Below are 286,879 nucleotides of genomic sequence, written 5' to 3'. Positions count from 1 at the left end.
CCTTATTGTGAAATGCTTCCATTTTCCCTGCCTTGACCACATATGAACCATAGTATTAACACACACATTGCATGTTTGACCACAACTGGGTTTGAAAGCAGCTTGTGTCACAAGATCAAGTTTGCTTACACACATTTAAGGGAAATACGCTTATTTGCTTTCTGGCAGTGTTCTCTCATTCTCATGATAATAAGCAGCAGCTAGTTTGCTTAGCGTGACAAGTGTAAAGCGCCTCCACCACTTACTGGCAATACCTCATATCCTGTTTGTTTTCCAAAACTGACATGGTTTTACGGGCTCTGTGTCAATCTGTTTCTTGGCAACACACAATCTTTTCTTTTTTTAACACACCACTTTTACAATTTGGTTTTTAAAAAACTAACAACAGTGAGTGTAAAGTCTTTGGAACTAGCTAACGAAGCACTTAAAGCAGAAGTAAGGTGAATGTTTGTGTTAATATAAGTCTTAAATAGTTGTATCTTCCGACAGCAATCACTTCTATAGAGTGTTTGGTCTGAAACACGGGTCTGTCAGTCACTCTGCTCTGCTCTGAGCCCAGGAGAAAACTTTCCTTGTATCCTACAACCGTTATCCAATGAGGAGAGAGAACGGCATAAAGGGGCGCGTGAATGTGGTGACGTAGGGACGAGGGCGGGGACTGCTAACTCCATCGGCTGACAGGAAGTTAGCCAAAACCACCGGATCGCTTACTTCTGCTTTAATAGCCTATTTACTGTATTAAAGGGGACATATTCTGCTCATTTCTGCTTCTTGACCTGGTACCTCCAGTGGACTCTTTGACAAATTTCAATCAGGCTTCCGACCTCACCACAGTACAGAAACAGCTCTTATTAGAGTGTTAAATGACATAAGGTTGAACACTGACTCAGGCAAGGTGTCAGTTCTGGTCATGTTGGATCTCAGTGCTGCGTTTGACACTGTGGATCACAGTATACTGCTGGACAGGTTGGAAACCTGGGCAGGACTCAGCGGGACAGTCCTAAAATGGTTCAGGTCCTACTTAGAGGAACGGAGTTATTTTGTGACCATTGGTAGTTATCAATCCGATCGAGTGGCTATGACGTGTGGAGTTCCTCAGGGGTCAGTCCTTGGACCCCTTCTGTTTAACCTGTATATGCTGCCTTTGGGTCAAATTCTACAGAACTCTAATGTCAACTATCATAGTTATGCAGATGACACACAGATATATCTTGCACTGTCTCCAGATGACTGCAGTCCAATAGAGTCATTATGTCACTGTTTAGAGCAAGTCAAAAATTGGATGAGCCAAAATTTCCTTCAGTTAAATCAAGAAAAAACTGAGGTCATTGTTTTTGGAAATAAAGAGAAGAGGGTTGCTGTCAGTAAACACCTTGAGTCACTGTCTTTAGAAACTAAAGACCAAGTCCGAAACCTTGGCGTGCTGATAGACTCAGATCTGACCTTCAACAGCCATATCAAATCAGTTACCAAATCAGCCTTTTATCAACTGAAGAACATATCCAGAATGAAGGGTTTTATGTCCCAAACTGATCAGGAGAAGCTGATTCGTGCTTTTATCTCCAGTAGACTAGACTACTGTAACGGTCTTCTGACTGATCAAACAGCTGCAGCTCATTCAGAACGCTGCAGCTCCAGTTTTAACCAGAACAAAGAGATCACATCACATCCCCCCGGTTCTTAAGACCTTACACTGGCTCCCAGTCAGCTACAGAATAGATTTTAAAGTTCTGCTCCTGGTTTACAAATCACTGAATGGTTTAGGTCCAGAATACATGAAAGACATGTTAGTAGAGTATAAACCCAGTAGAGCTCTGAGATCTACTGACTCAGGTCAGATAGTGGAGCTCAGAGTTCAGACCAGACATGGTGAAGCAGCATTTAGCTGTTATGCTGCTCACAAGTGGAACAAACTACCAGCAGAACTGAGATCAGCCCCAACTGTGAGCACTTTTAAATCCAGGTTAAAAACATTTCTCTTTTCATGTGCTTATAGCTGAGAACTTTAAACTTATCTATTTTTTTTTCTTTTACTTTCATTTGCTCTTGCTTTTAACTCTGTTTTTAGTGTTTTGTTTGTTTTTATTCTGTCTTATGCTTCTTTTTTTAATGTTTTGTCTTTATGTAAAGCACATTGAGTTGCCTTGGTATGAAATGCGCTATATAAATAAAGATGCCTTGCCTTGCCTTGCCTTGCCTTACCTTGATGTCTATGAGTAATGTTAGTAACATGCTTTGGTCAGAAAAACCAAAAGATAGAGCACAGCTGGGTTCTCTACACACCAGTTTCATAGCGCTGCTCTAAACGGTCGGATTAGAACCTTCGCTCTGGTAGCTGAGGTAACCATGGTAACCATGGGAGCGAGGGCTGGGATATTCATATCACCCGGCTTGTGATGTAATAAGCCGGGTGAAATTAAAACAGCTTGTTAAGAGACACATTTTCTGACTATGGCAGTTTACAAAATGTTGACGTAGTTGTCAAAACTTACGTTTAAGGGGTGAGGAGGCATTCCGGATACGCAAATACACACTAAAACGATGAAAAAGTAAGTTTTGCATAATATGTCCCCTTTAACACAAAAAATGTTTTTCAATTGTTAAAGTATCTATTGATCTTATCTAAGAATAAGTGCGCAAAAAATAAAAAATAAAAATCCTTGCATTTATATCACAAATCTCACTATTTCCTGGTTTAGAGCAGTAACCGGTTGCCATGGAAACCGCAGGAACAAAGTGTAGCCTCAGGAAGTAATAAAACGGCAAACCGAGTTTTGTATAGACTTATTTTATTCTAACTAACTAATCAAATTAGACATACCATGTTAATTCGAGCACTTTAAAGTCGCTTCTATGCGTTTATAATTTATTTATTTACTTTTCAAAGGTGCAGGCGAGATGTTCCAGCTTTCATGCTGAGGTGAGCTAACAGAAAGCTAACTTAGCTAACCTGTAGCTGTAGCTAACTATGGCTAATTCGACAAGTGGTATCTATCTATCTGCTCCTTGTAAGAAATGTGCATGTGTAAGGTTTGCTCAAAGGTATGCGTGTAGATATTCTAGCAAATTAATTTGAAAATAGCCCTCTTGTGTTCAACACAGCTAGCTAGCTATGTTATTCTACACTGTGAGTAAAACATTCAAGTCAACAATATCCACAAAACACATTTGGAGTGGAAGCTGGCTTCATGTAGTAGCCTACAGTGTGTTACAGTGTGTGTGGTTTAATTTCTGTCTTTAAAATCCACTCCTGTTTTTCAGAGTCGTCCTGGCGCCCGAAGAAGCAAGCTGACACTCAAAATGGTGATTTTCCTGTTTGGTTTCCTATTTTTATGAATGAAGGCGGAGGTCAGTGAGCTGTAGTCATGTTCTGCTGTCAGCCACCAGGGGGTAGAGCGGCATGCAGAGAGAATAGCCTCCAATCTCTCTCTCTCTCGCTCCTCAGGGCTGTCTCTCTCTCTCACACACACACACACACACACACACACACAACATAAAGGCAACGTTCACAGCTACAAAACTTGCAATTCATGGCATGGAGGAGTCAGCGGGCAGCTGCCGTGCTCTGATCTGTGTGAGGTTGGGTGGATGAGCAGCAGATCATGGTCTGAACCCACTTAGCATCGAGCCGAAGCAGATCAGCCTCGTCTAGCTGCTCGACTGTAGTCCTCTGGTTTTTTTTTTTTTCTTCCTCCCTGTCTTCTTTTCTATTCTCCTCGGTGAAATCTGACACAACACCAGCGGCTTTCCTCTACTAGTTCTGGATGGCAGATTCAGGCTTATTGGCTTGTGTGTTTCGCAGTCAAACACTTTAAAGAAGAAAAAAGAGAAAAGAGAGAGAAACATTCAGCTCATACTGCAGCGATTCAGATGCCGTCAACTTTGAGCGAGAGGGACAACCCCTAAACCCCGTTTTTACACGAGGGACAGACACACAGACATCTCCGTTATCTTCCACTTTATGAAAAGGACGCGTCTCGGAGAAAGGTGGTCGGAGAACTGACGGAGCCATGGCAGCTAATTTATCGGCGGATGAAGAACAGGTAGGCCCCTGAGAGTCTTTGTGCTTATACTTTTTTCTCCCCCCTCCCCACCACCACTACCACCCCCCCTTTCTGTGTTAGATCGCCCTGAATTGTTCCAGTCGCAGCCCTACCTGGAGGTATTTCTGGCCCTGTCTGTGCATTCATGTGCGTGTGCGCGCCGCCGCCGCTGCGAGTGGCGATAGCGGTGCGCAATGGTGGATTTGTTGCGAAACGGTCCGCGGAGCTGCGGAGCGGAAATATTGTATCGATTTCTGGCGCATTATTGCTCCAGTTGCATCACTGTCAGTTCCTCTCCAGCGTTGAGCCTGAACTGTTGCGAAAGAGGCCGAAGTCGCCCTCACCACCGCCGCCGCCACCAGCCTCCACACACAGATGTAAAATAATTCAATGCGTGGCTCGCAGTGGGGACGGGTCGTCACATTACAGCCGGGGAAGGTTGGAGGCAGCCGGCTCTGCGTTGAGCTCAATGAAGGAGAACTTGGCTTTTTGTCCTGGTTGTAGTGTAGGAATGAGAAACTGGTGCGAGCTGTAGCATCAAAGCAGCTTAGACTGCAGACATGTTCACAGATTGAATCCACTATGAGGAATGGGAAATCATTATCCCCCTCTTTTGCTTGTTTTTTTTTTATCAAAGCTCGTAGAAACTCAGCTCTGGTGTGTTGTTCTTTCCAACAACATAAAAGTTTTGGTCTAAAAACTGCTGCACAACAGAATGATACTCACACTTTTTTCTTTTTTATTGACTTGATATGGTTTCAGAAGTAGTGATGTCACCACACCACTGAACTCTTTATGTGTTGGATCTTATTTAGCATGTGCTGGGCTGAGAATGTAGCCTATTGTATTTCTAGCTTCATAATCTCAGGTTTAGATGAATAGCTTGGCCTCGTAGTGAATGAGACTTTTCATCTTGGCTCTGAAAAAAAAAGAGGCTAATTTTGAACAAGGTCAAGCGGAGCTGAGCAGCTGAGCTCATAATGTCTATTGATGCACTCAGAGTTCACCGTCAGACACTTTATTATTAGCAAAGGTGAAAAGATAAATCTAGTAGCTGATCAACATAAAGGCATGTGGAAGCTTCATGATCACCACTTTTTTTCCTGTCTATATAATCCCAAACTTAACATCTTTAGTCTCTAGAGCAGCTTTTTCACGAATCCTCACATTTTGAAGATAAAAGAAAGAGTATTATTGATAAAGAACAGTTTGTAAACTATACCCCAGTAGAAAACAACACCATGAAGGTTATGATGTTCAGTATTTGTCTCTGTTTTGTCTGCTCCTGCGTAGCTTGTGTAGCTTTTAGATTGTACCATGTTCCTAAGAGTTGTTTCAAACACAAACTACATTTGTATCAAAGAGATGGATCATCAAGTTGAATCTCTACCTGAATATTGTAACATTTATTAAGTCTGGATTTATTGCGGAGCTGACTACATTAGTTTGTAGAAAGAACAGGCCACTTAGTGTGAATTACAACATTTATTCTAGTGTGTGTACAGCCAAACAGCACATGAATAGCACACAACCTATCTTCAGCATCTTCAGAGGAAGCATACTGTAAGTTAGTGATTCTTGTACATTGTTCATTTCACTGAAGTATACTATCATCCGTTTTCACACACATTTTAAGCCTGTGTTTGATTTTTCCAGTTTTTTTTCTTCTCCTCGGTTGGTGCTGGTCATGCTGGTGTCTTCTCTTCCTGCTGACTCCCCTCATGATCTGGTCAGCAGAAAGCCATATCTGGCTACTCCATTTCCTGTGTGAGCCAGGGCCCCCGCTAGGGTACCGGACGCCCTTATTACATCCACAGCCTTGTGGGGGGTGTTTGGGTAAATTGTGTATGCAGTCAGTGTGGTGTGTGTGTGTGTGTGTGTGTGGCAGGGTGGCTCCCTCGGGAGTGTACATGGGTGTAGTGGAACTTCATTCTAAAGGCAGCTGTTAAAAGCATTTCCACCAGACTCGGGGGAAGGGGGAGTTTATGAGTTACAGAGTGCCTGTGTGTGTCTATCATGTGCTCTAGTGTGTGTGCGTGCGTGTGTGTGTGTGTTGTGTCTACTGTCTACTCCCAGGAAGCAGTGGAGTGAGAGAAAGTGGGGAATAGGGAGAGAGTGACGTTATTGACTTCCTGTTTTGGTATTGACTCGTGCCAAATGGGACTCACTGAAGTGAAGCGAAGCTGCTTGGCAACTGCAGTCCTGCATTTGTAAATAGATTAGCATGGCATCTGTAATCAAATAGATTATGGAAAGACGATGTCAAAGACAGCCATAAATTCCTTTCAGTATAATGATGATGGTTATTATGAAGAAACGCATTAGTCGTCCCTGTAGGATCAAGATGTACTGGTGACGCTGCAGTGACCCTGCACACTCCTTTTTATAACCCTTTTCCCAGCTGAGACCAATAAAGCCGCCATTGACTTTATGACCGCTCCTGGCTGGAATGTGGAGTAGGCTTGATGTCAATACTGAGACATCAATGACCAATTCCTGTAACTAAGGAGTATGGCGACAGCAAGCACAACAAAAACCAAAATCCACTGTGGGTTTCCCAGTAAGACAGCATGTACATTATCGTCAGCCTGGTCCTGACGCATCTGAATGAAATGCAGCCATTAACACAAATGATCTGTTTGACAAGTTAGAACTAATAAAGTATTCTCTATCTATCTATCTATGAGGACGGCCTGGAGGACTCTACCAGTGGTGGATGGTGTGTTTCTCAGCGCACAACACATAACGCAGCCAAGATGTCCAGTCATGGTTGGCGGCACGGAGCAACAACAAATAGATCTGGTTTATTGCAGTGAGCCAGTTAACAAATAACTGTGGGTAGTTGTTGAAGAAAAAGTCTAAAGAGAGCACAGTGGGAAGGAGCACAGTGTCCAGGCTGTAGGCGGCTAAAGTTCATAAACTGCACATGGATGATAAATATTGATCGATATAAAATAGAGGTGTACAGAAGTTGAACAATAACTATAGCACAGGAATGTAGGATTGTAGAGGATTAAACAGTTCAAGGAGCCGTTTGTTAGACCGGGTTAAGATTAATAAACCTCTTTGATGATATATTAAATATCTTTAGCTAATGTTTCAGTCGTTTTTCAATCAGTATTAGGCTACATCTACAGTAGGGATGTCACAGTTACTTATTTTCGCAGTATTAAACACCACAATTAGTTAATCATAAAGATAAATACCGTCACTTTCCAATGTCAGAACCATATCAGCAGATGTGCGCCAAAGTAAAGGTAAATGCACAGATACTGGTCCATTAACCTAACATAAGACTGAAATGGTAGAAATTGAAATGTTAGACTGTCGTTTGTAATTAAAAAAGAAAAATATTATAATTAACGTAAACATTTGGTGTGTAGTTGACAATTACTGTAATGACTCTAATATTTCAAACACAACACAACACACTAAGAAAAACTATAATCGTGACTTCCCTAATCTAAAGTATTAGGTTTTCAGTTTAAAATGCATGTCTTTTAAGATGGATGGATGGATGGATGGATGGAGGGATGGATGGATGGATGGATGGATGGATGGATGGATGGATGGATGGAGGGCTGTGTGGTAATCTGGGCAGGCAACGACCGAGACCTTTGGAAACAATGGTGACGCCCACAGTCGCTCCCTGATCGGATCTTATCTGGTAAAGTAACATGGATCATGAAAGTGCCACTGACGTCGTTGTCTTCGCTAGCAGCTGTTGCTCAGGCAAATTCAGTATGCTAATGCTACAACTGTAGCTGGAGTATTATTTGTAGTATTCTTTGCATATAATCAACTGCAGGACAGATAATCTGCTTCCTGTAAAAGCTGCCTCACCCATGGCCGGTGTTCACACTTGATAGTGAGTGTGTGTGTGTGTGTGTGTGTTTTTCAGGTGTGACGGTCTGGGTGGAGATGTTTCTGATGTAGATCCATCACAGTTGAAAATGAAAACCCGGTGTGGACTTTGGCCTGTGCCGTAGTGAACTGAAACAGGCCCGTCTTTGAGATTTTGGTTGAAGGAGCTGTCTCCCCTGTGCTTCATAGAGAGGCTGAGCTGGAAATGCAGGATTCTGCCTTGTCACTGGAGTGCATCATCGTCAGCTGTCAGCTCGTACCTCCATATACTGCACATTTGATATGTTTAGTGTCAGTTGGAAGGAGTAATCCTAATACCTCTCTAGACAGGAAGGACTGTGGGAAGGTGAACGTGTGCAGGCAGAGAGACTTTCATCAGGAGGAGTCATGATGGAGTCATCAATAATTAATACAGTTACAGCCCACATCGTGTCCATGTGTATCAAGACTTCCGGCAAACAGTTCAGCAATCAAATATATCAATATGGAAATGACAGTTGTGTGAAGTGAATGAGAGTTTGAATTCTCCGTTGACTCTCAGTAAAGTTCAAAGTGTTTCCTATATAGGGAGCAGTAAACAAGAAGACAATGTTGTGATTCTGAAGGCAGTCCCTATCTCCCTGTAGGAACCCTTATCTGCTCTGTTGGTCGCGGCTGCAGTGAGTTGGGGGGGTGGAGGGGGGGTCCTGGTCCTGGTCTCCAGCCTTTATAGGTTTGGTTTTAGGGCAGTTTGACAGAGAACTGACCCCAAATTCATCCGCTAGCTCCCAGGCAGCACAGCAGCTTCCAACCACAGTCAACCTAATCAATTAGTTATCGACTGCCATCGTCAACACCACCAATAAAACAACCCAACAACCATCAATGAAAAATCCTGACAACAAACAGGATTATGTCATTTCAGCCGCTGTGTATTAAAAGGGCAGGAACCACTTGTTTAAAATGCCTCACATGGAATTTCAGAACAACAAACTGAGGAGATGTAGACATCTGAACCAGAACGAGTGGGAAAAAAAGAAGTGGACTTTTAATCTGACCAATTTGGAATTTGCATGGACCACTCAAGTCTATTTAGATTGATGTCACTGAGGTTTAAACCAGAATTAAGTGTATGTATAATAATGAATAATCAAGAACATTGAGGAAGGAAAAATCTCCTGCTCTATCAGAAGTGGAGCCAGTCGAGCAAATATTTATGCATCGTCCGGGAACTGAGCAGGTCACTCCTCCGCACTGAATCCTCCACTCTATAGTCCGGTGTGCTATCATGAAAACAAACTGGTTCATCCTCAAATTCCACTCAGGCGGATATGGCCCCTAGTGCAGAAAAACCAAACAAGACTTGCTTCTCCAGGAACAGAGGGTCACTGCCTGGAGTTGGCAGCCTCCCCTTAAAAGCCTGAGAGAGGGAGAGAGAGAGAGAGAGAGAGAGAGAGAGCGCAGCTGTAAGACCATTGAAATCTTGGAAACTCAAATGTACCTGACAGCGAAATCTGACAGGAAGTTGTCTTTGGCCGACACTGAAGGATTAACGCTTCACTGTGCAACAACAAAGAGTAGATGTCCCTCATTAGGTGGAGGTTCTGTTACGAGTTACTGCCTCGCTACATCAGTCAGATGTGTTTTTTCTTGAAGCAAAGTGAAGAAGTCTAAAATATGTTAGTGGTATAAACAACCCGGAGATACCTGCTTTATTTGCCCGTCTCATTTCATCAAACACTTTTTTCTGAAGTACCTTTGGACTGAGTCATATAAACCTTGTTGATGGTTGACATCAGCAGGACGTTTTACTGCAGTTTTCTCCGCAGTTCATTTTGGAGTGTGAAACATATCTCACCTCCGTTCTCACACAGCAGATTCCTCTTCTCCTTTTCCTTCTTCTTGTTTAGGAAGTTGAGAAATGTGGATTCAGCCTGCAGCGTCATCAGCTGTCGGAGGAATACACACAGTTTGCAAACCAACTATAGTTTCTAGATGTTAAAACGAAACAAAAAAGAAAACTGCTATGAGAAGTTTTGGTCTGGTTTCTACATAAGTTCCACAATTGGGCCATGTGAAGGCAGCAGCTGCATTTGCTGAAGAAGGCCATGAGGTGTAATTGAAAGCTCTATATAAAAAGCAAGTAAATTAAGTTTTGTTAATTATTATTTTTACACATGCTGTTCTGGAAATCAAAAGAAAACTTCCAAGTTAGGAAACATTATCAGACAGTCGCAGCACTGAGGTGTTGGCTCAGTTTCTAATTGGAGTGATGGTGTCACAGTGAGTCTTCATAGTAAAATAGGTCGTTGTAAGAATATGCTGCTCATGGTTCACCGGGAGGTCTGAAACATTTACTTGTCAATTCATGTTTAAAAAAAAAAAGAGTCATAGCGATGTATTCTCTTGTGCGCTGAAAGGAATTCGGAGCAACAGCCCTCTGCACCCCCCCACCCCCCCATGAGAGTCGGATATGAGGACCCCAGCCCTGTCAGGTGCAATCATCCCTCATCCCTTGCATGCTAAGACTGTGTGAACAGAGCAGAAGCTGCAGGGCCGTCCTGTCCGTCCTGTCTGTGAAAAGCGCTGGCTTTCCTGAGGAGAGACAGTGGCATCCTGTCTTTGGGGCCTCGCCGCTCCTCAGTGATCGTTTTGTATTCCTAAAGAGCCGTGGACTCCCAGAACTTGACTTCCTGTCTCCCATGCACGCCGCCCCCCCGCCCCCCGCCGCCCCGCTGCTGCTGCTGCTGCTGCTGGGCCTGACCAGAGAAGCGGAACCCTGTGTTTAAAGTGTAAGCTTTCATTGCCTCCTCTGTCGCCTTTTGACGATTCACTGGGTGCTGACTCGCTAACTCTGCGGGTGCTGAGGCCGGTGGGGGGTGGGGGGGTGAGAGGGGAGGTGGGGGGCGCTGAGGGGAGTATATAATAAGACCAGAGGGGAGGACAGGAAGCTCCTGAAAGACTGCTGGCTAAATGCATAAGTTATTTGCAAGATGGCTGGAGGGCTTTTTATGGTAAACACATTTTTCCAACTGCTCTGTATGATATGAATTCAACTGAATATTTTTAGATTTGAATGGGTCTGGTGCTGAACCCCCCCCCCCCACCAAAAAACACACACATTTTGAAAACAAGCCAACTTTCTCTAATTAAGTGCCTTTTGTTTTAAAGTGGTTCTATCAAATATTAGCACCTGACTCAGCACTCTCACTAAGTTGTTTTTGGTTTTCCGTCCCACGCTTTTGCTGTTACGGTGCAGTTTAACCGTCCTCTGTTCCTTTTTCAGCAAAAAAAGGCTCTAAAAGCCCAGTGTACACTATAGTCACTATAGTATGCACACTGATACACACTTACCACTATAGTATAGTGGTAGTGTGTATCAGTGTGCACATAAGCAAACTGTTGCTAACACTGGCCTTTTATCAATGCACAAGATGAGAATATGTCTGTTATGTTATACCAGCCAACTAAAACTGCAGATGTAATATCTGACACTGAGAGTTAAAGGGATAGTTAAACATTTTGGCAAATTGGCCCATTGCCATAATCCCTATAGTTTTAGGAGTATGTTTGTGACCTTTAATTGTCGGTGCAACCTGTTTTTAGAACGGTGGAGCAGAGCCGTGAACTGCTCAGAGCTACGCTACAGAGGCTGTTGGGATTTCTTAGTTTCCCTCATCAAACTCATCAAATACACAATCCAACAACTCCAAAACGCTCTGGTGGACAAGTTGTGACCTGCACATTCACCACGCTATGAGATAATAACACAACGTTACGAGACAGAGTTGTTTTAGGGGCAAATGCAGAGACTGCTTGCTGAAAAACTGCCCCCGACAGGAACACGCATCAGCTGTTTTGCATGATTTTTTTTTGAAAAACACATCTGTCTCGTAACGTTCCATTATTATCTCATAGCGTGGTGAATGTGCAGCTCACAACTTGTCCACCAGAGCGTTGTGGAGTTGTTGGATTGTGTATTTGATGAGTTTAATGAGGGAAACCAAGAAATCCCATTAGCCTCCATAGCGTAGCTCTGCTCCGCCGTTCTAAAAACAGGTTGCACCGACAATTAAAGGTCACAAACCTACTGCTATGACTATAGGGATTATGGCAATGGGCCAATTTGCCAAAATGTTTAACTATCCCTTTGACTCCCCAGTGTCAGATATTACATCTGCAGTTTTAGTTGGCTGGTAGAAAAAATAGATATGAACACATAACAAACAATTTGCCAAAATGTTGAACAATCCCTTAATATCTGACACTGGAGAGTTATGAGTGGCCTTGGATTGTTTTGTTTTTCATTCTCTGATTAGTTTTTAGGTTTCTGAACATTACAACCAGTAACCCATCATAATACCATTCATCATTTTTAGCTCTTTGCTCTGGAGACCTCACAAGACACTGATTCCCATCTTCATCCTCTAACGTGAACATGTTCTGAATGATGGACAGTTATCTTATTCTTGGTGAAGAGGAAAAGAAAACTGAACTGAGTTTTGATGGGAAAAAAAATACTACAACTAATAATATTAAAACCTAAAAGTTTCATTGCCATCAGTGACATCCTCCCTCCATTCATGTAGAGCTGCTTTAATGACTGATATCTCAGGAGTCGACACATCCACATGACTTGCTTTATGACCAGCTGCTATGAAAGGTTTGAGTGTGTCACCCTGTCATTACTGCAGCTTCAGCTCATAAACACCAGTTGAACAGGATTCTTCCCCTCTCATGCTGCTGCTCTCTCTTCATACCAACTATGAAAACGCTGGTAGTTTTCTTTAACTGAGCAAAATGCATTCACCGTATATGCTGCCGTTTACATCCGTCACTCTTCGCTCTTGCTCGTTACTTAGTTTTTTTGTTTGATTGTTTTCTCCAGCTCGACCATGCGCCGGAATTTTCTTTGTCCCTTCATAGCTTATGCAAAGTGGCAGATCGTTCCCCAAGATAGCTGTGGTTAACACACGAGATGAACCAGCAAAACTGAGGAATAACTTCCGCGCTCGGCTGCACACATTTTTATTTTGTACGTCACTGTCTATGTGCAGTCTGCAAACACACCCTCACAGGGCTCCCATTGTTCTCCAAACCATACACCGGCACATGAAACACGAGCGTGCTGTAGATGTCTAACCGGGCCGTCGGATTGTGTGGAGTGTATTCCGCGAGGCGGCAGATGACACTTCCTCTGAGGATGTATCAAGTTTAAAGCCCAGTTTCATTTCCTTCCTATTTGACCCTTCGATTATGGGAGTGTTTGTGACAGCGATCTGTGTCTGTTTCAGGCTACCAGGCAGTTTCTGGAGGAAATCAACAAGTGGACCAGTCAGCATGGAGTGTCGCCGCTGTCCAGGGAATTGGCCGTCAAGTTCCTCATGGCTCGCAAGTTTGATGTCCTTCGAGCCATCGAGCTCTTCCACAGCTACAGGGTAAGAAGAGACGGCCGGTCTGCTGTCATGCAGATAAAACTCCTTTGCAGCTGCCTATGTATGTGTATGTGTATGCACAACAACACAGGGGGACAGCCTCTGGCTTCTATATCGCCACAGTCCACGCCTTTTGAAAACACAGCCTGTGAAGCACTGAACAACTTGCGTCAACACATGACAGTAGATACAGGGAGGCTGTTTGCTTCTCTGGGTTTTTGCCACCAATATGTTGTGTTTGCATGTTAATTAACCAACCAAGGAGGAGGCGATTTTACATTACTCTGATTTTGTAAATCCATACAATCTGCAAATGAAGACTAAAAATGTGTGAAGTTTGCAGATCCTACAGACTTTTTCCATAAAGTTTTGTCAAAAGTAACTTCACCTGAACACAGTACACACTAAAGGTAGAGCAGTTTCCTAATTTAAATAGTAAACATGTTAAGAAAATAAGCCTAATGAACACATTGTGATGATACTAGTCCAGTTCGTCCGGTCCGGTCTGAGTGACATTATCAAAGGTATTCATTGAATTTGAGCCCACTATGGTCTTAACATTAGTGTAATAACTCATCTATCAGACGTTGTAGCCCAAACTTTGTGCAAAATTCTATTTTCGAGTAAATCCGGGATGAAAGTGGGGTAGTTTTTTTTCGCATTGGACAATGCAGGCGCACAAATTATGCGTCATGTTGCTCACGATTCATCAGCCAATGATATTGGATCCGTCATCCGTCAATCAAACATCAGACACACACACACACACCAAGCTCGGTCTCGCCCCAAACATTGAATCCCGCCTGCTCGATAACGACCAATCAAATCCGTTTTCCTTACTCGGGTAAACTTGTGCGGCAACTCGTGGAAACTCGTAGAAGGAGGCGCGACAAACAGGACAAACGGCCATTTCTGAACACCTTTAATGGAGACATATTCTGCCCCTTTCCACAAATTAAAATATTCCCCAGGTGTCTTAAAGACATGTCTGTGTCAAAATACTTTTCATCCTCTCTAAACAGCCCTGTTCAGAACGGCTGGTTTCAGTGCCTGTCCCTTTAAATGCAAATGAACCACTGCTTGCCCCGCCCCTTCTACTGGTCCCAGGTAGGGGTGGGATTATGCAAATTCGAAAACTAGTTAAATCATTGCCAGACAACCAAGGGAACAGCTCGTAAAACCACATGGATTTCAACTTAGGGAGCTTGAAAATTGCAGATTTTGTTGTCAATTGTCACATTTTGGGGGCCAGAAAGCAAGACAAACACCCAAGAGCCTTCAAAAAGTGATATTTCCATAATATGTCCCCTTTATGTCTCATCACTCTTGTCTTTTTATTTACCACCATCACCTCCTTCACCTCTGTATTAGCTCGATCCAAGGTCATGGGCAGGTGATGGGAAACCTGGGGAACAAACACCATAGCATCTGTCAACAGGTTTTACACAAAGCTAACAACCCCCCCCCCCCCCAAGCTCCTGGCTTGTTGCACAGGCAGCACGCAGTCAGAAAGGGCTAATGTCATTTGTAAAGAAATTGTTTTAGATGAGCTGACTCATCTGGAGCTATTACCCCGGTTACTTTGGTGAAAACATAGTTTCCAGTTTTTAGTCGTCTAAATTTAGAAATGTAAATACCTCATCAGTTTAAACACCCTCTATTTCAACATTATCAAGAATCTACACCCACATTGGAACAATCTTTCTTGTGTACCTAACGTTTTCTTTCTTATTATACAGTAAATCAGCCGTTATTTCCACAGAGGAAACCGTAGTTGTGTCATAATTGTCCAAACAGCAGGCTTAAATAATGCAAAGTATGTAACTAATTGTTTTTGCAGTTTGCAGTGTTTTTTTTTCAGATGGGACAGAAATAAGTGATGACACGTTACAAAGTACAGACAGCAGAACATCCATGCATGTGCTGACAGAGACACAGCACAGAGCTGCAGGTTGAATGGAAGAGTTAATGTGCAGCGTCTTCACCACGCCCACACCCACAGCTACAGCTACACAACACAAGGCCCTTTTTTATTCAACACATTTCTTCAGAAGCCCTAGCCAAGCAAGAGATCGCCTAAACAGATGCATCAGAACACACACACACTTGCAGGCAAGTATCAACTCACACAGCGAATGAAACAGTGTCAGGATATTTCACCAAGCATCCTGCAGTCTGAAGCTTATCTCAACGTTTCACAGGGAAGAGCCTGCTAGACTTCCATGCAGAACAATATCAAACAGTGATACATTAGGATGCTTTCAACATGTGAATGATAAGTCAAGTAAAACAGTGTAAATGTGATATTCATGTGCATGAGGCGGCTTATTTCTTGGGATGTTTTGAAGCATTAGACGCCCATAATAACCCTGTATCTCTAATGAACATTACTCATGTTCTCCTTTTTCGTTTCCTGTTTATTTGCTGTGCTATTAACCAACTCCCTGGGGAGAGTCAGAGAGTGAAGCGGCCCCAGTTTAAACCCTGAATTGGAATATATCTGTAACAACCATCTGCATGTATCACTTATCTTTTTATATGGTGGTTGAGAACAAGATGGGCGGAGTGTCAGTAAAACATAATTGAATGAAAAAGTTAGAGAAAGATGTGTGTTCCCTTATATTGCTGCAGTAGCAGGCAGCTGGTGACCTTGGTGATATTATTACCATCAACGTGGTAAATGATGATGGAGATGAAAGCCTCGGGGCAGGGCCAGTGGATCAGAGCTCAGGTCCCACTTCATTTATCATCTGGAAATAACATGGAGATAATAATAATATAATCAGGTGCTTCTACTACGGAGCCAGAGTGGTACTTCTGTCCCTAGACGGCCTATACAGCTGAAAACTTCACCCTGGACAAATGTGAACATACAAAACAGGATTTATCTGGCCAGATCTGCACCGGTTTATCCACTGCAGCAAACGGAAAGTTCCCAGACGTCTACAACAGACTCTAATGACCTGAATAGCTTCAAGACGTGGAGCGATCTTACCACCTACCTTTTTTTTTTTCCTTCTTTTTTCTTTTTTCTTTTTCTTTTTTTAGTGCGGCTGTTTCATTCACCAAGGTGGGTTCTTGTTTTTCAGCGTTGACTTGTTGGCCCGCATGAACAGCAGCTCATTTCTGAAAAGACTGTGACTTTGAGAGGGATTAGTTAGTCCCCCCCCCCCCCACCCCACCCCACACCATGCCACAGTTCATTTAACATTTAACTCACTTTAATGCTGCGTCAGCACCGGGACAGAGGCTGGGGACAAGTCATTTGTCAGAAAAAAAAGTGTGGGGGAAAGTTTCCAGTGTGCGGCTTGTTAAGTCGGGGGGGGGGGGGTCAATGGTGAAGGACTTGGCTTTAAAAATATCTAATTGTGTCATCCACTGTTCTGTTTATCTGTGTATCTTTTAATATTTACATCTTGATAAAAGGATAAGCATTACAAACAAAAACATTTCTAAGATTTGAAGATTTGGTATTCTTATAATATCACATAATATTATATTATGATAAAGTTCTCTAGTACTACTGTAGTACTACTACTAGTACTACAGCACAGACTGTGTCAGAAAGCTGTTTCTTAGTAACTGAAGTTCATGTTAGGTGCCAAGAACACAGCGTAAGATCTTGTAAACACTGGACAAAAGTGGGTGGTTCACACATACAGTATGTACCACAACATCACACACAGGTTGTTACTTTTGTGTGTGTGTGTGTGTGTGTTTGCTTTGTTTTTGTTTGTATTTCAGCTTTGCACAAACAATAGAAACTAGAAAACAAGTTTTCCTGGAGCAGATACAAAGACAAATGTCAAAAACAAAAGAGAGGACATGATGGATGCATAGTGACTGTAGTGACTGAAGTTCCAACGCCTGGTGCTTAGTGTTGGTTTGCACATTCACTGCAAATTCAGTTCAGATGTGGAAAAAGGTCAAATGTTTCACATGAAAAAGCATAAATGAATTAATAATAAATAGTTGAAGTGAAAGAGCGGGGACAGACTCACTGATTCACACCATTCTGAGCCTTGACATGGATGTTATATTTATAGGAGATGTTGTATTGATCTATAAATATCTATATGTGACGGAGGTTGTTCATTGTGACCCACAGATAAACTCCTACTCATTCTGCATCTGCATCTTTCAGATCCTTCTTTTGGTTTTATGGCCTCTTGGTTAAAAATTTAACATCATGTTAGCGAGAATGTTATTATGTTCTTATTGGTTTATGGTTTATGTTTAGACCTTTTTTTCTGTAGAATGAAATGCATTGTCTGGATATCCATGAAAATGTGTGACAGCAGCAATCCCCTGGTGGGCCTGTGTGTCCAACAAACAACCTAACATCATACATTTTTAAAAGATTTGTCTTTGGTTGAGTGTCATCAGTCACTGTCTAGACAGCACGGCATTACATCTGGACTATGGCTGCCCTACCACATAATATACTGTATCTGTAATGATATATGACTTGCATGTATTGAAACCACTTTCTTTCATATCTCTCTCACCAGCAGTAACAGCAGGGATAAAAGAACTGCAGTAGTTATGAACTGAAAGCAGATTCATCACCATGTTAAGTGGAGAAACCTCAGTGAAAAACAGGATGCTGCATTCAAGTCACTATTAATAAAATGATGGGGGAATTATTGCATGTTTCAACTCTGTTCCATTTATTCATCAGTCCACATAGTTTAAAAATCTGAAAATCTGTAGATAAATGTATAAAATGTTCATGGCACCTCCAGAGTTGGAGTTTAGTTAGTATTTAGTCTCTGGGAAAAAACAAGAGAAAGAAGGGGAATGGAAACCATGCGGAGAGGGCAGGAAAGTCAGCCGTGTACTTCTCTATTGTTCACAGGGGAAGAATTCACCTCAAAGTGACGACCTGTTATAGTAACACCGGAGCGTCATTTCACACACTGTCATCTGTTTTCTTCAGGAAACGCGTCTTAAAGAAGGAATCGTCCGACTGCAGCCTCAGGAGGAGCCTCTGCGCTCGGAGCTGCTCAGTGGGAAGTTTACTGTGTTGGTAAGTCTGCCCTCTACGTACTATACCTTTATCATTATGGAACCAGCTTAATGGAATAGATATGGTTGTAATATATTTACTAATATTATCAATAACAACAGCAAAGAATGAATCCCACTGAGTCTCTGTACAATGAAGACCTTAACTGTGAAAAAGCTTAGGCCTATTCAAAATTAGCATTTGGGCAACGCTGCCATATAACAGGCAAAACATTGAAATGAATGTATTCATTTGATCAATTACACTAGGCTGTGTCAGAGCATAGTTAGATTGACAGGTTATTATTAACTAATAATATAGCGCACTACTTTTGTTTTGACATTGTTACACTTACACTTCACTTCAGGTCTGTCTGCCGTCATATTTCTGAATAAGAAACAGGAATTTATATAAATTTAATTCCTAAACAGAAAAACGCTGTTTTTTTGTTTTTCAGTTTTACTGTTTATTTAGTTTTTGTTTCAAAACAGAAAAACAGACCCATTTTTCAGTTTTTCTGATTGAACCATACACAGATTATATTCATATACAGTAAATAAACATACACAAGCATATGGTCCCAGCACACAAACATAACACAGCACAACATTTAATACTAAATACTGTGTCCATAAATCCTCAGCTATGAAAGAAATACATGAAGTATATTATATGCATCAAGTATGTAGTAATATAAACTAAAGTCTTCCTCCCCTCCTTGTTTACCCCAAACTTGAATAATCTGATTCCTTTGTTCTGTGCAGCTTTATTGTCATTCTAAAATTACACAGACACATTGTTGCACAGGGTTCCTTTATTGTGATGAACGTGGGTAGTGTAGTTGTTTTTTTTTTTTCTTTCCCTTTCTTCTCACTGAGCTCACAATACTCAAAACCAAAATAGTGGATCCAATTACTCTAGTTTGAGTGCATTCAAAACTATGGTGTCCTGATGTTTTGGGATTTAACAAGCCTTTTTAAAATGATATATTATATATTTTTTCCAGTGCCACAAACGGGCTGTTCCCTTCCAGAAACGTAGGCTCTACTGTGTTGGATGTGTCGAGGCAGTGTCTTGGCTTGAGGATCAATCAGTCTGTAATTGACACATCAAATATAATGAGCTCATTTCCCTGAACAAGTCGGTTTACAGACTTAATTCTGACAGGAAACTCCCATAACCAGGAATTCAGAGGTGTCTCTCTGGGGCGCAAGTTCCTGAACCAACACTCTTAAAAACAACTTTGCCTTTTGTCAGCCAGATCGCCACCATAAAAGATGCCCCCTCCCCTCTTCCAGCACACACACACACACCCTGACTCTCCCTGTGTTTTCCCTCTTCCTTCCCCACTGACGTGCCACAGTGGCATTGATGCTGTACATCCTCTTGTCTGACGTCTGAGTTCTCCAGCCTCAGCAGCGGGTTTCATATCCTGTCTGAGGTATTTTTAGCCCCAGTGCCCCGAGAAGAACACAGGCTTATTTGCTTACAAAAGGCCGGTCCCGGAGCGATCAGCGGCTTCATTCAAGTCCCAGAGCCTCTGGTTTCTTCTGACACCGGCAGCCTTCAGAAATGATCGGCTTTGACGTGAAAAATATGCTCCGTGTCCTTCTCCAGAACAGAAAAGAAAAAAAGCCAGAGCTGCGAGACCTGCAGCATCATTACTGACAAGAATTGTTCCTCCTGCTGAATTGTTGACAGCCCTTTGTGGCTGCGTGCCAGTCAGCAGCATATGAACTTAAGTGCCCCCCTGTGGTCATTGTTCATCGCTCATTTCTCAACAGCTTCCATTTGGCTGCCGTGTTGTCACACTGAGAAAGCAGCCAGCCCCAGTAATCTCTCCTCCGACTGGCCACATCACTTCTATGAAAAACACATCTGAGTCGGTCCACTTGGAAAACCCTCAACACACACGACACACACCAGACTGAACACAACCAGAGTAAAATGACAGTTCTCAGTTTTGTGTTTCTACTACATGATTTATTCCATTCATGGTATACATACTACACATGGTTGCACATAATAGTCATCATAAAGGAAAAGGAGCAGGATGAAGAAAAACGTATAGTACCTGCCCCTCTCTATTGTTATAATTGCATTGGCTTACTATCAACACCAATATTATACTCTATTTCAAAAAATTAAAGATGATGAAACATATAATAATAACAAGAAAACAAGCAAGCAAAATAGCAGGGGACACCACTCGTCTATCTATCTTCTTTTTTGTAGGCGCTTATCTTTTCTTTTCTTTACTTGTACAACTTTTCAGTTCCTTGCTCTGTGAATGCCGTAGTTTTACTGCAACAGAAATACACATTTGTTTTAAGCTCAGCCTTGCAAATGTCTGTTTAAAATCAAGCTTCAGTCTGTTTTCCTCTTCCTCCAGTTTGAACACGTTTTGTAAATGTTCTGGTAATGATCTGTTCTTTGCTTTATACATTATTATTAAGGTCTGAAGTTCTGTTAGATCAGCCACTTTCAATAAACCTGCAGAAATAAAAAAAATCTATTTGATGGTTCTCTGTTGCCTCCCTTGTGAATAACTCTTCGCTCTTTTCTGAAGCAGAAACAGAGGAGTGATGTTACTTGTATAGGTATTGCCCCTCTCTTCCACGCAATAATTAAGATATGGCCAGATAAGTGTATTTTACATTAAAGCATTTTTAGTGTGTTGGTGTCCAGAGTTCAGAGTTTTAGGACAACACACATTCCACAGAAACTCGAGTCTTGACAGTGAAATGGTGAATAACTCGTCCCACGAGGTGTGTGTGGGCCGCTGGTGTGTAACCTGTTGGTGTTGTGTGTGTTTACAGAGTGTGCGCGACCCCTCGGGGGCCTCCATCGCTTTGTACACGGCGAAGCTGCACCACCCCAACAAGACGGGCAACCACGTGGTGCTGCAGGCCCTCTTCTATCTGCTGGACCGAGCTGTGGAGAGGTGAGGACTCCACCTTTAATCTTAGTGTCATACGCTGTAATGCAGAGGTCTTCAACAGGGGGTCCGTGACCCCTAGGGGACCCGCGGAGGTGCTGCAGGAGGGTCGTGGGATTTTTAGTTGTTGTTTTATATATTTTAGTTTCCACATTTATCAGGGTTCCCACTCTTTTCTTGAAATCATTTGCATTATTATTATTATTACATATTATTATATTTATGTGCAGTCTATGGCTCTAACTTATGAAATAATGGTAACTTTTGATCAACTCAAAGTCGCTAGTTTTCTCTCTCTGTACTTTTTTGGAAAAGTCAAATAGAGCTCTGGTAGCTGATGTCATGATGTGATTAATCATTTTCAAGGACAACTCAAGCTTTTCCACGACATTTGACTTCTTTTATTCATTTTCCATATGTTTTCCATGGTCAACCATTTTCTCGGTTTTCAAGGACATGTGGGAATCCTGTTTATATTTCAAATAAAAATGTCAATTTGGATAGCCTGTCTGCATGATTATCATATTATCATATCATATTATTTGAAAAGCTTAGTAGTAAATGCACAATAACAAGGTTGGGCCCAGTTTAATATAATACACAATTGTATACAACATAGTAGGGTTCCCTGCTCCATCTCTCCTTGGACTGAAGAACGTTGAAGACCCCTGCTGTAAAGGCTCATTCTGTTATTCTGTTTGTTGCGTGTACTCTTTTACATGTTCACTCTATGCACCGCCTGTGTACACACTGTTCTCTTTGCGCATTCGTTCACTGGAACACGTCTGTGCACTGTGTTGGAATAAAAACCTGCCATAACTTAGTGATCAACCGATGTGTATCATGAACGTAAACACAAAGTTTCCTGGTTTGTCGGCAGCTTCGAGACCCAGAGGAACGGCCTGGTGTTCATTTACGACATGGCGGGATCCAACTACACAAACTTTGAGCTGGACCTGAGCAAAAAGATCCTCAACTTACTCAAGGTGAGTCACTTACAGAGCTGTGCAAACGTTTTAGGCACTTTGGTAACACTTTATAATAAGTACACACTATTAAGCATTAGTTAAGCATTAATAAATACTGAATTCTTCATGTATAACACATGAATACTCATTAGTATGTAGTTTATAAACACAGTTAGTGCTTATCAATGATGAGTAGAACATGTTTAACTGTGTTTCTAAACTACATACTAATGAGTATTCATGTGTTTATAAATGATGAATTCAGTATTTAATGCTTTACTAACGCGTGTACACTAGTGTGACACTTTAGATGTTTAGATTTTGATCCTTTATGCAGCAGAGAGGCCACTGATCACTCCCACATTTATTCTGCAGCAGGACAACGACCCAAACATGACAGCCAGTGTCAAAAATAACTATTTTTAATTGACAAGAAGACTGAATTCTGCAACAAATGAACTTTGGATGAAGTTAACCCATAAATAAAGACTATTCTTGGCCTCCTTTTTAAAGCATCTTCACTTTGCTTATGGTGCCTAAAACTTTTGCACAGTACTGCATGTACATTAAATATAACATGTACTCTAAAGGCAAAATGTGTATGAGAATGAGATGCAAGATTCTGAAATACACACAACATTTGCAGGATTAGATGTCAACACTTGAAAGAAAGTCCATTAAATTCTCTGCTGTTGTTGAAAATGAATCACCTTTCCAGTGCTGAGTTATATCCTTGATCCTGGGAGGCGGCAGGTCGGTGTCCTATAGGAGCTGCGTGCCCGTCCATAAGGCAAAATGAATGGCTGAACTGAACGGGATGACAAGCACAAGAATGATTGAATCCATACAGCAGAGGCTGTGTAACACTCAGAGCGCTGCTTATTGTGGCAGTTACCTGCACGTCTCCCTCCATCTCAGTGATTTATGCCCCGAGGGTCAAGCAGTATGTCGTCTACAGTCCATAACACAGACACTTATGTGGCCGCATCAGCAGCACTGGCCTCTACATCGGGCCCGCATATTGATCGGAAAAAATTGACTGGAGTCGCTGATACGTCCTCAGGAGGATTAGTTTTGTATGCAGTGTCACAATGTGAAGTAGAGAAAGTCTAAAGAAATGATTCTTGGATTGTCTCCAAGGTAACAAGTGATGACTTTAAAGTGGGAGCTCCTGCAGCGCTGGTAGCTGGTAGTGTACCTGCTCTGCTTTATGTCCAACACGTAGCACTGTGCATATGATGAAGGTATATTAAAATCCACCCTGTTGAGTCTCCAATATGAACTGCAGGTGTTGATACTTTGTGCCGTCTCTCCCTCCACCAGGGGGCGTTCCCTGCCAGGCTGAAGAAGGTGCTGATCGTCGGGGCCCCCGTTTGGTTCCGGGTGCCCTACAACCTGCTCAGTCTGCTGCTCAAGGAGAAGCTTAGGGAGAGGGTGAGTGAAGGAGCTGTTCACTCATTTACTGACACACCACCGCTGCATGGTAATAATTATACTAAAAAAGATATAGATAAAATATAGATAAAAAAGATTTACCCTACTTAATATATGTTGAATCACAAACAATAAATGACCAGGCGATTTCGTATCATTGATCATTGATTAGATGGTTCTCTCTAGCCACTAACCCCCCTCTTACATGTTGAATCCTTGGAATCAACCACCCTACCTGTTAGGGCTGTGGTGTTGCCGTGTGTCTGTGTGTCTGTCCTTCCCAGGCACCGCCCCTCCTGCACCTCCTGACAGAGCGCACCTGATTAGGCCCCGTGTATAAAGTGGAGGCAGAAGCAATTTGTTACGTTCCCTGTGTTTTCCAGGGTTAAAGGGGGAGCAGCAGTGAATGAAATAATAGGACCGGGTCAAAACAGAAACATAACACAGGTCCAGATTGAAAAGAAGCAATACGTTTTATTTAACACAAAGTCAACTTAAGACCAAAAACTAAAAACACGTAACTCAAAGGCAGCCATATTGTGTCTGTCGACTGATGCTGCCTTCGAGACAAGTTGGAACTCGGATCTTTCCAACCTCCGACTTGAAAAAGTGCAGTCAAACGCCACCTCAAGTCGGAGAAAAAAAATCTTCCCCAGCTTCGCCGAGAATCAGTTGTCTGACGTCACACAACAATCTGCACCCGGGCAGAACCACACCGTCAACGGTAAAACATCAGTTAGAATGCATTTAAATGCCAAAATACATTAAAACATTCTGTTTTGATAGTTTTTGTGCCCTTTGTAATGTTTCTATGCCTTACAAGAAGCACTTTGAATGCAAAGTTCATCCCGGACCGCCATGTTTTTGGTTACTCTTTCAACTGGGAAAGATCGTAGTTCCAACTTGTCTCGAACGCAGCATCACTCTGACTCTGGCTGCAGTAGCTGGGCTTCCTCCTCCTCCAGCAGATAAACCCTGAGTCCTGATTGGTTATCGGCCACAGGTTGCTGGCCTGCCCACATACAAACAAAAGAACTCGGCACAACACCACCACATCGCTGTATCCAAAGAATTAGATTATTACAGATTTCTGTGTAACCTGGAGGTCAGCTGTAAATATCACTACAGGAATTATTGTTCATGATTTTATAATTATTTGTGACATGAAAATTGAAAAAACAAAAAAGGACTCTGGGGTTGATGACGTGTTTTAACACTGAAGCTTACCGACACATAACACAACGGTTTCATGTGGAGCTGAAGCATTAATGTGTTGTTACTGTCTCTGTGTGTCTCCAGGTCCAGATGGTAAAGATGGCGGAGCTGCGCCAGCACCTCCCCCGAGACTGCCTCCCCCAGCACCTGGGGGGCCTGCTGCCCCTGGACGCCTACAGCTGGAACCAGCAGCTGCTGGCGGGCCAGAACGGCCGAGTGGACCCGGTGGACGAGCTGGTGGGCATCCCCCTGGAGGAGACCTCCATCCACGCCCCCGGACCCGAGGCCATGCGGCCGCAGGAGCTGCTGGGCCACCTGGGCCGGCTGCAGCGCTCGGGCATCCACCTGGAGTACGAGGAGCTCCGCAGAGAGCCCCCACCCGGGACCTTCCACTGTGCACAGTGAGTTCACGGTTCACATCTGCAGCTCTGCATTTTCATCACAGTAACGACTTGAAAACATGAGTAATTACACATCATGCAGACTTTTAAAGCAATTAGTTAGTTTCCTGGGAAATTAAGTAAACCAACGGTTTTCTACTCTCATCTATTGATAATGTCCCCAGACTGTCAGAATTAAACCCTGAAACTGCTGTGTCTGCTGTTTGTGTGTATCTGCTGCTCTGAGTAAATGGTGAATGAGCGGGAAAAGTTCTTCATTATTCTTATAAATAATCTATATTAAGTTTGCTTGTAGCAGAGGCAAAATGAGTTATCACTTGTTTTGCAGGAGGTTTAAAGTAAATCAAATAAAACTACACCATCTTGTCCTCCATCGTACATTACATCACATCCCATAATCATGACCAAAACTAAAAGAGGACCTAGTTTTTGCATTTAATTCATTTAATTTAACACAGCTGGACTCAAATGAAGGTGCAGAACCTTCTCATAGATGAACAAAAGAAACTGACGGCACCTGAATGACCTCCATGAGAGTCACAGCAAAGTCTGAAAAAAAATCTAAAATTCTGCATCTGTGCTGTCACTATGGGATGCTGAGCGGAGATTGATGAGGGAAACATTTTTTTTATTGATTTTTAATAAAGCTGCAACATAACAAATGGTTAAAAATTGAATATTTTCCATATGCACTGTATATTACCTCAAAATCAGTCATGGTCACCATCATCACAGTAACCTTGAATCTTTTTCTATGCAGCTAGCTATGCTATCTAACAATAATAATAATTCATACTTGGAAAATAGGGTTATTTAGATTTGTAAAGTGTCAATGTGTCACAGAGGACACTGGTAATTTTTTTTGTACGTTTATTGTCTACAGAGCAGCCTACAATCAGGAGAGGAATCGCTACGGAGACGTGCTGTGCCTAGATCAAACGAGAGTTCGTTTGAAACCCAGAAGGAACGAGGTTGGTGCTCAACAACGTTACAGGTGTCGTTCAGAGGGACAAGACCAGTTGCATTCATGGTTTCTCTGTGATCAAAAAAAAAAACAATGTGCCAGTTTTCAAAGCTCTGACACAGTGGACTGATACCAGCAGCCTGACACAAAGTATTACCAAAGCACTTTGATTGTGCTGCTTTTAATCCTCTAAAATAATTTAATAATCCTGCTGCCTCAACTGAGCTGACAGTCCTAAATGATTCTTTAGATCATAGCACAGGCTTCACTTCTAATTTGAAATTGCATAATATACTTCAGTTTGTGCAAGTGTGCGTTTCATTCTTGTGATAAATCTGTGCTGTTCTCACAGAGATCGGACTACATCAACGCCAGCTTCATGGATGGCTACAAACAGAAGAACGCATACATTGGTACTCAAGGTATAACCACTGTCACACATCTGTTAATGTTAATGTTCTCTGGGTTACTCCAAAATGTTAAGAAATTCTACTGCTTATTAAAGTTTAACAGTGTAATGTGTTTTTATATACTCTGTAGAGATGTAAGGCAACCAAAGAATTTCTGTTCAGATTTTTAGTTTAGTTTTTTGCCAATATTTGTATTTATGTTAATACTTTGTTTACGGTGTTTTTAGATTCTCTCACTAGTCGATTCAATGTTGATTTTTGAGGCCAGATTTACTGTGTATGTTTTTCTAATAATCATATACTCTTAATTAATTTGATTGTAATGTAAACTTATACTACATATTAAATACCAGTGTACTGTGTTTAGCTATTGATCACAAAGTACTATAAACAGGTCACTGTTGGTAATTGTGTCATCTCAGTTCAATGGCAATTAGTTGTAGTCGCGTAAATCTTGTGTCACTATAGAGAGCATTTTGAAAACTGTGAGTTTGGTCTGGTCTGTGACATCACATGCCCATTGAGTCCTAGCAGGAAACGCTGCTGCAGCAAATCAGCACGAGTTTAAACCAAGATGAAGCATATCAGTAGAAAACAGCAGCAGTCCAGAGCCACTAGTATTGTTAATGAGCAGCCAATGGACGCGTGGGACTGTAAATGCTAATGTTCATTCTGATTGATTGTCATCAAAGCTGCAATGAGTGTGAGGAAAACATAAAAGTACTGTGTACTGTGCAGGACCGCTGGAAAGGACGTATGGTGATTTCTGGAGAATGGTCTGGGAACAAAACGTGCTTGTTATCGTCATGACAACCAGGTAATTTTGTTTTGTAAATAAGATAAGATAAGATTACACTTTATTGTCAGATCACTCTGAAATTTGTCTTGCGTCCCATGACGTCCAAGGTTTCACACAAATAATAACAAAATACCAAAAACATAGGCTACATTTACAAAAAAGCATAAATGTTACCTTCAAGAGTCACATTTAAAGAAAAACACAAACTACCTCCTAACTCCATTCACAACATAAATCCAACATTACAATGTGTCTTTGGTGCAACACCCAGTGCTCAGTCTGTACATGAACCCTAGGGTCTACTTAAATACAAATAATATAATAGATTCAGTATTGTTGAGTCATAAACTGTTTGTTAGAATTAGAACTATTAGAACTGTGGTTTATGTGTATTTCTATCATCTGTCTGTGGCCTGCAGGACGGACGAGGGCAGTCGGAGGAAATGTGGACAGTACTGGCCGCTGGAGGAAGGGGGACAAGAGGTCTACGGCCACATGGCAGTGGTGAACCAAAGAGTAGACCACCACACCCACTACAACCACACAACCCTCGAACTGCACAACACTGAGGTAAAAGCCTAGAGCCGCTGACTGCATGGACGCTGTGACTGGAGTGTGTTTGTTTTTCATCCGGCAACAACGAGCAATTTGTCAAGAAATAACTGTGGTTAATAGATCATATATATACACGGGACAAACAGCAGCACTGCAGGGTCAAATATTTCTGCAGTGGAAATTCTGGTCAATAAATTGCTATAGTGAGATCCATTTCCCTGTTTTTATGTGGGTCAGATGGAAGCAGCGTAGACAGAGTAACCCAGGCAGAGAGCCTCGCTCCCACACTCACTCTGCTCAAACCATTTCTGTCTGTGCACAGATTAGACAAATGAGAAAAGCCGTTGAGGTGTTAGGGGACAGAATTTCAACTTTTTTGCTTTGAGTCAGACCAGCCTCCAGCTTTAATACTCACCTAAGCTCGATTAATATTCACGACATGACATGAGAGGGGTTTTAATCCTCATCTCAGGCTTGGTGAGAATCCAAGAAAACAGATTTATTTTTTCTTTATTTATACACACACAGCAAGACAGGACAAAACAAAGTACATGTACCAAGACAAAAATAATAATAAAGGCGAGAGTGCAGGGTAATCTAGTTGCAATGTAATATTAATTTACATTACAGGGTGAAGTAACTCGCACTTAAAGGGATAGTTCAACATTTTGGCAAATTCGCCTATTGCCATAATCCCTATAGTTTTAGGAGTAGGTTCATTACCTTTAATTGTCAGTGCAAGCTTTTTTTAGATCGGTGGGGCAGAGACGTGAGCTCTGCATGGCGCGCTGTACTTTCGCCTTTCCCTCATCAAACTCATCAGATACACAATCCAACAACTCCAAAACACTCTGGTGGACAAATTGGGACTTGCACATTCACCACGCCATGAAATAATCATGTAACATTACGAGATGGAGTTGTTTTCAAGGCAACTGGATCTACATTCCAGACACGGCTGCTGGGCGGAGTGATTTCAAAAGCACAAGTAGTTGCAAGTATTTGCTTCATGTGTTGTAATGTTACATAATTATACGTTATTATTTCATAGCGTGGTGAATGTGCAGGTCACAACTTGTCCACCAGAGCGTTTTGGAGTTGTGGGATTGTGTATTTAGTTTGAAGAGGGAAACGCGAGAGTACCATTAACCACGGTTGTGTTAGCTGAGCAGCTCGTATCTCTGCCCCGCTGATCTAAAAACAGCTTGTACCGATAATTAAAGGTAATGAACCTACAGCTAAGACTATAGGGATTATGGCAATAGGCAAATTTGCAAAATGTTGAACCATCCCTTTAAAGTAACGCTTCAATACCATTCATACAGTACACCACATAACATTTCCATATTATTTCCATATTAACAGAATTCCACATGTATGTCATGCACTCATAAGTGACCTAACTGAGGTCCAAGGCCCTTCAGGTCCACTGGCCAGTGTTTGTAGGTGTCTATGGACATGTGGACACCTCGTCCATAAAGAGGAAGTCCAGAAATCCTTAAGCCACTTGTCCGTAATAAAACAGTTCGGTTTCCTCACTTTCCACTAGATGAGTGATCATTCTCTTCACTGTGAGACCTGCTAGTCCAATCAAACACTGCATCATATGAGAATTGATTCCATTAACTATACCACACTATGGGGCACATTGGAATATTTAAACATAAAAAAGATTTCAAGTTATTTATAACATCAGACCACAGGTTGTTACTGCTGGGCAGTGTCACAGTTGATGTATTAGTGTACCTCGCCACAGCCATGCCGACATCAATCAGAAATATTACAATTCTCTTTATACTTTGTGAAGTGACATTAAATCTGAACTATTTTTTTAACTGTATTACTTATGTATTACTGTTTCTCACACAAATAGATAAATAAGAAAACATATTTCTTAACATATCAATCTATTCTACCATATTCAAAGAGCAGATTGTGTTATTGTGACGTACAACAGGCATATGACTGATGTGACTATTTTTATCCACTCAGACTTGTGAACAGAGACAAGTGAGTCATTTCCAGTACCTCAGCTGGCCCGATTACGGCGTTCCCACCTCGGCTGTGACTCTCATCGACTTCCTGGGAGCGGTGAAGAGACAACAGAGGAAAACGGTGAAGGCTTTGGGACTCAAGTGGACGGGCCACCCACTGGGACCCCCGATGGTCGTCCACTGCAGCGCAGGGATCGGGAGAACAGGTGAGACCTTGAGATTGTAGCTCTTATCTGATGCAATAAATCCACCTTCATGAAGGTCACATGAGCTGTGTTGAATAAACAACAGGCTCAATGAAAACTGAAGGTTGAATTTATTGTAGGACTGTAAGTTTGTTTTAAAAATGTTATATTATGAGCTTCAAGGCTCATTGTCCTCTTTTAAATGGTAAGAACAACTTTGCATTATTAGTCTACTTGCCAACAATGAGTACCCGGAAATGTTGAGTACCCCAAAGTTTTATGTTAGAAATATATAGTATGGGTCCCCAGTATTCAGAAACTGCCGGATGCTAACTTATATATATTGGGCAATTAGCATAACAGACATAATTAGCATAAATTAGCATAATTGTCTATATGGGCAATATTTCAACAAAATTGACTTGGCTGATCTGGGCAATATTGGAGTGGTTTTAGGGGTTATTGATGATGCTGAATCCATTTCTGACATTTTCAAAATTCAAAATGGCTGTCTAAACCGGAAGTGACCAGATTTTAACCGCTAGTGGGCCGATTTTGATGGAATTCAAAATCTGGTCACTTCCGGTTTAGACAGCCATTTTGAATTTCTGCTAATTATGTCAGGTATGCTAATTGCTCAATATATATAAGTTAGCATCCTGCAGTTTTTGAATACTGGGGACCCATACTATCTATTTCTAACATAAAACTTTGGGGTACTCAACATTTCCGGGTTCACGATGGGGCCCTATGGGCCGGCAAGTCGACTATATTGTCAGGAAAGTCTTTTTAAATGTTTCACTGTTCAAACCAAACACCCCACCTGTTGTTGCAGGTACCTTCTGTGCCCTGGACATCAGTCTGTCCCAGCTTCAGGACGTCGGCTCACTAAACGTGTGCCAGACGGTGCGACGCATGAGAACACAGAGAGCCTTCAGCATCCAAACCCCGGACCAGTACTACTTCTGCTACAACGCCATTTTGGAGCACGCCCAAAGACAGGGCCTGCTCCCAGCCAATCAGTGAGCTCCCCCCCCCCCCCCCACGAGATCCCACCGAAACCAATCTGTGAGCTCTGAGATTTCTGCAGTCGATCTGTTAACCCCGAGCCGTGTTGTGTGACCAATTAGTGAATCCAGGAGAGTAAACTTCCTCACAGTGGCTGTCATTTGAAGCTAAGCCACTGTTCACTGGCAGAGCGAGGCCAGACAGCGACAGTGAAAGGCTTGTGAGTCGACATTATGATGTTCCAGTGTGATTACATTCCGGCTGCCAACAATGTGACATTTTGGTTTTTTTTCTTTTTGCTGAACATATCTCGAAAAAAATGCGTGGCAAAGTGAGCACAGTGCTGCAGTGTTGAGCAGTCTGGTGTGTTGTGGTCAGGGATGTCGGGTGAAACGATGGAGGTGAAGCTCATTCACCTTTTGTTCATTTTAGCAAATGGTTGAGGAGTCATTTACCCCCAAATTTTAACAAAAATTCAGTGTAGTTAAAACTGCACGTCTCTTCCAAGTCCCTACTGCTTGTAGCCAAGTGAGTTCCCCAAAGGCTTAAAGGGATATTTCAACATTTTGGCAAATTGGCCCATTGCCATAATCCCTATAGTTTTAGGAGTAGGTCCGTTACCTTTAATTGTTGGTGCAACCTGTTTTTAGAACGGCGGAGCAGAGCCGTGAGCTGCTCAGAGCTACGCTATGGAGGCTCATGGGATTTCTTGGTTTCCCTCATCAAACTCATCAAATACACAATCCAACAACTCCACAACGCTCTGGTGGACAAGTTGTGACCTGCACATTCACCACGCTATGAGATAATAACACAACGTTACCAGACGAGGTAAATGTGAAGCCGTAAAGAGACTGCTTACCGAAAAACTGCCCCCGACTGGAACGCTCATCAGCGGCTTTGCATGAATTTACCTTGAACAACTCTCTCATAACATTACATTATTATCTCATAGCGCGGTGAATGTCCAGGTCACAACTTGTCCACGAGAGTGTTTTGGAGTTGTTGGATGAGTTTGATGAAGGAAATTCCATGAGTCTCCGTAGCTCTGAGCAGCTCGCGGCTCTGCTCCGCCGTTCTAAAAACAGCTTGCACCGACAATTAAAGGTAACGAACCTACTCCTAAAACTATAGAGATTATGGCAATGGGCCAATTTTCCAAAATGTTGACATGTCCCTTTAAGTACTTCCTGTATTGTACAAACAATATTCTGGTCAGATGATTGAGACGTACGCACTGAGCTGAGCTGAAGACGGCGTAATTGGGACAACATGGTTTTTAGAAAAAAAAGTATTCATCAGAGTTTCAAGTACTGAGTGAGAAGTTGTGGATACAGTTTTGACTTTGGGGTGAAAAGACCCTTTAAGTAAGTAAGCACACCCACTTTATTCCACTCTCAGCAGGGTTGTTGTTGTTGTTGTTTTTTCACCTCCTGTGTCCAGTCTGTGTTGCGTTTACCACAGTGAAGTGTGAGCACACTGTTGTGTAGACCGTAGGGTTCAGGAGTGTAGCGCCGAGCCGAGCCGGGCCGGGCCGAGCCGAGCCGAGCCGGGCCGAGCCGGGCCGAGCCGGGCCGAGCCGGGCCGAGCCGAGCCGAGCCGAGCCGAGCCGAGCCGAGCCGGGCCGAGCCGGGCCGAGCCGAGCCGAGCCGAGCCACTCGTTGCTGAAATCAGTGAAATGAAGCGAAATGAAGCGCTCCTCTGCCAAGACGACGTTTCATTCCTTCGAGGCTGCACTATGCATCCTCCTCCACCTCCAGTAAATATGACTGAGTGGCGTCGAGGAGGGGAAGAGCACATCCACCATCATCAGGCTGTTCCATCACCTGTGATCACTCATTAACTGCTGTCCATGTGAATTCCTCGTTCGTTTTTTGTTTTTTTTATGTTTTTTTCCCCCATATGTCCACTGAAAGCCAAGTACTTCCACCACTCACCTGAATACTGAGCTGACCTGACTCACCGTGCAGTGACCCGTGTCTACTACGGTTGCCTTTAGCTCACTAGCGGTGCCATCATGCTTTAGTGATCGTGGGAATGTATTGCTAAGCCACACCCACACCTGCACACACACACACACACTTGTTTAGAGCAGTCCATGCTGCGGTGACTGAAGCCATTGAAGCATACGTACTTCTGTGTACTTCTGTGTAAGTCATCGGTTAAGACCTCATGAGTAGTGCAATATTTTTTTTTTTTTTTACACACAAATCATTGTCTTAGCACTTTTGAATAAATATCCCCACTGTGTTCTGAGATGAACCATTACAGCGATAAGATGGGATGACAAATAAAAACGTAATAATAATTCTGTAGGTCTACACATAATGCTGGGATAACTTGTTATTGTTAAATTTAGTGATGCTTAAATATAAAAAAACAACAACATGTAGTGACATTCTGGAGTTACTGTAAACGTCTGCATCGAGCTTTATTGGGACAAATCAGGAGGATTTTACAGGGAAACCAGAAATGAATGATAGAGTAGCTGAAGAAGAGCACGAGCCTGTGCCTACGCCCTATAAAGTCCTTCTCGGGCAGTCGAGAGTCAGAAATTTTGTCTGAAGTATATTTTCATTATTATTGTGTTACTTTAAGTTCTACAGACTGTGGTTGTAATCAGTGCTTTCATCTGGTCCCAGTGTCTTGCCATTATTCTAGAGTACATGTTCAAATACTGAGTGTCTGTGTGTCATGCTGCATTATGTTGTTGCTGGGTGAAAAAAAATGTGTCCTTTACTACAGAATTCATATTGAATTTGCTTGTAGTGAAGCATTTTTTGAGTCTGCCATCCTCATGCACTCTGATTTTAGAATTATTATTTTTTTCCTTTCAATGATGGACGCAAAATGTGCCCTATTTTATTTTTCTATTGTATTCAACAACTGTTTTCATACAATTACCCAGGATTATACAGTTATCTACATTAATTTTATATTTGTTCTGTTATAACCTATTACTTTATCATTCGTATGACTATTGAATCAAGCTATACTGTATTAAATACAAACCATGTCAACGTGTACCTTTGTGAAGATTGTGTTTTTTGATTATTTTTTTGGGGGGCCTGGCTATTGCCATTGATTCGCTTTCTGCCAAGAGGTTATTTGTTGCATTTTGATTATCTGTTTCTTTGGTTCAGTGTAATTCCATCAGTAAGACTTCTCTTTAAATAGGCTTTGCAAAGAGATGATAAATGTAGTTAAAGCTGAAAATAATGCCTTTAATCCAGCCTGTCAAATATTGGTATAAAATTGTCCAAATTATAGGAAAGACCACAAACTTTGATGCACTTTCAGGAAGGGTGAGCAACAACACTGCTCTCACTGGTATTGTATGTGATTTGAATGTAAGTTTTCTTTTACATGTAATTTAGTTCACACACTCTCCATCCATCTGATACTGGACCGGCCTGTCCGTCAAATTTTAAAACTTAATGTGGCCCCTGAAGACAAAAAGTTTACCCACCCCTGCTCCAAAGTGGGCAGGTCAAGCAGCATGAAACAGGTTTGTTTCAGTTTTAACATGTAACTTTAAAACTGCTCTAATATAGATTTTTATATTAAAATTTGGTTAAGAGACGGTGTAATGTGAAAGCACTTAGGTATTTTTCAGTTGGTTGCGTTGTTTCCGCCTCTGCTGTGGTTCAGCCTCATTTCCATTTGTAGCATGTTACTGATTTTGACCCAAAAAAAAAAAGCCAAACAATCTCAGTAGGCCTACATTGTAACTCAAGCTGACAGACTTGTTTAGTAATAAGTTGGTGAACACAGCAGAGTAATATTGTCAATACAGAGCATATAGAATATATGTTCCCGTACATGTAGGACGTTAATGAGTGTCCACAAACAATGAAATGATGTTCAGTGTTCTGCTGCTCCCAAGCAGCCAAACGAACACGTTTCACACATTTACAACACAAGTTCCTAGTTTTCCTTTTATTTTATTCATTGGTTTATTTTAACAGGAACAATGCAACACTAATCCATGGTATTAAAAAAAAAAAAAAAGTGTTAGCTGATATGGCTAATTTTCAGCCACTGTCCTTGGCCAGATGTTAAAGGCAGCCTAAATAGCCATAAAAAGACAATGCATAAAAATACAATCTACATATGAGTTCAGTTTACATAGTCGAAATAACAAGTAAAACACATTAACAGCAATGGCATGCAAACAAAGCAAACATACATAGCAGAATAAGCAGAAGCCAATATTCAGTATCAGGTATAAATGTACTCAAGAGAAGGAGACACCCCCAACCGGACGAGCACACCTGCAATAAAAAAAAAGCATGTTTGTCTGTTTCGCAGCATGCAGCTAGCAGGCAGGTATGTGCACGGTAAAAGCACACGTTGATAGCACATACAGCGGCATGCAAACGTTTGGGAGCCCCTGGTCCAAATTTCTGTTAATGTGAACAGTTCAGCAAGTGGAAGATGAAATGATCTCCAAAAGACATAAAGTTACAGATGACATATTCCCTTTACATTTTAAAATGTATATAGTTTTTTTCTTCATCTTCTTTTGAAAATTAAAAGGACCTGCAGCAAAGGTTTGGCCACCCTGCATAGTTAGTAGCTAGTAGCCCCCCCTTTGGAAACTATCACAGTAAATAGTAAGTAGCTTGTCTGATTCCTTGGTCAAGTTTTCTGAGAGCTCCAGTCTCCTGGGTTTCCATTCTTTTGCAGGCTGCTGCTTTGTTTACATTTTTCACTCTAAAAAAATAATAATACACTGATATTGCTTAAAATATTGCAAAAGAGTGTTTCATATTTAACTTGCCTTTTGGAGATCATTTCATCTTCACCTTGATTAACTGTTCTCACATTGACAGAAATGTTGACCAGGGGTGCCCAAACTTTTGCATGCCGCTGTATAGCTTTGACATTAGCACAGACAATAGCAATGGTTGAACAGGACCTGCAGAGGAAGCAGTGACAGTCATGACAACACGGATGACATAGTGCAAGCAGAGATGTTAGCTACAGCATCACTGGGTCAATGAACCATTGTCTTAGCTGCCTGCAAAGTATTGCAGTTTTTAAAGTTGTGATATTTCAAAGTGTATCATACATCCCAGAAACAATCAAATACTGACGGTAAAACAGATTAAATGTGACTCAAAATGTTGAGTCACATGCCTTCACAGTCAATCTCAACACAGTGGAGTAAGAACCGTCATCACAAAGCTAAGTAATGACTCCTTCTCTTTAAATACGGAGCTGCTGGTGGTTGGAGAATCACTCTTTAGACTGCTGCATTCACTCCACTATGGCAACAGGCCATTGTAACATTTAAAACCCAGACTGGATATGTGTAATTCAGTTTTGCCTCTAGTCAAAAAGAACATTTCTGATATCTGCAACTACATTCTTCCTATCCACAGTTGTCATTTCAGATCCACAACTACGTTCTTCCTAGGACAAATGACGTCACTTTAACCATTCATGTGTATGGGGTTTGTCATTACAGATATCTACAATTCAGTTGTGGATATCCACTATGTGAATTACAGATATCTGTAACTGAATTACCACTAGTACTAATTCCAGTTTGAGATATCTACAATTTCATTCTGACTAGTCATAATCCCAGTTCAAGATATCTTTAATTCACCTCAATTAAAGATATCTACATGTCCCTTTTCAGATATCTGTAATTAAGTTTTGACTAGGAGAAATGAAGTTGTAGATATCTGTAACTGGAATTATGACTAGTCAGTTACAGATATCTGAACTGAATTGTAGATATCTGTAATGACAAACCCCATACACATGAATGGCAAAAGTGACGTCATTTGTCCTAGGAAGAACGTAGTTGCGGATATCTGAAATGTTCTTTTTGACTCGGCAAAACTGAATTACAGATATCTTGAATAAAAAATCCAACTATTCAAAATGTAGTTACGACTAGTCAGAAAGACGTTGTTGATATCTACAATGTTAATTCCGGATAGTCAAACTTAGCTTTTAGATGTTAAAATGGCTTGTTGCCATACTCCACAAACACAGTGAATTCAGAAGGGCAGTGGGGTTCAGCACCACACCAGGGAATACCCACAAAATAACATGTAGCCTACTACACCCAGTGTGCTGAAACACTGCAAGCATGAGGTATGATGGGAGTCCAACTCTGCAACATGTGGGCTTTTCCCTCTTGATGATGCTAAATTCTGGGTATAGTGTGATGACCCGAGGGCACGTTATTGCTCTCTGCATGGTGGTAAAACTCAATGAGGGCAAGATTCAGTGTGTGTGTATTATTTTCTATTAATATTTATTTCATTTTACCTAGCTACTTTTGGCCTGAAGACACAGCTTTCTTTCTGCACACACTCAAGTTCACAAATGCTTTTATTGATTGTCCGTGTCATTACAGTGTCCTAATGTAGTCTTGAGCAATCACTGTGACAATTTATAATGTCACTCATAAGAATATTATATCTTTATGCCTGTGTGACACGTGTCGCTGCAGCTCAGGCTATAACTCCTACACGTGGTGATGTGGCCACAGAGTCAGCTTTGACAAGAATGATTCATTTGAGACCCAAGACCTTTAATCTTCCTCTGTACCACATGAAACAAAGATCCTGAAACCAAAGAAACAAAGCTTTTAGACTGGAGTTGCTGCTGCTCAGCCCATCGACTCACTGCATCCAGCCAGGGGCACGCACACTGGAAATCTGTGATAGTAAATATAAATGTGCTGGAGAGTTAAGCACTCATATGTGTGAAAGAGGTAAGGTATTCAGACATGAGAAAGTGCAGCAGCTCCATCAAGTATGAAATTAGAGCCCTGGGGCCAGAATGTCTAACCTTTCTCTGTGAAATGGGTTCATTATGTGCGCATTTATCATAATTTCAGTTCTTAGAAACAGAAAAGTTAATGAAAATCTGACATTTTTCAACTTTTCATGAACAATTCAGTGTTCTGTTGCCTCGGGAAGTTCCTCTGAAATAAAAGCAAAGTTTTTACTGATCATCTGTCTTTAATTTCATCAGGCTTAGCTTCAATAGACACAATCACTGGAGAGACCTTTGGGTGCCGAGCTGTACTAATCAGCATGAGCTCTTTAAGCATAACCATAAAATAGATGAATTGTAATTATTGTTCCAGACCATTTTTCGTTTTAAGTATTACAGGTTACAGCTGTTAAGGACACCCTGCTGCTTCAGTTGCCTGTAGAGGTTCACATAGGAAAACCTGTTTTAAAGCGGTGATAAGATATCCATTTTTTTGCAGATAATGTTTTAAGTAATGCTATTAGCTGCTGTCTTCTGTTATAGCTGGGCTAGAGTTGCTAGACTAAAGCAGGTGAGTTTGACCAAAATCATATTACCAGCCAAGCAGAGAGATTATGATCATATCAGAAAGAATCAATATGACACCATTACTTGTATTGTAGCTAAAGGAAATGAAGGAGGTGAAGAGCAGTATTCCCTCACAGGTCCCTGGCTTGTCTTCTGTGCCCCTGTTGGTAATAACCAGAGAAAAATACAATACTAAAGTAACTTTATCGGCTAAGTACATTCAGTAGATGTTACTCATTTTCCATATTTTTCATTTGAATGGCAAAGAGGTGGTCAGATGACACCAGTGTACAGATGCTGTTTGTTCCAGCTCAGACTTCCCCCTGGTTGTAAAATCCATTGGTAAATGTTGGTAGCCGACTTTTCTCTGGAAAACACCGTCTTCTATCAGAGCACACTGAAAATACATGTTTTGATTCAACTTGATGGCAGTATTTTAGACCTATTTTCTAACATTTAATGAACCAATAATCAATAATGTTAAAGACTAAGCATCTTAAACAGTAGCCTAATGCAGATTAGAGTCGATTGGAGCCTTACCTCAAGTAACAAAAACAAAAGTAACACTTAGTGATAACCTAGGCTACTTTGTTATTAGATTATTGAAACCTTGGCAGCATTATAATATTTTTGTTGTTGGGGGCCGGGCTTATTCAAATCACTTCAACAGGCCTGTAAAAAAAAACATAGGCTAGCCTACATATTATTTGTAGCATGGTCAAATGAATTTGTCAATGTGAATAGGGTAACTGTCTAATAATGGCCAGTAGTAATGTTATTTGGATATTTGCATCTGAAATTCAGAGGACTTGAGAACAGTAAAATGAAGAGCAAATACTTGATTAAGCACATTGTATGAGTTTGACAGGAAGCTGATCCAGTGGTGAAGGTGTTGACCTCAGAGACGGCCTGCCTGCACTGTGTTGGGCATGTTACTTTTAAAAACTAATTAGTTATAGCCTAGTTACTGGTTACTTTTCCCAAAATGTAACTGAGTTAGTAACTGAATTAGCCTAGGCTATCATCAACTACCAAGAAAAGTAACCTAATTATTGCGTTATTATTTTATAGAACGGTAAATAGGCCTATGTAAAATTCCTTGGACTCGCCCCCCTTACCCCCTGACCATAACCTAACCCCGGGAGCTGCCTGTGAATACTGCAGTGAGGTGGTTAGTTCCACCAGTTGTTGGACTGAAAAAACGGGACTTCTTGGGTCAAGTGTAATGGCGAGTCGCATTTTATTATAATTATATGTTATAACGGGGTAGTACGGTGACTAGTTTGATTAATAAGCAGCGCTGTTTGTGGTGGTGTTATTCTATAACGCCGTTATTCCCATCGCTAGTCTGATCTGAAGCAGACCGGGCTGTCTCGGTGCTGCTGCCTCGGTTTCAGCCATAACACATCCGTGGTTTTAGCGGGCGATATTCAAAATAAAATGACGCGCTCTGCTGTGTGCGCCAATGCCGACGGAGGGGGGCGTCGCCAACTATTTTGTTACAAACACGAATCCGGAGTAAGGAGTCTTTTTCCTGGGTATGTAACAGCTGCTTAAACTAAATTATATTTTCATCCTCGGCGCTGTAACTAATGAACGGTGTGTGTGTGGCGCGAGGGGGGCGCGTGCTGCGGCCAGTCGCGCCTTTTGTGTCCCAGATCAATTGAACGGGTCTTTATTTTCTCTTTCTGGTCGTAAACAGCCGCGGCAGCAGCAGCACGGAGCGGAGCGGGGCTACGGCCAAATGTGCTGCTGGTCGTCGTTGTGTCGCCCGGTAAAGCAGCCTCCCCCCGGGGGCCGTGCGGCGGCAACGAGGCGCCCCGCGGTCTGCCAGGCGAAGCGTTTAGTCCGCAGCGTTGTGTTGTGTTGTGTTGTGTTGTGTTGTGTGAGCATTTGCGAATGGGTCGTTTGTGTGTGTGTGCGGGGGGAGAGGGAGGGAGGGAGGGGGAGTTGTTGTGTGAAGACAGGTTAGACATTTTACTCCAGACTACTGAAGTAAACAAAGCGCAGGGTTTGTTCCCCCGCGCCGCTTCGCCCTCTCCGCGGGCGGACCGGACCGCTTCGCCCCGGGCTGCGGTGTTACTGGGAACCCGGGGAATGGCGTGGCTCAGTCCGCCGTGCCTGTGTGTTCATACAGCGACGTCGTAGTTCCCGTTTCGTTTGACTTTGGCATTGTTTAGTAAGGGCAACTGGAGCGGCTCTTCTCTTGCCGCCAAGAAAATGTGTAGTAGTGTTCGCTTCGCCGCCCAGGCCGCGCTCCGAGGCGAAGCGGTGGTTACAAGATGATGCGTTTTTGTCCCGGGAAGGAAGCCTTTTGTTCGGGTAATGCAGCGCCGCTAATAAGCTGCTAACCCCCGTCGACCGCCGCTCAGCGCAGGGGGCTGGGTGGGCGAGCTGCTGCTGGTCGGGTAGCTCGGTGTGTAGGGACTTCCACAGCCCGCACTGCGTTGTCTTACGTGCTTTTGCACAAAACTTGGGGGCAAAAAATAGCAGGAACGCAGTCAGTCTGTACTAAAACTACTGCGTGTTCACACATTTAGAAGCAGCAGGCGTGATCTCGTCAAATGTTGGTTTTTTTTCAGTCTTTCTCAAACATGCACGCATTATTTCTATGGGGGAAGCAGCAGTCATGTGGTGGGTTGAGGGTTGGTGTGTGTGTGCTGCTGCAGCCTAGGGTCGCTGCTGCTGAGCTGAGCTGAGCCCTCCGCCTGCCTGTGGTGGCAGGAGGAATCCCGGGCTGCTGCTGGGTCGTTGCAGCTCCGCCTGTCGTGGGCGAGGGTTTATTTTGGAAGTTCCACCTTTTGGGGATTTGTAAGAACAGTTCCGTGCGATGATTGGCTGCGATGCCCTGAAAGAGGCGGGGCACAAGTACACAAGCAGACTCCCTCCTACGAAGTCACGTGTTGCCCAACTCCAGGAAGTAGCTGTGTAGATAGACAAAAGCATCCCATGGATAGATGGATGGATGGATAGAGAGATACACAGTATAAAAACAAATCAGTTGTACATGTGATTGTAAATGTTCAAGTAGTGGCTGTGTCCAGGGATGAATAAGTGTTATACTGAATGTCACTGAGAATACTAGTGTGGATGTGTTTGTGTGTGCTGGGCATACTGTGGTTGTCCCAAGTTTATATGCATTACTGCTTTCTCCATACACTTTAAATGTTGATATTTAATATGAAGAGAGGTTTTAAATGAATAAATACAACAGACAGAAGAAGACTACATGAATTATCTAGCAAAGAGTCATATTGTTTATTCAGGAATTGTCACTCTTCCTGCAGATCACTTCAGGTTCTGAGACATTTTTTATTATATTCTTGCATGGGCAATGTACTTACACATTATAGAACATTTATTATATATTTTTTTTATTTATATAAGAGACACTTGTGGAATTTAGTTTTGAACAAGTGATAACACATTTTGTCATTACACGAGATATAATATATAATTCATATACTTACAAAAAGAAAACTTCCTGAATACTTAAACCCTGCTGTAACTCAGACCAGTCAGACTCTTAAACTTTTGTGATGCTGCTGAAAGTTTATCACTTCATCACCATTACTGATCATATTGTAAGTTGATTGATACTCTGATTAATTGAGTGGGGGAAAAAACCCAGTTAAAAATCCAACCATATTCATTGAAAGTCAAATTATATTTATTTATACTACCATATAGTTATTATATTGGTGTGACTCAAATTAAACAGCTGCAGTGGATGGGGTCTGGGTGCCTGGGGAAAACTCAGTAAATCATGAAGTGGCATGAAACCTAAAATGGGCAAGTGGGGGGGGGCAGTTGAAAGCAGACCCTTCTGAGATTAGTCCTGTTCTACCCCCCCTGACTCCATACATACATACAGCTGATGGAAGCAGGTCGGCACTGTACTCTGTGCTGCTGGCATTGTCGCGCTTCAAGTCAAAATGGGCGTGCGTGGAGACTTGTACGCTAAGTTCTTTGATTGACAGCTCAACTGCCCAACCCGGGCCCTCGCCCCGCCCCTCTGCGGACCCTCAGACTGAAGCGTCCAATCACGTCCCTCGGGGGGCGGGGCTACGACGCTAACCACGCCCCCTAGTGCTAACCGAACGGAGATTGTTTTCCTCTCCCGGGGAGATTTTCACTTTGCAGCCCACAGCTTGAATTGTTTATTTTAAATCACACGCCACTGATAAGTTTTCTTTTCATCCACACGTCCGCTTCTTTAGCGTCACCCGAAGCCCGAGGCGTAGCGGTTGACCCGACAACAAATAACGGATTATCAAAGCAACCATCCACGAACTTGAGAGCTCGCTGTTTAAGGAGAGGGGGGTGAGTTCAGTTGGATTCATTCAGCAAGCTAACACTGCTAGCTACCTACCGTTACCCACCGTTAGAAGACGTTTTTATAAGCACAGGGGAGAGATCGCCGTCGCTGTGCTGGACGGTCCCTCTAAGCAACACCTGATCCGAGCAGCGTAACACACACAGCGGTAGTCGATTCTCCCTACAGATGTGTGAGCAGCAGCAGCAGCGAGCCCCGTCGCTAACCCTAACCCGGGCATGTGCTTCCCTCTGCTAGCTGCGGACGCTGCTCGGCGGCGGCGGGGCTACTACCCATGTTGTTTACATTAGCCAGCAGCTAGCAGCTAACTGGCAGCTCGCAGCCGTTGTCGACAAAACAAGTTACAGTTGGAGTTATTTTTATCAGATAAACTCTCAAAAAGCGGACCGGACCGGGGTGGGGGCGGGCAGTCAGATAACCAGCGAGTCTGTGACTTTTTGCGCCTGCTCGTTTGAACCGAGACGTAACCCGCTGTAAACCCTGCGCCACGCTCTAAATGGCGGGCGTGGGGGGAGCGGCGTGCTGTAACTCGAGGTCGGTGCTTGTGTCGCTAGGCCGTAAAGGGGATGGTCGGCTAGCGGCTGTTAGCATGTAGCACACATAGCTGTTTTGTGCCCGTAGTATATGACTATATCGTTACCGAGCGAGGCTGATATAAGTTATAGCTATAAATACTGCAGCTTCGCTTTCTTTGGCCGTGGAGAGCCGTGGAGGGTTTGACGGTGAACAGCTTCACCAGCTTCACCGTAACTACACAGAGAGACCGAGCGCTCGTTTGTTACACGGACACTTCAGTTGTAACGTTACAGTTATTGTGTCACTTTTGCTCGATACTCGGGGGTTTGAAACGTCTCGTTTTCGTCCCCTCGTTGCCTCTCCAGCAGCTTTTGTGTTTTCAATAAAGCCATCCATCCATTCAGCAGGTGATGATGATGAGTTGTTGCCTTCTCTTCTCGGGGAAGTTGTGAATGGCAGCCTGGGCTCCCACGTTCCCGCAGCACCTGTTTGTTGCATCGCTGACGTCCGCTGTCTGTATCTCATTGGCTATGGAGGCTGCTGCAAGTTTTACATTCAGTACATTTTAACATTTAGATGCATTGAAGATGTGCTTCTAAGTATAGTTTACCGCTGATGATGAGAGCTCCTTGCCGAGGTAACCACAAAATAAACAACTTTGTGCATCAGACTCCTCTCTTTTGTCTATATTAGTCATGCGGAAGCGGAGAGAAAAAGGTTGACTACAGCCTTGTGTAGTATTATTTTGACCCCCCACCCCCTCATCTATGATGCCATCTAACATATCGATTAGCTTGTCAGTCTACTGTATGATTGTATCTATGTGCTGTGACTGTATTAGTTGTTTTTTGTTTTCCTTGATGGACTTGGAAGAATATTATAGATAATTTTGCCTTAATGTTTAGACTCCAGGAAGAATAGCTATGCTAATGTGCCGGTGCTAATGGAGAGCCAATAAATGAAATGATCAGGGGATGTTCTTTGTTCATTAATAACTGACTTTTCCAGATCAGATTGTTGATGATTTGACACAAAAAAAAATGTTATGGTTTCTTCAAAGCTGATTCAAAACTTGTCTGAAGCTGCTGTCAGAGAAACAAGTCCTTAAGCCCGAAAACTTCAAAAGTGCAGGCAGACTGACAGATATTTGGATCATGACCAAGAGTTTCATGGAGAATTGCGTGTGAACTCATTCTCACATACAAATAGCTCCTTTTTTGGAGATACAGCAGAAAATGCTCATGTGTTAATGGTATTAGATGAGGACTTGCAGGTTGTTATTGGTGGGATTATCACAAGTTAGTTACCTATTGATATGGCCGGTGAGACACAAACCAAAATGAATATTTGTACTCTAAAAGCTATGTTAATTTAATACTGAATTTGTGATCCGTCATTTCAGTATTTATTGGACGACCAGCCGGCTGAGAATGCACTCTGCTGCTCAAGTGAATTATTTACGGATCATTAATCAATCCATTAAACACATCTTTACAGACCATTTATGTGCTATGTCGTTTTAAAAAGTGGTACCAGGAGGAGTCCAATTTTACATTTGTTATTTGAAGAGGAAAACTAATTGGTTGTGTAAACAAATACACAAGCTGATGTACACAGGGTAATTAACAGAGTAGAAAAAGAATGAAATTTGTGCCTCACTGTGTATCTTTCACTAAACACTTGCCTCCATTGTAAATATACACATCCCTCTCACAGCTAAATAATTAACAGATATTTTTTCCATCATTTAATCTGCAGATTATTTTTGTAGTTACCATAATTGATTTAAATGTCAAAAATGTGGAAAATGCCCAACACAAAACCCTAATGAATTCCCCCCTCTATAGGTGAAAATTAGCAGCTAAGAATGTTCAGCATTGCTTCAGAAAGAGTTAATTTTCTGACAAATTATTGCTGCATTAGCTAAGTGGCACACACCCAAAGTTGCCTTATTTTCATACGGAGCAACAGTCCTCTGGTGTTATAAATGCAGCGGGGTGGACCTTTATGTTTGAGGCTGGTCAGCACATCTCTTGTGTATGCTCCTCAGGGTTTGGCGTTTGGCAGAGAAGCTTAAGGCATCGGCAGGTTCAAACAAAAGTGTAATCGGATACTTGAAGTCAGTATGCAATGACACGCACACACTAAATCCTCTGTCAGTGTAACTCTGAGGTAGTTTCTGAGGGGAAAAAAGAAAGTGTCACTCAAACTAAAGCTGAGATGTGCCATCACAGTGTGCTATCATGGAATTAATCCTAACTAAAGTGATCACTGTAAACCACATGGCGTCTTTGTAGCATGTTTTATAAGGTTTACAGTTTTCTCCCGGTCCATAAATTCTCTGTCAAAAACAAAAAACTAAAATATCCCCCCAAACCATTGAATCAGATCAGACAGCCTCAATAATACGCTGCTGCTCTCTTTCCCCAGGTCTCTCAGCTCTCACGAGTATGAGTTCATAATGAAGCGGCGACTGGAGGATCAGGAAGCGGTTTTTGCGTCCCCGCAGCGGCGCCTCGCTGGCAGCGCGGAGACTTTCCAGCATCGTGTCCTGGCCCCTGCCCCGGCCCCAGCTGTGTATGAGGCCGTACCCGACAACATGCAGCCCACCGCAGGCGTCCAGTACTCCGTCCCCCAGGGATACCAGGTATGTTCTGCTTGGCCGGTATTCTAGTTTTCTAGCCAGTTGCACTTGTCTCACCTTAAACACGAATAAATCCCTCTATACGGGGAATTAAAGTATTCATTCAGCTCCTGTTTAGTTATTTTTTTTACCATCATTGTTTAAAGTCACTCTGCTTTCCCAGGTTCCCACCGTGGCTCAGAACAGCGGCGGGCATGGTCACACCCCAAGCCCAGCCGTCCATGGAGGGTCCCACCACCACAACCCCACAGTCCAACCCCACGGGCCCTCGGTGATGTCGGGCCACAGCCATACAGGAGTTCCTCAGGCCTCGGCGCAGGGCCAGCAACAGTTTCAGAGGCTCAAGGTCAGTCCGCCGCTTTTATTTTATTACAGGCTGCGACACTTCACTTCCCATGGAAAACCCAAAAACGTCAAGGAGCGTTCAGACCAAAGATCTTAGTGCAAATAATTATACAGGCATTAAGAAGGCTTTACAGAGATTAATGTTTTTTCTTTTAGCCTGTTAAAATGCATCCTGAGTTTGGTCACACCTGTACTTAGAACTCTCAGGTTACCTGAGATGAGACGCATGTTAATACCATGTCTGAACAGGACCTTAAGCCAAACGGTTGCTTCTCTTTAAAGGCAACTTTTCCCCCCTGCATGCATCCAGCTACCAGCATGTAGCTCTTCACTGCTCACAGGGAAGCCTTTAGTAAAGAACTTACAGTTAACATTTTAAATCCAGTCTCTAAATTTAAAGTGCTGCTTCATTCCTGGGGTCTGTTTGGGTTTCAAGATGTAACACGAGGGCAGTAATTGGTTATTGTTGACTTGTCTAAATTAAGTAAAAAGACCAGCTGCTTTGCCCTGTAAACACAAACATCCATGACTTGCTGGCTGACCGGCAGACTGACCGGTTTTGGCGAATGCGGAGTAACTGAGTTACTGAGTTACACCATTGGTCCGCAGGCAGTGGAAGTTTCCTTAATGGCCGTTGCTCTTTTAGTTTTGGCAACTTAGCACATTAGTTGCAGGACTAAGCGACCTTTCAGACCTTTTGGCAACTTTTTATTTTTTCAAATATGCACCTTGGGACAAATCAAATTACTTTTTGGGCAAACTTGAGCAACTTTCTCCAGAAGAGACTCATTGTGATAGAGAAGCGGAGCAGGAATTTGTTTTCCAGATTTGGACTGCACAGTTTGAGAGAAAAAATAAGACAGATTTCCGCTCACTTGTAACAACATCTTTGAGCGATCATCTTACAGGTGAATGCAGCCAAAATCACAGCACAGCCTCAGTCTTTAACTTGTGAGTTTGGTGACTCCGTCACATGACTTGGAAGCGATTGCTTACTATCACTATTTCATATTTTTCATTCACCTCTCAACACATACAGAAAAACATGTCAGTGAGAACAGCTTTATTGGGAATTCAGCTGTATTACACTATTGTATATGTGAGCACAGAGAGCAGGGGAGACGCAAACAGATAAAGGGCTGAAACCAGCTGACACTCAACAGAAAGCAAATACTACACGATGATGTCGGCTGTTTACAGCCGTTCCACTACGCTGTACAACTATGTCCTCAATCATTTTGACCCACTCTTGTTATTTTTTGTCTTCCTCTAAGAATGTGTTCTGTCAGATATAAGAGCTGTCTGGGGCACTGCTGTCAAAACTAAACAGAAAAACACAGGAAGTTGACTCTACGTTTTTTCCTCTCTCCCTCTTGTTTTAGGTGGAAGATGCTTTGTCTTACTTGGACCAAGTGAAACTGCAATTTGGCAACCAGCCTCAGGTCTACAATGATTTTTTGGATATAATGAAAGAGTTCAAGTCCCAAAGGTGAGGGGTCTTTTGGTTGCACGCCCGAAGATTGTTGTTCAGATACTTCTCTACATGAGTTGCTACTCTGTTCCAAGTGTCACAGGGCTCCAGACTGGTCCTAAAATTCAAGACAGTACATCATTTTTAATCTACTTTTGCATGTGCAACCAGTAAACTTGCTGTTTTGTGTTTTTTTTTTAAAACACTGGTGAAACATGGAGGGGGTGATTCAAAGAATTTGGAATCTGCCATTACAGGTGGCAGGCCGAGGATCACGAATGAAAAGGAAATGTGAATATTTCAATTTACAGTGTGCAACCCTAAATTTTCTGCTTGCACTCCTAAAACTTTAAGTTAGGAACCACTGTGAGAAAATGTTAGTCTGGAGCCCTGGGTCATGGTACCACTAATTTGCACATGCAAATGCACATTGTTCAACTTTCTTGCTTCTGAATTCCACATCCTTGACATGACAGATAAAAGTCATTTAAATCCACTCTGTCTGCTTTTTCTGTTTCCAGTATTGACACTCCAGGGGTCATCAGCAGAGTGTCCCAGCTCTTCAAAGGTCACCCCGACCTCATCATGGGCTTCAACACCTTCCTGCCACCCGGCTACAAGATTGAGGTCCAGACCAACGACCTGGTCAATGTGACGACACCCGGTCAGATCCACCACATCACCCCACATGGCATTTCAGTCCAGAACATCCCCATCACAGGAGCAGCCCCCCAGCACCCAGCCCAGCTCCCGCCTGCAGCCACCACCGCCGCTCCGCCTCTTTTAACACAGCCCACCCCCGCCAAGATGAGCAAGGTGAGCAGCAACAGGAAGTGGCTGGTGGACGTCCACCGAGTTATTACAGCAGATAAAATGTTGTTATTCTCCTCTCCACAGATTCCACTTCAAGTAAATACATATACATAACGTTCTCTTAAAGGTATAATGTGTAGGAATTCCTCCCATCTAGCGGTGCGGTTGCATATCTGAACGTATTCTTGATGTTGCATTCATGTGAAATCGGGCAGACGTCAGACAGACAACAGACGCTGCATGTAACAGGATAAACAAGCGTCTATGTAAACAAGTGGTCCGCCAGCACGAGGCAAAACAATACAGGCCTGACAATATGTTGTCATGGTGATGTCGTATTGTTTACCTGACCCACGTTTTACCGTCTTTCTCTCATTGAGTAAAATGACATCCGGTTGGTTTGCCGACGGCCGTCTGCCTGACTGCACCTGAATGCAACATCAGTGCCTCCGTCCTTCCTCACACTACACAGTGGTGACAGTTTTAACAGGCCGAGCCCACAGCTCCGCTCAGTTTCTATGGTTACCTACGGTCACGATGCAACATGGCCGCCTCGGTTCGGTGCGCCGCCCACTTCTGTATTTGTAACGACTTGTAACAACAAGGTACGAGAAAGCTTTCATTTGTATGCAGGTGTGATTTGACTTCAGTGAAATACGTATTTATGAAAGACAGGTTTGATTTTTGCTAATAAAAAGCCAAATAAGTTACACACTGGGGCTTTAAATTAAGGGGTCTTAATTCTTCCATCTTGTAGCCTCTCCAGCCCCAGGCCTTGACACCGAGCAGCCAGAGCAATCCGTCCATCCCTGCCTACACATCTCCTCGCTCCCCGCCCATGCAGCTCCACCCGCCACTCAGCGGGACCCCCACCGGTCCACCCCTGCAGAACAACCAGCCTGTGGAGTTCAACCACGCCATCAACTACGTCAACAAGATCAAGAACCGCTTCCAGGGCCAGCCTGACATTTACAAAGCCTTCCTGGAGATCCTCCACACGTACCAGGTCAGGGGCTCACACTCACTCCACACACACTCTGACAATGCCATGTTAAATAGATGTTGAGGGCACTGACACCTCTCCTCTTACTGATGCTACAATAACCCTGTGCTGTGCACCACAGAAGGAGCAGCGTAACGCCAAGGAGGCCGGTGGGAACTACACGCCGGCCCTGACGGAGCAGGAGGTCTACGCTCAGGTGGCCCGGCTCTTCAAGAACCAGGAGGACCTGCTCTCAGAGTTTGGCCAGTTTCTACCCGACGCCAACAGTTCAGTGGTAAGCAGCAAGCTCCAGGTAACTACAATCATTAGATGGATAGATAGATAGATACATGTCCATAAAACCTGTTCAATGACATGTTATTTTAAAGGAGACATATTCTGCCCCTTTTCCACAAATTAAAATAGTTCCCAGGTGTCTTAAAGGGGAACTACGCAAGTCCGCTCGCCTTTCCACTGTTTTGGTTACGCTCCTCTCAGCCATGTGCATTTGTTTACAATGACGCTGGTGAAAAATCAATAAATGGAGCAGTGGATAACTAGGGCTGACCCAAAAAAATTGAAGCTTCGTTCGTTGCCATGGTAATCGATCATGAAGCCCTTGATCGATTGTTTTTTTTTTCTTCCTTTTTTCCTTTTTGACACGGTTCTCATCGGCAATTGTGACATTAAAATGAGTCGGCTACTTGGCATCCTGGAAACCTGCCTGATTTTGGAGATATGCAGTGTTTGTTTGCCATTACTTTCATTATTTCCGCTACGATCGCGCACCAACACCCCCCCTGATCACGCACCCTGCGCGGCCGTCGAAGCTTCGATTTTGATCACATTTATGTCCGCAAAGCTTCGATTATCAAAATATGATATTCGGGACAGCCCTATGGATAATGTTACATGACATATATGATGTTGGTTGGTTTTCAGCCATGAGACGCCAGGTGAAGGCAGAGAGCCTCCATTCTCACTCGTAATAAGTCACAAGTCATGCACAATTACTCTGGAGCTTTTTAATTAAGGTAAAAATGTAGCATAGTCACGGGTGAAATCCTGCTTAGTTCCTCTTTAAAGACATGTCTGTGACATGCTTCAGTCAAAATACCCCAAGGATCAAACATCACAGCTCTTTTCATCCACTCTAAACCCTGTTCAGAACGGCTGGTTTCAGTGCCTGTCCCTTTAAATGCAAATCAGCCACTGCTTGCCCCACCCCTTCTACTGGTCCCAGGTAGGGGTGGGGTTATGCAAATTCAAAAACATCATTCAAAGACATCCGAGGGAACAGCTGGTTAAGAGTCTTCAAAAACTGATATTTCCATAATATGTCTCCTTTAATGGCACTTACTGAAATACTTAGTCCATGTATTGTATGTATTATTACATGAATGAGTCGATCCCAGTGTTTCTCCAGTAGCAGCTCTGGTCCTGTTGTATGTGCTCAGAGAGTCCCCGTGCCCCTGTCTCACCGGCGCTGTGTCTTCTCTACAGCTGTTGAGTAAGACCACAGCTGAGAAGGCAGAGTCTGTGCGGAATGACCACGGCGGCACGGCCAAGAAGCTGCAGCTCAACAACAAACAGAGGCCCAATCAGAACGGCTGCCAGATCCGTCGACATCCAACTCCAGGGCCCACGCCGCCCGTCAAGGTACAGAGAAGCACACACACACACACACACACACAAATACATAAATCATCTTTACTTTTTTCGACATGTCTACATTTCTTGAACACATTGTTGAATGAATTGTTTTGTAATGATCTTACCTGTGTGCTCTGTGTTATTTTGGTATTGCTACAGAAGAAGCCCAAGTTACTGAATTTGAAAGACTCCTCGGTGGCAGAAGCCAGCAAGCATGGAGCCGGGACCGAGTCTCTGTTCTTTGAGAAAGTGAGTTTGAGCTGTGTGGTGTTGTTTTTTTCATATGTATAATTCTTAAATGCATATTGATAATCTAACTCATGGAATCAAAGAGGGAAAAACCAAGTCCTTCAGATGCACTTGCAAGGCAGAACTAAATGTAATTACATTTATAAAATCAATAATCCCACTCAGCTTCCTCTACTAGTTCTTGGCATATCCAGTTTTTAAATGAGTTTCTCGTCCCAGGTGCGGAAAGCCCTGCGAAGTGCAGAGGCCTACGACAACTTCCTGCGGTGTCTGGTCATCTTTAACCAGGAGGTGATCTCCAGGGCTGAACTGGTGCAGCTGGTGCTGCCCTTTTTAGGGTGAGATGTCTCATGTTACATAGAGATAAGAGCATTTTCCTCACTATTCAACATGTGTATCACTTGCATGTTTAAAAAAAATAAATAAATAAAAACAAAAACGTAATTCCGTCTTGCAGAAAATTCCCCGAGCTGTTCAACTGGTTCAAAAACTTCCTGGGATACCGGGAAATGACCCACATTGAAACGTACCCTAAGGAACGGGCCACCGAGGGCATCGCCATGGAGATTGATTATGCCTCCTGTAAGAGACTAGGCTCCAGTTACAGAGCTCTGCCCAAGAGCTACCAGCAGCCCAAATGCACTGGCAGAACTCCACTCTGTAAAGAGGTGAGATTGGAAAATGTAGGAAAAAGAACTCGGAGACCCTTCGTCATGAACTGATTTACTGTAATTAGTGATGAATAGTTTTCCTGTCCTTTTCCAAGAACATCTTAAGAGCAGCTTGAAGTGAACCCGCTGTGTTTCTGCTGTGTTCAGGTCTTGAACGACACCTGGGTCTCTTTCCCCTCCTGGTCGGAGGACTCCACGTTCGTCAGTTCCAAGAAGACTCAGTATGAGGAGCATATCTACAGATGTGAGGACGAACGCTTTGAGGTGAGCAGAGATATTAAACATGTACAGCTCAAATCTTGATGTTGCCATGGGGCTGATATGCTATGATTAAAACAAAAAAAGATTTTATTACAATGTAATCTCCCCTTCTGCAGGATTTTCTTTTTCTTATCTTTGTCCCAAAAACACCCAGAAGCAAATACTTTGATTTACTAGAAAGAAGGCAGAACATAGAAGACATACATTTTTAAAAATATCAAGAATGAAAGAATTTTTTGATGAAAAATGAATGACCACCTGTGCTCAACAAAGAATCCTAAAAAGCCTGTGTGTTTTCCTCCCGCCAGTTGGACGTAGTCCTGGAGACCAACCTGGCTACCATCAGAGTCCTGGAGACGGTGCAGAGGAAGCTGTCCCGCATGTCTGCAGAGGAGCAGGCCAAGTTCCGCCTGGACAACACGCTGGGCGGCTCCTCCGAGGTCGTACACCGCAAGGCCATCCAGAGGATATACGGAGACAAAGCCCCCGACATCATCGACGGCCTGAAGAAAAACCCCGCCGCCTCTGTCCCCATCGTGTTGAAGAGGTGGGTGTCGGTCCGTCCTGTCCACCACGAGCTGGTCCTTTCTGTTCAAAAATGTCTCAAGTACTTGAAAATGTGGGACTCACCAGCTCCCTTCGTACACAGTGCAGTGAATGTGTGTGTGTGTGTACACAGTTTTGTGTTGAGCCCAGACTGAGGTTATGAACTGCAGCTTATAAACTCACTAATCCACACAGGGCAGGAAAAGGCAATATCATGTTTGAGCGCTGGAGTTAAAAGGGGCTCCTGAGAATTAGGTCGTTTTCACACCGGACCAATAGGACGCGAACCGAGTCATCTAAGGGGACTGAAAGTCAGAATACCGTTTCTATCACTTGTTTTCGTTCACTTTCACACTGCGACTTCTGAAGCACACCAGACCTTCAGATCAACGTCACGTAGTTGAAATGGGCGCTCGCTCGTCCATTGGACAGAGCTGGGGGAAATCCCGACCGACCGACCCGGAAGAACAAATGGAACAACAGCATGTTAAGTTATCTGTTGGATTTCATACTGGGTCGACACTGTTGACCTTCACTCATAGAACCACTGTTACCTCTGTAACCATCCATTTTGGGGGTTGTATTTGTTCTTTTTTTTAAAAATTTTTTACGTGGTTGTTCAAGCGGTTCATTCTGACCATCAGCTTAGGCAGAGAGCATTTCACTCAAGTCCTTTCACACCGACCGCAAATGTTTTGCAGCGAAAATGCGAAATCTTTTCTTTTTTTTCACAGCGAGGTTGATTTTTCTGAGCTTTCGCCCGGCAAATAAACGCATCAACCAATCATGTAGCGTGAAAAGGATGTACGTCACAACACCATGACAACAATGTAAACAACCTGTGTCTCTCACCATCTCTTTTTGTATACAGTCTATGCTCACCACCTTGTCTTGTTTGACAATGGACACAAACTTTACAAAGTCACTGAAATGAAGGATGGTGATCAGACATTGATCAGACAGTGAGCTGCTGTGTTGATGTAGTAAAGTTGGTAAGACGACAGTGGCACAGAAGGTATTGAATATATGAGGGAGAATCAACAAGTAGTTGTGTTAAACGGATTTAAGACATGACGTGGAGGTGAAGAACCACCTGACGCAAAGCCAAACTTTGGTTTATAATTGTCGCATATTCACGTCGCTGCCGCTGTGAATGGTTTTTGCAATTTCGTGTCGTTTATCCGTCACGTGTGAAAAGGCCTTTACACTGAGAAAAATGGATCGATGACAGACTACGAGGTGGTCCTGTCTTTGTTCCATACCAGGGTTCACTTGGCAAGCACCCCCAGTTCTCTTGTTTTATTTGCACCAGAGTTGAGATGAGCGTTCACACCTGCCCAAAAGAAGCCGACGATCCAAGGAAAACAAACAGCTCTGGTGTGAAAGCGACCTTTATGTGTGTGTGTTTTGTAAGCTACAAATCTCCACTGCTGCAAACACAATTTAAAGCAACACTATGTAGTTTTTCGACCTAAAAAACGTTTCTAAACTCATTTAAGTGGTAGAAAAACGGTTAATAGGATATACCAGCAACGGTACCGTCAACAAATTCACGGAGGCCGCTGTGCTTCTCCGGGGAGACAGCAGACAGTCCTATTTACTACACAAGTAGCAGACAGTTGCCCTCAACCAGAGGAGCTACTCAATCTTACGTTGTTGTAGCTTCTTTAAAATGTTTGTTAGTTTAGCGCCTGCTTGAAAGGCATCATGCTCCTGCAGGTGTTTGCATCTTCTTATGGTGATGATGATTCAGTCAGACACGTCGACATTACTTGACTTTGCCTTTGTGTTGTGACCAGGTTAAAGACGAAGGAGGAGGAGTGGCGGGAAGCCCAACGAGGCTTCAACAAGATCTGGAGAGAGCAGAACGAGAAGTATTACCTCAAGTCTCTCGACCATCAAGGCATCAACTTCAAACAGAACGACACCAAAGTGCTTCGGTCCAAGTCCTTGCTGAATGAAATCGAAAGCATCTACGACGAGGTAACGGACTTTAAAAGACAACACAGGCACCGACACAAAATATACAGACTGAACCTCCATTCACTGGAAGCAGATAACACATGATACTGTTTATTTTCAAAGTGAAGACACCAGGGATCCTTAAAAAGTCTTAAAAGGCATTGAATTCATTAATCTAAAATTGGCATTAAAATGTCTTAAATCAATTTTTCAAAAGTCTTAAATATGTTAACACATGATAAGTGGTATTTTATGGTTGTAATTAGTCTCAAATCTCAAGATAATTGGTAACATTTCGACATAGAGAAGTTAGTGGCGGCCGTCAACGCTAAATCTCTCACCGCCACCAGCTCCCGAGTCAGTGTTTTGTTTTGTTTTTCCCGGACTTTTTATGTATTTATTTTGAAAGGACAGCTGGAAAGAGACACAATCCAATGTTCATGTAGCAGTCACTTTACCTTGGATCACATAGGAAAGTGGGTCAAATTGTCCCTAACCCTATGTAATTGATGTGGTGTTTTTTTTCTTTTTTCTGCATTTGTGTTTATTATGAAGTCGGTCTTAAATTTCATTTCAAGTGGCTTTAAAAACGTCTTAAAAAGTCTTAAATTTAACTTGGCTTAAGCTGTAGGAACCCTGGACACTGAATTGTTTCTGTTGTGCAGCGCCAGGAGCAGGCCTCGGAGGAGAACGCCTCCACCCCCACCGGCCCCCACCTCACGCTGGCCTACGAGGACAGCCAGATCCTGGAGGACGCGGCCGCGCTCATCATCCACCACGTGAAGCGGCAGACGAGCATTCAGAAGGAGGACAAGTACAAGATCAAGCAGATCATCTACCACTTCGTCCCCGACATGCTGTTCTCCCAGCGGGGCGAGCTGTCCGACCTGGAGGAGGAGGAGGAGGAGGAGGAGGAGATGGAGCTGGAGGAAGGAGGAGCCTCCAAGAAGCACAACGGCGTCCCCGGGGGCGGCGGCAGCCCCTCCAAGTCCAAGCTGCTGTTCGGCAACGCGGCGGCGGCCCAGAAGCTGCGCGGCTGCGACGACGCCTACAACCTGTTCTACGTCAACAACAACTGGTACATCTTCCTGCGGCTGCACCAGACGCTGTGCTCGCGCCTGCTCCGGCTGTACGGCCAGGCGGAGCGGCAGATCGAAGAGGAGGTCCGAGAACGGGACTGGGAGAGGGAGGTGCTGGGGCTCAAGAAGGAGAAGAACGACAACCCGGCCACCCAGCTGAGACTGAAGGAGCCCAGTGAGTCGCTACACACAAACCCGCATGTGTTCTGAGTTATTTTCTAGTTTCTATTCATATTATGTTAGCTTTGTTTTTGTTGGGGGGAGATACCGATATGATTACGTGCAATATCCAAATCATAGGAGCTGACTTTGTTTTTTGTGCCATCTATAAACGACTCAATCTAACAAAAGCACTGAAACATGCTTGTTTAAAGAGGAACTATGCAAGTCCGGTCGCGTTTCCTCTGCTTTGCTAACCCTCCTCTCGGCCATGTGCATTTGTTTTTAACAAAGCCGTCGAGAAATCAATCCATGCAGCAGTGGATAACGTTATATAACATATACGATGTTACGACGTGCATGTTTGTGTAGTCTTAACCATCATAAACAAAACATTGGGGGTAGGGCTGACCCCATGGTAATCGATCATGAAAGTCTGTGATCAATTTTTTTTTTTCCTCCTTTTTCCCTTTTTGACACCGGTTCTCATCGGCAATTGTTACATTAAAATGAGTAGGCTACCTGGCATCCTGGAAACCTGCCTGATTTTGGAGATACTATGCAGTGTTTGTTTGCCATTACTTTCATTATTTCCGCTCGCGCAGATCCCCCCTGAACTGTGTGTTTTCAAAATGTCTACCAGACCCCAGAAAGAATCACACCACTGTGGTTTTTATTTTTATTTTTTTGGTGAAACTGCAGTAAAAGTTTCCATTTTCACTAACTAAGCAATATGATTTTCAATATTGGTGTGTGGGTGAATGACATGATGCAACCCAATGTCAAGTGGTGTAACCAGTATTTTCTCATAAAAATCAGACTATATACAGGAAAATAAATCTGGACTCAAATGTGGAAAAAAATGCAACACTATGTTTCTTGACAAATTTTACATAATCTGTCACAATATTTAGAAAAATGACAGTGTTTTTAGAATAGGTCCTGCTCAGTATTGCCAAAATGCATTAAAATTTGGATATAGAAATACAGGAAAAAAAATCTATTCCAATTTAGGCTAATGTTTTCAGAAGAAAGTGTTAAATCCAACTGACTTCAAGGACACACCCCCTCCAACACATTATTCTTTCTATATGTTTTCATAGAGAAAAGTATTTTACGAATCAATGAACATTTCAAAAAGAAGATCAATAGTTCACTGGAATCTGAGCTAATGAACAGATGAATTGGTGCTTAACTCTGGATTTTGAAAAAAGTAGATCAGTCTGACAGACGGCTGACAAGCTGTGGTCTGTTTCTGTCACGTTGACGTGATGTTTCCTCTCGCCAGTGGACATCGAGGTGGAGGACTACTACTCGGCCTTCTTGGAGATGGTGAGGAACCTGCTGGACGGGAACATGGAGGCGTCTCAGTACGAGGACTCGCTGAGGGAAATGTTCACCATCCACGCTTACACCGCCTTCACCATGGACAAGCTCATCCAAAGCATCGTCCGGCAGGTGAGAAAAACCTTTCATCCTCTGGGCCACACGGTTCCTGAGGGCCGTCAAACTCACTACACTTCGCTACAGGTCTAACGGTCGAACCGCTTCTCTCCATCCAGCTCCAGCACATCGTGAGTGATGAGATCTGCGTCCAGGTGACAGACCTGTACCTGTCGGAGAGCTCCAACGGGGCCAGCGGAGGAACCATGTCCACCCAGTCCTCCAGGAGCTCGGCCGAGGCCACCTACCAGCGGAAAGCAGAGCAGCTCATGTCTGATGAGAACTGCTTCAAGGTGAGTCTACAGTCTTTCTACTGTCAGTGGAAAACTGGGGAGAGGCGGTGCTACAAGATTATGAGTTTTCAAGATTCAAGACTACTTTATTTATCCCTTAAAGGGCAATTCCATTTGGTGGCTCGCACACCATGCTCATAGCACAAACACATAACAGCATAACAGCACAAACACACACATAACATAACAGAGAAACCAGAAAAGAAAGAGAGTTGGCAGCTGTGTGCAAGTCTGCTAGTTGCATGTAAGAAAATGAATAAGTACATCATTAAAAATGGGGATATCACCATTAAAAAGTACATCTCTAAAAAAGAGATACATAAAAGTACACAGTACCCAGTGCACACCATGTGCATCACACAATTTCAGTAAAAAAATAAATTACATAGTTTTGTTTTCACCTTTCACCTGAGCACGATTGCTCCCCCTCTCCCCCCGGTCAGCTTTCACACTGTAATGGTCCTTCCACTGATTGGCCAGAGCGTCGCCACTGGAAGAGTCGCGAGCGCAGCGTTCGATGAGAATCAAACTCGCTAATTTTAAAAACACACCGACAACAGCGCCCACTGATCTGTGCTGAGACTCTACAACCACCGATGCGCATGTGATGCCACACAGCGAAAGGAATCATCGCTCCTAATTAATCATAGCCTTTTTTTGCACCCAAAACTTTCTCTGATTAAAAAGCCTCCAAAACAGACGATCTATGAGTAACTTCAAAGAGAAATACAACTCAGACAGAGCACAATTAAAATGTGATCTTCCTCATAGTTTATTTACAGATTTTGATTGACAGAGGAGGTCCAGCTTCCTGTGTCTCTGGGCTGGTTTCAAGTAGGGATGCACGATACTGATACTGATAACCAATAACTTTAGTGTCCCGACGGATTCTTATGGCTGGCTTTATGTTGTTAGCGTCTTTAGAATATGAATCCTGGTGATTTAAATAGTGTGCTCAGGTGTGTTCACCATCAATAAATCTGCAACACGGATACAAACAGTCAGAAATCTTCCCATGTGCCTTTGCATCTAAAAGAGTCTGAATTTAGGTCAGACGAGGTAACAAACATAGATGTGCTGTCTCCAGCTCCCCAGTGTCAACGCTGATATGATATGATTTTTTAAATGAAGTCAAACTTGTTCTCATTTAGCGCAGGAAACGCTTAAAGCAGCTTAAGGCCACCTGTGAGAAAAGTTCCCCACTGACCTATTTTGAAAAGGCTTAATTTTGAGTTTGATAAGCCCTTTGGTTCACCCAGATCTGCAAAAAAAAAAAGAAATCACAGACTCAGTTTGAAAAAGATGACTCAAAACTATAGTGACAGTTGTGTTAAATAAAATTGAACTCCAGGCGTTCATATCATTCATATCTCCATGGAGCGGGTAAGCTCGGTGCTGCTGCCATGTGGTGTCTCCATGTTTTTACGTTCAGTGGCAGCGTGACGGTAGGAAACCACGGAAACTCAGCGGAGTTGAGTTGATACGATTGACTTGCTTGCGATATACAACCGCAACACTAGATGGGAGTAATTCCTACACAATGTACCTTTATATGTTTTTATCTTGACCATTGCATTCAGCTGTTAGTAGAGACAGCAGAATGAAGAGCAGCTGCATGGTTTACTGTACAGATCTTACATGGTTACACAGCTCTTCAGACCCGTCATGACATCCCAGCCTGTTTGTGTTTCACACTAACGCTTGCTGCTGCTCTGTCCCTCTTCCAGGTGATGTTCTTAAGAAACAGGGGGCAGGTGCAGCTCACGGTGGAGCTGCTCGACACGGAGGAGGAGAACTCAGACGAGCCCATGGAGGCGGAGGTAAGAAAGTCTTAATCCCCCCCCTCTCTCCCCCCGCGCTGCCCGAAGCCTCTCAGTTGTGAGGTTTGGCCCGTGAGCAAAGAGGCCGGATAAACTCTGCAAAGTAGCTTTTTTATCCACAAGCCACAAGCTGTAATTCCAAAATACACTTGGACCTTTTTTTACACTCAGCCTCTTTACTCTGTTACAGTCAGAGAAGAAAGGCCTTAGTGACGGTCAGTAACCTGACCAAGTGGTGAGGAGTTACACAAATGTGCATTAGGCTTGACAACACACTGGTGTTGATAATAACGCTGGTATTAGAAAAGGACATTTGAAATAGGGATGTACCTGAACCCGAATACGCATTCGGAAGTACACGAATAATCTAAGCTTTGATCCCGAATAGTTTTGCTGTCCGAAGTTTCTCCTCATTATTTGGGAGCTTTTTTCTAAAGAAAAAGAAACGTTTGGATCATCAACAGCACATAACCAGGTGATTCTGGTTCACACTCCAACACAGTAGGTGGCGCTAATGCACCTTAACGTTGGTGCGCCGCCATAGAAGCACAACAGATGAGAGTCACCCTGTTTCATTTGTGTCTAGTTCACGTTAGGGTTGCTAAGAAACAGCAACTCCCTGTATAGGGAAAGTGAATTGCATTACAGGAAACAGGAAGTGCTCACCGATACTTCCAGGGTCACCGTTCAACAACTTAGCATTTTTCTCATAGACAATAATGGGAAAAGAAGCGGCTATAAAACGGTGGATAATTTTTTTTGAGTGTCACAACCCCCACGAACGACTCGTTTCACTACCAGAGTTTGGTCCATTCAGTTCAGTTACGTTTGGAAAGTCTAGAAGAGCTGCACAATTAAATTGTTTTATTCCCATTCTAGTTAGCCGAGAGCTAAAGCAGAAGTTAGCTGGCTAGCTCGGCGTAGCACTAGCTCGCCTGAAGTGCGTGCGCCCACTTCCGGTTTCTTCCCAAATATGAATCCGAATACGAATATGAATCTGAATACAAATAGTGCGCTGGCTGTACCCCCCCAGTTTGAATATTGTGTTTATTTGGCTGATGATGATGATGATCCTGTGTAAATGATCCAGTGCCACTTGAACACAACGTGTGCTCCTATATCTCCTCCTGTTTTCTTCCACACTGCTTCATCTCCCTCCTCCAGCCCCCCGCCCCTCCCTTTTCCACACACACACACACACACACACTGACCCATCACCATAACACAGCAGCGGCCGTCACCTCAGCGTGGCTCCCGGGTTTTGACGTCAAACATGTCGGAGACAGTGAGACACCCTAACCCTGAAAAAGTTTTTCAAGTTCAGACACCCCATAAACAGAGGCTCTAGTCCTCGCTGCAGCAGCCCCGGGTTCGATTCCCTTTGCTTCTTGTCATTCCCCCCTCTCTCTCGCCCCATTTCCTGTCTCTCTCCAGCTGTCCTGTCAAAATAAATAAAATAAAATAGAAAATAAAAAGTGCCAAAAGGGGGAACACCACCAACCTGTTCACCCACCTTCACCCACATCAGCCTGGAGAGTTTTCCACAGCAGAGAGTGAGTTGCATGAATAGGGAAAGTGAATGGTACAGTCATGTCATTGTCATCCTCACATGTATTTTGTAATTCATTTGCCAAAAAGAGACAAAAACACACCATAGTAGCAGTATTTTAATATTTTATTAAGTTTTTGTCGATATCATAACATTATCAAGTCAAGACAAGTCAACATCTGATATGGAGACAGCCCTGTGATATATTTCACATACAGCAAACACAGTGAAAATGTCTTGTCATTGCTTTTACCTTTTGTCCGGTGAGAGGTTCCACCAGTGATGTTGTTTTTGTACCTAATCTGTGTCTTGTTGTTTTGTATGTGCAGCGTTGGTCTGATTATGTTGGCCGCTACTTAAACCCAGATTCCACAACACCTGAGTTGAGGGAGCACCTTGCTCAGAAGCCTGTTTTTCTTCCCAGGTGAGTCACCAGCTCTTTGGATTTCTCACATTTGCGTTTGGTCATTTACTCAAGGCTAGGGTGTAGGATGTATGTTTTATCCTCATAAACCGTCAGACACAAGTCCATTCATTAAAGCAGATATCAGTGGCACGGCCGTTTCGGCTAATGCTGTGTTCAAGGCAGGCTTTTGAAACCGTAAGTTACAGCTTCAAGTCACAACTACGACTTGGTAGCGTTCAGGTAACCCGTAGCTCGTGTTTTTACCGTCCTGTTGTCTGTGAAAGTTCCCTATAACGGCCACTCGTAACTTCCGACCCGTGAACTCGTACCAGATCGAACCGGTATGACTTCACAGGAAGGAAAAACACAAAGTACGAGTTTCCTTGAACGCACCATGAGTTAGCAGCCCCCGCCCTTGTCAGGCATCAATTGGTCCTCGTGCTACGTCACCACATTCACGCGCATCCCTTGGCTGCACACACAGCCCTTCATGCCGTTCTCTCCCCTCATTGGATAACACTTGTATCCCACAAGGAAAATTTTCTCCTCGGGTTACAGCAGAGCAGAGTGACGGAGAGACTCGTGTTTAGGCTGAAATACTTCATGTAAGTGATTGCTGACGGAAAATAGGACTATTTAGGACTTATATTAACAAAAACATTCCACTGATATCTGCTTTAAATGAGCTCTAATCCATTTGTTCTGATGGGTTCCTGCCGGGTCTCTCATCACGTTGTCTTTTCCCTGGCCACCAGGAACCTGAGACGGATCAGGAAGTACCAGAAGGGCAGAGAGCAGCTGGACAAGGAGGCCTGCGAGGGCGGGAAGAAATCCCTGGAAAAGGAGAAGATGGAGTGCATGTTCAAGCTCAACTCTTACAAGATGGTTTACGTCTTCAAGTCTGAGGATTACATGTACCGACGCACCGCCCTGCTGCGAGCTCACCAGGTAAACCCACCGCACTCTCTGCCTTCATATCATCTAATCTGTCACTCTGCTTTTTTCCCCTCTCATTCGCCTGCTGGTGTGAAGGTGTGAGCCTGAGGCTGCTGCTTCTCTTTGTTCACCGGGAGCTCAGTCTGAATTAAAATAAATGGAGCTTCTTATTAAAATTCACAATCCAGAATAAGCTAAAAGTGCTCCCAAAGGTCCTTGAAATGATTAAATGGAGATTCAAACTAAACTTTTCAAATGCGGCTCCACCTGCCTACAGATGCTGTGATCATCTGACATCCCTGCATCAGAAATGATGAACACGTTGATGATTCAATGTTTAAAGGTTCAATAGACTGTTGACACTTTGTGAACTGCTGGCTGTGGAATCATTCACACACCTGTTGGTAGTTTTGATGGAGAACAGCAGAATTCAACACTGAGGAAGTTCAACCTGTCTCTGATTCAAACCGTTTAGTTTAGACGCCTCTGAGGTCATGGGTGAAGTGATATTTAATCTTTTTTTTAATTTATTATGGATTTTGATAACATTCAGCCACATTAAAACTTTTATGTTCATGTTGAAGACTCGACTGCTCACAGCAGGTTGAGCTGAGCTCGGCTCTTTAGCTTCCTGGGTGTTCTGCAGCCACGCTGGGAGCAACAGAGCTCAGAGAAACACTGACTGAAGCAGCTGATCCCAGGCCAGCCAGAAGAACAAGCGGAGTCAGGCCACACACTGAGAGCTGTGTCCAGTGTTGGTTGCTCATGGGAGATGGATATCAGGTGCTGTGGGTGGACAGACATGAGGGAACACTGTGTTGTGTGGACTGTTGCCCTCGGTTACCAGTGGGGGGAGCTCTAACGCAAAAAGCTGCTGATTCAGTCAGTGGTGTCTGGTCTCAGTTCAGCTTGAAGATTTTGATGTATTCCCTCATGTAAATCTGCTGTGACTTCAGTGTTGGGTCTGTAACCACAACAACATTAAAGGAATAGTTCATCATTTTGGCAAATTCACCTATTGCCATAATTTATTTGTTTTAATTGTCGGCGCAAGCTGTTTTTAGATCGGCGGGGCAGAGATGCAAGCTGCTCAGCTAACACAACAGAGGTGAATGGCACTTTCGCGTTTCCCTCATCAAACTAAATACACAATCCAACAACTCCAAAACGCTTTGGTGGACAAGTTGTGACTTGCACATTCACCACGCTATGAGATAATCATGTATAATTAAGTAACATTACGACACATGAAGCAAATACTCAGAACTACTTGCGCTTTTGAAGTCACTCCGCTGAATGTAGTTCTGGCTACGTATCTGCCTAGAAAACAACTCTGTCTCATAATGCTACATTATTATCTCATAGTGTGGTGAATGTGCAGATCACAACTTGTCCACCAGAGCGTTTTGGAGTTGTTGGATTGTGTATTTGATGAGTTTGATGAGGGAAAGGCAAAAATACCACGCGCCATGCAGAGCTCACATCTCTGTCCCGCCGATCTAAAAACAGCTTGCACTGACAATTAAAGGTAATAAACCTACTCATAAGACTATAGGGATTATGGCATTATGCCAATTTGCCAAAATGTTGAACTATCCCTTTAATATGATCCTAACCTGCCAAGCTTTTAACAAAATCTCTTTTTGTCCCCAGTCACATGAGCGGGTGAGCACACGGCTGCACAAACGCTTCCAGGCCTGGGTGGACGCGTGGGCCAAGGAGCACGTCACCCGCGACATGAGCGCCGACACCAACAAGTGGCTGATGGGCGAAGGCCGCGACGGCCTGTTGCCGTGCACCACCAGCCGCCAGCCCGAGGTGCTGCACTTCATGAACATCAACAAGTACCGCGTCAAATACGGCCCACCCAGCAAGACGCCGTAGCCCAGGAGGAGCGGGAGAGAGACTGGTTTCTGGGGGGTTTGGGGGTGGGGAGGGGGTTGGTCTGAAGTCAAACAGGTCAGAAGCAGAGGTAGGGGGGAGGGCTTATTAATGTGTTTTTAAAGGCAGACATGGGAGCACAATTAAGCTAGCGACCGTGCGTGTTGCAGCCGGGGCGGCAGGATCACTGATTTTACCAGCGTTTTTAGCTGGGCCCGTGTTCGCAGGGCCTCCGGTGCCAAAACCTAGGAATGGTCACGCTCCAGTCACAGACCTGAGCTCTTACCAGCACTCAGAGCCACGTCTCAGACAAACCCCCCCTGAGCCTCGGGGCCCGGGGGGGGCTTAGTAACACAAACAGTGAGCCTGAGAGAGACAGAGTGGTGCTTTTTGTACTTTATCACAAACCGAGCTTTGGGTTCAGCTTCTGACCGGCCGTTTTGTCCGGCAGCCACCAGAGAAAGAGCTCCATCAAAAAACAAAACAAATCAATCATACAGGGATTTCTTGGCGATAGTGTTATTCTACAGTATCCATGGAAAACAATACGGTGGACAAGTGCACTTATTTAAGTAGAGGATACATGTGGAATAGTTTTTGTTTCCCAGATTGCAGGTCAGAGGGAGCTGGGTGAAGTCTGAGAGATCTGGTTGAGACATTCCTGCGTTGAGGCCAAATCACAATTATGTACCTATCACTAGATGGAAAGAGGGTGTCCTTTTCCAGAACACATGGCAGCATTATTAGAAACTGTGCCTGAGCCCCAAACAGTGTTGTCAGGTTAACGATGAAAAGCACTGTTGCATTTAACGTAAGAAAATAAAAAATGAAATAAAAAAATAACAAGAAGAAAAGAAACAGCCTCACAACACTGTTTGGTCTCAGACTGTAAAATTGTATAGCTTGTGAATGTCAGATACTGACATGTATTCCAGTGTATGTGTTGTGTATATATATTATATATAGTTCTATTAACACAAATGATCCTCGCCGCCCTGGAAGTCAACCTTTTTAAAATGCCCTCCGCCAATACACCAGCTTGTACACACACACACACACACACACACACACACGGACTCATCCACACGACGACACACACACATACACACACACGTCTCGTTCTGGGAGGTCTGTCCACACGCCGCTCACATTGTAAATACACTGTATATAGTCTCAGACTTTTTATGACAAATCTGTGTTGTTGTGCTAGTAATACTTTCCAAGGTTACTGTGGACTTTAGTGATAAATGGCTAAAGTTAGTATGTATATGAAAAAGACAAATGCAAGACCATTTATTACAGTTTTTACCAAAGGGAAGTTGATTATAAAAATAGCTGTTTCCCCCCTTTGTGTGTTCCTTTATGTCTTTTTTTTTTTCTTTTTAATTTCTGTAGTAAAACATGTGGAAAAGTAGAAATGTATCCAGGTCTTTTGGTTTTTATATATGAAAAATAACATTTTTTTCTTCTGAATGTGACATTTGGTTGGTAAAAATCACTGCCCCCCTCTTTTTGACAACCGACACCGTCCGTGGTGATGGTGGGACTCATTTCAAAGTTCGGCCTTCGGATTGATGGACTCCACTACGGTCTCACTTTGTGTTGCACGCTTCCCTCCCTGGATAGATTTCTGCTGCAGACATCACCCCACACCATATTTTTGATAATGGAAAAAGTCACACGAGCATGTCTTTAGTCCCTTTATTTAGACATTATTTAAAGTAATAATAAAACGACCTTTGTAGCCTACTGAGCCCTCTGTGGAGTTGTTGACTGGTTTCATTTCATGTGTTGACTTGTATTGTTTGTGTTTTACTGAGGAGGAATCTTTTCTGTTTGCCTCAGATGAAACACTCAGCTCTTTTTTATTCAGCTCAAGAAATAATCACATAGTAGGCCCCAGTTTCCTGTCAGATACAGTTCTTCTCACCTCATTGAAAACGCCTCATTCACATCCAAACTAGATTAATAACAAGCCTGTGCAACTGAGAAGTAGTAGCACAGAGTGATTCCCATAGGGAGAGTACATAACCCGCTATTCTTAACTTTGAACCACCAAGACCAGCTCTCTGCACATGATACCAACAGCATACTGTACAGTGAACATACTGTGTAATACCTTTGGAGTATTTGCTCCAGTTATGACGTGTGAGGTTTGAATCTTCCATCCAGGCAGGTTAGAGCAGGACGTCTGCTCTTAGGATGTCTTGACTTTTGGCCTGCTGGACCATGTACAGGGGCCACAAAGTTCATAAAGTGCTGTGGGGGAGTTTCCTAATAAGAAGCCCTAACGCCACTAAAACAACACTTCAAGTGCATTTTGTCAAAACAGTATTTGTTCCAAGTGGCCAAATGGAGAGTCCATCTGGTACTGTCCTCACTAAAACCTTTATAAAATCTATATTCTGATATTATCTCCTACTTTGGTACAGTTGTATCAAGGAGCTGCTGATGCATTCAGTGGCATCTTTATACATACAAACATCGCTATCATCGTGTAAACCAGAGGATAAAAATGATAAAAACTTTTTTGTGGTTCATCACAATTTGCTCAGGCAGAGGAACAGTCACAACGTTACTGACACTGGAGTTACATCTCTGAGGTCTTGACTATCCATTGAGACCAAGATTATGATAAAGACCTGATAATTGTGGAGCTATTGTTGATTTATTTTAGGTAGGACTGTGTAGGAACCTCACCTCAAAAGCCCTAGGGCTTAACAGGTTAAATGGTAACTCAGTAACTCATAAATGCCAATTAGCAAACCGGACACCTAAATGAACTCAAATAAATGAATCAATTCATCCATCCCTGCTGGCCATCAAGCGTATCTCTAGGAGTTTCTGTGATCAAATAAATAATTCTAGGCCGTATCCTCACCACTGGTCTCTGGTACGTTGGATCATGAAAGGTGGATTAAATATCTTTCTAGGTGAAATTCAAAGTTCCTCAAACCAGAGGCATGAGGGCGTTTTGTGAACTTCTCCATGAAACATATCCTGCAGAGGGCGCCGCTGCACCGTCCACCAGCATCAAAAGCCTCTTCCATCTTGCACATGCAGTGTTGGTTTCACATGAACAACTGATTTGCTCTTGAGACACAAAAAGACTCCAGTTTGTCACAGCTTTGTGGTCTTTGTCCGTCCATTGGTCTCATCCTCCTGTGACTGTTGGACCTAGAGTCTGTTTTCATCACCGTCACCGTTAAAAGATGGTTCAGTATTTTCATAATGGCTCATTTATTTGTCAGTTTACAATCCATAACACACATTTAACAAATCAATCACAAACCAGGAACAGTTTTTATTTGATAATCAACAAATCATTTTCAGAGCAAGTCGATATTTAACATTTTCTGATTTCATCTTGTCATAAGCAGAATTACTGTAACAAGTGTATCACCACATCCATAAAGTCAATGGCTGATCAGCTAACTTCTATAGATTTAAAGATAAAATATTTAAAATCTTCTCTCAGTGCTTTCATATTTTTTTCTTTTTCTGTGATATGCAAATGTGGAGCTACACTGATGCCAGTTCATGTGATATAACATCATCATCAAGTCACACTTATTTCTTCTAAAAGTCAATCATTGATATGTGTTGTGAAACTGAGAGAACCTGGTGGTCCTCAGGATGATAGGACACTCAAATGATGCCTTAAAGGGACAGTTCAACATTCTGGCAAATTGGCCCATTGCCATAATCCCTATAGTCATAGCAGTAGGTTCGTTACCGTTAATTGTCGGTGCAAGCTGTTTTTAGAACGGCGGAGCAGAGCCGTGAGCAGCTCAGAGCTACGCTACGGAGGCTCATGGGATTTCTTGGTTTCCCTCATCAAACTCATCAAATACACAATCCAACAACTCCACAACGCTCTGGTGGACAAGTTGTGACCTGCACATTCACCACGCTATGAGATAATAATGTAACGTTACGAGAAGAAGTTGTCTTCGAGGCAAATGCAGAGACTACTGGCTGAAATGCGCATCAGTGGTTTTGCATGAATTTACCTCGAAAACAACTCCGTCTCGTAACTATCCCTTTAAAGGTAAAGTCTGTAGGATTTCCCTATATACTTTGACAATAGAAATCCTGCTTATTCATCACCTATGGGCTTCTACTTGTGTGGTGATGATTGTGTGCGGATTTGGTGTGTTTTCTGCAGCCAATGACAGATTATCACGATTATTATGCATTAATTAATTTCACAACACTATTAATGTGTAAAATCAAATATAGTTAAAAATATACATAACAAATTATGAAATATTTTAAATATCTATTAAAATATGACCAATTATTAATCCACCAGGGGAAGTGTTTGAAATATTCAAGTCATTAATTGTCATCGATACCAGATGTTTAAGTCAATTTTAACCTTTTTTTTTCATTTAAATTCCTACTAATTCAATGCTACGTTGGGTAAATGGACCAGTATCTGTGCATCTACCTTTACTTTGGCGTCACATCTGCCGACACGGTTCAAACATAATCTGTTTTTGGAAAGTGACGGTATTTAGGAATCTTTGCGATCAATTAATTGTGGCGTTTAATACCGCGATTAATTGTGAAAACAAGTAACTGTGACATCCCTAGTTGAGTCTGAATGTTGTGTTTACAGATCTACAGACTCTACCTTTAAGACAAACACTTGGTGATACAGACAGCCAGTGTTTCTCCTGCAGGCCTCTGAGGCTGTTCCCACCGGCTGCACCATGAGAGTAGAGGGTAGGAGTGAGACAACGTGTCCCACAGCCCTGATCACCGTCAGCCCCCCTCACTGTACCTGCCCCACTCAGACCCTGGACCCTGGACAGACCCCTCAGACCCCTCAGACCCCCCCCCCCCCACTCTGGGACACACCCCCTCTGTCCACTGGGCCGTGGCAGCCATGAGGCCCTGACGAGGAGTGAGGCCGACACATGCCAGCAGAGCCCTCCTGCCCCCCACTGGCAGCGCTAACAATGAGTTCCTCAAAGGCAGCACCGGCTACAGCCCCCCCCCCCTCCCTACCCCTTCCCCTCTGAAAAAAGCTCTTCTGCGTGATTACTTCCTTGGAGTGCACACTCCTGAACTCTCAACAGCTTTCAGCTCCCCGATGTCGGCCACTTCCGCAACTTCTGACTCAGAGAGCGGAGCTATTGTCACAACTACAGAGCCGCTGTTGTCAGAGGCCTCAGCTCCCACAACGCAGAGCAGCCCACTCAGAGAGACCACGGAGATCTCAGCTCTTTGTACTTGTGTGTGTGTGTGTGTGTGTGTGTGTGTGTGTGTGTGTGTGTGTGTGTGTGTGTGTGTGTGTGTGTGTGTGTGTGTGTTTACTGTCTCTAAAGCCTCGACAGGCTGCAGTGTTTTTAAGAACCAAGTATCTGCAGGAGATGAAGACAATCTTGGCAACCATGACACGGCAGGATTTCATAAGACATCATTAGCTTTGCTGAATAAGGGCAGATTATCCAAAGCTTCTTGTGAGTTTGGGAAGTTTTTTTTTTTTTTTTTTTTAAGGGTACAGGGTTTGAAGATCAGCAGATCAAAAGAATAAGAAGTAGAGTCAGCTATTAATACCTCAAACCTCCTGTGGTGATTTACCCCCTGCATCCAGAGGATGTTTCTGTCTATATGGGAGGATGTTAATGTGTGGTGTTGGGGGGGGGGGTACACCGTCTGGCTGCGATGTCTGCATTACAGGCTGATTTGTCTTGATGATGAGAAAGCACTACGCTGCAGGCTCCTCTCTCTTCTGTAAAAGGATTAGTGAAGTCTGGCGATCTGACATAACCACTGCAAGGCACCGAGCTCAACAGTCTGACAGGCTCAGCTCCAACTACTTCAAACAGCTGGAAAAAACTCCTTTAATGTAGCAGCCACTGCACTGCAGAGCTGAGGAACTCATGGAGGTTTCTCATCCTGACCTGTCGCTCTCTGGATGGACCAGGTCCACTTCATCCTGGGCTCTCACCTCCACATCCACAGTGTTGGAGAAACAGAAATCACTTCACACACTGGTATTTACCACTGTCTGTGGCCATGTGAGCAGCCAGGCTCAGGCATGTCGGCCATTCAGTCCATCCATCCATCCATCATCCATCCATCCATCCATCCATCATCCATCATCCATCATCCATCCATCCATCCATCATCCATCCATCCATCCATCCATCCATCCATCCATCCATCCATCCATCCATCCATCCATCATCTATCTATCTATCTATCTATCTATCTATCTATCTATCTATCTATCTATCTATCTATCTATCTATCTATCTATCTATCTATCTATCTATCTATCCATCCATCCATCATCCATCCATCCATCCATCCATCCATCCATCCATCCATCCATCCATCCATCCATCCATCCATCCATTGTCATCTGCTTGTCTGAGGTCAGGTCTCGGGGGGCAGCAGATCCACCAGCAGGGCCGTTGCTAGGAATTCTGGGCCCCCTGAAAAAAAAAAGTGGGCCCCCACCCCTGACTTTTCATCGCCACTTTTTTTGATTGACTGTGTATAAGAGGAATTTAGTTGTTTTGTTTTTTTTTTAATCAGTCTCCTGGGGGGTTTGTGGGACCTACTGGGCTGTGGGCCCCAAGAATTGTCATCACCTTTCTCCCCTATGCAGCGGCCCTGCCACCAGGGAGCTGCAGATGTTCCTCTCCCCAGCTACATTGGCCAGCTCTGTCTGGGGGATCCTGAGGTGTTCCCAAGCCATGGTCCTTGGTCTGCCCCGTGACCTCTTCCTACAGTAGTTGGACGTGCCAGGAGCCCCTCCCTGGACTCGAGGCATCCTGCACCGCCTCAACTGGCTCCTTTCCACTCAAAGGAGCAGCAGGTCGACTCACTGAAATATCTCAACAACTATTGGATGAACTGTCATGAACTTGGTTCTGAGTCTCATGAGGATAAACCCTGATGACAGGAGTGGAGTGCTGCATGGGTGTGAAGAGTCTCTAGGTCACTCCCTCTGGTGCTCTTCAGTGTGGGGAGAAGGTGGTAGCAGAAAATGAGGCACTGTCGAGGTTGAAATTATAAAAGCTTTCATTCCAGCGTGGCCTTAGATTAAAAACTTGCCGGTGCGATGCGGCCACAGGCCTTCATCGGGGCTGGTGTAAAATGCCTGCACCAGTCCCCTATAGGAAAAGATCATGGCGGCGCAAGATGGCGACACTCTCTAAAGCAAGACCCAAAAGAACAATTATAAGGCCAAACACATTTTATTTTATAGTGATTATACACTTATACAAATATTTTCATGGGTAGGATATTCAGATTTTGCCAATAAACCTTGACAATTATTACACACTGGACCTTTAAACAAAGTACATATTACAATGCTCACCAGTAAATTACAATATACATCACAATTTCAGCAGAGTAAGAGGAGAGCCATACAAAATATCTCACTGTACAAAAATAACAAGTGCAAGTGCTTATACATATAAATCATCATTAGATTAAAAGAAGTCCTCTCTCAGAAGCTGAAGGGAGATATAGTATATATCCTAGGCCGAGGGACCAGGAGCCTATAGATCAAAGAAAGGGGGAGAACTGCCTGGGTGAGCAGCTTTCAGGGGGAATACAATACAGTTCATAAGACTCTGATGATGTCTTGACTTTTCCTCTAATTCTGTGGAGAATGTACGTTCATGAACCCAACTTTTCCTCCAGCTCCAGAGGTAGAGACTGTATTTATTACAAAGCATTAGTAAATAATTCATCAGTCAATAAGCCTTTAGTTGCAACTTTAACCCTTTGTAACAGCAGCCTAAATACAGCCGCACGGAGCCGACAGCATGGCTGTTGACTGCTGGTCTTTAACTTATTAGCTGCACTGCTTTTCCTTTCAGAGTCACAGTGGTGCAGGAAACACTCTGGACCGGTCACCAGTCTGTCACTGGGCTGAAGTGTTGAGACATTCACATTCACACCTACAGGCAACTGAAGGTAAGCTCCTGTAATGGAAAACAACCTCCAGAATAGTAGGCTACGTGATACCAAAGCTGAGTCGGGTCAAGCTGGTCCTGCATAGTGGAGATGCAGCATCAGAGTCATTAGGTGACCTACCTGTACATCTGTAGATTGCGGTGGGAGGCAGACTCCACACACACACACAGACAGAGGCCCCGGCCAGCAGGACTCTTTGCCTTGTTCTTCTACTAGTACCAGTGCTGCCTGTCTGTCATTTGAGTACATTACAAGTGCTCCATTTATCACCGCACAGCATTTCTGTCAATCACCGTGGACTAATGGAGACCAGCAGCAGTCTGGCAGTCTGCATTCACATCCACAGGCTGACAACATTATTGTTAATGACGTACTGTGCGATTCCGATATATTATGATGATGACGACCGTGTCATTTTTAAATTAGTGTCAACTTTGTTCTCTCCCCACATGATGAAATGATTATCTCATAAACTGCACCAATAACACATGTGTTTTGAGTCACATTAAAACATTAAATCATGTGACTCACATTTGGGTTTTTGTTGACAGAGGTTCTGCCCAGAACTGATGCAAGTCTATCATGAGGCCAGCACCAGTGGTTCTATGCACAGTGAATTATGGACATTGACATCAAATGCATGGGTTAGTCAAGACTGGATGTTTCCAGTTCAAAAAACAGTAGAAGAACCATTAATCAGAAACGTTGATATTAACACTGTTAGTATCAACCTACTTGAAATTAATCTCAATTGTTCTTCCTGCAGTTTACCTTTACAAACATTATGATTATTCACCTCCAGTGGTATCTAATAGATTTGCTTTTAATCATTCAGGTTTTCAGATTCTTATACACTGCAGGTGGATCTCACTCTTTTTTGCAGCCAAAGGCCCTGTTTCATGATGGTAAACCTTCAATGCATTTACCACCACAAACAAAATGCAGTTTCCTTCTGTTTTACATTGTTGTGGCTACAGAAGAACGGCAAAGTCTGAGAAGATAATGGATGGAATCTGAGCCAGACCTTCAAAAAAGCAGTTAGAAGAAAAATGTCTAAACAGTCCATGTCTAAACAGTTTGAAAAATCATTCAAACTTTCAAAAAGTACAGGCATAGAATTAGGAAGCAGGGAAGAAACCATGAAATCAAACCAACCAGAGATGTGACAGAGAAAACCACTGTTCACGTGTTACATTCCCACATGAATGAATATTTTTCACTTTCCTGAAATCTTCTATCAGCACCGTCATTCTCATCATGGCTGTTCCCGTCTTCTTTCTTCTTTCTTCTCCTCCTCTCTTCAGCAGAGACTCGACTCCTCTCAATATGTGTGTGTCCCCTCCTGAGAAAACTATTTATTGAAACTAAGCGTGACTAAATATATCACAAGATGTCATTGGGGACATCAGAAGCACAAAGCATGTTGGGTAATTTAATGTGACAGCAAGCCCCCCCCCCCCACTTCCACCACACACACACACACACACACACACACATTGTGACCTTTTCCATCTTCCCGTGCTGGTTCATACCCAGTGCATCTGAGTGACTGAGCTGCTGCAGCAGAGTGGACTCACTCAGCACCGTCTGCAGGGTTAAACACAGGTGCAGTCATTTGCATTATCTGTCATTTTTGAGCTCTGAACTGTAACTGTAACTGTAACTGTAACTGTAACAGCGCCGAGGCCGATGTTAATACATTAGTGAGCCATGTATGTGGCTTATTAATGGTTAATAAATTGTATAATACCGTTTAAGTCTTGAAAAATCCAACCAGCAGGTCTACAGTTTATGTAAATGTTTTGCTAGCGTGAATCTGTTGGTTATAACCACAGACTGTAATTAAATGTAGATATAGACTTAAGATGGGCACTGATTCAACATTTACATCAACATTGTTTCATTTAAAGCAGAAGTCAGGTGAATGTTTGTGTTAATATAAGTCTTAAATAGTTATATCTTCCGACAGCAATCACTTCTATAGAGTGTTTGGTCTGAAACACGGGTCTGTCAGTCACTCTGCTCTGCTCTGAGCCCAGGAGAAAACTTTCCTTGTATCCTACAACCTTTATCCAATGAGGAGAGAGAACGGCATAAAGGGGCAGTCCTCTCTGTGTGTGCAGCCAAGGGATGCGCCTGAATGTGGTGACGTAGGGACGAGGGCGGGGACTGCTAACTCTATCTTCTGACAGGAAGTTAGCCAAAACAACCGGATCGCATCTACAGTATATTTGTCCATCCATCCATCCATCCATCTTCAACCACTTATCTGAGGTTGTGTCACGGGGGCAGCAGATTGACCCGATGAGCCTCAGACTTCCAACATTGGCCAGCTCTGACTGGGGGGTGCTGAGGCGCTCCCAGGCCAGATTGGAGTCAGAGATATAATCTCTCCACCTGGTCCTCCTCCCAGTCCTCCCAGTCCCAGTCCTCCCCCTGGTCCTCCTCCCAGCGGGACGTGCCCCCCTATAGGGGGCGCTCTGGAGGCATCCTTACCACCTTGCCACCACAACTGGCTCTTTTCCACACAAATGAGCAGCAGGTCTACTCCGAGTCTCTCATCGATGACTGAACTTCTCACCTTCTCTCTAAGGGAGACCCCACTATATTTGTATATTACTTTTTTGTATATAACTTTTATCTTTTTAAAGGGAAACTTCACGCAAAATCGATTATTCACCAATTTTCTACTCACCGTCATGCCAAGGAAGGGTTTGGAGAACTTTCAGAGTCATCAAAATGCTTTTGGAGTTCCGGGAGGGGTCCGGCTGGCGACAGATTTTCATATAATGGCGGCGGATATACTCACACGAGATTTCCTGCAAGATGTTTGTTCATCGTTGTAAACCATTGGATGTAGTATGATGTATACGAGGAAGAACATCTTGCAGCAAATCTCGCGCATCTCGCACAGCAGAGACCAAAACAGAGATCAAATTTGTCGCGGCTTCAGGACACTTGGGTCAGTAAGGACGAGCAGTATGGAGGTATCTGGATGTTTCATAGTGAGTGTTTTGGACGATTCAAAAGTGAACTCTATCCACCACCATTAGCTATATGAAAATCTGTTGCCAGCCGGGACCCCCCTGGAACTCCCAAAGCGTTTTGATGACTCCAAAAGTTCTCCAAACCCTTCCTTGGCATGACGGTGAGTAGAAAATTGGTGAATATTCGATTTTGGGTGAAGTATCCGTCTAACTTATTAGGGAGAGCTGCATCCCAATTTCATTGTGCTTCACTGCACAATGGCAATAAGGGAGCCCTGATTCTAATTGAACATTTAAACTAAAGTAAAGTACTAGAAGTACAGCAGAAATGTTGCTTATAGTTGTAAATGTACAGGGAGAATGTGTGTGGTCATAACGTAGGTGAATACAAGTACAGGTCAGATCAGGGGTCTGTGGGTGAACTGATGGATGGTGATGATGCTTGTGCCAACCTGGAGATTCTTTGAAACGATGTCCGATCATCTGAATGCTTGTGTTCCTGCTTTGACAGACCTTTTTTCAGACGTTGGCACGTTACCAGATCTCAGCTATTCACTTGGTGAGAACCGTCTCGTCATTAACAATAGAAGTGGGGGCCAAAACTAAAACAATAAGACCTGGGCTGCTTCAAGATCAAATCTTCCTTTCAGGATGTACTAATTAGTGTAAGTACCTATGGTGTGGAAAAGCCCCGAGGGCCTCTTTCAGCAGCGGCCCCCAACTCCAAAACTCACTGAGGAGTTAAACTGGGACATCGAGTGGAAAGAGGCAGGATCTCTGTCTTTCTTTAGGAAGCAGCATTGTGCTCCACTGTACTCACAGAGGCTCTAGTGTTTGTAGCCCAGAAGAGAGCAGTAAGACCGGCGGAGGGGCCCCTTCCCCAAGAAGTAGAGCAAAAACACAACAATCCCTTTATTCAGCTGTTTGGACCTGCCATCTGAGCAGCAGCTCGTCATTAAATTAACATCACAGCAGGCGCGCGCCCTGGCCCTTGTCCCCCGGAGCATTGTGGTGCACTCAGGAGGAAACTCACTCATTCAGAGGGATACCAGGTCAAAAAGCAGGGTGGTGTAGACCCCGTCCCAGCGGCCTCGCCGTTCAGGGGTTGGAAACGCTCGCCCGGCCGCTGTGTAAGTCCTCGCGAGGCGTAGAGTTGAAAGGACAACCCTTTAATCCCTGGCAGCCGTGAAGGGCAGAGACAGATTTGCTTTTTGTTTTTGATGTTGTGCCACTTTCTGGCCATGTCCCCCCCCTGGACGGGACTAGAGCGGGTGCCAAGGCCCCTGACCACTGGTGAGGCTGCAGCACATTCAGTAGACCGGGGCCATTGGCTCCCACCACTGACTCATCTGTCGTGCACCTGCTCCGGGGAAGTGTCTTGAATAAGTTCCCCGAGGGTTTGCCAATAGAAGGATTTGTATGGCAGGACTGCAGTGGCTGGCTCATGCACCCAGACAGTAAATTAGCTCCTGAGCAGCACTGAAACACTCTTTAAATGAAACAAAGGATCAGTTATTTTTTGAAGGTTGGGAAAGTTTGAAACTGAGGTTCACCTTTTTTATACTTCAAAGTGAATGGACTCAGTCGTCCAGCTGAAACTGTTGGGTTATGGTCTTTAACTTGTGTGAATTGGCTTGTTTTGCCTGAACCTTTTGGCATTGAGAGACCTCTCTGGCAGAAACAGACAGAGTTTCAGCTCATTAGAGGAGGAAAGAGAGAGTACGCCTCCTACAAGTAAATGAAGAAGAGACTTTAAAGGCCTGTAGATGGGTAAAAAATATAAACACAAGTGAGCCCCAAGCCTTCATTGTCTGTACCAGTCCTGTAAATCAACATTACTAGGCTACACCTCTCATTTAACATTACTGCACAAATACAATGATACATCCAAAATATTCATTAATATTGATAGAATCTGATTAAGACATTTCTAGAAATGCTGAAATTGCTCTGTAGTTCATCACTCCCTCATTTCTTCTAGATGTCTTAAAGGGATAGTTCAACAACAACAACAACAACAACAATTCACCTATTGCCATAATCTCTATAGTGTTAGGAGTAGGTTCGTTACCTTTAATGGTTGGTGCAAGCTGTTTTTAGAACGGCAGAGCAGAGTTGCAAGTTGCTCAGAGCTACGCTACGGAGGCTAATGGTTTCCCTTGTCAAACTCATCAAGTTCACAATCCAACAACTCCAAAACGCTCTGGTGGACAAGTTGTGAGCTGCACATTCACCACACTATGAGATAATAACACAACGTTACAAGACAGAGTTGTTTTAGAGGGAAATTCATGCAAAACTGCCGTTCGCGTTGGGGGGAGTTTTTCGGCAAGCAGTCTCTGTATTTGCCTCATAACGTTGTGTTATTATCTCATAGTCTGGTGAATGTGCAGGTCACAACTTGTCCACCAGAGCGTTGTGGAGTTGTTGGATTGTGTATTTGATGAGTTTGATGAGGGAAACCAAGAAATCACATTAGCCTCCTGAGCAGCTCACCGCTCTGCTCCGCCGTTCTAAAACTAGCTTGCACCGACGATTAAAGGTAACGAACCTACTGCTATGACTATAGGGATTATGGCAATGGGCCAATTTGCCAAAATGTTGAACATCTGCCTCTCCATCCGTCCCTCCCTATAGGTACAGTTAGTAGCTGTGTCATACCACCGAACACATCCCTTCACCTGGCTCTTCCTCAGGGAACCTCACACTCAACCCAGCAGACTGCATGTGATGTGTCCTTTAGACACATGTTGTGTGTCTTTACCAGGTGACTGAATCTCTTCAGCTTCAGTGATGTGAGGAGATAACAGAGTCCTCAGTCTGGTCTACAGAGACCCTCACTGTGCAAACCAGCCTGAGCTGGAGCACACACTGTCAGAGACCATAGAAATAGACAGAGGTGTAGTAGAATGTAGGCAGAGAGAGGTCACCTTTATTTCAGCAGGTGTGTTGTTGTGTTTTGCTCCTTTTCACTATTTCAGCAGTTGTTTTCATTCTGGTCAGAACGGCTTCTTTCTTTAGCTTAACAGTTAGCTCTCTCTCTCTGCTGCCTTACCTTTGACACACAGCAGCCATCAGCATTGATCACCCATGTAACCAATCAGATGGTGCTGTGTGTGGACACATCTGGCTGCAAACTGCCCCAGTGCTCATGAAGAAATCATTAATCATTGAAACCCGAACAACAGTCCAGTTCCTTCTTGGACTTGAAATCTTTTCCACACTTCACCACTAGATAATATGAGACGAAATGACCCGAAAGTTTTCCAGCAAGTACAAAAACATGTTGGTTAAAGACTTCATTAGTAAAGACAGCACTCATTATGGCTTTACCATTAACTAGGTCTTCACCAGAGCATCTCAACTTTCCATTGAACTGTATTAAAAGCAGAAATGAGCTTTTACTCTGAATGAATGCAAACAGATTACAGATGCAGGGAACTGGTTTTAAAATATTTCTCACACATATTTTCTATGTTTTTTTTTTATTTAGACCTCAGGAATAATCCCACATTCCTGATACAGATCCATGTATGATAACTAATAACAGCAAGGCCACATGTGTCATACGTTTTAACACTGTCAGCCATTACTCTCTCGCTGACATCATCGTCCCTCGTGCCTCTAGCGACCACCTTGTTGGTGAAACAAGGAGCGGCACAGATCGCCGGGCAATCAGGTTAGAAAGGTCAGTGAAGCAAAAGAGGTCAGATAGACAAACTGACCACAGAGCTGCTGTGTCTGAGCCCGAGGGCAGCTCTCATTTCTACATCTCTTCTCATTCCCCTTCATGGAAAAAACATGACAAATGTTTCTGTAAATGTAAAACTGATTTGGTGAGAATGAAAGCTCTCATGTGTCAATGGTTGATTCATGTAAATGCTGAACTGTGGCATTAGTCACGCTTGAAGCCGCAGGGCCCTGCTGACTGTACGGTCTCTTATCGTGCCGCCCCACTCCATCTTTAATCTTTGTGCCTCAGAAACTGTATCAGACACAAAGGCGTGTGTCTGGGGAGAGTCTGGGAAGAAGCGGTGCCGAGTGACAAACAGCAGCGGGGAGGTGGCAGCCCGCAGCCCGCAGCGTGAGGGGGTGTGTGGGTTTGTTTTGTTTTTTTAATTCGGGGATTTCACAAAGTGTATTAGTGTGATTTCAACATAAATTGGGAGTTATTGCAGCTTAGTCCAAACATTTCTGCAGCCGCTGTTTTTCCTTTGGGATTTTTGGAGCATAAGTTCATTGGGTTTTAGTGCAGCGCAACACAGCAAATGGAATTCACATATTTTTGTGTGTGTTCAAAATGAATGATTAAAAATTTTTATTTCCTCTATAGTACTGCTGCCCAGTGCATAACCGAGAACATACACACGGGTAATATTTTAAAGAATTTAAAATGATGCCTATATCTTAACTCCAAACATAATAAAAGAGGAATTTGTTGACAAAACAAAGGCACCTCAACGTCCATTTAGTAGCTAATCTGGAGCTTTCAGTCCGATCTCATGGTCCTCACCCACGGATGGAGTTTGTCTGTTGTTTTTTTCCTCTGCTCTAATTTCACTGTAGATTTTGGAGGAGGGAGTCGAGGCTGCATCAAACATCTAACCACACCCAGTTTAGTAGTTTTGACCCAGTTCAGGGTCCTCACCCTCCGACTCGGTCTGTGAAGGAGTGGCCTGGCTAAAGCCGATCTGAGATGATACGCTGGTCTACTGAGGGTTATCAGCCGTGCCTCACTCACCCTTAGCATTGCATGTCAAAACGGGGCTCCTGTTACCTAGCAACCTTGACCAGGTGTTACTTTTCTTACAAAAACTTAATGGGTTATTTCAACAATTTGGCAAATTTGCCTATTGCCATAATCCCCTATAGCTTAAGGAGTAGGTTCATTACCTTTAATTGAGTTTAATACAAAGACAGTCTAGTCTGATGCAGCCTCCAGAGGGTTTGGTCCTTGAATTGGGACAAAATTCATTTTGTTCATGTTTGCAAGAAAACAGAATAGGTTTAATTTACATGCATGTTATGAGGAAAGAGGCTCTGGTACTGTTTGTTCCATTTTTTTTAATTGTTTCCTGTCATGAATACTTAATCAATGCATCTGACGACTAAATCCTACGTAAACAGCTGACACCAGGGTTGCAGGAATGGGCACTGAGATATCCAGCTACTGTAGCTACTGCAGACACAATACTCACTACAAATAACCAGGTTACAGAGACTATGCAGATTAATGCTTAGAGTTTTTGCACAGGATACTTTGCAAATGTATTAGCTTGTTAGCATGACAGAGTGTAGATGAGACTAAAACGAGTTGTGGTCCAACTGGATTTCTGCCTTGTCTTGATGAAAGTTGCGGGTGCTTCATTCCCGGACGTAAATCCGTGTGCACACGACGTCATCCGCCCCGAAGACCTGGAGGAAACAAGAAGACATGTCTCTATTTTAGACAAATACAATCTGATACATCTGATTCATGTTTAATGGCTGATTCCTTAACACCTGCAGCAAACACCTCGGAGTGCTTCACATGGTTTAAGGCTGCACCCAGATCAGCTTTAGCTCCATGAGAGACCAGTCCATCCATGAAGCATAATGTTCCCATTAAGAGGCTCCAGTAGAACAGTGTTTGGTCAATGCATTTGTCAGTCAAACATGTGAAGCTTACATTTCTGGTGGATCACTTTATTATGTAAAGAAAAAAAGTATTATTTCTTCTGTTGACCTCACTGATAGTAAACCACTGTTCTGTGTCTAATCATCTGAAAATCCTTCTCATCCACAGATGTGGACTTTAAAAACCTCCATCTCCATCTCACACAGTGATCAGGTATGTGGAGTTGTTGGATTTTGATTATTAAGCAAGTTTGTGCAAGTACACAATGAAAGGTCCATAAAACACTCAACAAAAACATTTAAAAAAAACATTTAATAAAAACATATTGGGTTTGTATTGACATCACAGGCATCAGTGAGTCGAGGCCAAGCCGCCAACTGTTGATGATGAAACCAAAAGAAACTGCTCGACGACTGATTTATGCTCCTCTGGATGAACAGACTGGAGTCCAATCTTTTGATGTGCCGTCATTTTTCCATTTTATTTTAGCGACACGGCTCTGCCCATATACTGTTTTCAGACTAAGCCAGTTAACCGGATCATGCAAATCGTATGGAAATGTGCCCCACTTACAGTGTGAACCGCCACAGACAATCAGACCATTTGCTTTATGATCACCGCTCCTCCTCTCAGTCTCAGGCTGCAGCTCTGTAAACGCAGCGTTGTGGTGGAGGGTGGGGGCTTTTTGGGAAACAGATATAGATTGGACTCGGGTTCAGATGGTTGTTTGGGTTTTTACAGTTATTTGTGCCAGAAGAAAGAGGTTTTCTGGTGCAGAGATGACTCGTGCCTCTCTTCCCCTGAGAGGCTTTAAATTAAAGTATTTATTTAATCTGCATCAAGTTTTCCCAACTGATATCTGGAAATTCGGACTGTTTTGTTGATTTTATTGCAGAATCGTCAGTGAAGATGTGTAATAATTCCAGTCACAGTCACATATTGATTATTATTAGAAGATTATTTAGAAGAAACTCTGCTGCTGTAGGGAGGATAGGAGCAGCAGCACTCACAGCGAGGTGCCGACTATTTTGGGCATCAGAACAAGTCTGTCAAAGTGAGACAGCTTCTCTCCACTATGACTTGCTTTATTCCTCCAAATATTTTTCTGCTGATATCAGTTGATCCAAAGACAAAGATTTCTCTAATCTGTTCTGAGTGTAGTTTGCAGAGAGCAAGTAAAACTGATTAGAACATTAGATTTACCTTTAGTTATCTTTGTATAGTGTATGTTGAGTTACATTTGTGATGGTGTATTTGAGTGTCTCAGTGTTTGAGTCCACATCCAAGTCCAAGCAGGGGCGTTCCTAGACACTCTGGAGGCCCCAGGCACGAGGCACCTTGGAGACCCCCCACCCCAACTGTGGCCACAAACATTAACCGTGAATTAATCCAGAAATCTCAAACCATTGGTGATTCAATTTTGCATAGTATGCACAATGTGTTGTGTACACAGACATTGGCAACATCATGTTGTCATTGATACGGACTATAGTCAAAAAGCACCTTTACTGTACCGTACCGTGCTGTGACTGTGTAGTGGAAAAGCGTCAAAAGTCAAGTCCCCGACACACACGTCCAAGTCTGAGTCATCAGGGTTGAGTCTAAGACGACTCCTGTGTCTCTCTGCGACACAGTAAACATTTCAGACGTCATTTCAGAGTCTGAAGTCTCCAACTTCAGCGTCTGAATAACATTAATGCTCCAGTCCGAGTCAAACTCTGAGTCATCAGTGCTCAACTTCTTAAGACTTAAGTACCACAGCACAGATAAGTACGCTCTTGACACAGGCCTTCATATTTGTATTCAAAGAATTATTTTTTTCCACTGACAGTGCTTCTTTGCATCACACAAAGAATTCCTCATGGAGAGAAACTGACTGCGCTAGATGCCCGCTTCATCTGTCAGACTCAGACTGCAGACTGCTCCATCCCTTTGTTAGCCTCGGCTCCAAGTAAATACACTCGTACGCTGAACGATTCCTCTAATGGGAACATCAGGATTAGACTGCTTCACAATGGAGAGGATGAAGGGAGCAGGAGGAACATTTTCACATCCGTCTGTAAATCTACATTTCTCTCACCTGGTTGAAACATATTTCACTCGTGGTGTTTGGAGGCTTCTCATTCTTCTTCTCCTTCACTTTGCTGTTAGTTGACTGTCACTGTCATGATGCTGTGTGGCAGCTAAACTAGGGCAGTTGTCTCTGGTGGACGATGAGCAGATTTTCTTGTTATTGTTGTCATGGGAACAAATATAAAGTTGAAAGCACTTAGAGCCAGTGTCACACCATCTAGGCTATCTATTCTTCAGGACGATGATGGAGAGTGACTCTGTGTCGCTGTTTCCTGATTGAAACTAATTCAGAGTTGGTTTCTGTCGGCTGCAGTTTGGAGTTTTGTTTTGTGTGTGTGTGTGTGTTTATGTGTGTGTGTGTGTGTGTGTGTGTGTGTGTGTGTGTGTGTGTGTGTGTGTGTGTGTGTGTGTGTGTGTGTGTGCGTGTGTGTGAGGGTTGGGTTGATGGCGTGACAGCGATGAGGGCCGAGGTGAGAAGAGCAGAAGAGCACACACAGAGGCTCTGCCCGCTGTCACAGATCAATCTCCATTAACGCGTGAATGCTTCAGCTCCTGCGGGGCAGCCGGGGCGGCCGGGGCAGCCGGGGCAGCCGGGGCAGCCGGGCCACTGTTTGGTGACACTGCTGCCCCGGCTGCAGTGTCACCAGAGAGTCGACCTCTGTATCACACAGTACGTTTACATGCAGAGCTTAATCGAGCTCGGCTCAAAATTCGATTTTGGCGTCAAGTCGGACTTCTGTCCTTGTCTCAACATGCAACTGAGAAAACCGAATAACTGACGGGGTCCGCCCCCTCATGCGGTGTCACCCGTTGCTTCAGCAGGTTAATACGCCGCCTGGCCTGTTGACTTTTCTGTCACCTGGTAAAAAAACTGAATATAAACAACTTATAAGCTTAATAATAAATTCTCAACTGCAGTTCCCGACCAGACGCACCTGTCTGGGCCGGATTCACACTGAGAATAGGATACGGGCTTCCTTTTCCCTCTCTCTCTCTCTCTCTCTTTTTTTTAAAAAATAAAACACTCTTGCTGGTGGCGCTGTGTGAAATGCATTGAATCGGCGCTGATGTTGGGTTTTTTTCTTTACTTTGCGGTGTTCAGGCGGCTTCTCTGCTCCACTTGGTGCCGTCTCTACGGTTGTGGAGCATGAACACATGCGTTGTCCAGTTCTACTCCGACTAAGGTGAATACATGACGGAGAAAATCGAATTCCAATCACATTATCTGGGTGTCTTAACCGGAGTTCTCAACTCCGATTTCAGTCGGACTAAGGTGTTTACATGCACTTCAGTTGTCCAGTTATAGTCAGATTAAGGAAATAATTCGTTTTTTTCAAGTGTCATGTAAACGTACTGACACTCAAAAACTCTGGGACAGATTTCCTACGCCCCACTCTGCCTCCTTCTGAGCATTGCAGATGTGATTAAAAAACCTTTCTGCTCTTCTTCCCAGAACTGTGATCCAAAGCTCTGCAAACATCCTGTGATGATTTTTTATTTTTTTTTCCAGCATCTAAACATTCTACATTGTTGTTTCAAGCTTTTGCCTGTTGGACATTCATCTTAGAAGAACACAAAGCAGAGCGTGGGAGCCCTCGAACGCTGAGAGAGGGAAAACCGTGGAGTCCCTGAGAAGCTTTGGTCTGGTCGGTGGCTCTTGGACCGCTTACCCCTGCACATGGTGGGTTCGAGGGGGCTTTGGACCCATTGACTCCTGCCCATATTAATCTGGCTAAATACAGGGGGTATTACTGCGATGTCAGCGTAGCAGCTCCTCTTGTTCTCCTTTCACATCTCTCTGCGGGGTGGATGAAAGCTGGGCTCCTTGGGAAACGGCCTCTCTCATTTCCTTTACGGATGGATCTCCAGGGTGACTTCATTCACTCGCTGCCTCGTCTCATTAACCCTTTCTCACACAGAGCAGCAGAGCACACTACACTAGCTGCTGGAAAATCCCATTCTGATGCACCTGATGACTCCTGAGCCTCCATGAGAATAAAACCACGCCACAGACAAACCATACTGATCAGCTCCCCATCACATCACACTGTCTGCACTCTGTTTTTAAAGGTCCAGTGTGTAAAATGGGGGGAAAACCGTGATATCCAGCATTCAGATTCTAGATTGCAGCACTTGCTCGCACTCACCCCCCCCCCCCCCCCCCCCCCCCCCCCCCGTTGGAAAAGTGACGGTGGCAAAAAAACTTGTTTACCACGACTGGGAGTATTTCAGGAGCATGGAGCGATGAGGTGAAGATCTAAACCATTTTACGATACGTCTGCTGTTCCCTCCTCCTTCTCTTTCCTTCTGCTTTCATCTTCGTTGGTTTATTAATGAGTGCAAAACGCGCTCTCTGACTGGCTGGATTTTCCATTCGGGCTGCCGTACAAACATGGCGGGGGAAGATGGCGACACTCTTTACTTATATCTATCTATACTTGCCAGGGCCGTTGCTAGGAATTCTGGCCCCCCTGAGAGAATACTAAAGTGGGCCCCTACCCACTGACTTTTCCACTTTTTTTCTTCTTATCATTTTTTATTTAGCCTGCTTTGTTTTGATGCTAATGCAGCATTACTATGAGTGTTAGTCAGGGTCTTATGCAGAATAATTCAGTCATACAAAGATTAGACTACTGGGGTTTTTTGTAAATGGTATAAATGGACTTGCACTTATATAGCACTTTTCTAGTCACTCGGACCACTCAAAGCGCTTTACACTGTAATGGTCGCATTCACCCTTTCACACACATTCATACAGCTCTGTTCGCAGACAGGCTGTAATTCTAGGGGCCCTACTGGTCGCTGGGCCCCTAGAATTATCATCACCTTTCTCCCCTATACAACGGCCCTGATACTTGCTATATGTACAGTATATATAAAATAATAATTATAAGGCTACGAAAACCAAACAAATTGGATTTTATAGTGATTATACACTAATACAACAACTACTAATACAAATATATTATGGGTAGTATTCCGATTTTGCCAATAAACCTTGTTAATTATTACACACTGGACCTTTAACATTTGAATCTTTGTGTTGTTGTTATGGTTGCTGAGCGCTGAGTTAATTGAGTCATTAATATATGAACTCATAAAGCGTTTTCTTTTCTCTCCTGTGCAGTAATCTATGAAGAGGCTTCCAGTCAGTTAATGAGTGGTTACTGTGTGTTACTCACCAGTGTGAGCTCATCTCCATTCAGCTCGCGGGTCCAGTACGTTTTGGGGCCTTGGCCGTCCACCAGGGTCTGTTGGCAGTGCATCTTGTTCTCTGACTCCCAGGTGGCGAGGCTCTGCGGGGGGGGGGGGGCACAGCAAGGTGTGAGGGTCAACGGGATGGTGTGAGTGATGGCAAAACACACAAACAGGGATTAATACCACAGCCACAGGTGTGCTCTGTTGCACACCCGTGATCACGCCCCAAACACACACATCACGGCACCTGGAACCACAGCCAACACTGACACACACTGGAGGTTACACAGCTTACATTTAGTGACACTGTTTTGTTTTTCATTTCACCAAATAAAACAGCAGCTTGTGTTTTGAATCGAAGGAAAGTCTTTTTGATCTATTTATCAGGATTTAGATACAGTTTAGATTTTCACATATTATCAGAGGTAACCTGATTTTGAAACTGAATGGCCAATGTCAAATCAGAAATTAAAAAATCAAAAAGCAGTAGGACGGCTACAAAGAAATTTGATGTTTATCTCTTTAGTTAACCTGGTTTCCATGTTTTTTTTCTGATTTATTATAGATCATAATGATGAAAAGCTAATTTCCACAATTGAATGTTGAACGTGAACTTGAGTCCACACAAAGCCCTGACCTCATCTCCAACCATCACCTTTGGATGGAAGTGGAACCGTCTAGCCCACTATCAGTTCCCATCCATAAAAGTATGTTACACCATCAACGGTTTAAATGATCAACATTAAAAAAGAAAGGAAGAAAGAAAGAAAGAAAGAAAGAAAGGTAAATATCACCACCCATACCAATATCCACCATGGGATGTGACCTTTGGTTTCCTTTGTAGAAACATATATGCTATACATGTGCCATTTATTATACAGTCTACTTAAAATGACTCATTCTAACTCAGTAATAACCAGGCCAGACATGAATGAACAAAGAAATATGATATTATAAATCAGTGGCCTGACTGGGGGAAAAAAGCATCAAATCCTCTTAGCAGTGTGGTCGGCCAGGGTCCCCATCTGCTAATTCGCTTCAATAATAGTTCAAATGGCTTCAACAGGATTAGTCAGAGTCTGACTTCAGCTTTAATTTCTCCTGAAGAAACTGACTCAGATTGCCGATCAGCGTTAAGGGTTCACAACAGATCAGGACCAAGGTGACCCTGTGGCGCTAATTTGCGCTAGTGGAGAGGATTTGTCATTTTGGTTCAGCTTGGGGTCCATTAACTGCCCTCACGTTTCATTACCTCAGCCGTCCACTGTCCCACAGGCTGTCCTGTCCCGCCACAGGGACGGTCTGGTGGTCTGGATCGAAGGCTCGTTCACTTTCTGTCTAAGAGGAGGATGAGAAGGTTGAGTCCTCTCCTCCCTCTCCTCTCTCTGTCTGGCCGTAGCGTAGTGTAGCTAACAGGTGTGGGAGTTTTATCATAGTGATTGGGAGTAAGAGAGTGTGTTTTCCAAGGGCATCATCATCGTCGTCATAATCATCATCATACTGTTCTTTTAACTTTCGTCTTGTGTTAGCTTTCTGCTACCATCTTTTGTGTTAGGGTCAGTTTTGTCTTAAATCAGCTGTAAAATACACTAGATCATGCAATCTGTTATTCTTCTCTTGGTTACATTGTTAGACTTCCTTATCCATGAAAATATTGGTTTTAACATTTTTGGTGTGGGCCCCTGGGCCTTTTTTGTCAGTATGCCCATTTGTTTCAATTGAACCTTCCTCTTGTCAGCTTTCTGCTACCATCTCTTGTGTTCGGGTCGGTTTTGACCTAAGTCTTAAATCAGCTGTAAAACACATTAATAACAATTATTTATCATCCCATTTATTTCTCATCTCAGGCTTCCTTATCCATGAAAAGCTTGGTTTTTAGAAATTTGTGGGGGGAAAAAAGTTGTATTTTGTTTAAATATAAGTTCCTGACAAAGTCAAAAAGCCTTGATGCAATAAATAAATGAATGTCAAAAACCTAAAAATGGGTCAGTGACGACCCGAACACAAGAGTTGCTGTAGAGCTACAGTACAGGTTTTCTTATCTAATCCAACTAACCCAACGCGTTCTGATTGGACCACAGAGCTGCAAAGTGTTTTTCCTCTAAATGAACCCAACTGACTTTTCCTTGTCAGTGTATCATCATAAGCTTGTGACCCCGGTCCAAAGCCTGGGGTTCATCAAAGCTGCCATTGTTTAATCCCACTCAAGCACAACATTTTGCATCCAACAGAATACAAGTCTGGATTGGCCCCTGTGAATCATGTTTCCCAAAGTTTAGGATTTTTTTTTTTTTTTTGTACTTTGCAGTCCTGTATCTTTAAAACCACTGCCCAGTTTTTTTTTTGGGGGGGGGGGGGGGGGAAGCAGCAGCCGCGGTTTGTCTGAGGCAAATGTTAATCACCATATCAAAGGTAAGGGAAGGCATCATGGCTCCCTGCAGGCTGCCGTCCTCAGGCTGTGCCAAATGGAGCAGCAGGGCTTTTCTACAGTAGCTTACAACCCTCCTTCTGAATTTTTTTCCTAATAAAGCCAGAACCCATAGAGTCAATTAGCTACGGCTCCATTTTCCCCTTAGTATCGGTCGGCCTCTGACTTGGATGGATTTTCTCTCATTCTCTCTGCTGCACATTAACTCACAGACAAATTCTCTCTCACACACACACACATACACACTACACTCATCCTAGTAACACACTAGAGCTTGTGCACACACATTTAAAACCAAGACAAATTTACCCAGATAGTGCAAGGCTTTACTGTGTCCTGTTTTTTCTCTCTGTAGTGTTCTACTTCATCAGCTTTGGTTTGGTCTTTCACAGACAGAGAGCATTTCATTTCCTGCTTGGTTTAAAGTTTTTAAACTGGAATTTACAACACTTTTTTCCACAGCCTAAAATAACACACTAATTTCCACCTTTGTGCTCATCTTTTCCCACAGTTTGATCACATTATCTCTCCCTCAGCAGCTTATGCCTCACCCTGAAGGCACCGAATCCGAAGCACAGTAGCTCTTTATCAGATCGGCTCATTTGCTTTTACATGCAACAAATCTTAGCAGTCAGAACAGAGATGCCTTGAGCTGCACTTTCTCTAATAATGACTGCAATGACAAAAATCTGACAGTTCAAAGCTCCATTGAAAGAGAACGCACCTTCTTAAATGATGGATTTCTATAAGAATATATGGTCTTACCTGGAACAACTTATTAAGCCTTCAGGTTTTTGGATCTGAGGTTCCTCCCCAAAATAAATCAACAATAGCTTCACAATTATCAGGTCTATATCATAATTTTGGTCTCAATGCATTGTCAAGACTAGAGAATATAACTCCAGTGTCTGTAACATTGTGACTGTTCCTCTGCCTGAGTGAATTGTGATGAACCACAAAAAAATAAAATGTTTTTCCTCTGGTTTACACAGTGGAAAACACCATCATAGCAATGATTCTATGTATAAAGATGCCACTAAATGCATCAGAAGCTCCTTGACTACCAAAGTAGAAGAGAATATAACAAAACATATAGATTTTATAAAGGTTTTAGTGAGGACAGTACCAGATGGACTCTCCATTTGGCTCCTTGGAACAAATATTGTTGTTTTAGTGGCGGCAGGGCTTCTTATTTCAGAAACAGTAGAAAGAAAATACCCCAAACGTTTTCATACAGGGCCTGAACAGGGCCCAGCGGGTCAAACCTGTGTATTGTGTTGTCCTCAAATGACTGATAGCCTATCTGAGGGAGTATCTGAAATCGTCCCCAAATCTCTGCAAATGGAGCTCTACAGGAAAGACTCCCCTTTATTTTTACATTATAGGATCACCTATAGAATGAATAGACATACATGTACAGCACCTTCATCTTGGACGTTACGTTTGTGTCCATTATTGTGACTGGTCTTTTGTTTCTGACTCAGCCTCCCTGTGCCTCTCCATGTTGCCCTGTGGCAGGTGTTTGCCACTACAAGTGTATCTCTATGGCAACCAGCTAGGTTGAAAGACCCATTAGTCTAATTCCTTCTGCCCAGAAGTGACTCATATTGTTGCATCCTTGAAAATGAAACGTAAGCATTAAGTTGGAAATACTGCAGCATCACCATCTCTAAAAAGTTTTTTTCTTTTTTTCTTTCAGGCAGCAGAGACTTGTGGTAAACAGCTCAATCCATCAGCACAGGTATAATGGCCTCATTCTGACTCCCACTCTGCTGTAAAGCCTGCCCGGTGTCTGCTCCTGTGTCGGTGTGACTGACATGAAACACCTTATCACTTTCTCCTGCAGGAGGTGAGAGGCCGTCTGATCTCACCGCGCTCTGCAGATTAACAGGAGCTTTTTAACCTTGTGGCAGCGTTAATCAGCCCTCTGCTCCTCGCCAGCCACAGATCACTGTGTAATCCCTTTAACCATGGGGGAAGCAGCTCTCAGCCAAAACCCACTTAGCCCTCTCTCCTGCCAGACGCTCCACCTGAGAATCCGCCAACACCCCCCCCCCCCCTTCTCCTTCGTCTCCCCCCCGAGTGGCACATGTGCCAGTCAGTGGGCGCTGCCTCCCGTAGGTTTAGCTCCAGTCTGGGATACGATTGCAACACAGGAGCACAATGTGCTTGTTGCTGAAAGCCACTGGCTCAGTACCCTCTTTGCAAAAAACAGAAAACATACCCCCAAAAAAGACAAAACATATATAGTGTTGGCTTTGTACTTCACATCAGTGTTTAACAAAGTGATCAGTTTAGGTAACAGTTTAGTTTAATAAGTTTACATAAACTTCAAGCTGCACTCATTATTATTCTGTAGACTTGTAGTTCTTGAGACCGGTCTTGGTCTCAAGACCACTTTTTTGTGGTCTCGGTCTTGTCTCGGTCTCGACAGTGTTTGGTCTCGGTTGGACTGGCAGAACGGTCTCGAAGGGATTTGTAGCCTACAATGTCCAGGCAGGCATGCTTTTTTTTTTGGATTGCAGTATTTATACGCCTCCTTCAAGTGGGACCAAAAATGCATTTTGTGACACAGACGTGTTGGCACTTGTCCTCTCGCGTTCTACAACTCATGCGGAATAGCAAAATATGGTGGAACTAGTTGGGGTTTTTTTGGTCTCGTTCTCGGTCTCGGTCTTGAGCTCAACTGGTCTTAGTCTTGACTTGGTCTGTCTTGGTCTTGGTCTTGATACTATCTGGTCTTGGTAGTGTCTTGGTCTTGGTTCAGGCGGTCTTGCCTGTGTTTTAACAGTGGATTCTGCAAGGCAGCTTTTACCATGCACTTGAGTCCATGACAAATTTCCCCTATAAGGGACATTAAAGTCTACTCTATTCTATTCTATTGTAATAAATGGCAGAGACACAGAGTTAAGGAACTACTCGGCGATGTGCATTTGTTTACAACGGAGCCGGCGAGAAATCAATCAATACAGCGGTAGATAACGTATATGATGTTACGACGTGTATATCTGTGTAGTTTAATCTGTCATAAACAAGAAATAACGGGAGAGACTAGAGCTGGGACACCGGGTTGGAGGTTGGTTTTCAGCCAAGAGAAGTGACACACACTTGCCTCCATTCTCCTTCATAACAAGTTAAGCCACCATCACCATTTTCCCGAAGCTGTTCAATTAAGGAGGAAAAATTATCAACACTGACAATTTTGCAAATTTATAACAGACACTCAACTCCAAAGACACTTGGAAACATCCTCAAAAGGCAATAAAATCCTCTTTAAGTATGATGGAGCAGTGAAAGGACACACTCCCTGACTGCACTGTGTTAAAAACAAACATTTTTGGAGGCGAATGCGGTGATGCTGAAGCTCAGACTAGACAAACGGATGTGGCAAATGTGTGATGACAACTTGACTTGTCGCCCTCGTAGCAGAGGCTTCATGTGGTGACAAAGCCATCCAAGCCCTGGCCAGTACCCAGCATGCCCCAGGGCACAGACAGAAGGAGCCACACTGTCTCCTGGGATCTGAAATAGGTCATTACTTCCCCCCCCCCCGACCGTAACACTGGGTTCAAACCATAAAACAACAGGTAGAGATGTAAAAAGAAATCTCACCTTTTAGCTGCAGACTGCTGATTGAAGAGCTTTTATAAACATAACTAAGAAGACGAAATGTTGCGGGTTAAGAGACAAAATACTCAGATCAGACACTTAATGAAAAGCATACTGCACACAGTCAATTTGGCAGTGTGGTTTTTGGGAAACACATATCTCCAAAACGGCTGTTGGCTGAAGTTTGTTTCCTTAATGCAGTTTGTGCACGCAATTACACATTTTCCCCTTTCTGTGTGCAATACTTCTCTTCCACAGGCATGAATATCACCGCTTTCTGCTGCCCAGGAATGTCTGGGGACAGCCGTGGTATATCTGAGGACAGGACCAGAAACTGTGCAGTCGTTGTGGAAGAGAGAAAAAACAGTGGAAAATCATAATGTTTATTGTTTTGACAGAGCAGCAGCTGCTGATGTGGATGGATGTCTTTCAGCAGCATTATGCTTGTTGAAATGCAAATTAGATAAAAATGTAATGTGTTCTATGTTATCTGGCTGATAATAATAATAATTTAATTTCTTGTCACTTTGTTCCTTGAATATTTTGAATTGCCTTAGTTTTCAGGCATTAGGATCTAAGCAAAAGGGTCGGTCAGCCACAATTCAGAACATATAGGCAGCATATAGCATATCCTCCTGACTACCAGGAAAAAAAATATTGTCCAATCACAATTTTTTTTAAATTCCCCAATCTTTGTAAGGTAATTAGAATACTGAAGTAAAAAAAAAATTAATTTTAATTTTAATTTTTAAGATATTATGTGTCCACTACAGTGGACATCGGAATGCCATACATGTGAAACCGAACCTTGATGGCAACCAGTTTGTCCCATAGAAAATACCAAAAAGCCAACATAAGAATGAGTTTAACATCCACATAACTGTGCATCATCACTTTTGTTTTGTTTTGTTTTGCTTTGTTGTGCTTAATTGGTATGATACTTCAAAAAGCAATTCCCTTTCTTGGAAATACAAAGGAATACCTTGCACTTCATGCACATCACATGCAGTATGTTTAGCTCTTGCAGCCGGATCTGGGACACTTTGATGCATGTGTTTCGTCCACCATCTCTGGATGATGTCACTTTATTGTCTCAGAGCTGCATTTGGCTGTGGTTTTCACTTTTGACATGGGGGAGTGTAGTCATCTTCGCTGTCACTTGCGATTCAAGCTTGGGTCCGAGTAATCAACTCTTCACCAAGGAGCAGTTTGAAGTCAAGGAACTTCAGTGGTTTCTTCCCCCAGAAACTGGCAGTCACTCTTATACTGAAGTCATGTGTTGGTGATTGCCAGGTCAAGAATGTGGAAGGTGTACTTTGTATTCTTGCTCCACAGTGGACACTGACTGGACTTAGATGTGAACTGTTCCACTTGATCTGACTCCTCTGCATCTGCTTGCCTGGCCTGAATTTTATCCTCAGAGCTCCGAATCATCTTCCTCTGCTTGTGCCTCAAACACTGCATCTTGATCTTCTTCATCAGACAACTCAAAATCTGAGTTTCCATCAACAATTTGCAGTAAAATTATCCCTGCTTCTGAGAATGACTTCTGTTCTTGCCATTTAAAAAAAACAGACCAAAATGGAGGAAATAACTACAAATGTCCACTACGGAGGACATTTTTTAAACACTGTAATACTATGCTAAAATACAGTTAAAATAATTCAGACAGTGTTTAAATGTGTTGTTAAGAGACTTATATAAAATATGCCAACAACATTTAAAGCCAAAATTGGCTCAATAACAAACTTTATGCACTTACTTATCCTCTAACCATAAAATGCGCTTGCACTGACGGACGCCATTTTCCTGAATCAGGAAGAGAAAGGTACCAAAGTCCCACCCCTTCACATTTGGTATCATTGAAAAGCCCTAAATGTCCTCTGTAGATAGCAAAGGGAGTTCATTCAGTAGTATGCAGTGGGTGGGAGATATTCAGGTTTACAAATGTCCTCCACAGAGGACAAATTTGAACTACTGGTAGTCAGGAGGATATAGCATATAGTCCTCTATAACTCCTATTAGCCCTAGGCTGATTGATAGGACCAACACAAAATGTAAACATGAGTCACTGGTGTTTAGAAATGGTTGAGAAGGCAGGAAATTAATTAATTTGATGAACAAATAATGAATCAATGTGAATATAATTGTAACCTATTAAAGGGATAGTTTAACATTTTGGCAGATTGGCCCATTGCCATATAGTCTTAGGAGTAGGTTCGTTACCTTTAATTGTCGATGCAACCTATTTTTAGAACAGCGGAGCAGAGTAGTGAGCTGTTTAGAGCTATGCTACAGAGGCTAATGAAATGTCTTGGTTTCCCTCATCAAACTCACAATTCAACAACTGTTCAACAACAGGTCGCAACTTGTTTTGGAGTTGTTGGATTGTGTATTTGATGAGTTTGATGAGGGAAACCAAGAAATCCCATTAGCCTCCATTGCATAGCTCTGAGCAGCTCGCCGCTCTGCTCCGCCGCTCTAGCTTGCACCAACAATTGAAGGTAACGAACCTAATAGGGCTTATGGCAATGTACCAATTTGTGAAAATGTTGAACTATCCCTTTAACCCTAATCCCTTCAGCAGGTGAACATGTTGCCCTCAAAGTGGATGTGTTAGAAGGAGGAGGACTGGGTCTCTCTGATCTTGTGGGCTGTTCCCGGTCTGCAGTGGTCAGGGTCTATCAACAGTTGGTCCAAGGAAGGAACAGTGGTGAAGCGGCCACAGGCTCATTGATACACGTGTCAGGATACACAGTGCAGCAAAAGGGACCAACACAATATTAGGGAGGTGGTCATGATGTTATACCTGACTGGTGTAGCTCCATTTATGTATAGAATACTATGAGGAACTTCATTTATCAATATAATCTGGAACAAACTTTTATGCTTTTATCCAAAGCTTCTTACAAGTCAGTTTGAAAACATGAGGAGGATCTGCATGGACAGCTTCCAGCCTAGATGCATTTCCTTTTTAAAAAAAAAAGAAGCAGCCTCTTAAGAAATATGATATCTCTCATTCACAACATGTATCCAGAGTAGGGGTGGGCGATATGACGATTTTAGATGGTGAAGGATTAGAGCGTGTAGACGATCTGCCCAAGTGCAAAGATCGTAAGATCGTCTAGGGCTCATTCAACCACAGTTACTTTAGTTGACATTTTTATTTGACCCTTTTCAATAAGCTATTTAGTGGTTTGATATACTTAAATCCTGTTAAAATGACTGTGTTGAATAAAACAAACAGTAATGTCTTCATTGATATTTTACTTTCATGTTTACTGAAAGCTACCTTTTATGTTGCAAGAGTGGCTTTATCAGAGTGTTGTTACCTTTTACTATGTTTACGTTGTTTGCACATATTGGCAAAACTGCAACTATTTAGATTAAAATCTGTTCAGAAAGGTTCTTTGGCCTAAACTGTCTGTTTTTCTTTTTTCGATTTAAGATCGTGATAAAATTGAAATCGTGATTTTATATTTTAAAAATCGTGATATGATATTTTTGCCATATCGCCCACCCCTAATCCAGAGGTTGGAGAGAGTGACAAGTTGCTGTGGCTGTCAACAGCTCTGCGTCCTGCGTCTCTTATGCAACGCTCCTCTGCCACACACACACACACACACACACACACTGCAGGAGCTGCTGCTGCTGCTGCTGCTGCTCTTTATGAAGAGTGTGTACATAGAGGATGTCCTGCAGCACAGCATCTTTTCCAGGGTTAGAGTGAGAAACTGCAGATTTAAAAACCATCCTGTTTCAGCATGACACCATATGCTGACAACCAGCAGGATTTCCCCCCCACAAAATTGCACCTGCTCAGTAAATTCTTAATTCTTAAAAAACACACCACAGAGAATCTAATCCACAACATCAGATACGTTAAAGCCTCTTCAATCACATTTCTGCTTTCTGGAAACCTCTATCGCCTCTACTTCTCTAGAACTACAGGTAACTTACACCAGTAATGACAGAATGATCATTTAACACTGCAGTGCTGCTTTACGTTATATTCCCAACCTTGTTTATCCAATATCTCCTCTCCATGTCCAAACAAGAGTCTTTTTCTCTCCGGCTGGGACACTGGTTGCTTAGCAGAGGGCGATAAACAGATGTCAGTCTAATGCAGGACTCTCATTAGCTTATTGAGTCAGCAGCACAATGTTTTTGTCATGACATCTTGTCTCAGCATTGAGCATTGTGTCCATGTATTAGAATTAAACAACAGCAAGTGGAAAAAATGTGAATCCAAGAATGTAAAAGGGTCATATAAAATGATGATTGATGTTATTTTCTCCTTTTAAAACTTATACTTACAATTATACTGTATTGCAAAATCAGTCAAAGAAGATAGAAAGATAAATGTAGGTAATAAACCCAAGGAACACAATGTTAGAAGAGAGGACTTAACTGAATAAATCAGAGGGGATGATTTCCTCTGCTCTGAAATAGATTAGAAAAACAGGCGGAGCTCAGCTGTGAGAAAATGATTAGAATTATATTCTCCTCCTCCTCCTCCTCTATCTATCTATCTACTGGAACAACCTGCGTGTTTGTTACACAGTCGATGTCTCAGTGCTGAGATCGTATCAGACGTCTCCAAGGCACCACTTCACTGCTCTCACATGTTTAAGGAGAATGTGTACTATAAGTAAAGGTCCAAGTGCATAGACACTGAAGAATAGAGCAAAGCAGAATTTGTTAAAGTTAAATGAATTTATAAAATGTTCAACTTCTCCTAAAAGATAGCAGAGCAACAGAACATATCATGTATGCCTCTGGCTACTCTCCAAACCTGTGCAGCAGCTCTGAGTGTGTGTGTGGATGTGAGAAATCCCCCCGAGGGCCCCAAGAGGTTCAAAGAGAAACTCTCATCATCCCAACTCAAGACGCCTTTAATCCAGCCGCGCAGGCGTGAGTGTGATACTAATAGATGAGACCGTGCGGAGGTTTAATTTTTCACTGAACCCTCGACAACAAAAGCGCTGAGAGATCTCACGAGGCTGCGAATACACACGCACACACACAGAGACGATGTCAGGAGAATCTAAACGATGTGAAGACGTTAGAGGATGCGTTGAGCTGGATGTGTGTAGGTGTTAGTGCTGCTTTTCATTCATACAGGAGCAGATTTATTCACTTACACATCATTCTGAGGTGCAATAAGAGTTTTAAAACTATTCTAAGAATACAACATTTCAACACCTGCTTCATAGGACTTACTTTTATAGCCCATATCATTAAAGGTAGTAGGTTCCTTACCTTTAATTGTCAGTGCAAGCTAGTTTTAGAACAGCGGAGCAGAGCCGTGAGCTGCTCAGAGCTACGCTACGGAGGCTCATGGGATTTCTTGAAAACTTCTCTTCAAACTCATCAAATACACAATCCAACAACTTCAAAACGCTCTGGTGGACAAGTTGTGACCTGCACATTCACCACGCTATGAGATAATAACACAACGTTACGAGACAGAGTTGTTTTTGAGGTAAATTCATGCAAAACCACTGATGCTGTCGGGGGCAGTTTTTCATCAAGCAGTCTCTGCATTTACCTCGAAAACGACTCTGTCTGGTAATGTTGTGGTATCATCTCATAGTGTGGTGAATGTGTAGGTTTAACTTTAACTATTTTAAATTAACCAACTTTGAGTGATGCTAATAGATGTTATAAAATGGAAGGCAAGGAAATCAAAACTCAAATCACAGGAAATCAAAGATGATGTTTTCTCTGCTTTCAGGAACATCAGACAAACTCCACTGAAAGAGAATGCAACTTCTCAAATGATGGATTTTTATAAGAATATATGGTCTTACTTGGTCATTTCAACGACTTTATGAACCTGTAAAGCCCTAGGGTTTGTGGAGGTGAGGTTAAGAATAGCACTGAATGCATCAGAAGCTCCTTCAGTACAATTGAACCAAAGTAGAAGAGAATAAAGCACGTAGGTTTTATGAAGGTTTTAGTGAGGACAGTACCAGACAGACTCTCTATTTGGCTCCTTGGAACAAATACTGTTTTAACAAAATGCATTTGACGTGTTGAAGTAGCAGCTCAAACTTGCCAACACATTTCTCCAGCGTGGTGGTCTTTCCTTCATGCTACACTCTAGAGTTCACAACATGCTGATGACCATGACCATTAAAGAGTCATAAGGATGGTTCATCATGCTGGGTACCTTGATCATACAAATCCCTTGTTTTTAAAATCGGGTATTTTAAGATTTGAGGACCTGGTCAAATTCAAAACAGGTCAGATTTTGTTTAAAGCCTGGAATAGGTTGCTACCAATAAACATCCAAAAAATGTTTATGGTCAGAGAAAGCATATATGATTTAAGAGGGAACTGTAACTTTAAACAGTCTACCATCCATTCTACCCTGAAAAGTTTTAGCATCTATTTTTGTGGTGTTAAAATGTGGAATAGACTAGATGAGGATATAAAAATGTGCAATAACTTAAAACAATTTAAAAGTAAGTACAAACATACACTCTTGGACAGCTATAAAGAACTGGACAGATAATTTTACTCTTTTTATTTATAATCATGGTCTTATTTCATATTAAAGCAATATGTTTTTAATCTTCTGAATTGTATGGAACTACAGATGTATGACATGAATCACAATGTGGCGGGGGGGCTGAACTTGAACCCTTCTCAAACTTGCACAGTATCATTATTTTGTTTCTTGTTACATAGATTGTTTGTCTTTTGATGTGCTTGTTTGAGACAAATAAAAATCAAATCAAATCAAAATCAAATCACTGACTGACATGTTGAACTAGTTTTTTCTACCTTGCACTTGCGTCCGTCCACCGTCTCCTCGTCGAACTCCTCCCCGACGTGGAAGTTGATCTCGGTGGTGCGCACGCTGGTGGAGGTCTTGATGTAGAACTTCTCGCCGTCCTGACGGATTTCCACGTGGGGGTTGGAGGCCGCCGCCACGGCCACCTTCCTCAGCATGGCGTTCACCCCTGAGCACGGACAGAGGAGGGGAAGAGGAGGGAGTTGAGTTTCATCTTTTTTTTTTTACAAATTCTTTGAGTGGAAATGAGTGGGATGTTTCCCTGCCTCATAAATAACCAGATTCTATCCTTGGTGGATGTTTGAGGGCTGTTGATCATTTCCCATGATGCCATAATGACAGCACGCTGACATTCCTGGCACTTTTATAGTTTAGTTTAGTTTTTAAACATGTTCCTTGTGGAGAATCATCCTAGCAGACATAATTGTTACTGTTGTAAGTACAGTAATGTGTATTGTCATATTTTACCTCCATGAAAGAATTGTTTCATAATGCTCCATGGATGTTTTTGTGCTCGTAATGATCCACTATAATAACAGGGACGCCAGAGGCCATTGTTTTTGCTTCTTATTGGTCACAGACCGAGGTCAACAAGAGTCATAGACTGTTTCATATTCCATAAAATCGACTTTAGTCACAGGACAGTTGTAAAAGAAAATACATGGTTGATCTCTGGGAGAGAAAGTGAGGAAAACCCAAGAGACAGACACGAATCAGCACAAAGAAGTGGGATGAAACGGTTTGACAGTCTCGCCCGTTCTAAAATTTGCACCAAAACAACCTCCAGTATGATCCGCCGTGTCTGTCCTGATTTACCCCCGACCCCACCCAGACTGAGACGTCTGCAGGCCCTCATGCCACATCCGATCAGACACAGCACTCAGATATAGAGACACACACTGGCTACTTGTCTCTTTGTATCGGTTTGTTTCAACATCGACATCCCAGAGCTTCGACTCTAACCAGGAATGACAGACATGTACGATGTTTCACAGTAAACCATGATGGATGTTCTGTGGCTCTGAATGAAACCTCAACTATTTCTCATAATCAGTGGAATTTCTGGCTCTGAAGCCGGTGCAAAGGATTAAACAAAAAAAAGAAAAAAAGGGTCTTGAGGATGTCAGTGGCGATCAGCTCTCCTTTTGTCTGGTGGCTCAGAGTGGTGGTCCTGCGCGTGGCACAGCCCAGTGCGTTGGCCCTGTGTGACTCTGTTAGGCCATCTGGCTTTATGTCCTGCCAAAGGTCCTGGATCTAGTATTTCATTGCCCAACCAACAGTCAAATATATTTTAAAAATCCTGTGACTTTCCAAAACAAGGATAATTATTTAATGTTGCAAAGTTTTCATTGATTTCCAAAAAAAAATCTGTTGCAATCAGTTTTGAAAGATCCTCCCAATCCCTGAAACCACTGAGGTCTTGCATGGTCAACACCCTCCAATAAAAACATATTGCTTTGACATCTCACAGTCGACCCCACCCATGATCTGTGGGATCACACCATGTGTTTTTATAGCATTAAAAATGCATCAGCATGACCCAACCAAGCGGTCTGCCCTCATGTCTGAAAAGTTGACATTTGCATTTCTTTAAATAATTAAGCATTTTTATCTTTCAGATTTTAGATCATTGAACACAATACAACCCAATAGTCAGGCACGTCTGACTATTTGTATTTTTCCATTCTTTGCTGTAGTGCAGGCGTAAATGTCTGATCACCTCTGGCAGCTCTGTTTACCCAGCGTGTTCCTATGACTGCGCCGTGTGTGTACGGTGGGGAAACATCCCAGTCAACAGATCATTATGAAGATGTTGATGGGGAGTGGTGGCCCCGCATCGCTGGGATCCACAGTAGTTGCCCGTACCCATGTAGCTCTCAACTGACCGGGCCTTATGTAAGAGAGGAACGAGTGATCTGCTCCGGCAGATGTTGTTAATGTGTTTCTGAATGGACGAGGTGCTAAACTCAGTGGTAGTGATTGATTTCCCCTTATTAGCCTTGTGCTAAAGGTAAAACTTTGGGGTCTGTTGATGAGGTGCTAAATCTGACTCCATATTATATTATATTATATTATATTATATTATATTATATTATATTATATTATATTATATTATATTATATTATATTATATTATATTATATTATATTATTATACAATGTCAGGCTGTCAGTGAACCAACAATGATGTCCAAGTCTCATCATTGTTTGACTTCACTGCTATCAAACTCTCAGTAACTTCCTAAAACCTTGTGCTACTGTTCACTGTCAGAGTCTCTCAAACATTATGGGCTACCTTCAGCTGCAGAAATATATTCATTTAGTATTTACAGCAGTAGAAGACTGTGTCTGGGATTGCTTCAAATTAAACTGTTAGACTCAAACTAACTGCCCTTTATAAGCCTTACAAACCCTTCAAGTATGAAATTGCGCAGCACATGAAGGCAGATGAGGGTTTTTCTATGAGGGACTGCATCTTCAAATCAGAGGCTAACTGAGCCAAAATCTGCAATTGGATCCCTAAGAAATCCACCATGTACTGCTAAGTGCTGTGGAGTTGAACAAATCACTACATTTTCAACGGCTGCACGGAACAACACTGTTCACTTTTCAACTCAACTTGCCCTGTTTCTGCTAAAATCGGAGCCATTCATGCCTTAAAAAAGTTCGATTTGTAATCCAGTTTGGTGTCAACACTTCCTGGAGAGCTGTTGAAGCCGCTCGCTGTACTCTCAGTGGGACTTCTCCCTAAAGATTTCTACATTATTCTACAGACACCCAGCCTTTTTTGCTCTGCCCTCTCCGTTTCAGCGGTCCCGGCGTGACGAAACGCTGCAACACAATTGAATGACCCAGTTAAACTGGTCCAAATCTAAACCATCACAATCATCAGTTAAGACCAAAAGAGATGGGACACAAGAGAACAACACTGGGCTCCAGAGACCTCCCCTGGCATTGCTAATGCATGCCCTACTTAAATGCTTAACATGAATAATGTTGTGCCCCCCCTCTTCTCCTCCTCTCTTCATCTAACAATACCATGTCTGTTTAGGCTGGAATTCAGCATCCAGTGTTTCATATCTCCTGTAAAGCCGAGGGATTTCCCCTCAGCAGCATCTCCCCGTAGATCTCTGATCGCCTCCTATGTTTTTTTTCCCAGGGAGATTCTCTGGACAATAAGATGTTGTTGGAAGTCAGGCATGCCATTTCCAAATGAACAAGAAAAGCCTTTTTCTATATGGACATGATGGATAGTCAGCCTCATGCAGGGATGTAGTGCAGGCTATGGAAGGGGGTGAGAGGAGAGGAGAGGAGAGGAGAGGAGGGGGGGCAGGGGAGAGGAGAGGAGAGGGCTTACCCAGGGCTTTGAGAAGTTCATCAAAATTCTCACTCCTCTTCATCTTCCAGGTGCCGGCAAAGTTAGGCATGTCTGCTGAGGCTGAGTGTGAGGGCTGCAGAAAGAACCTGTTCCACGCTCTGTTGTCTCTCTCTTTCCTCTCTCTCTCCTCTGTCTCTCTCTCTCCTCTCTCTCTCTCCTCTGTCTCTCTGTGACTCTGTCTCTCCCTCCTCCTCCTCCTCCTCCTCCTCCTTCCCTGTGCTCCTGTCTCCTCTGCTCTGGGCTCAGCCTCTCCTTCACACTGTTACACCCAATGCCTTTCTCTGGGTTTCCTCTTTTATTTATTTATTTATCTATCTATCTATCTATCCACACAGCCGGGGGGGCTCGCTCACACACACACATGTACACACACACACACACACACACACTCTGTGCCGCGTCTTCGTCCGAGTGTGTCAATGTGGCGGCTGCGGTCTCGTCTTTGGCTCCTTTATAGCTACTGTCTCTAATGAGAGTCAGAGGAGGTCCCTCCCCCTGGAAGCTATGTCCCATTAATACAGTGGAGTTAGACTGACCAAGCTGCTGAATCCATGCTTTAAAGTGTATTTATAGAGCTGCAGTTTGACAACACCTTGATAATGATTAGTATTTTTGTGTTATCATTGAAATTCTTTGGCGAGATGGTTCAAAAAGCCTTTTTCACCACATCAACAAAAAATAAAAGACAAAAGAGAGGAGGAAGGAGGAAGGTCGCGGGTTTTATTTCTGAACATTATGACACTTTGTTCAAAGTTAAAATTTCAGACAAAAGTTTTTAAAAACTTTTATTGTGGAACGTCCACACACATTCCTGTGATGTAATGTTCTTACTGTAAACGCCACCTGATCTAGAAACTAAATGTTGAACCACACTCACAGAGTTTCAGCTGCTTGTAAAGTTGTCTCGGATGTTTCTGGTGATTAGACTGAGAAAACCATGGGCAACTTGGTGTGTGAGAAAGAAGCCCCAACCTTCTCAGCCCTACACACACACACTTCTGCAAATATCACTAAGTAACATTACTGTTGCAACATTAGATTGAATATACACATTACATCTACAGTAATCCTCATAGTGTCAGTGATGTAACATGTATCCCATTCACTGTGCGATCCCTGTTGTACTGCACTGTTACAATTACACTTCACTTTTATGTGCTACGGTATAGGTAAAGGTAGAGGACACTACTTATCTATTCTCATATGTCTCTTCATTGTTTTTAATCATCATTCTCCAGTACCTTGGTATACCTCCACCTGCCTTAATTCATTACTGTATTATACAGATAGATAGAGGATATTGCCTCTTGTTATATGTATCATGTTTTTTATTATTTTTTTGTGCGCCCACAATAGCAAATAAGGTAACCTACAGTATGTGTTATTATTTATGTGTTATTATGTGAGGTGTGATCACCCTCAGCCTGCTGTCCAGTAACTCCACTCTGTAACACTGTGTTGTGTTATTTGTGCAGTGACTGAATAACAGTAAAACAGTAAAACTTAAAACAAATGAGCCTCAAACCAAAACCTGAACCACAAACATGGATCAAAGAGACATTTTACTGGACTGATGGTGTTGGTTTCCCCTCAGGCTTCAACAGCAACATGCAACTGTTTGTTTCTTATTATGCATCCAACTGTATTAATTATGTATCAGCCTGTATTATTATGTAAAGTGGAATCAGTGCCGTCATTTAGGGTTTTTTACACTGTTCGGTTTGAATGAACTTGTTTTTGTGTTGTGTTGTTAGCAGTGTGGTGCTGAGACGGCCTTGAGCAAGTGTTTTAACCTTAAACTGCCTGAAAGGAGCTGCCTCATCAGAAAGGAGAGATTATGAATATGGATATGAATATAAATGTGTGTGAACAGTAACAAAGTGAAGCTGAGCTTTGCTGTAACCTTACAAAGTGTCCCCAGATATTACATAACTCTCACCAAATGATGTGAAGTTACAGAGGGACAACGAGGAGTTTGTAGCCTATTTGGTTATTTTAAAAAAGTCTCATATTACAGTAATGTGGATGAATCTACGTTACCCACACTTGTTAATGTGTCAGTTTTCGATAAATATATTGTTTTGTCTTTATCGTTATTTTGTTATTAGTGGCGGAAATGCTGGGTGAGCCTTATCTGATCGTCTTCCAACCTCCGACTTTCATCTTGATCAATGAAAACATTCTTGGCAAATGTTTTGGCTTTCGTCAGTCTTGCGCCGGTCCAAGAATTTCACCGTGCGCGCGGAGGCTCATGGGAAATGTAGTGTGGAAACACTTCGCTTTCCAAAACTCCTTGTTGTCCCTTTAAATTATTGGTGTTCAACCTTAACATTTAGTTTGTTTTACTAGAAGAAGAATGTGCATACAACAGTTTTCACATTAGAAACATAATTCTCACAGTTTTTCTCATCTGCTTTGACTGAATTCAGAAATGAGAAATACATTACTCAAAAATATTATGCTCAAATCTCATCTCATAGCGTGGTGAATGTGCAGGTCCCAACTTGTCCACAAGAGTGTTTTGGAGTTGTTGGATTGTGTATTTGATGAGTTTGATGAGGGAAAGGTGAAAATACAGCGCGTTGTGCAGAGCTCACGTCTTTGTCCCGCCTATCTAAAAACAGCTTGCACTGACAATTACTAAAGGTAATGAACCTACTGCTACGACTATAGGAATTGTAGCAGTGGGCAAATTTGGAAAAATGTTGAACTGTCCCTTTAAGCGAATTGAATTGTTTGCGTGCAAAAAAAGTAAGTATACTGTAACTGCAAAGCTGCTCAAAAAATCACCATGGCTCAAGTTCACTGAGAATGAACTTTGATAAAAATCTGACTGACTTCAGAAAAAAGAAACCCACGAAAAATATTACAGTAAGTAAAAATGTTAAGTCACAAATCTGTAGGCTACTGCTGGTACAACACATTTGGGGAAAATGTTTCAGCATTTACTTGGAGCAATGGAGTGTATATATACAGTACAAGTTTATAGAAGACAGAAGAGCTTGGGATTTAGAATAAGGTTAATCCAACTTGAAAAGTGTTTGGGATTTGAAACAACCCTTGTGTTACAGTAAATGTTTTTACAGTGTGATATCTTCAGATGAAAATGCATCAACACAATGAGAAAACAATGGACTTCTATATAAATACAGTGCAAAATGCTGATCTGTCTGTGTGGGGGGAAACATGAAGTGCAAATTGTGAGAATTGCATCAAAGAAACTGTGACTCCATCCATCTAAACTGAGGTTATAACTTTCAACTTTGTTAGATCAAAAATAGTTTCCATCAGAGAGATTTACAGTGAAGGACTCAAAACCTCTTAGAAACAGACACTGCTGCTTAAAAGTTTCTCTTCTTTTCATTTCCATTCAGATGGTATGCCAGGTCTAAAGCCCATAATCAGACTACACTGATAATTTAAAAAGCCAAAAAGGAGGAAAGTATATAAGGAGCTAAGACTTCTTGCTGCCGTTTTCCATGTTTCTTTCCAACTTGCTCCTAAATGGCAGACGTACAGAGGGACTGTGGAGATGTGGAGTTTAGCTGACAGCTTTTCTCTATCAGCCTTTGGTTATTTTCAGTCATTTCCGTCAAAACCCTGTTGTTGTCTATGTAAAGACAATGACAGCAGAAGTCCTTCCAGCATGCTGCTGCACCTAACGACATAATGTTAGGATCATTACCCACCATTAGTACTATTTCCCTGAAAACATGGATGAATCACTTGGCTGAAAATAGCTGCGATGTTCCAGCTGCCTGAAGGACAAACAGAGCAAAATGTACAAGAGCCTGAAGAAAATATATATTACGTGTACATGTCTGAACACAATATGTATGTAAAATCCCCTATTTAGCATTTTATTTAATGAATGTTTTTTATAACATATTACAAGATGTACTGTGGAACATTTAAAGTGCTAATGAGTGTACAGGACATGTAATAGCTGATAAATGCATAATAAACACTTGTATGTGCTCACAGCTACATTAATAATGTATTGTGAATAATTTTAGAAACATTACTGTGCTGCTTATGGACTTGTGGCTGAAGTTCCCCCCAAATAAACCATATATATAGATATTCTAAATTAGGAAATGACTCAAAGAAGAAATTACAAAGTCACAAATAACCAAAATGTCCTTAAATTCGTATTCAGTTACTTTTTTCTTTTCTTTTTCTTTTTTTTTTACAGAAACTTCAACAATATCTCAACTGTTCAAGATGATATTATAGAATTTGTATGACTATTGGCAAGAAGAAGTTTATCCAACTGGGCTCATTGAACTAGTTTAGTAGTTTTAGTCTAGTATTTAGTTTCATGGGGGCTGGTTTTCTGATGCTGTGTTTAAGACTTTTAGATAAATCTATGTGAGGAGCTGAGTCATATTCAAAGGAATTTATATCAGCACAAATCATCTGCTGAAATATAACTGCGACTAATATTATAATGATTTTGGGAGCTTTATAAAAATCCCATCAGTTAGGCGCTCTTTCTTCCTCACACAGTTACACTGTTTTAAATCGGCCATCGCTCATCTTCTTCACTCAGAAGAAGCTGCCAAGAGATTCACCAGGTCCAAACTCACATCTCAGCTGCACTTCAGGAGTTATTTAAAACACACCAGCAGTATTTTCTTTTGGAATAAAACTTTATTTCACGGCCTTTTTTTTTTTTTAATGTGTTGAGTTTCAACTGCTGTTTACAGCAACTGTCAAAACATCAGCATATTTTTCAGCATAGGTACAGTAGGCCTACTCCTCAGTCAGGTTTGCATTTCTCTGTGCACCGCTGTGTTTTTCTCTCAGCCGTTACTTTTATAGTTCAGACAGACAGGAAGCTCCTCCACAGCCTAATATTTATCACATTTTTCATTTTTTGACATGTTACAAGGGGTGCTGCAAAAAACAGAATCTCTAAATAACTCTTGTTTACACACAAGCTTCTAAGTGTGTTTGTATGTGTGAAGAAATTAATAAAAAACATGCCTTAAATGTTACTGAATTAGTGGGTCTCTTCTTGTTCACCTCCTCGGGTCAGCGACTTAATTACTGAAGTTAGCAACTGACCAAATGAAGAAGTTGTTACTCCATTCTCTAATGCAATGTGTTTGTATAAGACGTGTTTGTTGTATTGTCTGTCTGTCATAAGGCATAAGCGAACTAAGCTCCTGCTTGGGGCCCCGTGACTATCGTGACTAATATATTTTCTGTTGCCGTACATTTAAAACCAAAAATTAAAATAAAAAAAAGCAGATGATGTGTTTACAGTAGCTAAATGCATTGTCTGTTGGTTTATTTTGTTACTTTTAGTCGACCTATAGGTGACATTCAGTATCCCATCAATTTGAAGATTAAAGGGACAACGAGGAGTTTTGGAAAAGCGAAGCGTTTTCCCACTACATTTATGAGCCTCCGCGCACCGTGAAATTCTTTGATCGGTGCAAGACAGACTCATGTTTTCATTCATCAAGAATTAAAGTCAGAGGTTCAAAGAGGTTCACATACCGTCGTAGTTCCCACCATAAACGGAGATTCGGCGGCGTTATTCTCATGACTCGCCATGAAGGAAACGCTGGTCGGCTCGACCAGCATTTCCACCACCACTAATAATAACAAAATAACCATAGAGACAAAACGATATATTTATAGAAAATGGGCCCATTAACAAGTGTGGGTAGCGGAGATTCATCCACATTAACGTGAGACTTTTTTTATGACCGAATAGAAACTCCTCGTTGTCCCTTTAAATGTAAATCAACCCCAGGCTGCACTTTTAGTTGAATTTGGTGCCATTTCAGAATAAAAACCATAGACGGGTAAAAACCTGCCAGGATATGATGTGATATGAAAAAATGAAATAGTATTAGTGGCTGTAATAGAGGGGGCACCAAAATAAAGATTTAGCTTAGGGCCCCATGGAGGCTTGGGCCGGCCCTGCTGTCATTTGTGAGTGCAGTGGATGTTTCCCTGTCTGTCGTTGCGTCTCTTCACCGCCACATGGATGTATATGAGATGTATTAGATGTATTAGATGTATTACATTTGGCCGCCACACGCCGCTGGGGGCGACAGCGAGCTTCCGCTTCAGTGTCGCCAACCGCCTTCCGCCAACCGACGAAGAAGCAGAAACCCGGAAGTTACGTCGGGTGTTGTCATGGCGTCTCACATGTAAATGAACGAGCTCCAGAAACTTGATAAAACATATTAATAGCAGATTTGAAGGTACGTGGGGACGTGTTATGTCAAAATGAAGTAGTTAACTAGTATCAGCATCATGTCGGTCGGTCGGTGCGCGGAGGAGAGTTGGCGGTAAAAGCGAAACTTCAGTTTGTTGTGAAAGTCTGCAGCGCTGCTAGCCCAGTTAGCTGCTGTTAGCCGCGGTGGTTCACCACTTCTCCGAAGTGTTTGGTGCAAAATTATATTTTCAAATTAATTCAAAATGTATATTTACATATTTTCCCAGCCTCGGCATCAAGCCTGTGGCTCAAATACGTGTTGTGGCTCTCTGGCTAACAGCGACCATTGAAGTAAATTAACACTAGACATGAGTGAAGCCTGTTCATGCGCTTTAACTAGTGACATAATGAACATTCATGTTTTCTGTAGGTTGAACTGAACTCACTGTCACTCCTGGACCAAAACAATGAGCACTCAAGTAAGTTACCAGTCTACACAGATTCATCTCCTGTCTGGCGCACCTTGGTTTAGATTCATGGATGACACAGCACTCACAGATTAACTGTAAACTTGTGCTTTGGTTTCAGTACAGCATCCTCTTCAAGCAGGAACATGGTGAGTAACATTATGGAACAAATACTGTTCAATATCCCATGTGATAGATCAGACCCTATTGTTAAAATGAGCCCTGCCACTGCGTTTCCATCAAATTAAACCTGTGTTTGATTAAATAAGGATGAGCCATCGACACAACATTGCAATACATAGGAAATGGCTTATTGGCTTAATGAACTCTTTTGGTGTTTTTGTGGGATTTGTTTTCTAGAAAAAAATAAAATAATAATAATGGTTGACCTGACTTTCAAATTCTATCCCCATCACCCTACTGGTTTTTGATATGACACAGCATTTGTGCTGCTGACTGACTGCTGACTGAGTTTTAACCTGCGTTTGTTCCCTCTCAGCACACGACGATGCCATCTGGACAGCAGCGTGGGGTAAGAGTGAGGCAGATGGATCAGAAACCATTGTCACTGGCTCTCTAGATGATATGGTCAAAGTGTGGAAATGGTGAGTTGTTGTTTTTTTCTTCACAGCATCTCTCACCAGGGACCCTCAGATCATAATGATAACTGCCTGTTAAATATACAGAGACTGCAAAAATAGAGCACACAAGTGAAACAGATAGTGTACAGAAGGGGTGTAGACATCAGCTGTGCCTGCACTTTATTATGTGGCATAGATGATTTATGGGCAGATTTCAGGTCCTAAATGCTAAATACTGATGTGACTTTTATCAGGCTGGTGGAGGTTGGTTGTGAAATAACTATTAGGGAATTGAAGGGTTAATTCCTATTATCCTATTATCATTTCTCCTATGGAGTCAGTTTTTATTTCATTCCAAATGTGTATGCATAATATGTCATATGTCCTGTTTTGTTTGTTCAGACTAAAAAAGTATATTGTTTGTATTTTACAATGTATTGAATTATTTATGCTTTTAAATGCTAACCAGGGAGACTTAAACCAGCAGTATATACACTGTCAGTGGAAACCAAGAGGAAACTCTTCTAAATCATTTTTACCAAGTACAGTAAATAATAATAATAATCTTCTGAAGTGTGTTTTGTCTCTTTTTTGTTTTTGTCTTTGCTTAAACAAGTGATGGTTTTTGAATACAAAATAAATGACTCCTCCTTGGCTCTTGACAAGTCTGCCTGCATGTTGTAGATTTGGTGACAGATCCCAGTTTCTCTGAAATCCCTGTTGAATGAACAACAAAGACTTGGACCTGACTCAACCGAATAACCTCTGTGCTGCGTTGTTTCTGCAGGTCGGACGAGAAGCTGGAGCTGCAGTGGACTCTGGAGGGACACCAGCTGGGTGTGGTGTCGGTGGACATCAGTCACAACGGGGCCATCGCCGCCTCCAGCTCCCTCGACGCTCACATCCGCCTCTGGGACCTGGAGTCTGGGAAACAGATCAAGTCCATGGACGCTGGACCAGGTGAGACTGGACCACAGAGAATCCTTTCTTTTAGTTTTTTCTTTTCTTTTTATTGTAATTCTTCATCAGTGTTGGATGGTTGGTAAATTTGCTCAGTAAAGAGGTCGAACGTTTAGTTTTAAAGCAAAAATATTATATATATTTAGTTTTGGTTCCCCTGTACTTCAGCACAGAGGTCTTCAACAGGGCTCAGTGCAGGTACTGCAGGGATTAACAAGGTCCGGTTATACATGGCACAAGGCCCAGTTTAATATAAAACATAATTTTATATAATATATATTTAGTAGGGGGTCCCTGCTCCATCTCTCCATCAGTTTGGGGGTCCTTAGCCTGAAAAATGTTTACTGATATTCATTATTATGAATGGGACTTAAAGGAGACATATTATGCCCCCTTTCCACAAATTAAAATAGTTCCCAGGTGTCTTAAAGACATGTCTGTGACATTCTTCAGTCAAAATACCCCAAGAATCAAACATCACAGCTCTTTTCATCCTCTCTAAACAGCCCTGTTCAGAACAGCTGGTTTCAGTGCCTGTCCCTTTAAATGCAGATGAACCACTGCTTGCCCCGCCCCTTCTACTGGTACCAGGTAGGGGTGGGGTTATGCAAATTCAAAAACTAGTTACATCATTGTCAGACAACTGAAGGAACAGCTCGTAAAAACTACATGGATTTCAACCTAGGGAGCCTGAAAATTACAGATTTGTTGTCAATTCTCACATTTTGGGGGCTGGAAGGCAAAACAAACACCTAAATATCTGTTAAAGAGCCTTCAAAAAGTGATATTTCCATAATATGTCCCCTTTAAGAAACTACTTTTCTTACAGGTGTAGAGATCCCCTTTACAAACAAATCCTAATTCATTTTGTAGACGTTGTCTCTTAAACTCCAACCTTTCCTCTAAGAAGTGAAATGCTCTCTGTGTGTCATGTCCTGTGTTCATCCACTGCAGTTTGAATGGCCGGTGGAGTGAGGTCACCACAAAGCAAACTGTCGCCCAGATTGGTATTAAAACAAACCTGCAGGGGACGACAGCTTGTCCAGTCTGCTCCGTGGTCCGCATGCAACTTTCATTTTTCACTCTCACCTTTGGAGAACCCCACACCCAGAAATGTCTGTGCGTCTCGGCCCGAGCTGTGCTTCATCTAAATGCCACGTCACCTTCTATTAGTGATACTCCAGTTCACTCAGTGGTTGGTCGGGGTCGGTGGATTATTTCCCCCTCTATCTGAACATACTGTACTTTTGTATGTTTGGACTCTTGGGTCATGAGATCTGTTAACATAAAAGCCTTTTCTTTTCTTTTTTCTGTGGATTGATATTATATTACTTAGTTTAACTAATCATCAGCAGAGCACAAAGTAGGTTTTGTGTCTTCTCTTGGTGAAAAAGAAACCAGGTTTTTGGTGTAGACAGCGGTGGTGAAAGAATCGGTTCAATGAGTTAATTTCACCCTTTGTCCTCCTGCTCTCCTCCTCAGTCGATGCCTGGTCGGTCGCCTTCTCCCCAGACTCTAAATACATCGCCACGGGAAGCCATCTCGGCAAGGTCAACATCTTCGGTGTGGAAAGTGGCAAGAAAGAATATTCTCTGGACACTCGAGGAAAATTCATCCTGAGCATAGCTTACGTAAGGAACCATAAATCGCCATTTTTCTGGAGCAGGCGACAGAGTCTCCGAGCCCTCGCCTCCTCTACAATAACTCATCTTGATTTGTGTTGTTACACCTCATTCACACCCAAGGTTTCCCTTCGTTTTAACCCTTAACCCTTCCACTGCAGATGCAGGGCTGGTTTTTAAAAGCCTCTCTCATGTCTCCAAATTTAGAAATGAAAATGAAAATCTCTGGTTTTAATCTGATTTGTTCCAGAGTCCTGATGGAAAATATCTGGCCAGCGGAGCTATAGATGGAATCATCAACATCTTCGACATCGCCACTGGAAAGCTACTCCACACACTGGAAGGTACATTCATTATTACTTATTGGGTCAAGTGCTGGAACGTTTGTTTCCATTACTATTTTATTGACTTTTCAGGTCAAGATGCACTTTTAAGATCATATATCTGATTAGTTGAAAGCACAAAGATACAGGGTTACATTTTGTGATAATGTATAAACAAAATAAACTTTTTTTTTTTTTGCTGTTTTGGTTAATCGATTACTTTTATTAAAATGTATTAATGAGATTATATTTTCCTGAATTCACTAATCACCTAGGTATTTGGCTTGAACACTTCATTTTCAGGGGAAAACACAGACCTACAATGAATATTCATATATTTATTATATAGTGTACATATATACATATAGTCTAGACATATATGAATTCATATTTTTATTAAGGATAATCAGCTGCACCTAAAGATTGAGTATCTGTCTCTCTCTGTCTCTCTCAGGTCACGCCATGCCCATCAGGTCTCTCACCTTCTCCCCCGACTCCCAGCTGCTGGTCACAGCTTCAGACGACGGCTACATTAAGATCTATGATGTGTGAGTTCAGCCAGCAGCTTGTTTTTATTACCTCACCACATCAGTCTTACCTCTTTAAATTATAAGGTTGAACTTTTTATGAGATGAGCAGTATGAGTAGAAAAATAAAATAAAGACAAAAAAAGAAGAGATAAAAATGGAAGGAAAGGGTGTATCAGTGTTACAGTGTACAACACAAATTAAAAGCGTAGCCAATCAGAACACAATAGAAAAAAGAAACATGCTTTCTGTTTGCTCTAATCGATGTGCTGATGTTGTTCCCTAGGCAACACGCCAACCTGGCTGGCACACTGAGCGGACACGGGTCCTGGGTTCTCAATGTGGCCTTCTCCCCAGACGACACGCACTTTGTCTCAAGGTAAATCAACACGTTTACCTTTAATCTTCTGAATTGTATGGAACTACAGATGTATGACATGAATCACAATGTGGCGGGGGGGCTGAACTTGAACCCTTCTCAAACTTGCACAGTATCATTATTATTTTGTTTCTTGTTACATAGATTGTTTGTCTTTTGATGTGCTTGTTTGAGACAAATCAAATCAAATCAAAATCACTGACTGACATCAGTGAGTTAGCAGGAGAGTCTACTTTCCCATGCTTCTTTCACTCCCACTGTGCAAAGCTGTTGTTTTTTCATACAAAGTTTCCAGCTGACAGTGCCAAGACAAAGTGAGCAGGTCAGCCAGACTACACAAAGTTAGATCCTGAGATGAACTAACAAACATGTCAAATGTTCTCCGTCTGCTCTGCTGCCTGCAGCTCCTCTGACAAGAGTGTGAAGGTCTGGGACGCCAGCTCCAGAGCGTGTATCAACACTTTCTTCGACCATCAAGATCAGGTGACAAACACGAAGCTCCTCTTCACTGAGTGTGTCACAAACACATCCAAAGTGAGAAAATCCATCCGCCGTAGCCGGAGGCGCTGATGTGTCGGGGAAATCAATACAGCCGGCGTCAGGGGCCGGCCCCTCACATAACCTCTCTCTGATGTTTCAGCTCAGGCAAAACCAATAATCCCAGCTGTCGTTACATCTCCGGTTGCAGACGCCTGTGGGGAGTTTCATCCGGTCTCCGACAAAGCCTCTGATTAAAATGGCACATCTCCTCAGAGAGAGAGATCAGAGGAGGCTGAATCTGCCATATTGTGTTCGTGTATCATCATTGTGTGACTGCAAAACCAGCAGAACTACTGGGACAGTTTGTGGCCAGTTAGCCGATCCGGCTCTCCGCTTTGTTCCTCGTGTGGAGCGTTTTTCAGTCTTTGTTCTTCTTCGCTCCCAGCTCTGCTCAGCTTCAGATAGAATGAGAGGCGCTGTGTTGATGAAAAAAGTTCAAAGATTGGATCCATAATCACTCTGTGTTACACTTGGCTGTGCTGTTTGTGCAGGTGTTTTACTTGCAGCTCTAACTTGTGATGAAAAATTAAGAATTTTGTATAAAAAGGTTTAGAGTGTTAGAAGAGCTCATTTATTCAGGAAAGGACCCTGGTAACATTGCACTTAGGACTCGTGTTTTTTTTTTTTTGCTTTACATATGAAAGGAGCTTGAAATCAAAATCATTATGATCATTGTTCAATTGCTGCTGAAATTCCAGTGTGCAGTGTTATTGACCACATGTTCTGCTCCTCTGGTCTGCAGGTGTGGAGCGTCAAGTACAACAGCACCGGCTCCAAGATCATCTCGGCCGGCGACGACCGCGCCATCCACATCTACGACTGTCCCATGTGAGGGAGGACGTCCAGCAGGCTGCAGGAGAAGTGGAGCTTCAAAGCTGTTAACTCAAATCATGGAGTTGAAGTTGGCAATTTGGGAGGGAGGGAGGGAGGGAGGGAGGGAGGGGAAGAACAAAATGTAAATGTGATGGATTATTTTGCACTGGCCAGCTGCTATGGTCAAATAAAAGGGTTGTTTTTGTACTTTTTCTGTTGTATTTTCAATTTGGTAACAGACCTTCGCTTTGCATCTATAACCTGGACATTTTCAATTTCCAGATAAAATAAGCAGTCTGGTATGGATCCCTGAAAAAGCCGCAAGCATTAATATACGTAAGAGTCGGGGAAAAAAATAGCTCCTTATATACAGGAAAGCTCCACTTGGGTAAGAAATAACTGTTTAGTTTTATCATCCATCCACTCATCTTCTGATTTATTAATGTGTCATTTACTTAATGAACATGCTACTTCTCCATAATTTGGAGACATTACTTTGGATCTGGGTAAATTGCAGAATGAATTTTATACAGAAATCTCAGTGTAAAAACTCAACTCTACTGCTACAGACATGATGTAGTGTCAGTGGGTGTGATATGACAGAGTGGGAACAAAGTATTTCAGATTTTTGATTCTGTTGTTGGCAGCTCAGACACAGTGAATGAACTTTTCCCTCCTGCTCAAAGTGAAAGTATAATAGCTCACCAGTTGGACCTGGTTCTTCCCAGGACGACTGACCTGGTGCTCCACCCAGTGGACGACCAGATGTATTGCACCCTCGATGTGTTGTAAAAAGGCTTTCGACGGTCTCTACTGCAGTGATTCACAGTTCTTTATTACTTTTCATCAAATGTTCACAAGTTCTCCGTTTAAAAATCACAAACTGTTCTTTAAATGATTCACAGGTATCAGCAGGTACATGGTAAATACAGGTGGAGCACTTTCCTCGCCCCATGGAGGAAATGCTGAGTCCGTCGTTCTTGAACACGATGTTGTAGAAACTGCAACGTGCTGTTTGCGAAGACTAAAACATTGAAGTTGAGAAAAGAAAGGGCACAGAGTGTTGAACCTCGCTGAGACGGGTTCTTCTGGCAGTAACAGTTTAACGTCTGCATTCATGTGTATAGTTTTATCTGCTGGTGCTGCTGCACTTTTCCTCCCTGTAACCAAACAGTAACAGTAGTGACTCCCAGTCATCTGAACAGCATATAGACACAGAGTCATTAACATTAAGAGAGGCCCATGAGGAAAGTATTGGATTGCTGCTGTAACCTTTAGTTTATGAACACCTCCTCTGTCTCATTTCTTCTACTGTCATAAAGCGTCACTTAATTTTTACACAGAAGCACCCGATTGGCTTTTCAATATATCTATATGGAGAAAACATTATACCTGCGCTCCTGACTTCACAAACTCCCAGAGCTACGTTAATTGACACAGACTACACAGACTTGGGCCCCGTTTCACGTTGATCTCTACAGATAAATCTAATATTTGTTTTTCTGAAAGTAAAGTGAACAATCACATTTTAAAGACACTTTTGGAAAATCTAGCTCAAGTTTCACACTTTGAAGATAAATTGAATTAAAGGCATCGCTGCAATTAAATAACAAATCTTGTCCTCCCTTCATTCAGGCCTTAAACAAAGGGGACACGTCTGCTGCAGGTTTGACGTTTTAAACTCTGCACAAAATCTTCTTTCACTGGAATGCACTCAGACTGCAACCTCTCCTCTGCTGGTTGGACCAGAAACAAGGTGGTCTGTGTCTCTGCGTTCTTTGGCACATTGAGCATTACACTCTACACCGGACTGGCCACCGGTGGATGCTCTTAAAAACACATTGTGTAATTTACTGCTCTGTACCTGTAGATCTATTTTTAAAAACTGAACCCAGCTGGAAAGAGCGCTCGACATGCATCATGTGCTCGCGAGCTCCGGCTGCCTGGGTGCACAGTAAAAATAAAACCTGACTCGCTCCGATAAAAAAAACACTCATATGTTGTTAAAATATACAGAATAGGACCAATACCGTGAGTTATGTACTCTCCTTTAACCAGCAGCATTTTTCAGTGGTTTCAATTTGATGTGTTTTTTTTTTTGTTTTTTTATGCTGCATTTAGTGTTGGGAAAATACAACACATTCTGTTCTTGTGTGTTCATGTTTCACAGTAAAAGCTTTGCAAAAAAAGAAAAAAAGAAAGACCAGAAGACTCCCATTATCCAAGTAGAAAATAGCAAAGTGATAATCCCTGTAACGCTCAAGTGTAGCTAAAGACAAACATCACCGCTTGCACTCGTACATGCAGTAAAACGACACAGTCTTGTGGCTTGTGGCAGTAGCTGCACAGGAGAGCACAGTTACCCCCCCCCACCCCACCCAGACAGCTCTGGGTCTTTGTGTCCTGAGGTTGAAGCCCAGTACGAGGCTCCTCTCTCCACTCCCGTGTGGCCTCTTTTCACCAGTGTCTGGTCTCCACCAGGTCCGCCCGCAGGCTCAGTCTCTTCAGGGTCTCGTAGCCCACCACGATGAGCACCGACGTGGGCGTGGAGGAAATGATGCGGGCCGACAGACCCTTGGTCATCCCCCAGACGCCCTCCTCTGCCAGCAGCTGCTTGAAGGTCTCGATGACGGACGACCGTCCCTCCACCTGCAGCACAGGGAGGAGTTGAATCAGCTTTGAGATTTGCAGGAAAAAAACTCAAAACTTTTTTTATTTTGGACCTGGTGGTGACATTGTTTTGTCGCGTGTTGTTTTCAGGCGGAGGAATACGTTTCCAAATCTTAATTCCAAGACGACGCTAAACTAAAACTTTCAACATTAATAATTTAGACAGAGTTGTTTTCGAGGCAAATGCAGAGACTGGTTGCTGAAAAACTCCCCCCCGACGGGAATGCACATCAGCGGTTTTGCATAAATTTACCTCTAAAACAACTCTGTGTGGTAACGTTGTGTTATTATCTCATAGCGTGGTGAATGTGCAGCTCACAACTTGTCCACCAGAGCATTTTGGAGTTGTTGGATTGTGTATTTGATTAGTTTGATGAGGGAAACCAAGAAATCCCATTAGCCTCCGTAGCGTAGCTCTGAGCAGCTCACGGCTCTGCTCTGCCGTTCTAAAAACAGCTTGCACCGACAATTAAAGGTAACGAACCTACTGCTAAAAACTATAGGAATTGTGGCAATGGGCCAATTTGCCAAAATGTTGAACTACCCCTTTAAGAACCGAGCAAATCCATCTGCAGGGGAAGATAAAGAAGCTCCAGCAGCTAATAAAAGGCTCACGGTGGTGAAGTTGTACGGTCATTTTATGTGATAGTGCACAGCCTGTTTCCATGACTCAGCAGCAACATCTGATTTCAGCCTGGACAGTGAAGCTGTGCTGCAGCTGACTGATCAATGTGCAGGTTGATGCACTAGGAAGAGGAAATGAGCTGATATGGGTCTGTGTGAGGAGGACCTGACTGTGGAAGGTGGACGGTGACCTGCTTCTTGAATCATTCTGAAGATGCACAGATGTAAAATAGACCTGATCGATAAACATAATTCTTCTTCATCCTGTACTGGGTGTTGAATGAGGTTTAAGTAGACAGGACACAGTCAGTCAGTCTGTCTCTGTGTGTCTCTGTGTGTGTGTGTGTGTGTGTGTGTGTGTGTGTGTGTGTGTGTGTGTGTGTGTGTGTGTGTGTGTGTGTGTTCTCACAGCTCAGAGCAGCCAGCGGTCGAGTCCAGCCCTTCGACTGAGACCGGTTACAATCTGTCCTCAGTATGAAAATCACCTCTTATCACTGAACTGGATCTACGTAGTCAGGTCGCATGATAACAATCCTGAGCAAACTGCGGCCAGGCCAGGAGACCCGGCCAGGAGACCCGGCCAGGAGACCCGGCCAGGAGCTTCCTGGAAACGTTCAAGTGTCTCTTGACTGAGGGAATTTCTGCCTCAGGTTCAAATGACAACAGTCGGCTGGTAAGGTAAGAAGAACCAGCTCAGGCAGCGCACTCCTCACTGTGAGTTTGGTTTAAGTTTGAAGAAACTTTGTGGAATTTCTCCCCCTGACAACTGTGACCTGTTCATTCCACATTTCAATAGGTGGTATTGTTTGGTTTGTTTATATAATGGCAGCCACTTAAAGGTAGAGTCTGTAGGTTTGTTCATTGCAGTCTGTAAACACAACATTCAAACGAAGCCCCTCCTCTCAGGCTCAACTGCCAGCAGCAGTTGTCAGGACCGACCCATGTTCAACTGCTGTTCACATGGAGCCCTTCTCCACTTCAGCCTTCATATCAAACTTCTTCTTTGAGTATTTGCTACTACCACCAAGATCTGCACGCCCCAACGCCTCACTCAGACTGGATTTCCTTTTCTTCACTAAGTGTACTGTGTATCCACCATTTCTCCCAGCTTGACGGCATCCAAGCAGACACAGTCACCACCACACATGGGTAGAAGCCCATAGGTGATTCATTTCTTTGGTACAAGTCTATATTTTGTTTTCTATGAAAATACAGACTCTACCTTTAAAAGGTTATTTCAACATTTTGGCAAATTTGCCTATTGCCATAATCCCTATAGTTTTAGGAGTAGGTTCTTTACCTTTAATTGTCGGTGCAAGCTGTTTTTAGATTGGCGGAGCAGAGACACGAGCTGCTCAGCTAACACAATGGGGCTCATCAAACTAAATAATGAAATAATACTACTACTAATAATAAGTGAAATAATAACTTACTACGACACATGAAGCAAATACTCTGAACTACTTTTGCTTTTGAGGTCACTCTGCCAAGCAGCCGTGTCTAGAATGTAGTTCTGGCTACGCATTTACCTCAAAAACAACTCCGTCTCATAACGTTGTGTTATTATCTCATAGTGTGGTGAATGTGAAGGTCACAACTTGTCCACCAGAGTGTTGTGGAGTTGTTGGATTGTGCATTTGATGAGTTTGATGAGGAAAAGGGGAAAATACCACCGTCCAGAGCTCACGTCTCTGCCCCGCTGATCTAAAAACAGCTTGCACCGACAATTAAGTTGTTATGGAGAAATAAACCCCGACAGGTTGTATGGAATTGATGGAATTTCAATTTCATACAACCTGAAGGGGTTTATTTCTCCATAACAACCGACCAACTCTACATTATCCCGCTTAGAACACGGCCTACAACTAAATCATTCAATAATGTAACACAAAATAATGATTAAAAGAGATTTTAACATGTTGCAACGCAACGGCATCTGCATGTCCGTTGCTATGGAGTCCCTAGCTCCGCGGTGGTCTACCAAGAAATAAACACCGCAGGTGATTGACCAATCAGAATCGAGTATTCAAGAGAGGCGTGTTCTGAAGGTAATTAACCTACTCCTATAGGGATTATGGCAATAGGCGAATTTGCCAAAATGTTGAAATATCCCTTTAAGGTGCCAGAAGGAACAAGAAATGCAAAAAAAAAGCTGAATTGATTCATATCCAATCAGTTCTGCATCCATGTGCTGCACAGCGGGGGTCTTACCTGTACTCTAGCTCGAACAACATCCATGGGGTTGGTGATGGTGGAGGCGGTTGCTGCTGCCATTGGTCCTGCAAAAGCCTGCAGAATCAGGTGGGGGCACTCACTGGGTGCTAACAGGGACAGCTGCTCTGGGAATAACAAACACATCACACACTGTAAGGTCCAAGTGCATAGTAAGTGATGTAACAACGGTATGTTTTTGGTAACATTTGAATTCATTATATGAGACCATATATGGAGTGCTGAATGACGTTTCTATCCATCACGTGCACAAGAAATCACAGTGTTGATTTACCTGCATAAAAATGATAAAAAGGCCACCACAGTGCGCTGTTTGGGATGTATGTGAGGAGAGAGGCCACGTAGCCTCTGTAAAATCCCCTGAATCCGTCAGCTGCGAAAATCTGCACCGTGATTTCGCGCGTTTGCCCGAAGGTCAGTCTGCGCTTTGTCGCTGCGAGCATCATCTTGGGCTTGGTCTTGAAGCGGGTCAGGTGCTCCCCCTGGCCCTGCATCATCAGGTGCTGAGACACCACGTCTATGGGCACGGTGATGGTCTGGGCCACCAGCGAGGCCGCCCCCCCCGCCACCACCGACTTCACCGTGTTACTGGGCGAGTACTGGGACACGTACTTGCGCACCAGCTCGTAGGTGGTGATGTAGGCCTGTCCCGAGACCAGGGTGAAGGTGTTGACCATGAAGCCGCGGTACAGGCCGCGCACGCCCTCCGCCCGCAGGATCTTGCAGAAGGCGTCGAAGGTGCCGGAGTAGAGGGCCTTCCCCTTCTGCACCTGCAGCCGGGTCCTGATGAGGCTGGCGGGGTAGACCGTGGCCCGGGTGGTCAGGGTCATGAACACGCCCAGGGAGTAGAACTTCCTCTTGTCCAGGTCCTCCCACTCGATAATCTGGATCGCACCTTTCTGCTGCATGGTGCCGGCAGCGCTGCGCCCCCTAGAGCCACATGTCTCCACTCAGCAACCCACCAACTGCCAACAGACCTGTGGACAAGAGCATTCAGATGATTAACACAGGATGCATGATGACACTGACAGATCAGAGAATTTCATTGATTAATAGTAGATTGAGAGAAAACCTATGGAAAACATTCTCCAATCTCATCATGTTCAGTGTTAGGATTTGTTCCTTTCATCTTAAATCGACTATCTGTGGACTGTGGATTATCTATGCACTGCATAATAACAATGCATAATAATACGTTTTCACAATTTTCTGAGGTTTTATGAGTAATTATAATCATTGATTAAATCGAGAAAATTAAAAACAAATTAACAGCAGATTAATCAGCAGAGATGATAAGAGTTACTTCTTGCAGTCGACAAGATGCAAGTAAACCATGACTATCAAGGATGCAGCAAAATGTGTAATAAATACAAGGCCTCTCACAATGCAGTCAGTCATGATCAATCAGGGCTGCAGCAATTCATTAATCTGGCTTTCTTTTCTCAATTTATGTTAATCAGTCAATCAATATCTTTGAAAAAGAGAAAATTGCCCATCATGTTGTTTTAGAGCTGTACTTCACATCTTATTTATCCTAAGTAATAGCTAAGTCCAGATGACTCCTGATGGTCAGGCCAGTGTCTTGAATAACATGATCACTTGCTGCCACATATAGCCTATAATATTATAAACATGCCCTCCATTTATAACTCGGTGATATGCTTCATCTTAAATTTTTGTCAACAGTTAGGCTCATTTGTATCTCGTCCTTTAGGCAATCCTGAGCTGCAGCAACTATTACAAAAAAGACAGATTGTCTTTGTTTTGTAAATTACATGCAAATATCTCTGCATTATGCAAATACCTAAGAGCATATTTAAAACCACTAACTCATTAAACACCAGAGCTCATCAAAAAAAAAAAAAAAACTGGCACTGCCTGAATTCTCAGTTCACAAAATGACTCAGTAACTGTCTGCAGAGTGAATTCACTATCTCACTGCTGCATTAGACCTGGAGAACAACTGGTGTGTTTAGTTCATGTTCCCCCACTCAAGGGAGTAAAAACATTGTTGTGTTATTGTGTTGCAGGCATCGTTCTAACAAACATGGCACAGGTTCAGGGGACAATGGGTCAGACAAGTCCTGCAGACAGCCAAGGAGGTCTGATGAAACCAGACACGCCCCTAAAACAGGACCTCAAAATCCACCATGTGGCGCCTCAACAGTCTTGTACAACAGTGTTGGCACATGTCAGATTATGATGTCTGTGCAAAACTGCCTGAAAATAACACAGGATCACTGTTTCTTCTAAGGTGTTTTACCGTGCAATTGCACACTGCTCCACCTCTTTGCCCAGAAGACAAAAAAAGTTGCACACTCAAATATCCCCGACTAGTTTACTGTTTATTTCTCCCTAATGTGGCTTTGAATTGTGAAATGTATGACCTTAACCGTGGTCTGTAGTGCAACTACCATTTAAGTTTTTGCTTGAGAATTATTATTACTGTTCATATCAAGATGCTTCTGTGCCAAGAGTTGATGACACCAACTTCATGTTAGTTATTTTTTTCATATTGTTCATATGGCAATAAATGCAAAATCTATTTTGCCAAAACAATATTGTATTTTGTTCTCATTAACTGTAACTGACCTAGATATGGAGCAGCCTAGGTAATGTTGTCAAAATAATCTGTTATTAATCATTATAGTAATAGCCAATAGTATTGATATTTGGAGTTGTAGAGGTGAGGCCATAGCACCAGCATGTGGACGTACTGTGCACGCTTGAGCTTTCGGGGGAGTTGAATTTCTGCTCAGGAGTTTTGAAAATTAGAGGGAACATTGCACAGGATCTGAACTCATCTGCAGGAAGTGTTGGTGAAAACTCTTAAATCAGGAACAGAAAGTCTCTGCTGGTTACGACAGGGGCCTGAAAAACTTTGCTGGGTTGTTTGAACAGAAGCTGGTGTTATTGTCTGCCTGCTGCAGAGCTTTTATCGATTGTACTAATCCTGGAAATACAACAACAAAACACATCTGATAGAGTTTGCCCATTGGGGGTGCCCAAACATTTATGGCACTGTATGACCTGCTATATGTAAGAAATGTGGCACTGTATGACCTGCTATATGTAAGAAATGTGGCACTGTATGACCTGCTATATGTAAGAAATGTGGCACTGTATGACCTGCTATACCTATAAGAAACAAGTCACAGCCTGATAGACCTGACAGACTCGTAGCCTACTTATCGTATGTACGAGTATCAACAGTCCATACAGTGAAGGAGGAGTGCAGCTGTCTGAACACGGAACTACGGCTACGTTACAGTTACAGTTACAACATATTTATTTAGCAGCACATATTCTGCTCATGCTAAACTAAAAGAGGAGGTCTGACTGCACACACACCATCCTGCAGCCAGGTGAAGCCTGGGGCAGTGAAGGCCACACTGGTCCGCAGTTACACAACAACCTGGTTTGTCCTTGTTGTGAACTCACATTAAAAATAAAATAAAAGAAAAGCCAAGCACCGTTTGGTTGCGTAGCCCCGTTACAGACCGACCAGTCCTTCCACCGTTATGGCCGTGGTTTCTCGGCGGTGTGGGGCAGACGGAGGAAACACGTGGAAAGTCACAGTGTCGTTGGTCTGGTCGGTGGTTAGCTAGCTAGCAGCTCACACCGCTGCTGAAGCCGTGGGAGGGGGGGGGGGCTTCCTCCACCTCCACGCTACAAAACAGGCTCTAGTCTCGGCCGGTGGGGCTCAGACTCACCTGTCAGGGGGTCGTGGAGCTCGGGTTCACCTTCCTCCGTGACTGCTGCTGCTGCTGTGTTGGACTCATACGGCCTGTTGTGCTGCTACACGCATCCGTCCATCACCACTGCCAACCGACATCGTCAAAGGTGAAAGGTCAGCCTGTGTTTAACAGCAGAGTCCTCTTCTCTTCTTACGGCCTCCTCTGACTTCAGCCTGATAAAACAACAACACACAAACAGACGTGGCGCGACAGCGACGCTGGTCTGCAGCAGCTGATCTCTGTATCGATGCTGTGTTTACTTTACGAGCGGTTTGGTGATCTGACATGATGGTGCGTTCAGGGCCACAGTACAAACGTAGGAATTTCAAACACCACGTTTAAAGGCAAGGCAAGGCAACTCAATGTGCTTCATAAAGACAAAACATTTTAAAAAAGAAGCATAAGACAGTATAAAAACAAACAAAACGCTAAAAACAGAGTTAAAAGCAAGAGCAAATAAAAGAAAATAGATTAAGTTTTAAGTTCTCAGCTATAAGCACGTGAAAAGAGAAATGTTTTTAACCTGGATTTAAAAGTGCTTACAGTTGGGGCTGATCTCAGTTCTGCTGGTAGTTTGTTCCAGTTGTTGCAGCATCACAGCTAAATGCTGCTTCACCATGTCTGGTCTGAACTCGGAGCTCCACTATCTGACCTGAGTCAGTAGATCTCAGAGCTCTACTGGGTTTAAAGCGATGAGCCCAATCAAAATGTGTTTGATATGATATGAAAAGTTATGCATTCAAAATGTAACCGAATAGAAACATCAAGACATACATTTCTATAAGGAAAATGTACCTTTAAGTCCTGTAAATGTAGCAGAATTCTTTGTTGAGAACACTTATTTTACAAACATCCATTAATGATTATTATTATTATCAATAATATGATAAACAATAAACATACTGCATACTGGGAGTAAGGTTTTACAAAAATAAATATTAATCTGCCCAGTGTGAGTGCACCAATAAGGAAGACATTAGCTCACTGCACACATAACAATATTGGGGCATATCTGAGAAATTACAAGAAATTTAAGTATTTAGTGTTTTACAATACTACCTGGGTTTCATGATGTAATGACTATATTAATGATTATTTTCTTGATAAATCCATTGATTGTTTGGTTGGTCAAATTATGACACAAATTATGAATATTCATCATAATTGCCCTGTCACCTTCAGAGTGCTGTTTTGTCCAACCAATAATGAAACCTTAAAATTATTAAATAAATAAATGATCTAATTTACAAAATTATTCAAATTGTTAAAGGCGAAGGTGGCAGATTCTTATAAAAAGTTATAATTTGTGGCATCTTTGCATAAAAATTGTACATTTCTGTCAGTTAACTCATTTTTTCGGCTGAACTTGAAAGTACAGTTGAGTACTGTACTTTGTAACAAAGCATTATATTTCATGACTTGTATGGAAAACTCTTAAGTTGACACATTCACAACTAAAAATAGTCACTATTTCCATTTGAATTGAAGTAGAATAAGCCTTAGTTTCGCTGTATTATCTGTTAGAGCCTATGATCAAGAAACACCTCACACAAAGATGCATTGTTCCAGAAATTAATTTCCATCAACAAAAGGTAGCGTAAAACGAAAATACAAAATTGCAGTAATTGTATTTGAGTAGAGTAAAACGCAATGTTCGAGTGCTTCCGTTCAATGACCTGCTGTTTTCAATGTTTCTGTCAATTATTCTTTAATGTTTTTATCTTTATTTTGTCAGTAATTTGGCGATGGGCGTGGCTTTGTTGTGTCTCTGCGCTCTGATTGGTCGGTTGCTCGGCGGTGGGCGGGGCTTCGTGTCTCTGCGCTCTGATTGGTCGGCTCGGTGCGGTGCTGTGCTGTCGTGACGTGAGGACGGGTCGTGTTGATTTCAGAAGTCATCATGGCGCTCACTTCCCCAGTCAAAGGTAAAGAGGTGTCTTCTTCTAACCTTACCTTGCCAGCCGATATCCGACCGACATATTCTCCGAAACACGCGGGAATCGAATAAAAAAGGCAAAAAGGGACTGTCGTGTGGTTTCAGTTACCGTTACGTGAACGTAACCGGCGTCAAACTGATAGAGACACAGAGCTAACGGTAGCTAGCTTTGTTAGCCTCGGTGTCCAACCGACCAAGAGCTGTAAAATCAACCGGTCTCGCAGCCTCGAAGCGACTTCACATCGCTCGGAATGACACCAGAGCATTTTAGTCTTAGTCTTAGTCTTAGTCTTAAACTGGGTGTTAATTACATCACTTTTTATTATTATCGCCAGCAGACGTAGTTACTGCCAGCAGCAGCGCGATAAGTAGCGGCTGTGTCTCTCGATAAGGAGCAGCGCTAGCAGCATGAAGCTTGTCAGCGGGGCTAAAACACAGATGATGTATGTAGTGAGGTGTTCATGGATCGTCATAATAATCACCATCACCGTGCATATTAATACTTGCATCGAATCAGCTTCTCGTTTTTTTAATATACGTTTCTACTTTTCTGTTTATCGGAGTGTAGGCTACAACATCGTAGGTCGAGGCGAGGTGTTCGTTTATATTATTCACCCGTTTGTCTCTGCTTACACAACGCTAAAGACAGCGCAGCGTTGAGCATCAGTTCTGTAATATTGTTTATGTCTCAGAACAGAGAGGTTTTCACCTTTCACCTGATACGAAGCCCTGCTGCTTCTTCGGTGAAAACGGCTTCCTGGAAAGATTTATCTCTGCAGGATCTCTCACCAGTCATCACCTATTGTTTTGTTTTTTTCACTGTGTTCCTGCATGTAGTGCTGTAATTTACATCTGGCACTAGGTCATGTGTTTTTGTTTTTTTTTGCATACAGTTAAACATCAGCTGGGCCTCTTAGGGAAATATAAGCTTGAGGTTGTTCTGTGAGATGTAAGGAAACATCAGAGCGACCTGCAAGCTGCTTGTGACTAATCTGGTCCAAAAGAGGCCAAACTGTATAAAAATTGTTGGACGTGTGGTTTAATACTTGGATGTATTTGCTGCTAAATGTCCCGGTCAACACATTCTGCTGTATCAATGCTGATATCTCTGTTCCAAATACATATGCAGGCCTTGACTTTCAGCACTACATGCTGTCATGATTAATTACTGGGTTCTGGGGGATATTTGTCTTCTTTGTATTTATTCAGTAAATACATATTCAGAATTTGTGAAACCAAAACTACACAGCATGCTTTATTGTAAAGACATTATTCAGTCCAGTGTGTCCTACACAGTTCAGTGTTGCATTAAGAGTCAGTAACCTGAGAGCCACTGTTGCAGCATGGTGTCCTGTTGAGAGACCGGAGAGAGCAATAACAAAACATAGTCGGTACATAACTGCACAGGATTTGCTAAGCTGCATTTTACATCAATTCTTCAAGGAGAATCTCAGCTACAGCCTCGGTCTGTCATCCAGACCTGCTCTCTTTCAGTCTGCACTGTCATCAATCTGACAACATTCAAATGAGACAGTTGGTCTCTCGTTTCTTTAACCTTTTGTGTTTCCCTCCATGGGGTAATGTTACTACACATGTAGACAACAGAGGAAAGAATCTCCATTTGCAGTCTGTGCTGCAGTGTCCTTCAAATGATTGAGTGTTACATCAGGTTTCCAAGAAAGAGATTCACACAGTGCAGTGAGAGATTCCAGCTCCTTGGCTACTAACTAACCGTTAATAGTTCAGAATAATGTGGACTGCCTCAGCGTTTCTTTTTGGTGACTTGAGCTGTAGCCTTGTTTGAAAGCCTTGTTTTGAAGAGATGCTCACTGGGTGAACTTCATTAATGAAGTTGACCGAACAAAGCACCAAAAAAGCATGTTTGAATTTCCTAGCAACACATGTTTGGTTCGTGTGAGTGTTTTTTTTTTTTTCTCAATGGAGGGAAGATGAGAAAAAATGCAATAACAAAATAAAATCGAATTAATAATCCATTATAATTTCTAATAATACTTTATACTACTTTATTTGCCATACTTATCTTTCTTTCTTTTTTTTAAAGTATATTTTGGAGCTTTTGCCTTTTTTAATGGATAGTATAGTTGAGACAGACAGGAAATGGAAGGCAGAGAGAGGGGGGAATGACATTCAGCAAAGGGTCGCCCAAGGTAGCCTCTGTATATGGGGCGCCTGCTTTACCACCTGAGATAAACGACGCCCCGCCATGCTTATCTTTAATTGCCTGCAAGTCAAAAAATATAATTTATGATGTCATAACCTGTTAGTGTTGACCTGGCGGTTTGTGTCTGACATCAAGCCTCAAACTTGGTGCAAAGGGGGTCCCCGCCTCCCCCGGCAAGAAGCTAAGCTTACTGACGGCCGTCGGTAACAAACCAGATGTCATTTTAGTCACAGAAGTCCAGAGAAAGCCGGTAAAACGTGGGTCAGGTAAACAATACAACATCGCCATGACAACATATTGTCACGTGTGTTGTTTTGCCTCGTGCTGACGGACCACTTGTTTACATAGAGGCTTGTTTATAAATTATGCCGTTACGTGCAGCGGCTGTCGTCCGTCTGCCGTCTGCCCACTTTCACGTGAATGCAGCATGAAAAATAAGGTTGAGTTGCTTGCGATCTACAACCGCAACGCTAGATGGGAGTAATTCCTACACAATATACCTTTAATATTGGATCGGTGCATTCCTAATTGTTATATTTTTAGCCCTAACTGAAGGCAATTTTCTGTCTTGGGGGGATGGACACCAAAATAATGTTAAATGTTTGATCGCCCCTCCCCGCAGAGCACCCGTACAATCATCTAATCGACACACTGAAGGATGGCAGGACCAAGTTCTTCAATCCACAGAAGTTAAATGATCCAAGATATGGTGAGTTTAGCTCTTATTATAAACATGTTCTCCCTCTTCTAAAAGTCCTGTCATGTATTCATTTTACTGAAAATGCATTTACAAAGTACACTTACTATAAACTTACAATGCAGTGTACAGTATTTTACACACTACCCTACTTACCACTGGTTTTTCCAACCTAGCAGTGTAAATATGTGTGTAAAGGTTCTTAAAACGTATTTGTAAATATAGGTCAGTGTTTATTCACAATGTATGAGTGCAAACCTAGTTTGAAAGTGAACGTTGAATGAATTAGATTGAACTCATTTGGTTTTTTGTTGTCTCTGTGTAGACAAGCTGCCTCTGTCCATCCGTGTCTTCCTGGAGGCAGCCATACGGAACTGCGATGGCTTTTACACAAAAGAAGAAGACGTCCAGAACCTGTTGGACTGGCAGCAGCAACAAAACAAAGCTGAGGTGCCGTTCTCTCCAGCGCGAGTCCTCCTCCAGGACTTCACGTGAGTGTCACAGGGAATTTGGGGTTTGGAGGGGGGGCGGGGGGGGGTCAAGCAGCTGATCATTTAATTATAGAGGGAAATTGTACAAATTAGCTTATTAGTTTGTGAGTGTTTATGGTCTTTTTTCATGCAGAAGTTGAGTTTGATTATTTCTCCTCCTCTGCTTTCCTTTGACAGTGGTATTCCTGCCATGGTGGACCTGGCAGCCATGAGGGATGCTGTTGCCAAACATGGCGTGGACCCCAGCCTGATCAACCCTAAATGCCCCACAGACCTCATTGTAGACCATTCATTACAGATTGATTATAGCAAATGGTGTGTTTACGTTTATATTTTGTCTTTAGACGTTAAATGAATCACTTTTTTTTTCCCACTTAAGCACGAACACTAATCTGCCTTATTCACCTTCCTCCTCCACAGTGCCATACAGAATGCTCCAAACCCCGGCGGAGGGGACGGGTCCAGCCAGAGCCAGGGCCCCTCCCGCTCCACGCCCTCCAGGCCCCCGTCCAGAGGAAGCTCACACTGTGGAAGCCAGCGAGGCCCATGTAGCAAAGCTGCTTGCAGTGACCCTCCAGCCTCCCTGGGTGGACCCCCAGCCTCTGTCCAGCAGATCGAGAACACGCCTCTCCTCTGCCCCTTTCACCTGAAGCCTGTGTCTGAGTAAGTAGTGAAGGACGGGGGAGTGAGGGGGGGTCCACGAGCAGTGTGAGGGTCATTTAAAGAGGAGCTATGCAAGATTTGTATCTTAATTAAACAGCTTTGGCGTAACTGTGATGGTTAAATGACTTGTTACTTGGAGAATGGAGGCTCTCTGCCTTCCACCTAGTGTCTCTTGGCCAGAAACTAGGGATGGAGTACCGATACCAGGTATATGACAGTTTTGTAAAATACGCACTCTGTAGAGGGAGAAAAAAGAGAAGAAAGAAAAAAGGGACCAAAAACAGCGCAAAAAAACAACTGACTTGTATAGTTCCTCTTTAAATTTATAAATAGTAAATGGAGGAGCAAACAAGCTCAAATTATTCAGTGTGAAAAGCAGATGAACTGATGCCATCAAGGCCTATGATGAACAATGTCACAACTGTTTTAGTGAAAGTTCGACATGTTCACTGTTGTTCATTTGTTTTTTATTCTACAGACCTGAAACAGCTCTGAAAAACCAGGAAATGGAACTGATCAGAAACAAAGAACGACTTCAGTTCTTCAAGGTGCAGCAAAGAGAAGATGTGTTTTATTACATCGTGTCAGACTGAAGTGTCTGTGTGGAGCCTGGAGGAAATGATCTGTTGTTGTTGTGTTTTTAATAGATGTTGGAACTGGTTTATAGTTTGTGTTAGTCATATACTTTTTACATTTTTATAGCTTTCAATTAAAAGTCAAGGAGCTAACACCTTTCTGCTGGAGAGACACAGTTTTCTCACTCTCTCTGTTTCCCTCCTCCGTCTGCCGAACAGTGGTGTTCACAAGCTTTCAAGAATGTGAACGTGGTTCCTCCAGACGTGGGTGCAGTCCACCAGGTCAATCTGGAGTATCTGTCCAGGGTGGTCCAAGTCAGCGACGGCTTCATCTACCCTGACAGCGTGGTGGGGACCGACTCCCACACCACCATGATCAACGGCCTGGGCATCCTGGGCTGGGGTAAAACAGTTTGAAGCTTTACAGTAACAGCCGTCGCTTCGTTGTTCCCCTCTGACGTGTTTAACATGTTTCTGCTGCTGTTTCTCCTCGGCCAGGTGTTGGGGGAATCGAGTCCGAAGCGGTGATGCTGGGCCAGCCAGTGTCTCTGACTCTTCCTCAGGTGGTGGGCTGTAAACTGGTGGGCTCCATCAACCCCCTAACCACCTCCATAGACGTCGTCCTCGGCATCACTAAGGTAACATTGCTCTGCTGCCCTCACTGTGTTACGAGGAATTAATCTGTCGGTGTATACACTAGGGCTGGGTGAAAACACAGATTTTCCGATTCATATCGACCTTCATATGAAAGATCCAATATGGATTCATATTTCCTTACATCTTTTGTACTGTTTGTTAGTCTCGCTCAAGATTAAAATTGGTATAAAACTGAGATATCTCTAAATGAACCAATATCCAATTGAATCATATCGAAATGGAAATCGAATCGGGACCTTGTGAATCGGAACGGAATCGATTCAGTAAACCAGCAGTGACACCCAGCCCGAGTATACACAGGAGATAAAGGAAAGTTGAGAACTGTGAGAACTGGCAGCGAGGTGTAGAGATGTGGTCTTCAAACTAGGGCTGCAACTAACGATTATTTTCATTATCGATTAATCTGTTGATTATTTGAAAAATTTCAACACAATTGAAAAATGTCAATCAGTGTTTCCCAAACCAGAAAGATGACGTCCTCATATGTGTTGTTTTGTCCACAAACCAAAGAGATATTTAGTTTACTGTCATAAAGGAACAAAGAAACCAGATATATTCACATTTAAGAAGCTCAAATATATCATCAAAATAGTTGACTTTTAATTTAATAATCAATGAATTGTTGCGGCTCTACTTAAAACCATAGAGGAAACCCACCTCATGTGACAGTAACGACGTGTTGCCTTGATTTTCAGCACTTGCGGCAGGCTGGGATCGCTGGAAAGTTTGTGGAGTTTTTTGGACCTGGCGTCTCTCAGCTGTCGGCCCCCGACCGAACCACCATTGCCAACATGTGCCCAGAGTACAACGCTACTGTCAGCTTCTTCCCCATCGACCAAGTCACGCTCAAGCACTTTAAAAAGACAAGTGAGGGCTACCCACAGTGTTGTTCTTCCCCTCCACACATTGAGTGTCAGAGTTATTCCTCATGAAACGGCTCAAACTTTCTGCCACCTGTTCACAATAGTTCTGTAACTGTAAAATGTTATCAACACTGTATTCTCACCAGATGACTCAAGCGCTAACCTGACATTATTTTCTTTTCAGACTTTACCCAGGAAAAACTTGAATTGCTGGAGTCTTACATGAAGGCTGTAAAACTATTCAGATGTTTTGATGACCCCTCAGAAGACCCCGAGTATTCAGAGGTAATTGTTGTGAACAAAACTTGGAGCTGTACTGTCTGAAAACTGATGTTATAATATATCTGAGGCTAATGAGAAGTTACTTGTACCACTTTGTGCTCCATCATAGCCAGACATCGTTTGCAGGCCTTAATTTGCATAATAAAGTGAAATAAAAATCTTATTTTTTGTACAGGTGATTGAAATCAACCTGAGCTCCATGGTGCCCTATGTGAGCGGACCAAAGAGGCCTCAGGACCGAGTGGCCGTCTGCAGCATGAAAGAAGACTTCCAGAGTTGTCTTGATGAGAAGGTAACAAGGGTTAACACTCTTTGATATTGAATTTTAGGTCTAAAATAATGAATCAGAAGATTTTCTTTTTAATGTCTCCTGTTTTGCAGTAATTGTGTCTGTCCCCGCATCACCACGGCAGCGATGAATGGGAGCGGACCGATCTTAGGCTGTTTAGGCGCTTTACGGACAGAACTACTGCAAAATATTAAAAACAAAATCTTCAGATTCATTCTTTTAGAAAATACTAGGAAACTACCCCTTTAAATAGGAACTAAGCAGGATCTCTCCTGTGGCTATGCTACATTTTTACCTTAATTAAAAAGCTCCGGAGTAATTGTGATTGTTAACTACATGACTTGTGACTTGTTATAGTGAGAATGGAGGCCTTGCAACATCAGTGTAGTACCAGCTCTCCTCTCTGCACACCGCGACACAAACGCGCCCCGTAACCCGCAATCTTTTGTTTTTGGTGGTCAAGACTACACAAACACATGTGCCGTAACATCGCATATGCAGCTTCGTTGTAAACAGATGCACATGGGCGAGAGGAGCGTAACCAAACAGCGGAAAAGCGATCAGACTTGCATAGTTCCCCTTTAACGTCTACTGCCAATGTCAACGTGAGACCTGACCTGTCCGTCTGCCTGCAGGTGGGGTTCAAAGGCTTCCACATCTCCAAGGAGAAGCAGAAGACCTGCATCCCCTTCCTGCACTGCGGTCAGGAGTACCAGCTGGCCCACGGCTCGGTGGTCATCGCCGCCGTCATCAGCTGCACCAACAACTGCAACCCGTCTGTCATGCTGACTGCAGGTAAAGCAAGTCAACAGATGAGTCTACCGTCAAATTGCTCCGAGGTGGCCGGTAGGGCTGGGTATCGGTACTCGATACTTTTCAGGTATCGACCGAAACAACCCAGTACCAAGTAGTATCGAAACTGCGCCTGTCAATCGATACCTGCAATCGGTTCTTTTTGTACTCAGATCAAGAAAAAAATGACTGTTTCCATGGTTTTGCACGCAATCCAAATGAGGAAGTCTTCTCTCCCGGTGTAAAACGTCAATATTTTCCGGCCGCTTCTAATCAGAATCCGCACCTTGCAGAGTTTGAGCTGCACCTCAGTTTCATTTGTTTTTTATTTGACAGAGTTTCACACAGAACTTTCTGGTCGAGTCTTTCCATGTTTCTCTTTCTGCGCCAGTGAAAAGGAAACATTTACATTTTTTCAGACAAGACGATTGTCTCATAAACTATTTGATTTTTTTTTTTTTTTTAATTGAATGACTATTCATTGCTCATCCCTAGTAAAAATCTTTTGAATGGGGAGGAGTGGTGACATTCAGGCAACCGATTGCCTTCTTTTCACATGATTAGTATGGAAGGAAGTTGAAAAAAAGTATCGAATGAAGTACTCACTTGGTATCAGTATCGTGTTATTGGTACTGGTATCGAAATTTTTTAAACGATACCCAGCCCTAATCTCGTAATCCAGTCTTTTTATCTGCACAATTCACGTCCAGCACTTTTTCTGTCACTCACAACAAAATGACCATGCCGCCGCTGCTTTGTGATACTGAACGTCGGTGCGTCTCGTCCTCAGGCCTCCTGGCCAAGAAGGCGGTGCAGGCCGGGCTGGTGGTCAAGCCTTACATCCGGACCAGCCTGGCCCCTGGAAGTGGCATGGTCACTCACTACCTCAGTACCAGTGGAGTCCTGCCTTACTTTAGCCAGCTGGGGTGAGCCAGTTCACACTCCAACATCACACACACTTGAAAGATACAGAGTCTGAAATGATGTGTCTGTGGTGTGTGAATGTGAATGTGTGGCTGTGGCCTCTATTGAAAATAAAAGTGCTTTGAGTGGCTGGTGAGACTGGAAAAGCTCTCTGTAAGTGCAGTCTGTTTGCCTCAACACCAAGAGATAAACCTGGACTTATGGGTTGCACTTAGCGTGATGTGATAATTATGTTTTGTCATAACCAGACTTAAGACCACCTTGTTTCTCCTCTCCAGGTTCGAGGTGATTGGTTATGGTTGTGCCACCTGTGTAGGAAACACAGCTCCTCTACCAGAACCTGTCGTAGACGCAATCAAACAGGTAAGTTCTGCTATAATATAATATGACCCATTTCAGATTCTAGAGATGCTGAAATCACACTTTGATTATTGTAACAGTCTCTTCCCGTGCATTAATCAAAAAGCTCTGCAGTACTACTAGTACAGAACTCAGCAGCTGGGCTTTTAACTGGTACCGAGAAGTTTTGGCTTCTTTAGGATTGATTTTAAGATTTTATTCATTACTTTTAAAGCTATTCATGGCCTGGCTCCAGATTACATTTTTTAACCCCTTATGTACCCCAACATAATTTGAGCTCCTTGGGCAGTGGTCTTCTGTCTATTCCAGACAGCAGGTTTAAAACTAAAGGGGACAAAGCTTTTGCTGTTAGAGCTCTGGAATGACCTGCCCGAGGAAATAAGGTGGTCGGAGTCAGTGTCTTATTTTAAGTGAGTTTTCCACTGTCATTTACCTTTTTCTTTCTGTACATCCCTGCCAGGTTTATTGTCCTTTTAATGTTTGATTTTATCCCCTGTGTTTTATCATTTCCTACTGGATTTTATTTTATCCTCATTTTCTCTGTTAAAGCAGAAGTAAGTGATATATTTGTGTTAATATAAGTCTTATGAGTGGCCGTTATAGTGACTTTCACAGGTAAAACAGGTCGGAAAAACACGAGTGGGTTGCCTGGAACGCTACAAAGTCGTAAGTTGTGACTTGAAGCTGTAATTTACGATTTCAAAAGCCTGCCTGGAACGCAGCATTAGCGAAAACGACCGGACCACTTACTTCTGCTTTAAGCACTGCTATATAAATAGTTTATTATTAATTTTATTCAGTCAGCTTTTAATTTGGATATTAAAAGCAGATATTATAATATCATAGTTCCTTTCACCCAACAATACATTTTGTTTTAGGGCGACCTGGTGGCCTGCGGCGTGTTATCTGGCAACAGGCACTTTGAAGGCCGCCTGTGTGACTGTGTGCGTGCCAACTACCTGGCCTCCCCTCCTCTGGTGGTGGCCTACGCCATCGCGGGAACTGTGGGAATCGACTTTGAGAAAGAGCCTTTAGGTAAAGAAAACACACACACACACGTCAGGAGCTGCTTTAAGCCGCTGCTCTCAAACCTCAGGTTCATTAGAGGATTTTAGGATTTTGGCTGATTTCAGCGAGTAAGTGTGTAACGGTTCAGCGTCTTGTTCAGTCATGTGTCGGCTGTAGAGGAGGTCAAAGCAGTGATCGCTTCAGCTCTAAACCGCTGCATCACCTGCTCAGCATAAGGTCCTTCATCACTCATGTAGTTACCAACTAGTGTTGTTTTTGTCGGCCTGTTTTGATTTTAGTGTTAGTCTAGTCTTTGTGTCAAACTGTCATTTTAGTTTTTATTAGTTTTAGTCAGGTTCATACTCTTTTTTTTTTTGTCTAGTAAAGTGACGTCGCTGCCTAGGAAACAGAAATACTGCAAAATTATAATAATAATAACGTGACAAAACATTATAACGTTAATTTGTGTCGTCTCGTTTTCGTCGTGTGATAAAGGTTCGTTGACGAAAGCAGCACTATTACCAACAATGTTTAATGAACATAGATGAAACCCTAAAAAGTCAATGTTTTCTCTCATGGATGATGTCAGTGCTGAGACACCAACATTTAGAAGATGTCTGTCAACATGAAGCAGGCCTGACCTGTGTGTTTGAATAGAGTCAGCAGGGCCGGCCCTAGGATTCTGGTGGCCCCCTAAACAAGATGTTTGTTTGTGGCCCTGCACTCTAAGCACAAACACCAAATCACTGGTTAAAACTGAATGCAGACATGTTTATGCCCTCTGAGGTTTGAGGCTATTTTCTCGAAGTTAACATATTTTCTTAAATTTATCTTTTTAAGATATTTGCAGATGTAACAATACTCAAGTGTTTTATGTCTAAATATTAGAACCTCCGCTGTAAGCACACTGAGGCCAGTTTGCCCTAGAACACTGTAGAAAGAAATAATTTAGGCCAAATGCTGGAAATTTGAGGTCTGCTTTTTGAAAAATGTCAAATCCCTTGTGAAAACACTCCTTCAGTCATGAGAATGAACTGTTTTGGTGCTTGAAATAGGATATGAATACAGTAATAGATAAGTGTAGAAAACAAGTCTAAAATGAAATTTTGTAAGATTGCTTTTTGAGCACAAATGTTGTCATTCTGCCGTTCTATTTTCACCAAATGTCTCAAATGTGAGATAAAAGAAGCTGAATATTGACTTCACATTACATATAAAGCTCATAGCTGCACGTGCAGACCTCAGGATGTTTAAATGACTTGATGAACCCCGGTACCTTTCTGATAATGTGGCCCCCCACCTAACGGCTGTGGCCCTAAACAACCGCATAGAGGGTTTATGCCAGCGGCCGGCCCTGAGAGTCTGTCTTGTTGTGGCGCTAACACGGGGCCTCTGTTGTCAACGCAGGTGTGACGTCAGAAGGGAAGGAGGTGTATCTTCATGACATCTGGCCGTCCAGGGAGGAGGTCCAGCAGACGGAGGAGGACACGGTCATCTCCTCCATTTTTAAGGATCTCCGGGGAAGGATGGAGGTGAGGAGTCGGCCCTCACCAACGCCTGCTGTCTTCTCTTTCCTGACTGTCTTGTGTTTTATCCGAGTGACTCATTGTTTCCGACTGCATGCTGTGCTTTCTTCCAGAAAGGGAACACTTTTTGGAACAACGTTGACTGTCCAGAGTCGGTACTTTTCCCCTGGGATCACAAGTCGACGTATATCCGCTCACCCAGTTTTTTCAGCAAATTGGTAAGTGAATGTGGACCGAGGAGGTTCTGCTGGTTTCTGTTACTGAAGTTACACTCTGCAGTTTGGGAACTGAGCTCCTGGTCTGGTCTTCTCTCTCAGAGTAAAGAGGTTCCTCCTCCTCAGTCGATAGAGAACGCTCATGCCTTACTGTTCCTCGGGGACAAAGTGACCACAGACCACATCTCACCGGCCGGCAGCATCGCCAGGGTCAGCGCAGCCGCCAAGTACCTGCTGAGCAAACGGTCAGTTCCCACCAGCAGCTCTGTAATCTCTGTCTGAACAGGTCGGCAGTCAGTCAGAGCAAATCTGACCCGACATCAGCTGATTTACAGCCACAGTCCTGAAAAATGCAGCTAGTGAGAGTCATGACGAGATGTGACTTGTCCAGGCTGATTCTGATTGGCCAGAGGACATGCAGAGCATTATTGGCAACCTGCAGAACTGATGTCACTTTTACGTGTTGGTTAGAGCAGGAGACATTTTTATTCCAGGGTTTGCAGACATAACATTTTCTCAATTCAAATAGCACTCAGCAGTCAGAGATTACAAAGTGCTTCACTATGATAAAACAAAACAAACACATGGAGACAAATTACTCAAGATTTGAAATAAAACAGTAGAAACATGAATGCAAAGTAAAATTATAATATTATAATAATGTTTTTACCTCAGATGACAAAAACAGAACGACTAAATAGAAAATCTGAGTTGTGATATATTAAAAATGCCATTGACAGACATTGAAATGTGCACAACACATAACGACTAAGTGAACAAACCCACGGCCACAGTGACAGGTCAGACCTGACACACACAGCTCCTCCGCAGTGTTAAGCCATCATCATCATGTAAACATGTCACAGCTGTGTATTGGTCTCACCAGCACACTGTTTGTTTGTTAACGGATACATTTGAATGTATTTCCATTGTAAATGTTTTGCCCCCAGCCTGACGCCGCGGGAGTTTAACTCGTACGGCGCTCGCAGAGGGAATGATGCAGTGATGACCAGAGGCACCTTCGCCAGCATCAAGCTCCAAAACCGATTCATCGGCAAATCGGGCCCCAAGACTTTGCACATTCCTTCAGGCCAGACAGTGAGTAGACGCTGCACCAGAACCTGTACAACTGTTGAACTCAAGCCGTAGCACTGTGTTTGTGTCGCACTGGCCGGCCTGCTGTCTCTGAGAAGTCCGAGCCGCAGTTGACAACGTGTCCTCCCTCCCTCCCTCTCTCTGTCTGATCAGCTGGACGTGTTCGAGGCCGCTGAGCGCTACCAGAGAGACGGCATTCCTCTCATCATCCTGGCAGGCAAAGACTACGGCTCGGGGAACTCCAGGGACTGGGTGGCCAAAGGACCGTACCTGCTGGTAAACACAGCGACGCACTGCACTGACTAGACAAACAGGATCAACAACAGCTGCCAGCCTCTCATTTATCTCATCTGCTAGGTATCCTGGTACTTAATGCTGACCGGGATAGGGATAGTTCAACATTTTGGCAAATTAACCCATTGCCATAATCCCTATAGTCATAGCAGTAGGTTCGTTACCTTTAATTGTCGGTCCAAGCTGTTTTTAGATCGGCGGGGCAGAGATACGAGCTGCTCAGCTAACGTTACAGAGGCATATGGTATTTCCGGGTTTCCCCCATCAAACTCATCAAATACACAATCCAACAACTCCAAAACACTCTGGTGGACAAGTTGTGACCTGCACATTCACCACGCTATGAGATAATAATGAAACGTTACGAAACAAAATTGTTTTCGAGGCAAATGCGTAACTGGAACTACATTCCAGACACGGTTGCTCGACAGAGTGACTTCAAAAGCGAATGTAGTTTCGAGTATTTGCTTCATGTGTTGTAATGTTACATAATTATATGTTATTATTTCATAGTGTGGCAAATGTGCAGGTCACAACTTGTCCACCAGAGTGTTTTGGAGTTGATGGACTGTGTATTTAGTTTGATGACTAATCTGACCCTAACCCTAACCTGAGCAGCTCGCGTCTCTGCACCACGGATCTCAAAACAACACACACAATTAAAGGGTAATTAACCTAACCCTACGGATTTGCCAAAATGATGAACTATCCCACGCAACACAGAGGCACATAACACATGCAAACAACAGAATGAGGCATAAGAATGTTTTTAAACTACAGACAAAGACAAAGTGGACAACAACATGTTTAAGTCCTAACCAGGCCATGCAAAGCAGAAGCATAACAACAGCCTGACACAATAGAAGCAGAACCACAGTCTGACATGCAGCAGGTACATGGAAGCAGACAACAGCACAGGAAGTTCAGCTCATACTTCTAGTCTGACACTTTGTCCCTTCCAGAGACAATGTTTCACGAGTCACAGAGTTTGACGATCACCTCTCACCTGAGACCTGAGACTAGAACCTCCCGTCACTCTACTTTTTTATGATCTATAGTGCGTATATACTGCAGACCTCTCCTCACCCGCCTCTCTCCGGTCCGCAGGGCGTACGCGCAGTCATCGCCGAGAGCTTCGAGAAGCTGCACAAGAACCAGCTGGTGGGGATGGGCATCATGCCGCTGGAGTTCCTGCCGGGCCAGACCGCAGACTCTCTGGAGCTGAGCGGGAAGGAGAGGTTCACCATCACCCAGCCGGAGAGCCTGAGCCCCCGGCAGCAGCTCACCGTCAAGGTCGGCAGCAGGCAGCAGGCACCAAGCTGTGATGACACACACACACACACGTCTGGGGGTCTTGTTGTTTGTTTTCACTGTTTTACCAGAACTTTGACACTTTGTCCAGATCCAAATCTTTTTCCTTTCCACAGGATGTAGCTAAGTTAAAGCTGTTTTGTTGGATTTTTTTCCTTTTATCACATACTCTAAACACTTGGTGAGTCATGTTTGTGGCCACCTGAGTGTCACTTCAGTCTCGGTCTCCGTGGCTCCTGAGTGTGTGTTTGTTCAGGACTCGGTCAGTGCCCCCCCCTCCCCTCATCTGTCTGCTCCTCTTACGCAATACAATCAGCTCCACAAAGCCACAGAAAGTTATTCAGCATGAAGTGAGCCCAAGTGTACGTAAGCACGGTTACGCCACATACACCATCATTAAAGGACAATTCCAGGGAAATTCAACATAGTTTCCTAACATTTTAGGGCTAAAAGAATGAATCTGAAGATGTTCTTTTTAATAGATATAGATATAGAGATATAGAGAATACTTTATTCATCCCTAGCAGGGAAATTCAAGTTAGTCCAGTAGCTCACACAACAATGACACAAAAAAGATGAACACAAAAAAACATTTTAACAAGTGTTATATAAAACGATTGCAGCAGGAACAAATGATCTAGTTCTGTCTGTCTGCATGGCCACAGCAGCGTATAATGGGAGCGGGCCGATCTTAAGCTGTTTAGGTTGTTTACATCCCACAATACCACTTTTTTCCCCCACATACAGCATCAGATGGCTTCAAACATACACAGAGGGGTTTGTTAACTTCAAGAAAGCCGACATGTTTGTAAACAGAGCTGTAATACGAAGTCTCGCAAAGTCTTGTGCGAGAATCAAGTTGATGGCTCAGTCTGAAGCTCCCGTTTTCCTAGCAGTAAATCTGGCTGTTTATCCTACCTGTTAACATACTGAGCTGTCAACTTGACTCTCGCCTGTGCAGAGGAATACTGAGTGAGTTGGTTAGTTCCAGATAAACTGGAGGTTAGGGGGGCGAGTCCAAGTAATTTGCCATATTTGAACATTTTATTAAAAAAGTAATGCAATAGTTACTTTTCCTGCTAATAAGTTACTTTTATAATGTGGTAATTCAGTTAGGCAAAGCAAAGCAATTTTATGTGTATAGCCTGTTTCTAACAGTTTGTCTCAAAGGGCTTTACATCCCATCATAACAACATCCTCTGTCCTTAGACCCTCACATCCACTGAGGAAAAACTCCATAGAAAACCCTTTGAACAGGGAACTGGAGAAACCTGTTACCTTTTGGGGAAACAACTAATTAGTAGTGTGTGTATTTGGCGAACTGGTGCTGATGATAGGACACATGTGAAACAATGTTTGAGGATTCTGGTTTCTGAACGCTCCATAGTGAAGGATTTGTCTCTGTCTTCCCACAGACCAGCCAAGGAAAGTCCTTCGTCGTCACCGCAGCGTTCGACACCGAGATGGACGTTATCTTTTTCCAGAACGGAGGGCTTTTCAGATACGTTGCTCGGACTTTTCTCTAAAAACGGCCTCGGCCCGGTCCTGAGCCCGCCGCCGAGGGCGCGTCAGGCCGACGAACTGCAGCCTTTATCATTTCACTGGTTTGTCTTCAGCATGGACGAAAAAGAACGGCTCGTTGGAGCGACACAAAGACACGATGGTGGTTTGTCTGTCTGAGCTGGACGGACGTGTTCAGCTGCTTCTCCATCACTACACGTGGCTGTGGCTGTGGCTGTGGCTGCTTCTGCTTCTGCGCCGGCTTCATTTCTCCTCACGTCACCGACAAAACAAGCGCAGGAGGAAGTGCTGACACGCTCGGTGAAGAGGCCGCACCCTGGACGACCCTCATCCGTTTGTGTCTTGATGTTGGAGACTGAAACTGCCCCGAGTCCTGAGGGGACGTTCCTGCTTTCATGAAAGCCGAGAAGAAAAGAGTCCAGTCTGCTTCTGTTGTCCTTTAATCAAAAAAATAACAATCCTGCCTGCAAAGGCTCAGATGGTGCTATGGTACTACGGCATGATTACATGACATATTTTAAAGTGAAGTACAGCCTGTTTTTCCCGTCGCCCAGGTCAAATGTGGAAATTCAAAACAAGTTGATGTCAGTTGCTCATATTTCTAACTGAGGTCAAACAGTCTTATATAAATTCAAGTTCTGTTAATATTTCTTTAATCAAACTTTTTTTTTTTTTGCAAAAAAAGGTATATTTGCCTACTAATACTCAATTTTTATTATGTGGGAAAAAAAGTGAAATCCTCCTTTCTGTTGTTACCTGTATCACTAAACTCCCTGCTTCACCATGGCTCCTACAACTGACAGTCCTCTGCATCACATTAAAGGTAAATAATGAAAACCTCTCTGCATAAAGAATCCATTCATACTGACTCACACAGCAGCAGATGCTTCTCCAGGTCTGAAAAGGTCTCTTGCTCAACGATTTCATGATGGTAAATGGTCTGTGTTTATATAGCGCTTTACTATACCTGCAACAATACCCAGAACGCTTTTTACATCATACATCGCATTCATGATGGTAAAACACAATTAGTATTTGAGCTCAGTGCAACACAGTGTTTATAGTGGTGCTCAAGTGAGAGGCAGTTACCATGGTGATGGCTATATTTACACTTGCCATTTTGCCATGTTTTAGTATGATGGAAAACAGCACATGTTGTTGGATCACACTGCCTAAATCGCTTTAAAGGAGACATATCATGCCCCTTTTCCACAAATTAAAATAGTTCCCAGGTGTCTTAAAGACACGTCTGTGACATGTTTTGGTCAAAATACCCCAAGGATCAAACATCACAGCTCTTTTCATCCTCTCTAAACAGCCCTGTTCAGAACGGCTGGTTTCAGTGCCTGTCCCTTTAAATGCAAATGAACCACTGGGTGGTATTATGCAAATTTGAAAGCTAGTTACATCACTGAGGGAACAGCTCGTAAAACTAGCAAGCCTGAAAATTACAGACTTTTTGTCAATTCTCACATTTTGGGGACCGGAAAGCAAGACAAACACCCAAATATATGTTATTTCCATAAAATGTCCCCTTTAATGTATTTTACTCACGTTTCTCCTGAGACCAGTTCAGTGTCTTTGTGACCTGCACATTCACCATGCTATGAAATAATCATGCAACGTTAGGCGACAGCGTTGTTTTCGAGGCAAATGCAGCCGAAACTACATTCCAGACCTCTGGCTGCTGGGCGGAGTGACTTCAAAAAGCAAGTAGTTCTGAGTATTTGCTTCATATGTCGTAATGTTACATAATTATACATGATTATTTCATAGCGTGGTGAATGTGCAGGTCACAACTTGTCCACGAGAGCGTTTTGGAGTTGTTGGATTGTATTTGATGAGGGAAAAGCGGAAACAACCATTGACCTCTGTTGCGTTCACTGAGCAGCCGCGGATCTCCAAACAATTGAAGGTAATGAACCGACTGCTGAGACTATCGGGGTTATGGGGTTAATGGCAATAGGAGAATTAAACTATCACTTTAAAGCTTTGTCAAAGTGATAAGTGTAATCTAACGCTTCACCCTCTGTGATGCTGTTCATGTGTGTGTCCATGGATGGGATCAGATTATTTATACTGCCAAAGCTCTCTGCATGAGGATCAATGACCAATCCATCCTGGTGACTGACCAGCCAATCAGCTAAAAGCAGTTTGAACTGACTGGCCTCCAGCCTCGGGATGTGATCCATCACATGTCATCCTGGACTTGTCTTTATGACTCAGTGTGACATCATTCTGTTTCTTTTAGTGTCACCTCTATGATTTAATATGTGTGCATGAAACTGGCACTTTTTCCCCCCTGAAATCATCCATCCAGTGCAACAGGTTCATTATCTAGAGTGTGGATTGGAGCATTTCTGCATTTCACTATGTTTGAGAGAGCATGATGATAGTGTGCGTGTGTGTCTATGTTATTTATTGATACCTACACGCTTCCTGTAACATGCTGAACCAATCACTGCCTGGAACTGTCGCCAAGCCGTGCAGTGTTTGTGATTTCAGAGCGAACAAAGACGGTGTTTTGCTTTGTTCGTCTGCCAAAGTGAGCTGAAGCGAGCAGCAGCAGAGTAAAAATGTGTGTGTCCTGTCATGGTGTGTGTTTTGTTTGGTTGAACACCAGAGTTTCTGGCACCGCTTCATGATACAGGACATGTAGGTTTTTATTTTCTTTTTCTTTAGTGCCGGACTGGTCCATCTTCACAGTTTGCCTTCGTAGTGCGAGCAGGTTGTGTTAGTGTGTCAGAAACATGTGGCGACAGCGGAGTAAAAGAAAAGCAAAACCAAGCGTCTCGTTGTGCATGAGGAAAAGCTGTTGCATAATCATATTGTAAATAGTTTTTAATAAATGTTCAAGTGAAGCTGGTGCTGTAGCTGTGTGTGAGCTGGCACAGTGATTAGTGGTCACTCCACTGATATACACACTGAAATCAGTCTGTGAGGACAATACAGCGTGGAAAAGAAGTATTGAACGATATCTATAATGAGCTCTATGCACAGCTTCCTGAACTTAATGCTGCTCCTTTGTTTCCTGTCTTACATGATTGGACAGACTGATTAATCCAGGTGTGTCCTAGTAGTCACAATGGTCAGACACACCTGGATTAATCAGTTTGTCCAATAATGTAAGACAGGAAACAAAGGAGCAGCACTAAGGAAGTAGTGGAGCTGTGCATAGAGCCCATTGGACAAGACATTTTCACCACAGGTCGGTAACAATCCAAATAATCCACACATACAAAGAAAGTTTGTCATCACCAAGGTGTCACACAAGAAGCCTCTCATGACGGGTCATCGCCTTCACAACCTCATGTTGAAGAACACACTGACGCCGTTGGTTACAGACGTGTTTCTAAACCCCTGAATGCACCGTCTGGGCTGGAAGTGAAAATCATTTGACCATAAAGAGTCAAAGGAAAACTCAGAAGAGTTGTCCAAGAGCCAAGGAGCACTCAGAGCTTTAGACTGACCTGGAATCAGCAGGAGAACAGTGAGTAATGTACTCAACCACCATGGCCTCTATGCAGGCTCACCATGAAGGACTGTTGATGCGTTTAAAGGGATAGTAGCATTTTTTTTAAAGTGTGGTTGTATGATCTACAAATAGCCCCTAAGTACTTTAATTGCAGTAGCAGACTCTCTGCACTCCTCCCGTTAGCAACGCCAGCCCATAATAGCCCTGCCCAGAGATTTACAACATACATTGTTGTGAATGGACCTTCACTTCTCAGACCGACAACTGCCCCCTTGGTTTGAACCCAAAGAAACGGCCTATTTTCACGGCCTAAAAGAGGTTTTACCTGAAAAAAAATACACAGTTCCATTGTTCGCTATAATATAATTTTCTCCAGCCCTTCAAAGTGCAGGAAAAACACAGTTTTTATTTAGACCTAACCAACTGCTGATCGGCGGGTGCTAACCCTGGGCGGAGGGATACGTGAGGTGGTTAGGTCCAAATAAAAACTGTGTTTTTCCTGCACTTTGAAGGGCTGGAAAAAATTATATTATAGCGAACAATGGAACTGTGTATTTTTTTTCACGTAATACCTCTTTTAGGCCGTTTCTTTGGGTCTGTTCACAACAATGTATGTTGTAAATCTCAGGGCAGGGCTATTATGGGCTGGCGTTGCTAACGGGAAGAGTGCAGAGAGTCTTCTACTGCAATTAAAGTACTTAGGGGCTATTTGTAGATCATACAACCCCACTTTAAAAAAAAATGCTACTATCCCTTTAATACTTATTTTCCTCCACTGTAACATCTCCTCTGGAGCTTCAGTAAGTCAAGACAATAACACCACTGATGGTTTCATGGTGATGGACTCTGAGATGAGTTCAGTTGAATAATTACAGATTGTAGAATCCAGAGTTTCTGCAGCACATAACCAACTTTAACCAGCAACTAGATGTCGGTATGTTACTGTAATAAATGCTGAACATAACTAACTTTTTAGTTACATCTTAAAATGTCTTTGAATGAACCCAAATACACAACATTTAAAAAAAGACATAAGGATGTGAATCAAGGTGTGATTCAATCAGGATGTGGACTGAGGAGGCTTTACAGCTGAAGATAGACTGGTCGGTGGTCGGTGCCCTCTGGTGGACAATCTATACATGGAGATTGTTTCTAAATTATCTTCAATACATCAGTTGTTTTTCATTGTCCAGCATACACAGGGACAGAGTGATTGGATGTTCTTTGGCTGGGTTTATGAGTCTCTCAGTGATTAGCAGTCTCAGCAGAATGTATGTGTATGTGTCTTTTGGGGGAAATCAGCATGAAGCTTTCAGTATCATGTATACACAACTAGTTTTTAGACCTATTCTGATGGCATACTGTATGTTCTGTACTGCAGCCTGTGTTGTGGAAATAAATGCAGCATTCCCCAAACTTCCCTCTGAGAATCTCCAGCCATCTTAAAGGGATAGTTCAACATTTTGGCAAATTGGCCCATTGCCATAATCCCTATAGTTTTAGGAGTAGGTTTGTCAGTGCAAGCTATTTTTAGAACGGCGGAGCAGAGCCGTGAGCTGCTCAGAGCTACGCTACGGAGGCTCATAGAATTTCTTCTTCTAATACACAATCCTACAACTTCAAAATGCTCTCGTGGACAAGTTATGACCTTCACCATGCTATAAGTTGTTTTCGAGGTAAATTCATGCAAAACCGCTGAAGCGCGTTCCTGTCTGGAGCAGTTTTTCAACAAGCAGTCTCTGCATTTGCCTCGAAAACAACTCTGTCTCGTAACGTTCTGTTATTATCAGCTCTGCCGTTCTAAAAACAGCTTGCACTGACAATTAAAGATAACGAATCTACTCCTAAGACTATAGGGATGGCAATGGGCAGATTTGCCAAAACATTGAACTATCTCTTTAATGTGAATGAGTGAGTTTATGAGTTTGCGTCTCATAAACATCATTACATTTATATTTATATTTATATTGAACTAGCCTATAACATTCACTGAAGGTTTTTCACCCTGATCCATGAGCTCGTTTCAGAGTTTTTGAAGCGTGTGTTGGGAGAGAAGTGGAGAAAAGAGACACTCAGACCTGAAGTTTTTAATTAAATCTCCAAGTGTAAACAGTGCAACTTTTATTGATTTGTTTTTTAAAAGAAATCTCTATGACAGTGCGTGTTGCTGACATTGCTCTGCACACTCACAAAACGGATGACACAGTATGATGACACACACACACACAAACAGCCAGTTTGGATTAAACCGCGTCTAATGCAACAGTTGGAAAACAAGCGTGTGTTTAACAGTCAGAAACAAAACGGAAAGAAAAGAAAAGAAAAAAAAAACCTGACAGTGCAAAGAAATGTCTGCAAGCTCAGTGAGGCTGTAATGAGGACAGACGAAGCGTCGCCTCACTGCTGTGCGGTGGAAAGGTCGAATTAAAGCTGTAATCAGAAGATGGCCGCCCCCCCCCGCCCCGTCACGCTGTGAAGCCGCTCACTGAGGCGTCAGGACGCGTTCACTAGGTTCACTATGACAACAACACATTTAGTTACTTCACCTTGATCTTATGTTTACAGGTTTACATGGTCGGTCCAGCTCAGACCGGTTCAGACTGGGTTTTAGAAAGGACTGCTCCAGTGTTTCTTAGTGCGGTTGCCCACTTTAATAGAAAGATAGACGGTACTGTTTAGTGCTGACACGGTGAACAATTAGAATCATGAACTGATTGTTGAAATCATTAAAAAAAAGTCAAGCAAATATACTAAATATTCGCTGGTGCCACTTTCTCAAATGTGCATAATTGCATCTTTTTACTTCCATATCCTTGCACATTAAAAGCTACTCAGTGGATCTTTTTTCTTTCCAGAGCAAAGTTATGATCTCTTTATGTGCAGTCAGTTTTTTTAAATTTTAAAGTAAAATGATGAAGTTTCATGGTGGCCAGCTAACAGTCATATTCTTGCCTTTGTTGGCACACTGCTGAGTTTGTTGGCAGTTTTCTATCAGGGAAAGGAGGGTGAAACAATCAGAGGGACAAAGACACAAAACTTGGATCTAATCTACACCGGGTACCTTTAAACATCTTTGGGTTTTGGACTGCTGCCGATTTCAAAACGTGACCTCGGGCTCTAGGACAGAGCAGATCATTCAGGCTCTTGTGTTTTACACAATAACCAGTTGAAAACATAATGAACAGACTTTAGTTGCAGCCTTGTTATCCTAGGACATGATTGCCAAGCGTATATTGTAGCAGCGTCCTATCTACCGGCCATAAGTTTCCATTCATTTGTGCATTACACTGCTCTACTCTGTGAGACTTGAGACTTTCTAAAAAAGAAGTTGGCTACTCTGTCCTCAGTGTACAGTATTAGCACACAGCAGTGATGCAGCTTGGACAGAAACAGACTCTGACTGTGAGGATTCACCGCTTCTCGAACCCACACACACGACAGAACTGACAGCATTAAGGTGAGAACATCTCGAGTCAATGGACTTAAATGTGAAAACAGCGACATCGCTCTTTAACCTCCGCGTTGACACTCGTATGGTTGTATGGCTGTTGTGGGAGTAACTCTTATGTAACAAGCTTCTGCTTCTGCTCCGCCCCTCAACTGTGCACAACTTCCTCCCAGACCGGAGGTGCGGTGTTGTCACGGAGACAGAGCACCGGTCAGACTTGAAAAGGCACGGACATGTGTCAGTTTGTAGGAGGAAAGTTTTTGCACAAAGATTGAAATCAAAATGTAAAATAATAACCCACCAGCTTGGCCTACAGTACGACGCCGCCTCGACCACAGCTGCAGAGCTCACTACTGTAATGCCTCTTCACCCCTGCACCCACTCCCCACAGCATCAATAGTATTTTAAATCTGAAGGAAAAGAAGAAAGTAAAAGAAAACATGGCTGGTACTTAAGTACTTCATCCAACTGGTGGAAGTGCTCATAATTCTTTTTTTTTTTTTTTTTACTGTTATTTCATCCCTTTAAGTCTTATAAAAGAAAAAAATAAAGAAAAGAGTGAGACTCTTGGCCACTTTCTTCATCTGGGTCCCCAGAAGTGTGTGATGAGAGAGCAGCCGTGCTGTAAACAATGAACCACTGCTGATGTGAAGGAGCTCCTGATCACACGAGGGAGAAAATCCTGAGAACAACTGACTCGGTTCATTTCCCTTCTCTAATGGAAAATCAATGGAATCATTCATCTACACTTCTCTCTCTTTCTCCTGCACCCATATCTTTGTATATGCAAACTCTTTTCATCTAATAAGAAAATATTTGTGAAAGATTAAATGAAAATATACAATTATTAATACAATAGAATACAGAGCTATTATGTTAAAGGTGGTTAAAAAACTGGTTTGATTGTATCTCCCTTTACAATGCACTCATTTTCCTTGGTTTAAAGGCAAAAGAGGTAAAGTGTATAAGAAAAAGGCAGCCTGTTGTGTCGTCCAAAAGGCTGGTGCTTGAGGATTAGGCGATTGCTTTTGCTTCTGGTAAGAAAGCCTCCCAATACTTTATCAGCTGGAAGGAAGAAGACAGAGAAGACAGTGTGAGCTTCAGTAATCAGTGGGTCATAGTAAGGTTTTAAAGGAATAGTTCAGTTTGTTTTTTTAAGTGGAGTTGTATGAGGTATAAATGGCTCCTAAGTATAATATGTGCAGTAGACAGCTCTCTGTCCAGCACTATGAGCTGATATGAGAGCAGAGATACAGGAGATAAACTGCTGTGAATGGACCCAAAATACCAGTGTATTTTTCTCTGCTAACAAGAAGTCCCATCTGAAAATAATACACCAGTTTAAGTGTATTTACAGTGCATCAACTGGTCTGAAAAAAGCAGTTTATCTGGAACTGCATATTGTGCTATATCACTCTGCCTCTTCTACACACGCTGAGTCTGACTAGGAGTGATACAGCCGAAGTGAGTTGGTCAGTTCCAGATAAACAGCTTTTTCTCCAACCAGTTGATGACACTTCAAAAAAACTGAACTGAAAAAAAAAACAAAAACTGAAATTTGTACAGATCTGAATCACTATTCAATACACTGAAAATTCACAGAAAAAATATGAAAATTATGAGCTTTTCCTCCTAAAATGATTGTTCTATTGGCTCAGGAAAGTTGTGGGATACTATGCTTCTGTAGTTTTTTTTTCCCCAGATGTCAACATTTAAAATTAAAATGAGTGAAATCTTTATGGACAGGAGAAAATTGGCTGGACTGACTATAAAGTTCAAGTTAAGTTAAAACAACACAACGACTGCACAGATTCTCACCTGTTGCTGAGATTGGAGCAGAGATTCCAAGTACTTGATTATTTGTCTTTTGAAATTTTTGGCCTTTTCTTTCTGCAAGAGAAAAATGTAGAAAGCATTTCTCAGTAAAGTCATTTTCAGTTTCTCATCCGTGATCGCCAAGGGAACAGAAGGAGGACAAACATGGGTACCTCGAAGCGAACGACTTCCTTGCGCACGGTGGCTGAAACTCTTTCAAAGTCTCTCTCGTACTGCGTCACTTTGGCCTCCCACTGTGCAGGAGGAGCGGGACAAAGACAACGCTTTTCAGTAAGAAACGTCAATAAATCGTAAAGTGATGTAGTCATATTGATTTTGATTAAATTTTGACAAGCCTAGGCTCCAAATGTTTATTCTGTTTTTTTCTCAGACCAATCGACCAATGAAATTGGTTCATAAACTATTAGATGATTGAACGACTATTTGTAAATAAGACCAGTTTTACTTGTGATAAAAGGTGATAAATGGTGATGTGCAGTGTATCTGTAATGAAAGGTGAATTTTTCAGACTATCTTTCTCTTAAGAATAAAAGATCATTTTATTAGGTCATAATTTGTCTGTAGCTCATTTTTGATCTAAAAAGAATCGTGAGAAAATCGTAATCGTGAACAAAAAATCGTGAATCGAATCGAATCGTGAGTTGAGTGAATCGTTACATCCCTAGTGATGTAGTTTTGTTTTGAATGAAACATCAAGTGTGTGGGCTTGTTGCGTCTAAAGTAAAATAACCCCATTTATTTCATATTCATATTTGTTTGGAGGCACCACCTGTCTTTGATACTGGCTGTGATTACAGAACACATGAGGCCTTTGAAGCAGCTCTTTGATTCCTCACACACACACTGTCCTGTCCTACTGGTGTACAGTCAGAGCATATCAAACCCCGGCCCCCTCCGAGCCGCTCCCCCCCGTGTTGATGTTGGCCTGTGCTCTGCTCTACCTCGGCGATCTCCTCTTTGGCCAGCTGCAGCTTGTCCGGCTTGTTGGCCCACAGCAGCTTGGCCTCCGTCTCCCTCTTCTTCTGCAGCATGGCCTGAGCGTCCTGCCAGCGCTGCCACGCCTTCATCCGGTGGTCAAACGACCCCTGCAGGCCACAAAGCCACAGACGATCATCATCGTGTTTACACTGTGGACGGGTCCAGCTCCAATTCAGAACTACTTTCTAAATAAAAGTCAAGACATTGCTGAACTGGAGGGGAAATAATCGTCCTGCCCATATTCATTGGATTAGAGAGGTGATGGGGATAAGATTTTGAAAAAATGAGGTATACAGTACGTGGGTTGAAGGATTAATATATGACAAACCCTTGGTGTGAGTCTATGTCTATTTAATTATTTATATCTATTCTATTATTCTATCTATTTGTATATTTATGTGTTTGGAAACAGATGAAGAGGTCATGTATGCCTTTATCTATATGCACTTATGTGTGAGTGTCTATTTACTGCCTGTTTAATATGTATATTTGGTTGTGTGGGTGATTGTATGTAGGTTTCCAATTTACATAAGAAGCACTTAAAGGGACAAAAAAGGAGTTTGTATTTAGTTATAAAAGAGTCTCATATTAAAGGTAGAGTCTGGAGTTTTGTTCGTTGCAGTTTGTAAACAAAAGATTGAAACTGGGCCCCTCCTCTCGGGCTTAGCTGTGTCTACTTACTGCACTAGTCAACAGAGGCAGACCAAAGGCTCATGGGAAATGTAGTATGAAAACACTTAGCTTTCCAAAACTCCTCGTTGTCCCTTTAACCATTGATTATATGTTTTATATATTGATATTTTTGATATGAAAAAATTAAAAATAAAGTTGTAAAAATAAATAAATAAATAAACAAATAAAAGTCTAGACAATATTTGCCATCAACAAAGAGTGTCCTTGTTTTGTTGAATATAGTGCAGGGTTGTTTTATTTACTAAGCTGTATATAAGACGGCCAATTTCACATTTGTAGACACTTCCAAATACTTTCTACAGTAAATTGAATCTATCCATTCCTCCATCCTCATCTGCTCTTTGCACTCCACTTTAATTCATAATGTCCTGACTGTAGCCTACTTTTTCCTTGCAAGGATTTTCCTCACAAGGATTAAAAACCACCACTTGCACTGAATTAAACAGCAGACTTGACCTCACTGCTTAGTGTAGTCAGCAGACAGATGGTAAGACTGTGAGTGCAGCACAAAAATTAAACTTAACTGCTCCCAAACTCTGCAAACACCATCTAGTCTTTCCATCCCACTCCTAGTCATCTCTGAAAACTGAAAGCACTCGAGCTACTTTGAAGTCGTGCGTGTTTCTTTTTGAGAAATCAGTGTGTGACCGAGCACAGAGAGCTTAGATAAAAGTCATAAAAATGTTTGCGTACCCTCACGGCCCCGAGCAGGCGGATGAAATCGGCGATGAGTTCTGCGAAGCTGAAGGTGTCGTTGGCCGCCTGGTCCTGGTGCAGCTGCTCCATCTTGTCCTCCACCTCTGCCAGCTGGGACAGAGCGCGGGACAGCGCCGTGTTGTCCTCTGCACTGCCCAGCATGGCCGTGCTCTTCGCAAAGCTCGCCGTGTTCAATGACAGCTCTGCAATCAACATGTTACATCGAATTACCACTGAATATGACAATTACCTCTATTCTAACTTTCTTTTTTCTTATTTTTTTCACACTTTAAAGTGCAGGAGGCGTTTTATTTGTTCTATACATATAACAAAATCACATGTCATCAATAATCTAAAGGAGCTAATGTAGCTATAATCTCAAACTTTTCACAGTGTGACTTTTGAAGCAGCATCTGCTTTCTGACTAGGGATGTCACGATTATAGATTTTCTTTGTACGATTATTGTCAGAGAAATAATCACGGTATTACGATTATCACGATTATTATGCATTAATTAATTTCACAACATATGAAAGTGTAAAATCAAATACAGTCAAAATATAATTAATAATTATTATTATTTACACAAAATATTTGAAGTAGCTACTGTTAATATATAAACAATTATTAATCCTCCAGGGGAAGTGTTTAAATATTCAAATCATTAATTGTCATCTATACCAAATGTTTAAGTTTATTTTAATTGTTTGTTGGTTTATTTTTTATCACAAATGACATGCTAACATTTAAATTCCTACCACTTGTATGTTACGTTACTGTAGGTAAATGGACCAGTATTTCTAACATTTACCTTTACTTTGGTGCACATCTGCCTCCGTGTTTCCAACATATAATCTATTTTGCAAAGTGACAACGGTATTTAAGAATCTTTACGATTAATTAATTGTGCCGTTGAATACCGCGATTAATTGTGAAAACAAGTAATTGTGACATCCCTATTTCTGACATCAGGTCTTGCTTGCTTGATGACGGAGCGTCGGTAACCAGGTGGAGGTGTCTAACCTTTCCTGTGGACGACCAGGGACTCCACCAGCGCGTGCAGCTTCCTGAACTGCTGGTCTGCTGACTCCACCTCCTGCAGCTTCTCCTCGAACCACTGGAGCACAGACATCCTGTTAGTTCACCTCCCATACATGTTCAACACCACACCGGTACTCAGGCACAGGCATCTCACTGTGTTTCTAAAGCACGGAGCTGTAGGCAGTGCTCATCAGTACAATACACTTTAAAGGGATATTTCAAATTTGCCCTATAGTCTTAGGAGTAGGTTCATTACCTTTAATTGTCATTGCAAGCTGTTTTTAGATTGGCGGGGCAGAGACGTGAGCTCTGTACAGCATGCGGTATTTCCGCCTTTCCCTCATCAAACTCATCAAATACACAATCCAACAACTCCAAAAGGCTCTGGTGCACAAGTTGTGACGTGCACATTCACCACGCTATGAGATAATAACACAACGTTACCAGACAGAGTTGTTTTTGAGGCAAACGTGTAACCAGAACTACATCCCATACATGGCTGCTGGGCAGAGTGACTTCAAAAGTAGTTCAGAGTATTTGCTTCATGTGTCGTAATGTTACATAATTATAAATTATTATCTGATAGCGTGGTGAATGTGCAGGTCACAACTTGTCCACCACAGTGATTTGGAGTTGTTGGATTGTGTATTTGATGAGTTTGATGAGGGAAAGGCAAAGTACCATATGCCTCCGTAGCATTAGCTGAGCAGCTTGCGTCTCTGCCCCGCCGACCTAAAAACAGCATGCACCGAGACTTAAAGGTAATGAACCTACTGCTATGACTATAGGGTTTATGGCAACAGGCAAATTTGCCAAAAAAATTCATATGTAATTCATATTTTTATGCATTCATCCATTAGATGCCGATGAAAATTAGCTTGCTTCACTAACTCTGGCTCACTTTCAGTGTTTTATACTGTTGATTAGTGCTGCATTGTCCCTGTTAAAATAAATTACACATATGTCAGTACATGCATATATCAGATCCAGTGGTTCAGAGCCTTCAGCTGTGAGACTGAAATATTCAGCTTCTGTCTTGAACATGCAGATTTCCTCGTTACATCGATGGTCTGCTACACATTAATCTGGAGAACAAGAGCCGTTGTGAGTGCGTGTGTGTGTGTGTTTACTCACCACATCTGACTCATTCATCTTGATGGTCATTTTACTGACAGCATCTGTTGCTTTGTTAATCATTTTCAGGAAGCCGGCACCGCTCAGAGCCTGGGTGCTCACCGCTCTGGGCAACTGAAGACACACACACACACACACACACACACTGAATTTATAACATACACTTTTTCATCAGCAGTTTATTGTGTGCCAGGAAGTGTCCTAGTCTTACAGAGCACAGACTTTCACTGTGACTCAGGCTAAAAACTGAATGTTTATCTTTTATAAAAGCACAAAGCCCTGAAGCTCCTCAAACTCAATTTCAGCTTACGTCTTCTCGCTCCAGAAACTCTCTGACGTCGGGGTCTTGGAGAAGTGATGGGTGAGTCACCACCCTCTGGAGATACCTGTGGGAAGACAGGGGAAAAAGGGAACTCGTTTTCCTGCCTGTACGACCGACATGATGAAACCCTCAGAGGATCTACTTTCTCTCACCTCTCCAAAGCGCCTCTTCTTCTCTCCACAAAGTCTGCCGAGGAGGAGTCTTCTTTTCCTACCTTCACCTTCGTCATACCTGTACGAGACAATATCTACTTTCACAGCTGGCACGGTAGATTTACTCTCATGGCTTAAGAGGGAGAGAGAGAGAGAGGACAGGAAATGTTTACCCAGGATGCTTTTCTCTGGCGGCGGAGGCACGATGAATCCGTTTGGTCCATGTTTTTCATTAAGTTTCTCATAGAGGCCCAGGAAGTCGCTGAAGCGTCGCCTCACTGTGAGCGTCTTGTTGCGGAACATGGCCAGTGTGGTCTGGAAGAGACAGTTCACCTCACTCTTACTTCATGTCTCTGTATTATTGGATTTTGCTACAGTCTGACAGACATCACATGTTATCACATTAATACACTAACACATCCCCCGTCCCATTCATGCTTTGGAGAAGTTGTTCTTTTCCACAGTTGTACCTTATCAACCAGTTAGTTTCTATGATTATTCCTCTCTGGTTTAAAGATGTGCAGTTGTCTCCGACTTGTCTATGAAATCATCTCTTACATGCTTAGAAATGATGACAAATTCATCATGGAACAACGCAAAAACATGTTGTTATTGTTTTCAAACCACGGCCACTACAGCTCTGTGCTGCTCCTCTATCTGTCACTCAGCAGAGGAGACAACAGGTCCAATACTAGAAACACTATCAACTCAAAGTCTCTAGTTTTCTCTCCAGGCACGTCTTTGGAAAATAAATCCTTGGTGCGGTCTGAAGATGTCAAATCGAGCTCTGGTAGCTCATGTCATGATGATGTGATAAATAATTATCCAGGACAACTCAAGCTTTTCCAGGACATTTGACTTTTTGTTTTCTAATTTTCAATGTGTTTTCCAGGTTTTCCAGGACGCGTGGGAACGCTGCTCTGGCTTTGGTGAGTATCTGCTCTAAACCTCTGATGTACTGTCTCGCTGCGTCTAAATCTGCATGCTGCTGTGCCCGTACTTGCTGTTACTTGCTGGTGCATTCACACTGACAGGTATGGAGACATGCAGTGCACTCAATCAATAGAAAGTCAGAAATGACTGTATGACTTAATAACAACATCGTGCTAGGGATTTGGAGACATTTGGATTGAAGACAAGTTGTCTTTTAAAACACACGGAGCAAGAACATTTAAAGAAGCTGAAGCCTTTATTGGAGTTCTTCTATCTACAGTATAGAAGTCAATATTACCACAGTACTGTACTGTAGAAGCAGCTACATTTGATCAGTTTAAGAATATGGAAATGTCATTTACATGCTTCTCCCTCTGTACACAGTGTTATTGTTTTATGTCAGAGTGGAGGCTGGACTTCCTTGATTCTGAGAACAGAGCTACACTGTTTACTGGGCCTTGCTTAACCAACTACCTGTTTACTTTACTGACTTTTAGGTCATTCAGTTATTCCACTCGTGCTCATAATTCCTTGGCTCTTATTATCCCAGTTGTTCAGACTAAAGGCAGGAAAACTGTTGAGTATTTTGCTCCTTTGAAATGGAATAATCTTCTGTCACAGCTTTAGTTGGATGCCTTGATCCCCTTTAATTATTTTACACATATTCTCATTGACTTCATGCATTCTAAATGAGCATGTACTTTTTTTCTGTATTATTGTTTCTTTATTTTACATTTTGCATGTACATTAATTTTATATGTAGTGACTGAATTGTATTACTTCAATTTTTGAAACCGGGGCAGCATTAGACATCATTGCAAATGAAGGAAACCTCAATGATTTGAGGCTTGAAATGAAATGAAGAGAGTTTTCCCTCAGTTATACATGTCTTCTGTGTTCTGTGCTATATCCTTTTTTTTTCTCTTGTGTCCAAGACAAATTTCTCCCAAGGCAGACAATAAAAGTAACTAAACTAATTAGCCCTGAATAAATAAAGGTGAATGAATGAACACCAACACATTTTCAGACTTGTGAAGATGGCTGCAGATGAACTCTGACTGGTCACTGGTGCAAAGCAGCTGGCAGGTATTTTGGCGCGTGATGGTTGCAGCTACATGTTCATTTCCAGTGAGTGCATGATGACAGTGTTTCATGTGGGACAACAGCAGCCCGTTGCACCATGCCAGTCAGTGTCTTTTGCACACTAAGCTGAGTATCTGATGTGACGGGCAGCATATGTAAGTGTGTTAGTGTGTGTGTTTCTCTTAACAATATGCTGACCACTATTTCCTCTCTTTTCTCTCCGACCACAAATCTGGTGAGTAACTCTGCTAAACTTCCTCTCAACAGTTTCACATCAAGTGAAATGGTGCCACTCTGAGAGTTCGTACCTGTGTGGTTACTTTGTAGGCCATGTAGGCGTTCATCCCATCCCCTGGAGGAAACAAAAACAACACAACATATGGTATGAGTCAAGACAAGCTGCATATACTGTATGTCTCACTTCATTCATGGTCCCATCCTCTTGGTGCTTTTGTCATTTTCACAATTTTGAAATAGTAAAATTAAGGATTTAAGCACCTCTGTATGTTTATGATGCACAAAACAATATGTATATCAATGAAATGACTGATGAACAGTTATAGATTTAAAAGAAAAAGCCTCACCTATTTTTTCAGGATCTTTGACAGAGACATAGATGTCAAATTTGTCTTCCTGCTCCTCTTCCTCCTCCTCTTCCAACTGAAACAAAAATTTGAACAGAAAATGAACATTTCCAGTAGCAACAGCAGCAGAATTTGGATTTTTTTTTTCTAAAACCGAAAAATGTGAGATGAAACTCCCTAATTTTTTCGATTTCAGAAAAATCTCAGAATGCCAGTTTCCAGTCTTTAGTTAGTGGCGGTGGTTCTGTGGGATCAGGTATCTATCATGTACCTCCTCGAGGGCAGCAGGCTGGGACTTGACCAGGCTGGCAGCGGCAGACAGGGAGGGGGCGGACGCAGACGGTTTGGCAGCCGCCTCCTTCTTCCTCTCGTTGTGTGGACTGTCGAGAGAGAGCTCCACTGTGGCTTCTGCTGGAGACAGGACAGGTCAAAAAAGATGCTGATTAGAAAGATACAATACTTGAATCCACACATGTAAACAACACAACGATTCAACTTATTCTTTCTAATAGATTCTGGTTGCATTGTGCAGGATTATAGATTATAGAGGAGCTGTGTATTGATTATTGTACTGTATGGTGCAGCGTGCTATGGTGTAGTGTCTGGTGACAGTATTCAGCCTCTAGGTGTTTTCTCCTGTTCTGTCGCATTATAAACTGGATATTCTGGGGATTTTTAGGGTGGGGCAGTTGCACCATTTGATTTGCCCAACTTACCTTACGAATGTTTTTTCTTTTTTTCTTTTTTTTAATTGTCACAAAAACAATAATCAGAACAGACAGAAATCTTGAGCGTGTAAGTGAATACTGTAGAGCCACAGGTTTCTGTATTTACAGCTGCAAACCTCTTGAGAGTATCAGGCCTTTAAACTAGTGCAGTATGTTTAGGGTTGTTGTCCTGCTGCCTGGTTGTATTGGTGCCATGTTCTTCCCATTTTATTTGAGGATACAAGGATTTATTTATAACCAACCCTGATCTATACGTCTCCACAGCTGGAGAGCTACTTGATCTTCATCTAAGCTGCTGCAGACTTCAGAACAGATGTCACATATTTCACATGTAAACAGGTGATCCTGCACACCTTTATGCCAATCAAAGCACTGGAAAAAGAAAAAAACAAAAAAATGATTCATAGATGAACCTAATGAAATATTCCCTAATCAAGTCAAAAATGTAGTAGAATCAGCACCGTTTCTTTCCCTGTTCTGTTTTTTTGCATTCAAATTTCCTGTTTGATTTCGAAGGTGCATACCTCTAGAACAAATCACAAACTGAAAGCAGATTGACCTCGCATTTTTGACCAAGGCCAGTGCAGAAAACTGCTGTGCACATTTCTGGCTTTCAGTCTCCACAGACGGATTCATGAACACGCCGACTGGGCACAGACCCAGGGGCCTGTAGGGTCTGAAGGGCCACAGCACCGTGAAACAGAGGTATCAATATTTTCTGTTCACAAATCAAGAGGCACAAAACAACAAACTGACCACACGCAGATGTGAGAAGATCACAAAGAGACAAAACTCCTAGAACAGGAGACTAAATGTCGTCATGACACAGATCAATAAATGGATTGAAAACACCTATAAAGAGAGGCCAAACATCCAGAATGTGTTGAATGAAGAGACAAAGAGAATCTAAAAACACAAAGTGACTGCACTAGGGTTGCAACTAACCATTATTTTCATTATTGATGAATCTGTCGATTATTTAAAGTTAACGATCCATTAGTTGTTTGGTCAATGAAATGTTAAAATATGTTGAAAAATATCAATCAGTGTTTCCCAAACCACAAGATGACGTCCTCAAATGTCTTGTTTTGTCCACAACCCAAAGAGAGACTCAGATTATTGTCATAAAGGAACAAAGAAACCAGAAATATTCACATTGAAGAAGCTGAAATCAGAGAATTTGGACTTTTTTTTCTTTAAAAAAACTACTCAAACTGATCATTCGATTATCAAAATGGTTGACGATTAATTTAATAATGGATTATTGTGCGATTAATCGATGAATTGTTGCAGCTCCAGACTGCTCAGAGATACAAAACAACTACAGTCAGTAAAGTCTATGTATGGGTACTGGGAGGACTTTTACATGTCTGCACCCAGGGAGCCATTAAGTCTTAATCTGTAACTAATATGTGAGTCTTATTGTCACAGCTCTCACATGATGTGAACGCTCTCGTTGCCACTAATCCTCCCTGTGTGACACTAAATCCTCATAATGGAACCAAAGAACAGAAACAGTGGACCAACCGGCAAAGATGTCCGCCTCCTCTTCAGAGTGCACTCCGTTGGTCTTGGAGTTCACGGTGCTGGCGCTGCTGATGCTGGGCGCCGTGGCGACAGCTTCTTCACTGAAGATGTCAGCAGGTTCTGTGGGATTACTCTCCAGAGGCCCGGCTATGTTGACGGCATCACCACCAGCAGCAACAGGAGCAGCAGCAGCAGCTTTGGTTGAGGCGGGTTTGTCCTTCTGCTCTTTGCTGATGGATTTCTTTGCGGTGGCGCCCAGCGGCTCACCGAACAGGTCCTCGTCCGCTTCGCCGAAGAGGCTTTTCTGCGGCTGCTTGACAGATTTAGTCTGCAGCGGTTCTGAAAACAAGTCGTTCCCGTCGTCCCCGAACAGGTCGACCGTGGCGCTGCTGGGTTTTTTGGCGTCGGCGACGGGGGGCGGGGCGTCGGCGACGGGGGGCGGAGCGTCGGCGAGGAGGTCGACCAGAGGGTCGGCCAGAAGGTCGGCCAGAGGGTCGGCGCTCGGTGGCTGCGCGTCACCGGCCGATGCGTCGGCGCCGAGGTGGATGACTGGAGCGCTGGAGGCTTCCTCAGCTTCCTGCTTCTCCTCAGCAGGTGGGTCTGTGACAGCGGCCGCCACTTCACTTTTACTCGCTGCCGCTTCAGCAGTCACAGCTGCTGCCACCACTTCCTCCTGCGGCGCCTCGGTTTCACTTCCCAGTATGTCGACGAAGTCATCCGAGGGCTCGTTCAGGGAGATCTCGGCCGTGTCTTCTGCCAGGGCCGCGGCCGCGTCGGCGACGGCCTCGGTGACGTTGTTGGTCAGGTCGACGAAGTCGTCCGAGTGTTCGCTGACGACTTCGCTGGCCGGTTTGCTTTCTGTTTGGCTGCTGACGGGCTCGATCAGGGGGTCGCTCATGATGTCAGAGGGAGGCGTCAGTAAGTCTTCACTGGACTGACTGGCAGACGGCAACGTGGAGTCCAGTTCAGACAGTGACGGCTCAGTCTGGAGAGACAAGGACAAGAGGAAAGGGCTTAGAATAATTAAACAGGGCTGTCACAGTCATGACATTTTAGTTGACGGTTATTTGCCATACAAGTAACTGTGATATATAATTTAATTGCCTTTTTCTGATCATTTTATGTGACTATAAGCTTAAACATTGTTTAATAATACCTGTACACAAAGAGAGCCATTTATTGGCATTAAACATTGGAACGTATAAATAAAAATTACATTTCTGTTTGCCTTAAAAGCTATGCAGCTAAATCCATGATGCTCATGTCAATAGATGTTCATTGAGTATTAGAAATGAAGCTCCTCAAGATGAACAGCTAGTGGCTCCACTCATGTGTCAAATAAACCACAGAAGAAGAAAACAGGGGTGTAACATGATGATGTCATTAATAGAGGACCAGTCAAACCTCAAATGATGGAAATCTGACATTTCAGTTAGTTTCATCCAGCTGTGTTACAGATGAATGGAAACCACTGAACCATTATGCAAAATGATCAAATGATCGCGATCAGGTGATTATGTAATTATTGTGACAGGCCAAGCTGCAACTGCGATTAATGATGATCTGGCAATTATTTTTTGGGATTAATTACCTAGAACACGAAATGTTCCTTAAAGGGATAGTTCAGCTTTTTTTTTTAAGTAGGGTTGTATGAGCTACAAATGCCCATTTAGTACACTAGATGCAGTAGAAAGGTCTCTGCGGGGGGGGGGGGAGCAGAGACCTTAAGTTTCTACTGCATCTAGTGTACTAAATGGGCATTTGTAGCTCATACAACCCTACTTAAAGGTATAATATGTAGGAATTCCCCCCATCTAGCGGTGCGGTTGCATATCTGAACATATTCTTGATGTTGCATTCACGTGAAATCGGGCAGACGTCAGACAGACAACAGACGCTGCATGTAACAGGATAAACAAGCTTCTATGTAAACAAGTGGTCCGCCAGCACGAGGCAAAACGATACAGGCGTGACAATATGTTGTCATGGTGATGTCGTATCGTTTTACCGTCTTTCTCTCGTGGAGTAAAATGACATCCGGTTGGTTTGCCGACGGCCGTCTGCCTGACTGCACCTGAATGCAACACCAGTGCCTCCGTCCTTCCTCACACTACACAGTGGTGACAGTTTTAACAGGCCGAGCCCACAGCTCCGCTCAGTTTCCATGGTTACCTACGGTCACGCTGCCACTCAACGTAAAAAATGGCGATGCAACATGGCCGCCTCGGTTCGGTGCGTCGCTCCTTATGTGTTTGTAACGACTTGTAACAACTCATTCTAAGGTACCAGAAAGCTTTCATTTGTATGCGGGTGTGATTTGACTTCAGTGAAATACGTATTTATGAAAGCAATATTTGATTTTTGCTAATAAAAAGCCAAATAAGTTACACACTGGGGCTTTATAAAAAGTTGAACTATCCCTTTAAACTGATGTACTGCCTTCAATCAACCAAAATGTGTTGTTAATGATCAGTTACTTCCTAACCACAGTCTAACCTCAATACAACAGAAGGATCTTCCAAAGTTTCCTCATATCATAAAGGTCAACTACATCATCTTGTCCATAAACCTTTACTACACTGTCCCTGCAGCATAAACCACGTCTGTTTGCTACTGACACACAACACATCAACTACAATACTGCCAAAAATCTAACTGATCATAATCACATCATGACTGAAAGGATGTGCCATGGCTCTCTGGTGGGTGCTGAGAGTTTCTCATGGATTTTACGCGAAGAAAACAGGCAACAAACTGTGCAAGTATTGTGAGCAACAGTAGATCCTGGAAGTAGTGAATGTGGCTGCCTGCTTAATGTCACTCCGGATTTACGAGTGCACTGCCTGGTGTCAGCTTTTTTCCCCTTTTACTCATTTATATGGTAATGTCAAACTTGATCCAGAGCCAAGCCTCCGCATGACACTTTAGGAAGCTAAAAAAAAAGAAAAGAAAAGGATAAAACATTTTACAGTCACTCCAGGCTACTGGGAGCAACGTGCAGCAAAACTATAACAAACTTATACTAAGTAGATTGTAACTGAAAAAGGTAATGTATTGCTTGCATGTTTCAGAATAGTTTCATCAGATAAATGCTCTAAGAAGTAATCTAATGCCTTCATACAGGTCAGCATGTTCTGGTTGTCATGTTTAACAAACCGCAAAGATTTTATCACAGGTTTTGGGTGCATTTGTCAGTAATGATGTTGAGCAACACTGAGTAAACAGATTGTTAACACAGAGCATGTGCAGGAGAAAATACAGGGTTTAAAGATCTGACCAGTTGAACCCATCAAAAAAACCCAGTGCCTGCTCCACTTTCCAACATTCCTTCAACAGGCTCTGTTAAATGCAACATCCACAACTGCTGACTATGGTTTTCCACACAGCACTGAGTCCAGCTCTCTCTCAAAAAAAAAAAAAAAAAATCAAAGACAGCAACTTTCCAATCTGTCCTCTGAACTTTGACTGTAGGAAAACATCCGGGTTCTGCCCATGTGACCACAGCTGACTCACATGACAGGGGGGCTGCCTGAGCCAGCTTTAATCCTCATTCAGAAAAGAGGTTGAATTTGAACCACAATTAAACATGAAATGAAATCACATGTTGGATTTCACACTTAAACCACAAAGAGCTAATTTCCTGCAGATTAGACAGCTTTACCTGCACAAGATATTTGTGCACATGCTACAGATTTTTAGAAAAAGTCAAAATACATTGTGCAAAGACAGCATCACAGAGCAGGGCTGCAGTCAGATAAGTATAGGCCTATATATTTTAATCAATCGATCTGCCAGCTGTTTTCACTGTTAATCCGTTGGAAAATGGTGAAAACCACACATCACACCATCCTGGAGTGCAAGACCACTATCTAAATCCATGTAAAAACCAAGAGGAGCAACTAATTGAAGCAGCAAATGGTTTACAGCTCTATTAGTCCATCCATTATGCCCAGGGACAAGCTGGCAGAGCTGAGGGAGATGTCTAAACAGCCCTGTTTACAATCACGTGTGATGAAAACAACAGCAACAAAAAAACACAAGGTTTAGTTTACTATTACCTATATATGGAAAAGAAAAGCATCAAATCCTGATATTTGAGAAGATAATAAGGCAGCTTTAGACAAGCCCAGCACGATTAGCCCTAACTTACTCTCTAACTTGTTTTTCTGTCAACCCTCTGAGAGAGTAAAAGAGACCGATCACTTTTAGCTAAAATGACTGAAGCATCGAAACAGTTAATCGATCATTTAAAAAACTAAAAACAAAAACTGATCTGTGAATCAACTAATGCACAAATGGTTTCAGCTCCGGTGTGTTTCATCATCGAGCAGATCAAATCACAGTCCCACAGTAGTAGTCCACAGTAAAAACCACACACAAACACGTCAGATGTGGACTAAAACCTCCACACAGCTCTGACAGTTGACGCTGCAGCGAGCACTAAAAGTGAACCACCATCCCATAATGACAGCTGTGTAGGTTAACTTAACATTATATATTAAGTCTATTCTATAAGGTAAAAAAAGGCAAAGTGTTGGTGAAAAACCTCCCACACAACTAAAGGCAAACTTGCTGAAAGTGGCTCATTAGCTTCCTCCGCTGACGTTAGCTAGTGGGAGTTAGCCGCACGGTGGCTAATAGGTTAGCCGCCGTCAGACCAGCAGCGTTGGGTCACAACTTACCGCGCTCATGAACAGCTCTTCTTCCCCGTCGTCCTCATCGCTGTCCCGGCCGCCGACGTCTTCGGTGTCCAGCAGCACGTCCTGGTCCTCGGAGTCGGGGAACGGAGGAGGACTGCGCTCCGAGCTGGACGCCATCTTCAATCTTTAAAAACAAAACAAAACAAAAAAAAAAAAAACGGGAAGGTAACGTTAACGTCAACCGCACACGGACACACGCAGACGGACGGCCGGGCGGCTGGGCGGGCAGCGGGCGGTACGGAGCGCTGAGGCCGCTGCTGCTGCTGCTACACACCGGGGTGGTAGTTTACCTCCAGACGGGGCGAGTCAACAGGAGGACAGGCTGCAGAGTCAGACCCGAGGCTCGGTACGTGCAGAGCAGAGCCGCCGCTGTCTCTTTACTTCCTGGTCCTCCTGGTCCTCCTCCTCCTCCTCCTCCTCCTCCTCCCTCTGGGCAGGTTAGCTGCTAGCTAGCCGGGCGGGCAAGGCAGTCACTCAGTCAGTCATGGGACAAATGCAGCGGTGCCAGCGGTAAATGAGCGAAGGAAGGACCGGGCAGCGGCTCAAGTTAGCTAATCGCCACCACACACCATAACCATATTAGAGACATCCGACCGACCGGACCGGACCGGGGGGGGGGCATGTCTCGTCACAGCCGCTCCGGGGATGTGGAGGCTCGGCGGCCGCTGCTGCTCACCGGGACTCACCTGGAGCAGGACGAGCCAGACTCGGAGGAAGGTGAGAGTTGTAGCTCTGCTTTACCACAACATTAACTGAGCTTTAAAGGTGATAGCTACAAGTTTGATTCCTCCTGGCCAGTATGTTGGTGCTCTCGCTCCAACCTCCCGTTGTACTGGTCGCCAGTTACAGCAGGAGCTAAAGTTCTAATGCTGTTGCCATAGAGATCATACCATGGCGACGTTGCCAATGTAACCAGATGTAAATGTTATACATTTCGGACCCGCCAAAATTTATTAAACAATTATTTATATACAATTTTTTTTAAATTAAGTAAAATTAATACTTTTATTCTGCACCCCTCTAGACATTCTGTGGATCCATTATTTTTTTAAAAGTAATCCTTTTGATGAAAAAGTTGTAGCTATAACCTTTACTGAGGTGATAGCTACAAGTTTAATTCCTCTGCAGGGAGAATGAAGTCAGATGTTTTACGTAGCTGAAAAATACCACAAACTGAAGAAATGGCATTTAAACATTTCCAGCAATGTGCATTAAAGTATCAAAAGTAGGCTACCGTTTCTGTTGTTGCCTGGTGCATCACTGCTGCAAAGTAAGTAGCAGTGTTTTTTCTTTATTTTTGTCACTTTCTACATTGTAGATTCATACTGAAAACATCTAAACTTTTAAGGAACGCATTATTTCTGTGTTGTATACAAAAGTGTTACTTGAAAGCAAAGTGTTATCTGTCAACTGACTCAGATGCTGAAGGCAAAAACAGCCAACAAGTGCTCAGCAGCACCTCTGGGAACTCCTTCAAGACTGTTGGAAAACCGCTCCTTGTGAATAATTGTTTGATTGACTGACAAAAACAAACAAAAAAGAACAGTGTCCGAAAAGGAGCAGGACTTTACCCCTTTCTTACTTATCTATTAATAAATGAAACAGCTTCATAAATCAATTTACAACCAAATTAAACATACAAAAAACTATCCCCAATTTATTTACAACCCAAATTATACACATCCATCTAATTAATAATTATTAATTATATAATAATTATAATAATAATTATTAATAATTTAACAAACAAACAAAATCAAACTCCTCCTCAACCATATAACTCCCCAAGATTTCTTTTTTGTATGTGACGAGTCGACCACATGAAGATGATCACAGAAAGTCAAGAGTCTGCAAAAAGCTGCTATCAAAGTGAAATATGACAACTTAAACAAATATAAAATATAAAACATATTCTGCTTTGTTTAACAATTTTTTTGTTTACTACATAATTCCATATGTGTGTCTTCATAGTTTTGATGTCTTCAGTTTGAAGCTACAACGTAGAAAGTAGTGGATTTTTTCCCCCCAAAAAAACTTTTTGACTGGCAGTGTATCTATAGGGATGTTATCACTACTTTGACCAGCATGGTGGTCAAATAGTAATGTGTATAAGCTCTCATCTGCCAAGTCAGTTTGCATCACAGAGTGAAGTCAGTGACAGGTGACAGTGTCTCAGGTGTGTTTTCTCCAGATTTGCTTGTGTGTTTTTTTTGCAGAAATCTTTGACAGGAGCACGTCACATGTCAGACGTGAATCCGGAGCGAGTGCACAGAGAGGACTCACATACGAGGAAGCGGTGGAGGAAGCAGGTAAACCAGCGTTAAGATTCAGAGATATAGAAGGACATGACCCGGTGGTGAGAATAGGGGAGACTGGGACATCCTGTCCCACAGGTGAGTCGTCACACTGGTCACGTCCCCCACACCAGAGGGACGAACGTAGAAAATCCAACAGTGTCACTCACTGCTCCAAAGTTACTTCACTCTTTACATGTGGTATGAGTTAGAACTGTAGTGAGGACAATTTTCCTATTTTCAACCCTAAAAATAATGTTTTTTTTTTTTTAGGGTTGATAATAGGAACATGTCCTCACTACAGTTCTAAAGCTTTGCTAAACATGTTAAATGATATTAATTTGCAAAGTCCTGCACTAAAGCTGGACATGGTTTTAACTGAAGTGACTGAAATAGGAAACAAAAATTGTTAATATATTGATTATATTTTTGTTGGCATTATCCAACAGAAAAAAAGGAAAGTTAAAGGGAAAGGTGTTCAATTGTTCAAAAAATGATTTAAAAAAGAGTTGTTGTTTTTTCATGCGCTTCCACTGATTATTCTCTCTAACTAAATCAGACTTTTAACTTTGTAATGAGCTTGGAAAGTCTCTGTTTCTACCATTTTCATTTAAAGGGATATTCCGGCGTAAATTTAACCCATGGTCCAACGCACCGTGACACCGAGTTAGACCCCCACCTCGAGAGATGAAGTCTGCTGATAGCTTCTCTAGTTGTAGCAACTTTAGCAAGTCTATTTCTCCACGTGCAAACTGCGATCAAAAAGCCACTCATGGTCACAAATAATGCTCAGAACAGCACCAAACGCCTTCAACAGTACAAACAGGGTCCCAGCCCATAATATGAGGAATAACAAGTTGCTGCATAATGTATAACTGGAGCAGAGTGGGTGAGTTGTTTTGGTCTCTTTTCAATAGAAACCAGGCAAAGCTAGCAGATGTTTGATGATCGTATTATGGGCTCGTACTGTTGATGACGTTTGGTGCTGTTCTGAACATTATTTGTGACTATAAGTGGCTTTTTGATCGCGGTTTGCGCGTGGAGAAATAGACTTGCTAAAGTTGCTACAACTAGAGAAGCTAGCGGTCAGCAGACTTCATCTCTCGAGGGGGGGTCTAACTTGGTGTCACGGTGCGTTGGACCATGGGTTAAATTTACGCCTGAATATCCCTTTAACATCCAATGTGGTTGAAGGTTAACAGCATCAGCACACAGTGGATGGGACTGAGGTGTTTCCTAACCGTTTTAACAGTGTGTAACTGGATCGTAGTGAGAAGTCAGTCAGCATCTCACAGTGACAGGTTGTTATTAGACAATAGACACATGGAAGTAAAAGTGAGAAGTGAAGTATTATAGATGCAGTTTGATACGTTGGTGTGTGACAGCGAGGTGTCAGTTAATCTCACTGGGCAGGGCAGCTGGATTGTGTTCTGTTGACTTTATGCTTTTATCTGATAACTTCCTTCTTTTTTCATCTTTGCTCTTTGTTCTGCTTCTGCTCAGGTTTTGGATTATTTCACTGGCTGCTGCTGGTGGTGTGTGGTTGGGCCAACGCCAGCGATGCCGTGGAGATTCTCTGCGTGTCCTTCCTGCTGCCGACGGCGCGCTGCGATCTGCTGCTCAGCTCCTCAGACATGGGCCTGCTGACTGCCAGCATCTTCCTGGGTGAATAACAATCAACCGGTTATCTCACTTGAGCATGTGCACTACACCTGTCAGGTCAATAACAGGAAAACCAGAGCAGCAACGTGTGGACAATGGCCTCTTTCTCATGCTTCCTCATCTTATATATCTCAGTGAATGAGAACAAAGTTGAGAGCAGTGGCACACAGAGATACAATCTAGATCACCTGGCTGCTGATGATCAGCTGGACCAGAATTAACTGGAATAAATACCCAAACTAAAATCTGGAAAGACTCAAACTATGAAATGCAACCTGAAAAACAGCTTAAAGGGATAGTTCAACATTTTGGCAAATTGGCCCATTGCCATAATCCCTATAGTTTTAGGAGTAGGTTTGTTAGCTATTTTCAGAACGGCAACGCCAATTTGCCAAAATGTTGAACTATCCCTTTAAACTAATAAACAGACACAGTATTCAAAATTCAAAAAGAAGTAAATGAATTAATACATATTAATGGGGATCAAATTACTTTAAAAGTGTCAGTAAAGAATTAAAATGTTAGAAGAAAAGTACATCATCAGTGAAATGTGAATTTTATCAGTTTGGATAAAATGAAAGAGTCTAATTCAACAGCTCTGAGCTTCTGTCGTCAGATTTGCCTGTTTTGTCTTTTGTCTCTCATTGTTTTGGTTTGTGCTCTCCAGGAATGATGGTGGGCGGCTACATGTGGGGTTACCTGGCCGACCGGAGGGGCCGCCAGCGCGTCCTGGTCGTGTCCCTGACGGTGAACGGGGTGTTTGGAGCTCTGGCCAGCGTCGCTCCGAGGTTCTGGCTCTTCCTGCTGCTGCGGTTCATCAGTGGCATCGGGTGAGCAGCACACGATGTAACTGACGATGTAACTGACTGACCGGCTCACAGACAGCGGACCACGTCTGTAGCTGCACAGGCCGTCCTGCAGACAACAGCCCATTTCTACCCTCGACTGAAAGAACACAACAGAATCACAGAGGTTTGGGTGAATTGGGGCTGCAGCTAACAATAATCCTATCAATCCTATCCTATAGTCCTATCAAATTAAGGCATAAAAAAGTCCAAAAACATACTTAAAAGATTTGATCAAAGAGTGAAAAACACAACAAGACAAACAAATAAGTTGTTAGTATCTATTTACGTTGCCTGTGGTAAACCAACCAGTGCGCTCGGTAACTGTTCCTAATGACAGAATATACCTCCAGAATCATTCAGTTTTTAGCTCAGCTGGATTTCTAACATGAAGGTTGAAGAGTAAATGTGGATGTGTTCCCCGTCTGCAGGGTGGGCGGCTCCATCCCCGTCATCTTCTCCTACTTCTCAGAGTTTATGCCCCGACTGAAGAGAGGGAGGATGATCAGCGCTCTGGCCACTTTCTGGATGGCAGGAAACATCCTGGCTGCAGGTAGGAGGAGACACAGGATACATCAGTTATCAACACAAAGACAAGGCAGAAAAGTTATGAAGGTTTATTTAGTTTTTTTGGCAACTGAATACATCCCATTGAAACTAAAACTCAACATGTCACCTATTTAAATTGCCTTGCCTCTTCAGACACGTTCATTGTGTTTTAGGTTCAAGGTTCAAGGTACTTTATTGTCATTCAAACATGCAGACATGAAAGAATTAAACTTGGACTCGAGGCCACACCACAACACAATAAAAAGAGATAGAATAATAGAAGAAAGAGACATGATAAATTAAATCTAAAATCTAGTTAAGAAACTTATCGGAGACAGGCATTCACTCTCGAGTGAACTATACACACACTTCCTCCAGAAGAGAAGAGGAGAAAACTTTACTTTTTACGTTGATTTGTTTGGACGTTTTGTATATTTGACTTGTAAAGACCTTGTTTTATTGAAAAGTAATAATTTGTACATGAATTGTACAAATAGTTCATGCTGCCACCACTGATATTTTGGAAAACCTCTCTAACTAAGCAAGTAATAATGTGATATATTATCATATTTAGGGATGTCACGATAATAGATTTTTTTGGTACGATTATTGTCAGAGAAATAATCACGGTGTTACGATTATCATCATTATTAATTTCACAACACTATTAATGTGTAAAATCAAATATAGTTCAAATATACATTACTAATTATAAAATATTTTAAATATCTATTAAAATATGACCAATTATTAATCCACCAGGGGAAGTGTTTGAAATATTCAAGTCATTAATTGTCATCGATACCAAATGTTTAAATTAATTTTAATCTTTTTTTATTATTACAAATGACACTCTAGCATTTAAATTCCTGCCAATTCAATACTACGTTAGATAAATGGACCAGTATCTGTGCATTTACCTTTCATGTTCATACATAATCTGTTTTGGAAAGTGACGGTATTTAGGAATCTTTGCGATCAATTAATTGTGGCGTTTAATACCGCGATTAATTGTGAAAACAAGTAATTGTGACATGACATCCCTAATCATATTATGTTAAATTGACTGAATAACAACAAAGTGTAAGAGTTTAGAGTTGATGAAGGGGAGGGTGGACAGACAGAGTTGTGAATGGACCGGCTGCAGTGTCCTGTGGTCGGTGCTGAGTGACTGAGTGACTGAGTGACGGTGGTTGTGTCTCAGGTCTGGCCTGGCTGGTGATCCCCCGGACGTGGGCTCACTTCTACCTGGGACCCCTGGACTTCCAGAGCTGGAGGCTGTTCGTGGTGCTGTGCTCCGTCCCCAGCCTCTCCTCAGCTCTCATCTTCAAGCTCTTCATGCCCGAGAGCCCCAAGTTCCTCATGGAGGTACAGTATCCTGTGTGTGTGTGTGTGTTAGCAGGATGCACTGCAAAAACTCTAAATCTTACCAAGAATATTTGTCTTATTTCTAGTCAAAACAATCTCATTCTACTTAAAATAAGACTCATCACATTAAAAAGCAGCTTGTTTTTAGACACTTTTTACTTTTTTCAAGCAGATTTTCACTTGAAATAAGTAGAAAAATCTGATAGTGGAGCAAGTTTTTCTTCCTTATTACAAGCACAAAAAACTTACTTTCACTGGCAGATTTTTCTACTTATTTCAAGTGAAAATTAGTTTGAAACAAGTGAAAATGATCTAAAAACAAGTACATTTCTAGGTGATGAGTCTTATTTTAAGTGGAAAGAGATTAGTTTTGACTAGAAATGAGACATTTTGACAAGAAATAAGACAAATATTCTTGGAAATATTTTGAGTTTTTGCAGCGTGTTCTCTGTCCTCATGTGACTTTGAGATCTCTGTCGTGTCTCTGCCGCAGGCCGCTCGGGAGAAAGAGGCCATCCACGTCTTCAGACTGATGTTTGATCTGAACATGAGGGGACAAGGAAAGACTTTGCCAGTATGGAATATGAAATACTCTTACGTGTATTAACAGTGTGGTGCACAGACAGGTTCAACAGGCTGACTGCTCTAATCGAACCCTTCTTCTGCAGAACTTTGCTCTGTGCACCAGCTCCAAGCACAGAGGGGAACTGGAGGAGACCAAGACCTGCACTTCAAGGAGAGAGCAGCTCGTCAGTGCTTTAAAAAAGGTAATATCATCACACTTGACTTAGAATGCAAACACGCACTTTATTTTCTGCCTTAAAGGAGAATTCCGGTCATTTTTGACCCCTAAATCATTTTCCTGATGGTCACCCAGTGTTGGGGGGAGCAAAAAATGCGACTAAAATTGATGCAGGCAAACCAGAGTTACCATGGCTACCCAGCGCTAGGGATAGCTACAACGCTAACCTATGGGGGCAATTCTTTCAACCACAACAAACACTCAAAAAACAATCAAATATCTATGGTACATGACTCGAATCCTTACGAGACACCACTGAACTCATATAGTGTACAGTATAAACAGTATAAACTTTGTGTTTTTGCATGTAGTCACTCACCTCAGATAGCCAAACTCAACAACATGCTCTCCCCGCCACAGAAACAAACACTTTTTCCTTGTTGTGATGATTTCTTTACAAAAATAAACGGTCGAGCAGTGCAGTGGTAATGTCCAAAATATCTCCAACCGTAACTGTTTTGCTCCCCCCAACACTGGGTGACCATCAGGACAACGATTTAGGGGTCAAAAATGACCGGAATTCTCCTTTAATTATTCAGCATCTAGTGGTGAAGTTAGTTCACACTTAATCTGAGCAGCACTGGTTCTGTGTGACCTCATTTTGAAACTAAAAACAAAGGTTATTCCTTTTTGTTTGTCAGTGATTAGTGCTGATGTAACTATTTCGTTCTTAGTCTGAGCCTCTTCATGTCTTTGTGTTATGTTTCCCCTGCAGAGCCTGGTGCCCATTAAACAGATGTTCCAGGGTCCCCTCAAATCCAGGAGCTTCCCTCTGCTCATCATCTTCTACTGCATCTCCTTTGGGTGAGGAATCCTACTGGTCTGTCTGTCTGTCTGTCTGTCTGTCTGTCTGTCTGTCTGTCTGTCTGTCTGTCTGTCTGTCTGTCTGTCTGTCTGTCTGTGTCCTTTTTTCTTTTCCGTTTACAATGCATTTTATAAAATAAGTTTAACACATAAACATGGGATGTTTGATACTATAAAATAAATAATTAACCAAGTACATCTTGATATAGAAAGAAAAAAACAAACTTAAACAAAAGAAGCGTGTTTCAGGGAAATCTACCCTTTCCATTGCTTCCAGATGTCTTTGAATGTAGATTGCTGAAGGCTCATTGAAAAAGTGATCTTTCCATTACAGATACATTGTAAACATTGTAAATGATATCATCCCATTCATTTATAGATGGGATGTCTTCTTTAACCCTTTCTGTCCTGTGTGTCTGTAGTTATTATGGGCTGTGGATGTGGTTCCCCGAGCTGTTTGCAAGAGTGGAGGAGGGAGGTTCTCCCTGCGCCAACATGTCCCTCGTCTCACCACGTCGCAACCAGAGCTGCTACCCAGTCAAGACAGCAGGTGTGTGTGTGTGTGTGTGTGTGTGTGTGTTTAGAACAGGGATTTTATCCTGTCGTCAGCTCCCAGTCAGAGAACACACAACAGAACATGAAGCTCACATGTGAACATCAGCCACAGGGAAAAAAAGACAGAATTCAAGGTGAAGTTTAAACTCAATCACAGGTCAAATCCCTCTTGTTTAATTATATTAACTATTATAGTGTTACTGTTAATGGATTTTAAAATAATCATCACACAGTGCAGCAAACAACTAAAGCAGTCAGGTCACTGTGACCTCAACAAAACACCTTTTTGCCCATAACTCAAGAATTCAAACACTAATTATAACACAGTTTAACTCAAATCTCAATAAAGATAACACAAAGTCATGATGTTTCATATCCAAAACGCCAAAGGTCAACTTCACCGTGACAACATAATGTTCTGTTAAAGGGATAGTTCAAAATTTTAGCAAATTGGCCCATTGCCATAATAAAAGGAGTAGGTTCGTTATCTTTAATTGTCGGTGCAAGCTATTTTTAGAATGGCAGAGCAGAGCTGTGAGCTGCTCAGAGCTATGGAGGCTACACAATCCAACAACTCCAAAACGCTCTGGTGGACAAGTTGTGACATAGCATAGCTCTGAGCAGCTCGCGGCTCTGCTCCGCTGTTCTAAAAATAGCTAACAATGGCATTGGGCCAATTTACAATAATGTTGAACTATCCCTTTAAGCTGTCTTTCAGGTTGCATTTCATAGTTTTTAGTTTGGGTATTTATTCCCGTTAAGAAATCCCATCAGCCTCCGTAGCGTAGCTCTGAGCAGCTCGTGGATCTTCTCCGTCGTTCTAAAAACAGCTTGCACCAACAATTGGTAAGGAAAAGGTAACAAACCAAACATGTTGAACTATCCCTTTAAACCACCTCTGGTCACTATTCAGTTCTGCGGCTCAGTGGAGTGTGAAGTCTGTGTGACAGGTCATTTCTCTCCTCCTCTCCTCACAGTTTACATGGAGGGCTTTGCCATCGCTGCCTCCAACCTCCCTGGGAACATCTTCACCGTCCTGTGGATGGACAGCTCCGGAGGGAAGGCTCTGCTCTGTGAGTGTGTGTGTTTGGACAATGAGTCATGTTGTGAGTCAGTGTCTGCCTCAAACTAACTTTTCACTTCATCACTCTCTCCAGACTCAGTGTTCAGTTACATTCCCTTCCTAACTCGTATTACTGAACCTGTGGCTGCAGTCTGATGTGAACTGTGTGTGTGTCCAGCTCTCAGCCTGGTGGTGTCCAGCGTGAGCGTCTTCTTCATCTACATGGTCCAGACCAAAGCCCAGAGTCTGGCCCTGTCCTGTGTGTTCAGCGGTGTGTCTGTGATCGCCTGGAACTCCCTGGATGTGCTGGGGACAGAGTTTTACCCCACGCAGCTACGGTAGCTCCTCCTACAACTTCACTTAGACATGTCAACATGGTGGATGCAGCTGAAACGTACCAGTGTAGATGAAGACTGAAAGCAAACAGACAGAAACGTGTGTTTCAGCACTTTATAAAGAACCTCAGACCTTAAAGGGATAGTTCAACATTTTGGCAAATTCGCCTATTGCCAATAATCCCTATACTGTATAATTGTCTTAGGGGTAGGTTCATTACTTTTAATTGCTGGTGCAAGCTGTTTTTAGATCGGTGGGGCAGAGACGTGAGCTCTGCACGGTGCACAGTATTTCCGCCTTTCTCATCAAATACACAATCCAACAACTCCAAAACACTCTGATGGACAAGTTGTGACCTGCACATTCACCACGCTATGAAAAAATAACGTATAAATTATGTAACATTTTTTGTTGCAAAGTACTTGCTTCATGTGTCGAAAGTAGTTGTAGTAATTATACGTTAATATTTCATAGCGTGGTGAATGTGCAGGTCACAACGTGTCCATCAGAGTGTTCTGGAGTTGCAGGATTGTGTATTTAGTTTGATGAGGGAAACGTGGAAATACCATGAGCCTCTGTTGTGTTAGCTGAGCAGCTCACATCTCTGCCCCGCTGATCTACAGCTTGCACCGACAATTAGAGGTAATGAACCTACTGCTATGACTATAGGGATTATGGCAATAGGTGAATTTGCCAAAATGTTGAAAGATCCCTTTAAGATCATGTGGAAAAGGGCCAAAAGGGTTTTGGAGAGTATTGGTGACTTAGACAGTCCGTCTCTGCAGGACATTTACAGTATTTACTTTTTCTTGTTAAATGTTCTGAAGGTTTCAGCCTTTCAGACTTCTACTGACAGCTACTGATCTATTGTCATCATTTAGTTTGTGCTGATGATTTATTTTGCCTTATTTCTCTTTTCATCTTTCTCATCTATCACTTTCATCCTGCCAGAACAAGAAGCTTCTGCTACTCAGTTTTGCACAATATTAAAAATGAGACAAAACCACTGCAGACGCTGACACAAACAGAAAGTAGAAATGTTGAAGTAGGTTTTAAAAAAACTTGCATCCTCATCTAATGTGTCTTTCTTTCTTTCTTTCTTTCTTTCTTTCTTTCTTTCTTTCTTTCCTTCTTTCCCTCAGCTCCTCTGCGCTGGGTTTCTTCACAGGCGTGGGCCGCGTGGCAGCCATCATGGGTAACGTGGTCTTTGGGAAGCTGGTGGACACGAGCTGCGCGGTCCCGGTCCTGATGGTGTCTGCTCTGCTGCTGACCGGGGGCCTGGTGGCTCTGCTGCTGCCTCAGACCAGACAGACCGAGCTCACCTGATCACACACGCCTCACATCAATAAAGGATTAGCACACATGCTCCGACTGTCCTTCAGGAAGGAGACTGGAGGGTTTCTGTATCTGTATATATCTGTGTCTGGATGCTGTGCCTTCTGCCTCTGTTAAAGATGCCTGGTTCAAGATGCCAACTAAAAGAACGACTGAGAGGACGGCAGCCTCTCTCCACCTTCCAAGAATTGTTATTTAAAGTGAGCAAGGAGAAGAAATGTAGTTTCATTAGTCTGGGCTGGGGAGCTTGTGAGAATTTAACTCATCAGATGTGAATCAGGCTCCAAGGACAGCTTTAAAAAGTCGGTTTACACACTTTATAGAAAGTCGAATCTGATTGGTCGGATTAGTTTAGACTCTGTGAGGATGCTTCAGGCTTGTACCTGTACTTTAGAGTTTTCAGTGTAAGACAAACTGAAAAGTTTTTTGTTAAAAGTGCTTTTTGTGTTTTTTTTCTAAACTCAGTTGTTGATCTATGCAAACAGTAGATTGAGAATCATTTCACTGCAGAAGTGTCAAAAGTACCAAATCCATCACTGGACCAAACCAGTTCATCATTCCAGTGCTAAACCAAAGATGTCCGATCTATCTAAGGAAATGTTTTCAGCAGCCTTATCATCCACATTTATTCAATCAGTGATTTTCAAATTACTTTGTTACTACTGAAACACTTGAAAACACTAGAAAATAAACTTAAGTTTTGTTCATGTTGTTCACCTCAGTGTCTGTTTTGATGTCAGATCACCTCTGCTCGTCTTGTATCCACATCCTCTACTTCAGTTAAAGGGCCAAAAACCTAACGAGGCAAATTACTTCAAGTCTCACAGTAAAACAGCTGGTTCCCTCTGATGCAGTGGTGCATGAACGTCTGTGCAGTCAGTCAAACTGGAGTTAGATTAGATTAGTAACTCTGTGGGGCTGTCACATGATGAAGAGAAACAACACATTTAGACTGACTCTGTTGAGCTTCTGTCTTGTCTTTCCTTTGGTTGTGAAACAGTGGACGACACCAGGGATCATTAACTGACGGCCTGCAGGGCAAATCCAGCCCGTGACTGAATTCCAAAGTGAGGATCAAAAAGTAAAAATCATATGGTCTCTGCTATTAATGCAACTGAAAAACAAAACCCAACAGAGACTGGAATAACTTTATCACATGAGTAACTTGTTTAGATAGATTTGCTGAATAGGTGATTGATTCGGCAAACTCTCCTCTCATGAACTTGATTATTTCCATTGTTTTGTCCATAATGTCGCGAGTCAAACTATCTCTGTCACTCCTGGTGGTTGACTCTGGTACAGGTGATAGGAGCCTGAAGGACAAAAGATGCTTCAGTTTTGTAAGAAAATTAAAATATCACCACAATAAATATCAAAAACTAAACTATCAAGCCAAAATGTGGATTTAATTTCTTTCTTTAATTTCTCCAAGTGTCTGTTGAGACAAATTCTGGCCCTTTGACCCCCGGTCTACACAGTCTGAGTGGATTAGAGAATAACACTGTTTTTAACCATGGCGGTGTTCTGTGAACTTGTGTGTCCCTTTTTAATGTAAAATATAAATCTAATAGTAACCAACCAGCAGGGAAAAGTACAATATTTCCCTCTGAAATGCAGTGAAACTACTGTGTTTATAGGAGCATTACATGGAAACACTGAGCAGTGAGTAGATGTATTTGGTTTGTTTCCATTTATTCCTCAGACCACCACCTCTCTGATCTCTGTATGTTTTACTACAGGACAAAACACACAAGCGTTGAATCCATATTTTTTATTTGTATAATAAATAAACTTGTAATACTTCAGAACCACATTTCACAACCACACACAGGGTTTGATAAACTGTACTCTGGATATTTGGAAGCCAATGCAGATAAAACAAAAAAAGGCCAGACATGAGTGACGACCTGGAGAACGGTTCAACATCATCCAGCTGGTTTATAACATCGCATTTCTACCGTAACATTTCTTGCATCCTACATTCTTCATAATGACTGAGCTTCTGACTGGGTTCAGTGTAAACAGGACAACGTGTAGGAAAAAGTCTCAACTCTCTACAGTATGACTGGACCGCAAACCAACAATAAATAAATAAATAAAAACACAGAGAATGTGTTCGAGATAAGAAAACATGTGCACAAACTGGACACATGATCCATGAGAAGAAGAAAAAAAGCAACATACCTGATATCAAAATGTAAATAAAAGGCATGAAAACAGTGTCAGCGGACAGATGAGATTATCATACGTGCACGAAGTTAAAGTATTTGTACTGATCCTGTTTTACTAATGCTATTTTATTGAAGAGATGGACCAAACGGAGGCTCTAGTAGCTACAGTGAGCATGTCTACAGCAGGGGCTTCAGCAAGAAGGCAGATCACTGTATTTCAGACAAAGAAAAAAAGTCAAATTACTCGATTCAGATTCTTAAAGCTTATCCTTATGGTGAATTTGGTAGAGCTGAAACAATTAGTCAATCGACAGAAAATCAATCAGCAGCTATTTTAAGAATCAAGCAGTAGTAAAGCAAACATACAAAAAAAAAATCATCTGGTTTCAGCTTCTATTTCCAGTTTCTGTGATATTACAGTGAAACTGAGAAGGACCATGTTTGGCCCAAATGCTGCATCACTTAGAGAAGAGAAAATAAAGGCCAAATGAAAAGCTACAATTTAGACACTTGTCAAATAAAATAGTTTCAGTTACTGTAGTTACAACAGTTCTACTGTCACATTTTCACATCTGTGAGAAACTGACAAAGAGCCTGTTGTTGTGTAGTAGCAACACTGTTTGTTCACTGACGAGTAGACCTATAACGTGCTTCATGATGATTTCAAATTAAGTGTTACATGAGTCATTTTTTTTGAAAACATCTAGTTAATATTTGCCGGGTCAATATTCAGTATCATCACACCCACAAACACACACACACACACACACTCTCACACACACACACACACACACACACACTCCACACCTTACAGTAGTACTGTAGTACTGTATTACATGTTGCCATAACATTTATACATCTTCAGGTTTTCTACATGCCCCATTCACTGTGATGAACATGAGCACGATGCTTCGATCACAGAGTGAATGTCCAGAGTGTTGACTGTGTTGACTGTGTTGACTGTGTTGACTTACTGACCAACATCATGACACCATGGCTGATGGGTCAGTCTGTAGGCAGCTGCTGCGTCCTGGAGCCTTCGTGCTACATCCGAGTCAGGACTGATGAATGTTGATGAACAGATCGTACAGACCGTGTGTTCTTCCTGTTGTCGGGAGATTCAGACCTACACTACATTTTTTCTAATACCTAGAATATCTACATTGTGAAACAGCTGCTAACTACAAGCAGCAAATTAAAAACTGCGTGATGGGGTTTGTGTGTCCATAACAAAAACGTACTTTTTATTTCTACTGTAAATAATCTCTAGAGAGGGAAACCTGACATTTATGGGTGAAACCTGATCTTTTTTTTTTTTAAATGTATTTCCTCTGAGTTGGACATGATCTGATAATCCAGCTGTAGTTGACTGCTTTGTTTTAATCTGTATATCCTGAGATGAACTGAAACACATCCTACATCTGATCTTTGCTGCATTTCAACATGTTACATCACGTCTTGGTTCCTCAGCAGCTGGAGTTGGCCCAGATGTTTTCGTGTTGATCGGACATTTGATGTGAATTTCACTTCCTGTGGGTTGATGCAGTTCCTATTCAGAGAAAACAGCTGATGTCTGCTGATGTCCTTACTGTCCCCAGAGACTGGACTGATCATAGAGAAGCAGCGTTCACTTCTTATGCACAAGGTAGCAAGCTATCTCTCTTAGGAGTAGGTTCATTACCTTGTTGGTGCAAGCTGTTTTTAGATCGGCGGAGCAGAGACACGAGCAATCGCAACGGAGGTGAATGGTATTTCCACCTTTCCCTCATCAAACTCATCAAATACACAATCCAACAACTCTAAAACACTCTGGTGGACAAGTTGTGAGCTGCACATTCACCACGCTATGAGATAATCATGTATAATTATGTAACATTACGACACATGAAGCAAATACTCGGAACTACTTCCTTTTGAAGTCACTCTGCTGAGCAGCCCTGTCTGAAATGTAGTTCCAGTTACGCATTTACCTCTAAAACAACTCTGTTTCGTAACGTTCCGTTATTATCTCATAGCGTGGTGAATGTGCAGGTCACAACTTGTCCACCAGAGCGTTGTGGAGTTGTTGGATTGTGTATTTGATGAGTTTGATGAGGGAAAGGTGGAAATACCATATGCCTCTGTAGCGTTAGCTGAGCAGCTCGTATCTCTGCCCCACCGATCGAAAAGGTAACGAACCTCCTGCTAAATCTATAGGGATTATGGCAATGGGCCAGTTTGCCAGAATGTTAAAATATCCCTTTAACATCAGGGACATCCAGTGTTATGATGTCCTTCCTTTATTTTTCCTTATCCTTATCCAAGTACATGCCTTCCTCTCTCTGTTCTCTGAGCTGTTGAAAGAAGCTTCACAAATGAACTGACATTGATTCAGTCTGTGTCTCCAGCTGCTGAGGAACAAACATCTGGTCCTCAAGCTGCTGTTTCTGAGGCTAAAACACAAACCCTCAGCCTGTACACTGTACTATACTGTACTATACTGTACTGTATATTCATTGTAGTATATTTCTCCTACTCTAACGGGAATTTCAATGTAGACTAAGTTAACTAAACCCAGCTGGTTCCTGGAGGAGGGAAGCTGTTGCAAAGTCAGTATTGTATTTGTGGATAATGAAATTAAGAGAACGAGAGCGAGGTCAGGTCTGATTGTCATGGTTACCTCAAACAGCCTTCAGCATTCAGTCGTTTCTAAAAGTAGAGGAGAGGAGGGAGCTCTTTATCCAAACAATAATATACCAGAGCTAAACATTCTGGGATGTCCTGACACAGCCGACAGGAGAACGAGGAGATGCTACACGTGTGACGAGCGCTGGACGAGATGTGGGGGGGGGGGGGGTGAAGGCGGAGCACAGACACACACACACACCGGTGGGTGGGTGGGTCGGTGGGTCGGTGGGTCACTGTGTCAGTCGGTCACTGTGTCAGCGCCAGCAGGATGTCTTTCACCAGCATGGTGCCGATCACCATCTTCTCACAGTTGACCGTCAGCTGGGCGGCTCCTTCCTCCTTGGTCGCCACGGTGACCAACACCAGGCTGCCGCTGGTCACCGTCCGGCCGGCGAACCTGGTGACAGGACGAAGAGGAGGAGGAGGAGGAGGAAGAGGGACAGGAGGAGGACTGAGGTCAAAGCAGCAAAGATCAGAAGTAAAGACGAAGCCACAGAATAAAGGAGGGACACACACGTCAGTCAGGAGGAGTTACACATCAGTCCTGTCACATGTAGTCTACTTGCCAACAATGAGTACCCAGAAATGTTGAGTACCCCAAAGTTTTATGTTAGAAATAGATAGTATGGGTCCCCAGTATTCAGAAACTGCCGGATGCTAACTTATATATTGGGCAATTAGCATAACTGACATAATTAGCATAAATGGCAAGTTCTCACTGGCGGTTAAAATCTGGTCACTTCCGGTTTAGACAGCCATTTTGAATTTTGAAAATGTCAGAAATGGATTCAGCATCATCAATAACCCCTAAAACCACTCCAATATTGCCCAGATCAGCCAAGTCAATTTTGTTGAAATATTGCCCATATAGGGAACTATGCTAATTTATGCTAATTATGTCTGTTATGCTAATTGCCCAATATATATAAGTTAGCATCCGGCAGTTTCTGAATACTGGGGACCCATACTATATATTTCTAACATAAAACTTTGGGGTACTCAACATTTCCGGGTTCACAATGGGGCCCTATGGGCCGGCAAGTAGACTAATACTATGTCATCTGTCTTGGTTAGTGTGTGAACTGTAACACAACTTGGTCATTACAATGTGTTTCTCCATGTGTGGAACAACTGCAGTGATGAGCCACATGGGGGCAGTACAACTTCAACTAGACAGCCCTGATAAAACTGATCTACAACCTGACCATGAGGGCACCACACTGAACACACAACTATTAGAATTTCTATATCAATTATATTTACATAGAAACCTAAATCAGATTATTTATTTTTAATTGATTTAATTGAATTGTATACTACCCGCCAACTCAGATATTTATGCTTCTTTATTGATCTTATTAGTCTATTCATTCATTTATTTATTTTTATCTATTCATACATTAATTTATTCACTTGTTTATTTATTTACCCACTTTTTCTCTTCATCATTTTTTTTCTTTACTTTTGTTTGTCTTTCATTTACTTTTAACTATACACGTCCATCTGCTGGGGCTGGGTGCCGGAGGGACGGGGGTGGGGGGTTGGTATCTGTTCTGGGGTATGATGAATTTATCTGTAATATGTAATTAGAACACTATTGTTTTTCTAATATGTTAAATTCAATAAACAATCTCTTAAATAAAAAGAAAAAAAAGAAACTTAAATCAGATAATAACTGTCTAAAACAGCACCAGTTCTCCTCCAGACACTTCAAACTGTGCTTGACTGGCAGCTTGGAGAAGTTGCCATAGTTCCTGTGTGGATCGAGGCTGTCTCAGTGTCTTCTGTCTCTTCATGTAATCCCAGACTGAGGACTCTGTGGTGTCTTGGTATTCTTCAAACTGTTATTTTTGACACAGGCTGTAATGTTTGGGTCGTTGTCTTGCTGCAGAATAAATGTGGGACCAATCGGACCTCTCAGATTGTACTGCGTAATGCAGTGGTTCTGAAACTTTTTACATCAAGGACCCCTTGACACAAATTAGACCACGGACCCCCATTGAACAAACACAAGAAATACACAAATATTTGCTCTAAGACTGAATAACGTTACTTTCTTAGTAAATTGACATTCAAATTAGGGCATTGGCCTGAATTTTTGGAAAAATATGAGTGACATTTGTGGAAAAAGTGGTTACGTTTCTCAAAAATAAAGTTAAACAAATTCTAGAAAAACTGGTAGAATTTCTAACAAAAAAAAGTGGTAAAATGTCTCAAAAAAACTTTAAATATTCTATAAAAAAGTGGTTTCGAGGTCGGGGACCCCCTTGAACCCTCTGAAGGACCCTGGGGGTCCCCAGACCCCACTGGCATAATGGATAAGAATCTAAACATGTGAAGTGGCTAAAACCTTTACACAGGACCGTTAGACCCTCAGACGGTGCTGCTTCCTCTCACCTGCACTCCTTGTCCGACCCACAGGGCACTCTGCTGAGGTTGGCTGCCGTGGTAACCCTCTGGACGATGGCGTGTTCGTTGCGGCACTGTGCGTCCAGAGTCAGCTTCTCTGTGATCTCATTCATCCCCATCAGCTGACCTGCAGCGGCGTGAGCAGAGCACGGGTCAAACAGCAGCACGGGTCAATCAGCCTTCTCTCTCTCTCTCTCCCTCGCTCGCTCAGAAGCAGTGAAGCAAAGCAGTCGTTACTATCATCATCATCATCATCATCATCATTATTACTGTTGTAATGAATCCAACAGCACAGGGCAGGATGCTGCTGGTTGTAGATCAGAAGTGAGGCTCTCTAGCAGCTACAGACATATACAGTATGCCACTCAGATACTGTATAGGCGTCCTACAGCTACGGTGATGTCTGCATCACCTCCAGCATCTCCTACAGTCCTCTGGGAGGATTCATCAGCTGCTTCAATCTAAACTGGAATGCTTTCCACTGAACACAGGTGATGAGTGATTCAGTTTCATCAGTCAATTGGCAGCACAAAGAGGCCGACGTGTGCACTTCCAGCCTAGTTTAATGCCTCATGGTTCCTCTGTCCTATGATGAAATGGACACATTTTGCACCAAAGTATTTTTCTGTTTCTCTCCAACAACGACTGTAACACTCTGACATGAAGGTGGATGCCTCCCAGTAAACACCGACTTTGGTGATTTTGCAGGTCAAATGACATCAAGTTAAACGTGCTTCAGTGTGTCTCAATCACACTTTCTTTATGTCACAGTGGAGCATTGGTTCATCTGCTGCTGAAACAACCAGGCATCGACAGGAAACTGAATGTTGAAGTCACTGATCCGACAAAAACTCCAGATATTGATTTAATTTGATGATGTTTTTTTACTTCCTGTTGTTATTCTATTGTTAAACATATATATTGTGTTGCTTTCGGCTTTGGACTTTGCTGGACGGAGCAAAACATCTGAGGACTTCAGCTCAGGCTTTGAGGCAAAAACATAAAATTCTGCTTGTTGCTGGTGAATTGTTGGATTATTTTTTCATACCAAGGCCTCTTGAAAAGTTTTCAGATAAAACAAGTTGAAGTGCCTGAGAGAGGGGGGGCGGCAGCAGAGAAACAGAGTGAGTGAACAAAAAAGATCAATCTTTTATTTTCTCACTTTCATGGGGGTTATGGTATGAAATCTCAGCAAATAACCACGAGACTCTGAGTGGACTGTAGGTCTGTGGAGACATCCATTCATACACACCCAACTCACACACAGCAGCCACGCAGCAGGAAGCACTGACAGACTGCTCTGAAAGGAGTTATACTGGAGAGAGGGTGAGAGCTTAAATGAGTTGGATTCAGTAAATCAAATAATAATTAGCATCAATCATTCAATAATTAATTCAGAACGGTGTTTGAACACAGTCATTACGACTAAAACGTCTGAAGAGTGAAGCTGCAACAATCAATGTTTTCACAGCAATAATTCATCAGATGACAGAGTGAAGGGGGGGTTGGGGGGGGGGGTCTCACTCTGCTGCTGGTCTCACTGTTGTCATGTTGTCGGGGTTGTGATGTGGCAGGCAGCTGTTTTCAGTGAATACGCTCTAGGAGGCAACAACACACGCAGCGACAGAGCAGCTGCTGAGTGCAGCGCAGCATTCAGAGTCAGACACGTCCCTCAAGGGGGGGGGGGGGCAAATCAAAGAGAAGACACTCAACACTGGACTTGTATTCATCAGGTGGTCGGACGCACAACTGCTGCTTGTTAACGTTGCTATAAATACTGGAGTTTTGACGTATCAACTGAAGAGGTGACGACCAGGGATGTCACAATTACTTGTTTTCACAATTAATCGCGGTATTAAACGTCACAATTAATTAATCGTAAAGATTCTTAAATACCGTCACTTTCCAAAAAAAGATTATTTTGGAAACACAGAGGCAGATGTGCACAAAAGTTAAGGTAAATGTAAGAAATACTGGTCAATTTACCTAACGTAACATGGTAGAAATTTAAATGTTAGCGTCTCATTTGTGATAAAAAAACAAACAATTAAAATAAACTTAAACATTTGGTATAGATGACAATTAATGATTTGAATATTTAAAACACTTCCCCTGGAGGATTAATAATTGGTGAATAGTAGATACTTAAAATATTTAGTGTAAAAATTTGTAATGTAATTATATTTTGACTGTGTTTGATTTTACACATTCATATGTTGTGAAATTAATTAATGCGTAATAATCATGATAATCGTAATACCGTGATTATTTCTCTGACAATAATCGTACAAAGAAAATCTATAATCGTGACGTCTCTAGTGACGACATGTCAGTGCCAACCTCCAAAACCTGCAGTTCCTCTCATGACCACTAGAGTGTGTTTGGTTACTACAGCAGCTGTAATATTCCTTCATGACAACTGCACTGGGGGTGAATCTTTATCTAACTCACTGATTTAAAATGTACCAAGTCAGGCCAAACAGTCTGAGAACAGGTGAAGTGAATAACACTGAATAACACTTCATCATGACACCTTAGTGTGTTAGTGGGTGGGATATATCAGGCAGCAGGTGAACATTTTGTTGATGTGTTTGGAAATGAAGGGAAAGGGAAACATTGATCGGTTGATCCATTGGCTGCTGATATTTTTTCCCTCCTTTCTCTTGTTTTGTTCTCTCTCATCACAATTTCTTTCCATTTCATTTACTGTTTTGGTTGCTGTGTTGCAGTGTTAGGTCTTTCTTGTCTTGTGCTGTGTCATGTCTTTATGTTTGTCACTTGTATTGCACAACAAAAAATAATAAATAAAATAAAATCATTAAATCATTAAAAAGAAGTTGATGTGTTTGGGTCACTCCCCCAGTGGCCCTTTGCTGCATGTCATTCCCCCTCTCATGCCTCCCCATTTCCTGTCTCTATCAACTATCCTTTCAATTAAAGGCAAAAAGCCCCCAAAAATACTTAAAAAAAAAAAAAAAAAGTTAGAATCAAGTCAAGTGTTAGAAGCAGGAAAAAAGTTCAGTGTAAGGATGTGATCCAGTTCTCCAAGGACGACTGGGTCTCTCATTTTGTGGGCTGTTCCCGGTCTGCAGTGGTCAGGGTCTATCAACAGTTGGACCAAGGAAGGAACAGTGGTGAAGCGGCCACAGGCTCATTGATACACGTGGGGAGAGAAGGCTGCATGGCCCGTAGCTCCCATCCAACAGACCAGCTACACAACACTCAGACTGCTGAACAAGTTCATGCTGCTTCTGATGGAAAGCTGTCAGCTGGTCATCGTGTTATGACTGACCAGTGTAAAGTTATGTATAAATTAGGGCAGAGCCACTTTGAGTGACAGATGGTTCAGCATTGCTTGCTATTCACTCCCCACCTCTGCACATATTTGAATTAGCTGGAAGTTAACATGGATTAAAGGGATATTTCAACATTTTGGCAAATTTGCCTATTGCCATAATCCCTATAGTTTTAGTAGGTTCATTACCTTTAATTGTTGGTGCAAGCTGTTTTTAGATCAGCGGGGAAGAGACGCAAGCTGCACGGTACTTCCACGTTTCCCTCATCAGACTCATCAAGTACACAATCCAACAACTCCAAAACACTCTGGTGGACAAGTTGTGACCTGCACATTCACCACGTTATGAGATAATAACACAACGTTACCAGACAGAGTTGTTTTCAAGGAAAATGCGTAGCCGGATCTTCATCCCAGACACGGCTGCTGGGCGGAGTGATTTCAAAAGCAAGTAGTTCTGAATATTTGCTTCATGTGTCACAATGTCACATAATGTTACGTTATTATTTCATAACATGGTGAATGTGCGTTGAGTTAGCTGAGCAGCTCGTGTCTCTGCCCCGCCGATCAGAAAACAGCTTGCACCGACAATTAAAGATAATGAACTTACTGCTAGAACTATAGGGATTATGGCAATAAGAATTAGCCAAATGTTGAAATATCCCTTTAAGGCACTGGGAAGATGGGGGCAGTGGAGCAGGCAGCTCACTCTGAGGGTGACGTCACTGATTCTACATCCATCTCTATTGACTCTCTGTGTTCACAGCTTGTTTCTGCTGCCCCAAAAATCAATCAGTGCAGGTTCAATAAGTCCAGCCTGGTTCTTCCGTCCACTCCTAGGTGTCATTTGACCTCCAAACCACAAAACCATCCGTGCTTACGAGGTTTGAATACACAACAAACCATTCAGACAAAAAAGAAAAAAAGCGTTGTGATGTTGCGGTACTTTGGATTCAGCACTTTGAAAGCTGAGGTGACAGAGAGATGGACGATGGGGACACATGACTGAGCGGAGCGCTGCCCTGCCCTGAGCTGGATGTTACTGTTTAGTCCACATGGTGGGTGCCCAAAGACGAGTGAAACGGAGGGTGGTGGTGGGGGGTGGGGGGGTGAATCGGGGATCAGTGGATGAGCATTTCCAGTCATTCCCGGTGTAGCAGAGTGTGAGCGGCCCTTTGTAAGATGCAGGTTAGCACAGGTGAGTCTGTCTGCAGCTACAGACCTGCAAATGCAGTTAAGTGTTGATTACCAAGGCAGGGAGGGGGGGGAGGGAGGGGGGAAGGGGAGGCAGCGGGAGGTGTTAGGGGAGGAGGAAGGTGAGGGGAGGGGAGGGGGTCTGTGTGAGGTTGGCTTAAAAGGCAGGTGGGCACACAGACGGCCGGGAAGAACAAATCTATCAAAGCCAACTTACCTAGATTGTGTAATAGCTTCTCTATGAGGACGGTACGGAGAGGATATGACACATGTTTAAAGAGTCACTATGGGTTGGTTAGAGCTCACAGGTGGCTCAGTGTTAGTCAAGGATGGAAAATGAACTCCAGACACTAGAAACATGCTGCTACACACTGTCTGCAGAAGCTCTACAGCACCAAAACACTTTGGTCACATTTGTATCGGAGAAAATCTGGCTGCGATCGTTTAGAATCGAAATACAGGTTAGTTTGTTTTGTGTCGACACTTTCCATCACAAGGACACGGTCCTAAAATGAATGCTGATGTGATGTCAGGATGTTGTACGTACGTGTGAGGAGACTGCGCAAGAAAATAATGATAATCTGTGGAAAAGAAGTTGCTCTTTTCTCACGTTGTACTTTGGAGAAAATCCCAGATAAACCCTCCGGCTCAGGATGAATACGTCTTTAAAACACTTCTCGCTGCTCAAGAAGAAAGCTGTCACTGTAACGACTGCTGCTAAGATACAACTAGATGACAGCTCTCAGAGGAGTCAAGAATGGTACTGTGCATGTCAACCAGCCTCTTTTTGCCTTTAAACTGCTGAATAAATATCAAGATTAGATATTGAGATAAGAATAATAAAAAAGCAAATATTAGAAATCAGCTGTTTCTCATGCCCCACACAGTTTGAGCCAACTCCCCTCTCTCTCCTCTCTCCCTTTTTACAGATTTGTTTTTTTACTGATGTGACCTGAGCAAAGTCATACTGATTTTATATTCCATACGTCTTCATCAATGAGATTTTATCTGCTTTTGTCACACACCTTGCTCCTTTTTGAACTCATTCTCCGTGAGGAAGACGGGCCTCATCAGCTCCCCGACCGGCGGCTGGATGGACACGAAGAACTTCCTGGTGTGAGTGCTGAAAGAGAGTCCCAAGAGTGCACCGTTTCATTTCTTTCTGTTGCTACATGTGCAAAGCAAACGAGTCAAACAAAGTGTTATTTCAACACAACACAGCAGATCTATAGGAGATAGTTTGTCACATCATCAGCGGTACTGCAGAATACTAAAGAACTCATCTCACCACAGCTGGAAGTTTGCTGCTTGTGTTGAGTCACAGAAGTCGATGCCCATCACGGCTGTGGCCGACTCACCGGCCGGCAGCAGCTCTGTCAACACGGAGGAGAAAGACCAGACAACGGTGTTGACACACGCACAAATACAACAACATCCAGTCCTTCAGTCAGCAGCACAGCTACTTTGATCAGTGAGGATGTGTGTCCTCCAGTCCAGACTCTGTTATGTGTGATTCACTGCAATCCACTGCACATCCATGGTGCACACTGATTCTGAGCAGGTTTCCAGTACAAAGAGATTGATCTTTTTTATTTAACTAGGCAGGTTTATTTGTATGTCCCATTTTTACAAACGGTAAATTACAGTAAACTTCAGTAAACTTCAGTTTATGAAGTCTTTCTCTCTGTGTGAAGTTATTCCAAAGGAGCTGTTTGACTGACAGCCATCGTTTCCTGTACTGAAGTAATTTGATTACTTTTACAGTTCCTGAAAATAAGAACGTGGTAAATACTGTATGAAATAAATCTGAAGAGTCTATAGAAATGTGTTATGGATTTAACTTTAGAGCCTGTTGAGACTGTTCTTCACAGAAGTAACTAACTCTCTCTTGTAGTCACGTGGCTTTGGCTTGTAAAATGTGCTACATTATACAGGCGCATCTCAATAAAGTAGAATCTGATGGAGGTCAGCCGTCTTCTCCATGTGAGTGGAGCTACTGAACCAGACTAAAAGGGATATTTCAACATTTTGGCAAATTCGCCTATTGCCATAATCCCTATAGTTTTAGGAGTAGATTAATTACCTTCAATTGTCAATGCAAGCTGTTTTTAGATCGGCGGGGCAGAGACGTGAGCTCTGCACGGTGCACGGTATTTCTGCCTTTCCCTCATCAAACTCATCAAATACACAATCCAACAACTCCAAAACACTCTGGTGGACAAGTGGTGACCTGCACATTCACCACGCTATGAGATAATAATAGAACTTAAGTTGTTTTTGAGGTAATACGTAACTGGAACTACATTTCGGACACGGCTGCTCGGCAGCGTGATTTCAAAAACGAAAGTAGTATTTGCTTCGTGTGTTGTAATGTTACATAATGTTACATAATTAATTCATAGCGTGGAGAATGTGCAGGTCACAACTTGTCCACCAGAGTGTTTTGGAGTTGTTGGATTGTGTATTTAGTTTGATGAGGGAAACGTGGAAATATCATGAGCCTCCATTGCGTTAGCTGAGCAGCTCGTGTCTCTGCCCCGCTGATCTAAAAACAGCTTGCACCGACAATTAAAGTTAATGAACCTACTGCTATGACTATAGGGATTATGGCAATAGGTGAATTTGTGTGAATTAGTGTTGAACTATCCCTTTAAAGGATCAGGAAACCTTTGCAGGTGTTTGGAGTTCATTAGCTGGTTAGAGTGTGACACCATTAGGTTACCATAGTGAACATTTTCACTATATTCTGTACTTTTAACTTTAACTTTTAAGTATTCGATTTTTCCACTTGTACAAATTTTCATCCTCCCAAGAAGATAAACCCCTCATATCACTAAACCTCAAACCTCATGTTTCCCCCAGTGCTTCAGACACTAAAGCTTCCATACTAATCCTGTTATCAGTGACCCTGTGTGGAGTGGACCACCCTGCGTCTGTCCGGTCTGTCTTCAGTCCCGTCACTCACCGGTCTCGGGGAACTCTTTGACTCTCATCCCAGACTGCAGCTTCACGTCCTCCATGTGCAGGTTCTTGGTGTCTGACGTGGAGTTGTTGGTGAACTGCATCTGCACCGCCACCATGTGTGCGTCGGAGCTGAAGGGCTGCCGGCTGAAGCAGTACTCCACCGACAGACCCTCCCCCGTGATGCGGTGCAGCAGCTCGTAGCTCTTCAGCGCGCTGGAGGGAGTGATGGTCTGTGAGCAGAGGAGGAGGAGAGGGATCATGAAGCATCACTGTGCTATGGGAGGAATACGTTCTGGTTTCACTATGCTGTTAGTGATGCTGAGACATGCATGTGGCATATGCGTAGAGCTGCAACAATTAACTGATTAATCGCACATTATTAAATTAATCATCAACTATTTTGATAATCAAATAATCGGTTTGGGTAGTTTTTTGAGAAAAAAAGTCCTATTACTCTGATTTCAGCTTCTTAAATGTAAATATTTCTGGTTTCTTTTTTTTCTTTCCCTTTTATTATTATGTATTTAATGGAAACAGGCAATGACACACAATTTATAAAAACAGACAAACTGAAAACAAAGGACAGAACGAACTTGACGACATAATAAAGCAGGACCAAAACAGGACAGAAAAGTTAAAAAAAAAAAAAAAAAAAGGACGGGGAGGGGGGGGTATTAAATTTACAGTAACTACTTACAGTACAGTAATATACTTTTACTATTTCTGGTTTCTTTGTTCCTTTATGACAATAAACTGAGTATCTCTTTGGTTTATGGACAAAACAAGACATTTGAGGACGTCATCTGGTGGTTTGGGAAACACTGATTGAATTTTTCAACATTTTTTTAAATTTTATTGACGAAACATAATCAATTAATCGTTTAAATAATCAACAGATTAATCAATAATGAAAATAATCGTTAGTTGCAGCCCTACATATGAGTATAGTTTGACTTGAAAGAGTAAAAATCCGGTCTGTGTTGTTGATGTGGTGATTCAACCTTCAGAGGCTGGAAGACTATGACGCCATTTTCACACAAACTCAAACAAACACACAAACAGTTCTTTAAAGCCTTTAGGTCAAATATTTATTTAAACGCCACAGAGTCAAGATATTACTTGCGAGGCTCTCCTGTGTGTGTGTGTGTGCAGTCAGCCTTGCAGAACCACAGATACATCTGAATGTGTGTGTTTTGTGCACTGATACATTTCTTCTCTCCACAGGTTTTTGTTGTGGTGTCAGACTACTAAGTGGCATCCTGCTCTACAGAGGAGCACTAGTCTGGATGACATGGAAATGTGGATAAAGAATAAAAGGGTCAAATGTGCACACGAGGAGCCTTATCTCGGCCTTATCCAGGTGCAGTGTTGGTGGGTTCATATTGTGAGGAAGAAGAAAGACACTGTGACTGACAAGCAAAAATCTGGTTTGATCTCCACGTCTTTTAAAGGGCACACTATCAAGACAGCAATATGCACATACACAGGCACACGCACACACAACACATCTGTGACATGTCGTGTGTTGTACAACATCTCTACAGAGCAGCGTTTCTATTTGTTACTCAGACTAAATGTGTCAGACAACAGTTTCATAATGAACCTGAAATGGACTTAGTGACTTCTCATACGATGAGATTTGGGGGGCAGGGGGGGGGGGGGGTAATGGGAGTTGTGCTGCTGGTTCCTCTCAGTACTGATTCACTCTGCCCTTCTCTTCCCCTCAGGAAACACTGAGCGGCTGCCTGTGCCAGGTCTGTGCTCACTGCTCAGCGACAATAAGTGATCCACTGACTGCAGATAGAATCTCACTCTGCTCCATTATAACAGCCACACGCCACACGCCGAGGTGTGAGTGTGTCTGTCTGGCTGTTAAAGGGAACGAGGGCACTGTGACTGGTTGAATGGAGATTTAACCCCAAACCTGCCAACGTATTGCGGTACAACCCCTGTGACCCATGCACCTGCTGCTCTGACTGTTCTGAATTAGCAAAAGTGACGCAGCTGCACAATGCGCTCTACACCATGTTACAATTAAACCTAAAGTTTCTACTGGATAGGTGAAATACTGTAGTGTGACTGTATTTTCATTTCTGAATACACCATCTCGTTGTTCACCGTTACATCTGATCGAGTTGGTTACCTCTTAAAAAAAAGCAAGACTTTAATTCATGTGTAGATACAGCACTCTGCACAACCGCACTACAGGTGCAACTTTAAAATCATTTCTAATCATTTGTTTAAGGGAAAATTAAGCTGGTGTTGGATGACAGATGTTGTGCAGGAGATCGCATGGTCAACCCCCATTCTCTCTGCACATTTCCTGTCATAACTCCAATGTCTTATGGTTCTCAAAGTGGGGTCTGGGGACCCCCTGGGGTCCTTGAGAGGGTTCAAGGGGGTCGCCAACTTTTTCTTGAAGCTTTACCACTTTTTTCTAGAATTCTTTTTTTTTTATCATTGAGAAATTTTTACCACTGTTAATATTATTGTTTTACTTTTTTATTTATTTATTTATTTTGAGAAATTTTACCAGTTTCTTCTAGAATTTTTTAAAAAGGAAGGAATTTTACCACATTTTTCTATCAAATTTTTATTTATTTATTTATTTTTTTTAAAGAATTTTAACTTCTTTTTTTTGTTGAAATTTTTACCACTTTTTTCTAGAAATGTTTCAACTTTTGTGGAAATCGCATCAATTTTTCCAGAAATCTCTCTATAATCTTTCCAAAAATTCACACCACGTCAAGTAAATATCTGTGTATTTCCGTGGGGTCCGTTGTCTATTTGTGTCTATTTACAGTAGGGGTCCTTGATATATAAAAGTTTGAGAACCACTGTCCTATCTAATAAAGGCAAAAATGCCTAAAAATAACTTAAATAGGGTTGAGGAAAGGAAAAGGACAAGGAGAGAGTTGAGGAGAGCGTACCGTTGGGGAGAGGACGCTGTCCGACAGGGACAGACCCTCCAGGTCGGTCACCAGGCTGCTGGACAGGAAGGTGTTAACGGGTGTGACTTGAGGAGACGGAGCTGGTTCGACTGGGGAGAGAAACACAGAGAGATGATGTCTCCAACTTCAGAACTGACTCTATTCATCTATTTCTCACATTAACAACTGCACGTTTGTTCTGTAGTTCCCTTACAACCAGTTGGCATAGCAACCAGTCAAGTGCAGCTACAGTACATGAGTTTTAGAAAATAATATAATTTTCATGTTTGAAAATGTCCTTGCTGTCTGACTTTGCTGAGCTCCAGTACTTTTACATTCTCTTTCACAGGAATGTAAAAACACTCACAATCGTCGAGGTCGAGTAGAGACATCTCTTTCTTCTCTTTCCTGCTCTCTGCCTTGACGGGTTTGGAGGGAGGTTTAGATTCAGCTGCCTGGAAGGAGACAAAAGAAAACAGACGAGAAGTGATGAAGATTTTAACCGTGCGTGACGGTGCATACGGAGCAGTCTAAATACTGGAAAGCTGGGCTCCAGAGTAAGTGATAAGAATACAGTTTCAGATTTGATTTTAACGTCTACTTGAAATGAATTTCCAAAAAGCTAATTTATTTGTAGAGCACATCATCCTACACAGAGGTCATTCAGTGTGATTAACAGACTACAACAGAAGTAAAACGCAGAATAAGAAAACGGTAAAACAGGTGGTGTGTCATGACAGCTGAGACAGAGTTGATGTCTCTTTCTGTATTTATCATCTAAACACTCTGGAAAAAGCAATTCACTCTGGAAAAAGCAATTTAATTACGCTTTTAAACATTACTGTTGTGATTACATTACTAAATAACGCGTCAATGCCCACACTGCATCTAAAGGTGTATGCTGTGAATGTTTTTCATACGTAGAGCGATTCATTGTCACCTTTTTTTTCTTTTTGACCTCGACCTCGGACTCGGAGTCTTCAGACTCTGATTGGCTGCTCTCCGACTCGCTCTCGTCCTCCTCGTCAGATTCAGACTCTGACTCACTCTTCCGTTGTTTGCTCTTCCTCTCATGCTTCCTCTCCTCTTCCTCGCTGCTCTGCTCGCTGGAAAACACAAGCCGAGGTCAAACGGTTCAGAATCTATAACAGGTGAGACAGACTCTACTGTGGCTGAAAAGATCCATCACTGCTCCTGCACAAGACTGTGTGAGATGGGAACATGTTTTCGATGTGATACACCCAACCACTAGTGGAATATCAGGACTGCAGCATTAACAGATGTTAAAATGTGAAACTCATACAGATAGATGTTGTTTTTGATGGGAGCCGTGAACGTAAAAACATCATGATTACACAGAAAACAGCATCTGCTACCTTTCACTTTCTTGCACTGGCTTCTTTAATTCTTTCTTTTTCTTCTTCTTGTCTTTCTTCTCCTCCTCCTCCTCCTCTTCCTCTTCCTCCGACTCGGAGCCTTCCTCGCTCTCTTCGCTCTCCGACCCCGAGCCGCTCTCCTCGCTGCCGCTGCGGCTCACCGAGCAGCTGGCCGAGTCCGACTCTGAGGGGAACAGGTCAGAGTCACAGGCTGAGGAGGGCACTGACTTTACACAGACAACAGCGACATGAACGTCTGCCTGACCAACACAGGCTGGACCCAGACGTCTACACAAACACACAGGGTGATTCTTAAATCATCACTTACTGATGTCCCAGAAACATTTCTTTGCCAGAGGCAATAACAAAAAGGAGAAACTAAAAATGGCATTCAAAGATGTTTTTGTGTCTTTGACACACTTACAGCCAACCCAACAAAAGACAGACAATAAATGGACCTGTTTGTCCTACACCTGCATTATTGGTGTACTTTCTTCATCCCCCTGTGAGGCAGGACGTAGTCTGAGATCTTCTTGTTACGGCCAAAAGGGGTTCGGCCTTGTGTCTGTCTCTCTCTCCTTGTTCCCCCACAGCTCCACCCAGGTCGGCTATTTAAAATCCTGCAGCTGGCTCCAGAAGACGGGAGCAGTGTGTGGACTGCTGGGCTCGCCTGCCTCCCAGCGTGGCTTTAGTTTGTTTTAGTTTATGTCTTGTTTGTGTAAACCTCTTCCTATTTTATCTGGTGTCTTTGTGTGGTGCTGTTTGGGTCAGAGGTGGTTCATTGTTACATAATCTGGGGCGTAACACTCTGGTACTTCACTGTTGGCCGCCCAAGGTTTAGGGGAGATAGAGGGTCTTTGCCATTAGGACCCCAAACATTACACAACGTACCAGAGATCAGATTTGGAGAATCTCACCTCTTCTCACACTTTTACAGTGTGACATCACTTGTTAGGGAGAAGCTTTTATCTGAAGTGACTCACAAGTGAGAGACACCAGTTATGCGTCAGTGCAGAAGTACTAAGACCTACATCTCTGCAGGGTTGAGGCGTCGTGCATCGGTGTTGGGAAAGTTCACTTTCTACATGAACTAGTTCAAAGTTCAGTTCACAATTTTAAAAGGAACTAGTTCAGTTCATAATTCAACATTTTGAACTAAGTTCACAGTTCCAAAAATTAACTAGTTCATAGTTCTTTTTCTTTGTTTTCAATACATTGCTGCAAGCTATCTTTGTTTTTAATTATAGCCACGGCCCATATAGAGCCACAGACAGCAGTAATTTTGTCAGTTTTAACACTGAAACTACGTGTTAGATTTCATCTTCGTATCCAATTTTGAATCCTTTTCCAACCAGGGTTTATATTAGCACTGCAACACTGTGGTGGTGTTGCCAGATTGGGTGGTTTTCCTCTACATATTATGGCCTGTTTACGGTGTGTTTCAGCTGGGGATCTGGCACACTCTTGAATGAAGTTATCCACCTTTTTCCAAACGTCATCTATGGTCAAAACCGGAAGCCGGTTTTGCACTCCCGGTGGGATTGTATGTTTACGTTTCCATGGTTTCAGTCGTTGTCATAGTTGCGGTAAACGCATGGACCTATTAACGCTGCCTTTTAACACGGATGTCGATTTGTGTGATATCCACTGTTAAAAGCTGCTGTGATGATCCATGTGTTTTACAGATTTTCACTGGAAAAAAAAAAAATCCATTCATTTACCGCGACTACCGAAACGATGGAAACGCAAACATAAAATTCCACCGGTAGAGCAAGACCGGCTTACGCTCACCAAGCAGAAATACAGTACGTTCAGTTCACGTTCGCCCAAAATATGAACAAGTTAATGAACGATGGTTCATTGAACACGTTCAGGCACAACACTGCAGTGCATGGTAAGTGACAGTTAGTATCAGTCCATGGAGCAAAACAACAGGTGTCGGTCGTGTAGCAATTTTTCACTCTGGTGAAAATGTAATCCAAGAGATCAAATGTTAAATCCAGGTTGGATGTCGGCTGAACACAGCGGTGCCCTGATGAGACAGAGCCACTGACAGGAAAAGCATTAGTATTGATCTGTTAATGGGTTTTGTTGACAATCAGCCACTTGGATTGCCTCGTGTGCTGCCGTGATCACAGAGGTGCTAGTTTGTCATCACGAACGCTGACAGAAGTTATATAAGAACTAGTTTTTCTGGCTGCAAGTAAAAAACCCACTACCAGAGAGTGGTTAAATCCAACACCACCTACAATTGAGGATTGGCACGGAATCATTCTGGTAATATTCAAAATGGAAAAGCTGACCTATTGTTTGAGAATCCACAAGGTTAAATTTGACCAAATTTGAAGTGAAAATGATTTTATAACCCCAACTCCAGCTGACTTTGTATGACCCCTATGAAGTTTTTTGTCGCCTTCTTCTTGATGGAAATAACAATAACAACAACAAGCTCCCTCACTTTAATGTATATAGTTGTCATTTTAAGATTGTTAGTCTGATGATGTACAGTAGAAAACTGCAACTATGCAGGTTGTAAGCGATGTGATGATGTCCTTTTATATTTATAGGAGGACTGTCCTTTACCACACAAACTGTGACTTTCCCCAGACTCTTAAATAAATGGTTGGGGGGGGGGGGGGGGACTGGAAAAGAACTATGGAAAATACCAATTTTGTATTTTTGTACTGACAAGTCTGTTTGAAAATGCCTTTTCCAAACAAAATTAAAAATTAAAAAAAGAAAGAACTAATTTTACCTTATGGGAACCACAGATAACCCGCCTCTACTCACACCAAAAATCCCTCTCACACACACACACATATGTGGCGGCCTCCCTTCGTTAGACTACAGGATGGGATGGCTCTAACAGACCCCGGCAGCAAGCGCCCCTCTGAAGTTACCACTGTCAGCTGACTCCGTGGGCCCGGACTCGCCCTCCGAGTCCGAGTAGAACGGCTTCTCCACCTTCTTCTCCTTCCGCTTCTCTCGGCTGCTGCACTTGGTCCACTCAGGTACCTGGCGGACGGGGAGAGAAGCAGAGTGGACACAGTCAGTGGTGGGCTCGGCCTGACCCGCAGCAGCAGAGAGAGACGTAGGCAGGTTTACAGAACAGTAGCGTGGCCATGAATGCCTCTGCCTGGGTGTGATGGAGCCGAATGAAGCCAGCCATCCCCGCTGCCGATCTGCCTTTAGATCCGACAGCCAGACAACAAATTCAGAACAGACCAGACACTAATGCAAAAGTTTTCTGTTTGCTTTTCTTTTGTATGCACAGACAGATAGATGTTAGCACCAGGTGATGCCTTCATGACCAGTTGCAGAAATGGTGTTCGTTGAATAAAGGGAGCAGTTCCATTAAGAGAAGTGATGTCTTTGAGGAGTGGTGACTGTCCTCCGCCAAAAGAAAAGAGGCTTTCTGTCTTTCTGTGACCAAACTCATCAACCAGTGCCATCAGCTAATGAGTGTGGATGCCTCAGCCCCCCCACCCCCCCGTTTAAAACCCACACAGTTACTGATGCATCTCCATGTTTCAGAGGAGCACACGTCCTGCTAAAAGAATCACTTCTTTAATGGTAGAGACCGAGGAAGAGGGGTGCTGTGTTTCAGATAGCTTTGGCTGAGCTAAGCACAGGACAGCGACTACAGTAGGCGGGAGGGGGTGTCATAAAAGCACTTGGGTTTTTTTTTTTTTGCAGCTATATGGGTTGAGGCTCAAGGAGGTGTGGCTCTTTGCCGCTAAACTGACTCACACTCGTTAATGTTGTGACTCTTTCGAGCAGCGCAAAAACCTGGCAGACGTAGAAAAAGAAAAAGATTGGGGTGGAGGTGAGACGGAGGAAGAAGGGAAGAAGGTTGTTTTGTTTTTTTTTTAAGAAAAAAAGGCAGGAAAGCAAGAGAGACAGGCACAGGAAGGATTCTGGGTCTAAAAAGAAGAAGGTGTGAGAACAGTTTTGGATATCACAGAGACAAAAAAATAAATCTCAAATTTCATAACAGCATAATGATTTAAGTAGCTATAACATACACTAAAATATTTTTCTGGAAAAATATACTCCAATATAACTTAAGTATAATGTACACACTTAAATATACTTAAATACTGCAGAAATAAAAAAGTCAACATTAACATTTGCTACTTACTAGGGTGTCGACATGCATTTAGTATGAATGTCTATCAGAAACAAAGCACTTAGTTGCAGCAGCATGGATCGAGATGAACTAGATGAGGAGGTGGAGGTGGGGGTTGGAGGGGGGAGGGGGGCGTTATGGAGTGAGGCAGAAATCTGAGAGAAATAACAGTATCACTCAGTATCACACAACAGCATTTGTGACACAATCACAAACTGTGTCGCAAATGTCTCCTCTTTGGACGAGGGTCTATCCTCTGTTCGTCTGAGAAATTTAGTCTCATTCATCTGATCTTGTCAGCATCACTTCAAATGACAAGCAAAGAGAAGCTATAAGAGCAGTTATGAAAACAAACACCACCGCACTCCCAAACTGTTAGCAGGGGGAGGAGGGGGGCACCTCTCTCCAGTCCCCTAACAAGCCGATCCGCCCCTCGCCGGTGGTTATGACCTCCTCTGTCTGTGGAGATGTACAATGTGCAGAGGGAGAGTCGGTCAGGGGGGCAGAGCTGTCAGAGCCCCGACCCTCACAACGGTTACAGCCACAACATGAGTCCACATCATCATCAGCAGGCAAATGAGTCAATACGTCAAGCACCGCAACACTGGCTCTGCTCGTTTGTGCCTTTCAACTATGTCACATTACTGATGACCATTTTATAATATAAACATGCTATAATGGCGGTGGATAGTGCTGCTCACTTTTGAATCGTCCAAAACACTGACTATGAAACGTCCAAATCCCTCCATACTGCTCGTCTGTACTGCCCCTACTGTCCTGAAGCCACGACATTTTTCCGGAAAAAATGATTGATCTCTGTTTTTACCCTTGTTGTAGCAGTAGCTCCCTGTGGCTGCGTAAGATTTGCGTGAGATTTACTCCGTTTTGATAACTCCAAACTCATAACTCCATTAGGAAAGTTCTCCAAACCCTTCCTTGGCATGACGGTGAGTAGAAAATTGGTGCATTCTTGATTTTCGGTGAAGTATCCCTTTAATAAATTGAAAATCACAGCCAACATGGATTTCATTTAGCTGCACTATTGTTACAGTATTACATTTTCTAAGTGGGGAACACTACTTTGAAAACCCATTTCATTTCATTCAAGTTGTTTTAACTTGTGTTAGACTTGTAGTCAAGACCGCCTAAACCGAGACCAAGACACTACCAAGACCAGACAGTATCAAGACCAAGACACTACCAAGTCAAGACCAAGACCAGTTCAGCTCGAGACCGAGACCGAGACCGAGACCAAAAAAAAAGTTGTTTTTGCCATTTTGCATGAGTTGTAGAACATAAGCACCATATTGGGTTCAGCTGCTTAGTATGAGAAATGTATTATTTCAACTACAGGCACAATAATACAGTGACAGTACATGTCTTGTGTGTGAACTCACTATAAATGGTTTCATCAATTGACTAAAAATCTAATATGTGTAGCAATTGCATGACCACACTGTACTACACTATTTGAGGATTGACTCTTGAGTGCTGTTAAGGACTGACATGACTATAGTCCTAAAGTCATCTAACAAAATAACAATTGTTAGTTGTGTGGCAAACAAACTCTTTATGGTCTGTAAAACCGAACCTGATGACTGACGAATTCGCCGACATTTTGCGTCCTCCTCCATAGATCTTGACCGTGCTTCAGAGGCTTCAGAGGGGGGAGGGGGGAGGAGGAGGGAGGGGAAGCGTGAGAGGACAAGCGCCGCCGTCTGTGTCACAAAATGTATGTGATTGGTACTTGAAGGGGGCGTATAAATCTGTATTTTTAAAAAAAACTGTCCTTGCCTGCCTGGATAGGTTACATTCCCTTCGAGACCGCGCTGCCAGTCCGAGACATTGCGAGACCGAGAGACCCGAGACCGAGACAAGACCGAGACCAAAGACTGTCGAGGCCGTGACAAGACCAAGACCACGAAAAAGCGGTCTCGAGACCGGTCTCAAGACCAAGACCGGTCTCGAGAACTACAAGTCTAACTTGTGTTATCCTCTGTGGATGATTAATATATGCAACATAAACATTACATTAAAATAATTAAATACCTAATTTACTAGGGGTGTAAGAAAATATTGATAGACTGAAATATTGCGATATTTTGTTTTGCAATACTGTATTAATAAAGCACTGCATCCATGTGTGGCATGCAAACATTCACGGCCGTGGTTCATTTTTGTGTTGCATCTAAAACTCAGCCATTGACTCCTCTGCTCCAACTGAACAATGAGTTCAGGTCTGTGGCTCATCACTTGCTCAAGCGTTAGCTAAGTTAGCACAGTCAAAAAAATCGCAATACATCATTTTGCTTATAGTATCGCAACATATCATATCATTGCCCCTGTATCGTGATACGTATCGTATTGCCAGATTCTTGCCAATACACACCCGTATCATCTACCAGATGTAATATGGTCATTTCCCTCAAAGGAGACTACAGTCCCTGAGATTTCAGTGTCTGCTGAATAAAAGCCTTCACAGGTCTAGACTACCTCTCCAACTGAGCTGCAACACTGAAGGAAAACCCTCAGTGAGAACAGACTGAGCCTGAGCAGTTACCAATGACACAAGTCAAACCTAATGAATATTAAATCATCTAAAACAAGGAAATTAGAGACCTTAATAATTTAGACTGAGGCTGGAACCAGTGAATGTTTGGCTGCTTGGTTGTGACAACAGTGGCTTATGCATAATCAGAATGATTGATTATTGTTACTATTTTTATGAATCAATATTTCAAGTTGTTTTGTTAGGTCATAAACTCTTATTTGATTGTGTGTTGTCTGTTTGTTGTGCGTTAGATTAAGTGTCTAATAAACTGCCAACAAAGTACAAAGCATGTGTGCAAACCTCATTAATATAAATTATTAAGTATCATGATTACAAAATGAAATATGCAACTGCAGAATCATATTAAATTTCAGTCTGATATTTCAACAGCTGCCATGTTGTGAGTCAGTCCAGTCAGGTGCAGGGAGCGGCCATGTTGACGTGTGCACTGGCATTTATCACTTAAACTGACGTCACCACCTAATGTTATTTGATTCTGGCCAGACCTCAATTAGAGAAGTGAAATTAGGGGCTTGCATTGCAAACCTAGTTGTAGCTCTGAGGTATGCTGTCAGAAAATCAATGAGATGTCAGAGTGTCTTTGAACACACCCACATGTTCACGTCTGCTATACTGCTTGATGTCATGTCGCTCTGATATCAAAATAAAAGCAGGACATCTTCAGTGACATATATTGTATATCTATTGCAAGTTTTCCTGCAAGCGACAGAGTCAAATTGAGAGAGAAATAAAACCTTTGGAAAATGGTCAACAGTAATGCAACAACCGCAGTGCTATATTTATCCTGGGGCTGAAACATACTAATCTACTGATGGGATCTTTTATGATCCTGTCAATCATTAGACCAGTCAAGTTTTTTTTAAAAAGTAGCTGTTGCCTCATCTTGAAATCTGCATCACAAGTAAACAGGAAGTTAATACTGAGGATGAAACACTGGCCACTGAGTGAAGAATCTACCATATTAAGCTAATAATAAATAAATATGACAATAAAATCAAGCCTGGAGGTCACTCCTGTAAAACAGTGACATGCTTAGGTTCTTGATTTTATGTCAAACATATTAATGGTGAACCGATGGCACATGGAGTGAATGGGATGGAGAAGAAGAGGAGGGAATTTGGTGATTTGGGATGCTGCTCTACAAGAAAGCATTGCACATGAGAATATTAAGTGTAATGTATGAGTATTATGCCCAAATACTTGTTAAATAATGTATGCTGCATCTGTGTGAAAATATAGGTACGTAGGTTAGAGCCGTCCTCTTACAGTCTCCATGGGTCAGGAGATGTGGTTTACTGCCACTGCCATTGACATCCAGTGAAAATGTTCTCCCAAATCTTTTCCCTTCTGCGTCACATGTGCTATTGGCTCAAACAGTGGTGAGAAATCACCAGGACAGAGGCGAGTGAGCTGCTGTCAAACAGATGCAAGTGCAGCAGAGAGGGCGAGGAGCTCAGCACCTCTGACTGTTTTTTAAACGGAGTCAGCAGAGGCAGAAAATAATCCTCTTTTCTCATCTGTGACTCATTCTCCTCCATGGAGGGGGGAGTTGTTAACAGCATCCATTTGGACGTAGATGGAGGCCAAGATGGATGCATGTAACTGATGACTTGTTAATGTTAATGAGCTGTAAGTGAATGAGCGATGGCTAGTGAAAGAGGAATCAATGTTATATTGGAGTCAATGTAATATTGGATGTGAGGCTGTGGTGACTCTGTCCAGCCCCTCTGAGGCACTGCTCTGGGACAGGAGCAACCCTCGCTTCCCTCCATCTTTTGGGGCCCCTGGAGATCCCAGAGGGCCCCTGTGTCTCTGTATGTTACTGTTCCCACTGCACGCACAGACTCCTTCACCTCCACGTTGCGCACGGAGGGGTCTGGGGCAGCTTCGGGCCAATCGGGCAGCTCCTGGTAGCCCCCAGCTTTGGCATTCAGCAGGTGGGACAATGAACCCAACTGGAAGTGGTCTCGATCTGCAAAAACACCAGGAAAAGAAACGACTGAAGGAAATCTGGAACTGTGGAGACATGGAGCAGAAAGTTCAAACAAATATGACCAACACCCTCTTTACAAAGGGGCCGTGTTAGTAACTTTACCTTTAAATGGAGACTCGAGGACTGGTGCAGGTTTGAGGGCGAGGAACAGTTTTTTAGCGTACTTGCTAAGAGCCCCACTCTTCTCAGTGGGCACAATGAGCTGGCGAATGAAACGCGCCCGATCACGGATGTCATAGTTCTGGTCGTACTTGGCCAGATTGAGAACGTACTGTGTCAACAGTTTGGTCTGCAAAGAGAAGGGATAGGAGGGTTGCTGCATAGTCCTTATGGTGCTATGAGCGTTGGGTGCAGTGCTGCTAGGTGGTTACTATGGTGAATTAGAGCGTAGCTAGGTGTTTGCTGGGGTATTATGAGCAGTTGGTATGGTGTTGCTAGGTGGTTTCTGGAGTGGGTTGTTAGGCACCTGTTAGGGTGTTGCTAGACACTTCTTGGGGTGAATTGGGTAAATTGAGTTGCTAGGTGGTTGCCATGTATCTAATTATTTGTATTTAAGTACAAGTAAGGTAAAAACTGGTATAAAGTACATTACAAAAGTACTACACAACTTCAGTTACCTTCAGTTAGTATTCTTCTTCTACACTATACTATAGTGTATAGAATGTATCGCCTTGTTGTTTACAACTACTTCTGGGTAGAAAACCAGCATGAGAACAATAGTGACGGACGAGAGTTTCACTATATCTCATTTTTTACGTCACTATATCACCGTTTAGACTAATCTGATGTTTGTAAAGTCTATAAAAGCAATGATTGGACAAATGTTACTATTTCTGTGTGCACATGTTTGTAATTAGTCATGGTTATTGTAAATTAGCAGGGCTAACAGTAACCTGTTTAACTTTAATAACTCAGTAACTCAATAAACAGTCCATGAACAATGTTTTTTCCAGCAGATATCATAACATGACTGAGCTAACTGGAGTAGTTTCATGTCGTGTCCGACAACGGGAGGGTTTTAACAGAAGACGTCCTGATGTTAGCTTAGCTACCGCTGTTAGCTGTCCCTGTCAGCTGAGCCACTGATGCTTTCTAGACACTGTGATTCCCCAAAATTAAATAAATACAACACATAGCAACACAAAACACACAGAAATATTAATGCTTCTTCAATCATTTCAGATTTGTCTAAACAGTGATAGGGCGTGAAAAACATGATATATAGCTAAACTCTCGTTCGTTACTGTTCTCATTCAAATTACGTGCTGGTTTTCTACCCGGAAGTAGTTGTAAACAACAAGGCGATTCGGTCTATACTATATATATGCTATAACTAATCTTATAGTTATCTTAATCTTTTAACTGTAGTTGTAGTTTTACTAGTACTTCATCAATCCTGGGGGCACATTCACAAACTGCCCATACCTGTTTGGAGTTGGTGAGATACAGCTTGGCAGCCAAATTGATAATTTGTAGCTTGACAATGTCCTCTTCATTAGTGAAAGACTTGGCCATCTTCCTCAACACATCCGGGGCAATCTTAGGAACATGCTCACAGTACTCTCCAATGAGCCACAAGATACTGGCCCGAGCCATCGGCACCTGAGAGCAGAGGTAAAATTACATGGATACAGTGTACAGTATCTACTGTTTCTTCTGGTAACGGACAGAGACTTCACTTATTTCTGTTTTTGGAAAGGTAGACATTATTTTGAAATCTTTCTTGCTAATCTACAAAAGCATAAAATCCATGAGAAGTTTGGGGATGAGACTCTCACCTGGATGTTGTCTGTTAGTTTCGCCATGTGCTTGATGATGTCACTGTGCTTCTCCGGTTGCATCTGCAACAACTTCTTGATAACAACCACAGACTCAGCCACGACCAGTTCTGTGGAACAGGACAAAGTCATTGAGTCCATAAATGTACAGTCAACAGTTACTGCATCATCCTCTGTAACAGGTTCCTCATTTTCACCTATTTGTTGACATGTTAATGTTATGTCTATGGTGCAGATGTCTATGTCGAAGTCCTACGTATCATCGTCTGTCTGATTTTGATTTTTTCACAACGCGAAAAAAGTATTTTAAATGCTAATAAATCGTCTTTATTAAATTTTTGACCCGGTAATTTTTACTGGATTTTGCATCTTTAATTACAGTCACATTATATGTACCATTTAAAAAACCATCTAATAATGTCATTGAAAGACATACCGTCTCTGTTGGACAGCAGCTGCACCAGGCCGTTCAGACACGTGTCCCTCACTTCTCCGATGTTGGTAGCACAGCGGCCGATGGCTTGGATCGTGGCAGCCACAAAGTCTTTATCCATGCTTTTAATATAAGTCTGCAAGAGAAAATATTCACTTTGTACAGTTCCATGTAAAAGGAAGCCAGCTGTTGGCAAATCCCTTCAAATTTGCATATTTTATTTTTCTGACTGAGGAAGATTCAGAAAGATTCATTCAAGTCGTTCCACTGTACCTGAAACTCTCTGAGAATAGTAGAGATGTTTGTCTCGTTAGCCAAATTGGTGAGGACCTCCAGCTGAAAAACACAGGACAAAACATGTCTTTTCTGAAAACTGCTCAGTGAACCTTACTGAAAGGGAAACACAGAGATGTATTCACTGTAGTTGGCACACAGCCCTTTCTTAATCACTTACTTGGACTTATTTCTTAGACTGAGCATTCAAATGTTTACTTTTTCACACTGATGTCTATATCTTAGAATCTGACTCATTCTGATTAATGGGAATTGATTTGGCACAGCAAATCAATCCCCATAAATAAGTTCAAAGTGAGTTCAGATTCAGTACAGTTGCTTTCAATATTCACAATGACAGAAATAAATTACACACACATAAAATGCACTTTTTGACAGTTTGATGTGCTCAATTCATTGTTTCAGTCATAATTCTTTAACATGTAATTTCACCACTTGTTCCAAGAAAATAAATGAGATAAAAGAGAAAAGTATGGATATGGATTCAGACTGGAGAGAGAATTGTGTAGAATAGAAAAGAAAAGCACCTTGAGGACTTTGATCTGAGTTGGGTCTGTGGAGCGGATGTAGAAGCTCTTCAAGTATGGCTCAAACATCCCCTGTGAAATAAATAGAGACAGGAAGAAAAACCCTCAGTGGACCTGCAGCTGCTTCATCAACTGGTTTCAAGGTGTACACTACACACCCACTAACACACAAACTACCACCAGGAATAACTCACCCTCCTCTTGATCGTCATGGTTGCAACGTTCTGGAGAACAACATACTGGACTTCACTGGAGGAAGAGACAGAACACAAAGAGGTTGGTGGAGAACAGGTGAAAGATGGAAGTATGGAACAAACCTTTGTCCGGTTATTTAAGTCAACTATTAAGAAATGAGTGGCAGCTTGTTAGCTCATAGCATGTGTGCTAATTTACAAGGAATGGAAATACTGTCTGATAAATGAGCCCACGAGTCTCAGCTAATGTGTCAATACCGCTGTGTTGACAAGTTAATAATAATATTAAATTCCCAACAAGTAAACTCACTGTTTTGCCTCCTGACCAACTGATCTCACTCTGTTTAGGTTTATAGCTTGGTTCCACCCAACATCATGAGCAGAGGTTCAATCAAACACCTGAAAACACCTGGAATTAATTGATTTAAAGGGGACATATTATGGAAATATCACTTTTTGAAGACTCTTTAACATATATTTGGGTGTTTGTCTTGCCTTCCGGCCCCCAAAATGTGAGAATTGACAAAACAATCTGTAATGTGCAGGCTCCCAGGTTGAAGGTTCCCTGGTTTTACGAGCTGTTCCCTCAGTTGTCTTCCAGTGATGTTACTGGTTTTTGAATTTGCCTAACACCACCCCTACCTGGTACCAGTAGAAGGGGGTGGGGCGGGGAAAGCAGTGGTTTATTTGCATTTAAAGGGACAGGAACTGAAACCAACCGTTCTGAACAGGGCGGTTTTGAACGGATTAAAAAAGGAGCTGTGATGTTTGATCCTTGGGGGATTTTGACCAAAGCATGTCACAGACATGTCTTTAAGACACCTGGCAACTATTTTAACTTGTGAAAAAGGGGCATAATATGTCTCCTTTAATGACACACATAAGACTTATTCACTTCGCTTCCCATCAGCTACACAGACTGATGATCAGCTGGTGGCCATTTGCGTATATTTGAATCATGGTACAAAAAAGTTGTCACCAAACAGAATTTGAAGAAGAAGAAAAGATGATAGACAAGAGTTAACTCTGCTCTGGACAAGCTGCTGGCACAAAGCATTAAGTCTGATGCTGCTTTTCACACATCTCCTAAAGTAAACATCTGTTAATGCTGACAGTTTGGAAACATGAGAAATTCCTCACGGCTGTGCTATGTTGACCTCATGTCAAGGATACCAAAATCTTGCTGATGATAATGAGTCATTAAAATCCTATGTTAACACTAATAACATTAGAAATCTGCGATATACTTTTTATTTATATCCGTTGTCCCTTGTCAATAAATGTAAGTCATCTCTCTGCTGAGGCTACCAGGCAGGAGGTGACCACTGTGGAGGAACACATGATCACAAAATGATGCAGTGTGAAGGTTTCCCATTCCCCTCATTCTGCTGGCACTGTGTGACTGCAGCAAAAGTCTGAGGGCGACCGACTTTCCTTACTTTTTCATGCTTCATGCAGACCACATCAAGGCTTTCCTGCAGTCTAGACTGACCTAAAAAAGATCATGTAGCTTTACATCTGCATTTGGGGAGCTGAATGCTTTTGAAAGTTGTGTAACTTTCTAGCTAAAATATCTATATATTATACACTGTGGTAGTAAGCATAAATGTAGTTGAAACACCACTGACTTCATCCAAATAATGAAGTCTATAGAAACATATCATACAGAACAATGGATTTCTGATAGATCCCCCACAGGGAGCTGCTGCTCTTGAGCCACTTCTGAGTGATGATCCCACTGCAGCACGGCGCGATCTGCAGGAGCACTTGTTCAATAAGGAGCTGACAGTGTGCAGGACTTACAGCCCACAGGCCACCCATGTGCCGTCATCACTCCCGATGCTTTATGCCTTCATGTTTACCCCGGCCTCTCTGAGCTCCCTGTTTAATTTCACTTTCTCCATCGGCGCTGTAAAAATTTGTTTTACTCCCCTCGCTTGTCATTTTCTTGTTGTCATACTGTTTTCCGCATTGCTGGGTTTCATGGTCATTACAGCGTTCTCTTATCACACTCAGCTGTGTGTTTTTGTCACTTTTGAATGGTGTTTTGTTCCTTTTGAAGTCAGACTCATAAACGTAGCTCAAGCCTTCTCAGCGACAGTGCAGTAACGCTGTGAGATGGCTCATTACCACTGGCTCAACTACTTCTGGGATGCAACGTTGCTTAAATCTACATCATAACAACTATAAACTTCATGCTTACTGCTTCACTGACACTTAAAAAGCACAGGGGTGAAGTCATAAAATAGAGAGTAGCTCTAGAGCACAATGAAAAAATGTTTTAAAAAGGGACACCGTCCTATTTCTCAGATTTGCAGATCAGAGAGTGTCAATAATATGTTATGTGGTGAGTGGTTTCAAAACATGCAATGGTGTATCAGTCTGAATACACAATTCATTTTAAATGATAGCCGATAAAGCTCACCTGTGGCTCCTCAGGAGACGGACCAGAGCCTTGGCAATCACCCCAACCTCCGCTTTAGGGGCAAGATGGAAATAAAGCTGAGCCACAGCCATCACCACCTGGGACGTGCAGGGAATGAGAAGAGAGAAGCAGGGGCTAAATCTTACGCTGCGGTACAATCTCACAATATACACAACACAGTGAATGGCTGAACGCACTGTTCCGATTGTGCAAAAATCTTTGAAAATGCATTGATTATGACACACACTTCCTTACACTGCTGCAGTGCACGTTTACTCAGTGTTGAATATGTTCTGGACTCTTTTTACAGCTCTAAGGTGTAAGTGAGGACAAAATCTGGTCATAAATCATTCAAAGTGTTGTTGAGGTCCTTTAAGGTCTCATTCAGCATTACAAGCACAGCCAGCTGTTACCATGACATTATACGTTACCTTATAAAGGTGTTGTGGTGACTATGTTAGCTAATGGAGGAACACTAGCCAAAGATACAGCTCTGTTTTGTTCTCCACCACCTCCTGAGGGAAACAGCTGTCTATCCAGCTGCTAAATGCTCCACTATGTTCACCAGATGGTTTGCGAAGTGCATGGGTCTGCTGTTTGGTGCAGAGCAGATAGTTTATAGTGAGTTGAAGCCAGACGACTAAAAATGAGCTGTAAAACCATGGGGAGCTGCAGGCTCTCTGGGGGGTTCATCACTGCCAGCAGATGCTTCCATATGATCAAGTTGTTCATATAAAAGTATCATTCTTATTTCCCATGCTCCTTGGGGAAGCACAGAGTACCAAAACCTGCAGAAACACACATCTACAGCCATGTTTACTTACAAAGAACCTACAAAGTTTTGGTATCTACAGGTAATTTCAGCCACACAAGAGGTGAATTCTTATATTAGTTACCTGTTTACAATGTGTTAACCACTTTATTTATTTATCTATTCATTTATTTATTCAGGCTCCAAGTTACTGGTATGTACATCTGATAGCGTGCTCTCTTTGAATGACAGGTAGGTAGGCGTACACTTGCCACTAGGGTAGCCATTAAGAATTAAGAATCGAGATTGGAATCGTTAAAAAGTTTTAATTCTAATTCTTGAAACAGTTTCTAAATAATCTTCATTCATGCTTAGTCTTTGTTTTCTAGTCTCCTGACCGCTGGTAAAAAAGTAATTTCTGCCTGCACAGACCGCTAACACACTGCAACGTGGGCAATATCTTGTTGCTGCTTTCTTGGCCAGGCCATGCTTGTAAAAGAGATTTTTTTATCTCAAGCAATTTGCCTGGTAAAATAAAGGTAAAATAAAATAAATAAAATAAATCTTTGACCATTTGATACTATTTCATCCAAAAATAATTTAGTTTAGTTAGCTCCTCCATTTAGGATTGGACAGAAGAACAAAGCACAGAACCTGCTGAAGTCTCCTCCCACTGTGGACACTGGTGACACCAAGTTTTTCAGATGGTTACACAAGCAGATAGTAGAACAATGTTAATTATCTTAAAGTAATTGAATCACATCACATAAACCAAAGTGAGTGAGTAACAGAGAGACATTTGCAGTTAAAAAAAGATGTCACTGCAGCTGTGTGATCTTGACTGGTCTGGAGAAGAAATCCAGTCCAGTTCGACCAAGACCGGTCTGGAGTACTACATCACTATGAAAAGTTAAATTCAAACAAAGTCTCTGCTGGAAGATGGTGATACTGACAGACTAAAGCAACACATGCTTTCCTCTTTAGTTGCCTGAAGCCTGACAGCATCAGTGAGCAGAAAGCCAAATGACAGGTGGATTTCATCCCATCTCACATGGAACAACACAGGGCAGCCGAGGTGACCGCAGCAGCACCGATGCAGCCTGATGCAGCCTGATGCTTTATTCATTTCCTTCAGGAAATCGTCACTTGTCCTCCTCTCAGAGTGCGCAGTCAGCTCTGATTAAGGACTCTTCAGCAGGACACATGCCTGCTGATACAAACCCCGGACCTCAGTTAATCACAACACCAACCTGCTGGTCAACTGCAGAGAGGACACACTTGCGTTCTCTGCCATGGTAACGGGCTCTAAAGGAGAATCAATGGACTGTGCTGTGTTGTGATGATGTCCAGTGTGTGTGTGTGTGTGTGTGTGTGTGTGTGTGTGTGTGTGTGTGTGTGTGGTCTCACAGCTGCGTTGCGGCTCTGCAGCAGAGGCTTGGTGTTCCTCAGCAGCAGCCGGTGATCTGGATCCATCACGTAGGGCTTCCTCTTGGCCAGGGCGGCCGCCTCAGCTTTCTTCTCCTTCTCCTCCTCGTCCTCATCCTCGTCTTCGTCCGAGCCGTAGAAGGTCTTGTCCCCGCCCCCCTCCTCCAGCAGAGACTCCTGCAGAGACACTGGGGATCAGACACTGTCCTTTCTTGCATGGAAAGTAGTTACTGGCAGCTTTAAAGGTCACCAGAAGTCACCAGATGGTAATGTGCTCTTGAATATGTTCTTTTTTTTTAACAACAACACTATGTTGCAAAAACACATTATCATTAGACTTCCTGATGATAGACAAATTTGCAGGGCAAATTATTTGTCACTGCATTCTCCAGGTACGAACACAATAACAATGTTCAGCACTGTATGAAAAATGGCTCAATTTGCTGCTGGCTGCTCATGAGAAAATAGGTCGACAGGTGGGCCTGAAAACCTGATAAAACACAGAGAAGAGAATCAGCACACTGGCAACGGAGAAAGAAGAACATAATGAGAGGATGATTTCAATTTGTATCTCTGTGCAGCCACAATGGCAGAACTGGAAGAATATGATTAATCCAACAAAATAACAGCACAACAAATAAATGCACGTATTTGGTAATCTCCTAATATACCACTCCTCTGCAGATGTGCTGTTGTTGACAACACACATGAGTTAACTTGTTTCTGTGTTGTTATAGTTTGCAAAAGCTACTGCAGGAATCAATGAAACAATAGATCAGTGTATAGACCTCCATGTAATCAGATGAATAGATACTCTGTGTAAAGAAGTCTCTTAGTCTGAGGAACATCATTGTTTTGTGAAAGTTTTCCACAGTACAGTTTTCCACAGTACACAGTAGTATGGGTGCTAAATCTATTTTGAAGTTGATTATACAATTAGCAAAAACTCAATCAACAAAAATTTGGGGTTATAATTTATTAACCATATACTGTAGTTTCTTAGCCTAGGTTTACCCATGATGCCTTACGCGCAAATGTATTTAGCCTGGAAACCCTGGACCAATTTCTCCGTCAACGAGGGAGCCAATCACAGAACAGTGGAGGGGGCCGCAAGACGATGACGACACTCCGAAGCGACTTTGTTGATAGCTTGTCGATCCAACATGGCGGCAGACGCTTTACCTTTCGATGCAGTGCCAGAAAGTCTTTTAAGTTTATTTTGAAAAAAGAGCAACGTTTGGCGTTTTTTCCCTCATCAGATTTCTGTGGCTCTACATACGTCATCGGGTGTGATTGATACGATTGGCTAAGCTACGTACAGACGCATTTGATAGACATTCGTAACGCCCAATAAACAGCTCTGGGCTTTCATAAACCACGCTTCAAATACGAATAAATGAACGGGTGGTTCCCAGACCGAATCTCAATCTACATTGACATGAGGTCTGGTGTTAGCCAGGCTAGTAGTTTCTCATGTGATATGAAATTATAAAGAGTATTTGCATTAAATATCATATTATAAATATATGCTCTTTTCCTATTTTATTTGATCTCACTGTAAATTGAATTACCGGTAATTCACTTATCTATTTATTTTACAAAACAAGCAATCTGGGGGCATCACACTGAGATTATGGGATGTTCTCTCAGTGTTCTAGTCTAAATGATTTATCAGAAGCCATAATGAAAGTGATTGTTGTTAGTTATTACACTATCAATCAATCAAATCAATCAAAACTTTATAGAGCTCTTTTCCTGCAAGGACACAAAGTGCTTTACACATTAAAAATAAAAACAATTACAAAGACAGCTTCCTGTAGTTCTTGTGGATGAGGTCACTAGTTGATATTTAAGTTATCGAATGTCTCTCTTGTGACTAACAGGCTTGAGACAAGTCATCGTTCACCACAGAAGGAATACAAGGACATCTGAATAAAGTAGAACCGGGTGGAGGTCAGCAGTCCCTCCATGACAGTGGAGCTACTGAACCAGACTAGAGACCATTTAAAGGCTCAGGTTCATGAGCTGATTAGAGTGTGACACCATTAGGTTACAATAGTGAACAGCTTCACCATATTCTAATTTTTTGAGATACTAAAATTTGGGTTTTCATTAAATGTAAACCATAATCATTACAATATAAAGAAATAAAGACATGAAATATTTCAGTCTGTGTGTTATGAATCCATATAATACAGTATATGAGTTATACTATTTGAATTGAACGACTGAAATCAGGTGCCAGAGAACAGAGGTTACAACATCCTGTATGTGTGTGTGTGTGTGTGTGTGTGTGTGTGTGTGTGTGTGTGTGTGTGTGTGTGTGTGTGTATGTGCTTGTTACTCACATTGATGTTGGGGTTGAGGAACTGCGTCCTGGCGTAGCGGGTCAACATGTTGATGATGACCACCTGCCCCCACTCCTCCACGTCGATCAGGAGGTTACACAGCTTCCTGTAGTTCTTGTGGATGAGGTCGATGCGCTCGGGGCACACCTCCTCGAACGCCATGACAACGCTTCCTGCCACCAGCTGCAGCACATGCACAACCACAATGTTAGGATAATGTTTTTGAACACTTTGACCTTCGATCACCAAATACAAATCAGGTCATCCGTAAGACCAAGTGCCTAATTTAGAAAGTTCCCTTTGATTTGGTGGTCATGAGAACCATGAACCAGGACGTAGTGGCCCCCAACCCAGAGAAAGAAACGGCCCCCAACCACCAGCTGTCACCAGTGCAGAGTTATAAAAAAGGAACCTGTAGATGAAGCCTGTTTCTGTTGTAACAGCTCATACACCCAAGAAAGAGGGAGAGTGGTGAAACAGATGATAAGCTGTTAAAAAGCTGAAGTCTTCACTGCACAGACGGCCATTCTTCTGTCTGGTGCAACTTTGAGTAAAATAAACACCGAATCGACAAAGTTCTGTAAACCCACCGTGGTTTTGTCAGCGAGGAGTTTCTCTATGACTTCAATCAGCTGGTCCTTCTGCTCCGGATCCAAACTGAGAGCAGAGAAGGATAAATCACTTAAATATATGGAAGAAGAAATGCTGGAGAAAGAGCAAGGGACCGGTTGTGCTTAGAAATTTTACTCAGGAGCATAAAACAGATGGGTTTTACTGCTGGAGCAGTAATGGATTTCTGAAGGATGTGCCTTGTGCTGCCATGAAGGGCTTTAATTTCACTATGGCAATAAGTCATAACTACATTTGATCTCAGCCTGGTGGTTCTTTCTAGGAAGCTGCAAAGTGAATTATGATTCCTTAAAAAGAGATTCTTAACACATAAATTCACTATCTGTGCTTCTTTGAACCATTATTATTATAATAACCAGCATGCATTGCCAATTAAATACTTAGGTAGAATAATCTGAAAAGAGAAAATAAACATCATTTGAGTTCATCATGATGAATAAACCTACAACAGTGGGTCTGAAAGACTTTGTTTTAGGAGCCTCTGAGTTAAAAAGTTCAGTTTGTCAGTGTGGGTCACCTGTAGAGTTTAGGAATAGCGTGAGCTGCTGTCTTTCTGACGTATGGAGACATATCAGAAGCAGCTTCTTTGATGGCCAGCATCATTATGGGGACGATGATGGTGACTCGGATGCTGGAGAGGACTCGCAGGGCGCTGGCTCTGATCAGCTGGTTTGGATCCTGTTAAATCATAAAACAAAGGTTTTAGGATTTAAGTACATGTACAGATTGATTAACATGGTTCTTGAAAATGTGAAGGAACTGTCACAGGCAGAAAGGGCTGCACCTTGAGGCCTCGCTGAAAGGTGGAAATGGAGAGCAGAGCGAGATCCTGCTGCTCCTCAGCATAACGCACCAAATAGACGTAGACCAGCTTCTTCACCTGTGGGAGGGTGCAGAGAGAGAGAGAGAGATTTAATCCAAATTATGTGGATTAGTTCAATTATTTTCACTGAGATAAAGCCAAGTGATAAAAACCTTAAAAAGGGGAGAGGAAAGAGGAAAATTGCAATTTTGTTCAGGTGAGATAAAGCCAAACTGCACAAGGCTTTAAAAAATGTGATAAGATCATACACAAATTACAAGCAAAGAAAATGTAAAAGATAATAGAAAAAGCTTTTTTTAATAACAAATACAAGAGAAAATAGAAACTGGGCTCATCACAAACCTCAATGTTTTTACAGGCCACATTTTTCACCACAGCAGGGAAGAGATCTGAAGCGTTTTTACCTCGTGCAATCATCTGCAGAGATGAGACACAGCAGAAAACACAGTGAGGATTTCACAAGGTGATGTTTCTCAAGAGTTTCAATCATTTGTAAAAGAAGGTGCAACTTTTTTTTTCTCTTAATTTATGTTCTATTTGAGCCTGTTTAGATGCTATTGCCCCTCTTGGTCCTCTCCGTCCTGTAGGGATAATGAATCAAGAGGTGGGTGTGGAGCTTCGGAAGCAGGAATCTGTCACAGATGATGAATATTTAACAGCTGACAGTGCAGTTTGCGTCTCTTGCCACTGTCGTTATATCCTTGAAAACTGCCTCTGTCTCATAAGTGAGGGATGTTAATTCTCTGAAAGCTTCGGGATCTTAACTACAGTACAGTTTGAATTGGATTATCATCTACATCTTCCATTAAATCATCATTAAATAGAGATCTTTACCGTCAAAGTTATGATTTTAGTCCTAAGAGCAAGCTCGGGGCAGACAATTGCCTAGGGCCCCGCACTGGAAGGGCCCCCCCCCCCCGAGACGGCTGACGTTGGTCCGTATCAGTGATAACAGGATGTTGCCAATGGCTGTGTACACAGAATTTAGTATGCACTGCATAAGTATGCACGATGTTATGGTATAACTGCATACAATACCTTAGTGCTGCCAATGCCAATGTTCATTTCACCCATTAGCAATAGAATAATGTATTTGTTGTCAAATGCTAACATACCAACATCAATTCTGCTGTCAGAAGATCAGCTTGCTCTGTCCAAACCAAACTGTTACTCATTTGTATTTGGAAGAGGAAAATATTACACATGGGGGGGTGGAGGGGGGGGCTCTTGCCTGGGGCCTCTAGAGTGTCTAGAACCGCCCCTGGCACTGGGTCTTTCCCGTCAGTGTAAATGAATAATGAAGAACGCTGTGTTTTGCCCAAAAACTTTCCGTGCCTTTGTCCTTCACTCGGCACGCAGCCGAATCTGCTGATCAGTGCAATCCCAGAGTAAACATTATTTATACTCACAGCCACGATGCGCTTCATTGCCTCCAGCTTCAGGGAGTCTTTGTTGCTGTCCAGCATCTCCTTCAGGTCGTCGTGTCTGGGGGGAGGAAACAGCAGAAGTTAGCTCACAGCTTGGTCACTCTCATGCACAGGCAAACATAAAGACTGACTATACCTCTAACAAGAAGCACAGTGCTGTCTTACAGTTTCCTAAATTGATCAAACCCTGCTGCAAGTGTGGCCCAGAAACGATTCTCTTTGAAGTGGGAAATCCATCTTTCAGAATATGGAAACCTTTGAAACAGCAGCTCATAAAAGCAGAGTCATTGGAAAGCAACATAATCCCCAGAATATGCCGACATCTCACAGAGATTCTAGAGATTGTATGTAGATATTTAAATGGGGAAGCACAAAGCAGCATTTCACAACCAGAGATACTTCGCTGAAGAGGTTCCTCAGTTAAAACCAGGACGGACTGTTAGTATCATATGAACTCACCACTTTAATATTTTTTTGATGTGACCAAGACGTTATATAAACACAGATTCTGTACTGAAATAACTAGTCAGTTAGAGTTAATCAGCATGTATTTTGATAATCCATGTTTCTCATTGTGAGATTCTGCTCTTCTTGGTATTATGTGACAGGAAAACTAAATTCTCTCTGGGGTTTCTGAAGACCTTAATGTTGGACTTTAGGAAACTGTGATGGACATTTCCAACCAAAACTATGTCAACCCAACCATCCACAGACTAACAGATTTATCAGTAATGGACATAGTTGCAGAACTGATGCTAACATTTTCCAACTTACACCTTCACTGTTAAGTATCACTGGTGCCTATGGGACTGCCCACAGACTCAGGCTTTTTGGATTGGAGTCATGTACGGTATATGATGTCACATGTCACAGGGATAAGACTATTCATGTGCACCAAACATTTTGGGTATTTTACCTGTAAATTGTAAACTAAGCAAGGCAAACAAGACTTAGACTATGATTATATTTTGCTTGTTATAAGCAAAACATACCATAGCCAAATCCTGGAAATCCACTACTACCAGACCAAGCCTCAGTGTTGGACTTACAGGACTGTGGGATATCCTGTGCTGGAAAAACATTTATGATGAAAGGTATGGAGATCTTTCATAATATTCTTAGAGGGGACGAAAGCAATGGAAACCATCAACGATTGAGTAGTTTTTTGTTTTTTTTTTGGGGGGGGGGGTGCTTTTCTGAAGTGCTTTTCTCTGCTGGATAACAAAGATGGCCAAGTGACACCTCAGGGTGATTTATTGACATCTGCCAAATAAAGCATTGCAGGTGTCTCTCTTTAGGCCCATTGGAATCGTGCTGTGGGACATTTAACAAGAAATTCAACATTAAGAAGCTCTGATATCAGGGAAACCAAAATGTCTGATCACCTTCATTCCTTCGTCTGCTTTTACTTCTACAGTATTTTGATAGTTGGATTACACTATTAAATTTAAGCAACGTTCTTGCACAGCTGCTTCTTCACAGACATGCATCAGAGCTGTGATTTAAACCTGTATCTCTGTATAATCATCTAATGCATACACTTGACTTGTGTTCCTGTTTTGTCATTTATCACACCTGTCACAGACGACGGGGACAGACTGGTCACATCACATATGAGAAGCCAGATGCTCATGTGAGTGGATGTGAACTGACATCTCCACACCGCCACAATACAAACACACATAAACAATCCTGACAGATGCTCCAGAGCCTGCAGGGAGGCAAGGCAAGGCAACACACAGCGGACAGGACACATCCATGAAGAATCTGTTTAAAATGAAGGATTCCAGTTATAACCTGAGAAGACCACTATTATTTGAGAAACCAAAGACTCGAACTACTGTAAAAAATCACTGTCTTTCTGTTAGAGGGGTTAACATCTGGAATAACTGTCCTGAAAATATTAAATTATGCTGTACTCTAGTCAGCTTTAAAAAACTTTATAAGAACAACATCATTTCTCGTTACAGTATGGAAAATTAAGTTCAATGATTTTGTACTATTTTGGGTTATGCGCTTTGTACAATTCTTTGTTGTGATCATTAATTTAAGTGTACTGATTAATTTCAAATGTCTGTGATCTGATCTTATTGTATTAATGCGTATATATATATTATTTTATTTTATTTTAATTTTTTAAGGTAAAAGGGGTAGGGGTATATAAGCTTTGGCTTCAACCTACACCCTTTCAGTTATATAAGCTTGATATACCGAAATAAATGAATTCATTCATTCATTCATTCAAGACAGGATCACCACTGAGGCTCCACACCTCAGCCTGACAATACCTGAAATACTGATTGATGACATCATGTCCAGAGAGGCTTGATATTGTTTTTGCTGCTTGCGGTTGTTAAATAATAGAAGACAATAATTACTTCATCTTTTTCCAGTAATGAAAACTTTTGAATGTATTTATAAGCCTTTCATGTCTGGTACTTCTTAACACAGTTTGAATAAGTGGCGAGCATGAGGCTGACATGAGAAATGAGACACAACCTGCAGCAACATTAACATTCAGTCCTCATCTTTTAGCTCGGTTTTTTTTTTTCAGTCCCTTTAGCTGCTAAATGGTGCTAACTAGCTGCTAACTGTGAAAAGTAAAGCTGTCAATAAATTTAAATATTTAATCGTAATAAATCACATGATTTCCATAGTTAACTCATGATTAATTGCAAATTAATCGCACATGTCTGAACATCTGTTCTAAATGTACCTTAAAGGGAGGAGTTTGCTTTTGGTTATAAAAAAAAGTCTCATATTAATGTGAATGAATCTACGTTACCCACACTTGTTAATGGGTTCATTTTCGATAAATATAGAAATTTTGTCTTTATAGTTATTTTGATATTATTATTTAGTAGTCTACTCGCCCAGCATTTCCTACTTTCGATTTCCTGGACGCTGCCCGGCGGGTCACGGGAATAACGCCGCCGGATCGTTGTTTATGGTTGGAACTACGACCGTATCTGATCGTCTTCAAATCTCTGACTTTATTTCTTGATTAATGAAAACATTCTCAGCAAATGTTTTCGCTTTCGTCCGTCTTGCGCCGATCCAAGAATTTCACCGTGCCCGTGGAGGCTCATGGGAAATGTAGTGTGAAAACACTTCGCTTTCGGAAACTCCTCGTAGTCCCTTTAAGAGGGATATTTTTGAAAAGTCTCATACTCTTATTAACATGGGAGTGGACAAATATGTTGGCATCATGTAAATGTATGTTTATTATTATTGCAACAACCCTGTCCAGAATATTCTCCAGAGTTACCTGGAGGTGGACTGGTTGGACAGCTGGTCTCTGGGCTCTGCATCAGCTGTGATGTGGTACTGACACACTCTGGTGGTAGCTGTTTTCATACAAAGGCCTACTGCTGCAGACCAACGCCGGTCCCAACGCCACAGCACTGACAGAGCGTCATGTATCCATGGCAACTGACTGGAAAAAAGCGGTCCAAGCAGTTAAAGCTGATCGATGCCCGGAGGCGGTCAGAGTTCGGCTGTAGCCGCACGCGAGAGCTGTTGTGTTCACACTGACCCAAATGCACCGCAGGCCTAAAGTTCAACTGGGTCGACCAAAACACATCGACAGTAAATGTTAAAGGGATAGTTCAACATTTTGGCAAATTTCCCTATTGCCATAATCTCTATAGTCATAGGTGGTAGGGGTACCTTTAATTGTCGGTGCAAGCTGTTTTTACATCAGTGGAGCAGAGATGCGAGCTGCTCAGCTAATGCAATGGAGGCGAGCGGTACTTTCGCCTTTCCCTCAAAACTCATCAAATACACAATCCATCAACTGTAAAATGCTCTTGTGGACAAGTTGTCCTCTTGTGAACAGCTTGCACCAACAATTAAAGGTAAGGAACCTATCCCTAAGAGCACAGGGATTATGCCAATCTGTGAATTTGCCAAAATGTTGAACTATCCCTTTAATAACTTTTCAAGAGAACGATCTGGCAGTACTTCGAAGCTTGAACTTTCCGTTCAGAAGACCTGTTTCTAAATCAGTTTCTGAGGTTTTTATCCACACGTTACTGCTTGCGTCGCTTCCATGGATGTATTATAGTGGCATCAAAAGTAATGTGCATTAACGCGTTATCATTGCGTTAACTTTGGTGGCCCTAGAAACATGAAAGTTGTAGTCATAGTCAAACAAGACTTTGTAGAGGCTAATTCATGCCAATTGCTCATAGAATACCCCGAAACTGTATTTTTGGCAACAGCCAAGTTTGCATCTCAGCACCGATCTGAACCTACAGTACAATATCACGCAATGAATGATTCAATCTGAAAACATGAGCTGGAAAACATGTGTAAATGGATTGTAAACACAGACACCTACATGCTGTCGAGCGAGTGAACAGCTGGATATGGACTGTCTTACTGTTGAGTACACCCGAATAATTTAATCAATTCAATTTTGTTTCATTTCATTTTTTACAGAAACACCACTCTAAATATGGCAGTGTGAGCCAAATGGGAAATTTTCTAGCCAGGTGTTAAATTACCCCTCACACTGACAACAATATGGCTGAATCAAAAGTGCAGCCGGCAGATGTAACATAAAACTGGATAAACAAAAGAATCAGAGAGGCTGTAAAACAGAGGGAGCCCATCTGCTCTTCAACAGTTTGTGGATGGACCGGCATTTTCCACTCAGCTCAGAATGACAGTAACCGTGTTTTTCGCATATTAAAACTAACATTTTTAAAGGCCTTTTAAATGCCCGGTTGTTATAATGAAACTACACCACCGTCTCACTACTACCACACAAACACTGTGTTGTCTGTGCTGCTGTCTGTTATCCAGGATGGAGAAAGAGGTTGATATCAGGCTTGCTCGCATTCGGAGTTGTTGAGGTGTTGTAGGTCTGAAGAGTGGGGATTCACTGGTGGTGGGTGGGGTGACAAAATAGCTGCAGAGCTGCATACCCCACCCCCCACTAGTTTCCAAGGCAACAAAGGATGCAACAAAATGAAGTTCAGTGATCTGCCGCCTTCCTGCAGAGCCTTTTGTTGGATCTGATACTGTTTCCATGAGGAGCAACTGACTTCCTCCTGGGACCACAGTCCCTCATGCTGCCACATCACAGCTGCTGCATACAAACCAGTCCAGACACTGGCTGCACTCTCATGCAAATCAACTCCATCATTTAAGCCAAAGAGTTAACCGAGTTAGTTTGTTAATTAAATATAGAAAGTAAATTGTAATGGAAAGAATGACTTCTTCAATGAGCCTCCAGACATCTGGAAACAATATTTCCCTAAAACGCCCTTCTTTTGTTTAAGTTTGTTTTCTTTCTATATAGCCTAATTTTATTATTTATTTTATTGTATTATTATAACAGAAAACACCCCATGTTAAAGGGAAACTTCGGTTTTTTTCAACCTGGGCCCAGTTTTCATATGTTTTTCTGTATGCGTGAGTGATGGATAATACTTTTATTGAGGTGGCTGCAGTATTGAGCCGGGCAGGCAGCCTGCAGCCCAGCTAACGCTCTTCAACCGGGCAAGTGGCTCCTGTCAAAGTTCGCCCTATAAACGGGCTTTTTTTTCACACTGACAGGCTCAGATAGTTACAATGAGTGTCCCACAACAACTTGAGAATTTACAAAATGTAGCAACAAAATGTTGGGCTCCTCTTCGCGCAGCTTTCACAGAGCTTTCACAAGTTAGGGCTAACAGCTAGCTGTGCTACAAATGGATGCTAACACTCCTGTGGATGCACTGCGCCGTCGCCGTGCCGACCACAGGGTCTGCTGTGACCACTTTGACCAGGGATGACTACTGCCAGTCAAGGAAGAGACACGCTAAAGGTAGAGACATACGTTCATTTCTCCTTTCTAGTATGTTGTCGCCACTCATCCTAACTATCTGAGCCTGTCGGTGTGAAAAAAATGCAGGTTTATAGGGCGAACTTTGACGGGAGCCACTTGCCCGGTTGAAGAGCGTTAGCTGGGCAGGCCTCCTTCAAGTTGATTTTTCATTTTACGCACATTTAGTTTTCATCATTCACTGTTTCTGAAAACAGTTTAATTTACTTTGTGATATGCTACACATTTATCATGGGTATATTTAAATAGACATTAGTCTCCAATCATGAGTCGGACAGAAACTCATATAATCTGATGTGTACTGCGTGTCAATCCCATAGTCTTTCTCCCCTCTTTCCTGTCTCTCTCCTCTATTCTACCAAATAAAAGCAAAAATACCCCAAAAATATCTTATCTAAAATAATAATAACCTCTGGGACAGATCTGGAATATTTCTTTCAAAAATCATCACTGCCATCATTACACAACCGTATCCATATTTGTATTTCTATTAATAAACTAAAAAAAAAATTCAAGCTTGTGCAGTTTGTGCATGTGCATATAGTTTTAAAGCAATAGATGGAGGTATTGCAGCGTGTAAAGAGGCGCTTAGAACACAGCTGATTTATCACGACTCTGCCTCAAGTTTTATTAAGTGCATGCACACGTGTGATTGAGACTGTGTGTGTGTGCACGTGTGCGTGTGCTAAGAAGTATTTCTGCTGTCGTCTACATCAAAGTGTTAATAATTGCGCTGCATGAACAACACAGTTCACTCTGTCACACACTTCAAAAGCCAAATTCATCAAAGACAGTCAAATGAAACCTGACAGTATCTGTAAAATGCTCTTTGTCAGGGATTATTTTTGGACATGAGCAGTGAACTGACTGTGGTATCTTGGTGACAAATATGTGGCTGTGCCCCACAACATGCTGAGAAATATGCAGACAACTGGCCCTAAGCTCTGAGTGCCAGACATGAGGATGAGTAACGCTAATTCTGATTTTGAGCAGAAAATTAAGGTCCCACTGGTTCATTTCTTCCTGTGAAATCATGACGATGGGTCGCAGCCTTTGGCCAGAAATATGAGCATCTTTATCAACTAGTCTGTTTTATTTATTATTATACAGCCTGTGACCTTCTCCGACCACTGTCTTTGAAGCCCACTTTTAAACCAAAAATGTTTTAGATCTAAAACTATAAAAAAAAAAAAACTCAACTCAATTAATACACCTAAAAAGATCTCCATGGAATGGCTTTCTACACCTTTTACCCATAGTTGTATCATTCTGGCACCTTTAAGTGACAAAACACTGTGTATTGTAATGGTTTGGGCATTTATTGTTGCTGTGTGCTGTGATGGTATGGGTAACGGATTGATATGGGTTGTTTACCGTGTACTGTATCAGTACAGGTTATTAACTGACTGATTGACTGATGATTGGATGTTTGATTGATTGATTGACTGATTGATTGATATTTTATGCTGCTGTGTACTGTAACAGTACGGGTAATTGATCGATTGACATTTATTGTTTGCTGTGTACCTGTCTCGCATGTGTGATGTGTGTCGCCTGGTGCGATCATTCAATGTTGTTTTTCTTCTGTTATTTTTAAACTGCGGACCATCGGTGAGTCCACGACAAATTTCCCTACGGGGACAATTATAGTATATGAAATGAAATGAAATACATACAGGCTCCACTGAGTAGACTGCAGTCTGCAGCCATGTAGTGGCTCCTTGAGGCTTACTGTAATGTCAAAGCTGAATCCTAACATCAGTAGCATTCAAATATGTGGTTATGAGGGACCATTCAGTGATAAAACACATTATAGTTTGGTCTATTAAAGTCATTAGTTTGGCAGATAATTCGGTCACAAACCAAAGGATTGAACATAAATGTGATACCACTAAAATTACAATTCAAGGGTTTATGCAGGGGAACATCAATGTGTCTGCCAGAATAGTAGACTCAGACTTACTCACTTTATACTTTATTGATCCAAAGGGAAATTTAAGCATCCAGTAGCAGCAAGGACATACAATTTGAATATAGAGAACTTAAGTTAAAGAACATATAAACTACTGTATATGTTATAAAATAAAACATTACAAATAGAATAAATAGAGAGGATAGAATAAAATATAAATAGAAAAGACAACTGAAATAGCAACAAATTCTGTGCCAAATATAAATGTGCATAATGTAATGTACATATACTGTACTGTACAAAACTGTGCCATTAGAAGAATCTGATCAGATCTGACTGTGCAAAGGTTTTGTGCTATTATTATGTGTGTATGACGTGATATGATATGATTGTGTTTTGATGTGATGTGATGATATGATATGATATGATATGATATGATAGTCAAAAGTTGAGACATTCCCCCTCATTGTGGAACTACAGGACAATCCATCCAGTAGACTTTTTGGACTAAGAAAAGACTGACAAATAGACATTAATATCCCATCTACATTATCATCAATCCACTAGTCAGCATTGGATTTTCGGATTTGAAATTTTTCCTTAATCGTCCAATTAAGAATATGATACAATAAAAAAAAAGCTGATTTTCTGGACCACTGCGACACAACCTTACCTAGTTATGTCACTCACTCACTACACATAAAACCAGCAGCTCATTGCAACTACCTAGAGCCTACCTCTGGATCTTATCAAAAAACAGCCTCAGAAACAGGATATCCCATCACTAATTCATGATTTACAGACCTGCTTTATAAGTACACATCTAAATTTACCTGCTACTTTCATTTTTCTTGCCTGTCAAAAATGTAACTTTGGAAACATTTACCCAGAAAAGGGCTTGTTTGTTTCACAGAATGTGTTAAAGGTATAATATGTAGGAATTCCCCCCATCTAGCGGTGCGGTTGCATATCTGAACGTATTCTTGATGTTGCATTCACATGAAATCGGGCAGACGTCAGACAGACAACAGACGCTGCATGTAACAGGATAAACAAGCGTCTATGTAAACAAGTGGTCCGCCAGCACGAGGCAAAACAATACAGGTGTGACAACATGTTGCCATGGTGATGTGGTATTGTTTTACCGTCTTTCTCTGGTGGAGTAAAATGACATCCTGTTGGTTTGCCGACGGCCGTCTGCCTGACTGCGCCTGAATGCAACACCAGTGCCTCCGTCCTTCCTCACACTACACAGTGGTGACAGTTTTAACAGGCCGAGCCCACAGCTCCGCTCAGTTTCTATGGTTACCTACAGTCACGCTGCCACTGAACGTAAAAAATGGCGATGCAACATGGCCGCCTCGGTTCGGTGCGTCGCCCACTTATGTATTTGTAACGACTTGTAACAACTCATTCTAAGGAACCAGAAAGCTTTCATTTGTATGCAGGTGTGATTCGACTTCAGTGAAATACGTATTTATTTAATTTTTGCTAATAAAAAGCCAAATAAGTTACATACTGGGGCTTTAATGAACCACACTGTTCAGCCTCAGTGATTAAAATAGTGATAGAGATTCATTGTTTGTAAAAAAGCTTGTAAAAAAAAAAAAAGTCATCAATTAAGTTATATATGAGTTCTTGAGAGTACCATGTAACTGTGTGTAACAGCACTATGTGAGAAAAGAATTCATTTAAACTCTACAGTTTGTCTTTGCTACTATACAGTACTTAATCTGGTAAAACATAAGCTACAGCAGCCGCACAGATGCAATGACTCATTAAATGAGAACATTTGACCCTGAAGTTATGAATGGAGCAGAAGACAAAACACTCCAAAGCAGTTCCAGGAAAAAGATGACAGCCCCGGGTTCTTCACAGTCCATCTGCCCGACCATGACGAATGATCATAAACTCTAAATGCTATACCCCGTGAATTACTTTGGTAATAAAGCCTGAGCACCTGAAGGAAAAACCACCCTCTGACTGGGTTATACTCCTCTGCTCGTGCCCAAAGGACCCACAGAAACTCGACACCGACACCGCTTCTCTCGTTTCTCTGGGTTTCGTCCCGTCTCGCCGAACAACAGCTTCATTTACAAACAGCTCTGAATTATTTAACCCACTGTGGTACAACAGACTCCACCGGCGGTCAGGTTACCCGGCACCAAAGCCAAGAGATCAGCAGGTCCTTCCAGCTGGAAAGCCTCCAGAGAAGTAGGGCCAGCGTTCAAAGACTGAACCTCGGATGCAATGTCACCAGGAGAGTCCAGGACGCTGCATGACTGCAATAACGTGGCGAGATTTAGATACGGGAGCGCATTTGCATGAATCAGAGGCAAGGGAAATATTGAAGAGTTTGCAGTTTGCATTTTTGAAGCAGCTGGCGAGGCTGTTTTACATAAGCTGTCTCTTTCAAAACAGACTTAAAAAGTTTCTTGTTTTTCCACGGTGACAGATTTAAAATACGCCTCCTTAAACCAACTAAAACTAGGTCTGTACTGTGGCTCATCCTGCTGAATTAAAAAGAAACAGCCACCGCAGTTTGTAGGTATGACCCAATAAAAATCCAAAAATGCAATCATATGTCTCTCGAAGCAAATCTATTTCTGAGGAGCCCCACTTCTGATGTCCATTTTCAAGGTTCGCAGTCTAATTAATTAAAAACTACTGCAGCTCCTACAGCCTTTGCATGAAAACCATACTGTAGGTCTGATTCCTGATAGAGGATGAAAGGCCACGTCTCCTTCTCACAGCAACAATACACTGCAGCCATGGACTTTTAAACATCATAATAAAGCTATGCAAACACAATCTGTGTGGTGGTGTGCTATGCAGGCTTTGTGTATTTGTATGAGCAGGTAAACTGATGCCTCTTTCCAACCTCTCTCTCAATCTATTCACATGAACACGGCCTTATACCAGTGCTTTCCATCCACTTTGACTTGCACATGTGGCATATGTCTATGATTCAGCTGCAGAGCGACGTTCCCCACGCTGGCAGGAGAACCACAGCTCGAATAATTAGTCAATTACCGTTCCACAGAAAGGACATCAGAGCTGTTTTGAAGATAAATTAATTTCCACTTTTCAATCTAAAAAGCCAAATATTTCCTGGCTCCAGCCTCTCCAATGTGTTTCTGGCTTCTATCACTGTAAACTGACTGTTGCTAGGTTTTCAACAAATCAAGATGTTTGAAAGAGCGACCTTGGGAAACTGTGATGGATGTTTTCAGACGGACCAAACTAGTTCCTTAACCTGGTTGAATAAGCTGCAGTTCAATCGATAAAAAAAATAATACAGCCATGGAGTGTGAAAATGTACTTTCTTCCTCTGTATTGTAAATGTACAACATTTGTGGTTTCCAACCTGTTTAACTCTGTCCCTTCACAATAAAGGAAGGTCTACCTCCCACTCCTTGCAAACCATAGGCTTCATGTATCTATGGTTTGCAAGGAGTAGAACTGAAGAACAGTTATCAAAGGCAAAAAATTCAGGTTTTCACAACATGAAAATGGGTAAATCTGGAATGAACATTTATTTTAGACTTCAGAGGCTGGGGTCCACTGACTTATCAGCTAATAACTGTGTTATATTTGTATTTTAAGCTCATCATCCAGGTGCAGTCAGTGAAATCTGCACTGGAGATGAAGCAGCTAAATACCCTAAATTTGTCATTGTGAATTTGCACTAGTTAATTCTGCAGCGCACTTGATCTTCACTTGTTTTTACATTTTTGTATATTTTTGTATTTTACCTACCTCTTTTATCCCTTTTTTTCTCTCTTATATTATCAAGGAGAGATGCACTTAAATTTTGTTGTGCTTCATCGCTCGATGACAATAAATGGATATTAAATTGAATAGAATTGAATAGAAAATACAAATGAGAGGGCTGAGGGATGAAGTTTGGCTGCTCCTTCATTCTCCTACCGCAAAGGTTGACTTTGGAAACTCCCACCACCGCTGCCGCCACTTTCCTCCAGTGCTCCTCGTTCATCCTGGTCTCCACCTCCTCCTCCTCCTCCTCCACCTGTGCCGCCGGATCGAAGGTGGCGCAGCTCGTCCGGCTGCAGGGCGCTGTACCAGGAGTGCTGCCCGCTGTCGGGGGTCAGCACCGGGCTCTTGTCCTCCTCCTGGCCCTGGACCTGGCTCTGCACCGTCTTCACGATGTTCACGGCGTTCACCGGCAGCTGCAGCAGCTTTTGCATAGGTGTCATGTTGGAAAAACTTAGCTCCAGAGCAACCTGTAGAATCCCGGCGGGGGGGGGGGTAGATAAAAGTGGGAAGACTGCAGTTTTGTCTTGAGTTAGATCCTTCAGGGGTTAACCAGCGTAGCAAATCCTCCAGATCCTCAGCTCTCACACGGCCAACAGCAGCTTCAGTCACAATTTGTCGTTACAAACACTCCTTCTCTCCCAGGTTAAACACGTCCAATGTGGACATTTCTGGCAGGGAATGATGCAACGAACGTCTTCAGAGAGAAGCCCCCCCCCCGGCGGCCACCCCCAGCCTCTTCCACGGTGGTTGATGCTCTTCGCTGCCTGGCTGAGTGCTGTAATCCAGATCCACCGGAGCTGCAGCTCTCTGTACGCCACTGTGTTTTTCTCTCCCGTTCTGTTCCAGCTGAGTCTGTGCGCATCCAGCGAGGAGCAGCAGCCTCCAGCCTCTCAGTAAATGGATGCTCGGTGGAGAGAGAGGGGCGTGGACTTTTATTTGCCGTGGAGCCTCTCCTCTCTGCGACTCCTCCTGCTGCTCATGTGGTTCCTGTTGCTGCACCAGTCTTACCGTGTGTGTGTGTGAACAGGATGTCCACATACACATTTTTCTGAGCCCTACGACAATGACACAGCCTCTCCCATCTTTTTTTTTTTTTTTTGCCACGTTATCAGCCCCCACCGTGCCCGTCATCTTTCCTCCGCCTCCCTCCTCATTAACCGCTACTTCCTTCATTCACCGTCGGTCTCACGCTACCACGGCTCCTCTTCATCTGCCTCGTCCTCAGGTCACAGCCGACCAGGCTCTGCTCATGTCCCACAGATCATGCTTTTAAATATTCCTCATTCCTTTTTTCTCATTATGTTTAAAAATTACCCCCTGCCCCCCACCTCCTCCATCATTCATTTTTAATATTCAGTGTGCTGCCTTTTTTTTCTCGTCTTACATGACTCAGCTTTCTTAGCAGTGTCGTGATGAGGACACCTACCTCTCTCTCTCTCTCTCCCACTCATTCCTCTTAGCCTCAAACCAAAATAACTGCCTCACGGCACAATTCACAGAGCCTCTCCTGTGATCTGCAGCAGCTCAGTTAGGATTTGTTGACATTTGCTGAGGACTAATAAGGTGTTTAACCTGTGATGTCGACAATAAAACAAACCCCGGGGGCTGCAGCATTTACACTGGAGAGCGTGTGGCGTAGACACTAAAGCAATGCTGGACACACAGAGCGGAGGGAGCTAATTTATTCCTGCAGCTGCTTCAGTAAGTATTTTTGATGCCCTAAGAAAAAAAATGGGAGCCTTTGATGTCTTAGCTCTCAATTTACCAGGATGTTTTCTTTCACAAAACAATCTTCTCCATCCAACCGCACGAAAATGGAAAAAAAAAACTAAAAACATCACAATCGTTATTCATAACAGGCTGAGAAGATCAAGTTTTGTAAAAGTCTTATCACTCTGACTACAAAAGCCTGCTGCTGCCAAGGCCGGCTTAGAAGATCTTTTTTTTTTTTTTTTAGTTTTTCTCCTTTTCTTGTCAAAACTTCTGTGTGATTGTGGGTGCAGTGCAGTTGTATCATATTCTCTAAATGAAAGAAACTCGTACTGTAGTACGAGAATGTCTCAAAGGAAAATATATAAAGGCTTTCATGAATTCATAAACTCCCATATGTACTGCTGATGGAAGATTCATACTCATCCTCCACTGGGAAAAATGATGAAAAGAGGGCTTATATTCTGCAGTTTGTTGTTTTTAAATCCTGCTGAATATGTGTGTGTGTTTTAAAAGAATTCTTTGACATTTTGTGAAGTATTTTTCATTTGCTTTCTTGCTAAGAAATGAACTGAAAAGATGGATACCACTCTCATGCCTGTGCATTATATATAAGGCACAGGCAGCAGGTGGTTACCTGGAAACAGGGCCAAATGATATAAGCTGCACCCAGTCAAGAAACGTAGCATGTAACCTCCTGTAAAACCTACTTTAAAAAATACTGTACGTGCCAATAGACCAAGAAAGTACAATGTATTAAAGGTGCTGATACGTGTTGTGTTACCTCTCATCAAACCCGTTTTTTTTTTTACTGTCAGCAGAAGCAAGGAAGTTGGGAGAAAAAAAGCCAAATGTTTTTAACCCTAATCCACAGAATCATCAGCAGCTGTCAACATGCAAAACACAAAATGATGCTTGATTTGGCTCTCTGACATGTATCAACATAGCATGCTAAAGAACAGTTATAGATGTTCAAAGAGAAGAGCAGAGTGAGACCGACGCGGTCTGAGAACGGCAGCTACATCTCACACCTGCCACGTTTCCAAGGTGAAGGTTGAGTCAGCGCTTTCTCCTTCACAAACTGGTTAAACCGACTCACACACATCTGCATAACAACAAGAGGAAGCTGACACAGTCAGAAAATTAGGCTACAATTGAAAGCTAATGATGAATGTTTTCCAAACAGCTTCAAGGCAGAAACCTCCTCACAGTTCACAGCCACGTCTCTGTCGTCTATGAACAATGAGTTCCCTCTGCTGGTGAGATGTGGTGGTGCAGCGGTGCTCCAGCTGCTGCTGCTGCTGCTGCTGCTGCTGCTGCTCAACAGTCTGCAGCTTCAGCAGCAGCTCCAGCAGCAGCTCCAGTGAAACACCAGTGATGGTCAGGTGTGATGATTGTGGGAGCGAGAATGTCAAGAGACTGTATGAAATGAAGAGTCTGAGAAAAGACTGTATTAATCTGTTGATTGATTTCTTAATGAATCACTTTGTCTAAAAAAAAATCAGTGAAGAGAAAAATAACACAGACGGGGTAATGATTACTCTGACCCACAACTCAGACATCAGTTCAGAGCAGCATATTGCAGCATATTTGACACAGTGCATTGAGTCACGTGTCATTGTGGTAGGAATGGTGGTACTGTACTGTAAAAGCAGCAAAAGCATTTGATATTTAAAGGTATAATATGTAGGAATTCCCCCCATCTAGTGGTGCGGTTGCATATCTGAACTTATTCTTGATGTTGCATTCACGTGAAATGGGGCAGACGTCAGACAGACAACAGACGCTGCATGTAACAGGATAAACAACCGTCTATGTAAACAAGTGGTCTGCCAGCACGAGGCAACATGATGTCATGGTGATGTCGTATTGTTTACCTGACCCACGTTTTACCGTCTTTCTCTCGTTGAGTAAAATGACATCCGGTTGGTTTGCCGACGGCCGTCTGCCCGACTGCACCTGAATGCAACATCAGTGCCTCCGTCCTTCCTCACACTACACAGTGGTGACAGTTTTAACAGGCCGAGCCCACAGCTCCGCTCAGTTTCCGTGGTTACCTACGGTCACGCTGCCACTCAACGTAAAAAATGGCGATGCAACATGGCCGCCTCGGTTCGGTGCGTCGCCCACTTATGTATTTGTAACGACTTGTAACAACTCATTCTAAGGTACCAGAAAGCTTTCATTTGTATGCAGGTGTGATTCAACTTCAGTGAAATACGGTTTTATGGTGTTGAAGTAAGCCAATGAAATTTGTAACAACAGAGAGGGGCAGATATTATAAGTTTTCTTCTTCCTGCTCCTTTTCATTCATGGTGAAAATGTGTACACTATGTATATGTGCAACTATGTGAGAATGTACATACCATGAATGAAACAAACTGAAAATGAAATGAAATGAAAAATGAAAGCAATATTTGATTTTTGCTAATAAAAAGCCAAATAAGTTACACACTGGGGCTTTAAGGAGCTCAAACTAGGAAATGTTTTGCAGTTTTGCTTGAAAAATGATTTAAACAATTATTGCAATAATGGCAGATTTCTTTTTTAATCAGTTGTTACAGCTGAATATTATTGCAATATAAAAGTGTGTCCAAATCATTATCTCTTGATACTTTCAGAAATATGTGTCTGTTCTGTGACGCACTGGCCCCGATGAGTCATATGAATGAATTTACTTATTTATTAGTCAGTACTGCTGTCCAATCACATTTAATAAAAATTATTGAATTTTTTTTTCCTGATATTGTTTAAGTGAAATCAAATGACTATTTACTGTGAATTTATTTAACATTTTCTAAAGACACCCACTGGTGTTATCACTAATTTTGTTTGATTACAGCTCTTCACTGGATTGCGTAAATGTGTACAAACTACACCTGAATGGCTTTCCTCTTACCTCTCAAAACTACTTATCAGGACACTTGATGAAACTGAGTTATAATGAAATTTTTTTTGGTGTTGTTGTTTTATTTTAAATGTTTTTTTAACCTGGGTGTTTCATGCTGAGACAAGTCAGAAGATTAGGGTTACTAGGAAAACCTAGGTACTTGTGTTGTCCAGCACCCAGCGTTTAGACTTAAGGATGTGCATGCTTTTTCTATTTTTCAGAAGATTTAGGATTACACTTTGTGGAAGAAATGCAACTCCATGAAATTCAACTATTTACAGAGAGCATCTGAGCAAGCGCAAACACTGCTCTGCTCGTGTGCAGAGCCTTTAACATTTACTGTGTCAGTGATATGAAGGCTGCTTTTTTTCAGCAAATGAAGCTCTTTGACAAACTGTGACCAATTCCAGTTCGTATGTTATCACAGCATACAGATTCCTTGGTGGTTCTTCCCTGTGGTTTCAGCGTACCAAATACTTTTAAACATGTCACTGTTTGAAAAGCAGGTGTAAATAATAAAGATGAAAATGACTAAATAGGAGTCACATCTGCAGCGAAAAGCTTTATGATGATGCTAAGAGATGCACGGAATAAATCTGTTAGTGACTCCTTTCTTCTTCTAAATGTTTCGGTACAGAAGCTGAACCAGTGAAGATCTAACTTGAGGACTCCAGCCCTCAACCCATCTATGGTATCATATGTTATTATAACAACAAGAAAGGCACTGGTTTCCACTGTTGTTATTCTCTATATTTCTCCGACAAAGTATGTAAGTAACAAAGTAAGCAAACAACTGAGTGGACATACTGTACCACGTCCTCCATGTTCACAAATACACAGCATACAGTCCTGGATATTAAAATAGCCTGTAGCAACTTGTAAATTCAAAATGTTACAAAGGAAAGTGAGAATCACTTCCTTATCCAACCCTGAACTCAGCAAGATCATGCTGAATGTATTGACTAAGAATTAAAAAGAAGGAAAGAATGACGTAAATAGACTGTGAAGGGTTATGTAGCATATCATTGCTTTTCCACAGTTCTTCTGTGACATCAAATCCTATTTACCCCCAAGGATTCAGTCCACTCACGTATCCAGAAGACACCGTCTTTGTTTCGTGAGACTTAGTCATTTCTAACTATAAATCCTGTCTATCAACAGTGATCTGTATTTTGTCAGTTACAGTAAGGATACTTGTGTGATAAGGAACTGACTTATTAGCTTTGCTTTCTGAGACCGACCAAGGACAATGGTCCTCAGAGACCCCTGGGAGAACAAAGTGTTCCCATGCAGGACGCTTGACTTTACTGTGCTAACTGACCTGACTGAGGAGTTTCCACCCACAGGAAGAAATCTGTTGATGCAGGTGGTTTGTGTTGGGCAGTTTCATGTTTGCATCTATTCCTGTTGCCTACATGAATAATTTAGCAGATTTATACCAACACACCTGCAGTAAAGGGACTGATGATTTACAGTAGCCTCTTTGATGGACAGTTACTGTAACTACATTGTGTTGCTGTAAAAGCAAACACATTTAAGTTTAGATCATCATATGTCCTCTGAAACCGGTAGCTACATCTATCTGGTGACGGGGGGATAGTAATGCTGGGTTTAAAAAATACTGTTAGATCTGCACGATTGCAATTGCCATCCACTGTTTACCTCTGTAGTGGGTCATATATTAAATAATGTGCATTAATGTAACTGCTTTTGGGCCAATTCTTTATGTGAACACTGACATTTTTGATCATGTACCAGGTTAGAGAGTTTCATCTTTCTTAGTTCTGTGAAAATCTCTTTCATAACCAAGCAAAATTGATATTAAAACTGAAATATCTCTAAATGAATCAATATCTAATCGGATCGGAAATCAAATTGATTCAGTAAATCAGTAGCAATACCCAGCACTAGTTTCCACCATGTGGATGTGCCTGTGTGTATGTCATGTGGTCCTGGAGACGCCTACCTGTCTCAAAGTCAATTCAGACATGGCCATGCTCTGTCCCATGAGTAACTGGTACTCATGTAATAATGTGGCGTACTCATGGTTCAGAACGTCAGCATGCTTATGGGCATTGCAGTGGGTGTGAGTCCACTGTGAGATGTTCTGGTCCTTAGTTTGAGCCAGAATACTAGTCAGTAGTCATAAGTACACCATTGCATGAGTTCCCAGTACTCAAACCACACCAACGTTTAAACTGTCTAGCTGAGATATAAAAAATAATAATAATAATAACAGGCCTACATACATGTAAGATTGAGTGACTGTAGATTGCACGATTCACTAAAAATCTAAGTGCTGTCAGTTCTGCCACAGTAACTGACTTCAGGACCACATTGTGCCATAATGACACACACGTTACAGTCACAATGTGAAAACAGCAAAGGGAAAGAACAGACAGCCTGTCTGTATGTGCCTCATTTGCGTGGCTTGTATATAATTTGCTTTGATTTCCTAATAATTTGATGTCTTCTCTATATGGTACTAAACTGTCAACAGAGAGTACAGCCGGACCAATATCTGTCAAACTATGGGATTTAGTTCATTGCCTCCATACATATTGGTAGCACAGAGCAAGAGAAAGTGTAAAATGTACTGTTCAGCATGCTGGCTAGTGGATACTGTATCCTCACCAAAAATAAATAGAAGGGATTTGTATTAAGATTGATGTGTTTATGTAAAACAGCTAAAGTAATATTGTTTTGGATTGTTTCAACTCTCAAAGAGCCAACTGATATACCACTATGTCAGAAAGTACTAACCAGGCTACAGTTAGCTGCTGTCCAGCCATGTGCGAGTTAAAGTCATGATGACAAATCTAAAGCAACTCATTCATTGCCTATTATTTTGTTGTTGTTGTCTTTTAATATTATTATTTCAATGCCACTGACTCGAGCCTGGGTCCTAATCTTCCCCTGCTGACAGGTAGGTAGTGTAGCACAGTGAGCAGGTGAACCGTGTGTGTCCCTGCTCTCATGTTGCTGCTGCCGCTGTGCGCGCTGTCCAGCAGGGTGGTGCTGAAAGCCGCTGATCTGAGGCCTGGGCTCCCCTCTCACAGGCCTTTCACACCTCACCTCTTCAATATCACACAAATGGTGCCCGTTCAAACACCACCGGCTCTCTGCTTTAAACGCAGAGCAGCATTAAATCACATATATTATTACCCGTCACCCCCGGCAGCAGCCTTTCATTTGACTCAACGAGCTGAAATCACGGTGAGTGTTGGACCAACGACCGTCAGGACGCGGACGCTGCTCTCAGTCTCAATCACGGGCCCGCTCATAAACAAAGTTGAGCCGGGTGCTTTTTAAACGTCTAATTCCGTCTTCTGACAGTAAAATACACTTCCTATGCATTGTTGCAGACAGGAAACTGCACCTCCCCCTCCCACCACAAGCTGCCCCGGTACAACCCCCCCTCTACATGACTAATAAAAACGGCGTCAAGCAGCGCCGCGGCAGGTGGCTCGGTACCTTTTGTAGTCGGAGGAGAAAATCCCTCCGCTGGCTGGGTCGTGACCATACTCGGGCTCCCCGACGCTGGACGACCCCCCCTTCTCGTCGTTGAAAGCGGAGCTGGCGGACATGGCCCTGGCTGGCTGGCTGTGTTGTTCTCGCCCTCGCAGAAGCAGCGATGGAGGTTTAGTGCAGAAGCAGCGGGATGAGCGGCTCTTAAAGGCGCACAGACACAGCGCCGCGATGCCCGGGATGCTCGGTGCAGAGGGGGAGGATGGGTGGTGGGAGAGGAGGGGAGAGGAGGGGGCAGGGATGATGCTCTGATCACGTGACTGTGCCAGATTGTAGTTCCTGCAACCGGAAGTGTTTTTCATTCATTTTATTTCCTCACCTCTCCTTTATGACATTTACAATGCGTTTTGTTTGACATCAGGATTTCCAGGCAATGTGGAAACAGTCTCACTGTATAGTGTCCACATCCATATATAGTGTGATACTGTAGTATCCCATACAGGTACTGTTAGGGTGCAAGCTAAAATATATATACGTATATATATAAAATAAATATATTTTTTCATTATCAATACATCTAATTATCACTACCAAAAAATAATTAGACACTGTATGGAATATTTAGGAAAATATATATGTTTTAATGAAAATGAAATAATACAAATGTTTGTTTGTAATCTTGCTTCACACCGGAATTCAACATGAAAGAAAGGTGTAGCAATTTTAGATGTAGCCTTTCTAGGTTCATTATCAATGTTTGTGGCATGAGAAGTTGTAAACTGAGGTAGCCTAATCTTTACAGCAACTCCTCATTTAATTACTGCCACCTAGTGGAGGAACAGACTATGTACAATAATATTCTATCAACTCAAATATCTAGTACAGTTCTCCCATTATTGCTTTTATCTATCTTCACCTTTTTACTAACCATATTTTTGTTTTTGGCAGCATTGACTGTGTGTTTAATGTAACACCATATTAAATAAACAGGGGTAACAAAAACACTTTGTCCTGATAAGTAAGCTTTGTAACTGCATCTCTGAGGTCACACCAGTGATGACTGTCAATGTATTTCTTTTTCTTTTTTTTCTCTTTTTTTTCACTAAAGGCTTATTAATTGTCCAAAAACTGGAATTAAGAGTCGGATCGGACCCCAGGAAGAATAGTTGATGTAAACTACATCAGCTAATGGGGATCCAAATCAAATCAAATCTGTTTAAAAATGCTGAAATCTGTAAGCACATATCTGGTTCAACTGGTCTGAGGGAACTCTGTATCTCTTGGCAGGTTGTAAATATTAATATTAAGTTCCAGTGGAACTTAATATTAATATTTATCAGGTTCCTCGTGAAACATCAACTTACAATGTTGGCCCCACCTGCCTCTATGGTGCATCTTAGTGAAACTCATATTCATTACACACAGATTGAAATATTTCATGTATTTCTTTATATTTCTTTATGATTATAGCTTACATTTAATGAAAACCCCAAATTCAGTATCTCAAAACATTACAATAGTGAAAATGTTCACTATTGTAACCTAATGGTGTCACATTCTTATCAGCTGATTAACTCCAAACATCTGCAAAGGTTTCCTGAGCCTTTGGTTCAGACTGCTGACCTGACAGTTGTAATCTAATGTATTGAGATGCATGTTCTTTTATGCATCTCGTGTATGTTATTTTATCACTTATTGTTCGTCCCCGTTGGGGCCCAAACATCAGTTTAGTAGTAGAGCCTAAACCAGAGGGAACTCACCTGACTGTTGTCTCGGAGGAACCGACACGAGGCCATTCTCGTCATGTTGCTATGGCAACGTAGGTCACCGGTCAGATTCAGCGGTTTGAGGAGGGGGAAAATAGCGGAATACACCAATAGTTAGCTTAAAAAGAGACTCTAGAGCCTCTAAAACTTCGAGGAGAAAATGAGGAAAACTACACCCAACCCGTGAGTTCACAGTTTAACAACAAAAATGATTTTATCAACAGGTAACGACAGCATTTTTAGGTGAAACACAAAGTTAACAGCTAACTTAGCTCACCAACGAAAGTGTTGTTCTCCCTCCAGGTCTCTAAGAGCCAGTTACATGTCGGCATCAGGAGTTGGTCAAAGCGCCAGACACTCCAAGTTCCCTGGGTCTCAAACACGAAAAAACACCTTGGACCATGGCGGGAACGGCAAGAGCAGCGGCCCGGGGAAAGGGCGAGGCCACCAGACCACAGGGAGACCAGTCCGGGTAACTGTAGTGTAACCATAGCAACCTGTTATCGCCTGTCGGGGGGATCATGATAATAATACTGCACCTTTAACCATGCCTTTACCTCACTGCATTCATTTGACAGAACTTACTACGGATTAGTGTTGTTCAACCGTGGGGTCACCTGGAATTCAAATGGGGTCGTCTGAAATGTCCAGTGATTGATAAAAAGAATTACTGATAAAAAATATTTTCAAAATTAAAGGGACAACGAGGAGTTTCTATTCGGTTATAAAAAGTCTCACGTCTAAGAGGAACTAAACCCCTAAACCACTTTTTTCTGCTGAAAACAAATGTATTTGGGTATAAGGTAGTGTTGTCGGTTGATTCTGGTCCAACTTTTGACATTTTAGTCAAAATATTTCAATTTGGTGTATTTTGTAGTAAAAATGTAGAGTGACTGCCCTCTATGGGTTGAAACACGGCTATTACAATCGAATTTTTCTATTGGCTGAGATGGAGGCAGATGACGTTTTGGAGGCAGCTTTCGTCACCGGCCACCAGCTCCCCGACCAATCAGCACCGGCTGCTGCCTGCCGCTAACGGTTGCTAGGCACTGTAGCTGCTCTGCTGCGGCTAACGGCTGCTAACAGCTGCCTGAATGGGAATAGTTAGTGCGGCCGGCGCTAACGAGCCGTTAACGAGCTAACGAGCCGGCGGATCAGCTGTATGCTGTGTCACGGCTCTGGCGTCCTCTCCTGGTAGTGTACGCGCTACTAGTGCTGAGTCGCTCGTTAGTAGCTCGTTAGCCCTAGCAGAAGTGTCGATGTGTGTTTATTACTTTTTTTTCTCTTTTGTGTGATTTCGCGGGTGTGAATGGGGCGCAGGGGGGAGGGGGGAGGGGGGATCGCAGAGTGCTCCTGAGTCCCGCCCGGGGAGCATACGTCAGTCCGACTGCCCACAAGTCCGACGGCTCATTTCTCCGACTATAGTGTTGAGGTTAGGTTTAGGGTAAGGTTAAGGGTTAGGGCTACTTAAGTCGGAGAAGTGGGAGGTCGGACTGATGGACGCAAAAATAAAGAAATGTATGGTCGGAGTCGGAGAAATGGGTGGTCGGAGAAATGGGTAGTCAGACAGACGTCATGCACCCGTCCCGCCCATAATCAAGGCATTTTTTGAATTTCAAGCTTAGAGCACGTCATCCAAAACTGAGGGGTTTAGTTGCTCTTTAATGTGGATGAATCTCCGCTACACACACTTGTTAATGGGCCCATTTTCGATAAATATATCATTCTGTCTCTATCGTTATTATAGTTATTTCAGTTTCGCAACGAGTCATGAGAATAACGTAGCTGAATCGCCGTTTATGGTCGGAACTACGACGGTATGTGATCCTCTTTGAACTTCTGCCTTTAATTCTTTTTTTTTTTTTTTAAGTATATTTTTCGGCTTTTTGCCTTTATTTGATAGTGATGACAGTAGAGATAGACAGGAAATGGGGAGGCAGAGAGAGGGGGAATGACACGCAGGAAAGGTCTGCCCGACGCAGGATTCGAACCGGGGATGCCTGCGGCGAGGACTGTAGCCTCTACATGGGGCGGCCGCTCTACCCACTGCGCCACGCACCGCCCCTGCCTTTAATTCTTGATGAATGAAAACATGAGTCCGTCTTGCGCCGGTCAAAAGAATTTTACGGTGCGCGCGGAGGCTCATAAATGTAGTGTGAAAACGCTTCGCTTTTCCAAAACTCCTCGTTGTCCCTTTAATTATTATTCTTTAAAAAAAAAATATATGATTAAAAACACCACACACAATCCTAAACAACTGTATTCTATACTTTCACTTTCTCGAATTTAAATTGAGTTCAAATAAAATGCAGCATATAAAAATATCTGAGCTGGCGCATCTTGATTGACAGGGTCGCCAGAAATTTGTGATGTCAAAATGGGGTCATGAGCCAGAAAAGGTTGGGAACCAGGGCCGGCACTAGGATGTTGGTGGCCCCCTAAACAAGGTTTTTGTTTGTGGCCCTGCACTCTAAGCGCAAACACCAAATCACTGGTTAAAACTGAATACAGACGTGTTTATGCCCTCTGAGGTTTGAGGCCATTTTCTCGACTTTAACATATTTTCTTAAATGTATCTTTTTAAGATACTTGCAGATGTAACAATACTCAAGTGTTTTATGTCTAAATATTAGAACCTCCGCTGTAAGCACACTGAGGCCAGTTTGTCCTACAACACTGTAGAAAGAAATAATTTAGGACAAATGCTGGAAATTTGAGGTCTGCTTTTTTTTTCAAATCCCTTGTGAAAACACACCTTCAGTCATGAGAATGAACTGTTTTGGTGCTTGAAATAGGATATGAATACAGTAATAGATACGTGTAGAAAACAAGTCTAAAATGACATTTTGTAAGATTGCTTTTTGAGCACAAATGTTGTCATTCTGCCGTTCTATTTTCACCAAATGTCTCAAATGTGAGATAAAAGAAGCTGAATATTGACTTCAAATGACATATAAAGCTCATAGCGTGCGTGCAGACCTCAGGATGTTTAAATGACTTGAATGAACCACGGTACCTTTCTGATCATGTGGCCCTAAACAACCAAATAGAGTGTTTATGCCAGCGGCCGGCCCTGTTGGGAACCACTGTAAACATTGTAAATTGGATTCTCAAAGAATATACAAGTGGTCCAATGGTTCCCAACATTCAAGCTTGTGACTCCTTAAAAATGCCAAATAAATTACTCTGATGGTTTTCATTTAATAACAACTGGCCAGCAGTGCACTTAGGGCAAGTACGTGTCCAGTATTTCATACACTTTTTATGTATGTTTGAAATACATTTTCAGTATTTTGATTGCAGAACTTGTAATGGAGTAGTTTCACCTTGTTGTTGGTACAATAAGAAGCTTAAGAAAAAATAATTACTGTACTCGTAGGGGAGACCGGGGACGGTGTAACATGAGTCAGTTGTTACACTTCCAATTTCTCCAGTAGCACTAGAAGTAGCACCCTGAGTCTGAAACTCAGTTGCATGTCATTTGTGTATATCTGTTTGTTGTTGCCCTCTTTACAGGTGTTGGATGAAGATGGCACTGATGTTACTCCTCAGCCGCTGTATCCTGTCGAGTCAGGGGACACACAGGCCAACCAGGGCAGATTATTTCTGGATGAAAACTGCAGCTCAGGATCAGAACATTCACAATCAAGTTTCAGTATACGTTCTTCCAGGTGGTCTTCACACCGTTTCCACCGGCTGATTAGATGTTCAAAGAGCATATAAGTGTAGTGGCAGTAGTAGTAAAGCTGTAAAGCATCATTTTACTTTGACACCATTATAAAGCACTAGTTTAGGAATTATAGTTATATATTGTAACAGAAACATATACAATGACTGTATCCAATGTAAATAAAAATCTGTTTCTTATTCCCATGCATTTACCACCTCTGACACTGTGATGACTTGTTTTGCAGCTCATTTAGGAATGGCAGCTTCTGTGACAGATTGCCCCCTACTAGCACTGAGGATGGTCTTCCTAAACTGGACATACCCACTCCATATGGTTACTTGAGTTTTTTATTTGTTATGTGCAATAAAATACTGCCCCCTGCAGCATCTCCACCATTGTAATGGGAAACAATATTTTGTGGTATTTCCAGATGTTTATTCAGTATGATTTTCTTTCTTTGCCATTTGCTCTCTGCCAGTGTTTCCAAAGAAAAGAGACAATGTGAAAAAACACATTACAGAAGAGGAGTTACATAAGGTAGTAGACATATATCTCACTGAGTCGGATACAGCTTCACTGCTGGACATACCTTGCACTCGTATCTCAGAAGATGCCGACGATGCAGAAGTGGTTAAGTGAGTAAATGGCTATGTTGACAGATTTTCTGAAATATCAAACAGGGTCTGAAATGCTATGCTCTGAACTGCTTGCCACATACTGTATTGTAATGTAGGTGTAAAGATGATATCAGTTTATGTTCAGTGCAGACATGTTGACAAGTAAAGTGTTCCAATTTTGTTCTTTGTAGCAAACTTGATATTTATTCATATTTCTTTCTTGCAGAGAAAGAAACATTCACTATACTGAGCTTTGCAAGAACAGAATGGACAATGATAAGTATGTGGTGCAGTCAATGCAGACATTTAATGGAGAACCCAAAGACAAACAGATCCAGTGTCAACATGTTGTCATGGTGGAAAAGGGTTAGGCATCTTTTTTTTTCTTTTGTATACTTTTTTTATACAGCCACTTTTAACATAATGCGCTAATCAATTTTCTAATGAAGTTTGGATTTGATAGATTTACTCAGGTGGCTTTTTTAAACCTCAGACTATTTCATCACAGTCCATCAAGGTTTTGCTACAGCATTTATAAACAACCAATACTTATCGGTCAGTTAGCAGTGTTCATCTTTCAACAGCTGGTGTTCTTTCATATCCACAGGAGCAACTGCTACTGTCTGGGACATCTATGATTCTCTATCTAAACAAAGTGAAACCACTGAGACAGAGACTGATCCAAACAGCACTTTGAGCACCAGCAACATTCAAGAGAACAGTCAAGAAAACAGCAGTGGCAGCAGCAGCAGCTCAGTCTACACAAGTAACAGCACCTGACTCACCTCCCCTGGGCCGGAGAGGCCACTCCATGGCATTTGTGTGAAAGCTAGTGAGGCAATAACAGACATGTATCATTTTCTCACATTTCATCTCCTCAGGCAGTAGCATCAGCTCACAGTTCGAAACCGACAGCTATTTGAAGAGTCTAAATGTTGAGGCCAACCCACAAGAAATCATGGGGTCAGAGTCTTTCCAGAATCTCTCGTTAGTCATGATGAGGAACGTCATGGCAAACATCTTTCAACCCAAACTGGCCGCTTACAAACAGCTGCCTGTTCTAGACGGTAAACTCCAGATTCCACCTGATCTCAGTGTGTCGGTGCAGGTGCAAAACTCTGTGCCTGGGCTTCTTTTCCTTCTCCTACAATGGTCACTTATTAAATGTCATTGTATTTGAATAAATACTGTTGATGTTGATTTTTTTTAAAGACTCTGACAGTGAAGTGAAGCCGAGGATTGTGGAACAGACTAAGGAAGATGAGAAGACCCGTCTACCTCCAACACTTGAATGTCTGTGGGCTTTCAGCTGTGAGCTCACCAGTGGTTGGAACATTAACAGCATGTCCTTGAACAAGATGGACCCGGTAAAACCGAAACAATCACACTTGCTGCTGTTTTTATGCACTCCATTGTCATGTGTCACTATTTAACTCTTCACAAGCAAATGCTAATATACTTGCAGCTTGCATTTTACTGCACTTTTGAAATGACACTAGGCAAATATTTATCTTTATGGAACTAATATCAAGTTATTATCTTTACTTCAAAAGTTCTGCTCTTATACTGCTATCTTTGTGCTCTATAAGAACCTCCTGGCTGTGGGATATGGTGAGCTAAAGAGGAACAAACCAGGACTTATCTGCTGCTGGTCCCTCAAAAACCCAATGGTATATACACATTTACACATGTTGCTTCTTGTTTCCTTTCACTCACTCGTCGTGGGCCCTACAGTATGTCAGCCCGCTGGTATGCTAATGTTAGGTAGGACAAGGACACAGGAATAGGAAGGCACTGAGATCCAAATGGCCTCTAAAGACCAGGCCAGTGTTTCGCTTGCTGCTAGCTATTTATGTGTGAGTGTATTGATCAAATGAGAGGGAAGATTGAAAGTGATTTAGAAAACATGAACACATTAAAGGTCCAGTGTGTAAAATGGGGAGAAAACCGTGACATCTAGCATTCAGATTCTAGTTTGCAGCGCTCACTCGCTTGCTCGCATTCACCCCTCATGTCAGCAAAATGACGATGGCCTCTGAGGACAAAAAACTTTGTTTACCATGACTGGGACGACTGGGAGTATTTTAGGAGCAATGAGGTGAAGATCTAAACCATTGTACAATACGTCTGCTGTTTCCTACTCCTTCTTTCCTTCTGCCTTCTTCTTTGCTGGTTTACACTCTCTAAAGCAAGACCCTTGCTATAAAAGAAGAATTATAAGGCTACGAAAACAAATTTTAAATTATAGCGATTATACAAACATATTCATGGGTAGTATATTCAGATTTTGCCAATAAACCTGGCCAATTATTACGCACTGGACCTTTAAAAGTAGTACGTTCACCAGTTTAGTTCTGTCTGTAGTGAGAGCAGTTGTAATTGTGTCCCTTGTGCAGTGGCCGGAGCACGTCTTCCACTGCCATAGCTCTGCTACATGCTTGGCTTTCTCGGCCAACAACCCCAGCCACCTGGCTGTGGGGATGTTTGATGGTACCATAGAACTCTACAACATCCAGTTTCCAGACAACATGGCGTGTTTCACCAGCAGCAGGTGAGAACTGTGTGTATGTGAACATAGAGATGATGATTTCAAATCAATAAGTCTAGCTCTTTTCTTTGAGCTTTATTTTTTTTTCATTTGTTCTGTAGAGATTGTGTGAACAAACACCTGCAGCCGGTGTGGCAGGTCCAGTGGAGCAGGCAGGATGAGATCAGGGTGGAGGCGGTGGAAGCCCTCGTCTCTGTGTCAGAGGATGGCAGGATTAAGAAGTGGCACCTGTGCAGAAGTGGTCTTGAATGTATAGGTACTGCAGTGTGCACCTGTCAGCCATGGCAACAGTGTAATCGCAATTTCACACGTGGCAATTAAAGCAGAAGTAAGCGATCCGGTCGTTTTGGCTAACTTCGTTAGTTAGCAGCCCCCGCCCTCGTCATGGATCTATTGGTCCTCGTCCCTACGTCACCACATTCACGCGCATCCCTTGGCTGCTTAAATCTTTATGTTTTATATCTTTATGTATTATATAAAGTATATAGGTTAACTATGTATAGTATGTTGTCCATGTGTTCTTAGACCTGATGGAGCTGAAGAGGCCTGATAAACCTAAGGAGCAGGATGAAAAAAAGAAGAAGCAAAGCAGAGTTGTGGCATCGTTGATGCCTGGTTTTTGTATTGACTTCCATTCAGTAGTAAGTTGGTCACAAATGGATTTGAGGTCAGGCTGGTTTTATTTGGAACAACACTTGAGACTCTTTTTAGTTTCAGTTTTCACAGAGGTTGTTTTTCTGTTTGTGTTTCTCCTGCTTTTACTATACGTACATGGCTCCTGCAGGAATCTAGCATCTATCTGATCGGCACACAGGGCGGACTCATCCACAAGTGCTCTCTCTCCAACAGTCAGCATTTTCTGGAAACCTACCAAAAACACTTTGTAAGTCTGTGTGGATAACACAAATGGCAAATGGCTGCATATTCCATCTGTTCCTGTGACAAAATTACAAATCTTAACAAGTACAAGAATCACCCCCTGACCCAATCAACATGACAAATACAGTGCTGAACAACTTTTGATGTATTTCTGTAATAAATCAGTAGTTGTAAACTTCAATTACTGCAGTATTTTCTCTGCATGTCACATGCTACTCTCTCAGTTCCAGGTGAACCACATTGAATGGTCTCCATTTAGTCCTGATGTGTTCCTGAGCTGCTCCTCTGACTGGACCATCCAGCTGTGGAAGCAGAGCCACCCCACCCCGGTGATTAGCTTCACCTCCACCCAGAGGGCCGTGACCTCTGTCAGTTGGTCCCCAAACCAACCCTCAGTGTTTGCAGCCATTAATGGACGGCAGGTGGAGGTCTGGGACCTGAATACGTGCATGTGAGTCTGTCGGACTGAGAAAGTTCCAGTTTCATACTCACAATCTCTTTTACTGTCAACCAATGCGTTTCTTTGGTTGACGTGAGCAAGAAATAATCCTGTGTCCACTAAATGCAATCTTCTCTGTTTAGCCTTGAGCCAACCATCGTGCACCAAGCCGCACCTGGTGTGAAGCTGACGGCCCTGCTGTTGGCTAATGGGTCCGACTGTGTCTTAGTAGGCGGCAGTGATGGAAAAGTGACCGTCTACAAGCCCAAGAACTTCACTGTGGGAAGCGGCAAGCAGGTAAAACTGCCTATTTGATATTCAACGTAGCCTATTGTGAAGCCTGTGGCCTTTTCAGACCACAGGGGTAAAAGAAAAGGGGGGAGTATCGACTTATAACTAATATATAACTAATTTTCCCACAATTCACTTAAAACGTATGAATCATGACTGAAAAAAGGGGATACGGCACAACATTTAGTACTGCACACAGATCCAACTGTCTCTCTTGCTCTTTCTTACAGGTGCACAGTCTGGATGACATAGTTCGCTTTGCAGTCTCCAGAGAGCAGATGGTATAAAGTCAAAGTTCAAATCACTTCACTCCACTGAAAATATCAAACCATATCTTTGTAAATCTGTTATAGCACCTAGGTTTTTGTTATGGTTAAAGTCTGAGGTTAATTATTGACTGTTCTTTAGAAATTGAATAAAAATGTTGAATAACATGGAATTAATATGTCTCTTGTGTTCCATGCAGTGTAGTATATGTTTTAACAACATAATAGAACAGAACAAAGGGTCAAAGATAAACATAAGAGTCTATTACTGCATGTGAATTTGACAGTCTGTTAGAAAAAATGTGTGCAGTTTATCTCAGCCAAGTGAGCTCCTTAAATTTAGCTTTAAATATTTAACTAACCTAATTAAAGTACATTGAAATCCTTGATGAGTGAAGCAATCAGTCAAAAGACATCAGTTCAAGTCTGAACCTCACCTAAATATATAATATAAGTATACATTTTTAACTGCAAAATGATTCGAAAGCATTTTATTGCACACTTTAAAAAGACACATTCCATCTGCACAGAGTCAGCACCCAACAAATGGTCAAATTGAGAGAAGTCTGCGACATGAATTTGTACCATATACTGTAGGTCTGATGGACCTTAAGTCCAGGGGAGACACCTACTGGCAAAAAAGTCACATTATCGATGTTAAAAAAGAAGAAAAAAAGTTGTTAAACTGAGAAGCACCGTCTCATTATGGCTTATCCGTGAGTGTTTTGCATCACATTTCCATTTTAGGTTTTTCCACATACTCTGGCAAATGTATTTTTGCTAAGAGTTTTTACCAATGATAAAGATGTCCAGAAGTGCTGTCTGTCTGATGGGCCAGTGTGTAGTGTGAAGTACATGAAACAAGACACTGTGGAGCAGCATTTAGCTTCACACCATTTCATCTAATGCCACCAGCACCAAGTGCAGAAGAAAGGAAATACTCAAATGTACATCATTGAATGTAAATAATGTTATAACAATTTACATTATTCAATTGTAAATCTGTACACATAAAGTATTGATTTGTTTGTTGGTTGTTAGATGACAAAACAGACATGTGACGTATGTGGAGGAGCAGCTTTCAGTTAGTAGCAGTAAACAACTCAGTGGACCCGTGTGCAGAACTCAAGAATGCGTCAGCTAACGCGGTTATTCTGGATGACAGTGCTTTCTTTCATTCACACACAAGCTCTGACAAATAGCATCACGCTCCCCAGGCCGGCTGGCATGTCTGCAGATGACAAAACTCCAATGTGTGAAGTTGTGGAGACCTGCCTTCACATTCCACTGCAGGAATTTGAGACGGAGCTCAGGCACCAGCACGCGTGTGTGATCCTGAAACCACAACTTCAGGGTGTCACATTTCAAACTTTGAGATTTTTTACACCAACTGCTGCATCTGTTTGGTGATGAACAAATTACGACTTAACTTCATGTCTTATTCAAAAAATGTTTTAAAAAGAGTCTTTGACATTGTTTCAAAACTGAGAATGTTTGGTTTTTCTAGTCAGTCTATATCTAGATAAAATGAGGGGAAAACACAAGGTCGGACTCACTGATCGGAGTCTATAATGTTGCTGCACACATCAGATCCTGTGCTGGGCAACATTTCATTATCATATGATGAGATGACATCAATATTCATTAGCCATGCTTATTATTAGCTAGAGCCAGTCCCAGCTGGGTACATTCGGTATGAATGGGGTCCGTGCTGGACTGTTGGCCTGACCATCATAGGGCTAAAATGTAGACACAAAAGTCACATTGTCTGCAGGAATCCCACACAGGCACAAGGAAATATGAATGAGTCCAAAATTACAGCTTACATTACATCAAATATTAAAATCAGTAAAGAATAAAATTATAAATTATAATGTTATAGCCTACATAGAACACATTTTACCCCTGTTCAACACATTATGAATACTTTTGTCTCTGACAGCTGTTGCCAACAAGAAAAAGGTACATTTTACCACATGGTGTGGGCTTGTCCAGAAATGAAATCATTGTGGGAAGGTGTAACACAGTCCCGAATGACTGGTCATTCTGTTGGCTGTGGGCCGGTATGTTGGACAAGGGATCATGGTCCAAACAAATAATAACAACTGGTTGTATGGCAGCCCCATGGAGGGAGCCTCGAATCTCCTAGAAATGTATAACGAGGAACAACTCTTATGGAGTTAAAGGAATAGTTCAACATTTTAGCAAATTTGCCTATTGCCATAATCCCTATAGTCATAGGAGTAGGTTCATTACCTTTAATTGTCAGTGCAAGCTGTTTTTAGATTGGTGGGGCAGCCTTATATAGGCAACTCAGTCTCGTAACGTTCTGTTATTATCTCATAGCGTGGTGAATGTGCAGCTCACAACTTGTCCACAAGAGTGTTTTGGATTTGTTGGATTGTGTATTTGATGAGTTTGATGAGGGAAAAGTGAAAGTACTGCGCGCCGTGCAGACCTCACGTCTCTGCCCCGCCGATCTAAAAACAGCTTGCACCAACAATTAAAGGTAATAATGAACCTACTGCTATGACTATAGGATTATGGCAATGGGCAAATTTGCCAAAATGTTGAACTATCCCTTTAAATAACTAATAGGATATGCAGGTTACCCACTTTCCTGAGGACCCTGAGAGATCCTTAGGGCAGTGGTTGGTTTGTATCCCCTCGACCCCTCCTCCCTCTGAACTACTGAGGAAATACAATCTCTGTACAGCCTTAACCCACCCTTTTTTCTTCTCTTTTCTTTCATTTCTGTTCTGCCTTCCCCACTAAATTCATGTCTTTATTGTATATATACTGTATTTATTATATATTTTTTCAGTTTTTTTTTATGTGTCTGTTTTTTGTTCTTTGTTTTTTCCCCCTTCTTTCTTTGTTTTTATTTTACCAATTGTATTGGTAGCTATATGACTAACTTGATCTTGTCATTCAGGCCTGTGTCATCTGTGACTGTATGGTTGGCAATAAAGGTTTAAATGACAAAAAAGTCAATTAAAATAAAAACTGAAGAAAAAAATAGGAAAAGAGGTGAATAAATCAAAGATGCAAGCAGGAGAGAACAGACTGGAAAAGGCAGGAAAGGAGAAATGAGAGGAAGGTTGAAGGCTGGAGAGCACATCAGACAATCAACACAGCAACAGAGGCCTGTATTTGGCTGTGTATTGTGAGAGCTGATTAGGTAGCTGGGGACAGGTGAGCAGGTGGAAGTCAGGTGACAGGTGGATCAGTGCGGCACAGGGACGAGGAGGCAGGAGACTTAATGACTAAACAGAAAACAGGATGATAACACAGATATGGAAGTCACATCATCAACCAATTCTGCAGCAAAGGAAAGCAAATGAGTGTTTTCCCCAAAACTGATGACTATCTTTTTTCCTGATCCAGCTACAAAACGCAGACTAACCTCCTTCTAGTTAATGTGTATGGCCTGGATCTGCTGACCGTGTCACTTCAGACACAATTGCGTGTTCAGCAGCAAGACCAGTGGCTCACACATGAGTCGTAGTACAACGCTGTCATGACGACGCAACATAAAGATGAGAAGTGTTGTTATATTTTTACCCGGCTGTGATTTGTGACTCTGGAAGGTCACATATCCTCTCAGAGTTGCCTAAGTAAGCCGTTCTGCACGGCCAGATGACAACACAATGAGCAACAACAGAGGACGGGGTGATAGAAATCCCATGATGACACGTCACACGCAGAGCATGTGACTGACTGTGGTGGAGATCAACCCATGGAAAATGATCCGTGTGTAGGATTTAAACGGTGAAAGAGGAAACATGGCAGAGAGCAAACAGTGTGGCACGGCAGCTACTTGAACCAACAGTCTGGGTTCAGGTCTGAGCTCAGAAGGGGATGTGAGTGCCGTTCAGAGTTACGTGGTCTGGGTTTACATCCGTTTTTTTTTTACATCCAGTGAATTGTTTTTCTTTTACTTTAGGTTTCAGTCAGAGTGAGAAGTGAATCTGGATTTGAAAGTGGCATATGTGACTGTGTTGCTGCTGTGTCCACGAGCAGAGGTTTGAAGAACAAGTTTCCATGATGGCTGGTGCTTCATCTTAAAAAATAGAGCTTTAATCTTGGAGAACGTGTTTCAATTCAATAACCAAAGATGGAAGCTAAGTATATTAATGCAAGTTTGGATTACTAATGTCATTTTGAGATGAAAGACATTGTCCATTTATTGAGCTCTAGAGATTAGATTATTAAACTGCAACCTCCAAAATGATTAAAAAAAAACTGAACCTCCCAAAGTGGCAACAAGTGGACTCAACACATGTCATTCATAGTCACAAAGAGACACAGTTTATAGTTTCCCTTATATAAGGGTTAAGAGCAGTGGTGGGCAAACTTTGAGTTTAGAAATTTGACGGCTGAGCAGATTACATTCCATTTCAGTGGGAGCAGTGTTTTTTGACAGTGCAACAAGTTTGAGGTCTTGGTCAATAATTCACATGTAAACCATAAAATGTACATATCATTCATAACTCATACATATCCATCCAGCATTTACTATTTATTTTCATGGCACTACCTCATTGTCTATTCGCACTACATGTGACTGTTCAGTACAATCTGGCCACTTTACTTAGGCTATTTATCTTATTTTATTTAACTATTTTTTTTGTATTATTCTTAACTTATTGTTCAGTTGTTGTTGTTGTTGTTGTTGTTGTCTTTTATGTGAACATCAGAGAGCTATGCAAACCAAATTCCTTGTACATAATATGCATAATCATGCTTGGCCAATAAATCCAATTCTGACTGAGTGTTATAATTGGACAATTTTATACCAATATTTGACAGGCCAGAATAAAAAACACAATGGGCCACATATGGCCTGCAGACCTTAGTTTGTCCATGCCTGGTTTAGAGCATTTAAACATCTTTCAGCTCATTGTTCTGGTTTCTGCAGAAGGCCTCTAGCTACTCAGTGGAGACCAAAGCACAGCCAAAAGGAGACGTTCATTTGGGTAACAGGCAAATGCACTGTTTTCAGAGGGTGGGGCTTAGTGTTGGTAAAATCCTGGTTAAAGCCATGTGAATGTGTGTGTGCAGGTTTAAATTAGCCTACTGGTCCATCAAAACTTTATCCAAAGTAATCAGAGCATCAGGTGAGTGTGTGTGTGTGAGCAGACTAGACTACACATCTGTGTGGTGTTGTGTCGTTCATGAACGGACCCTTTCCTCTCCTCTGTGCGTCCTAAACAGCGGACTGCTCCTTTAATGTCTCTCCGTGCTGCTGGGTTTGTCCAGTGGTGTAGGTGGAGCTGAGCTCAGGAGGAGAGCGACCACACCACAGAGCCACAGGCAGCGGCAGCAGCAGCAGCAGCAGCAGCTGTTTCTCCAGTCCAGCGGCCAGACGCAGGGAAAACCCGACACCAGTGACTCTTCAGCCGGGTGTGTGTCCAGAGAGCCGCGGTCAGCTGACTCTGTCCGATGGTGTGGCAGCAGGATTTCCCCATGATTGAAGTGTCGATCCCTTCGATGGAGCGGGAAGTGGATGAGTCGGGAAAGTCCAAAAAGGTGAGGAGCTGCTCAGTGCTCTGTCCACAGGTCACTGTTGAAACGTTACCAAACAGCCAAAAACTAACTTGTTGAGTCCGCTCAGCGCACACGTTTTCTCTCACTCATTTCAACCTACACACACACACACACACACAGTCCATAGTTGTAACCTGGCTGGTGAAGCAGTGACGGTGAGGCGCGCGCCGCCAGGTGAGCAGTTACCTGCACGAGGAGTGAAAGTGAAGTGAGCACAGACCGGAGAGGAAGTAGCTGCTTCTTACTATGGCAGGATACTGCTGCTGCTGCAACAAGTACTCAGCTCCTTTACTGTAGAAAACTACTACAGATTAAACTATATAGGCTACTACTAGGACTAATACCAAGGTACCAATTCAATCAGTGTTCAAAACAATGCGGAAGAAAGTGGGGTTAGGTTTGTTTTTGTTTTTGTTTTTGCGCTTTCTGTCCTACTCAGCAAGACTAACTAATTCACATGTGACAATTAGCTTTCACAAGACAATAACTAGACAAGATAACACAAAGGCTGCAGTTACACAGTCACATTCTGTGTATGATTTACATTTGGAGTGGAAAACGCTGTGACAGAAGGCATAAAGTTACAATGACACATTCCCTTTGTCACATATATACAGTAGCCTATTTAAATGACAGAAAAGTAAGGTTTGGCCACCCTGCATAGTTAGTAGCCCCCCCTTTGGAAACTATCACAGTGTAAATAGTTAATATCTTGTCTGATACTTTGGTCAAAGTTTTCTGAGAGCTCAAGTCTCCTGGGTTTCCCATCCTTTTGCAGCGTTGTGCTTTGTTTCCCTTTTTCACGCTGAAGTTGTAGAAAACAATAATAATACACTGACATTGCTTAAAATATTGCAAAAGAGTGTTTCATTTGTAACTTTAAGTCTTTTGGAGATCATTTAATCTTCCACTTGTTGAACTGTTCACATTAACAGAAATTTTGGCCAGGGGAGGCCAAACATTTGCATGCCATTGAAAGTAAAAAAAAAAAAAAAAAAACACTGTTTGAAAACCTGGAGAGCTTGGTACAAAACTAAAATGAATGCACTAATGTGGCTGGTATCAACATTTACATGTAGGATCCACTAGTAGATACATTACCTGCCCTTGATTAGACTAACCCTAACACAGATTGATGTGTTTGTTTACATTTGACAAGTTGACCACTCAACTGATGAAAAAGCCTCCAGTCTTTTTTCCATGCCTCTTTTAACTCTATGTAGTCTCTTAATATGAGAGGCTCTCATACTAGAAACATTGACTTTATGGCCGAGGAGTGTCAAAGGTACAGTACTGTCAGTATAGCCTACGTTTTTTTTCTTTTTTTCCCCTGCTGGATCATTTTTATTGATGGATTTTAACATGTAGAGTTGTAACAGTTGGTCAGTTAACCATTGACCAATAGAAAGAAAATGAATCATCAACTCATAACAAGACGTTTGAAGTGGAATAGGGTTAGGTATTTCACTCTGACATGCAGTTCTGTAAAACACAGTACAAGCACCTCCAAATTGTACTTAACTGCTGTCTATGAGTAACTATGTAATTTACTGTAAAGTCCACTGTTTCTAACCTGCAGGAGCTGTTGTCATGTTGAGGGAGATCTTATTAATGTTATCGTCTATTCTGATTAAGGACTGAAAAGTAAAACAGCCAGCAGCTCAACCCTGCAGAAGTGAAACATGATGATTTTCATTCATATGTGAGACCAGCAGCATGAAATAATATCTGTGTTCAGCACTGCAGAGTGTGAGCTGGTGCACAGTTTTAGTGAGTGAGACGAGTAGAGTCATTCAACACAAGTGTTAATACATGAACCTCTCAGTCTGTGTACAGATTTATATGAAGTCACGTGTTGTTTCTCTGTGCAGTAGCCTACATGTTCAGTTTGTCTGCAGATGCAAAAGTGAGGTTCTCCTCTAATGCTGCCAGGAAATGCTGAATTTATTCATATAACTTTGACCAGTCTTATTGTGAAAAGCCGTGCACTAACCTAACCCACTGACATAATGAACAGTAGCACACATCCTGACCTAGCATAGGCTACAGTCATGCATCGACCTGAGATGTTTTAAATATGCAGTGACAACAGAGTTAAGGAACTGATTCCGTGTGTGTGTGTGTGTGTGTGTGTGTGTGTGTGTGTGTGTGTGTGCGTGTGTGTGTGTGTGTGTGTGCGTGCGTGTGTGTGTGTGTGTGTGTGTGTGTGTGTGTGTGTGTGTGTGTGTGTGTGTGTGTGTGTGTGTGTGTGTGTGTGTGTGTGTGTGTGTGTGTGTGTGTGTGTGTGTGTGTGTGTGTGTGTGTTGTTTTCTGTTTTCTGATTCCTCTTCTCGACACTTATTTTGTGAGACTGAAGTCTGAGGCTGCACCTCCTCCTGCTGGAGGAATCATGTTGTTGTACTTTAATGTAGGAATAACTAACTGTTAGTCTTTATTCTTAAATCCTTCATTTAAATCTCCTTCATCCAATGACGCCCGACACTGAATAGAATGACAGTAGAAGTGGTAAAATATTCAGCTTGACCTGATATTTTTTATTGTTGCCAATTGCAACAATGTTCTTGGAAGATAAAGGTATTTGTATTCACTGTACAGGGAACCATATTAAGTCATGCCCATCTGTTTAACCTGTATTTCCTCTCTGTTAATTGTATTTTAAATCGGCTCAGACCACAGTAGAGAAACATGTCCGTTTCCAACAGACTTTACAGAACAGCAAAGATTTGATAAGATAAGATAATCCATTATTTGTCCCACAGTGGGGACATTTACAAGGTTGCAGCAGCAGACAACAGCAAAGAAATGTATGGCACAGATAATACATAGCAGATAGCAATAGCAGTAAAAACAAAGCAGTATTTGTAATGGAGTATGATTAAAACAAAATAATAAATAAATAAAATAATAATAGTAAAAGAAGAAATATATACAGTACATATTTGAATACAGGAAGGAATACATGTCCCTCATGGGGTGGGAGTCATGTGATGACAGCTTGGCCATCATTGTCCTCTCTCCAACGACTTCCACCAGGTCGAGTGACTTCCCAGGACAGAGCTGGCCTTCTTCACCAACTTGTTCAGTCTTTTCCATGATGGTTTTCTTTTCATCACTGTTTACAAAGCGAGACACAACCTGACAAAGAGGTCATTAGTAAATAACCGGCTGTGGACAAACCCTCAGTGTCTCTGTCTGTCGTCTGTTTGCAGCTCTTCAGAGTTGAAGTCTTGTTTCATGGGAGGAAACATTATGTGCTCAGGAGGAGCAGCGAATTCCAGACTCTGCACAGAAAGGTAAGTACATGCAATGTACACAATGTAACTGTATGTAGCTGTGTCTGTGAGATCTATGTTGTCTTGGTTCAGAAATCAGAAAAACTTTATTGTCCATTGCAAGAGCAATGGGAATTCATCTTTGACGTGACTGCAAGAAATCGAGAACACATGGTTAAAAAACAGAGTTAAAAACAACACAGAGAAACAATGTACAATGAAAGTTACATAAAAAAGGACAGTTTACATAATTACAACGATGTTAAGAGACAAAATTATTTTGATATTGACGGAGTTTAAAGGAGGACCAGGGAGTGAAAATTCAAGATTTGGTTTATTGAAAAACTGAAGGCGTATGTCACAATATGAAGAATTGGAAAATAAAGTGAAAAAGTAATAAAACAGTGACTTTACATTTCTTCTTGCTTTATCCTCCGGCTCCTGCAGCTCAGGAAGATCATTCAGACGCCCGACTTCCCGAGCAAAAGGAACCCCCACCTGAGGACCAAACCCCCGGAGCAGAGGAGGCAGGAGCTGGAAGACTACATCCAGGTAAAACCTCCTGGGGTCTGTCCCTGTCCTGTGGGGGAGGGAGGGTCAAGCACAGCTAGCCTCAATGTTAGCCTAGACAATGCTTTTATCTTTCTTCTCAACAAGGTCAGAGTGTTTCCACAACGCTCTGGTCTTCTCTCAATCAGCTGCTCAGCTGAAAAATGTTGTTCTGTTCTACCAATCACTGATAATCACACCTGAGCTGGACTCAACCTTTAAAGGGATAGTTCAACATTTTGGCAAATTGGCCCATTGCCATAATCCCTATAGTCATAGCAGTAGGTTCGTTACCTTTAATTGTCGGTGCAAGCTATTTTTAGAACGGTGGAGCAGAGCCGTGAGCTGCTCAGAGCTACGCTACAGAGGCTAATGGAATTTCTTGGTTCTCTCATCAAACTCATCAAATACACAATCCAACAACTCCACAACGCTCTGGTGGACAAGTTGTGAGCTGCACATTCACCACGCTATGAGATAATAACACAACGTTACCACACAGAGTTGTTTTAGAGGGAAATGCAGAGACTGCTTGCTGGAAAAACTGTCCCTGAAGGCAACGCGCATCAACGGTTTTGCATGAATTTACCTCTAAAACAACTCTGTCTCGTAACGTTGTGTTATTATCTCATAGCGTGGTGAATGTGCAGGTCACAACTTGTCCACTAGAACGTTTTGGAGTTGTTGGATTGTGTATTTGATGAGTTTGATGAGGGAAACCAAGAAATCCCATTAGCCTCCGTAGCATAGCTCTGAGCAGGGATTATGGCCATGGGCCAATTTGCCAAAATGTTGAACTATCCCTTTAAGTGTTAGTATAAATTCACAGGTAACAAAACTCATGCTGCAGCAGCCAAAGATGTTTATGTAATTATACTTTATACTTTATTTTATCGCTCCAATGTTTTTCTAGCTGATTTCCTAGAAAGTTAAGATGATGTTTTTTATTTTAAAAAGCTGCTGGTATTTACCTGAGCTGTTCACCAAGGACAGGTCTTCTTTGCAGTTTGATATTGATTATACTAGAGGTGAATAATGTTAATATATACAGCACTGTGCAAAGGTTTTTGGCACTTCAGATGTTTAGATTCTTCTCCATTTTGCAGTAGCATCAGAGAGGCCTCTGATCGGTCCTACATTTATTCTGCAGCATGACAACGACCTAAAAACCACAACCAGTGTCAAAAATGTGTTCAAGTGTCTGGAGGAGAACTGGGCTGTTGTAAAGACAGAGCGTCGTTTTTGATCACATCTTCCCTTTACTCATAGTGCCTCAAACCTTTGCACAGCACTGTATGACATGTCAATTTTAGATCTTCCATGCTTCATGATCAGTTTACATTTATGTTGCATACTGTTGGAGTTGCATTTTGCAGTGTAGCGCTCAGGTCACGTCATATCTGAGCAGACTCAAAATTTCCAATGTAACCGACTGAATTTATTTCATTAGTTACACCTGAACCTAAGCAGAATTAGTACTGGTGTGCAGGATATTAAAACCATTTTAATTCATTCAAGAACTGAAAGTCAAAGTCAAAGTCAATTTATCCCGTGAGAGAGATTTGTCTTGGACAAAGGGCAGTGCTGCAAAACAGTACAAAAAAAACAGAGTAAAATCTTAAAGTGCAATATGCCTCAGAGTAGAAAGCGATAAATGTAGGATGAACATATAGTACAGACACACAAACATTGATACAATGCTCATCAAGCTTTGACTTTGATACCGGACCAACAGGATCAGTCCTGACAACATTCAGATACAGTAATAACATGTTTTGTCCTGTCCCCTGTTGACCAGGACATCATCTACCAGAACGAAGACGTGCCGCAGGTGCTGCTGGACTTCCTGCACGTCAGACACTTTCACACAGGGAACAAGATCAGCAGCATGGAGTAAGTCCTTCAGTCCAGCCTCCTCTGTCTGCACCCAGAGATGCTGGATGTGTTGCTATATTTAGATGCTCTATTTTTGGATTGGGGGCAATGCAGCAACATGATAAACTTCAGAAACATTTCCCACATTCATGCAGAGCAGCAGCATCGCCTCTAACACACATTAGACTGTAACCCCAACCTGTAACCCAATTATAGGGAGATTTTACTGTAGTGCAGTTGTCCACTGACTCTTGGCACATTGTATTATCCTCTTTGTTTAAGTTTTCAACCTTGGGGAAGTGCATATTACATATTAAGTTACATAATATATTATATTTAGACATTAACAGAAAATATCATATTGAATTCCTCACTTCTCATTGCAGGTCGCTTGATGAACTGGACAGTCAGGATGACAGGTAAGGTTCTTTTTAGGATGTCCCACTTCTCAGTTGTTGTGTAGTAACACACAGTATGGACTGTGTCTAAGTATGGGTGTGGCTATAGAAGTGTTTATTTTGACTGGGAACATCTAAAGAAATGGTTCTCAGAGTGAGGTCTAGGGGCCCCAGAGAGGGTTGAAGGGGGTCCCCAAGTTTTCCATGAAATTTGACTTTTTTCTAGAATTGTTTTTGTGAAATGTTACCACTTTTTTCTAGAAAATTTCTCTACAATATTTCCAAAAATCCACACCCTTGGCCCCAGTTTGAATGTACATTGACTAAAAAAAAGTAATATTTTTGAGTTTCAGAACAAATATTTGTGTATTTCTGGTGTTTGCTTCAAAATGTTGTCCAATAGGGGTCCGTGGTCTAATTTGTGTCAATTTAGGGGTCCTCCTTGCTGTAAAAAAGTTTGAGAACCACTGAATCTGAAGGACACCGACCTGAGAGACTGTTGATGTCTGTGAGAACACAGAAGTTGAACCACAGAGACGATGCATGGGAACATGGTTTGAGCTGTAACCACAAACTTCAGAAACACTCAATGAATTAGTTAACTGACAGAACTTTAATCATTGAGCGAGTGACTGGGGAGTTGGAGGAAAGAGAGGGGATGACATGCAGCAAAGCCCGGACTGGAATCAGACATGGTTGCTGCAGCCTTTCATTCCTTTTTGCAGAAATATCAAGACTTTTCCATGTTTTTATGATGGTGTGTGTTAAAAGGGGCATTCAGACTAGTGCAGCCGAGGGGTTCCCCATTAAACTCCTTCCCAGGAGGGATAAATGTTGATATTACTGTATGACAAGAGTATAAGACAAATCAATAACATCCTGCTTTTGTTCCCTCAGTTTTTCATTACCAAATCAGCGAGTGTTGGGCTTTTTCCAGGACCCTTATCTCTCTGGCTGCACATCAGGTAGGAAGAACAAACTGTGACAAACACTGGCACTTTGTGGCAGAGCCTCAGAGCTTCAGGGGGATGTGTTTTTATTGACCCGCCCGGAAGTTTGGATAAGCCAGGCTCCTTCAACAGGAAGCTTTTGGTTTATTGCAGAAAATTAACTCAAGTTTAGGATACCCCACCCCCGGGTGCAGATCCTATAAAACGTGAATTTCTCCCCCCAATAAAAATACCCTGAGTTATTCAAAATTGAACAAATGTATTTTCAGAGAAATGATTGAAATGGTGAAACAAATAATGTTTGACAAATATGGTATATTTCTGATTCCACATTCCATCTCTGGTCTCCTCCACTACGATGCAAATGAACGGGTAGTTTCTTACACAGACACTGATGACATCAACAAGCTTTAAAGAAACGACCCCCTCAATCTTAGGGCTTCATGTTTTGATATTCATCCATATCAATTAATCATGCATAAAGTAGTCCCATACACTGGGAGAAAAGGAAGATGGTGAGAAGAATTGGGGATCTGGGAGGGTCGTGGGAGGCGAAAGAGTAGACATGACATGCCTGAGACCCTTAAAATTATGATTTACTAATATAATATGTGATGAATAGTGATACGCGTTGTTGGCTGTTTAGGACAAATTAACAAGAAAGGTAAGCACAATAAATGATTCCCTAAGCTGTGCAGCACTTTTTGAATGATAAGGCGAGTCTCTACCAAGTTGTGATTTATAGTGGCATGGTATGAGTTGTATACGGGGGGAAAAAAATATCACTTTAGTCCCCCGGCCCCATCCTGACATCGGATCTGCACCCCTGCTTGTATGTCTCGGTGTTGTAATTTTGATTTGAAAGGCATCTAAAAAAGGTGTGAAGTCCTTTACATGTGGTGTAAACCCTGAGTTCTGTCTTGCAGGTCTTCCAGACATCGTAATGGATGGGGTCCTTCAGGGTTTTTATCCCCGGGACGTCCGGGTCAGCTTCACTGCCCCCACACTCACTGAGCCCGACGCCTCTGCAGACGCCTGAGATCACAGACACAAGGGAGGGGGGGGGTCAACGTAGGTATCCAAGTAGAATAAACACAGTCCAGCACAGCCAGAGAGATACATGAGGAAGCCATCAGCAACGAGCACGACAAAGACAAACCCTCTGTCCCCAGTGGGAGTGAAACCCTTCACCTGCTCTTTGTGAGGGTCTCACATGTAGGACAACAGCCACAGTTCACCTTGACAACTTTTAAAGATGTAGCCATGTCTTTGACTCACAAAATGATTTTAATCTTTTGGGGACGTTACTCTCCGGACAAACATGAACAGAAACATGAGTCTTGTGTTACTTTTACTGAAACTAGATGTGAGTTTAATTTTAGACGTACAGACAAAGCCTAGGCTACTTGAACCATCAGGGACAGGAACTGTTTACTTTTTTAAATCCTCTTGTTTACAGTCTTTTTTCTGTTTCAGTAACAGACAGTCAGGGTGTGGGAAGGGAAAATTCATAGTTGCATATATTTTGGTCAACCAGCTTTAAACATGTAACCATATGCTCTTGGAATTGACTTACATTGTATAGTACACACTTTTAAACTTTTGTATTTATATTAAAATTGTAATAAAGAATAGACACATCCACCTTTGTGTCTTCTCTGTGTAGACCTGAGCTGCAAAACAAGAAAGTCAACATCGTACTGTGAGTCACAAAAGGCTTGTATCCCTTCTGTCATACCACACAATTGTTTTGTTACAGGTCAGTGATCAGGCAGCTGTGGTGTGAGTAGATTCCTCTTTATTAAACACAATTTGTTCCTCCAGTGGATGAAGACACACAATTACCAGTGTAATTGTTTTAAAACATTTCAGATCAGCTATTTCAAACCCTCAAAGTTTTTTTAAATTTATGTTAGCAGTAGTGAACTAGAGTATAATATCATTTAGACTGCCTAATTATGTATAACCCTGTAAGCCTAACAGAATCAAATATGAGTGAGCCATGAGTAATAGTTTCAGTTAAGTTTTGCAAACGTTCTTTACTGAGGCTGCAGTTTGCAGTGGTACTGAACTGGACCACAATGAGCGTCTAACAACTTATTTCCTCATCTGCAGGTGTAGATTTATGGCAGCGCTGTTGCATTGTATTAGCTTATAAATTAATAACAGTTTTGAATGTTGTATTAAATACAGTGTTTCTATAAAACCTCAAACATGCATGAAGAGCAGTAATTTAAGATCAAATGTGTATTTTTAAAAAACCATCAGTAGTTATTTATAATGAGTTTAACCACACACAAAAACCAAAGAAAGAAAAAAACAAACTCTGAAACATCAGACTGAAGTCTTTTATGTAAAATAACCAAAGTGCTTAATCCCTGGCAGAGAGAACAGTGTGTTCATGCAGGATCGTGTTAGTCACAGTGAAGCAGGTTGAGAACTCTGCACACAGTGAGACACATTAAAACCATGTCGCTCTTGAAAGGGAACCATCTCAGGAATTTTACTTCATAATCTTGCTACAATCGATTTTATATTGAATATTATATCAATACCTGTGGGTTCTGTGCCGTGCAGCATTTAAAAACACTCCTGAGGATTTTGTTGGGCTTCATTGAGAAACAACTCCTCAGACGAGCGCCATCTTTTAAAATTATTCTAACATTACCGTAGTTGATGATATCTGGTGGTATCAGTGTGTTATCTGAGATTTACACAAAGTATGCAGAGGCAAAGGGTGTCGGTTTTCTCCACAGGTGCCTCGCCCTAAAAGCCTCAAGCAAAACAGTCTACATGCAGCAACAAGCAGTTCAGGTAGAACATGCAGGCTTATCTCCCTCAACGACATAAAGGGCAGGAAGACGAGTCTGGGTCTTTAATTATGTCATTTAGTTACGGTGTCTTGGTGTTGAATTGTTCCTTCTATGTGGGTCAAGTCTTTGTTTGAAGCTTTTCACATAGTAAATAAAATGAAGGTAGATTTTCTGGGTGTTATGTGTAGAAGGGAGAAAGAGAAATATTCAGATTCTAATATGTTGTAATGTTTACTGTTAGATTTCCTGCTTTACCTGAAAACCCTCTTAAACAAAGAAAAGTCATATTAGCATACATTACTGTACATGACACTCAGTCAACATTTCTGCAAATAGGTCATAAAGTTTAACTCGCTGTTCAAACTTACAACTATGTGGCAGCTCCTGTTTTCAAGTAAAATCTAAATCCAGCTTTATGGAGTTAAAATCAATTCATGCATTGCTAATGGAGAGAACAGTTATTTATTTTGGCATTACGGCATTAAGGCAGATCTTTCTCAGTTCTGTTCTGTAAACATTGGGCCACACCCAGAAGATGTTTACCTTAGCTTAAATAGCGAGCCAAACCAGTTAATGTTTAATTAACTTTCACCTGAAATACAACAATGACACTTTGTGTATGTGGAATAGGTATGTGGACATTTTTAAAGGCAAATTCAAGATCTATCTTTTCAGTCTGACATTTAACTAAATTTTATTTATTCGTAGATTAGTATTAATATTGATTGTTTTTTAATTGCCACTTCTTGCTTTGAATTCCCTTTCATTGATAATATTATAATTAATAAATATGACAGTTTCATCCTGTTTTTATTTATCAACTGTATGCTATTTTTCTATTCTTTTGTGATCTGAACAGTTATTTTCTAATTTCTTTCTACTTTTTATTTCTTTTTGTGGTTTTTTTTTTTTTACTTTTCTTTTAATCTTCTACTTTATCTTTCACTCTGGTGTTTTCTCACTTTAAATTGTTGAGTGTAAGATAGCATGTCCTCAGTATTTTTAAAAAAAAACTCTATTAAAAAAACCTCTTTCTATTTCTATCCCTATTTCTTTTTGTTAATTTGATTCCATTTGTTTTTCCTTATGTTAATTTAAAGTTTTAGCTTTCAAACTGCATAAGATCTTCTTTTTTCCTTTTTTTTTTGTTTACTTTACTCCGGAATCATGTGCTGTACACTGAGTACATGTACAGTAATAGGCTAATGTATACTAAATGTTTAATCCCATAAGCAGCAGAGAACAGTGAACAAAGCCCATTAGTAGCTACCCCACATGATCACAAATAAAAGCGACAAAAAGACATTTCTCATTTGTGCAAAATTATTCACATTATTGATATCATTTACAGCAGCAGATCAAATCACTCCACCTCCACACATACACAGGGGCGTTGCTAGGAATTCTGGGCCCCTTAAAGAATCCTAAAGTGGGCCCCTCCCCCTAACTTTTCCAGTTTTTTTTCTTAGACTATATGTATTATCATTTTTTATTTAGCCTTCTTTGTTTTGATGCTAATGCAGCATTACACTGCAAAAACTCAAGTATCTTACCAAGAATATTTGTCTTATTTCTAGTCAAAATGTCATTTCTAGTCAAAACAATTCTCATTCTACTTAAAATAAGACACATCATATTAAAAGTAGCTTGTTTTTAGACACTTTTTACTCCTTTCAAGCTGATTTTCACTTGAAATAAGTAGAAAAAATCTGATAGTGGAACAAGTTTTTCTTCCTTATTACAAGCACAAAAAACTTACTTTCACTGGCAGATTTTTCTACTTATTTCAAGTGAAAATTTGTTTGAAACAAGTGAAAATGATCTAAAAACAAGTTAAGTTTTAGGTTATGAGTCTTATTTTAAGTGGAAAGAGATTAGCTTTGACTTATAAGACAAATATTCTTGGAAAGATGTACTGTAGAGTTTTTACAGTGTACTATGAGTATTAGTCAGGGTCTTATGCAGAATAAATCAGTCATACAAAGATTAGACTACTGGGGTTTTTTATGGGCCCCACTGGGCGCTGGGCCCCTAGAATTATCATCACCTTTCTCCCCTAGACAACGGCCCTGCACATACACACTGTTATTTTTAGTTGAGTCTGAAACTCATGCATGTACAACACCCCGCTGGGCTGGTCTGGTGCGCATGCGCAGAGCGCCGACGGAAGCCTCTGCGCTGAGCGTGCATCGATGTGTGCGTGCGTGTAGGTCTGTATGTGTGTGTGTGCTGCTGTCTTTCCCGGTCGTCGCTGCTCCTTCAATGACTTGCAGCGCCTGTCCCTCCTCCTCCGGCTGCCTCCCTGTCCCGGTCCCGGTCCCTGTCCCGGTCCCCCGGCGGCTCCCAGAGCACTGAGCGGCCCCGTGGAGCAGCTCCGGACTCGGACCTGGTCCCCTGCTCTCTCTGCCTCCCGGACGAACCTCCAGTGTGCACATTTCTCGGTAACGTACCGCTACCGACCAGACCAACTCTGAAGCTACTCGGCTGTGAACTGAAGCTGAGGTGTAAGTGAAACTGTCCCGTGCTTAAAGTGGGTTTTTCCCCTGCCTCGGTTTAAATGAGCTTTCCGAGCCGAGCGGGCTAAAGCTACTGTCAGGTTAGCCCGGGTTAGCTCGGGTTAGCTCGGGTCAGCGGTGGCCGGAGAGAGACTCCCTGTTAGCATGAGAGCTACCAGCCTGTCTGAGTGTGTCCACGTTAGCAGGAACTTCAGCCTGAGCTGCTGTGTGAAGCTTCACTGGCAGAGCAGCTTCATCATGGTTTCACCCTTCACCCGGTCTACATGGGCACCACGTTAGAGACTGCTGCTGCTGCTGCTGCTGCTGCTGCTGCTGCTGCTGCTGCTGCTGCTACACACACTCATGTTTGCTGTTAGTCTGAAGAGTGTATCAAATGTGTTACATAAAACTAAACCTTCACCTCTTGTATAATCTCATTTTCAACAGGGTTCCACTAATCAACTATGTAAAAGACAAGAGAAGCTGTTTCTGATCCCAATGATCAGACTGTACAGTCATCTGCATGTATTAGATTAAAAAAAACATTAAAATAATTAAAAAATATTATTATAGTTGATTAAATAATGAATTACTAATCCAAATATTTGCTGCTTATGCCTGTGTTGATCTTTCTCCGCCAGATATTTGCACATCTTCACTTTGCCAGCTCTAAATGATTGTGATGTGTTACAGTTAGTGTTGCAATGAACTGTTATGTGAGTTTACAGTTTACAATGGATCTTGATTTATTAGTTTCTTATTCAAAAACCTTGAGCAGAACAGAAATGTAGTTGTGTTTAATGGTTTTCTCACTGCACAGACCCAAGCTCAACCCAGCAGTAGTGTCTCTAACTGAGGTGTATTTTTAGATACCAGCTTACCTGTATGCTGCCCCTTAATGTCATTACTCATGTCCACAATAACTGAGCCCATCAGTCTTTAATTGAAATGGCTGACGTGAGACAAATGAGAGATTTCCTCCGTTGCAGGAGCGTGTGGGAGCATCATGTGGAGGAAGGCTTCAGCAGCAGCCCTGCTGGCACTGGCTGTTGGCTATTTCTACCACGGCGGCCCGGACCTGCAGGAGCAGATTCTACAGTACATCAACCTGCCGATCTTTGAGTCATCGTCATCTCACAGTGTGAACACCCAGAGCAACCTGGAGCAGGTGATCTCCACTGCCTGGGAGACTCTGATCACTCTACCCACCCGGCAGTGGAGCAAAGTGGCCGTAGGGTGAGTTACAGAGTGACACTCCTGTACATGTTACTGCAGTAGGGGTCGTTTTATAGTAAAAGAAAAGCAAACTCTCACCTGACCGTGGTTACTATTCAAACCTGCATCTGTGCTTGTAAACTTGGCATATTGAGAGGCTGCGTTCAGCCCTGCTAGTGAGAAGGAATGTGTGATCATGAGTCAGTCCCAGCTCAGATGGCCTGGTCCAAGACAGCAGTGCCCCAGTGAATTATATCACTCTGCCTATACCTAGCCTATAGCCCTGAGGCTGCTGTAGAGCAGCCAACACACGTCAGGGTTTTAAAAAGGTGGTAGGTGCTGATTGGCTGCAGATGAAGGACTGCCCACCAGAGGGATGGACAGAGTGTTTCTACCAAGGAGAGCAGAGAAGGAAGAGAAGACTTGTGAGTTGTTTTGGAATGGTTTATTTATAATCAGTGCTACACTTAGAGGTCCGTGTTGGACCAGACCCTTCAGGTGAGATCCATCTAAGGCTGTTTACATGATATGATATCAGATATTGTCAGATCAGATTCAGGCCCGTTATGTGGTAATTAATCTGATACAAATCGGATATCTGTGTCTGCAGTCTAAGCAGACAGATCAGATCTTTACTGGCAATGCCAGTCGTACGTCATCAATAATAATAATAGTTCCCACACGTTTCCCAGAACCTCTGTAGCCCGTGATTGACAAGTGGGATTGACCTGGACTACCATGGCCAGCTGTGGTCACAGCTGTGTTTGCACTTATGTTTTTTTTTCCTCACTAGTTTTTTGTTTTCATATAACATTCATTTCTATGCGGACCGAGGGCAAACGAGGGAGTGTGAAAGAGAGCGCGGGAGAGAAACACCAGATTTCATGTTTGACTACCGGCAAAAACTGAAACGAGCCAGTTAGAAATCAAGAGAGGAAAAACAAACTGTGTCCAAGAGGCTTTGTCCCGTCCTCACTGAGCAACAGAGGATGGGACGGTGGCACAGCTGTCACCGTCACTGTCAGCTGCTCATCTCACAGCAGCTCCGCTCCACGCAAGCACTTAAACTTTATATTGTAAGGACAGACGTTTACTTTGTAAACAGTGACGTGTTGGATATGAACTCTGAGCACCAGACTCACCTTTGTTTATAATTATTATGGAATTATAAGTGACAATCTCCCGTCTTTAAAAAAGTTCACTAGCTTATTTCCTTCACGCATGCAAAGCAGGTGTAAATGCAGATATCAGATATGGGTCACTTCTGATAGAACATGTAAATCAGATGTAGGCAACAAATCAGAACTGGGCATCGAGGTCTGTAGTGCCTTAATGTGGCTTTGTCAGTGCAGTGATACACAGGTGTAGAGGACTATTACTGGCTGGAAAATCTCTGACACCAATGGGCTCTTTGCACAGCTCCACTACTTCCTGAACTTAATGCTGCTCCTTTAATTCCTATCTTACATTATTGGACCAACTGATTAATCCAGGTGTGTCTGACCATTGTTGTGAGGGCAGACACACCTGGATTTATCAGTTTGTCCAGTAATGTAAGATAGGAAATATTCCCAGGGCTAGGGCCTTTCTCAGAGGAGTTTGCATGTTCTCATTGTGTCTGCATGGCCGTAACCCTACGGCAACATAGACAATAGATGGATGGGCCCTGTAAATAAGTAATTCTTTTACTGTTTATTTCTTCTGCTGTTTATCCAGGCCATGGATTCTGTCCAATGCATTGGTAGGATTTATTGCAATAAGGAAGTGGACCATAATGTTGAAGGATGTCATATAAATGTCTTTTACCGTCAATAAATTCATGCACTTGGTAAACGATTCTAGGCTATTTTATTTGATATCATAATGGTTTTAAAGAGGAACGATGCAGGTTTTTCACCTTAACTCTGCTTCATTTTTACTTTGGAGTACTAGTGCTGGTTAAATCAATGACTTGTAACTTCAGATCAGAGTCTCCGTCCCGGTGTCCCAGCTCTCGTCTCCGTGGCACCGCGCCACAAACGCGCCCCATAACCTGTAATCTCTTGTTTATGACAGATAAGACTACACAAATATACACATGGTAACATCGTATATGATAGATAACATTATCCATCGCTCCATGGATTGATTTCTCCATGGATAGCTTTTTTGAAAAGAGATGCACATGAAGGAGAAGAGACAGGACTGGTATAGTTCCTCTTTAAAAGTAAAAGGATTGTTTTCACTTATTCATTAATACAAGCAGACATTTTGAATTGATCCAGAAAGAAATTGAACTCTTAAGTGTCAGGGATTGTTTCTAATTCAAGCCAGATTTCAATGAAAATATATGTTATTAACTCAAATGATCCGTATTCAGTATTTCTTCTAATCTGTCATGATTTCCTCGCAGTGTGAACGCCTGTGTGGATGTGGTGGTCTCTGGAGTGGGGCTGCTGCAGGCCCTGGCTGTGGACCCCGGCATCGGCCTGGACCACGAAGTGTTGCACTCCAAAGAGGACTTGAGGGAAGCCTTCATCCATTACATGGGCCGGGGAGCGGCTGCCGAGCGCTTCTTCAGCAACAAAGAGGTGTTTCAGAGGATCGCACGTGCTGCAGCAGAATACCCCGGTGCAAAGGCAAGGCTACCTTACTGCCCCAACTTTCTAAGAGAATGAATTTATAATAATCTTTTACAAATCTTTTTTTTTTTTTTTAAATAATGTTCCTTTTGATAAACTTAACTTTTGTCTTGTCATGCAGCTGTATGTGGGAGGGAACGCTGCCCTCATTGGTCAGAAGCTGGCTACCTACCCTGATCTGATGGTACAGTAGCATTTCTCCAGTTCTGTGTTTCATTTTTAATTCATTTTATTTGTTGATTCAAATCCTGGGACTGGAAAGGAGCAGGAAGATGAGAGTTTATAATACTTGCTCCTTTCTTAGAACAAAAAAACGCTTACATCAGATTCCCTAATATAACTCTTGCTCTACACTTAAAGCAGAAGTAAGCGATCCGGTCGTTTCGGCTAATGCTGCGTTCCAGGCAGGCTTTTGAAACCGTAAATTACAGCTTCAAGTCACGACTTACGACTTTGTAGCGTTCCAGGCAACCCACTCGTGTTTTTCCGACCTGTTTTACCTGTGAAAGTCACTATAACGGCCACTCGTAACTTCTGACCCGTGAAGTCGTACCAGATCGAACTGGTACGACTTCACAGGTCGGAAAAACACGAGTTACGGGTTGCCCTGAACGCACCATAACTTCTTGTCAGCCGATGGAGTTAGCAGTCCCCGCCCTCGTCATGGATCTATTGGTCCTCGTCCCTACGTCACCACATTCAGGCGCATCCCTTGGCTGCACACACAGAGAGGACTGCCCCTTTATGCCGTTCTCTCTCCTCATTGGATAAAACTTGTAGGATACAAGGAAAGTTTTCTCCTGGGCTCAGAGCAGAGCAGAGTGACTGACAGACCCGTGTTTCAGACCAAACACTCTATAGAAGTGATTGCTGTTGGAAGATACAACTATTTAAGACTTATATTAACACAAAAATATCGCTTACTTCTGCTTTAAACTATTGAACTATCAAATATTTGACTGCTATGGTCGGTTGAATAAAGTGACAAAGGCTGTGTGTTGATGTGTTTGTGTTCATACCACAGGTTTTATTATGTGGTCCAGTCGGTCCGAAACTTCACGAGATGCTGGATGAGCAGATTGTCGTTCCTCCAGATTCTCTCCAGGAGACGGATGAATTTCACCTCATCCTGGAATATAAAGCAGGTGAGGAGAAGGATGAGGCTGCAGGGGTCCCGGGGGCTGTTGCACCTCAGCCTGCTGACACGTCTTCTCTGTCCCCAGGTGAACAGTGGGGCGCGACTCAGGCACCTCAGGCCAACCGCTTCATCTTCTCCCACGACATGTCCAACGGGGAGATGAGCTCGCTGGAGACGTTCGTGGCGAGTCTGGAGGAGTTCGAGCCCGACCTGGTGGTCCTGTCTGGGCTGCACATGATGGAGGGTCAGGGCAGGGTGGTGTGGGAGGAGCGGCTCAAAGAGGTCAGTGGACTGAGCCTGTGAAAGCTCTGCAGTGTCTCAGTCACCTATTGTTTTATTTAGCAAAGCTGCTGTGTCTGCACATTCTGTCCCTACTGCAGAGTCACAGGTGTGTGCTTTATTGTCTACTAATGTGAGTCCAGTGAGAAGTAAAGGAGGAGGGTTACTCAACTTTTCTGCTGGTTTGTGAGAGTAAATATAAAAAATTATTTCATCCATAAGTTGAAACTATAGTTTTCTTTGGAAAGTGGGGATAATGCAACAACTCTGCTGACATTTATTTTTAAAAACTGTAGGCTAATGCTGCGTTCACATGGAATCCAGCTGACAAAATTATTGTGTATTATTTAATGTTATCATAGCTATACATACATGGCTATAAAATTCAGATTCCTCTTGATATTGCATTACAAACTGAAAGTTACTTTCCATGGACGGTTAAAAGTTAAAATGTTTTAACTTAGGAAGGCATTGCCATTAACCATTGCCGTCAACAGTATTCTGTGCCAGCCTATCCCAAGTTTTACTGTTATTCTCCCTTCCACTAAAATGACATCCGGTGTGCCGTCTGCAATCTGCCGGATTCCATAGGGATAGTTCAACATTTTGGCAAATTTGCCCATTGCCATAATCCCTGTAGTCATAGGAGTGCGTTCATTACCTTTAATTGTCGGTGCAAGCTGTTTTTAGATCGGCGGGGCAGAGACGTGAGCTCTGCATGGTGTGTAGTATTTTGTCTTTCCCTCATCAAACTCATCAAATACACAATCCAACAACTCCAAAACACTCTCGTGGACAAGTTGTTTGTTTTAGAGGCAAATTTGTAGCCGAACTACATTCCAGACATGGCTGCTGGCTAGTGGCTAGCGTGGTGAATGTGCAGGTCACAACTTGTCCACAAGAGTGTTTTGGAGTTGTTGGATTGTGTATTTAGTTTGATGAGGGAAATGCACTTACGTTGCGTTAGCTGAGCAGCTCACGTCTCTGTCCCGCCGATCTAAAAACAGCTTGCACCGACAATTAAAGGTAATAAACCTACTGCTATGACAATAGGGATTATGGCAATAGGCAAATTTGCCGAAATGTTGAACTATCCCTTTACCATTGTTAACTATCTTAATTAGTCATTGTTTGATCACATGCTGTATTATCTCAGTGTTGGGGTTGTTGCTTCCTCTTGCCAGGCTGTGGCAGCCATATCTGACATTCGTAGAGACATCCCCATCCACCTGGAGCTGGCCAGCATGACGGACAGAGACTACATGAACAGCATCATGCAGGAGGTACATGTGGAAAACCAGTTTTCTGAGGGAGTCTGTTACTGTACGAAGCCTCTCGCACAGAAAAGATGAGTGTGCTCAAATGTCACCAATCCCTGAAGAGTTGTGTGTATTTAATTAACGGTTTTCCCTCTCGTTCCTGTTAGCAGGTTATGCCCATCGTCAGCTCCATCGGGCTGAACGAGCAGGAGCTGCTGTTCCTCTCCCAGGCGGGGGGGGGGCCTCACGCCGACCTGGCCGCCTGGAAGGGCATCCCGGACGTGGGCCGCGTCAGCGACATCCTCCACTGGATCCTGGAGCAGCACGGACGCAGCGACCCGTCGTCCGAGGCCGACCTCACCCGCATCCACTTCCACACGCTGGCCTATCACGTCCTGGCCACGGTGGACGGTTACTGGGGCAACCAGAAGGCAGCGGTGATGGCGGGGGCCCGGGTGGCCAGCAGTCAGGCCTGCGGCCTCCAGTCGGTGGACGTCAGCAAAGTGGAGCTCAAAGCGCCGGTGGAGTTCCACAGCTCGTACTCTGAGCCGCGAGAGAAGCTGACCCTGAACCCGGCCGAACCCGTGACCGTGTGGCGCCGCGGCAACGTCACCTTCCACCTCACGCCGGTGCTGGTCTGCAGACAGCCGCTTCGGACAGTCGGGCTGGGGGACGCCATCTCGGCAGAGGGGCTGGTTTACTCAGAATTACAGACCCAGCAGCCCTTCGGAGAGTCCCCTCCCTCCGACTCTCTCTGACTGGGGCGACGCTGACGTGCTGAGAAGAGCCGGCGACGTCGGACTGAGCCGAACATCTGAGCCAGTTCACACCTCTGCATCTTCCTCCTTAACACTCCCAGAGTTTGAGAACGTGATCGGTCGGCGGTCGACAGTTTTAAATCCTGCCTGATGACTCCTCCAGCCTGCCTCGCCTCCCGGGTCCTCCCTCCTTAACCCCCCTTACGGCGGACGCAGAAACTGAGGCAGAACTGTACAGAACTGGATGAGACCGGGCTGTGAGGGCGGCCTGACTCTATGCACCGCGCACAGATCAAAGCCATCTTCACAGACCTCAAAGAGTTTTGTTGGCTCACTTCATTTACTTTGACCTGCATATCTTCAGTATGCTGTGCCTTGGAAAAAATGAATTTAAATATAATTCTTAAATATTTTATTTTTATGTCAGAGCCAAACAAACTTAGAACGAAGCTTCACGTCAGTCATCCCTCTGAGATATAAACACACACACACACACAGACATAACTATGTATGATTGGAGACTGTTGAGCGTCTTACTCTATGGTAGAACCTAAGTGGTATTCTTGATGTTCTTTGTTTCTTCTGTACAGTCACGTCAAATAGTCACTAGAACACTTGAACGTTCATTCTCCCATGGCTGTCTGACTTACCGAGATATACTTGACATTTTTGGTCCAGAGAGGGTGAAACTACTGGAGCGTTCTGGTGGACAACAGTTCTGTTGATCTCTGTTCCTCTGTGGTATAAATTCCTGCTACAGAGAACTTATTGATATTTGGATAATAAATCAGATGATAAAATGTTGTGTTGAAACACCAACTTTAATTATGGTTTTGAAGGGGATCCTTCATTATGCAGTAAATTTGCCAGATGCCAGCTAACGAAGAGTCAGCTGGCAGTAGATTAAGTTCAAGGTGAAACAAGATTTCATTTTATTTTGTAGGTTGATTGTTATCAGGGTTACTGTATAGTTTGCTTCCTGTTGTGTTGAAATGTTCAGGTGCTGTTTTCCTCCAGTTCTAAAATGTGATCGTGCAACATGATTGGCTGAGAATCCTTAAAAGCTTCCAGTGTAACAAACTGCAAGAAAAAGCTCCTTGATTCAAATTCTAGCATATAAGTAAATTATGCTTTTTTTTTCATGGGTTGTTTGTTGTTTTCTTTGTGAACGTATTTCAAATCACCTGCATCATGTTAGATGTACAGTGTGTAATATCAGAACAATGTGTTTGTATACCTCAAATAGCCACTGAAGGCATGCAATAACAATGGAGTCTTAATGCAAACATGCAACAAAAAGATGATGTATGGTATTTAGCAGAATAAATTCTTTGCACTAGTAGGAAGTGGCAGGTGTGCCTGCAAAGGTGAATGTAACCTTAACTCCACTCCCCCTTTATTATTAGCAAGTACAATCTATTCAACTTTACTCCTTTCATAGTCTGTCTCATGTTTTAACATCTGTCAACATGTTTCATTTATGTGTTTTGTCATTAAAATGTGTATGGACAGTAGTGTCTGTGGTGCTGTTGTCTTAATGCTGAAATCAGTGCGTCATTTAAATCATTTGCCAGGAAACAGTGTCGAGTTCTCTGTGGTCTGAGTGTCCTTTTGACAGTTTATGGCTTATATATGGATATGAATATATGGAGTAATTACTAATAATAACTTTGTAAGTGTATTTACTTATGTCGTAATGTGCAAACAACACACAACAATTTTTTATTAGCTCTTTGTGGGTTGAATATGATTCAAACAAGCAGTGATACTCTGTACACTGTCTCTGTTCATACCCAGTGAAGATCCCCCACAGCCTAAAGCACCCAGCTTCAATGTTTTACAAAGGCCATTAACATAGATTTTTGTAAAACAAAAAAAGTGTTCAAACTCTTCTGGGCATTTTGAGTCTCCTTAGCGTTCATACTGTGACTGGATTGTTTATCAATCATATCAGAAAACATGAATCAAAAGGATGTCACAGAGTTTTTTTTAAGGTTAACAATCAAACTGGTTAAGGAGTGAAACATTTGCTGTTGAGGGAAATCACTGAACAATCAATCATCATCCTGTTATCAGACACTCATATATTATTGTGTAAACCAGGTACCCCAAACAAAACAGTAAAACATCTTCAACCTTGATCTGCTTTGCTTTGAGAGGTAGCTTCACAGCCTTAAGTCAGGATGAAAAAAATACATTCCTGCAGCAAAAACCTTTTCCTACAGATTATTATTAAGTTGTGCAATGTCTCTGATGTATTTATTATTACATACAGAGAAAATTAAGTACAAGCACTGTTTTTTTTTCTTTTTTATTTAAACAAATGCATTTACAAACTAGTCAGGCAAATATTATATCTGTCCAAAATTTAACAAGAGCAGACATCATGTTTCAGAGATAAGAATTAAGAATAACATTAAATAAACAAAAATTAAGATAAGTGAGTAAAAAACAAGACAAACACATATCAAATATAGAAGGGAAGAGAAAAAGTAAATAAATAAATAAAAACATACATTAAATCATCCAGGATTAAAACAATTGTTACGCTACATTAGTCAGATCATTTTTAAACATTGCATAGAGGTCTTTGGCATGTTTGGACTTAATACATTTTAGGGACTTAATATGGAGATGGAATTCATTTAAAAAGTATGTGAAGATGGTGGAGTTTTTAGATATTTGGCTTTGTGAATAAAGAATATGGCTAAAGGATTAGTAAAACATTTATCGTTAAATCCAATTGTTTGTCTTTTAATATAACACCATAGGTAATACTCATGGTAATACTATTGTACAAGCACTGTTTTTTCTTCATCCTTTTATTACACAGCTCTGTCTGGATCGCGCTGTTCACGCGTCTGCTCCTGATTGGCTGAAACGCTCCGGCAACGTGCGCCAATCGGAGCTCCGTGCGTCTCCCCGCGCCGTGCTGACGTGATGACGTAGGGCCGCTACGCTGCGAAGAGCCGCCGCCGCATCCCGGAGCTCTGAGCGGCCGCCGCTGCAGTCTCCACCCCGGACACCGCTCTCCTCCCTCACCGCCCCCCCACCACCACCACCACCACCACCTCCCTCCTCCCGGTCATATAAAGCTACCAGACTCCCAGGCCGTCCTCCCGGGCTGCTCTGCTTCTTCTTGTTGATGGTCAGACTCTGCGAGAGAAGGATGAAGTTCCTGGTCGCCGTCACGGTCGTCGTGGGCTCGCTGATTTTCCTCGCCTTCCCCAACGGCTCGTCCGCCGACGAGAAGAAGAAAGGCCCCAAAGTGACTGCGAAGGTAACGAGGCGGAGAGCAGGAGAGGCAGGAGAGCAGGAGAGGCAGGAGAGGCAGGAGAGGCTGGGGAGGCAGGAGAGGCTGGGGAGGCAGGAGAGGCTGGTCGCTGTGTGCAGGCGAATCACGGCTCTTCCTCGTTGCTAACAGGATATCGTTGCTAACAGGATAACGGCTAACGGCTGGTAGAGCCACGTCAGCTAGCTACGTTACGTTAGCCTGTAGCTGTCCACCACTCTGCTGCTAAACTAAGCTAAGCTAGCCGGGGCTGCTAACGTTAAGCCGTTTACAATCCTATTAATTTTTGCATGCAACTGCGGCGAGATCAAAGCTACAATAACTGACTTAAACCGGCTTGTCTGGGCTGAATGGAGCCGCTGTTAGTGTCCAGCTCTCCGGCCTGGCCAGACCACTGCCGGTCTGTCCCAACGCATTCACTGATGCATTACGGTTTAACCAGAGCAGAAGGCTTCGTCCGGTCAGGCCCAGGCCAGCAGATGTTAGTCTGTTATGTCTGGCTGCTGCAGCTCTGTCCACGTCTACAGCTGCAGAGGCGCAGTGACCCCGCACAGCTCCTCTGTGGCCTAAACAGCGCTGCCTGAAAACCAGCAGCGGTACAGTTAGTTACTTTGTGATGCCCCAGTTACACGACACGTTTCAATCCTGCAGGAACTTCCAGAGGATTAGAGCTGCTGCTGCTGTCTCTATAATCAAACACGGAGGTCCGGTCCTCCTCCAGGCCTCACTGCTGTGGGGATTTACATCTTTTCTCTGGTAGAAACGATGGTGTATCAATATGACTGAGTGTTGAATTGTTTGGTTTTTTGAACACATCATAAAACACCATCATACTGGGCCGTAAGAAAGACCAGTGGTCGATTTCCACACCGTTCTGGCCTCTTCAGAAATGATAAATGAAGAATATAAATAACTGTCAGACTGATTGGTAATGAAAGATCACCTTTAGTTTTTCAGAGCGGTTGCATTTCAGTGAGACTATGACTTGGCAGTGTGTGCGTAACTGAACCTGTTAGATTATATCAGTTATTTTTATTTGTCACATTCATGGCTAAAAACTAAGCACATGACTCACTGTACCCGTATGTACCCGACAATAAATAAGAAATGTATTAAAAAAAATAAGATATAGTGACTGTATATTTCCACCAGCCCACAGTCACATAAAGTACCAGTAAGAATAAAGGCAGAGGAAGTCATTCTGGCCTCAGCGTTGCAGATCTTGGAGTCTAAAATAACTGAATATCTTTTGTAGGTGTTCTTCGACATGAGAATCGGAGATGAAGACGTGGGAAGAATTGTCATCGGCGTCTTTGGGAAAACCGTTCCAAAAACCGTTGACAACTTTGTCGCCCTGGCAACAGGAGAGGTGAGAAATTCATTTGCCCTTTTTGTATGAGCCAGTTTCATACAGTTTGGATATGACAGGGCGCCCACGGTGCTGTGGGTTTGATCCACCACTGATAGTGAATTCACCGTCATGCACAAGAATAGATTTTTGCAAAACCACACGCTGCATGTTCTGGAGCTGCTTCTTGACTCACATTCAAGTAGTTTATTTATTTATGTATGTTTATATGTTTTTGCTCCAACTGAACAGAAAGGATTTGGTTACAAGGGCAGCAAATTCCACAGAGTCATCAAGGAGTTCATGATCCAGGGTGGAGACTTCACCAGAGGAGACGGCACTGGAGGTAGGAGGCCACAGAATCACACTGATATCATTACCCCCCCCCTCCTCTGCAAGAATGAACTTGTTTTACTGAAAGCAGTGCATCTCATCTCTCAAATCTGACAGGAAAATGTCTCAGTCCCAATCTGTTGGAGGCAATCTGTTGTATTTCCATTCACACAGACAATCTGCTGCCTTCTACAGAGCAGTGAGGCCTTTAAAGGGATGGTTCAACATTTTGGCAAATTGGCCCATTGGCATAATCCCTATAATTTTAGGCGTAGGTTCGTTACCTTTAATTGTCGGTGCAAGCTATTTTTAGAACGGCGGAGCAGAGCCGAGAGCTGCTTAGAGCTACAGAGGCTCATGGAATTTCTTGGTTTCCCTCATAAAACTCATCACATACACAACCCAACAGCTCCAAAACGCTCTCGTAGCCAAGTTGTGACCTGCACATTCACCACACTATGAGATAATAACGGATCGTTACCAGACAGAGTTGTTTTCGAGGTAAATGCAGAGACTGCTTGCTGAAAAACTGCCCCCTATGGGAATGCACATCAGCGATTTTGCATGAATTTACTTCAAGCAACTTTGTCTCGTAACGTTCTGTTATTATCTCATAGACAGGTAACAAACCTACTCCTAAGACTACAGGGATTATGGGAATGTGCCAGTTTGTCAAAATGTTGACCTATCCCTTTAATGAACAGAGAATTGTTTTGGATTTTTGAGCTGTTTCACAAGAGTCCCTGTTATGTTGTAATGATTTGCTTTAAGTACGTTTGGCAAATGCTTTTATCCAGCATGACACTGTTGATTAAAAAGTGAAAATGTCAAAATGTCATATGATAAATCATTTGCCAGCCATCCAGTCAAAGTGAGGTGTAAGGGTCACCAAGCAAGGCAAGTTTATCTGTATAGCCCGTTTTCACAAACAGTTTGTCTCAAAGGACTTTACATAGCATCATGACAACATCCTCTGCCCATAGACTCTCACATCCACTGAGGAAAAATTCTCAAGAAAAAAAAAAACCAGGAGAAACCTCAGGGGAGGGAACGACACAACAAACAGGAACAAACAGTCTTGTAACTGCTTTAAATGGTGCAAATGTTTATTTCTTCTTGAAGGTAAGAGCATCTATGGAGACCGTTTCCCCGACGAGAACTTCAAGCTGAAGCACTACGGCGCCGGCTGGCTCAGCATGGCCAACGCCGGCAAGGACACCAACGGCTCCCAGTTCTTCATCACCACGGTTCAGACTCCCTGGCTGGACGGCAAGCACGTCGTGTTCGGAAAAATCCTGGAGGGAATGGTGAGTCTCAGGCCCGTTGGTCAGGATTGACTACGTTTTAAAAAAAATTCATTTTACAAACGCCGTTCAGCTGAAGAGTCATTAACTTTCATCCTGTCGCTTGGCTGCCTCAGTGAATTCCTCTGCATATAATGACAACCTGACGACAACAGAATGTCTCAGCATTGTATCATGGATATGGTCACATTTGAATACTGTGGTGTTTCAGATTAAACTACCCAGCAACATGTAGAGTAGTTAAATCTGGCTCCACTTTGACCTGCAACACCAATAAAGTGATGCTTTTACATTACGTATAGTATTGTAATGTACAGTACAATATCACACTGACCTTTTACTTTTAATGTTAAGTTCTTGGGTTATGTTGCTATTTTTATGTAGGTGACATTAGCGTCAACAGCTGTTTACTCAGCAGCCTAGAAGAAACTGTAGTTTATCACAAACATTGACAACTTGAACTTTTTTTCCTCCTCCAGGATGTGGTGAAGAAGATCGAGGGCACGAAGACAGACGGGCGCGACAAGCCTCTGAAAGACGTCAGCATCCACGACTGTGGCAAGATCGAAGTAGAGAAGCCGTTCGCTGTGGCCAAGGAGTAAAGAGCCCTGCTGGAGCACATCAGGGAGAACAGGACTGGTTGGGTCGGGGGGGCGGGGGGAGGGGGGGGTTGTTAGGGGGGGAAATCGTGCAGGCCACCTTGTTTTATCTCTTACAGCCCCGTGGTCCTGCAGACTGGGCCACTGGGTCATTGTGTGTCAGTGGCTGCCGTCTTAACGCACCAGAAGAGCATCAACATCGAGCAATCATGACGACACTGGGTCCATCTAGCAACGAGCATTCCAAGGTGCACTTAACTGTTCGTTGTGTTTTTGTAAAAAATGAGATCTGAAATAAAGGTTTCAATTTTTGTTAAGTTTTTGGGTCTTTTTAGTTTTTGTTATATCTGGTACCAAAAGTCAGTGTCATTTCAGATTAGTTCCTCTTGTGACCACTAGTGGGAGATATTAGCTCGGACACTGGAATAGTCTGTCCTTAAAGGCATAGTTCAGCTTTTTTTTGAAGTGGAGTTGTATGAGGTACAAATGGCCATTTAAGGGGACATATTATGGAAATATCACTTTTTGAAGGCTCTTTAACATTTATCTGGGTGTTTGTTTTGCCTTCCGGACCCCAAAATGTGAGGATAAAATCTGTAATTTTCCGGCTCCCTATAGTTTAAAATCCATGTGGTTTTACAAGATGTTCCCTCAATTGTCCAACAGTGATGTAACTAGTTTTTGAATTTGCATAAAACCACCCCGACCCTGGTGCATCTACTTTATGGCCATTTGTATTGCATACAACCCCTCCCTTAAAAAAAACGAACTATCCCTTTAACCTTTCTGATGGTTTCTGTGTGTGTGTGTGTGTGTGTGTGTGAGACAGAGTGAGAAGTGAAAACATTGGTCTATGCTCTCTCCTCCACAACAGTCTTCTACAAAAAGAAATACACTCATGAGTGATTGTGAAAATAAAACAGCTGTTACAACACACAGCATCCTGCCAACAGTAACTGGTGATGTGTAATCTGATACAGGGAAACTTTTATTTCCACATTATTATAGCTATAAAATGAAATGACACAATATAATAATAGATGTACAAGTCTCTCTTTTTTTTTTAAGTATATTTTTTGGGGCTTTTTTTGCCTTGTAATGGAGAGGAGAGTCGAGAGAGAGACAGGAAATGGGAGGCAGAGAGGTGGGTGACGAGGTGGGTGACATGCAGGATAGGACCACTCGATGTGGGATTTGAACCACATCATCACACCATGATCTGCAGACGAAGGCACAGTGTGGTGGCTCAGTATCAGCAGTCCAGTAGAGAGCATTTTGACCTATTCCTATACAACAAGTTGATTATGAATAGATTATGCAGTGATGTGAATCAGTTGCCAAGAAATAAGAGTAAAGTCAAACCAGTATAATCACTCAGTATATTGACACTGTAGCTGTTTAATTAGTGGGAGTTAAACTGAAGCAGAATTAAGACAGTTGGAGATGACAATACTGCATTGTGAAGAAAGGCTGTCCACATTTAACAACACGTGGCCGAGAGCGTTCAGCTTTTCAGTTGTCATTTCCACAGTCTGACCTTAAAGCTGATGAATAGTTTTTCCTTCATCAGTAAAAGCTGTATGTCATCTCTGTCTGTAAATGTCAAGGCAGCAGAGTGCTGTCAGAGAGCTGCAGGACTGTCTGCTCTCATTTGCACTTGGACTTGACCTGGGTTGACCTGATGCAAAAAAAAAAAACCTGTGTGTGGGACAGAAGAACTCCTGAGCAGCCGAGCCCTGGAAAACCTCTGGACTCCTGCACTTGAGAACAAACACGCTGCAAATGACACTGAGGAGAACTGCTGCTCATCTTACCTGCTGAAGAAATGGATCAGATGACACAGGGAGGAACCGTGGGCTCTGTCTCACATTCGTCCTCTCTGTTGCTGCTTGTGAAGAGTTCTCCTATTACATTTATATCCACACTAGGCTAAATGGGTCTTTTTTAGTTTTTGTTATATCTGGTACCAAAAGTCAGTGTCATTTCAGATTAGTTCCTCTTGTGACCACTAGTGGGAGATATTTGCTCAGACACTGGAATAGTCTGTCCTTAAAGGCATAGTTCAGCTTTTTTTTTAAGTGGAGTTGTATGAGGTACAAATGGCCATTTAAGGGGACATATTATGGAAATATCACCTTTTGAAGGCTCTTTAACATATATTTGGGTGTTTGTCTTGCCTTCTGACCCACAAAATGTGAGAATTGACAAACATTTTTTTTTGTAATTTTCAGGCTCCTGAGTCCCTAGGTTGAAATGCACATGGTTTTACGAGCTGTTCCCTCGGTTGTCTTCCAATGATGTTACTAGGTTTCGAATTTGCAGTTTACCACCCCTACCTGGTACTAGTCTGGGGCCGTTGACTCGCTGTTTTGGGAAGGAAACGGATCCAGGGCGAGAGAGACAGACCTTTCCTTCAAAATAAAAGCACCAAGCTAATAAAATGCGGTAAAACTCTTTAATTTAAGGAATATAATTTACAAGAAAGTCCCCGAGCCATTAAGTTAACATTTCGCTTTTATTGTATTGCAAGTTAATGTTTATTTTATAAGTTTTATGTTGGTGAACACTTTTATTTTGGTGAATCTGGTGATTTCGCTATCCGCTACAGACAGGAACCAGAATGCAGACTAATTCAGAGGTAATGGACACCAGGCTCTTCGCTTGTCTTAAGAGCCTGGTGATGCGAGGCTAACCTGGGACCAGTAGAAGGGGTGGGGCGGGGCAAGCAGTGGCTGATTTGCAGTTAAAGGGACAGGCACTGAAATCAGCCGTTGTCCCTGAACAGGGCTGTTTAGAGAGGATGAAAAGAGCTGTGATGTTTGATCTTTGGGGTATTTTGACCAAACCATGTCACAGACATGTCTTTAAGACACCTGGGAACTATTTTAATTTGTGGAAAAGGAGCAGAATATGTCTCCTTTAAGTATTGAAAAGTACAGGCCATGTGAGCTTTATCTAATGTAGGTGGCTTGGTGTCAAAGTCTGTGATGACGTTTTCAAAGTTGGTAGAAACAATGAAGTCCCTCTGGTGCAAAGCAGGGTTTAGCTTTGGCACCAGTCAACAGCCAAACTGAATCTAGTCTGCAGCACAGGAGGAGGACAGAGAGAGGAGAGGAGGGATGTGATACTGAACCATGTCCTTCATTCTTTTTAAATGTCACTCAGTATTTTTATTTCACCAATATGATTTGTGTTTTTTTTTATTGACAATTTAGATTAGTCTCCAATTAGAAGTTATTGATTTTTTTTTAGAAAAAGAGAGGGTTGCCCGCACACTCTTAAAGGAGGTCACAGTGATTTATTTAGCACTTGCACAAACGTTTTCGACCATGTGTGGTCTTCTTCAGGTGCACCTGACCTCCTTTAAGAGTGTGCGGGCAACCCTCTCTTTTTCTACGTTACTTTTTATTGCCCTGCACCTCAATAGCCTACAGCATGATGTGCATATAAAAACCTCCTTTTTCCATTGATTTTTTTTTTTAAACATCTGGAAATGCACCCAGGATTGCCCAAGCACCCATGTACTCTAGTCTATGGGAATTACAAATGCTGATATCTACAACAATCACCTTGTAAACCTTGAACAAAGTGTATTATTTTTGCAAAGGACTCTTCAACACGCAGTGTCACATCTGAAAAAAAAAAAAAAAAAGTAGAGGCTTTTATTTTGACCTGTTCACAGTAAGACCTGCAGGGGGCGGCCTAACACCACAGACGTCAGCTCTGCAGCACAACAGAGGAAGTCCATGCTTGTGGTTTCACATGTGATTTTAGTGCAACAAAATGAGGAATTGTGCGTCTCTGTGATTCTCTGTCTATTCATGATTGGTTTTTTTTAATCACTTTTTTTTTCACTATAGAGATGGTTTGTTTGAATCTCATGCCTCTGCTCAGTGGGGAGATTTCACAGCAAAGTTCATGTTGTCAGTCACAGAAAAGAAAATGGACATCATAGCTGCACCTTATCTGATCTTCCTGATCCTCCTGTGGCACGAACACTCCCGTCTGGAACCCCAGGCGTGTTCAGACCAACGTATCCAGGTCTTGACAGATGTGCTGCTGTCTGACTCATAATTGGCAGTTGGATGTCAGTGACTCTTGAATCACACTGCCAAAGAAGAGCAAATATAATTTGTGCAACAGAATGCTATGGTCTGTTTTTGTTGTAGAATACAATGAGTTCATTACTGAGCATTAACAATGAATACGGTGTATTTTGGCTGCTGCCAGGTGAGAATCTGTTTCTGTAGAATAATCTGGGACATGAGCAAGTATTTGCTGCTTAATAAGAACAACTGTGGTATTTACAGCTGCTTTGAGTGGTGCAGAACGTGAAGAATTCTCCCACCAAACAGCGGCTCCTGATATGAGTTTAATATAATGTAATTTATTCCCATGCAGCCGTTTTTGGAAGCGGTGGAACCACAGAGGCCATGGGAACAGCTCTAGACGAGGGAATGGTATTCCTAAACACAGCTGACCTCATCTGCCTTTGTCAACTCATCTGTGTCAACTCATCTGCAGACAGAAGGTTAATTCACATTGGAGTTTAGAACAAAAATGCAAGATTATTGAGTTTAACCAATAACTGTGTTCAAAACCTGCTTTGTGTAACATGCTACAGGGTCCTATTAATGTTATTGATATCTTAATCTATTATGGCTTCTCATTTTTTGTTCTTTTATGTCATATTGTGACTAAATGTGTGTATATGTGTAGCTATTTATGTATGTGTCTGTACATATATATATATATCATACTCGTATTGTTACTATGTTATAACTTATATTGGAATTAACAAAGGGCCTGGGCTTCTTCCCACTCCTTCCAATCCATTCAAGCTGCTGTTGTTGTGATAATGTCTTCTTGTCGGCTGAGCTGTAGACTTGGGACTTTGTTTTCTGAGTCAAGCTCAAGTCAGATTTAAGTCTGTCTGTTGTCATTACTGAGACTTGACTGTTGAAGGACTCAGTGGCGTGCACAGACCTTTTTAAGGGCAGGGGCGAAAAGAAAAAAAGGGATACAGCGCATCCTCGCCACTGAAGAGGGCGTTTTGGCTCCTAAGAGGACAATTTAGAGGGGGCCTCCACTGGAAGGACTTGATTTGAAGGAGTTGCTGAAGAATGCAGCAATGATGAAAAACTAGAATTACCACTTTCAGTTGTAATGCTTCAGCCAAAACACTTTTGTGTTTTCTCCTCATTGTGACCTTGACCTTTGACCCATAAGAATCAAATTAATTTACCAAATCTGAGAGTCGCTGAGACAGATGCTGCAGTGCTCAAATCATTTTTTGGACTCGTTCTGTTGGGCTCAAGGCTTTGACAAGATTTGAGTTCTGGCTAAATTTAGCACTGATCCTCCAACATACAATGTAACAGTGAAACAGAACAAACTGTATTTGTTCGTGCACAAAACATTATGAGTTCTTAACAAGATGAACAAGAAAACAAGCTCAATGTACTATGACTACACAAACACACAGCAAAAGCAAATTTGACAACATTTGCATTTTCAGGAAAAAGGAGACAAGAAGTGACACCTGGGCTGGGACTTGTTCTTTAACACCGAGTCTCACTGAGTCTTTGAAGTTAAAAGCATTGAACAACAAGTGCATCCCAGCAGGTTCATCATGAAGATGCTGATTCTGATAACAGCAGAATGTGTGAGGCTGCAGTGTGTTGATCTCTCAGGGCCACCACAGCTTTACACATTACAATAAGGGTCCTTTAATCAACGTTAGCGAGTACATTATTAAGCATTAATATATAAACTAATGTGTTAATTAATGCTGAGTAATGCATACATAATGATAACAAATTACATTATTCAACTTTTAAATGTATTAACTAACTTTGAGTAGTAAACCTTAATTACCTGCTTACTAATGGGCTACATTAATGAATGTGTTTTCTAATCCTAAGTAATACATAATAATGATTGTTAATATATTAATGAATGCTTAATAATGTGCTAACTAACGTTAATTAAGGGACCCTTATTGTAAAGTGTTACCGGATCTATTCTCTGATCAAACTACTCCTGTAAAAGACAACTGGTTCAGTTTTACAATTAAAAAGCTAGAATAACTACCTCCGAGTTGCTTCCGACAAAATTTGAAGAAAAAAAAATCACCTTTAGATCAGCCTCATCCTTCAAAAACTAAATAACAACTTGTATAGATGTACACAGACCTACACAGGCTGTTTACTGTTTCCATGTAAGCTTAAAGGCACACACCCTGACCAAGAGAACTTCTCACTGGGAAAGTCCATCATCTATTTCCAGATGTGGTTTAGCATGAATTTGTATAATTACAGAGGAGTGTGGATGATTGGAGTATCATTTAGAGAGATCATCTCACTATATCATGAATTAAACCATCTGTGTTCGCTTCAGTGAGCTGTGTTTAAAGTTTGTCAGTAATTTGCAGCTGTTAGAGTGGATGTTGTGCCTGAGGAGATCGTTACGACTTTACATTCCTCAATATCATTAGATGAAAAATATGTTTTCCGCATAAACGCTTTGTAGGAACTATTACGGGCAAAACAACTGGGCAGCTAAGAAGAGCCACGCTGATGAGGTCCAGAAAGCAGGTCGATGCTCTGCGATCCTTGTTTTGCCCAGATTCACTCAGGCATCAAGTGACTCACCAGGAGGAAAATATGGAAAGAATTCCCTGGAGTTGGCACAACTGTGGTCTTGGTTAAACCCTCTGTTGTTGGGTTTGGCCTTGTTTGTGGCGATTGGGGATTGTCCTGTGAAACAGTGTTATTCTTCACTTACTGGCTTTGCTGGAAAAGCCGTGACGGGCCGGACATATCTGGCATAGCTTCCTGCAAGAGGCTTTGTCAACGAGATTAAAAGAACACTGGGGAGAATCACAACATGAAGCGCGGAGGTTTTCTGCCACACTGGAGGACCAAACGTCCACATCCTGCGCTGCGTTCAGGCTCCAGTGGAGCATGTTTGTTTGGTTACCTCCAAAGCCTGAATGTGGCAGATGTAGGACAGGTGTTTGCCAGCATCGATTTACAGGTAACACAAGGTTAAAGTTAGGAAAGTATTTGGTCCTGGTTACATTTATATATATGTTTATGTGTTTAAACCAGACCACAACCCCAAACTTTAACCAAGCACTAACCAGTTAACTTTACCCATAGCCACT

The 286,879-nt window shown here is 42.4% G+C and overlaps 13 protein-coding genes across 24 annotated transcripts; 9 read left to right on the top strand and 4 right to left on the bottom strand.

Annotated features, from left to right (window-relative positions):
* The first annotated feature begins 3,757 nt into the window (after positions 1-3,757).
* On the top strand, positions 3,758-31,448 carry ptpn9a (protein tyrosine phosphatase non-receptor type 9a). The gene is made up of 13 exons (XM_085778518.1): positions 3,758-4,043; positions 13,181-13,324; positions 18,261-18,350; positions 21,149-21,273; positions 22,148-22,253; positions 23,559-23,669; positions 24,969-25,285; positions 26,169-26,256; positions 26,602-26,671; positions 27,398-27,476; positions 27,878-28,028; positions 30,006-30,213; positions 31,028-31,448. The coding sequence occupies exons 1-13, from the start codon at positions 4,011-4,013 to the stop codon at positions 31,216-31,218; spliced, it is 1,713 nt and encodes a 570-aa protein (XP_085634644.1). The 5' UTR covers positions 3,758-4,010; the 3' UTR covers positions 31,219-31,448.
* An 8,483-nt stretch (positions 31,449-39,931) lies between these two features.
* Positions 39,932-66,275, top strand: sin3aa (SIN3 transcription regulator family member Aa). Of its 4 annotated transcripts, none has more exons than XM_085778514.1 (21): positions 39,932-40,049; positions 45,794-46,010; positions 46,171-46,353; positions 47,735-47,841; positions 48,345-48,639; positions 49,394-49,642; positions 49,761-49,913; positions 51,122-51,277; positions 51,434-51,520; positions 51,740-51,858; positions 51,978-52,188; positions 52,339-52,455; positions 52,761-52,999; positions 54,798-54,981; positions 55,626-56,214; positions 57,487-57,656; positions 57,761-57,934; positions 59,662-59,754; positions 61,633-61,727; positions 62,465-62,657; positions 64,299-66,275. In XM_085778514.1, exons 1-21 carry the CDS (start codon positions 39,952-39,954, stop codon positions 64,527-64,529), a joined length of 3,960 nt encoding a protein of 1,319 aa, XP_085634640.1. In that variant the 5' UTR covers positions 39,932-39,951; the 3' UTR covers positions 64,530-66,275. The 4 variants fall into 4 exon arrangements, with proteins under 4 accessions (XP_085634640.1, XP_085634639.1, XP_085634642.1 ...); XM_085778513.1 differs by having other exon boundaries at positions 51,431-51,520; XM_085778516.1 differs by lacking the exon at positions 39,932-40,049 and adding an exon at positions 42,587-42,834.
* Positions 66,276-80,541: 14,266 nt separating this feature from the next.
* Positions 80,542-102,991, bottom strand: crabp1a (cellular retinoic acid binding protein 1a). Its single transcript, XM_085778512.1, has 4 exons — positions 102,547-102,991; positions 99,181-99,359; positions 86,336-86,449; positions 80,542-80,878 (listed from the first exon to the last, which is right to left on the bottom strand). The coding sequence occupies exons 1-4, from the start codon at positions 102,614-102,616 to the stop codon at positions 80,828-80,830; spliced, it is 414 nt and encodes a 137-aa protein (XP_085634638.1). The 5' UTR covers positions 102,617-102,991; the 3' UTR covers positions 80,542-80,827.
* A 5,713-nt stretch (positions 102,992-108,704) lies between these two features.
* Positions 108,705-115,164, top strand: skic8 (SKI8 subunit of superkiller complex). The gene is made up of 12 exons (XM_085778511.1): positions 108,705-108,791; positions 109,176-109,224; positions 109,334-109,361; positions 109,712-109,817; positions 110,581-110,753; positions 112,236-112,384; positions 112,626-112,719; positions 113,153-113,246; positions 113,512-113,604; positions 114,009-114,087; positions 114,887-115,045; positions 115,078-115,164. The coding sequence occupies exons 2-11, from the start codon at positions 109,213-109,215 to the stop codon at positions 114,974-114,976; spliced, it is 918 nt and encodes a 305-aa protein (XP_085634637.1). The 5' UTR covers positions 108,705-108,791; positions 109,176-109,212; the 3' UTR covers positions 114,977-115,045; positions 115,078-115,164.
* A 607-nt stretch (positions 115,165-115,771) lies between these two features.
* Positions 115,772-247,297, bottom strand: slc25a44a (solute carrier family 25 member 44a). 2 transcript variants are annotated; one of them, XM_085778527.1, is made up of 5 exons: positions 247,282-247,297; positions 124,197-124,238; positions 120,758-121,460; positions 120,463-120,590; positions 115,772-117,606 (listed from the first exon to the last, which is right to left on the bottom strand). In XM_085778527.1, exons 3-5 carry the CDS (start codon positions 121,389-121,391, stop codon positions 117,415-117,417), a joined length of 954 nt encoding a protein of 317 aa, XP_085634653.1. In that variant the 5' UTR covers positions 121,392-121,460; positions 124,197-124,238; positions 247,282-247,297; the 3' UTR covers positions 115,772-117,414. The 2 variants fall into 2 exon arrangements, with proteins under 2 accessions (XP_085634653.1, XP_085634652.1); XM_085778526.1 differs by lacking the exon at positions 247,282-247,297 and having other exon boundaries at positions 124,197-124,427.
* Positions 126,097-142,735, top strand: ireb2 (iron-responsive element binding protein 2). Its single transcript, XM_085778510.1, has 22 exons — positions 126,097-126,142; positions 128,958-129,044; positions 129,358-129,523; positions 129,701-129,838; positions 129,944-130,186; positions 130,665-130,734; positions 130,981-131,164; positions 131,260-131,399; positions 132,114-132,285; positions 132,466-132,566; positions 132,739-132,855; positions 133,488-133,647; positions 134,435-134,570; positions 134,847-134,931; positions 135,807-135,963; positions 137,344-137,468; positions 137,576-137,680; positions 137,780-137,922; positions 138,628-138,775; positions 138,926-139,048; positions 140,174-140,359; positions 141,793-142,735. The coding sequence occupies exons 1-22, from the start codon at positions 126,118-126,120 to the stop codon at positions 141,901-141,903; spliced, it is 2,922 nt and encodes a 973-aa protein (XP_085634636.1). The 5' UTR covers positions 126,097-126,117; the 3' UTR covers positions 141,904-142,735.
* Positions 148,271-165,615, bottom strand: snx1a (sorting nexin 1a). 2 transcript variants are annotated; one of them, XM_085778522.1, is made up of 16 exons: positions 165,520-165,615; positions 165,212-165,353; positions 160,530-161,514; positions 158,546-158,685; positions 158,275-158,350; positions 157,999-158,042; positions 155,848-155,989; positions 155,675-155,753; positions 155,511-155,586; positions 155,201-155,314; positions 154,049-154,142; positions 153,022-153,227; positions 151,599-151,742; positions 150,810-150,890; positions 150,640-150,711; positions 148,271-149,886 (listed from the first exon to the last, which is right to left on the bottom strand). In XM_085778522.1, exons 2-16 carry the CDS (start codon positions 165,344-165,346, stop codon positions 149,836-149,838), a joined length of 2,439 nt encoding a protein of 812 aa, XP_085634648.1. In that variant the 5' UTR covers positions 165,347-165,353; positions 165,520-165,615; the 3' UTR covers positions 148,271-149,835. The 2 variants fall into 2 exon arrangements, with proteins under 2 accessions (XP_085634648.1, XP_085634649.1); XM_085778523.1 differs by having other exon boundaries at positions 158,546-158,682.
* On the top strand, positions 165,847-177,210 carry sv2 (synaptic vesicle glycoprotein 2). Of its 2 annotated transcripts, none has more exons than XM_085778525.1 (13): positions 165,847-165,946; positions 167,446-167,538; positions 169,027-169,188; positions 169,853-170,015; positions 170,462-170,583; positions 171,784-171,947; positions 172,441-172,521; positions 172,616-172,714; positions 173,465-173,553; positions 173,976-174,103; positions 175,086-175,181; positions 175,350-175,509; positions 176,650-177,210. In XM_085778525.1, the coding sequence occupies exons 1-13, from the start codon at positions 165,850-165,852 to the stop codon at positions 176,831-176,833; spliced, it is 1,638 nt and encodes a 545-aa protein (XP_085634651.1). In that variant the 5' UTR covers positions 165,847-165,849; the 3' UTR covers positions 176,834-177,210. The 2 variants fall into 2 exon arrangements, with proteins under 2 accessions (XP_085634651.1, XP_085634650.1); XM_085778524.1 differs by having other exon boundaries at positions 165,850-165,952.
* Positions 181,898-237,524, bottom strand: ap3b2 (adaptor related protein complex 3 subunit beta 2). Of its 5 annotated transcripts, none has more exons than XM_085778507.1 (28): positions 237,194-237,524; positions 217,580-217,655; positions 216,513-216,587; positions 216,132-216,227; positions 215,865-216,025; positions 215,308-215,374; positions 214,718-214,900; positions 212,352-212,546; positions 210,194-210,291; positions 207,769-207,823; positions 207,575-207,646; positions 207,027-207,089; positions 206,757-206,889; positions 206,321-206,430; positions 205,968-206,144; positions 204,645-204,831; positions 204,391-204,521; positions 199,599-199,637; positions 198,749-198,863; positions 195,849-196,032; positions 195,413-195,578; positions 194,840-194,927; positions 194,473-194,582; positions 191,544-191,772; positions 189,867-189,951; positions 189,604-189,701; positions 184,078-184,216; positions 181,898-182,077 (listed from the first exon to the last, which is right to left on the bottom strand). In XM_085778507.1, exons 1-28 carry the CDS (start codon positions 237,304-237,306, stop codon positions 181,927-181,929), a joined length of 3,396 nt encoding a protein of 1,131 aa, XP_085634633.1. In that variant the 5' UTR covers positions 237,307-237,524; the 3' UTR covers positions 181,898-181,926. The 5 variants fall into 5 exon arrangements, with proteins under 5 accessions (XP_085634633.1, XP_085634630.1, XP_085634635.1 ...); XM_085778504.1 differs by having other exon boundaries at positions 204,403-204,521; positions 237,194-237,446; XM_085778509.1 differs by lacking the exon at positions 237,194-237,524 and adding an exon at positions 229,273-229,584.
* On the top strand, positions 237,305-247,772 carry LOC146985502 (dynein axonemal intermediate chain 4-like). The gene is made up of 17 exons (XM_085780436.1): positions 237,305-237,456; positions 239,257-239,425; positions 242,470-242,624; positions 242,868-242,956; positions 243,102-243,258; positions 243,467-243,606; positions 243,848-244,006; positions 244,122-244,307; positions 244,453-244,607; positions 244,830-244,910; positions 245,637-245,791; positions 245,890-246,044; positions 246,314-246,429; positions 246,573-246,671; positions 246,892-247,118; positions 247,250-247,403; positions 247,628-247,772. The coding sequence occupies exons 1-17, from the start codon at positions 237,305-237,307 to the stop codon at positions 247,682-247,684; spliced, it is 2,406 nt and encodes an 801-aa protein (XP_085636562.1). The 3' UTR covers positions 247,685-247,772.
* Positions 247,773-253,009: 5,237 nt separating this feature from the next.
* Positions 253,010-261,899, top strand: snx22 (sorting nexin 22). The gene is made up of 7 exons (XM_085780563.1): positions 253,010-253,195; positions 256,423-256,506; positions 256,933-257,037; positions 258,833-258,927; positions 259,296-259,328; positions 260,205-260,272; positions 261,184-261,899. The coding sequence occupies exons 1-7, from the start codon at positions 253,109-253,111 to the stop codon at positions 261,294-261,296; spliced, it is 585 nt and encodes a 194-aa protein (XP_085636689.1). The 5' UTR covers positions 253,010-253,108; the 3' UTR covers positions 261,297-261,899.
* A 3,334-nt stretch (positions 261,900-265,233) lies between these two features.
* Positions 265,234-274,349, top strand: adpgk (ADP-dependent glucokinase). 2 transcript variants are annotated; one of them, XM_085778503.1, is made up of 8 exons: positions 265,234-265,511; positions 266,555-266,801; positions 269,173-269,398; positions 269,523-269,585; positions 270,426-270,546; positions 270,625-270,821; positions 272,003-272,101; positions 272,248-274,349. In XM_085778503.1, the coding sequence occupies exons 2-8, from the start codon at positions 266,572-266,574 to the stop codon at positions 272,833-272,835; spliced, it is 1,524 nt and encodes a 507-aa protein (XP_085634629.1). In that variant the 5' UTR covers positions 265,234-265,511; positions 266,555-266,571; the 3' UTR covers positions 272,836-274,349. The 2 variants fall into 2 exon arrangements, with proteins under 2 accessions (XP_085634629.1, XP_085634628.1); XM_085778502.1 differs by having other exon boundaries at positions 265,284-265,511; positions 272,245-274,349.
* Positions 274,350-275,956: 1,607 nt separating this feature from the next.
* ppib (peptidylprolyl isomerase B (cyclophilin B)) lies at positions 275,957-280,028 on the top strand. The gene is made up of 5 exons (XM_085778501.1): positions 275,957-276,115; positions 277,383-277,496; positions 277,728-277,821; positions 278,931-279,115; positions 279,592-280,028. The coding sequence occupies exons 1-5, from the start codon at positions 275,981-275,983 to the stop codon at positions 279,712-279,714; spliced, it is 651 nt and encodes a 216-aa protein (XP_085634627.1). The 5' UTR covers positions 275,957-275,980; the 3' UTR covers positions 279,715-280,028.
* Positions 280,029-286,879: the final 6,851 nt, after the last annotated feature.

Source organism: Trachurus japonicus, chromosome 6 (assembly GCF_045865225.1).
Source record: "Trachurus japonicus isolate A0001 chromosome 6, Traja_1.0".
Taxonomy (NCBI): domain Eukaryota; kingdom Metazoa; phylum Chordata; class Actinopteri; order Carangiformes; family Carangidae; genus Trachurus; species Trachurus japonicus.
Note: the sequence above shows the minus strand (reverse complement) of the source record. Positions and strands in the feature narration are given on the sequence as shown.

What these genes read in the sequence shown, in the direction of transcription:
- ptpn9a (XM_085778518.1), top strand. Translation starts at nt 4,011, where the DNA reads ATGGCAGCTAATTTATCGGCGGATGAAGAACAG. An exon ending in CTGGACCGAGCTGTGGAGAG is followed by an intron (nt 21,274 to 22,147) that starts GTGAGGACTCCA and finishes GTTTGTCGGCAG; the next exon opens with CTTCGAGACCCAGAGGAACG. An exon ending in CGCAGGGATCGGGAGAACAG is followed by an intron (nt 30,214 to 31,027) that starts GTGAGACCTTGA and finishes CTGTTGTTGCAG; the next exon opens with GTACCTTCTGTGCCCTGGAC.
- sin3aa (XM_085778513.1), top strand. Translation starts at nt 39,952, where the DNA reads ATGACGCGCTCTGCTGTGTGCGCCAATGCCGACGGAGGGGGGCGTCGC. An exon ending in AAAGAGTTCAAGTCCCAAAG is followed by an intron (nt 47,842 to 48,344) that starts GTGAGGGGTCTT and finishes TTCTGTTTCCAG; the next exon opens with TATTGACACTCCAGGGGTCA. An exon ending in AGATCCTCCACACGTACCAG is followed by an intron (nt 49,643 to 49,760) that starts GTCAGGGGCTCA and finishes TGTGCACCACAG; the next exon opens with AAGGAGCAGCGTAACGCCAA.
- crabp1a (XM_085778512.1), bottom strand. Translation starts at nt 102,616, where the DNA reads ATGCCTAACTTTGCCGGCACCTGGAAGATGAAGAGGAGTGAGAATTTT. An exon ending in TGAACTTCTCAAAGCCCTGG is followed by an intron (nt 99,360 to 102,546) that starts GTAAGCCCTCTC and finishes GTCCGTGCTCAG; the next exon opens with GGGTGAACGCCATGCTGAGG. An exon ending in TGGACGGACGCAAGTGCAAG is followed by an intron (nt 86,450 to 99,180) that starts GTAGAAAAAACT and finishes CCCCCCCCGCAG; the next exon opens with AGCCTCGCCACCTGGGAGTC.
- skic8 (XM_085778511.1), top strand. An exon ending in GTCCATGGACGCTGGACCAG is followed by an intron (nt 110,754 to 112,235) that starts GTGAGACTGGAC and finishes TCTCCTCCTCAG; the next exon opens with TCGATGCCTGGTCGGTCGCC. An exon ending in GACACGCACTTTGTCTCAAG is followed by an intron (nt 113,605 to 114,008) that starts GTAAATCAACAC and finishes TGCTGCCTGCAG; the next exon opens with CTCCTCTGACAAGAGTGTGA.
- slc25a44a (XM_085778527.1), bottom strand. Translation starts at nt 121,391, where the DNA reads ATGCAGCAGAAAGGTGCGATCCAGATTATCGAGTGGGAGGACCTGGAC. An exon ending in TTTTTATCATTTTTATGCAG is followed by an intron (nt 120,591 to 120,757) that starts GTAAATCAACAC and finishes TGTTATTCCCAG; the next exon opens with AGCAGCTGTCCCTGTTAGCA. An exon ending in TTGTTCGAGCTAGAGTACAG is followed by an intron (nt 117,607 to 120,462) that starts GTAAGACCCCCG and finishes CCTGTGCTGCAG; the next exon opens with GTGGAGGGACGGTCGTCCGT.
- ireb2 (XM_085778510.1), top strand. Translation starts at nt 126,118, where the DNA reads ATGGCGCTCACTTCCCCAGTCAAAG. An exon ending in GTCTGTCATGCTGACTGCAG is followed by an intron (nt 133,648 to 134,434) that starts GTAAAGCAAGTC and finishes TCTCGTCCTCAG; the next exon opens with GCCTCCTGGCCAAGAAGGCG. An exon ending in GGCAGCAGCTCACCGTCAAG is followed by an intron (nt 140,360 to 141,792) that starts GTCGGCAGCAGG and finishes GTCTTCCCACAG; the next exon opens with ACCAGCCAAGGAAAGTCCTT.
- snx1a (XM_085778522.1), bottom strand. Translation starts at nt 165,346, where the DNA reads ATGGCGTCCAGCTCGGAGCGCAGTCCTCCTCCGTTCCCCGACTCCGAG. An exon ending in GGAGGCGGACATCTTTGCCG is followed by an intron (nt 158,686 to 160,529) that starts GTTGGTCCACTG and finishes TCCTGTCTCCAG; the next exon opens with CAGAAGCCACAGTGGAGCTC. An exon ending in AGAAGAGGCGCTTTGGAGAG is followed by an intron (nt 155,587 to 155,674) that starts GTGAGAGAAAGT and finishes GTCTTCCCACAG; the next exon opens with GTATCTCCAGAGGGTGGTGA.
- sv2 (XM_085778524.1), top strand. Translation starts at nt 165,850, where the DNA reads ATGTCTCGTCACAGCCGCTCCGGGGATGTGGAGGCTCGGCGGCCGCTG. An exon ending in TTCTACTGCATCTCCTTTGG is followed by an intron (nt 173,554 to 173,975) that starts GTGAGGAATCCT and finishes GTGTGTCTGTAG; the next exon opens with TTATTATGGGCTGTGGATGT. An exon ending in TTTTACCCCACGCAGCTACG is followed by an intron (nt 175,510 to 176,649) that starts GTAGCTCCTCCT and finishes TCTTTCCCTCAG; the next exon opens with CTCCTCTGCGCTGGGTTTCT.
- ap3b2 (XM_085778509.1), bottom strand. Translation starts at nt 229,559, where the DNA reads ATGACACCTATGCAAAAGCTGCTGCAGCTGCCGGTGAACGCCGTGAAC. An exon ending in CGTCTCCTGAGGAGCCACAG is followed by an intron (nt 207,824 to 210,193) that starts GTGAGCTTTATC and finishes CTCTTCCTCCAG; the next exon opens with TGAAGTCCAGTATGTTGTTC. An exon ending in GCAGCAAACTTCCAGCTGTG is followed by an intron (nt 189,702 to 189,866) that starts GTGAGATGAGTT and finishes ACTCTCTTTCAG; the next exon opens with CACTCACACCAGGAAGTTCT.
- LOC146985502 (XM_085780436.1), top strand. Translation starts at nt 237,305, where the DNA reads ATGGCCCTGGCTGGCTGGCTGTGTTGTTCTCGCCCTCGCAGAAGCAGC. An exon ending in TTCAGTATACGTTCTTCCAG is followed by an intron (nt 242,625 to 242,867) that starts GTGGTCTTCACA and finishes CTTGTTTTGCAG; the next exon opens with CTCATTTAGGAATGGCAGCT. An exon ending in AAACCTACCAAAAACACTTT is followed by an intron (nt 246,672 to 246,891) that starts GTAAGTCTGTGT and finishes CTACTCTCTCAG; the next exon opens with TTCCAGGTGAACCACATTGA.
- snx22 (XM_085780563.1), top strand. Translation starts at nt 253,109, where the DNA reads ATGGTGTGGCAGCAGGATTTCCCCATGATTGAAGTGTCGATCCCTTCG. An exon ending in TCCAGACTCTGCACAGAAAG is followed by an intron (nt 256,507 to 256,932) that starts GTAAGTACATGC and finishes CGGCTCCTGCAG; the next exon opens with CTCAGGAAGATCATTCAGAC. An exon ending in TCTCTCTGGCTGCACATCAG is followed by an intron (nt 260,273 to 261,183) that starts GTAGGAAGAACA and finishes TCTGTCTTGCAG; the next exon opens with GTCTTCCAGACATCGTAATG.
- adpgk (XM_085778502.1), top strand. Translation starts at nt 266,572, where the DNA reads ATGTGGAGGAAGGCTTCAGCAGCAGCCCTGCTGGCACTGGCTGTTGGC. An exon ending in TGGAGCAAAGTGGCCGTAGG is followed by an intron (nt 266,802 to 269,172) that starts GTGAGTTACAGA and finishes ATTTCCTCGCAG; the next exon opens with TGTGAACGCCTGTGTGGATG. An exon ending in CTACCTACCCTGATCTGATG is followed by an intron (nt 269,586 to 270,425) that starts GTACAGTAGCAT and finishes TTCATACCACAG; the next exon opens with GTTTTATTATGTGGTCCAGT.
- ppib (XM_085778501.1), top strand. Translation starts at nt 275,981, where the DNA reads ATGGTCAGACTCTGCGAGAGAAGGATGAAGTTCCTGGTCGCCGTCACG. An exon ending in GCCCCAAAGTGACTGCGAAG is followed by an intron (nt 276,116 to 277,382) that starts GTAACGAGGCGG and finishes TATCTTTTGTAG; the next exon opens with GTGTTCTTCGACATGAGAAT. An exon ending in TCGCCCTGGCAACAGGAGAG is followed by an intron (nt 277,497 to 277,727) that starts GTGAGAAATTCA and finishes CCAACTGAACAG; the next exon opens with AAAGGATTTGGTTACAAGGG.